At 38.2% G+C, this 207,222-nt stretch overlaps 4 protein-coding genes across 15 annotated transcripts; 3 read left to right on the top strand and 1 right to left on the bottom strand.

Moving 5' to 3' along the window:
* The first annotated feature begins 17,101 nt into the window (after positions 1 to 17,101).
* On the top strand, positions 17,102 to 24,768 carry ostm1 (osteoclastogenesis associated transmembrane protein 1). The gene is made up of 6 exons (XM_075459370.1): positions 17,102 to 17,553; positions 17,784 to 17,898; positions 19,248 to 19,345; positions 19,428 to 19,538; positions 21,050 to 21,215; positions 23,770 to 24,768. The coding sequence occupies exons 1-6, from the start codon at positions 17,170 to 17,172 to the stop codon at positions 23,823 to 23,825; spliced, it is 930 nt and encodes a 309-aa protein (XP_075315485.1). The 5' UTR covers positions 17,102 to 17,169; the 3' UTR covers positions 23,826 to 24,768.
* A 6,924-nt stretch (positions 24,769 to 31,692) lies between these two features.
* drc1 (dynein regulatory complex subunit 1 homolog (Chlamydomonas)) lies at positions 31,693 to 36,987 on the top strand. The gene is made up of 16 exons (XM_075459801.1): positions 31,693 to 31,830; positions 31,993 to 32,068; positions 32,775 to 32,887; positions 33,012 to 33,195; positions 33,340 to 33,477; positions 33,738 to 33,824; positions 33,935 to 34,057; positions 34,310 to 34,437; positions 34,530 to 34,664; positions 34,768 to 35,179; positions 35,339 to 35,428; positions 35,547 to 35,630; positions 35,727 to 35,863; positions 36,019 to 36,171; positions 36,256 to 36,358; positions 36,979 to 36,987. The coding sequence occupies exons 1-16, from the start codon at positions 31,754 to 31,756 to the stop codon at positions 36,985 to 36,987; spliced, it is 2,049 nt and encodes a 682-aa protein (XP_075315916.1). The 5' UTR covers positions 31,693 to 31,753.
* A 109-nt stretch (positions 36,988 to 37,096) lies between these two features.
* On the bottom strand, positions 37,097 to 152,194 carry otofa (otoferlin a). 9 transcript variants are annotated; one of them, XM_075459663.1, is made up of 48 exons: positions 151,855 to 152,194; positions 144,286 to 144,344; positions 125,905 to 125,993; positions 116,235 to 116,334; positions 110,939 to 111,138; positions 96,829 to 96,902; positions 96,587 to 96,713; positions 95,824 to 95,878; positions 94,640 to 94,771; positions 93,658 to 93,720; positions 93,199 to 93,283; positions 92,846 to 93,005; positions 92,104 to 92,290; positions 90,717 to 90,903; positions 89,953 to 90,176; positions 89,099 to 89,207; positions 88,771 to 88,957; positions 88,554 to 88,674; positions 88,245 to 88,345; positions 87,681 to 87,771; positions 87,080 to 87,196; positions 86,783 to 86,935; positions 86,196 to 86,388; positions 85,672 to 85,796; positions 85,448 to 85,582; positions 84,678 to 84,839; positions 84,203 to 84,274; positions 83,848 to 83,967; positions 83,604 to 83,765; positions 83,337 to 83,499; positions 82,645 to 82,811; positions 82,429 to 82,458; positions 82,185 to 82,322; positions 82,004 to 82,079; positions 80,994 to 81,139; positions 50,189 to 50,323; positions 49,957 to 50,094; positions 49,736 to 49,863; positions 49,320 to 49,490; positions 48,928 to 49,088; positions 48,564 to 48,706; positions 48,391 to 48,479; positions 48,003 to 48,101; positions 44,963 to 45,204; positions 43,534 to 43,712; positions 43,341 to 43,441; positions 42,736 to 42,923; positions 40,157 to 40,246 (listed from the first exon to the last, which is right to left on the bottom strand). In XM_075459663.1, exons 1-47 carry the CDS (start codon positions 151,934 to 151,936, stop codon positions 42,743 to 42,745), a joined length of 6,159 nt encoding a protein of 2,052 aa, XP_075315778.1. In that variant the 5' UTR covers positions 151,937 to 152,194; the 3' UTR covers positions 40,157 to 40,246; positions 42,736 to 42,742. The 9 variants fall into 9 exon arrangements, with proteins under 9 accessions (XP_075315777.1, XP_075315780.1, XP_075315781.1 ...); XM_075459662.1 differs by lacking the exons at positions 40,157 to 40,246; positions 42,736 to 42,923 and adding an exon at positions 37,097 to 37,387; XM_075459664.1 differs by lacking the exon at positions 42,736 to 42,923 and having other exon boundaries at positions 37,729 to 40,246.
* Positions 152,195 to 156,103: 3,909 nt separating this feature from the next.
* fndc1 (fibronectin type III domain containing 1) lies at positions 156,104 to 192,000 on the top strand. 4 transcript variants are annotated; one of them, XM_075459382.1, is made up of 22 exons: positions 156,104 to 156,283; positions 163,450 to 163,644; positions 165,251 to 165,319; positions 170,388 to 170,633; positions 170,996 to 171,094; positions 171,210 to 171,327; positions 171,454 to 171,641; positions 172,205 to 172,312; positions 173,297 to 173,485; positions 173,576 to 176,179; positions 176,364 to 176,479; positions 176,756 to 176,867; positions 177,213 to 177,551; positions 178,231 to 178,305; positions 179,245 to 179,391; positions 182,158 to 182,394; positions 185,344 to 185,452; positions 187,593 to 187,672; positions 187,936 to 187,965; positions 189,393 to 189,554; positions 189,673 to 189,795; positions 191,208 to 192,000. In XM_075459382.1, the coding sequence occupies exons 1-22, from the start codon at positions 156,211 to 156,213 to the stop codon at positions 191,321 to 191,323; spliced, it is 5,535 nt and encodes a 1,844-aa protein (XP_075315497.1). In that variant the 5' UTR covers positions 156,104 to 156,210; the 3' UTR covers positions 191,324 to 192,000. The 4 variants fall into 4 exon arrangements, with proteins under 4 accessions (XP_075315497.1, XP_075315496.1, XP_075315498.1 ...); XM_075459381.1 differs by having other exon boundaries at positions 176,361 to 176,479; XM_075459383.1 differs by lacking the exon at positions 165,251 to 165,319 and having other exon boundaries at positions 176,361 to 176,479.
* The last annotated feature ends 15,222 nt before the right edge of the window (positions 192,001 to 207,222 follow it).

Here is a 207,222-nt window from a genome sequence, read left to right as displayed (position 1 = left end):
ATTAATATTATATATTTTTTTGTGCTTCCACCTTTAATTTGTGGGTTTGCATTTGATTTCTCTTCTGCTTTCATTTCTTCATCTACATCTTTCACTCTGAAGGGAAACGACAGTTCGTGAAGAAATGCCAACAACACATTTAATCATTCAAATAATAATGGGCTAATGATGATATAATTCACCTCACTTCAAAGTAATCTCTTTTGCTCCAGTGCGTTCAGATAAACAAATGAATTAATCTAGTTACTCGCTAAGCGGTTAAACTGGTCTTAGGTGGGTTTAGAATCCTCTGCTGCCCGGCTCCCAGCACTCTCTGCGGCCAGCCGTGTTTTGTTGGACATCGGAGTCCCCACCGTGTCCTCGGCTGTCCCGGTCGGGTCGGGGTCAGTGAGCGGGCTGCAGGGCCCACTCACTGACACCTTGACCTTGACAGCTTGCTGTGCTTTCGTCGGGTAACTCCAGAAATCCATATTCTGTTTTTAATTGTGTTCATTCCCACGGTACATTGAGGGCCATATGGACGCACAAAGTGTCGATTTAAGCGGACAGGGGCGAGGCGGAGAGGCGTAGTTAATTGCAATTAGCCATTGTTGCGTCTTTCAACCTGCCCTTTAGCTCAACAGCTACTGCTGGAGCCTAACAAGCCCAACGAGGAATCACTATGATATTCCTTTGATTTTGCTGAAGGGACACAGAGAGCTTTAGGGCCCTCAATAGGAAGTTTAAAGCCACATATTGCGTTTTTATATGTTCTATAAATAGTTCCCACAGTAAAATATGGACTACCTTTATCATGTGGACTTTCCCTCTCGAAATGTTCTATTTCTAAAGGAGCACTTGCTCTCTGTCATTGGTGGCGAGCACTTAATTTATTGATAATTAACCAGGACACTTAAAAAAGCTTTTTTAAAATAATTGTCGGATCACTACGATTTCCAGATATATCTAAGTGCACGTGTGTGCGATGTTTGTGTGCGTGTGTGTGTGTGTGCGTGTGTATGTGTGTGTGTGTGTGTGTGTGTGTGTGTGTGTGTGTGCGTGCGTGTATGTATGTGTGAGTGTATGTGTTTATACGTGTGCGTGGGTGGCTGGCGGGGTGTGTGAATGGTGAATGTGTGACATAATCTCCTTAACTCGTCCTAATCCTCGTCATTCACTGATAGCCTTTACACAAATATAACCAACATCATGGTTGCCGGGGCTTCCCTCTTTCACTTTCTGTATTAGTGACTCCCTTCTCCTCCAACAGTCAATGAACTGACGCTAACAAAGGGGGCACTGGATTGTGTATCTGTTTTTTGGGGAGCTCTGCATCGGTATATCAGTATGCAGATACTTGACATACTATAGGATCGACTTTAACGAGGATGAGTCCAGGAGAAGTCACTGCAGAGCAGAGAGCCTACATGTGTGTGCTCATTATCTCAACGAGTTTTGACAGACGAGGAAACACCATTAGAATTTATATAACCCAAGCTGTAAATATCACATATAAAGGGGAGAATGTTGAAGGCATAAGTTTATCATATTGTTGATTTAGCTTTTCCTGCTCAGACAGTTTCATAACTTTATCACTTTGAACATTCAAAGCACTATTATAGTAATCAACGATCCTATCTACTGACAGCAAAACTAATTAAAAATCACACCTTTTCCTGTTAACAGTCAATTCTGATCCTTTTGACTGTTAGATATAACCACCTGGAGGCCATAGTTTAACCATCTTTTATGCACTGCTATCACTGAGCAGGACCCTAACCAGCCAGGCGTAAACCAATTGGCTTTAGGGAGAAGTCACTAAGCTCCAGAGAGCAAATAATAGGGAGAATTCAAGTCGACCAAAGGCCGATGCAGCCGTGCATCCTTTAAAACTGGCCAAGGAGATCACAGCCATTCATCTTAAAGCCTATAGACACTGGTGGTGTTCAGTTGAGGAGGTGGTTGTCTGAGCTGTGAAGAATCGCTTCGTCTGCCTGTGTGAGGACAGATACAGTCAGATAATGTGTTTGCACGTGGTAAACGCAATAGATTGTTCATCAGAGCTAAAAGAAATGTCCAAACACCTAACCCAAACAATCTAGCCTTAAATATGATTTATTGTTCTGAATAAATAGAAAATATACAGTCTGATTTCAGCACCATGGACAGTTCTACAAAAGGAGTCACTAAAAAGATGCAGGTTACCTGTACTCATTCAAGTATGTGTTTGTGTGTGTGTGTGTGTGTGTGTGTGTGTGTGTGTGTGTGTGTGTGCCCAGAAGGTTCCAGGTTTCACACTAAAACATGTGTGACTCTCGTATTGGACAAGCTTTGATTTCCAGCAGAGTTGTAACAAAATCAAACTTGTAGTTGTGGAATTTTCTGCAAATAACATAAAGATGACTTTAACATAAACACATTTATACATTCTCATGTCCTAGTCATGACTGATGATTGATATGAGATGTGTGAGTCTGTGCAGTCATAAAAATCAATTAAGACCCAGAAAACAAAATCTTTTAAGTGATGGAATGTGACAAAATACACAGTCCCAAATCCAGTTTTACTCCACCACTTCTTGGATACTTTGCGACTAATCACTGTTGCATGCAAAACAATGAAATAGCTGAAAAAAAATATGTTGTTTTGTCATAAATTTAAAACCAGCAGTTTAAAGAAATACTGCTGCAGTGATTAGCTTATCTACTGATTGGTTCGTTCTCAGAACATTGATAGTGATTTTCATTTTTCTTAGAAACATAATGCAAAATACCATCAATTACAACCTGCTTTTTCATTAATACGTTAGTAATAATAAGACATAGGCTACTATGAGTCACAAGGTGCAATTTCTTTAAACACCTGCTTTTACTTTTAATACTTCAGATAATTTTTTTTGGAGTTACACTGAGGTGTAACATTATTTGTCACTTTTACAGTGTGATTTTAGTGCATATGACTGGATATGTATTCTTTCTCAAGCACTGCATTTGAAAATAAATCTCCATGTTATCTGGTGTGCTGACATACACTTCCGAGGCATAAGCTGATGTTTTGCAGCATGCGTGGCTGTTATTTTCTCTTCACACCAGGCGCTTGTGATTGATAATCACCCCACACCACTTTAGCACAGCTAAAGGCACGTCAGTGAGTCAGCTTATAAAAGAAAACAAGTACAAACACAGAGACAGCATCTTTTTATCCCAGTGGGGTACAGTAGCCTACGTGCAGTTAAAGGCTTTTCATCTGGAGTCAACAAGTGGGAACATTTTCCCACTGATTTTCCCAGTGGGTGTTTAGTGCTTCAGGCCCACAGAGTTGCTGTAATCATTGCTCCCCGTTCAGTAACCATCTGCATTATAACCACCACAAAACGGGCAGCCCCATAACGTCCTCTGCCGTGCCGTGTAGTGGTGGTCAGACCTGTGCGTGCGCACGCGTTTACACACACGCCGCTGCCCCACTACCACTTTAGCTTACCTAAAAAACTCCGTCCCAAGAACCAAACCCAGAAACCCGCAGTTCGGTGTGATGCAGTTGGACGCTCTGACAAATCTATTTGGGGCAAATTGTCAGTGAGAAACTTCCGCTCGAACTGCCTTGGACAAAACTGGCTGTTGGGGAGAGCAAATCCCGCTGCATGAGGGTGGGGGACAATGGGGGGCGAATGTGTTGATGTGCGGCCGGTGGCTGGGGAGGGACAATGGACGGATTAGTCAGTCCCCTGGCTGACTGATTTGAGATGGCTCCTCTCAGCCTCTCGCCGTGGGGAGTCCCATTGTCCCGCTTCTGATTCCCACTTCTCACAAACTCCAAACAAAAGTCAATCTCTTTCTCAAGGGGGGTGGAGAATATCGACCCGTGTTTCAGCTGGGGAAAGTGACTCAAAAACTTATTTGCAAGAGACCACTGACTCTCTAACTCCTCACTCCTTACGCCTTTCCTCCCTTCATCTTCTTCATTCGTCTTTACTGACCAGTGGTGGAGGATAGCTGGGATGTGGAATGATCCCAGTTTTTCAGACTCCTGTTGGGCCGGGGCACCTGTTTAGAAGCTTAGAGGCGCTTTGCGGCCGAGGTCATTAATATTAAAATATACAGAGATGCCATCACGGGCTGGTCTGAAATCGGTCTGATGTCGCCCCTGGGTTCCCTCTCTGGATGGACCTTTGCTTTCAACCCTTTCCTGAAGAGCTTTCTTTTCTTTTTTCTGTCTTCTCTTTTTCTTTTCCCCCTCCCTGAAAAGACTCGTTAACAAATTATGACAGCTGAGTAGAGTGGCTTAGTCTGTTCACACTGCAAAGACAAACATGTGGGAGCTAAGGAGCCCGCGATGTAATCAATGTATCTACAGTTAATTTAATATTCTGCCTCGGGTGTGTGAAAGTGTTAGGAGTTACCAGAACTGAAGAGGGCAGAGGGGACTGAATTTGCCGGTGAAATGTTCAAAGGTTCCTATTTGATGAGGCATGAAGCAGACAAAATGTGTTATTTTTGTCATCTTTTTAAATCTCGCATAAAGTAACATAATTTGACCCAACGTTGTCATATCGTTTTATTGAATTTATTTGTATTGATAGGCCTATGGATGTTTATTTTCAGATTCGTCCTGAAGGGTGTTCCACGAAGCTGGATTAAAGGAAAGCCTGGTTTATCTCGATAGTTCTGACTAATCTAAGAGAGAGTTCCGTTCCAATATCAATCAGTCAGTGCCAGTGCAACTAAAGAAACGCAACTATACAAGCAGTGAACATGAAATTAAATGAGAAAGAACATGGTATTCATTAAAATAATTGATACCTTATTACCAGGACCAGACTCAGAAAAATGGGGGACAGGTCCTTTTCAGGCTGCTGCTCCACATTTACAGTAGCCGATAATGTAAAACAACCTACTGGCTGAAGTATTTACATTAAGTTCATCATCACCCTCAGGCTTCCCCAATGTTATCGGTGCACTACACTGTATCCATGGATGCATCCAGGCCCCTGGACCTGTGGAGGCTGACTACTAAACCGAAAATGTTTCCATAGCCTAAATGTACAGGTACACTTGGGGATAATTGTTCATAGACATTTTGAAAAATACCACATCAACCCCTTTGAGTAATGCTGAGCATTGTTACATTTATGCCCCGTGAAACCAAGTACCTCATCATTGACTCCTATCCCCCATGCATAGATCTGTGATGGAGGTCATTTCATTTCCAACATTGAGGCTAAATGGCCGGGATCAGTTCGTGATTCTAGGATCTTCCGAGCATCCTCACTGGATGAGGGCAGAGAGGTTTGCAAAAAGCGCAAGAATTTTACTTACCCGAAGGAGTGTACTTTTGAAGTAACGTGTATATAGCATAGGCATAATTTTGGTAATCTAATGAGAGGTCAGGTGTAGAGGTCATCTTAAGGAATTTAAAGTTCTCGTCATACTTTATTATAGATAGCCATATAAGGCACATATTGCATCAAATTGCCAAGTCTTAACACATGTATATCCATTCAACATTTCTCTTATCCTGCAGGAGAGTTCAATGGTGTCCTGCTTGGGGACAGAGGCTATGCATGCTGGCCGTTCCTCCTCACGCCATATCCTGATCCAGGAACAAGGGTGGAGAGGGCATTCCACCATGCACATGCTACAACAAGGGCACGGATTGAAATTACCTTTGGCCAAATTAAATCCAGGTTCATTGCTTAAAGTTCTCAGGCACCATGGCTGACTTCGGCAAGAGCCATCTTAAATTAATAGCATACTTTATATTCTATACATTTTGTCTTGTGGACAACTTTTCAGGCTCAAGTCTTTTCTTGCTTGAGTCCCTGCAGGTTCCAGTGCTTGAAAGGACTCAGTTTCTCCTGACATAGTGAGGGACCTATACAGGGACACATATTTCCTTTGATCCTTATTGTTGTGACCTTTGAGTTAGAACTTCTTTTCATAATTTAGCATTGACACAGTAGCAGTTTAAGTTAGAGCAAGTGTAAGAAAGCTAAATGGACAGAGATGATTTATAATTTTCCAAACATTAGGTCATGGAACCCCACTGTGAATGTAAATACATAAACAAATTTCTAACACTTTGCATGAACCGTATAATAATGACAAGTTTGAGTTCAAGTTGTGTTGAATTGTTTAATTATTCATGTTTTTCAAGTTGTGGAGAGAAAACAGAATTAAATACAGTTCACACCACGTTTTTCTCCTTTATCTGAATTTATACTCACATCCCTCTCCAGTTTCATAATCTCCAGCTTGATCTTTTTTATTTTCAGTTTCTTGTATTCCATAGGCCAAGGCCATTTCACAGTATAATAGTGTATAATCTAGTGTATATCACTTTCATACAGTGGACCTGAAGTGCAAAACATAACCACAAAGCCCCAAACACTAAATTATTTTTTAAAATTCAAGTATTTCAGAAAATAGGGTTTCATTACTTCGTTTTGTTGTTGTGTTTTGTTCAGTTTTTTTGTATTTTGCATCTCCAGGATACCATACTATAATGTAGTAGTGTATATATATACACTACTAGTCTGTGTAGCTTGATCTGTAATAAGGCACAATCTATTTGCAAAGATATGTTTTCATATTGATAACCTGAATAACACAACAGCTAGAAACTAAAGCTCCAGTGTACATTACATCTAGTGTGGTACAAAGTACAATCTTTGCCTCCAAAGCAGGGTGGAGTGGAAAGTACCAAAATATGGAAAAAAATTGCATAAAAGTGCAAGTACATAAAACTGTACTTAGATAAAGTTCATGGTTAAATACCTGCCTTACTTATTAAGACATTCACATTCACTAGTGAATCACACACCCTTGATGCTTAAGGACATAAAAAGTGATTTTCTTGGGGTTCTGTTTGTGTCTGACAAAAGAAAATCTTTTCTTCCTCATCCTTCAAAATCCAGACAATTACGATCATTTCAGATATTTAAACTGCTGAAAACAAATTGTTCAATGATTCAGTGAAAACTCTTCCAAACAAATCTTCTCCATGAGCAAAATCAATTCAGTCTGTCCAGACTAAAACCGCATACACACATCATTGTGCTGTGACGTACAAACATCGTGCAAACAAAAGCAGCCGTTCACCTGGAGCCCCTCTGACTGTCGCTCTGCTGTTCCTGCAGCTCTGTTCAGCAGTCAGTGTTTCCGCTGCCCTGCTTCTGCTGATGTTACCCTGCCGACTCCATGGGTCAGGTTCAACGATCACGATCTGAGGTCACAGCTTCCACTGATCATTAACCCTCGGGGATTCTGCAGCACAGGGGCTGTCAACAGGAAACTCACACTCACCTCATGGCTCTTAATACACACCCAGACACAAAGAAGAGTGGTGAATTGCTGATGAAATCAAGGCATTAGTTTTGTTTGTTAGACACGGGTTCAACGTGTGTGTGTGTGTGTGTATTTCTTTCTGGAGAACAGTTTGAGGTTGCAGTGTGTATCAGGTGACAAATAAAACTCTAATTTTAAAAGTAAAGCCCTATTTTTTATATATATATATATATTTCAGTCTCAAAATTTGGTGAATAACACCTCCGATGAACAACAACACATGAATTATGACACAATATAAGTATTCATTTAACAAACTAAGTCAAAATGCAGAAGCAGCAATGGCTTGTGGAACAGCTTTTGCTTGTAATGACCTTCCCAGATTGATGGGCAGTAGCAATTGCTTCTCGAAGATCATTGCTGATGTTTTTCCTCCTTGGCTCTGTGTTAATACACACCTGAATGCTCCAGATCAAACTGCCCAAATTTCTAATCTTTTAGCAGTAATCACTCTTTTTAATGAACAGTTAATCAAATGCATGTGATTTGCAGCATCTGGCAGCCTTGTTTTCCACGCACTGCTTCTAGATTCCAGCTTAGTTTTTGTTAAATGAATAATGAGATAGCGCAATGTGCAGTTGTTCCTATAAGGGTGTATTTGCTTGAATTCAGCACCTGGTGAGGACCACATGACTATTATTATTATTATAATTATTATCACTAGTGATAGTATTATTTTATTAGTCCTGATACATAAAAAATAACAACCCTGAATTGACCAAGCGTGTATTGTCTTTTTCACATAACCGTATGTGAGCGGTATTAAAAACAATACTCCCTTTTACTTAAAATTAATGCTTTTAACCTCAACATGACCAGAGTACCTAATAATAGAGCCCCTCTACTCCCAGAAGGACAGATGTTTCAAGCCTTTAAAAGGTCTATCAATTAGACCCCTTCATGTCCTCTGAATAAATCTGAAAATTATTTCACTGAGCAGGAAGGGTCTCGATCTTCCCAGCTTCCTCCACGAGGTAATTCTGCATGCAATTAGCGTGTACATTATTGTTAATTTAATTTTGGTTTTAAAAACCAAGAGACTTGAAGTTGTGTTTCAATCCAGCTGTTTTTCTATATTTTTAAACAAATTTTGCATTAAAACAGCTGAATTGAAACACTGAAAATAAACAAAAATAGAAGAAATAGAAACTTTGGTAGATTAATAAAAACTGCAGGTTCGGTGAATAAGTGTTGATGTATAGCAAATGAATTACTTGCCAGAATTATTTTAAGAACAAATATTAGTTGTTCTGTCTGTCCATCATGTTGTTTATTTGTGGTTTATTTCCCTTACTTTCCTTACTTTTGTTAGCTCTCTTATAATTAACCCATCCTATTGTTCTATCTTCTTCTGCAGTTCGGGTAAGAAATTTAGCACAACCCAATGGTCATCTTGATGACCCTCAAAAATGGAATAACAATAATGGATGGAAACCCAGTTTGAGAATGCTGAACTTAGGGAGCAATAGGTAGCTACAAAGTTGAACTAAGCTCAATTTTAAGATGGTGTAACTGACACTACAACCACTGGGATGGAAGGGTAGCACTAACTAATTTAAAAGAAGCCTCCATATTTGAGTTGGGAAAATACAAGGAGGTTAGTAGCAGAAAATCACTAATTATGTGGTCAGGGTTTGGAAGTTAAACTTCAGATGAAGGATATCTTACTTCTATTTTCATACCAACACAGTCTTACAATAAATTAAGTCCACAGCCACCATGCATGCACTAATGAAACTATTTTCTGTGACTGTCTGTTGTGACACGAGAAAATCCAAATGAATGACAATTTGACAACAATCTTGCCTTGTCATGGTTTAGATGGTCTAGTTTTTCTGTTTTGATGATACCAATAATACTATTAAGAGCATGCAATAAGATGCGAATTTAGGTTACATGGACTCATAGTAAAAGTGACATGGCAGAAGCAGATTGTGTGCTATGTGAAAGCCTTTCATTTGTCTTTCTGTTGGAATTTTTTGTACCGTTGAAAGATAAAGAGTAGGAGTGATTAAAGCAGCTGAGGGACATGGGGTCCTTTAGAAACACCCAGACAATAATGAGGGCAAAGAGGCACTTATTTTTTTCCTCATATTCACCACATTTTCTCAATCATCCACCCCACCACCCAGCAGCTCAGTGCGTTCCCATCCTCAAATTCCCTCAAAGTTTCAGATGCTCACAATTCCACAATACCCAGATGCTGTCCTTTGGCCCTTTACCCCCCTCAACCCAGAGCTATCATTCATAACCTTTCTGTGGAGCTGGGAGTGAAAGAGGTGGGATAAGGGAGAAAGAGGGGGAGCGGAGAGCAACATGGCAGCTTATTTAGAAGACTTCCTTTATTGGAACATGTGCAAGCAGTTCACTCACAAAGGACTTAAATAGGATATTTTCTGTTCCCTATAGTTGCTTTCCCCTTTTAAGTGCCGAGGCAAAAAAAGTAAGTTTACAACTCCCTCCTCAATGGGGGCTCTTCACTCTCAGGTTGCGGGGACCTGAGTGACCTAGGAAAGTTAATTAGGAGGCGAACAAAGAGCGAGCCGGAGCAGAATGCCTCGCCTCTCCTCCAGCCAAAGATGTCATCCATTAATTAGGAAAATCTTTAAGGTGGCCTTATTGAATTTACAGAAAGCCCTGTGGTTGGCGGGCAACAGTTTTTTGATCAAGCCTTGACTCAAACAATGCCTTTCTGGGGGTTAAAAAAGAAGAAGAAGGGAGGAGATTGGTGGAAGAAGAAGAGAAGGAGAAAAGGAAAGGGGGGAGGAAAAGAAACGTATGGGTTCGCAGAGCAGTACAGTTTAATGGGGGGGGGCGGCTGCTGATTGTGACAGCTCAGATTCACATGGGTATGGGGGGCATAGTTTGGGAATGATGTCATGCAAAGGCAACCTGGGGGCTTGGGAAGTAAGAAGGAGGGGGTGCTGAGCTTGAGCCACAGGGGCCACTCAAAGTTAACATCGCCGCCTGCATCTGGGCCAAATTCTTTTCTTCTGGCCCAGGAGAGGCTCCTCTGCACACCAAGCCCTCCACCACTCCTCCCATGCCCTCGTTCACAAATCAGAGCTTGCTTTAAAGCTAAATCCTTGCTAACTGACGAGCTAACTGCCTATTCAACCCCTTCTCACTATGAATAATATAGCTCTATAACACTGAGCTGTAATCAAGCTCCTGTGCTTTTACAAATTGGCACTTAAAGTATCAGACTTTGTTTTTAGTTTGTGACAGTAATGTTGTGTAACATTTGACTACTGGAAGCTTTTGGAAATGTTCCTGTTTTTGAAATGTGATTTTCACTAATAATGTCCAATGACTGAGGTCTGTTTTGTATTATTTTGTTGCAGCATAACAATTAATGATTGATGATTGAAATAAAAGTATTCAATTAAAATGAATAAACAAATAGAACAACAAACAGTTATTTTGAATAAAATAGTCACTGATCCTTATTGAATCAGAGCTGTAGAAGCCTCTGGCTGAAGACACTCAAGCAGCCTTTACTTTTAGATTATGCTGTAGTCTATCCTGTAATTTAATTAAGAAGTTAAAGACAGCAAGAGGCTGCACCTTTCCACCAAAAATGAAGGTATACTTGAATAGAATTACCCGGAACAACTTAATCCAGGAGTTAGTTGTCTCATTTATCTGTTTTCCTCCTCAATTCTAATTATGGCTAACTACTAATTTAAAGAAGAAGAAAATAACTTTTGAAGAAATGATTCAATTGAATTGGCAAATACAAATTGTTAAAGCCTGTGAAGTGTTTGATCATCAATGTTTTAATTCATTGTAGCAATGTTTTCACTCAAATTGTTGGTTGGTATTCTGCTGCAATAGGAAGCAACTCCACAATGAATTGTCAGAAAAAGAACACAAGTACGTGCTTTGAGGGCTGAGCAACTTTTTATCTGAAAAGAAATCAAACATTTTGCATGCAGTGTTTTTATTGTGTTTGCAATGAAAATTTGAAATGCAATTTTTCCAAGAAAGAACATCTTAGCACATACGTTTTATATAATAGGCACACACAAAGCCAAGGGGTACATTAATCAACTAATGTTTCTTCTGTTTTATTTGCATGATCATAATCGTGGGTGACATGACAAACAAAAAACACTCCATCCCCTGAAACAGCAAAAAGATAAGCAACATTTTAGAGTCCAGATGAAAGTCACATGCATGCCCGTGCTATATGCTGGCATGCGGTTGTGTCCATGTGTCTCCTGGGACGTGAACCCCTCACCCTACCCCCTCCTGGGGGACTAATTTGAGGGGAGGGTCAATGTGTTTTGTTGCTTGTCAGAAACAATCACCCCCGGCCCATTACATTTACAGCACGTCGTGCTTTCATTGCTGTAACACACTGAGCTCTGAGAGGGGGAAGGTGGCTCTGAGAGCACTGTGGAGAGAAATCATAAATTATCTAAACAGACAAAAGCTGACAAACATCTGTAAAAGAGGTGCAGAGGTGCCAAACACAAATGTCAGACGCCAATCTTAGCTGATTGCGACAAGGGCCTTTGTCTTTTTTTTCTAAGATGTGAGATTAAAACTGAATAACAACTTTATTTAGTGAGCCCTGTGCAGCCCCCACCTCTCTCTTGTCCTCTGTCCCGGCCCACCCGTCCTCTCTCTGTTCTGTTTAGGCACTGGAGGTTGTCAGTCGGGGTTTATGTCCAGTTCACTGGAGCTGAAAGAAGTCAGTTTCGCGTCTTGTTATGGAACAAGTCGTCCTCCGTCTCAGGAGCGATGGTCTGGGTGAGCAGGGTGAGCAGGGAGCGGGACCATCCCCTGGAGACTACCAGCAGTGAGGAAGTCAATGCCGCTTTTGTGTCACTGCTGTTGGCTGTGTGTTTGGTAATTATCCCCCCTCTATATGAGCACAGACTGGACTTTTCCAGAAGAGATCCCAACCCAACTGGCCCATGGAAGAGTGCACAACACCCCGTCAACAAAGATTAACTTCTCACAGAGCCACCAAGATGCCTGATTGGGGAAGACACAGGACATACACAAGGACCTCTCTCGTGTGAGGTGATGAGCAGGGCTGCAGTCTTGTTTCAAACAGTAGAAGTGTCTGGAAAGTGACACCTGAAAAGCTGGTGGACTGCAGTAGACTACCACCTTCACCCATCTACTCCTGTAACTTTATTACTTTAGTCTAGTGGTTCTCAGTGTGAAACAAACAAAATGTTAAACTAAGTCATTTTAAATCCATCTTTGGTAAAAAAGACCTTATAGCAGAAATGATAAGTGTATCCAAGGCAAAAAAAAACCAAAACATCTGCGTCTGTTGAATAGGTGTAACATGTAAAAAGAACAATGATACTCACGTATAAGAATCTTAAGCGTGTACATAAGCAATTAACATCCATGTGTATTGCCTTACATAGTATATCTCTGAACTGTGTATCAGTGCGCTGACTGCTACTGGAAACCAAAGTAAAATTCCTAGTTTGTTGAAACATCTTGATTCAATCTTATCTTCATTCTTCTCATCACTAATGGTCATCACTACTCTAATTTGGATTTTTATCACAGGAGACTCAGATTTCAAAGAATTCAGAAATCAAAGAAAATGGCGCAAGAAGTCTGATTTGGGAGTTGTTAAATTGGTTAAATCGGATAAAGTTTGTCAACCATGATCTCACATATTTAAAAAAATTCCCAAAAAGAAGCTTACAGTGCATACATAAATTGATGTTCTTGATCTAATATAACATTAAAGTGCTTTTAGATAATTTTGTTTAGTGAACTGTATAACTGCTAATTAGCATTTGTTGTTAATAATTGAAAAACATAGCAAACCTGGAAGCAGCCATGTTTGTACACTGAAAATTATGTAATATTGATTCCCAACTTCTGAGGTACATCGAATGCAGCTTGAGAGCCTACCAGGTGGATGCATTGTCTATTATATAATTTATATATATATATATATATATATATATAGTTATATAGTTACAGAAATGCTCAGTGGGGCCCTTTTCTCTTTGCGCCAAGAATGGGTGGTTCGGACCCCCAATGTCCTCCTGATTACCATAGCTATAATTCTTTACCTTTATGATAACATACTTTAGTAAGCTTAGGAGCATAGTTATTTAACTTGTATTCAACTAAAACTGGGATATTGCAAAATTAATAAGATCTGATACTTCTCCCTCCACTGCGATTTTCAAAATCTTCCTCATCCTTTGCACTATCAGTGTCTTCACATTGCCATCATCATTCTCCTCAGCATCTCTGTCCCTCTTCTCATCATCCCAGTAAAAAAAACATCTAATAATAATAATAATTATAGCTCATGGCCATCTTCATCATAGCCTAATAATTACCTACACTGGACATGCACGTCTCACCTCTAACACCACCCACATCATCATCTACACCATCTGCTTCATCATCTTTGGCTTCACCATGACCATCATCATCAATAAAGTCTGCCTCCTGTGTTTTTGATCATAAACAGGTCGGTCTTTAAAAGCTGCATTAGCTACATTTAAATTATCAATACTACTCTATAAAAACAGTAGGGTGAAATTAGTTGATTTTGTGGGAAGAGAAAGAGCATTCATTACTTCAGTTATAACTCCCCCATTTGAAAATGCCTCCGCTTGGCTCCTTTCAAATGGTGCAGAATAGGCCTGCCTTGATCTGCATCAATTGTCATCCTGGGGCTCAGGGGCACTTCGGCGGCCAGTGTAGCGGGCGAAGTCAGAGCTAATCCCTGGAAAAGGAGGGAATCACGGGAGAGGAGAAAAGCAACAATAACCAAGTCAAGCGTATAAAATGAAAGCGAAATCTCTATTATCACTCCCTGCAATTCCCAGCAAAGTGGTGAAAATCAGGGTTAGTTTGTGATGCGAGTCAGACGCGGAGGGAAGAATATGGGGGTCCCTGCGGGTTGGGAGACTCACACGACGAAAAGGGCAATATTCTGGAGAAAAGGGGAAGAAGAAAGCCCTTCTCCCATCCCGACATAACCATTAAATGCAGTCTGACTTTATGTTGTATAGAGAGGGGGGAACAAGAAAGGAGGCACAGTTCTCCGATGAAAGAATGAGGTTTTTGGCGGATTAGGGACGGCCCAAAGGATGAAGAATAACTTCTGCATAACTTTACAGCTATTTTCTCTCCCCACACCAAGAGCCAAGTTGAAGGCTGAACTGGTTTGAGTTAACCCCTTTGTGATTGTCCAGCTTCACCAGGTCATTCCCAAAAACTCTCATCCTGAAACTGCAAATTTAACATTCAATCAACCTAATCTGACCTATAAATCTGAATTTGGGGGGTGAAAGTATATGACTTTTAGGTAAAGGCAAAAAGAAAAGATTACAAATACAGACCATAATTACAATTTGAAACTATGATACCGAGTATTTCCCTTTTGCAACACTTGATACTTCTACTGTACACTTAATAAACTTTATCAATTAGAAATGCTAATCACTTGAGAGGCACATGATAAACGCGCTTATGAATTAAATTTGTCAAAGAAAAAACTCTTTCTTTCACTTTTTGAAAATCGAACAATAATTGAGCAGTTAGCTCCAAGATTAGATTTTACCCTAAAAGTTTAAGTGTTTTTGATGTGATGTTTAACACACTAAGAAATGTTAGAATCCCACAAATTTAACAAAAGATGAAGCAGAAGTTAGTTTTTGTCTATTCTACACCACTTTATACTTTCATTTTCCTGTAATCTGAGAACTCTAGCTCTAGATTAATATTCTACATGATGGATGATGTAACAAACATTTATACAGCACAATGTTGACGATGAAATCATTGGTTTAAAAAATTATTTTGGCCTCTGACGTCTTACACAGCTTTGGGGACACATTTCAGATGTCTATGAGCTTATGTCTGATGCTCCACTGTCAGTTATGTAAGAATGACATAGGCTATTTAATGCATTTTTGCACACTCATGCAGTGTTTTTATATAGCTGCACTGGACGCCACTGTTATCTGGTGTACTTGTGATATGATTGATGTAAATCCCTTAAGGGACTATAATGAGTATTTTTATGTATGCTGAGTCATTTTAGTTGTGACAATTCATAATAGTCCTGTGTTTTTACCAGAGTGGAGTTGTGATTTCAATAAGAATAAAATTGAACTGTATTGATGTGAATTGGGCTGAACTAGATTAACTGTATCAAACTGAACTTCTTTAATTTCTTTGAATAGTTCCTTGGTGTTAGTATTGTTTTAAACTGGTGCAATGTGAACTGAATTGAGTGTTGACTGCCTTTACAGCATTTTTGCATTGTTGTATTGGTACCTTTGCACTCGCAAAAGTTCAGAATACATCCACCTTAGCTTTACTCCCAACACCATTTCAGCCTGATTGGTGCCTGTACAGTTTCAGTCTGTTGTCACTTCCCAGTTTAATCAATAATCCATCTACATTCTCCATCTACCAGTTTTTTATTTCAATGGTAACTGGCCTAAATCACAAGGAGCTTTTAGACAGCTCCTGAAGGGCTCTCCTCATCACATCACCTAATTTATGGATCTAATTAGTGATTTTTGTCCTCTTGGTTTTTCAATGTATTACATGCTAATGAAGATTTTTTTTCCTTTTTTTTTGGTATATCAAGTAACGTGATGATATGTTTATATATTATAATGATATTTGAATGGTTATCTGCTGATTCGAGGAAAGACATGCACAACTTTAAGGTGTGATCAACCCAGACATTTCAATAAATATACTTCTATTAGGCTACTAATACTAAGAATAAAAAAAAATACGTGGCCAATATAGGAAAAAAAGAAAAGAATTATAGCTTTTTGGGAAAGCTGAAATATATCTTTTTACAACAACAAGATCATTACGAGTTTATGTTGTAATCACTTCTTTCCGAGAGCCACACTAGAAACTGATAAAGGAATGGGGAACATCTGAACAATTAGGTGAACTCTGGTCAGGAGAAGAAGAGTTAATGAGCTGCCGGTGCCATGTGCAGCAAGAGGAGCGCAGAGGCCAGAATCATCAGAAGAGTCGGGCGCGGGCATGAGAATAGGCCGCTAATGCTGCGCGCCTTCTCTCCCCGCTTATTTTCATTAGGCGCTGATGACTGCGGAATTGATGCGGCCTGCAAGTTATCAAGAGCCACTAATTTCACATTAACGACCATTGACTGCGGTGGCTTGATTTGAGGGGGTTTTTGACAATTATCACAATCAGGATTTGAGCCCAAATCGTTTACCTTGACTCCGTGATTATTTGCTCCGTGCCGAGTGCACATTGAAAATTGTGTGGTGTCAAGAACCCGCAAACAATGAGGAAAGCAGGGGGAAGGGCTATCTCTTTTAAACAGGAACAGTCACACCTCATCTGAAGGCAGTGACCCACACTGCACTGTAGATAGGTAGATAGATGTCATTGCCAGAAGTTTTAATAATTTAAAACTGGCTAAATATCCTTCATAGAACAACAAAACAAAATATGCTGCTGTAAATATCACTGATTGGACTATAAATTTGATTAACGTGATGCTATTTCATTTAGACCATTCAACCTATAATACATTGGGAAACCAAAAGGCAGATAAAACAATGTATAAGAGAACGGAAGAAGAGCTGTTCTTTCAAAACACTTACGTAGTACAATTATGAATGAGGTCATCTGAACTTAAACAATATTGCAGAGTGTACATCACAGGCTCAGCTGTTGTGCAGCAGATATAACTGCTAAAGTTCTCGTTTAACCCGAAGTGAGGCGCTCTCGCGAGATTGCACTTCGTAGTCACATGACCACGTTGCTCGAAAACGAGGAAGTCATGGGTTGTTTGGAGTGACAGACACAAGCAGAACTGCCCTACTCTCCGTTTTCAGTCATGTCGTCGCTCAAATTCAGTTTGTTTTTAGTGTTTTTAGTGATACATGTTGACACCTTTGATGGCAGCATCAAAGTAAACCTCACCTCCTCAGATTCTGCGGACAAACTTAAACCAGTCCGTACTCTGAGTCCTGTTGCGGTGAACTCTCCCGTGTTCAAGTCTGTCGCGGACTCTTTATTTTCCCTGAACCTGCTTTCTTCCTTCCCAGACGACCTGGAGATCAGTGAGTACTGCAGCGAGTTGCTCCATATATTTGGTCAGCGGTATGTGACCTATGTGAACTGCCTGATTCCTGCTGCTCGACCCGTCAAAGTGTGCCAGAACTGCTACTCCAGCTACGGCAGCCTCGTCGCCATGTACGCAAACATCTCAGCAGACCAGGTACGTGCTAAGGCCTTTTCTGCTTCTAACCTTGCAGTAAAGAGTGAAACATCGCTTGCAGGAGGAGCACGGGCCGTGTTTATGCGTAGTCGCCTGTCAGTCACGAGTCTTGTGATGTGGCTAAGATATTTGAGGAAACACGGCTTTGTCTCTGTCTTGAAGCCAGCAGCAACCCTGTGAAACACATACTTGAGTTGACTGCTTGATGCTGTGCCTGTGTATGTCTTCAGATGGGTCCTGGCAATGTGAGCTGCAGGGACAGCCTTCTGCGTAGTGATCGTCTAATGCTGGTTTACCAGCTGTACAACAACCTGGAGGACCTGTGGCAACAGTCCAACTGTGTCCGTAAGTTTACCACACCAGACAAACAAGATGAATTAAAGATGTATTTGTCAGATGAGGAATGTGATCTTTTCTTTGAACCTCACACTCACATGGATACATGTTTGCTCAAAGGGTCAAGGGTTAAGGACTGGCAGTATTCAATATTTTGATCTGGGCGCTTTATTAAAAACGAGCAATGCAGACACTCAAACACGTGACCTGTATTTTGTTGGCTGGACTCTTCAGGTGTCACATCGCCACACTGGTTTCTAATGCAGGAGCTTCATTGTGTCAATTCGAGCTGATTACCAAGTTTTTTTTTTCAATTAATTTGGTAATTATCCTCTCTCTATTTACATTTATTTGATTTGAAACATGTCAAAAGTAGCTAAGAAGTGAAAGCGCTGTTCCAATACCAAAGAAAAATCTTTTCAATTTGTTATTTACATAGTTTATGTGCATTAATTTATATCCAGCTGATTTTTTTAAATCTGGAATGGTGCCTCTCCAGCGACAGCCTGTTGCGATAGCTATAGATATATCGTTATAACTTTTTTTCTTGAAATATTCTGATGAGCTTTTTCGTAGGACAACACCGTTTTAAAAACAATTTTAATAGCTACTTTAGATGCTGTCCTGCTTCAGGGGTTTCTGTTGGTAATTTTGATACTTTTTTAACCTCTGTTACAATGGCCAACAATGTTAGCGGGAAAGACTTGTCTGCGAGTAGCTGATTTAGCTTTTCAAAGCCCAAGTAATGCCCAGAATAAGAAGCCAAATCCAGATGTTAATTTGAGTTGAAGAGGAGACGTCCAGGATGTAGGTAGGAGCAAAACTAAGAGAAAGGAGGAGGTAGACATCAGGACATTTTTTTTATGATTTATTTGTTTTAATATTAATTTAGCCAGAAAATGAACCTTTTGACATTAAGAATTGCCTCAGAATAGAAATTTCCTGAGATCAGTTTAATTTATTGTTCTCTTCAGAGTGTCTTGGTGTCACCAAAGTGCTTCCTTAATAATCCCGTGCATTCACTCAATGTTTTCCTCTTTCATGCCAACTTAAGGAAATCTCTCCATCTTTACAGTTTGTCAACATTCAACCACCTCATAGCTGTAGATGATTGGCAGGACTTGTCCTATATTTGCCATCTTTAGTTCAGAATTCTTCAAACAGCAGGTCTCGCCTTCATAATTTCTCTGCTTCTGACTTTAAAAACTCAACATGGCGACCGTCGGATGTCAAACTCAAGGCTTCAAAACAACAGTCTACTAACTGATGGAGGGCATCCATCTTTTTCCACATGCTACATTTCAGAACCTAAATAATTTCATCAATATCATTTCATTGTTTTTATTCCTTTTGTGCAGACTGCGTCACAAATGGATTCATCGGCCTAAACAATGATACGTTGTTCTTTATGGCTACTCTCAATCAAACTCTCACCTGCTTTGACAAGTATAAACAGGTACGCCATGATCTGGGTGATAACATCTGTCTATGTTGATTTTATTTTCACAAATGAACTATGATCGCTGTCTTTTATGTAGGGGAACCATACAGAGCTGTGCAAAAACTGCAAGGGCACATACAGGGCCCTGAATGAGCTGTACAGCGGAATGGAGGAGAATCAGACTCTGTGTATTGACATAGAAGATGCGGTATGTGTGTCTTATATTTTGGAAGTGGGAAGACCACCTCCTAGAGAAAACCTGCAGCATTATACTCAGCTGCTGGCACAACAGATCCATATTTGTTATAATAGCATCTGCTTCGAGGTTGGCATTCTATAGATACCCAGCAGATTGGCATCCTGAGGTATTCCTCACATTTACACTATGAATCAAGTCTGTGTGTCAACAGGAACACCATCTATTGGACACATTTATGTCATGCAGAACCACCTCTTTTAGATAAACAGCAAAACACCATTTTAAACCACTATATTTTCAACCTGACTATATACAATAATTTTCACTGTTTTTCTTTTTGTTAAGGCCGGCGCACACCTTTACGATTCGTGTACGAATCGGCCCGATGACTTCGCATGGGAATCGTAAAGGTGTGCGGTAGCAGCTGACAAACGTTTTTGTCGTTTCATCGGATCAAATCAAACATGTTTGATATTTCCGTACGGATTTTCCTTGTGCCGAATACAATCGTATGTGTGTGCGGTCTCTGTTCCGATGTCATCGCGCAGGATTATTTAAAAAGCCAATGGGAATAGCACACTTTGTCACGTTGGACGTCTACGACACAAACATGGCTGCCTCCAGTTTGAAAGTCACGTGATTTGTGGCTTCCTATTTCGGTCATGTGATAACATTCGGTCAAAAAACTCGTAGGTTCGCAAATGTGTGCGGTGGACATGCGAGCGTGTCAAATGCGGTCCGAATTGTTATGCCGATCACCCGACAAACGATGCAACGATGACATCGTAAAGGTGTGCGCCGGCCTTTAGACTACAGAGATTTGTGCCATTCACAAAATTGGTCCCAAGTCGCATCTTAATCACTAAGCATTAGCATTCGTTCTGCACCTTTGATATTGGGGTGCAAATAGTTTTTGTCTTTTCAGCCAAATAAGGACTTTACGAAGTATGTTATAGATATTACAAGAAATAAAATGATCAAAATATACAGCTGCAGCGATAATAAACAGAGTCAAAAAGAGGACACTGAGCTCACCTGTCTGAGATCATTAGGTAGAGAGTTCCAGAGGTGTGGGGGGCATCCCTACAACAAAGGCTCGATCACCTTTAGTGACGCATCGTGTCTTAGTGTCCACTCTTTGATCTCAGGCATCGTAGTTGAATGATTATTTGCTATTAAACTAAGCAACTCCATTCTCAGAGGAAAATGTTTGCAATCTAACTTAAGTCTTAATTTTATTTTACTTTTCACGCCCCTTTTTTTGCTGTTATTGTCAAATTAAATTTCTTTGTTTTAATTTAATTTCTTCTTTTTTTTTATCTGAAAGAAGCTCTGCTGATATAATGTGTTTAAAATGCAAGAAAACACAGAAAAACAAAGTGGCCTCTTCACTGTGAATGAAGACTATTGTGGATGTGCAGAATACTGAGGCATGAAATTGAGTGGCTTGAGTTTTTTTTCAATATCCTGTCTCTGGTCAGCTGAAGTTTACGTTGTGTGTACCACCGCCGTCCTTTCAGATGAACATGACCCGCAGACTGTGGAGTAGAATATTCGGTTGTTCCTTCCCTCGGGAGGAGACGGTGCCTGTCATCGCTGTGTCCAGCTTCATGCTCTTTCTGCCCATCATCTTCTACTTGAGCAGCTTCCTTCACTCCGAACAAAAGAAACGCAAGCTCATACACCGTGAGTAACCAGCTTAATTCGCCTATTGTCACACACGGAGGGATTTTTTGACAGGGTTTTGAGTGTTTTGAGGTCTCTGTGAATGAATGGGGACTGACTGTGTTATTGGGGTTTGGCTCAAAGTTTAATTATTGATTTTTCTGTATGACTGTGTGTGTGTGTGTGTGTGGTTGACAGTGGCTGCCTGGAAGAATTTGGGGGTGTTTCTAAGACCTTTAAAAAAAAAAAAAAAAAAGAAAGAAAACGCGTTGCCGGGGGTGATGGCGTATACAAGATCCATTCATGCTACCATATTGTCATGTGCAAGTGATTGTTAGAAACAATGCTATTTGCAGGCTGCCAGATCATTAAGTTGAGTTATTGTTTTTATTATATATATATATATATTTTTTTTTTACTTTAAATATTTTACAGGAAACTAAAATATAATGACCAGTTCACTATGCTGTCATCATCCAATAAGTTGATTTCTTGAAAGTTTTGAATATTTTTTTCTGTTTTTGGATCTTTTGCGCTGTTTATTACAGGGATTCCCAAACATTTTCAACTCAAACCCACATAATGATCTACCACAGTACCTACATATCTAAACTGCAAATGAAGAACATAACAAAATATATTATTTGATTATATTTGATTAATTATACGATGCCTTCAGCGCCCCTCTTATCTTTAAATACCTGAGAGACGGCAGAGCATTTTATCATTAAATGTCACTTCTCTAAATATTTCACACACACACACACACACACACACACACAGCATCGATAAAGACACTTAGTCTAAAGTCTCCATCTCTGGACAGTTTATTCAACCCTTAAAGAATAATTTCTTATGATTTCCCTGTCTGAGCTTTGCTACATAAAAATGATATAACTTTCCAACTTTGCCTTTATTTAATATGCGCGTATGTGTTGATATGCAGACTAGCACCATCTCTGTCTCCAGCACTTGCTCAGCTGCAGCTGCTCACCCTCAGCTCTGCTCAAATAGATAATGTGTTGCAAATGTTAGCTAAACTCTGCTCCCCATCACCAGCTCTGACAAGTAACATTCTGCAAGTAGACCAAATTGGAAATAAGGTATTTTGAAAATATATCAGTATAGATGGGATAAGTTCTAACTTTTAAGTAAAAAAACTGTAGCTACTCTCTCCTGAGATTGGCCAGTACGGACAGCCTGTTCTTAACTCCAGGTGTCACAAATCAGAGGTTATCTTTTGTTGTTGGTTTTTCAACATGCTGAGTAAAATGTTTGAGAAATGAGTTCTAGGTGCTGGACAGAAATACATCAAGAGTTATCTAAAATTCATAAACTCTGCACACTTTTAATGACGGTAGAATGTTCAATTTCTACCTAAACATATGCTAATGTCTTAAGCAGGAATGCTATTCCTCTGACAAAGCTGGATTACTCTTTAGCATTCAAACTCAAAACTTCACCATCCTATGTGTTTCATTACTAACGTGGGAGAAATTAATTCAAGTGTGCGTGCTTTACATTTTCAGTGCCGAGTAAACATTGGCCCTTTTCACGTATCTGTTGTGGCTCCAGAGGTTCATCAGTCCGAGCTTGAAAGTCGTACGTGAAAGGCTCGATTGTGAAAAGTGTGTTTTTCCATGTCATGACCTAATTCACCATCTTTAAGTTGTGAAGTGGTGCATTCTAATCAAAGCCTTAATTGTTTCCTACTAGTTGCCAAGTAGATTTGATTTCTAAAGCTTACCAAATGGGGAGTGATTAGGATGTTAAAAACAAGGATGTGGGACAAAATCATTTTAAACCAGTGTCTGACTGAGGTCTCTTAAATGAAAGTCCTGTGACTTTCTACCACCAGCCCTCCATCCTCCTCTTTGATTGATCTCAGAGCGTCGCAGCATCTAAAACTGCCCTGACAGACGTGAAATTACACCTTTTCTGACAGAGCCAGTGCCAAAGCTGTGACACTTATTCAGGAAACAGGTTCCACCGCAGCACCGCCTCTTCGCTGCTGTACATCTAATGACCAGTTGTGTTACGGGTTGGAGACGAGATTACGGTGACCAACCAGACCAAATAAAAGCTCGCCTCTGCCAAAAATCCAAAACTAACAAAAAACTAAACAGAATATCGTGCCTGTTCTGCCTCATCCAGCAGGGAACAGTTTTTATTCATTCATGAACTTAACCTTTATTTTTTTTGCGGAGTGAAGTTTTAATATAACCACCTGGTGATAGTGAATGCTGCCCTTTGACAACTTTATTTCTACCTTTCTTCACACATTTCTAAAAGCTTTGAAAGTCCAAATGGTTTAGACTTGAAAACCGTCAGTGTTCAGTTCCTTTTATGCATACAAGACAATGTAAGTGTGAATCATCAGAACTGAGGAACAGTCGGATATTTTGACAAAGAGTCAGAATATGTAAATGTTCTCGCTTGAGGCTCCTTGATGTTTGTGAGCTGTCGGACGTTTACGGAATCAGTTGGAATCGAAGCTGTCACAAAAGTAAATTAACCTCTTAAACTTTGCTTTTGACCCTTTTCTGCATGATAACGTAATGTTCTCTATTTACAGCCAAACGAGCAAAGGCATACAACACCCTGATGAACATTCAAGACAAACAGAGCTGAAGAGGACACGGGGGACAGAAATGATGGGAGTACCTTTGTCATGTCACTGCCTTGTTCTTGAGTTTTGTCTGGATTCATGAATGTAGAGGGCTCAACAGCAGTCCGCCTTAATGTTTTCTTTACCCAACAGTATTCAGAGGACCACAAGGATCAAAATATATTGAACTGTTTTGTTAAATGATTTTGTTTAAACTAAATATTTTCTTTCACATCCTTCAAAGTGTTTTTACCTAAAACGGAGCTTCTGAACACATCAACCTGAAATATGCAGAAACTAGATTGTAAGAAGTTTGTCGAGTATAAACTGAAATGATGAACCTCTGTAAAGCAGGACTCGCGTTTGGAATCAATGTACATCTGACTTTACAAACTTCTGATCAGGGGGGTTGTTAATGTTTCTGCACAGTACCCTCTAATCCTCTCCTAGCTTTCTCCTTTTAACTTGTTAACAAGGTTCAGGTTGTTTAGTGTATCCTGCTGTCACTGGACAGAGTGAGTGGTTTGAATGCAGTGTGTGTGCTTGTATGTGCTCTATTTATGGGGAGAGAAATGGATTTTCTGTCTCTAATGTATGTCCAGAAGAGAGCTGCAAAAAGGAAGCACTTGATGTCCATTAGTGGTGACATGTATCTGCTGTAAGAAGGAGGGTGTGGGGTGCACATTGGTGGGGTGGGGAGTAAATAAAGACATGGCACACAATGTAAGAGCACTCCAAAGTACCACACTGTGATGTTACCTGTTTTCTAGTCAGTTTTTTTGTGGTTGCATAAAGCTTTTAATGTGCTTTGTTGTCATTTTTCACTGATGTTTAATTTAATTTGTTAAAGGTTTCCGACTGAAATCTTCTTTTTGAGTGATGGGTTGATGAATATGTTGTGGAGTAATATAAACCTTCATACTGAATGCATAAACCCAAATAAATGATTATTTGTTTTGTCTTGAACATGGTGCAAGTACTTGTGATCTAATTGAAGTGCAAACATAGCTACATTTATCATTGATTCAAGCCCTAAAAAAGACAAATGTTTAAACTTAGAATTGTTACTTATTCCTCAAACTAAATATGATCATTTAGAATTTGATGCCAACAACATTTTTTTAAAAGGTAAGAAAGGCAAAATGAATAAAAAGACTACAAAAGTTGTGTGAGCTGAAAGAACACTTATAGTGGAAATCCACACATCTGTTAATTGGCAACATGTCTAGTACAAAAAGAAAATCCAGAGGGTTCCCTTTATGTACAGGGCCAAGCAAAAACCAACATCTAATAAAATTGGTCTTTAGGCTCTCAGGTAGCATGAAAAACAGACATGATTCTGTTGAGGTAATCCCTGCATGTGGAAGTTAAACTTAAATGTATGAATAAGATCCAGAAATAATGCCATCTTCTCTGGGCTCATGTTCATATATGGACTTGGGTGAAGCGTAAAATTGTCCTGTGGAGAAAAGACCCAAATCTTTCTAAGTAAATTCTCTAAATACTACATATTCATTTAACCTTCTTTAACCATGTGATAGCGTTGCATTAGACAATGTATATACAGCCCTTCCTGTAAAATATGTAGCTGTAGTTTTAGTGCTGCGGATTCACATCACAACTGAGTTTAAGCAGCCAGATTTACATCATAATGTCTTTTCCTAAGTCTTTATAAATATATGATATTATATATTTTTCTGTTTGACTATATGACCATATGGATACTGCATCTTCCAGGTTTAAGAGAGGGGGGTCCATTTGACTTGTTTACAGCACACGTCAAATGGCAGCATCTGTGATGTTAGGTTGTCTGTGTACTGGGTTTAAGAAATAAAAAGTAGGTCTTCAATTATTTGTAGGCCTAAATCATAACATTATATATTTCATCCTATTTTAAACAATGTCCTGGCTTTCTAGAAGCAGGTTATAATATATAACATTTTAGAGTGAAAATGCTGTAGGACTTTATATTCTGGTATTAATGTGACAACTGTTACAGGTAGTTAGATATCAAACTGACACTTTTATCTGAAACCTTTACAGATGTGTACATATTAGTGTCCGCTCAGCTACAACCCCAGCTTTAAAATGAATTACACACATGTTAATTCGATATAATTCATGAAAAACCCAGCATGAGTTTTTCTTCTGATATTTCATTACATTTCACAGCTGACTCTTCATTCCAGTGCATACAATTAGGAGTGGATAACTTGGATTCGTGTTGGTAACAATGCAACCAGCACTGCGACTAATGAGCCGATGTTGAATTTAAAGCTGTTTCTTCGCACATGAATGCTCCTTGTTCTCGGGTTGCGTGGCCTTGTGTTTCTTGCAACGTGGCTTTTTCTCCGTCATTAGCAGCTAATCTAAACGTGGGATAAGGGGTACTTGGCCCAATAATCGAAGCAACACATCCGTTAAACTCCTTTGGCTTTTTGGTCTTATGGAGCGCCGCCACTGCTGGCCATCAGCGGCTCTAAGAGCATTACGGACATGCCGAGTCATATGATCCAGTTGCAGCCAACATTGTGGCTGGAAACACAGGCTTTTGTCATTTGCGCTCGCGGACAGGAGTGTGTTGCGCGGCTCGTGTGCGCCGCGGCCCGGAGCTCAAGGATGACAGCTTTGGTTCCTGTAAAGCCCTGTTGCTTCTCGGGTCTGTAAAGCAGGGCTGAAAGTCAAGGGAAAAAAAACACAAAACTCCTGGTGATTATGCAGCGGAGGCTGCCATGTGACGGAGGCCGCGGATGGAAAAGCCGAACTTCGGGCGGATTCAGAGAATTAGTCAGTGGTGGTAGAAGTAGGCTATTTAGATCCTTTACTTATTATAAAGAGTTTAAAAGTGTACAAATCCACAGTTGCATGTGAAATGAACTCTGCGTAATGTAAAGAGGTAGACCGCCCATCTACACCAATAATCATTGTTGTTGCACCTCGAATGGAGGTGTGCACAATTATCAGGATAATATAACTAACTAAAACTATAATTGTGCTAAAACGTTGGGCAAGTAAATATATATATATATTTCTAAACTAACTTGTTTCTTCTTATTTTTTTAGAGTTGTGCAAGTATGAGAAACAGTACTGTCTTAAGCACATAACTGACTGATTTAGTATTTAGTACTGTACTGCCTGCATATACCACACACTACCACATCATTGCCTTCCATAAACATTGTTGTTTCCTTGAATTTTATTGACCCTTTTGTGCACTGACTGAAAAAGTATCTTTCTGAAATTGGCAGTAGGTTCAGAAATGAATTTTTGGTCCATTTTTAAACTGAAAACACCTAACCAATCCACAGTTAATGATTACAAGTCATACCAAATCCCCTCTACCCTGACTCAGAGTGGTGCCCTGAGTACGTTCATGATTCAGCACTTGAGACCTCGTACTTCTGGACACTCGAGGTATATAATGGTTCTAAAATGTGGTGGCACTGGAGGAAAAACATTACGTTTTTCAGTCTTCTTTGGTAATGTGTGCTCTTTCTTCTTCATTCAAGTTCCCAATCCAGTTAGCTAAATGCAAACAAACGCTTGATTATCTGCTGGTCACACCTCAGTATTGCATCTGGGTCTAGAGTGTTGGATCTGGTCTAGAAACGTTTTACATTTTCTGACTTTTCAGAGTCAGATAAAAGTTTCTTTTTGGCCCGTTTTACCAGATGTAAGGAAGCTGCCTGACAATTGTGCACAACTTAATCTAAGGTCTTAATCACTAGGCCACACTCTCACTCTTTTACAAATGCATATACTCTGAAGATAGTTCTGGGACTAGAAGCCTGTTGTCGCATTCATCCCCAAAAATCGAAAAGTTTGACCGCACTATACCGACACTGACATGATTTTGTGACATGGCAGCTACCTGATGGTTTGGAATTCAATCATATGAGCCACTATTCAACCTCAAGCCAACATGTGACTTTAATGAAACAGAAGAAATCTTTATTATACAATAAAAGATAATTGATGAATATGCAAACGACATTTTCAGTAATTTGAACTTTAAATCAGATTTGATCGAGACTATAAATAAGACTATTTTTTATCGTCTGAAAATGTATGGAGGGGATCTTTAACTACTTTTGATTATGTTAGAATGATTAATTTTCAAGAAAGCATCACATTATGAAGCTGATCTTAACTAAAAAATAACCACAGTACTCAGGTGAAATGTAATATGATAAGTGGTTTTATACGGAGTTTAAGTGCACGAAAACTGTATGCAACTATGCATGTACTTTCCAGCTCAATTTATAGTCAAAGTCCATGTCTTAATCTTGCATCATGTTTTGCCATGTGGTTCATGAAATAACTTACAACCACTGAATCACTTGAAATCAGATTTAGGAAGAAATGCTTTTGTGCCTTGGATATTGAAAATGGCCTTTTAGAAATGTACATGCAAGTACATTTACACTAATAAACGCTGATACATTTGAATGGAATGCATTATCCCACATTTACACCTTGGATTATCATATTAGTTTGGCTTAGTATCAAAACAAATCTACAGTAAAGCAGTGGGGTGTATAAAGAGCCCACCCGAGTGGGTAGGTTCTCTCTCTGCTGTCATTTTAAAGGGCAGAAACCTTTAGTAAGCTACGAAAAGGACATTTTACTTTCAACGCATGTGTCAAACAATATAGTCTCTGTTACATTAGTTCATAGCAAACTGCAACAATGGAGGTAGCTTATTTACCGTCTCGCTGAGCTGACTGAAGCAATGAAAAAAAAAATCCACCACTAATAATAGTCTAATGCCATGCAAAATTGTGCACCTAATCTTTTCACAAAGAGCTTTTATTTATAAAGACTGACCATAAGAAAAACTCTCTGTAGCTGCGGTGATTTATGTGGTAGAAATTAACATGATTTTGGGAAACGACTCATATCACGATCTTGACTCTCTGAGGCTAGTTCTCAGCTGGATTACAGTGAAAAAAATGTGCTGAGGTGCAATGAAAATCTCTATTGTTTTAAGATTTTACTAAGAATAAAAACACATGCAGTAATTGCATATTAACTTACAAATATGTCTTCTTTTACAGATTGCGGCACGTCAGTTATTTGCATGGCTTTATTTTTTATGCACTGGTCCAGAGTGCAGTGATTCATTACCTTTAGTGTGTCAGCACTGGATTTCATCTAACTGGCTGCTGTCATGGAAGTCATATCGTTTATTCCAACATTTTAAAAAGAGTAAATAAATCCAAGCTTCAGTAGCTTAAACCTTCTTCAGATGGAGGTTTTTTTTCCTCATAAAATCAGCTCATTTTTAAAATCAAAAGTCTTGAATGGACAGTGAAATGCTTTTTATGATTAATCCATTTATTCCTTTGTCTTGAGCTCTGAGCTTAGATAAGATTTCAACTTGTTGACTTATCTAAAGCTCGGGAAGGAACGTTGGAGCGCGTCTACTGAAGCTAAACTGATGATTGCTGATGCTGAAATAATGACATGAAGCTCAAAGACTTAATCACCTGAGAAAGGACGACTGTGACGGAGTGTTAAGTGGCTTTCTAGGCGCAAACCTTGGGATAATTTTACTTGCCCGTTCAATATGTTAATAGAATTTGAATTTCTCCCTGCACTACCATTTGTCTCAACATGTCTGTCAGCTGAGTTTGCTCATGTCCACGTGTCGTCTTAAAATTAAAATTTGAAATGATGCAGTTAAGAATTCAGACAACAGTTATTTTGTTTGCCTGTTTGCAACACACAGATAGCAAAAACATACTTCCATTTGCACAAGTTACATTGAGACAAGGCCAGTACATTTCATATTTGAAGTAGAGGGATGCTCTTCATGTAGTTTGTGAGCCTGTCATTTTGTTTTCATTGATCAAATCTCGTTTATTAAATCTAAGGTTTTGCTGTTTCTTCGACAAGGTCATGGCCTCCTCTAGACTAAATGGACTTTGTATTTTCTGCTGTCCTCTGCAATCATCCTCGGCTCTGTAAAGTACATTCCATGTTATTGAAGCAGCTAATGTCCCATTCGTTATGGCGATATTAAGAATCTGTTAGTTAGGACTTACAAAGTTATGCAACCCCCACCAACAACACTCTAAGCTGTCAGTTAGTGTACTGGCTAAAGGTCAGGCTAAGATTATGCTCCTCTCAACCCCTGAGTGATGAATATGATGCTTTGTTGAACAAGGAATAAACATATTCCCCTGGGGGTAGGAACTGGCACACATACATACACACATGCACCCTGTCTTACAGAGCATATGCAGAGTGAATGAGGCTTATTATACACCTGTGAGTAGGGTCAAAGTCTGTCAAGCCCAAGCTTATGGTATTATGATAGATTATAGAATCACTCTCTAATAGCAGTCATTCAGTTTGTAATCTCAGCAGCTTGATGCAAAAGCACTCAGAGTTCCAGCTCTGGTGAAAATAAGGCCTTCTCCTCATTCACTCCTCATCCCCCACTCTTTCTCTAAGGTCTTATGACAAGTCAGCTGTTGGTGACATCACAGATGCTGGATCATATGTCAGAAACCTTTGCTGGCTGACTTGCATCCCTTGTGGCTCAGCAGCAGCCTGGGCCACTTGAGGGCCAAAGAGCGGCATGGTTCCCCGGGGGGTGAGGGTTAGAAAGGCCGGGGGGTTGCTCTTCAGGGCAAGAACATCTGACCAATGTGGGAGTTTGTTTGTGCTTGCTACCGGACGGTGCCCATCTTGCCATCAGCTTGGGAAGACATTTATCATTTATAATTTGTGTTAATTAGGAAGGCCAGATTGTGTGTACGTGAGTCTCTGGAGTTCTGTTTTGGATTTGTGCTGTTTGTGTGAATCTACATGTGGTTGAAACTCATCATTGTGAATAATTTAACATTTCAGTTGTATCAGTATGAGAAAGCTGACTTGTTTTGATTGCAGTGTTGTAGCGCCCCCTAAAGTGAGCGTTGAAGAATTACAATAATGATGCAGTTCAGAGGCAGGTCATCTTGCTCTGTAAAAGGTCTCAATTTAGTGAACATTAAAGCCATGACATGCTATGTTTAAAGAGAAAAATGATCTATCTATCTATCTATCTATCTATCTATCTATCTATCTATCTATCTATCTATCTATCTATCTATCTATCTATCTATCTATCTATCTATCTATCTATCTATCTATCTATCTATCTATCCAAAGTGAAAAAATCCCAATGTTTAGAGAGCCTAAAACTACCAAGAGGCTTTGAAATATAATAGTGCCACTAGATGGCAGAACTATGCCATGTAAAATATAGAAATATTCTGAGTGACACTTTTTTCTACACGCTTCATAGCTTTCTATTAGAAATCTAATCTACATCCTGTGTTCTATGGGATGGATGCAAGGCAATAAACGATGAGAAAGGAGGCTAAGGAAGGTTTATATGCAAAGCTGAATGATCTCTCATTAGAAGCCAATGACTACAGATAAGTTTTTACACAAAAATTGCCTATATTTTGTACACTATAAAGACTGCATGGGGGGTTGAGCAATAAATCATTGACAGCCATTTTCACATGTTCCAATGATCCGTGAAGTAGTCTTTAACAACATGAGGACAGTGGAATGTGTAATTAAATGATTATGGAGGAATTTTTGCAACATCAATGATTCGTGTTAAAACCAAACAACATGAATTTTCTCCCCCCTTCAAACTGAAACTTTTTTAAAAACCAGGAGCTCTGCAACATTATTTTCAGATAGCTGTCTCAATATTTCCAATTGTTCAAAGTATCACCATCATTTTTCAGTCACTCGTGTGAGGGAAAAACAGATAGACAGTGAACTGCAAGTGGCATGAAAAATGTAACATCGATCTCCTTTCCAGTTACTCTCTGTCGGGTTGCTCTGTCACCATAGCAACGTTTACCAAACAGACCGCGGCGATACAGTGCGGCTTCCGTTCATCTTCATCAGTAATCAATAACTCTGACACAGCATACGCTAAATATGTCGGACGCTGAAAAAGATCCAAGTAAGGCGCAAGAATCCTCCGAGCTGTCCGAAAACCAAGAAGACGAGAACGGGTAAACTCGTTGAATCTGTTCGCTTATTTTCGCTAAACACTGAAAAAATTCGCTTTGAATCTCCAGTGATATAAAACCGTTGTTCGTTTAGAATGGACCGAACTTTGTTTCTGTAGTTTTATTATGTAACAGATACAGTTGTTAAACGCTTTACATTTCCAGGGTCTCAACTCAGAACGATGAGGACAAAGAGGAGAGCAAAACTAGAGAAGAAGAAGAAGAGGAGGAAGGTCAAAAGGTGCTTCCCTGTCCCTCTGGCTTCTATGAATGTATCAACAATACCATTCCATGTTTCCCACTTTCACTTTACTTATGCCGTTTAGTCATGTTAAACCAGTTTAATTCACAGAATGTTACCATGACACAAGACTAAAAAAAATATCTGTGTTTGAGAGATCAAATACTAAAACAGAGGTTTCAGCAGCAAGATGCAGGCTATGTTCCATCACTAATGAAATAAATGCTAACAAACTAACACTAATCTAACTATTCACTCAGAACTTTTCATACATTGTTGCTGTTTGACAACATTCTGTTTTTGCTTTAAACCATTAATAACCATTTAATAACATCTGAAATGTTTTCCCAGACCGTTTCATCCTCCAGACGTTTGCCTCATACGCGTTATCTTTTCTTATGAACGTTTTTACTGGTGGGATTAAGTTTGTGTCACTGTGATTAAACTAAACCTTTCAAGAATGAAAGAAACATTAAAGTAAGTTTCAGTTTAGCAGCAGATTTTTTCAATTTCTCCCACAAAAGAAGATCATTCTTACCTTTAAGATGGACCACTTAGGCTTCCAGTCCAATGACCCATCTGCTCAAAAATAACTAGAGAAGTGAACAGAGGGTGAGAACATGACTGTTTGGCAATTTTCTTTGGCCCTCACTTTATTTATTCATTTTTTTAACATTATTTTCCAATCCTATTATTCATTCATCAGAGAATGCTCAATCTGCAGAGAGATCTGACAGCATTAGTGACCAACATCCAAACTGCTGCTGATGCCAACATAGTGCTGCAAAGGACACAACTGGACGAAGCTCAACGAATTCGGTAATTTCTTTAAATTCTATATTAACTAGTGTCCCACGTCAACCTTCTAGCAATATAAATCACAAAACCTCATTTATCCTTATATTTGTCACCCGTATTCTTTGCCAACACTTCTGTCCCACAGACAAGAGCGGCTGGAGATTGATGCTAAATCCAGCCAGGAACAATTTGAAGAGATCTCAGAAGGTTGGTCGATAGTTAATCAGAAGGTGATCCTCCAGGATCTACAGAAAGCCTTAAACAGCCAGCAGCAGCTGTGCACTGCTCTCATACAAGACAAGAAAAAACTCATAAATGACCTGCAACAGGTAAATCTAACCAGCTGTCAGTCTAACGATGAATTGTAGTCTCACCAACCAAAGCCAGGATTGTAAAGCTATTTATAAATGAGTAACATAATGTTCACCTTAGTCTGTTGGCGTTCATGGCATTGATCATTTTTCTCCGAGCAGGAGCTAAAACTGGGAGATGAAAAATATGTAAAGAACTTGAGGAAGAATGCAGAGGAGATAGACCTGATGATTGAGAGGATGGAGGACCAGATCAAAATACTGACGAAAGCCTACAGGGAGGAGCTGGCCCAGACAGAGGTAGGCCCAGCTCCTGATCAAGAAGCAGCTTCAAATGATTTGTTGAGAGGGTCTGAGTCTGTGAGGGGAGATGAAATGGAAGGGCTCGTTGCATGATTTATTCCACAGATGCAGACATTCGTGCTTCCTTCTTGCATCAGGTCTTTACTTTGGTTTTTGACCAAAGGTCTGAAAAGCCATCAGATATGGCCAAACTTAAATGTTCACATGCAAACTAATGTACCTAATGATTGCACTGCTGTTGTTGTTGTTGTTGGCAGAGAGTTCATCAGCTGGAAATTAAAATCTTACTTACAAAAGACATAACCGAATGGGAAGAACAGATGAAGGAGCTTTGGGACATAGAGGTCAGAATAATAAGAGATATGCAGACTCAATCGTCATTCTTTTTAATTTACATTCATATATTGCATCCTTTACATATCAATTCTGTATCTAATGACTCATCTACTTGTAGCACGAGAGGCTGATGGAGAGGAGAAAGAAAGTGAATGACTATGAGGAAGAAATTCACAAGATGATGTTGGAGAATACCAACAATTACACAATCATTGGAAAGAGCAAAATGCAGGAGTCACAGGTTTGCCAGAATATCAAAATGAGCCCATGAAGCGTCATCATTTGATGAAGTTGTGATGTTAATTCACACAGTGTTTAGGTGGGTGGTGCGTATTAAAAAAACTTCCACGTGATCTCCTGGAAAGTTTTGTCGCAGGACTGAAACAAAGTGATCTGTGTTATTCACTGCATCTCTCATTGTTATTGATATTGTGGCTGATTAATGAAAATGTTTTTCAAATTGTCACTTGTCTTGTCATTTTCGGATCTGCAGGCACATGAGAGAAAGTGTCAACATAACAAGGGCGACAGCGTGCTCACGATGCTAAAGCGAGCAAAGCAAAAGGGACAGCAAGAGGTACTGATGGCCAAAATGGCCAGTATCAGGAGCAGGATCCTCAGGTACAGCAGCTGCTCTCTCACACACACAACGACACATATATATGTGTACATATATGTATGTATACTATAACATTGATTGCTTTGTGTTTCAGTGTGGAGAGAGGGATAAATAAAATGAAAAACGTATATGCCAGACAAGAGAAAGAATTTACAAGGCAGAGTCGTATTTTGTCTGAGGACTACAAACGCCACATCCAGAAATATGAACGACTACAGATGGAGATCAAGTGAGCCATAACTATCTGTCAATTCAAGTTAATACTGACATTGTGCAAGAACACTCACCTCTTACATATTTCTTTTTATTCCTCTGTTTTTCACTTTGTGCAGGCACTTTGCAAATGCTGATGCCAGATTGTTTGAGGATATGTGGCTAATGAATGAAGCAGAGGTGAAGCAGCTAGTGGAGAGGGCTTTGGCCATAGACTCAGTGATCTGCAAGCAGCACTTTGGTTTAGCCTGGGTGCGGCCTCACATTCCTTTTTTTGACCTTACTGGTCCCATCCAGCCTCAGAAACTAGCCCCTAGTCTCAGCCAACCACTGTTTCAAACCCGGAATAACAGCCAGGGGATGCTGGAAGCTTCAGCTGGGCGCAGCCTGGATGCTGACACTGAGAGCCCAAACACAGAAATGAGTAAAGAAGGGGGAGCTGTGCTGAGTGAGAGCAGTCCAGAGTGTGCGGCAGAACACCTGTCCAAGGAGATGCAGAAGAAAGTCATGGAATTACTGTGTGATGAAGCGGTAAGACACAAGTTTAAGACTCATGTATATATACAGTGAGAGTTAATCAAAACAAGACAATAGTTTGGGATTAACAGTATTCATCACCACAGCACATGAAAGCAGTGATATCAAATTAGAAGCAGCTTTAAGAAAAACCTTCTCTTACTCCCTTTCCAGGACTTCCTGATGGAGGATAAAGTCCTGAAACGGCTGGACTCTCTGGAGAAGGAGGAACAGATTGCTGTGAAGCTAGGGTCTCTCTTTACTGTGAGCTCACTAATAATGATATTACCACACACTCTTTGGTGTTTAACAGGTGCCTTACGTTGGTGTGTTGTTATGGGACAAAATTTAAGCTAAAAAAAGATGCTGTTTTCTCATCCAGTCTTTGGGCATCGATGACAAGGATGCACCCAAGTTGGCTGATTTCTTATTAAAATACGAGCAAAGGAAGAGAGAACAGACTGAGGTGAGCATGTAAAGTGATGAAAAGAGTAGTTGTCTGTTTACAACATCAGCCATGCTCATTAGAAAACTACATTCTCCCCTTTTTTTATGCCTGCAGGATTCTTGTGCAGAGCCCAGTGGCTTGGCAGAGGCAGTGGAGACCAGCACTGTGACTGATTTGACCCCTGAACTCGTCCATCCTGACCATGTTTTGCCTGCTCTGCAAAGTTTCCTCATGCATTGCAGGAGGTCTAGGTAAGACCACAAACCGTGTGATGAATCAGCACCCTTATTTATGAGCTTATTTAGATTTTTCCTAAAATTCCTGTTTGTCCCAACACCTGAAAATAGATGATCTCCTGCCTTTTTCCACACACGTTGATGCTAACATGCTCCTGGTACTTTTTAAGGGAGAGTTCAGCCCACCTACATTCCAGTTATTGGCGCGTACAAGGCCGGGACGCTTCAGAGGATGAAGCCTACTGGGCAAGTCTGGGCAATGTCATCTCTGAGGACAAAGTCCAACTGTGGGATATAGCGGAGAGAACACTTAAGCAATATCAGTGAGTTACACACTCAGAAACAAAAAATTCCATCTGTATCAAATGAGTGATGTTTTGTGTGTGTATGTGTGTGTGTATTTCCAGTGCAGTGCTGACAGAGATCTGTGATCTTCTTCCTGAGATTGAGCATCTGAAGCAGCAGAACACAGAGCAGCGGATGAAGCTGCAGCTGCGGCTCACCTCAATGGTACATGAATATTTGCTTCCATTTATTACCATTTTACCTTTTAATTGGTTTGTGTTTTTTTTTTATCAGCAGGATTACTCAAAAAGCTTAGAAGTTATGAACTTTTGATGTCAATCCACATCCAGATCTGGATCCAGGATGTTTTTTTACTCAGCCTTGATATAGGACTGATGTCACTCTGTATGCATTAAAACAATGCTCTAAAGGTTGGGAAACAGTAAAATATAAATATAGTGACATGTTTTATAGTGAAGCATATATACATTTTTTTCAAACAACTAACTGATCAATGGAGAAAACAATTGTGGCCTGAAAACAACAAGAGAGCTCAGATAATCGATCTTCCATCAAGGTCATTGTTGTATTTCGCTATCTTTTTGGTGTGTTTAAGATCTTGATTTGCTCCAAAATTGAATTTACCTTTACCTTTGGTTTATGATTTTCAGCATGGTAGTTTTTCTATTATCTTGATGATAAACAGACAGATACAAATGATAACAGACTGCTCGAAATGTTTGTCAATTGGAACCATAGTATGAACAAAATCCAGAAAGCAAGAACTTAGAAAGCGCATAGATAAATGCTTCCTTTTCTCTAACGTCTTGCATCGACTCTGACAGGTCGACTGAAGCTGTGATACATTATCAAAGAGGACTTGAGCAGCACGTGTATGTGGAGCCATATTCATTTTAACAATAAAGGACTCGTGAAATTATGTTATATTCAAAGTTTGTTTATTTTAACAACTCTAACTCTACAGTGCAGACTTAAAAGTTCATGTGAAATACACAGTGCATACAAACATTAATGAGACATTCGAGGGAGGTGTGTGGTTATTGGATCTACCCAGCTGTGTTGAATAGCTTGTGGCTGAGCTCTGAGGGCAGAGAGAAGAAGAGCAGAGCCAGGAAGAGCAGACCCATCACAGCAGCCAGCAACACCACGCAGTGCAGTTTGTAGTCCCTCCAGGCCAGGATACACATTGTCCTCAAGGGCCGCAGCAACCACGACATGCTGGTGTCGGGACGACTGCACAGACAGAGCCAAAAAATGAAACAACAGTCTTCTATCATTTCAGAGAGCACCGAAGACTGTTACTTTACGCCAACCGCTTTATTACACTCTGGGATGAGTAGAAACTTATACTATTTCTACAAGTAGTGAACTCAACACTGACGTCATCTTTGAAATTTCTGGAGCCAATTTGAGTGTCACAAGGAGAGGCGTATTTACATAAATTGTTGGTTTAGAGGGTTTAGATGCTGTGTAAAATGTAAATAAAAACAAACATTCAAAAAATTTGTTTTATTCAAAACACTGAACTGACAGGGTATGAAATGTTAAACCTGAAAAAAATAGATTGTTTTGTAATTATGTACGCTCATATTCAATTTGTTGTCAGATCCAGAGGTGATGTCTGGGCCATATGAAGCAGCTGGTGCTTTTAAATTAAATGTGGGGTGAGAATGTTTTGCTAAGCGATTTTTTGTTTGTTGTTATTTACATTTTACAGGGTGTACCAACCTTTCAGCTTGTAATTTTGTGGGCCATCTGGTGGATGTATTTAAGGATTCTCTCTCCTTTTAGCTTTCATGGGCTGTGCAAACCACTGATGAAAATATCTGCTGAAATACTGCGACTTGTCACCTATATATGGTGTTTTTTTTGGTGTTGAGCAGGCAATCTCTGGGTTTTTTGAGGCTTTTGAACTGAAAACAGTTGCTTTCTGCAGCAGAAAACAACACTGTGAGATTGGTGGGATTGAACCAAAATGTAGGGTGAAAAAAAAGGCTGTACAGCTCCGATGATAACTGATGTAAAATGACCACTTTTTAACCATGTTATTCATGGAAGTCGGTTTATTTCAAATTGTCAAAACAAACAAAAAAATATTGCACACATTTCAACACATATAAATACACAGATTCATCGTAAAAACAGGCAAGTTTAGTGCAAACCAAAATTGTATTCGGTGGAACGCAGATTACCAAACAAAGATCGCAACACAAATGAGGTCAACCACAGATAAAGTTGAAAGAGGACAAATGACATCACACAGAATGCCTTCTGATTTGGAGAAAGGGTCAGATGTTTCAGAAGCCACTCAGACCCCTTAGTATGACTCCAGTCAAGTGCACTTTAATCCTATTCCCATGAAACCCTCTTTACATCATCTGTAACATAAAAGGCGAACAGGGTTGGTGATTTGGTCTGCATCAAACTGAAAAGACGAGTCATGCCAACACACACGACCTCTCCGGTCAGTTATCACAATGATGCATGCATATTAACACATAAGCCTTGTTTTTGCTTGTTGACAGTTAAGTGTTTGTTTCTTACTCTTAGGACTTTTAAGTCAGATCTGGTCAAATGACATTTGCAAATGATAATTTGTGTCACTCTGCAGAGAAAGTTTTATTAGTGGAGACTATTATGACGCAGGACAGTGGACTGTAAAACATTTATACAAGTGCACAGTAACAGAAGAATACTTATAAAGCATATTTGAAGAAATCAGCTGAACTGAGATCTCACAGTTCATATATTAATCATACAACCTGAAATCTAAATTCTAATTATTTGCAAACACTGTTTGATCCATATCTGACTTTGCTGCTTTGATTCTTATTCAATATTCTGGATTCAATATTTAACACTGCAGTTTAACCAACAAAATTTTTATTAATTTTGCAGGCAACTTGTTCCATGTCTCATTGAGATTCTTAGGAAAATAAACATCTTTGTTTCTTCATTATTTTCATAGAATTGTGAAAAGACTGCAAGAGCTATAACAGTTCAAAGAAAGGTAACACTTTACCGTTAACCCCTCTGTAGCATTTGTGAGCAATTTTTTAAACATTTAAGAAATAGTTTATGGCATATTATAATGTAAATGTAAATAGAATTGTTCGTGTAAGTATTTTCCATCAACGATATAGCTTTGTGGGGGCGCTCATAAGTGCAGGCAGGGGTATAAGCAGTATATAAGCATAGTAAAAAAAACAAAAAAATACGTATTGACTGGAGAAGTTAGAATGGTTGATAAACACTATATGTCCATTTAAATGTGTGTAGCTACATTAGAAGTTGTAAAGCCATTTCTTGAAATGTTTATGAAGTGCTTAAAAATACTCAAATAGAGGTCACTATAAAGCGTTGCCAAAATATAATCTATTTTTTCCCTATTTTTCTCAATCAATATACAAACTGTGTCAGTAATGGGAGATCATATAACATCACTTGAAATGAATGCACATGCAATCTTCTGACCACTAACCTGACAGTTTCACTTACAAAATAAATAAAAGAAAAGCTTAGTACTGATAAAGAAACATTCAGCGTCTTGTAACATTGGTGAAGAAGTAGAAGTTAGATCAGTGGTTACTTTGTGGCATATGATTGCTGTTTAGTCAGTTCAAGGATGGAGTCCAGAGACCGAGCATTAGATTTTTTTGCAGATTTGTTGCCGATTGGTTTCGAGGATGAAGCAGTTCTTTATTACTTAAGTGGAAAACAGTCACTTCAGACGGTGTCTTCCCCTCTCCTCAGTGCTAAGGTGGAAGTTGTTTATTAACATGAGAGTGGATTGGAGAGGAGAAGACAGTGCAATCTAACTTCCCTTTGCCTCCCTTCTTGTGCATGAGCCAGCTTTCACCACCCCCTCCTGTTCACCCAGTCACTCCCCTCCTCTTCCTCCCAGCAGTGACTTAAGCCCCCAGCAGCTTCTTGACAAGGTAGCCCGGCATGCTGTAAAGGAAGAGGCCCAGCATGATGAGTAGCAGCAGGGCCAGCACGATCTTGATGATTAGCCATTTGTAGCGGTTGCACACCAGGTAGCGGATGGCTTTCAGCGGGCTCAGGAACCACAGGAAGGTGGTGTCTGGGCGACTGGATGGGTCAGATGTAGGTTTTACAGGAAGAAAGAGAAGAAATGTTGAGGTTTGCATGCAGGTGGATGGGGGAGTGAGTTAATGGAGGGTGAGGAGAGGTGATTAAGTGTAGATAGAGAAAGAAATGGGATGGAACAAACAGGGATAAAAGACAGGAGAAAGCTTGCATTAGTGGTTTGAAAGCCATTTTGCATTTGTTGGTAATATTTGTCACTTGAGCATGCTGGAAATGTACAGATCTATCAATTATGTTACAAAGGAGCAAAAAAACACATCACAGAGTGGAAGCTTTGCAATATGTGTAAATGTTATGCTGGTGAAAATGAATGGATGGATGACAAACAGCTCCAAACACTGGGATTTTTCAGGGCTCACTTCTGACAGATTTTTAGACAATACACCAGATAACTACAGCAACCATGAGAGAAGTGATCACCTCACTGTAAATAGGTGTATAGTGCTACATGTCATCATCAGCATGCAATAATATCTTAATATAGGTGCACTGGTGTCCTTGTTTTAAATCCTATTATTTGTGGTTTGATGTCAAGACATGATATAACTTGACCTGATTTAGAGAGACTTCAGTTCCACATCAACAATGGCAAAAGGCGTTTTTGTTTGCTTTGCTTTTGTACCAAAAGCAAATACTGTATGGCCTAAAAAAAAAAAAAAATCACTGAAAAACTAAATGCACTTTGTTTGCAGACATATAACCAGTACTTTCTGTCATATCATTGATAAACATTCTAGCTAATATTATATGAGTTTTGGATTTGTAAACAGTATTCACGTCTAGGTACGATAAACATGTGAGGCAGTCACGCGCATGTGCCTGCCTCTTGTCAGCATAAATAAGGGTGCTTCATGAAATTAAACAACTATTTGATTAACATAATGTTAAGCTTTTAGTAGAGAGTATTTTTATCTCATGCATCCATTTGTGCAATCATACAACTGTTTTGTGAGGGTCAAATAGAGCATCTCTTCCCATCTATTTTGTTACAATTTGCAGCTATGAATCTAAGCGAGTGGCCATGACATGTGGAGCCCCCCAGGGGTCAATTCTTGGACCTCTTCTGTTTAACTTGTATATGCTCCCTTTGGGTCAGATATTCCAGAACTTTAACATCAGTTATCACAGTTGTGCAGACGATACACAACTTTATGTGTCTCTGTCACCAGACGACTGCAGCCCAGCAGACGTACTGTGTCAGTGTCTGGAGGAAGTAAACACCTGGATGAGAGAGAATTTTCTACAATATATGAAGACAAAACTGAGATCATTCTGTTTGGTAGCAAAGAGAAGAGGGTCAGCGTTGGTAAATATCTTGAGACTCGGAACCTTACAATCACTGACCAAGTTCGTAACCTCGGAGTGTTGATAGACTCAGATCTGACTTTCAGCAGCCACATCAAAGCTGTCACCAAGGCAGCTTTTTACCATCTCAGAAACATCAACAGAATTAAAGGTTTCCTCTCCCAAAAAGACCAGGAGAAACTCATCCATGAATTCATCTCCAGTAGACTCGATTACTGTAATGCTCTTTTAACTGGACTTCCCAAAAAGAGCATTAAACATCTTCAGCTCATCCAGAACGCTGCTGCTAGAGTTTTAACCCGGACTAAGAGATCTGAACACATCACACCAGTTTTAAAATCTTTACACTGGCTTCCAGTCAGTCACAGAATAGATTTTAAAAGCCTGCTAATGGTTTACAAATCCCAGAACGGTTTAGGCCCAAAATACATCTGTGATATGTTCAGAGAATATAAACCAGAGCTCTTAGATCCAAGGACTCAGGTCAGCTGGTCCAGTCCAGAGTCCAGACTAAACATGGAGAAGCAGCATTTAGCTGTTATGCTGCAAACAAGTGGAACAAACTGCCAGTGGAGATTAAACTTTCACCAAATGTAGACATTTTTAAATCCAGGTTAAAAACATTTCTGTTCTCATGTGTCCATGCATGAAATCTGCACGATATCTTTTAATTTATCAGCACTGTTGCTCGTTTTTAAATTCATTTAAATTATTTTAATTGTTTCTCTTTATATTATTTTATGTATTTTTAATGCTTCTTCCACTCCCTGCTGCAATGCTTTTATTTCATGTGAAGCACTTTAAATTGTTTTGTACATGAAATGTGCTATACAAATAAATTTGATTTCATTTGATTTGATTTGATCTCAACCATCCAACCCACATGACATGAACATAGCACTCCTCCCTGCACCCTTCCATATCAATGAGGTCACATATGAGATGTTTAATGGTGGCAAAAGATACCGACTTGTACAAAATATTGAGACAATACAAGACAAAATATACAGGTGAATTAAAGACTAGTCTACTTGTAAATTAGTAAGGGACAGAAGTGGAGGGAAACGGAGAAAACAAACAGCCTGAATCTGGCAGGAAAGAAGAGTAGGAGCTTTGGTAAAAACAGCTGAATCCAGCAGAGACAGTGAGGAGGGGGCAGAGGCTACCAGCATATCAGGCCCCCAGCATCTTCTTCACCAGGTAGCCAGGGATTGAGTAGAGGAAGAGGCCCAGCATGAGCAGCAGCAGTATCAGCCCGAGGGCCTTCAGGATCAGCCAGCGGTAGTTGTGCCAGATGAAGTAGCGAATGGACTTCAGAGGGCCCAGAAACCACATAAGACTGGTGTCCGGGCGACTTTGTGAAAGAAGGGGAAAAAAAAGGGAGGGAAGGAATGCAGATGAGGCAAATATAGAGGGATAGAGGGTGAGTCACGTGCACGAAAAGGGAAGTGATAAGGGGAGGGGGAGAGACAGGGAGACAGTTGAGGAGATGGTAGGAGGAGAAACGAGTGTGTAATAGTGGCCTTTTGACAGTACAGAAAGCAGCGCAGACATTTATGCGCATTTATGAAACCATGTACTGGTAGAAATTTAAATCTGTCTAACACGCTGCTTTTTGCACAGCAAGAATGAATTTCCAAAGAAAGTTAAAAAGAAACTTGCTCATGTCTGTGTCTTTTTCTGCTCCACATAAACATCAATGTCTTGTAAATGTGAAACCAGTGTGTTAGAGTCACATTTTGTCAATAAATGCTACGAGTCAATATCTTACTTGGGCTTTTCCAGAGGATCGGGCTCATTCCGTCCCAGTCCCACGGGACTTTTCTCAGCTTCCTCTGCTGTCACCAGGTGAAGCTCAGCCTCCACTTTACCCTGTAACCACAATCAAATTCCTGTTCAATAGCTTTCTTCCTGGAACAGGGGATATTCATTTCACATGTGGCAATGACACACGACTGTCTTACCGTAAGCTCCATCTCGTCATTCTCATCACGGGCTACAAACGGCCACCATCCTTTGACCCTCTTCTGTCTGAAGATGGAAATGGTGGGCAGCTCCTGCTCATTTCGGATCATGTCGATGGAGCACTGCTTGGCTGTCTTGGCGCCACGAGGAAACCGGTTCAGGTCCAGCTCAATTGCACCTGGAAACGGTGATAGCAACAGCAGTGACACGCTGAAGGCAATGAGACTCCAGGTAGAAGATACTCCCTACATTATTCTAATGTCCAAAGAATTTGCAACAAGTACATATAATGATGTTACATATTAAAAGAAATCTAGACTGAAGTAAAAAAAAAACACATAGAAAGTAGCAGAGAATGAACAATTTAAAAAAACTGTGACCATTTCTATCTAACCAGCTGATCCCTGGTTAATTTGATAAAGAGAATCATGAGATTGCAAGGTCAAGACAAACTATTAGGTGCTCATTTTCATAGAATTGTGCACTTATTAGTAGGAAAATAATGATAGAATGTATTCACACTTAAACAAAACTATACAACTGTACACAACCACACCAGCAGTTTTTTTGAAGCCCTTGTTACAGAGAGAGGCTTTTTGAGCTAAAGGCTAATTTTGTCAGTACTTTACAAGGATCAGGTTGCATCTGACACATGGTCATTTCTGGCACAGGAGAAAAACACTCTGGCCTCTTTGTATTTCTTAAACCAATTGCAGTCTTCTTGTGTGGCACTATGAAAGGATGGCGTAACAATGATCTGTCAAAATGAGGAAGAACTTGTTTTGGAACCACTGGACTTCAGGGATGGTAAATGTTGCAAGCTCAGAGATTTCACTATAGCGAATGGGTTTTTGAATATGGAAATACGTAAGGCCGATAAGGAAGAAAGTCACTCCCTCTAGAAAGGATTTATTCCGACAGTTAACATCCAGTGAGTTGAGTTATAGCTAATGTCAGCAAGGCAACATGCTCACACGGCCAATGCTTACATGTTAATATTGTTATAATTTTACATCCTTGGCATTACGCTGTCCAACTAATAAGCAAAAGCACAAATCCCAGCTGAAGCTATTGGGAATGTTATTAGTTTTGCAGGTGTTTGGTAATAAAGCATATTGGACAAAGGGATTTTTGTTTTTTTAGCCATTTCACTAAAAAACCAAAAATGTCTCCTCGTTTGCTAAACGAAAACTCAGGTGTTTGCTCCAAGGAGATTCCTAATCTGGGAACCACATACATCTTAACTAGATAATCATGTGAAATGTTTTGCCTGGAACAAAGTTGTAGACCAACCCTATAGCTAACATACTAATGTTACAGCTGTTGGAGCCAAGTTGTTAGTGGGGCTGAAAAACATGAAGTATTATCCACTGTCCGAAAACATATGAAAATAAAAGAGCATGAAGCATCTTTCCTGTGAGTCCTCACCCAGGAAGTCGTCAGCTGAGAAGTGGTCTGCATCCCAGACTTGCAACGTGAGACGAGGAGGGATCTTGTATTCAGTCTCGTCCCAGGAGAACATGGACTCCTTCTTAGAGATAACAATCTTCTCCTCAGCCATGAGGTAATCGAAGGGGAAGACGAAGCGCCAGTTAAAGTTGCCCTCGCCAGTCAGAGAGTGGTAATGTACATCTGTGTCCTGTTTATCTTCCTGTTGCCCTTTTAGCCATCTGTTAAAATGGTCGTAGAGAAGATAGTTAGGCAACACTCTAAAATAATGTGATTGGTAGATGAATTTTGCTGTAAGACTTTGCCAATCATGCATTTCAACATGTAGGAATTTGTAATTGTCTGTCACCTACTCTATGTTAATTTAGTGATTTAAACAAGTGCACAGGCCATGTTAATTATATACCAGTCTACTAACAAGAGAGATGATGCTAGTTGGTTAAAATCAAAACATGTAATGTGGCCTCTCCAAATGCAAATCAGATTTATATGTATATATGTATATCACAATGTCAAGTCTGTTTTCAGGAACTCATATAAACCTTATTTGATGTTGGAAATCCACACTCTTTACAAAGCCATGCATGCACAAAACTTACTGAAGTGTCATTAGTGAGATTTATCCAAAATATTGTACAATTAAATCTAATTTTTAGTGTTTGGTTGCAAATTACAACTTGTGTATTAAAGCTCTGGATTATTCTTGGCTGACTGTAGCAGTTTCATTAACAGTTGAGTGAGGCTGGTTTCATGTGGCAAGAGGAACAGGAGACAAGTTAGACTCTCAGTTCTCAAAACATACCTCTAAAACTTAAGCTGACTACATAACATTGTCAGCCTAAAAACAGATACTGAAAAGTCCTGACAAAAAGTGCTATGATTTGGTAGCTAAGATGCTTAAACTAGGCTGGGATAGATGCTGCAACAAGTAAAAGTATTGAGAAGATTAAATTTGGATAAAAGGGGAAAAAAACATGCTTGATCTTATGTAATCCAGCAACTGAAATAGTACGAGTGTATTATAACATCGATTCCATCTGAAACATCCCCAGTTCACCTTTAATTTTGGTCACTTTTCAGTAGCTCATTTTATCCAGCTATTGAAATCTGACCTTTGTTTTTAAATGGATGCCGTTATCTAGTTTTTGGGGTTGTTTAAGGATGACCCCCTGTTTGTTACAGTGAAGTCAAGAGGTGACACATTCACAGGTGACACTACATCAGCTGTGGGAAAAGTGAGTTTGATTAAGAAATGCAGAGTGGAAGAGGCAGCAAAAATACTAACAACACTACATTATAAACTAAAGCAAGCGCAATCCAGGCTATGGAATAACAATGGAGCTCTGTCAGGCATGCTTACCATCACCAAGCACTTTATTAGGGACACACATTTGCACCTACCAGTACAGTGTCTAAAATGTTATTGTTAACATCGAAAATGATGATCTCATCGATTTTGATCAAAACTATAAGACTTGTCTGAGCTCCTGATTCCCACACATCACAGATATTAGAGTTAACTCTGTGTGGTAGCAGCGGCTCTGCAGATGGAAACGCCTTGATGATGGAGCAGAACAGAAAGTCTTTGGTAACACCAACAACTACTCTTAACTATCAGCCAGAAACAGACATCTGAGTCTGCCATGATCAACGGCTCAGAAAAATGCTCAAAAATAATTGAATACAAAGCTTTTATCAAATTGGCTTCACACCTATGCCTCCATAGTGTCTCCATCCCCAGCTCTGAACTAGAGCTTTTCTGAGATCACAGGAAAAGCTGCCCAGTATGTGTGTGGTGCTCCAAATAAAGAGTTTGGTGTGTGTACAGTACAATATGCTCCCATGCACGAGTCTTCTTTTTACATATCTGAAAAGTTTTGATTCATAAGGAACGCCTCATTGCAACTGCTGTACAGGACCAAACCACTTTAGCTCAATGTGCAGCAAATATTTGATACATGTTTTTTGCAATTTTGGAGCATCTTTTAGCTCAATATGTTGTTTTTTTAAAGCTCTTTTAAACCATTTGTATGAAGCCTAATTGGTATTAAATAGCAAATATGTAAAGTTAACAACAAGCTGGTATATATTATGGAGTATGTATTGGCTGCAGTGTCAAATATTTCAATGCCGAAAGGAGCCAGTAGCCTAGATATTAGGAATTCATCAAGGGGGTACTTGAAATGTTAGCATTAGTTCTTATTTGTTGCATGGTTAAATTGTACATTTAAAAAATACACATAACCTTAAAAATATGCTTGAGTTTAGGAATTTCATCATACATGAAATTCTGATGGATAATTTGCAATGCAAAATGAAAATGGGAATTTTACTGAGGTAAAACACAATCACAAGCATAAGAGACCAGGTACAATTAAAACTGCCAAGCCATCTAAAAGCTGCATCAATTTATCAGATATTTACGTTACATGTTGTGTTGTACTTTTGGTGTTTAGGCATGTTAAATTGTTGTCTTCATGAAAGCAAAACGTATTAATATCTAAAATTGTACTAATCTCAAGTTATTCATGTGGTTTGGTCCTGATTGTACTAGTTTTTCATGAAGCTCTTGTTTCCAGCGTGCTGATAGAAGTGGTTAAGACAAGCAAGGTTTCGTGCTGGATGAAGAGTTAAAACAGGAAATGTCACAAAGAAATGATTCAAGGGCTTCAGGAAGGGGATAGCAAAGAATTTGTACGAGCCATGCGATGGTATCGTGAGTTTACCCCCTGACATAGATGTCAGACATCTTCTCTCCTGTCATGAAAGCATCGTCCTCTAGAATTACGTCATCAGTGTTCCAAATAATAACACGAAGCTCAAAGCTAGACACCAGCAGATCATTGACCGGAGAAGAGAGAAAGGACGAGAGACAGGAGACACACCACAAACACAAACACGCACACAGAAAAAATGGAAACAAAACAAACAAAAGAAATGGTTAACTGCAAAAAAAAAAATCCACGCACAGCTCACACCCACAGGATGAGGCTTGGCTGCCTCGTCCCGCTGTACCTACCCCCTGACAAATATGTCACTGGACTTTTCCCCAGTGAAGTAATCATCGTCCTCCAGTATTACTTCGTCAGTATTCCAAATAATCACCCTGAGCTCATATCTGGTAAGGGGGGAGGAGGAAGGAACACATACATATACATGGTTGCACTTATATTTGACTTTGAAAATATGTATAAGGATCTATGTTTGATTTGAACTCGTCAAACTCGACTCACCATAATTTAACCTGGAAATAAAACTACACATTCTGTTGAAAAAAGTTTAGATACTTTATAAGCAGTGAATAAAAGTCTTTTTTGCAGGATTTTACTTTGGTTAATTATTTCCCATAATTAAAGAGAATAATTTTCTTGGTACTTGGTAAGTAAAGTTCTGCCGTCTGGATCTACCTCTTTGGTTTCCGTGGAGATATGTCAATCGCAGGACCAGGAGCAGGCATATCCATATGAAACATGTCCACCCACATCTCAATGCGGCCCTTTGAGGGATAAAAAAAAAAATGCAGCTATGATCACCAAAATGCTCCCTTTATTTGACTCGAGACATGCTGGCTCTTCCTTACCTGTTCGATCCCGGGTTTGTCAGGGTTCAGCAGGGGTCTGGTCTCCACATGTTCAGGGACGAGCTTGCAGCCAACTCTGGGAATCTCCTCCCAGTGGTTCAACACTGTTAGGGCTAAATGCTCCTCAGTCTGCCTCTTCAGACCTGGTGGATCGATATGAACAGAAAGGGAGGAAATTGAGTGGAAAAAGAAAAGAAAAATAAGTAATTTAGGGAAGATAAAATATATGATTGCTATTTTAAAATCTGTGTCTACTAATCATTAGTACAACACACAATACTTTGTCGCCACCACAATTAATTTGACCATAAAATAGTGATGCAGGACATTATGAGATCTCACAGTTGTAAAACTGTAGTCATACCATTTTCATCCTCGATTTCTGTTTGTCCCATAAAGATTCGATTTGCCACCTTGACTTTGCCTCCTGGCCCATAATGAGGTCCATCGATCTTGCCTTCCTTACAGAGCTTTGCCAAGATCTGATTGGGCTTCATAGGGTCCCGCCAAACATTGTATCCATGGCTAACATCAGTAGACAAAAGATATGTTACAAAACTGTAAACTAATTGCTGTCAAACTAGAGGCTTTTGAGATGACGAGACTGTAACATTCATTTATTTTTTTCTATTACTATCATTATTCTATTTACAGTGGATCCTAAATTCCAAGCAATACTAAAGGCAAAGGTTTAGGTTCTTGTGGCGACATAACAAAGCCAATAACTTTGAAAGGATGAGATGCCTTGCTGCTTACACAGAGTAGTTGGATGAGATGCCACATGTGGCTCTGAATTTGCTGTAGAATCGATTCTCCAAGTCGATCTTTGTCTCTCCGATCAGGTCATCAGTGCCGACCAGATCCCAGTCGTACACTGACACTGTTAGCATGGACTCCATGGGGAACGTGGCCTCAATGTCAAATGATCTAAATGCAGACAAGCAGACCATAAACTGAATTATTCCAAATGTGCAATAGATTCAGATCCATTCAAAAATATTGCTGCATAAAAAGACACAACTTTTTGGATGACTGCTGTTTGATTATTGTGATTTATTGTAAACTTCATGTCAGAACGGCAGCGAACACCACTTCCAAAGATAATACAAGTATTTCTTGCACAAATATATCACACTTATTTGATTATAAAGAGTAGCTTCCTCTTAACTCACTTGCCAAATACAGGATTGAGCTGCTTAGAGATGTAGTTCTCTTTGTCCTTGACCTCTGACTTGCCCAGTTTAATGACAACGTATGGATCAGCCTTCCCATTGATATCAGCAGGATGGAGGTCTGTCGCCTGAGAAGAAGTGAAAGAGAATATTGATTCTGAAAGTGCAATCTTATTATTTTTTACAATGGAATACATTTTTACATTGAGAATATCACCCACCCTGACCACATAGACACGAACAAGTACGTTGATTGGGTCATTGTGTGGAATGCTCTGGAACATCCCCATATTAGGATCAAATCCTGCTTCTCTTGTGATCTCCTCAGACAGAGGTAGCTTGTACATGCACAAAGATCCCTGGGTTACAGAAAAAAACACAAACAAACTCGTTTTACATATTTTCTGTTCGCCAGTGCATGGTTTGGAATATTTTGATATGGTGACCTCTCACCTTGAATCTGCCAACAATCCTGTCATCATCCAGAGCTTGTTCGTCATCATCTCCAGCCTTTCCTCTGTACAAGTTGAACGTATGAAGCCAATCTTCAAAGTTGCCATATTCCCCCTCAAGCTCCTTGTTGTACACCTTCATAAGCCGGCCAAGACAAAAAGTATGTTTTGGTAATGTTGTGGGCTAATGAGACAGGCAAACATTGGGTGAGTAACAAAGATACTTAGTAATACTGCAGAAAAACTAGTAAATGCATTTGTTACTGCAAGATTGGACTACTGTAATTATTTATTATTGGGCTTTCCCACAAATTCTCTGAAAAGCTTTCAGCTGATTCAAAATGCTGCAGCCAGAGTTCTGATTGGGAATTAACAGGAGAGATCATATTTCTCCAGTTTTAGCTTCTCTTCATTGGCTCCCTGTTAAATTCAGAATATAATTTAAAATTCTTCTCCTCACATATAAAGCTCTTAATGACCAAGCTCCATCATATTTTAAAGATCTCATTGTAAGATATTTCCCCAACAGAGCACTTCGCTCCCAAACTACAGGTTTACTTGTGGTTCCCAGAGTTTCTAAAAGTAGAATGGGAGGCAGAGCCTTCAGTTATCAGGCCCCTCTCTTGTGGAACCAGCTGCCTGTAAATGTCCGGGAAGCAGAGACTCTCTCTACCTTTAAGATTAGGCTTGAAACTTTCCTTTTTGAGAAAAGCATATTATAGTTAGGGATGGCTCCCAATAGGCATCCCATAGTTAAGCTGCTATAGGCCTAGCCTGCTGTGGGGCCTCTTATGTCACACCTTTCCTCACTTTGGTCTTTTTTTACTCCATTTAATTTCTCAAATGATATTATGTACATTTGGCATTATTGTGATCATTAACTTGTGTTTCCCTGTCTCAACAGGTATCCTTTGAATGGTGTGACAGTGTTTCTTCCCCTCTTTTCTGCCCTCTCAAACCCCGGCTGGTCGAGGCAGATGGCCACCCTTCCTGAGTTTGGTTCTGCCAGAGGTTTCTTCCTGTTAAAAGGGAGTCGTTTCTCTACAGTCGCCTCATGCACACTCAGGATGGGAGATTTGCCGAATAGAAGTTTCAGTGCAATCTGTTGGTTTCCTTCACTAGGAAATTTGTTTTTGAACTGGCTCTGTATGAATGAATTGGACTACTATTGAATTTAATTAATTTGATTTGATTGGGTTATGATTACAATGAATTGAACTCCAATTGGTTTGAATTGGACTGCACTATTGAAGTGCCTTGAGATGACATTTGTTGTAATTTGGCGCCATATAAATAAAACTAAATTGAATTGAATTGCATTGAAGAACATTACACAACTCAGGTGTCAGACATATTTGGGCCTTAATTGGGCTAAATACGACACACATGGCTCAGCTCTAACAATGGCAAAGGACATATGGGTCAAATCTGGGAAAAACTCAACAATTTGAATGAGTTTTGGCACATTGTGTGGTGCCAGATTAGCCCCATGTGAAACAAACCAGTTTATGTTTCAGTTTTGGCATGTTTGATTTGGACCAGAATTGGCTCATGCGTAATAAACCAATTGCAGGGTGAGTTTTGGCACATAATGTGTGGGCTAGGTTTGGCCCATGTAAAGTAAACCTGCTTTGATTGAGCAAATAAAACCTATATTTGGCTACATAATGGACTCAAAGAGGGAAGAAGAACAAAAAAAAAAAGATTTTCATGGAAATAATCGTGTACACTGCTTTGTAAAGAAAAACACATTTTCATTGATAAGACATAGTATGAAGTGCAAATAACACTATTCCATATATCCACTATTCCATATATATCCCACTGTAGCACTTTGAGATTTTGTTGTAAATGTAAAGTGCGTTGTAAATAAAATGTATTATTATTTTTATTATTATTATTCAAATAGTGTTTAGATGCCACATTTAAACATGAAACTCTCTAGGCAGTCATTTTTTCCAAATCTCAAACACTAGATGTTAAACTACTGGGAAAATGTTAATCTAACTCTGGAGACTTTAGCTTTTTATGTAAGTGTAGAAATGAAGTCTGTGAGAATTATAGCGACCCTGAACTTTCTGTTGTGCTGGAAAGTAAACCCAAGGTATTTTCAATGAGGTGGATGTAGAAATATGACTCTGTGCTTAAAAGCAGTCACCTGTAATCTACATTCAAGCCTTTTAACATACAGCCACATGACCAGTAGGCCATATTTCATTCTGTGTGTCCAGAAATTTTGGCTCTCTTTATTAGCTGACTTTATGATGGAACGTTCTCTAAGACGCATTGTTCTTTCAAAGACGCATCGTTCTCTGATCTCTCTATGACACAACGTTCTACGTTCGGCTCGTTGTGACGCATTGGAACAGAACACCGCCTTGGAACACTTCCCTCAACAGTCTACTAACACAGCCTCGCAGAAACTGGATCGGGTTTGTTAAGATTTCTCTAATTTATTTGTGATTTTTTTTTTGTGTAACTTTCAACCACGCTTCGCGGGACGCATGGGGAAACCTCCGTCTATTGTGAGTGACCGACACAGCGCATTTTTACTTTGTTCAAATGTCAGGTAGGCTGTCTGTCGGGCTGTTTAACTTGAGAAAAAAATTTGCTACGCGCACTATTTATTTGACAGTCAACTATAAAGTTGTCGGATAATTGACAAATACTGTTTTTGATGGAGATAATATTAACTAAATCGAAGAGAGAAATGCAGTAGTTTGATGGTAAAACGAGCTGACTTAAACAGCTACGAGTTGGGGGACTTCCAAAAAAAAAAATAGATAAGTTTCCTTTTGATTTACCTACGTGTGTTTTAACCTTGAGTATTTTGAAACCTTCAGACCTTGGAAGAGGGTCCCTTCTTGTGTATTTCTTCCCAAGAGTTCCTCCAATTGTTCCTTACTTAAATGTTTTCATGGAGGTTTTCCTTGTTCAAAAGAGGCAGGTGTCAAAATACATGAATATGTTGTATTTTTCTGTATTTATTTTTCAAATGGATTAGTTTCCTTTTATTTATGTTTTTTTTCTCTTTCCCTTTTGTATTTGACAAATTTTCTAAGACATCTTATGATTTTCCTATGTTTTCTTTAACCTTGAGTATTTTGAAACCTTCAGACCTTGGAAGAGGGTCCCTTCTTGTGTATTTCTTCCCAAGAGTTCCTCCAATTGTTCCTTACTTAAATGTTTTCATGGAGGTTTTCCTTGTTCATAAGAGTCAGGTGTCAAAATACATGAATATGTTGTATTTTTCTGTATTTATTTTTCAAATGGATAAGTTTCCTTTTAGTTATATTATTTTATCTTTTGTATTCGACAATGTTTCCGAGACATCTTATGATTTTCCTATGTTTTCTTTAACCTTGAGTATTTTGAAACCTTCAGACCTTGGAAGAGGGTCCCTTCTTGTGTATTTCTTCCCAAGAGTTCCTCCAATTGTTGCTTACTTAAATGTTTTCATGGAGGTTTTCCTTGTTCATAAGAGGCAGGTGTCAAAATACATGAATATGTTGTATTTTTCTGTGTTTATTTTCCAAATGGATAAGTTACCTTTTATGTATTTTATTATCTGTTTCTCTTTTGTATTTGACAATGTTTCTGAGACATCTTATGATTTTCCTATGTTTGTTTTAACCTTGAGTATTTTGAAACCTTCAGACCTTGGAAGAGGGTCCCTTCTTGTGTATTTCTTCCCAAGAGTTCCTCCAATTGTTCCTTACTTAAATGTTTTCATGGAGGTTTTCCTTGTTCAAAAGAGGCAGGTGTCAAAATACATGAATATGTTGTATTTTTCTGTATTTATTTTTCAAATGGATAAGTTTCCGTTTAGTTATATTATTTTATCTTTTGTATTCGACAATGTTTCCGAGACATCTTGTGATTTTCCTATGTTTTCTTTAACCTTGAGTATTTTGAAACCTTCAGACCTTGGAAGAGGGTCCCTTCTTGTGTATTTCTTCCCAAGAGTTCCTCCAATTGTTCCTTACTTAAATGTTTTCATGGAGGTTTTCCTTGTTCATAAGAGTCAGGTGTCAAAATACATAAAAATGTTGTATTTTTCTGTATTTATTTTCCAAATGGATTAGTTTCCTTTTATTTATGTTTTTTTTTCTCTTTCTCTTTTGTATTTGACAAATTTTCTAAGACATCTTATGATTTTCCTATGTTTTCTTTAACCTTGAGTATTTTGAAACCTTCAGACCTTGGAAGAGGGTCCCTTCTTGTGTATTTCTTCCCAAGAGTTCCTCCAATTGTTCCTTACTTAAATGTTTTCATGGAGGTTTTCCTTGTTCATAAGAGTCAGGTGTCAAAATACATGAAAATGTTGTATTTTTCTGTATTTATTTTCCAAATGGATTAGTTTCCTTTTATTTATGGTTTTTTTTCTCTTTCTCTTTTGTATTTGACAAATTTTCTAAGACATCTTATGATTTTCCTATGTTTTCTTTAACCTTGAGTATTTTGAAACCTTCAGACCTTGGAAGAGGGTCCCTTCTTGTGTATTTCTTCCCAAGAGTTCCTCCAATTGTTCCTTACTTAAATGTTTTCATGGAGGTTTTCCTTGTTCATAAGAGTCAGGTGTCAAAATACATAAAAATGTTGTATTTTTCTGTATTTATTTTCCAAATGGATAAGTTTAATTTTATTTCAGTTTTTTTTCTCTTTCCCTTTTGTGTTTGACAAATTTTCTGAGACATCTTGTGATTTTCCTATGTTTGTTTTAACCCTGAGTATTTTGAAACCTTCAGACCTTGGAAGAGGGTCCCTTCTTGTGTATTTCTTCCCAAGAGTTCCTCCAATTGTTCCTTACTTAAATGTTTTCATGGAGGTTTTCCTTGTTCAAAAGAGTCAGGTGTCAAAATACATGAATATGTTGTATTTTTCTGTATTTATTTTTCAAATGGATAAGTTTCCTTTTAGTTATATTATTTTATCTTTTTATTCGACAATATTTCCGAGACATCTTGTGATTTTCCTATGTTTTCTTTAACCTTGAGTATTTTGAAACCTTCAGACCTTGGAAGAGGGTCCCTTCTTGTGTATTTCTTCACAAGAGTTCCTCCAATTGTTGCTTACTTAAATGTTTTCATGGAGGTTTTCCTTGTTCATAAGAGTCAGGTGTCAAAATACATAAAAATGTTGTATTTTTCTGTATTTATTTTCCAAATGGATAAGTTTAATTTTATTTCAGTTTTTTTTCTCTTTCTCTTTTGTATTTGACAAATTTTCCAAGACATCTTATGATTTTCCTATGTTTTCTTTAACCTTGAGTATTTTGAAACCTTCAGACCTTGGAAGAGGGTCCCTTCTTGTGTATTTCTTCCCAAGAGTTCCTCCAATTGTTCCTTACTTAAATGTTTTCATGGAGGTTTTCCTTGTTCAAAAGAGGCAGGTGTCAAAATACATGAATATGTTGTATTTTTCTGTATTCATTTTTCAAATGGATAAGTTTCCTTTTAGTTATATTATTTTATCTTTTGTATTCGACAATGTTTCCGAGACATCTTATGATTTTCCTATGTTTGTTTTAACCTTGAGTAGTTTGACACCTTCAGACCTTGGAAGAGGGTCCCTTCTTGTGTATTTCTTCCCAAGAGTTCCTCCAATTGTTCCTTACTTAAATGTTTTCATGGAGGTTTTCCTTGTTCATAAGAGTCAGGTGTCAAAATACATGAATATGTTGTATTTTTCTGTATTTATTTTCCAAATAGATAAGTTTCCCTTTAGTTATATTATTTTATCTTTTGTATTCGACAATGTTTCCGAGACATCTTATGATTTTCCTATGTTTTCTTTAACCTTGAGTATTTTGAAACCTTCAGACCTTGGAAGAGGGTCCCTTCTTGTGTATTTCTTCCCAAGAGTTCCTCCAATTGTTCCTTACTTAAATGTTTTCATGGAGGTTTTCCTTGTTCAAAAGAGTCAGGTGTCAAAATACATGAATATGTTGTATTTTTCTGTATTTATTTTTCCAATGGATAAGTTTCCTTTTAGTTATATTATTTTATCTTTTTATGCGACAATATTTCCGAGACATCTTGTGATTTTCCTATGTTTTCTTTAACCTTGAGTATTTTGAAACCTTCAGACCTTGGAAGAGGGTCCCTTCTTGTGTATTTCTTCACAAGAGTTCCTCCAATTGTTCCTTACTTAAATGTTTTCATGGAGGTTTTCCTTGTTCATAAGAGTCAGGTGTCAAAATACATAAAAATGTTGTATTTTTCTGTATTTATTTTCCAAATGGATAAGTTTAATTTTATTTCAGTTTTTTTTCTCTTTCTCTTTTGTATTTGACAAATTTTCCAAGACATCTTATGATTTTCCTATGTTTTCTTTAACCTTGAGTATTTTGAAACCTTCAGACCTTGGAAGAGGGTCCCTTCTTGTGTATTTCTTCCCAAGAGTTCCTCCAATTGTTCCTTACTTAAATGTTTTCATGGAGGTTTTCCTTGTTCAAAAGAGGCAAGTGTCAAAATACATGAATATGTTGTATTTTTCTGTATTTATTTTTCAAATGGATAAGTTTCCTTTTAGTTATATTATTTTATCTTTTGTATTCGACAATGTTTCCGAGACATCTTATGATTTTCCTATGTTTGTTTTAACCTTGAGTAGTTTGACACCTTCAGACCTTGGAAGAGGGTCCCTTCTTGTGTATTTCTTCCCAAGAGTTCCTCCAATTGTTCCTTACTTAAATGTTTTCATGGAGGTTTTCCTTGTTCATAAGAGTCAGGTGTCAAAATACATGAATATGTTGTATTTTTCTGTATTTATTTTCCAAATAGATAAGTTTCCCTTTAGTTATATTATTTTATCTTTTGTATTCGACAATGTTTCCGAGACATCTTATGATTTTCCTATGTTTTCTTTAACCTTGAGTATTTTGAAACCTTCAGACCTTGGAAGAGGGTCCCTTCTTGTGTATTTCTTCCCAAGAGTTCCTCCAATTGTTCCTTACTTAAATGTTTTCATGGAGGTTTTCCTTGTTCAAAAGAGTCAGGTGTCAAAATACATGAATATGTTGTATTTTTCTGTATTTATTTTTCAAATGGATAAGTTTCCTTTTAGTTATATTATTTTATCTTTTTATTCGACAATATTTCCGAGACATCTTGTGATTTTCCTATGTTTTCTTTAACCTTGAGTATTTTGAAACCTTCAGACCTTGGAAGAGGGTCCCTTCTTGTGTATTTCTTCACAAGAGTTCCTCCAATTGTTCCTTACTTAAATGTTTTCATGGAGGTTTTCCTTGTTCATAAGAGTCAGGTGTCAAAATACATAAAAATGTTGTATTTTTCTGTATTTATTTTCCAAATGGATAAGTTTAATTTTATTTCAGTTTTTTTTCTCTTTCTCTTTTGTATTTGACAAATTTTCCAAGACATCTTATGATTTTCCTATGTTTTCTTTAACCTTGAGTATTTTGAAACCTTCAGACCTTGGAAGAGGGTCCCTTCTTGTGTATTTCTTCCCAAGAGTTCCTCCAATTGTTCCTTACTTAAATGTTTTCATGGAGGTTTTCCTTGTTCAAAAGAGGCAGGTGTCAAAATACATGAATATGTTGTATTTTTCTGTATTTATTTTTCAAATGGATAAGTTTCCTTTTAGTTATATTATTTTATCTTTTGTATTCGACAATGTTTCCGAGACATCTTATGATTTTCCTATGTTTGTTTTAACCTTGAGTAGTTTGACACCTTCAGACCTTGGAAGAGGGTCCCTTCTTGTGTATTTCTTCCCAAGAGTTCCTCCAATTGTTCCTTACTTAAATGTTTTCATGGAGGTTTTCCTTGTTCATAAGAGTCAGGTGTCAAAATACATGAATATGTTGTATTTTTCTGTATTTATTTTCCAAATGGATAAGTTTCCTTTTTATTTCAGTTTTTTTTCTCTTTCCCTTTTGTATTTGACAAATTTTCCAAGACATCTTATGATTTTCCTATGTTTGTTTTAACCCTGAGTATTTTGAAACCTTCAGACCTTGGAAGAGGGTCCCTTCTTGTGTATTTCTTCCCAAGAGTTCCTCCAATTGTTGCTTACTTAAATGTTTTCATGGAGGTTTTCCTTGTTCATAAGAGGCAGGTGTCAAAATACATGAATATGTTGTATTTTTCTGTGTTTATTTTCCAAATGGATAAGTTACCTTTTATGTATTTTATTATCTGTTTCTCTTTTGTATTTGACAATGTTTCTGAGACATCTTATGATTTTCCTATGTTTGTTTTAACCTTGAGTATTTTGAAACCTTCAGACCTTGGAAGAGGGTCCCTTCTTGTGTATTTCTTCCCAAGAGTTCCTCCAATTGTTCCTTACTTAAATGTTTTCATGGAGGTTTTCCTTGTTCAAAAGAGGCAGGTGTCAAAATACATTAATATGTTGTATTTTTCTGTATTTATTTTCCAAATAGATAAGTTTACTTTTAGTTATATTATTTTATCTTTTGTATTCGACAATGTTTCCGAGACATCTTATGATTTTCCTATGTTTTTTTTAACCTTGAGTATGTTGAAACCTTCAGACCTTGGAAGAGGGTCCCTTCTTGTATATTTCTTCCCAAGAGTTCCTCCAATTGTTCCTTACTTAAATGTTTTCATGGAGGTTTTCCTTGTTCATAAGAGTCAGGTATCAAAATACATAAATATGTTGTATTTTTCTGTATTTATTTTCCAAATGGATAAGTTTCCTTTTATTTCAGTTTTTTTCTCTTTCCCTTTTGTATTTGACAATGTTTCTAAGACATCTTATGATTTTCCTATTTTTTTTTAACCTTGAGTATTTTGAAACCTTCAGACCTTGGAAGAGGGTCCCTTCTTGTGTATTTCTTCCCAAGAGTTCCTCCAATTGTTCCTTACTTAAATGTTTTAATGGAGGTTTTCCTTGTTCATAAGAGGCAGGTGTCAAAATACATGAATATGTTGTATTTTTCTGTATTTATTTTCCAAATGGATAAGTTTCCTTTTTATTTCAGTTTTTTTTCTCTTTCCCTTTTGTATTTGACAAATTTTCCAAGACATCTTATGATTTTCCTATGTTTGTTTTAACCCTGAGTATTTTGAAACCTTCAGACCTTGGAAGAGGGTCCCTTCTTGTGTATTTCTTCCCAAGAGTTCCTCCAATTGTTGCTTACTTAAATGTTTTCATGGAGGTTTTCCTTGTTCATAAGAGGCAGGTGTCAAAATACATGAATATGTTGTATTTTTCTGTGTTTATTTTCCAAATGGATAAGTTACCTTTTATGTATTTTATTATCTGTTTCTCTTTTGTATTTGACAATGTTTCTGAGACATCTTATGATTTTCCTATGTTTGTTTTAACCTTGAGTATTTTGAAACCTTCAGACCTTGGAAGAGGGTCCCTTCTTGTGTATTTCTTCCCAAGAGTTCCTCCAATTGTTCCTTACTTAAATGTTTTCATGGAGGTTTTCCTTGTTCAAAAGAGGCAGGTGTCAAAATACATTAATATGTTGTATTTTTCTGTATTTATTTTCCAAATAGATAAGTTTACTTTTAGTTATATTATTTTATCTTTTGTATTCGACAATGTTTCCGAGACATCTTATGATTTTCCTATGTTTGTTTTAACCTTGAGTAGTTTGACACCTTCAGACCTTGGAAGAGGGTCCCTTCTTGTGTATTTCTTCCCAAGAGTTCCTCCAATTGTTCCTTACTTAAATGTTTTCATGGAGGTTTTCCTTGTTCATAAGAGTCAGGTGTCAAAATACATGAATATGTTGTATTTTTCTGTATTTATTTTCCAAATAGATAAGTTTCCCTTTAGTTATATTATTTTATCTTTTGTATTCGACAATGTTTCCGAGACATCTTATGATTTTCCTATGTTTTCTTTAACCTTGAGTATTTTGAAACCTTCAGACCTTGGAAGAGGGTCCCTTCTTGTGTATTTCTTCCCAAGAGTTCCTCCAATTGTTCCTTACTTAAATGTTTTCATGGAGGTTTTCCTTGTTCAAAAGAGTCAGGTGTCAAAATACATGAATATGTTGTATTTTTCTGTATTTATTTTTCAAATGGATAAGTTTCCTTTTAGTTATATTATTTTATCTTTTTATTCGACAATATTTCCGAGACATCTTGTGATTTTCCTATGTTTTCTTTAACCTTGAGTATTTTGAAACCTTCAGACCTTGGAAGAGGGTCCCTTCTTGTGTATTTCTTCACAAGAGTTCCTCCAATTGTTCCTTACTTAAATGTTTTCATGGAGGTTTTCCTTGTTCATAAGAGTCAGGTGTCAAAATACATAAAAATGTTGTATTTTTCTGTATTTATTTTCCAAATGGATAAGTTTAATTTTATTTCAGTTTTTTTTCTCTTTCTCTTTTGTATTTGACAAATTTTCCAAGACATCTTATGATTTTCCTATGTTTTCTTTAACCTTGAGTGTTTTGAAACCTTCAGACCTTGGAAGAGGGTCCCTTCTTGTGTATTTCTTCCCAAGAGTTCCTCCAATTGTTCCTTACTTAAATGTTTTCATGGAGGTTTTCCTTGTTCAAAAGAGGCAGGTGTCAAAATACATGAATATGTTGTATTTTTCTGTATTTATTTTTCAAATGGATAAGTTTCCTTTTAGTTATATTATTTTATCTTTTGTATTCGACAATGTTTCCGAGACATCTTATGATTTTCCTATGTTTGTTTTAACCTTGAGTAGTTTGACACCTTCAGACCTTGGAAGAGGGTCCCTTCTTGTGTATTTCTTCCCAAGAGTTCCTCCAATTGTTCCTTACTTAAATGTTTTCATGGAGGTTTTCCTTGTTCATAAGAGTCAGGTGTCAAAATACATGAATATGTTGTATTTTTCTGTATTTATTTTCCAAATGGATAAGTTTCCTTTTTATTTCAGTTTTTTTTCTCTTTCCCTTTTGTATTTGACAAATTTTCCAAGACATCTTATGATTTTCCTCTGTTTTCTTTAACCTTGAGTATTTTGAAACCTTCAGACCTTGGAAGAGGGTCCCTTCTTGTGTATTTCTTCCCAAGAGTTCCTCCAATTGTTGCTTACTTAAATGTTTTCATGGAGGTTTTCCTTGTTCATAAGAGGCAGGTGTCAAAATACATGAATATGTTGTATTTTTCTGTGTTTATTTTCCAAATGGATAAGTTACCTTTTATGTATTTTATTATCTGTTTCTCTTTTGTATTTGACAATGTTTCTGAGACATCTTATGATTTTCCTATGTTTGTTTTAACCTTGAGTATTTTGAAACCTTCAGACCTTGGAAGAGGGTCCCTTCTTGTGTATTTCTTCCCAAGAGTTCCTCCAATTGTTCCTTACTTAAATGTTTTCATGGAGGTTTTCCTTGTTCAAAAGAGGCAGGTGTCAAAATACATTAATATGTTGTATTTTTCTGTATTTATTTTCCAAATAGATAAGTTTACTTTTAGTTATATTATTTTATCTTTTGTATTCGACAATGTTTCCGAGACATCTTATGATTTTCCTATGTTTTTTTTAACCTTGAGTATGTTGAAACCTTCAGACCTTGGAAGAGGGTCCCTTCTTGTATATTTCTTCCCAAGAGTTCCTCCAATTGTTCCTTACTTAAATGTTTTCATGGAGGTTTTCCTTGTTCATAAGAGTCAGGTATCAAAATACATAAATATGTTGTATTTTTCTGTATTTATTTTCCAAATGGATAAGTTTCCTTTTATTTCAGTTTTTTTCTCTTTCCCTTTTGTATTTGACAATGTTTCTAAGACATCTTATGATTTTCCTATTTTTTTTTAACCTTGAGTATTTTGAAACCTTCAGACCTTGGAAGAGGGTCCCTTCTTGTGTATTTCTTCCCAAGAGTTCCTCCAATTGTTCCTTACTTAAATGTTTTAATGGAGGTTTTCCTTGTTCAAAAGAGTCAGGTGTAAAAATACATGAATATGTTGTATTTTTCTGTATTTATTTTTCAAATGGATAAGTTTCCTTTTAGTTATATTATTTTATCTTTTTATTCGACAATATTTCCGAGACATCTTGTGATTTTCCTATGTTTTCTTTAACCTTGAGTATTTTGAAACCTTCAGACCTTGGAAGAGGGTCCCTTCTTGTGTATTTCTTCCCAAGAGTTCCTCCAATTGTTCCTTACTTAAATGTTTTCATGGAGGTTTTCCTTGTTCATAAGAGGCAGGTGTCAAAATACATGAATATGTTGTATTTTTCTGTATTTATTTTCCAAATGGATAAGTTTCCTTTTTATTTCAGTTTTTTTTCTCTTTCCCTTTTGTATTTGACAAATTTTCCAAGACATCTTATGATTTTCCTATGTTTGTTTTAACCCTGAGTATTTTGAAACCTTCAGACCTTGGAAGAGGGTCCCTTCTTGTGTATTTCTTCCCAAGAGTTCCTCCAATTGTTGCTTACTTAAATGTTTTCATGGAGGTTTTCCTTGTTCATAAGAGGCAGGTGTCAAAATACATGAATATGTTGTATTTTTCTGTGTTTATTTTCCAAATGGATAAGTTACCTTTTATGTATTTTATTATCTGTTTCTCTTTTGTATTTGACAATGTTTCTGAGACATCTTATGATTTTCCTATGTTTGTTTTAACCTTGAGTATTTTGAAACCTTCAGACCTTGGAAGAGGGTCCCTTCTTGTGTATTTCTTCCCAAGAGTTCCTCCAATTGTTCCTTACTTAAATGTTTTCATGGAGGTTTTCCTTGTTCAAAAGAGGCAGGTGTCAAAATACATTAATATGTTGTATTTTTCTGTATTTATTTTCCAAATAGATAAGTTTACTTTTAGTTATATTATTTTATCTTTTGTATTCGACAATGTTTCCGAGACATCTTATGATTTTCCTATGTTTTCTTTAACCTTGAGTATTTTGAAACCTTCAGACCTTGGAAGAGGGTCCCTTCTTGTGTATTTCTTCCCAAGAGTTCCTCCAATTGTTCCTTACTTAAATGTTTTCATGGAGGTTTTCCTTGTTCAAAAGAGTCAGGTGTCAAAATACATGAATATGTTGTATTTTTCTGTATTTATTTTTCAAATGGATAAGTTTCCTTTTAGTTATATTATTTTATCTTTTTATTCGACAATATTTCCGAGACATCTTGTGATTTTCCTATGTTTTCTTTAACCTTGAGTATTTTGAAACCTTCAGACCTTGGAAGAGGGTCCCTTCTTGTGTATTTCTTCACAAGAGTTCCTCCAATTGTTCCTTACTTAAATGTTTTCATGGAGGTTTTCCTTGTTCATAAGAGTCAGGTGTCAAAATACATAAAAATGTTGTATTTTTCTGTATTTATTTTCCAAATGGATAAGTTTAATTTTATTTCAGTTTTTTTTCTCTTTCTCTTTTGTATTTGACAAATTTTCCAAGACATCTTATGATTTTCCTATGTTTTCTTTAACCTTGAGTGTTTTGAAACCTTCAGACCTTGGAAGAGGGTCCCTTCTTGTGTATTTCTTCCCAAGAGTTCCTCCAATTGTTCCTTACTTAAATGTTTTCATGGAGGTTTTCCTTGTTCAAAAGAGGCAGGTGTCAAAATACATGAATATGTTGTATTTTTCTGTATTTATTTTTCAAATGGATAAGTTTCCTTTTAGTTATATTATTTTATCTTTTGTATTCGACAATGTTTCCGAGACATCTTATGATTTTCCTATGTTTGTTTTAACCTTGAGTAGTTTGACACCTTCAGACCTTGGAAGAGGGTCCCTTCTTGTGTATTTCTTCCCAAGAGTTCCTCCAATTGTTCCTTACTTAAATGTTTTCATGGAGGTTTTCCTTGTTCATAAGAGTCAGGTGTCAAAATACATGAATATGTTGTATTTTTCTGTATTTATTTTCCAAATGGATAAGTTTCCTTTTTATTTCAGTTTTTTTTCTCTTTCCCTTTTGTATTTGACAAATTTTCCAAGACATCTTATGATTTTCCTCTGTTTTCTTTAACCTTGAGTATTTTGAAACCTTCAGACCTTGGAAGAGGGTCCCTTCTTGTGTATTTCTTCCCAAGAGTTCCTCCAATTGTTGCTTACTTAAATGTTTTCATGGAGGTTTTCCTTGTTCATAAGAGGCAGGTGTCAAAATACATGAATATGTTGTATTTTTCTGTGTTTATTTTCCAAATGGATAAGTTACCTTTTATGTATTTTATTATCTGTTTCTCTTTTGTATTTGACAATGTTTCTGAGACATCTTATGATTTTCCTATGTTTGTTTTAACCTTGAGTATTTTGAAACCTTCAGACCTTGGAAGAGGGTCCCTTCTTGTGTATTTCTTCCCAAGAGTTCCTCCAATTGTTCCTTACTTAAATGTTTTCATGGAGGTTTTCCTTGTTCAAAAGAGGCAGGTGTCAAAATACATTAATATGTTGTATTTTTCTGTATTTATTTTCCAAATAGATAAGTTTACTTTTAGTTATATTATTTTATCTTTTGTATTCGACAATGTTTCCGAGACATCTTATGATTTTCCTATGTTTTTTTTAACCTTGAGTATGTTGAAACCTTCAGACCTTGGAAGAGGGTCCCTTCTTGTATATTTCTTCCCAAGAGTTCCTCCAATTGTTCCTTACTTAAATGTTTTCATGGAGGTTTTCCTTGTTCATAAGAGTCAGGTATCAAAATACATAAATATGTTGTATTTTTCTGTATTTATTTTCCAAATGGATAAGTTTCCTTTTATTTCAGTTTTTTTCTCTTTCCCTTTTGTATTTGACAATGTTTCTAAGACATCTTATGATTTTCCTATTTTTTTTTAACCTTGAGTATTTTGAAACCTTCAGACCTTGGAAGAGGGTCCCTTCTTGTGTATTTCTTCCCAAGAGTTCCTCCAATTGTTCCTTACTTAAATGTTTTAATGGAGGTTTTCCTTGTTCAAAAGAGTCAGGTGTAAAAATACATGAATATGTTGTATTTTTCTGTATTTATTTTTCAAATGGATAAGTTTCCTTTTAGTTATATTATTTTATCTTTTTATTCGACAATATTTCCGAGACATCTTGTGATTTTCCTATGTTTTCTTTAACCTTGAGTATTTTGAAACCTTCAGACCTTGGAAGAGGGTCCCTTCTTGTGTATTTCTTCCCAAGAGTTCCTCCAATTGTTCCTTACTTAAATGTTTTCATGGAGGTTTTCCTTGTTCATAAGAGTCAGGTGTCAAAATACATGAATATGTTGTATTTTTCTGTATTTATTTTCCAAATGGATAAGTTTCCTTTTTATTTCAGTTTTTTTTCTCTTTCCCTTTTGTATTTGACAAATTTTCCAAGACATCTTATGATTTTCCTATGTTTGTTTTAACCCTGAGTATTTTGAAACCTTCAGACCTTGGAAGAGGGTCCCTTCTTGTGTATTTCTTCCCAAGAGTTCCTCCAATTGTTGCTTACTTAAATGTTTTCATGGAGGTTTTCCTTGTTCATAAGAGGCAGGTGTCAAAATACATGAATATGTTGTATTTTTCTGTGTTTATTTTCCAAATGGATAAGTTACCTTTTATGTATTTTATTATCTGTTTCTCTTTTGTATTTGACAATGTTTCTGAGACATCTTATGATTTTCCTATGTTTGTTTTAACCTTGAGTATTTTGAAACCTTCAGACCTTGGAAGAGGGTCCCTTCTTGTGTATTTCTTCCCAAGAGTTCCTCCAATTGTTCCTTACTTAAATGTTTTCATGGAGGTTTTCCTTGTTCAAAAGAGGCAGGTGTCAAAATACATTAATATGTTGTATTTTTCTGTATTTATTTTCCAAATAGATAAGTTTACTTTTAGTTATATTATTTTATCTTTTGTATTCGACAATGTTTCCGAGACATCTTATGATTTTCCTATGTTTTTTTTAACCTTGAGTATGTTGAAACCTTCAGACCTTGGAAGAGGGTCCCTTCTTGTATATTTCTTCCCAAGAGTTCCTCCAATTGTTCCTTACTTAAATGTTTTCATGGAGGTTTTCCTTGTTCATAAGAGGCAGGTGTCAAAATACATGAATATGTTGTATTTTTCTGTATTTATTTTCCAAATGGATAAGTTTCCTTTTATTTCAGTTTTTTTCTCTTTCCCTTTTGTATTTGACAATGTTTCTAAGACATCTTATGATTTTCCTATTTTTTTTTTAACCTTGAGTATTTTGAAACCTTCAGACCTTGGAAGAGGGTCCCTTCTTGTGTATTTCTTCCCAAGAGTTCCTCCAATTGTTCCTTACTTAAATGTTTTAATGGAGGTTTTCCTTGTTCATAAGAGGCAGGTGTCAAAATACATGAATATGTTGTATTTTTCTGTATTTATTTTCCAAATGGATAAGTTTCCTTTTTATTTCAGTTTTTTTTCTCTTTCCCTTTTGTATTTGACAAATTTTCCAAGACATCTTATGATTTTCCTATGTTTGTTTTAACCCTGAGTATTTTGAAACCTTCAGACCTTGGAAGAGGGTCCCTTCTTGTGTATTTCTTCCCAAGAGTTCCTCCAATTGTTGCTTACTTAAATGTTTTCATGGAGGTTTTCCTTGTTCATAAGAGGCAGGTGTCAAAATACATGAATATGTTGTATTTTTCTGTGTTTATTTTCCAAATGGATAAGTTACCTTTTATGTATTTTATTATCTGTTTCTCTTTTGTATTTGACAATGTTTCTGAGACATCTTATGATTTTCCTATGTTTGTTTTAACCTTGAGTATTTTGAAACCTTCAGACCTTGGAAGAGGGTCCCTTCTTGTGTATTTCTTCCCAAGAGTTCCTCCAATTGTTCCTTACTTAAATGTTTTCATGGAGGTTTTCCTTGTTCAAAAGAGGCAGGTGTCAAAATACATTAATATGTTGTATTTTTCTGTATTTATTTTCCAAATAGATAAGTTTACTTTTAGTTATATTATTTTATCTTTTGTATTCGACAATGTTTCCGAGACATCTTATGATTTTCCTATGTTTGTTTTAACCTTGAGTAGTTTGACACCTTCAGACCTTGGAAGAGGGTCCCTTCTTGTGTATTTCTTCCCAAGAGTTCCTCCAATTGTTCCTTACTTAAATGTTTTCATGGAGGTTTTCCTTGTTCATAAGAGTCAGGTGTCAAAATACATGAATATGTTGTATTTTTCTGTATTTATTTTCCAAATAGATAAGTTTCCCTTTAGTTATATTATTTTATCTTTTTATTCGACAATATTTCCGAGACATCTTGTGATTTTCCTATGTTTTCTTTAACCTTGAGTATTTTGAAACCTTCAGACCTTGGAAGAGGGTCCCTTCTTGTGTATTTCTTCACAAGAGTTCCTCCAATTGTTCCTTACTTAAATGTTTTCATGGAGGTTTTCCTTGTTCATAAGAGTCAGGTGTCAAAATACATAAAAATGTTGTATTTTTCTGTATTTATTTTCCAAATGGATAAGTTTAATTTTATTTCAGTTTTTTTTCTCTTTCTCTTTTGTATTTGACAAATTTTCCAAGACATCTTATGATTTTCCTATGTTTTCTTTAACCTTGAGTATTTTGAAACCTTCAGACCTTGGAAGAGGGTCCCTTCTTGTGTATTTCTTCCCAAGAGTTCCTCCAATTGTTCCTTACTTAAATGTTTTCATGGAGGTTTTCCTTGTTCAAAAGAGGCAGGTGTCAAAATACATGAATATGTTGTATTTTTCTGTATTTATTTTTCAAATGGATAAGTTTCCTTTTAGTTATATTATTTTATCTTTTGTATTCGACAATGTTTCCGAGACATCTTATGATTTTCCTATGTTTGTTTTAACCTTGAGTAGTTTGACACCTTCAGACCTTGGAAGAGGGTCCCTTCTTGTGTATTTCTTCCCAAGAGTTCCTCCAATTGTTCCTTACTTAAATGTTTTCATGGAGGTTTTCCTTGTTCATAAGAGTCAGGTGTCAAAATACATGAATATGTTGTATTTTTCTGTATTTATTTTCCAAATGGATAAGTTTCCTTTTTATTTCAGTTTTTTTTCTCTTTCCCTTTTGTATTTGACAAATTTTCCAAGACATCTTATGATTTTCCTATGTTTGTTTTAACCCTGAGTATTTTGAAACCTTCAGACCTTGGAAGAGGGTCCCTTCTTGTGTATTTCTTCCCAAGAGTTCCTCCAATTGTTGCTTACTTAAATGTTTTCATGGAGGTTTTCCTTGTTCATAAGAGGCAGGTGTCAAAATACATGAATATGTTGTATTTTTCTGTGTTTATTTTCCAAATGGATAAGTTACCTTTTATGTATTTTATTATCTGTTTCTCTTTTGTATTTGACAATGTTTCTGAGACATCTTATGATTTTCCTATGTTTGTTTTAACCTTGAGTATTTTGAAACCTTCAGACCTTGGAAGAGGGTCCCTTCTTGTGTATTTCTTCCCAAGAGTTCCTCCAATTGTTCCTTACTTAAATGTTTTCATGGAGGTTTTCCTTGTTCAAAAGAGGCAGGTGTCAAAATACATTAATATGTTGTATTTTTCTGTATTTATTTTCCAAATAGATAAGTTTACTTTTAGTTTTATTATTTTATCTTTTGTATTCGACAATGTTTCCGAGACATCTTATGATTTTCCTATGTTTTTTTTAACCTTGAGTATGTTGAAACCTTCAGACCTTGGAAGAGGGTCCCTTCTTGTATATTTCTTCCCAAGAGTTCCTCCAATTGTTCCTTACTTAAATGTTTTCATGGAGGTTTTCCTTGTTCATAAGAGTCAGGTATCAAAATACATAAATATGTTGTATTTTTCTGTATTTATTTTCCAAATGGATAAGTTTCCTTTTATTTCAGTTTTTTTCTCTTTCCCTTTTGTATTTGACAATGTTTCTAAGACATCTTATGATTTTCCTATTTTTTTTTAACCTTGAGTATTTTGAAACCTTCAGACCTTGGAAGAGGGTCCCTTCTTGTGTATTTCTTCCCAAGAGTTCCTCCAATTGTTCCTTACTTAAATGTTTTAATGGAGGTTTTCCTTGTTCATAAGAGGCAGGTGTCAAAATACATGAATATGTTGTATTTTTCTGTATTTATTTTCCAAATGGATAAGTTTCCTTTTTATTTCAGTTTTTTTTCTCTTTCCCTTTTGTATTTGACAAATTTTCCAAGACATCTTATGATTTTCCTATGTTTGTTTTAACCCTGAGTATTTTGAAACCTTCAGACCTTGGAAGAGGGTCCCTTCTTGTGTATTTCTTCCCAAGAGTTCCTCCAATTGTTGCTTACTTAAATGTTTTCATGGAGGTTTTCCTTGTTCATAAGAGGCAGGTGTCAAAATACATGAATATGTTGTATTTTTCTGTGTTTATTTTCCAAATGGATAAGTTACCTTTTATGTATTTTATTATCTGTTTCTCTTTTGTATTTGACAATGTTTCTGAGACATCTTATGATTTTCCTATGTTTGTTTTAACCTTGAGTATTTTGAAACCTTCAGACCTTGGAAGAGGGTCCCTTCTTGTGTATTTCTTCCCAAGAGTTCCTCCAATTGTTCCTTACTTAAATGTTTTCATGGAGGTTTTCCTTGTTCAAAAGAGGCAGGTGTCAAAATACATTAATATGTTGTATTTTTCTGTATTTATTTTCCAAATAGATAAGTTTACTTTTAGTTATATTATTTTATCTTTTGTATTCGACAATGTTTCCGAGACATCTTATGATTTTCCTATGTTTTTTTTAACCTTGAGTATGTTGAAACCTTCAGACCTTGGAAGAGGGTCCCTTCTTGTATATTTCTTCCCAAGAGTTCCTCCAATTGTTCCTTACTTAAATGTTTTCATGGAGGTTTTCCTTGTTCATAAGAGTCAGGTATCAAAATACATAAATATGTTGTATTTTTCTGTATTTATTTTCCAAATGGATAAGTTTCCTTTTATTTCAGTTTTTTTCTCTTTCCCTTTTGTATTTGACAATGTTTCTAAGACATCTTATGATTTTCCTATTTTTTTTTAACCTTGAGTATTTTGAAACCTTCAGACCTTGGAAGAGGGTCCCTTCTTGTGTATTTCTTCCCAAGAGTTCCTCCAATTGTTGCTTACTTAAATGTTTTCATGGAGGTTTTCCTTGTTCAAAAGAGGCAGGTGTCAAAATACATGAATATGTTGTATTTTTCTGTATTTATTTTTCAAATGGATAAGTTTCCGTTTAGTTATATTATTTTATCTTTTGTATTCGACAATGTTTCCGAGACATCTTATGATTTTCCTCTGTTTTCTTTAACCTTGAGTATTTTGAAACCTTCAGACCTTGGAAGAGGGTCCCTTCTTGTGTATTTCTTCCCAAGAGTTCCTCCAATTGTTCCTTACTTAAATGTTTTCATGGAGGTTTTCCTTGTTCATAAGAGTCAGGTGTCAAAATACATGAAAATGTTGTATTTTTCTGTATTTATTTTCCAAATGGATTAGTTTCCTTTTATTTATGGTTTTTTTTCTCTTTCTCTTTTGTATTTGACAAATTTTCTAAGACATCTTATGATTTTCCTATGTTTTCTTTAACCTTGAGTATTTTGAAACCTTCAGACCTTGGAAGAGGGTCCCTTCTTGTGTATTTCTTCCCAAGAGTTCCTCCAATTGTTCCTTACTTAAATGTTTTCATGGAGGTTTTCCTTGTTCATAAGAGTCAGGTGTCAAAATACATAAAAATGTTGTATTTTTCTGTATTTATTTTCCAAATGGATAAGTTTAATTTTATTTCAGTTTTTTTTCTCTTTCCCTTTTGTGTTTGACAAATTTTCTGAGACATCTTGTGATTTTCCTATGTTTGTTTTAACCCTGAGTATTTTGAAACCTTCAGACCTTGGAAGAGGGTCCCTTCTTGTGTATTTCTTCCCAAGAGTTCCTCCAATTGTTCCTTACTTAAATGTTTTCATGGAGGTTTTCCTTGTTCATAAGAGTCAGGTGTCAAAATACATAAATATGTTGTATTTTTCTGTATTTATTTTTCAAATGGATAAGTTTCCTTTTAGTTATATTATTTTATCTTTTGTATTCGACAATGTTTCCGAGACATCTTATGATTTTATGTTTGTTTTAACCTTGAGTAGTTTGACACCTTCAGACCTTGGAAGAGGGTCCCTTCTTGTATATTTCTTCCCAAGAGTTCCTCCAATTGTTCCTTACTTAAATGTTTTAATGGAGTTTTTCCTTGTTCATAAGAGTCAGGTGTCAAAATACATGAATATGTTGTATTTTTCTGTATTTATTTTCCAAATAGATAAGTTTCCCTTTAGTTATATAATTTTATCTTTTGTATTCGACAATGTTTCCGAGACATCTTATGATTTTCCTATGTTTTCTTTAACCTTGAGTATTTTGAAACCTTCAGACCTTGGAAGAGGGTCCCTTCTTGTGTATTTCTTCCCAAGAGTTCCTCCAATTGTTCCTTACTTAAATGTTTTCATGGAGGTTTTCCTTGTTCAAAAGAGTCAGGTGTCAAAATACATGAATATGTTGTATTTTTCTGTATTTATTTTTCAAATGGATAAGTTTCCTTTTAGTTATATTATTTTATCTTTTTATTCGACAATATTTCCGAGACATCTTGTGATTTTCCTATGTTTTCTTTAACCTTGAGTATTTTGAAACCTTCAGACCTTGGAAGAGGGTCCCTTCTTGTGTATTTCTTCACAAGAGTTCCTCCAATTGTTCCTTACTTAAATGTTTTCATGGAGGTTTTCTTTGTTCATAAGAGTCAGGTGTCAAAATACATAAAAATGTTGTATTTTTCTGTATTTATTTTCCAAATGGATAAGTTTAATTTTATTTCAGTTTTTTTTCTCTTTCCCTTTTGTGTTTGACAAATTTTCTGAGACATCTTGTGATTTTCCTATGTTTGTTTTAACCCTGAGTATTTTGAAACCTTCAGACCTTGGAAGAGGGTCCCTTCTTGTGTATTTCTTCCCAAGAGTTCCTCCAATTGTTCCTTACTTAAATGTTTTCATGGAGGTTTTCCTTGTTCAAAAGAGGCAGGTGTCAAAATACATGAATATGTTGTATTTTTCTGTGTTTATTTTCCAAATGGATAAGTTACCTTTTATGTATTTTATTATCTGTTTCTCTTTTGTATTTGACAATGTTTCTGAGACATCTTATGATTTTCCTATGTTTTCTTTAACCTTGAGTATTTTGAAACCTTCAGACCTTGGAAGAGGGTCCCTTCTTGTGTATTTCTTCCCAAGAGTTCCTCCAATTGTTCCTTACTTAAATGTTTTCATGGAGGTTTTCCTTGTTCAAAAGAGGCAGGTGTCAAAATACATGAATATGTTGTATTTTTCTGTATTTATTTTTCAAATGGATAAGTTTCCTTTTAGTTATATTATTTTATCTTTTGTATTCGACAATGTTTCCGAGACATCTTATGATTTTCCTATGTTTGTTTTAACCTTGAGTAGTTTGAAACCTTCAGACCTTGGAAGAGGGTCCCTTCTTGTGTATTTCTTCACAAGAGTTCCTCCAATTGTTCCTTACTTAAATGTTTTCATGGAGGTTTTCCTTGTTCATAATAGTCAGGTGTCAAAATACATAAAAATGTTGTATTTTTCTGTATTTATTTTCCAAATGGATTAGTTTCCTTTTATTTATGTTTTTTTTTCTCTTTCTCTTTTGTATTTGACAAATTTTCTAAGACATCTTATGATTTTCCTATGTTTTCTTTAACCTTGAGTATTTTGAAACCTTCAGACCTTGGAAGAGGGTCCCTTCTTGTGTATTTCTTCCCAAGAGTTCCTCCAATTGTTCCTTACTTAAATGTTTTCATGGAGGTTTTCCTTGTTCATAAGAGTCAGGTGTCAAAATACATAAAAATGTTGTATTTTTCTGTATTTATTTTCCAAATGGATAAGTTTAATTTTATTTCAGTTTTTTTTCTCTTTCCCCTTTGTGTTTGACAAATTTTCTGAGACATCTTGTGATTTTCCTATGTTTGTTTTAACCCTGAGTATTTTGAAACCTTCAGACCTTGGAAGAGGGTCCCTTCTTGTGTATTTCTTCCCAAGAGTTCCTCCAATTGTTGCTTACTTAAATGTTTTCATGGAGGTTTTCCTTGTTCAAAAGAGGCAGGTGTCAAAATACATGAATATGTTGTATTTTTCTGTGTTTATTTTCCAAATGGATAAGTTACCTTTTATGTATTTTATTATCTGTTTCTCTTTTGTATTTGACAATGTTTCTGAGACATCTTATGATTTTCCTATGTTTTCTTTAACCTTGAGTATTTTGAAACCTTCAGACCTTGGAAGAGGGTCCCTTCTTGTGTATTTCTTCCCAAGAGTTCCTCCAATTGTTCCTTACTTAAATGTTTTCATGGAGGTTTTCCTTGTTCAAAAGAGGCAGGTGTCAAAATACATGAATATGTTGTATTTTTCTGTATTTATTTTTCAAATGGATAAGTTTCCTTTTAGTTATATTATTTTATCTTTTGTATTCGACAATGTTTCCGAGACATCTTATGATTTTCCTATGTTTGTTTTAACCTTGAGTAGTTTGACACCTTCAGACCTTGGAAGAGGGTCCCTTCTTGTGTATTTCTTCCCAAGAGTTCCTCCAATTGTTCCTTACTTAAATGTTTTCATGGAGGTTTTCCTTGTTCATAATAGTCAGGTGTCAAAATACATAAAAATGTTGTATTTTTCTGTATTTATTTTCCAAATGGATTAGTTTCCTTTTATTTATGTTTTTTTTTCTCTTTCTCTTTTGTATTTAACAAATTTTCTAAGACATCTTATGATTTTCCTATGTTTTCTTTAACCTTGAGTATTTTGAAACCTTCAGACCTTGGAAGAGGGTCCCTTCTTGTGTATTTCTTCCCAAGAGTTCCTCCAATTGTTCCTTACTTAAATGTTTTCATGGAGGTTTTCCTTGTTCATAAGAGTCAGGTGTCAAAATACATAAAAATGTTGTATTTTTCTGTATTTATTTTCCAAATGGATAAGTTTAATTTTATTTCAGTTTTTTTTCTCTTTCCCCTTTGTGTTTGACAAATTTTCTGAGACATCTTGTGATTTTCCTATGTTTGTTTTAACCCTGAGTATTTTGAAACCTTCAGACCTTGGAAGAGGGTCCCTTCTTGTGTATTTCTTCCCAAGATTTCCTCCAATTGTTCCTTACTTAAATGTTTTCATGGAGTTTTTCCTTGTTCATAAGAGTCAGGTGTCAAAATACATGAATATGTTGTATTTTTCTGTATTTATTTTCCAAATAGATAAGTTTCCCTTTAGTTATATTATTTTATCTTTTGTATTCGACAATGTTTCCGAGACATCTTATGATTTTCCTATGTGTCTTTTAATCTTGAGTATTTTGAAACCTTCAGACCTTGGAAGAGGGTCCCTTCTTGTGTATTTCTTCCCAAGATTTCCTCCAATTGTTCCTTACTTAAATGTTTTCATGGAGGTTTTCCTTGTTCATAAGAGTCAGGTGTCAAAATACATGAATATGTTGTATTTTTCTGTGTTTATTTTCCAAATGGATAAGTTACCTTTTATGTATTTTATTATCTGTTTCTCTTTTGTATTTGACAATGTTTCTGAGACATCTTATGATTTTCCTATGTTTTCTTTAACCTTGAGTATTTTGAAACCTTCAGACCTTGGAAGAGGGTCCCTTCTTGTGTATTTCTTCCCAAGAGTTCCTCCAATTGTTCCTTACTTAAATGTTTTCATGGAGTTTTTCCTTGTTCATAAGAGGCAGGTGTCAAAATACATGAATATGTTGTATTTTTCTGTATTTATTTTCCAAATGGACAAGTTTCCTTTTATTTTTGTTTTTTTTCTCTTTCTCTTTTGTATTTGACAAATTTTCCAAGATCTTATGATTTTCCTATTTTTTTTTTTAACCTTGAGTATTTTGAAACCTTCAGACCTTGGAAGAGGGTCCCTTCTTGTGTATTTCTTCCCAAGAGTTCCTCCAATTGTTCCTTACTTAAATGTTTTCATGGAGGTTTTCCTTGTTCAATGGAGGCAGGTGTCAAAATACATGAATATGTTGTATTTTTCTGTATTTATTTTTCAAATGGATAAGTTTCCTTTTATTTCAGTTTTTTTCTCTTTCCCTTTTGTATTTGACAATGTTTCTGAGACATCTCATGATTTTCCTCTGTTTTCTTTAACCTTGAGTATTTTGAAACCTTCAGACCTTGGAAGAGGGTCCCTTCTTGTGTATTTCTTCCCAAGAGTTCCTCCAATTGTTCCTTACTTAAATGTTTTCATGGAGGTTTTCCTTGTTCATAAGAGGCAGGTGTCAAAATACATAAATATGTTGTATTTTTCTGTATTTATTTTCCAAATGGATAAGTTTCCTTTCATTTATTTATTTTTTTCTATGACATAATTATGTATTTTGACACCTGCCTCTTTTATTTATGTTTTTTTTTTCTCTTTCCCTCTTGTATTTGACAAATTTTCTGAGACATCTTATGATTTTCCTACTTTTTTTCTTTAACCTTGAGTATTTTGAAACCTTCAGACCTTGGAAGAGGGTCCCTTCTTGTGTATTTCTTCCCAAGAGTTCCTCCAATTGTTCCTTACTTAAATGTTTTCATGGAGGTTTTCCTTGTTCATAAGAGTCAGGTGTCAAAATACATAAATATGTTGTATTTTTCTGTATTTATTTTCCAAATGGATAAGTTTCCTTTTATTTATTTATTTTTTTTCTCTTTCCCTCTTGTATTTGACAAATTTTCTAAGACATCTTATGATTTTCCTATGTTTTCTTTAACCTTGAGTATTTTGAAACCTTCAGACCTTGGAAGAGGGTCCCTTCTTGTGTATTTCTTCCCAAGAGTTCCTCCAATTGTTCCTTACTTAAATGTTTTCATGGAGGTTTTCATTGTTCAAAGAGTCAGGTGTCAAAATACATGAATATGTTGTATTTTTCTGTATTTATTTTCAAAATGGATAAGTTTCCTTTCATTTCAGTTTTTTTCTCTTTCCTTTTTGTATTTGACAAATTTTCTGAGACATCTTATGATTTTCCTATGTTTTCTTTAACCTTGAGTATTTTGAAACCTTCAGACCTTGGAAGAGGGTCCCTTCTTGTGTATTTCTTCCCAAGAGTTCCTCCAATTGTTCCTTACTTAAATGTTTTCATGGAGGTTTTCCTTGTTCAAAAGAGGCAGGTGTCAAAATACATAAAAATATTGTATTTTTCTGTATTTATTTTCCAAATGGATAACATTCCTTTTATTTATGTTTTTTTTTTCTCTTTCCCTTTCGTATTTGACAAATTTTCTGAGAGATCTTATGACTTCCTCTGTTTTCTTTAACCTTGAGTATTTTGAAACCTTCAGACCTTGGAAGAGGGTCCCTTCTTGTGTATTTCTTCCCAAGAGTTCCTCCAATTGTTCCTTACTTAAATGTTTTCATGGAGGTTTTCCTTGTTCAATGGAGGCAGGTGTCAAAATTCATGAATATGTTGTATTTTTCTGTATTTATTTTTCAAATGGATAAGTTTCCTTTTATTTCAGTTTTTTTCTCTTTCCCTTTTGTATTTGACAATGTTTCTGAGACATCTCATGATTTTCCTCTGTTTTCTTTAACCTTGAGTATTTTGAAACCTTCAGACCTTGGAAGAGGGTCCCTTCTTGTGTATTTCTTCCCAAGAGTTCCTCCAATTGTTCCTTACTTAAATGTTTTCATGGAGGTTTTCCTTGTTCATAAGAGTCAGGTGTCAAAATACATAAAAATGTTGTATTTTTCTGTATTTATTTTCCAAATGGATAAGTTTCCTTTTATTTCCGTTTTTTTCTCTTTCCCTTTTGTATTCGACAATGTTTCCGAGACATCTTATGATTTTCCTATGTTTGTTTTAACCCTGAGTATTTTGAAACCTTCAGACCTTGGAAGAGGGTCCCTTCTTGTGTATTTCTTCCCAAGAGTTCCTCCAATTGTTGCTTACTTAAATGTTTTCATGGAGGTTTTCCTTGTTCATAAGAGGCAGGTGTCAAAATACATAAATATGTTGTATTTTTCTGTATTTATTTTCCAAATGGATAAGTTTCCTTTCATTTATTTATTTTTTTCTATGACATAATTATGTATTTTGACACCTGCCTCTTTTATTTATGTTTTTTTTTTCTCTTTCCCTTTTGTATTTGACAAATTTTCTGAGACATCTTATGATTTTCCTATGTTTTCTTTAACCTTGAGTATTTTGAAACCTTCAGACCTTGGAAGAGGGTCCCTTCTTGTGTATTTCTTCCAAAGAGTTCCTCCAATTGTTCCTTACTTAAATGTTTTCATGGAGGTTTTCCTTGTTCAAAAGAGTCAGGTCTCAAAATACATGAATATGTTGTATTTTTCTGTATTTATTTTTCAAATGGATAAGTTTCCTTTTATTTATCTATTTTTTTCTATGACATAATTATGTATTTTGACACCTGCCTCTTTTATTTATGTTTTTTTTTCTCTTTCCCTTTTGTATTTGACAAATTTTCTGAGACATCTTATGATTTTCCTACTTTTTTTCTTTAACCTTGAGTATTTTGAAACCTTCAGACCTTGGAAGAGGGTCCCTTCTTGTGTATTTCTTCCCAAGAGTTCCTCCAATTGTTCCTTACTTAAATGTTTTCATGGAGGTTTTCCTTGTTCATAAGAGTCAGGTGTCAAAATACATAAATATGTTGTATTTTTCTGTATTTATTTTCCAAATGGATAAGTTTCCTTTTATTTATTTATTTTTTTTTCTCTTTCCCTCTTGTATTTGACAAATTTTCTAAGACATCTTATGATTTTCCTATGTTTTCTTTAACCTTGAGTATTTTGAAACCTTCAGACCTTGGAAGAGGGTCCCTTCTTGTGTATTTCTTCCCAAGAGTTCCTCCAATTGTTCCTTACTTAAATGTTTTCATGGAGGTTTTCATTGTTCAAAGAGTCAGGTGTCAAAATACATGAATATGTTGTATTTTTCTGTATTTATTTTCAAAATGGATAAGTTTCCTTTCATTTCAGTTTTTTTCTCTTTCCTTTTTGTATTTGACAAATTTTCTGAGACATCTTATGATTTTCCTATGTTTTCTTTAACCTTGAGTATTTTGAAACCTTCAGACCTTGGAAGAGGGTCCCTTCTTGTGTATTTCTTCCCAAGAGTTCCTCCAATTGTTCCTTACTTAAATGTTTTCATGGAGGTTTTCCTTGTTCATAAGAGTCAGGTGTCAAAATACATAAAAATATTGTATTTTTCTGTATTTATTTTCCAAATGGATAACATTCCTTTTATTTATGTTTTTTTTTTCTCTTTCCCTTTCGTATTTGACAAATTTTCTGAGAGATCTTATGACTTTCCTCTGTTTTCTTTAACCTTGAGTATTTTGAAACCTTCAGACCTTGGAAGAGGGTCCCTTCTTGTGTATTTCTTCCCAAGAGTTCCTCCAATTGTTCCTTACTTAAATGTTTTCATGGAGGTTTTCCTTGTTCATAAGAGGCAGGTGTCAAAATACATGAATATGTTGTATTTTTCTGTATTTATTTTCCAAATGGATAAGTTTCCTTTTATTTATGGTTTTTTTTTTCTCTTTGCCTTTTGTATTTGACAAATTTTCTAAGACATCTTATGATTTTCCTATGTTTTCTTTAACCTTGAGTATTTTGAAACCTTCAGACCTTGGAAGAGGGTCCCTTCTTGTGTATTTCTTCCCAAGAGTTCCTCCAATTGTTGCTTACTTAAATGTTTTCATGGAGGTTTTCCTGGTTCATAAGAGTCAGGTGTCAAAATACATGAATATGTTGTATTTTTCTGTATTTATTTTCCAAATGGATAAGTTTCCTTTTATTTATTTATTTTTTTCTATGACATAATTATGTATTTTGACACCTGCCTCTTTTATTTATGTTTTTTTTTCTCTTTCCCTTTTGTATTTGACAAATTTTCTGAGACATCTTATGATTTTCCTACTTTTTTTCTTTAACCTTGAGTATTTTTAAACCTTCAGACCTTGGAAGAGGGTCCCTTCTTGTGTATTTCTTCCCAAGAGTTCCTCCAATTGTTCCTTACTTAAATGTTTTCATGGAGGTTTTCCTTGTTCATAAGAGTCAGGTGTCAAAATACATAAATATGTTGTATTTTTCTGTATTTATTTTCCAAATGGATAAGTTTCCTTTTATTTATTTATTTTTTTTCTCTTTCCCTCTTGTATTCGACAATGTTTCCGAGACATCTTATGATTTTCCTCTGTTTTCTTTAACCTTGAGTATTTTGACACCTTCAGACCTTGGAAGAGGGTCCCTTCTTGTGTATTTCTTCCCAAGAATTCCTCCAATTGTTCCTTACTTAAATGTTTTCATGGAGGTTTTCCTTGTTCATAAGAGTCAGGTGTCAAAATACATGAATATGTTGTATTTTTCTGTATTTATTTTCCAAATGGATAAGTTTCCTTTTATTTATGTTTTTTTTTCTCTTTCCCTCTTGTATTTGACAAATTTTCTAAGACATCTTATAATTTTCCTATCTTTTTTTAACCTTGAGTATTTTGACACCTTCAGACCTTGGAAGAGGGTCCCTTCTTGTGTATTTCTTCCCAAGAGTTCCTCCAATTGTTCCGTACTTAATTGTTTTCATGGAGGTTTTCCTTGTTCACAAGAGGCAGGTGTCAAAATACATGAATATGTTGTATTTTTCTGTATTTATTTTTCAAATGGATAAGTTTCCTTTTTGGTTATTTTCTCTTTCTCTTTCGTATTTGACAAATTTTTAAAATAATTTCATGTAGGTTTTCCTTGTATACAAGAGGTTGATTCAAAAATACAAAAGTATCATGTAATAGATATTTTAAATCAATTTTACTTTTTAATTAACATGATTCTATACCAATTTTTTTTATAAATTTTCTTTCACCTTAATTTAATCTTACCTATTTTACTTAAGTTAATCTTTTAAAAATATAATCCTAAAATTAAATGGGGTTGTAGTCTTTTGCAGCCTTTTCCAGCATCTGTTCCTGTGCAACACTGACTTTTTAAAAAACATTTTCGATCATTGCTTGGATGCTGTGCTAATGCAAAACATTCAGCTGTTAAATGGCACTTTCTTTATATCTGTTGTCATTTGTAACTCTGCCATGACAACAAGAAAGTTTTCTTTAATATGGAAGCAGCTGATTGAACTTTCCCAAAACCAAGTAGTCTCTGGAATAAGATCACAAATCCAGATGTGTTACAGAGGAAATGTCAAGGTTGTAGAGCATTAACAGATCATATTGAAGGGAGCACTAACTATCAATTTCTTCCTTTGATTATTATCGAAATTGAGATCACTGGCACATAAAACGGACAAGCTTAGAGCCCGGGTGAAGACGCTGTAAGAATGTTTTTCACTGAGACACGGCTTTAAGAACAACTCCAACACCTTTCTACTCAGCTTTTAGACTGTATGGGCAGCCAGAGACTCCGGACAGAGAAGTGACATTACAGGAGGAGGGATTAAAGTCCCTGTCCACAACAGATTACGTATTCCTTGGGAAGGAGTGTCTCCACTTCCCACATGTTGATCTATTGGTTGAGAGTTTTTGTCCATGTTGTCTCCTGGGAGATCACCTGTGTTACCTGCTGATGCTGTGTGCGACATCATCAGCTAAGTTGTTGCGAAGATACAAAAACAACACTCCAGTCCCTTCATGGCGATTTCTGATTTTTACCACATCTGTCTCTGCAACACTTCAACTTTCTAAATATCTGTCGGCTGATTTTTCTTGTATTGTGGTTTATCTATCTTAAACAATAATATATATTAAATAGTAATCTGTAATGCACTAATTTAATTTCCCTTTGGGCGCCAATAAAGTATTTTTAAACTGAATTTAATTGTGTTGTGTACAGTCATTTTTGCAAGATATGACGTAAGAAGTTTGTTTTGTGACACCTTTCCAGAGTGTAGTGTTATTTTATTTTGTGCAACACACTCACCACCAACTCATCCACTTTTGCTTTAACCGGTCGTTTCTCTGATCCATCTGTAGCCTGACCCCTCTTCTTTTCCTTGGAGCTCTTCTTCTCTTTGCCCCTCTCCTTCATCTTGGACCCTTTCAGATGAAGGTCATCAGGTTTGATATCTGATCAGAGGGGTGACAGGTCTTTTAATCAGGAGGGCAAAATTTCCCTGAGATCATGTATTCAAATGCTCTTGAGCTCTAAATAAGTTATCACAAAATGCTTAGTTTGTGTTGAAATGTAATTTAACGTCAACTGATAAACTGGTACACTTCAGTTTGTTGTTAGGTGCCCATATGAAGCAAGTTTTTTACCACAGAAAGCACAGTATCTTTATTTAGCCTCGTGTTCTGATACGCTTTCTGCTTTTAGTAGGCGATTCCTTAAACATGAGTAGTATGTCATTTTATGTGATTATTGCAAACCTCATAAAAAACTGACGCATCATGCCAGTTTAGCAGGAAGTCTTGATTGTTTTCTTAGGTAATCACAGATTACAGAATAAATGTGGTATGGAACTGAATTTGACAATATCTTATCATACAAGAAGCACCTTTGAATCATTATGGTCCATGGATTGTAGTCTTATTGTGAAGGATTTATTTCTTCACACAATGAAGGATATGCAAGTATGAAGCCATATATTCATTTAGCCCATCTGTATCAGCCAACATCTGTGCTGCAGAGCTGGGATGTCACACTCAAGTATAGAATATATTTCTGAATTACAATGTTCAACATTATTTCACATACAAACGAAAGCTGGGTACACAGGATGAAGAGGAGGAACATCAGCTAGCACATACAATGTCTCTCATTCTCTTAAACAGTCATAAACTTCAAAAATAATCATGAATATGTCAAAATTTGCAGAATACCAACCAGGGAACCAGTTTTTGTGGTATATCTCTTTAAAAGCAATCAGAACAGCAGAGAGAGAGAGGCATGCTGTCAAGCAGCCTGACTGTTTTGGTGGAGTTCAATACCTGCCGTCTCAGCTGCTATCTCGAGGTCTTCTCTCTCCTCTGCCTCTGCCTGAGCTGCCTCCTGGGCTCTGAGGGTCTGATGGATCAGACAAGAAAACTCTGAGTCAAATAGAATTTAAAGAGTGTAACTAATCCTGGGAGATTTGCAAAAACATGTAAACAGAATAGACTAGACTGGAACCTCTTTCAGCGTCTCTATTGATGCAAAATATTTGGACCACCAGTCCAGTACTCTCTCGTCTGTCTCCTCCTCTTCCTCAATGGCTCCCTTCTTCTTCTTTTTCTTCTTCTTTTTGTCCTTATCACTTTCTTCCTCATTCTGTTAAAAATGCAGACACTAAAGTTATTCAAAGTTTTCATTTGTCACTGCACACCTATTAACCACAGCACACATAACTACCAAATACATTCTGTAGACTACTCACCATGTCAACTTTCACAACAGCGTCAGACATCTACGATAGAGGGTGTTGCACACAATGGATAGTGTAGGTATGAGTGGCACGTGTAAAGAGACAGTTACAGTAAAAACGACTAGACAAAGAGCGGTGCTAAAACATCCAGCTTTTACATACAGAAATATAAACTGTATAAACATTCAGAATAAAAATGAGCGACTTGAACTCAAAAGAAAAGCTTACAGCTTCTAACTTGACAACTGTGTCCATCTTCCGGATCTGTGGCTCTCCGTCCAAGTTGACAATGATGTCACCTGCGGGGCGAGAGAAGGTGCGGGAAGAAAGGCTGGGTGAGGAGTGAGGCTGCGAGCCGCCATTGGTTAGGACCATGTAGCCATTCATTAGCTTAGCTGGGGCGAAGCCGAAGAATAAGGGCAGCAGCGAAGGAAAGGACAGCCAAACACATGCAAGAAAGGAAAAGATGGAGGAAGGATGCGAACGGGAAGGGTGGTCAGGACAGAGAGTAAGCAAAGAATTTAGAAAAGTTAATAAAGTAGAAAGTTTCTTCTCGTGAGACCAGATATCTGGATCAGAAGTACGTACATCTAAGTTTTTAACCTGACTCATAATTCTATTATCTAAACATGATTTTAAAAAGACAAGAGCAAAGACAAAGAATGTAGAATAATAACCCTGACAAAGCAGTTTGATGTCTGTCACCTGCCACAGGAATCTATGCATCACCTCACACTCAAACACTTTCATCAGAGCAAATGTGATATCAGTCAGCCTTTTCTTCTTCTTCTCTTTTTAAAGCAAACAACAGCCTAAACAAAATAAATCTCCTAAAAACAGACTTCAAACACACACTCCTGAATATCACAGACTCCTCACTGATTCATAAATATGTTCATTGGATTGTGGAGTGTAGGCACCTGCAGTGGCCCAGTTGTTGGAGGTCTTGTCTGGAGTACTGTAAATGAAACGTCTCAGGCTGGTAACAGCATGGGACCCCACCAGGGTGTAGCGGCCAAACGCTCTGCAGTCCACCACCCGGATATTAAGTGGAGGATGAAGAAGCTCATTTTCTGGAAGGTCCTGTTGGAAAAGCACAATGTTAATTTTTATTTTGACAGCAAGAGTGTCATGTCTTAAACAAAACATTTAAAAGCACTAACTATAAAACAGACAGGCATACTCACCACCTCAAACCATTTGACCAGGGTGCTGAAGTTGGGATTCTTCTTGTAGTTCTGAATGAGGGCAGATTGAACTCCTCGACCAGCACACTCTATGTCTACACGGGGACGATCCACCTGAGCTAAGTTGATCCTTTTCAGGTCTCTTAATCCCCAGAACAAAACCTGAACCAGAAAAAAAGCTACTGTAAGACAGTGGGATCTGTACAGCTGAAAACGCAGGGGGGCACCAACAGGCAAAATTCACCTCTATGCGGTAGCGACTCAGGACAGGCCGGATACCCAGCGGCACAGGGATGATGGGTCCACGCTCCGAGTCTGTCGGCCCTTCAAGAGGGGGAAGGTCAGCCCTGCCTCCTTGGCCAATCTAATGAGAGTGGAAACCAGGTTGAAACAGATTTGGGGGCACCTGATCAGATTTATCTCCCACAGTCATATTTGAATTAACTCTAGATTCACTTCGTGTAACAACTTAACTGAAGCGAGGAGAAGTCAGTTTTGTTAACAGAGAAAAAAGGACAGCTACTGTCGTGCAAGCACTGAAAACAGTGTGGAATAACAGTACGACAAAGTGGAATGAAGAGAGTAGATGAAAAGGGAACCTTTATTTGAGGAACAGCAAAGTTATGAACAGCAATCAGAGCTCGCCTGATTTCCTCAGCATCAAAGGGTATCTGTAGGCATCAGGAGGAGAAAGACAGGGGATGTGGAGATTTAAATGAGGAGGAAATGGGAATTCAAGTGGAGGTGGAGAAGAGGATGGAGGCAGAGGAAACATGAAAGGCGAAGATATGATTATTCATCTTACGAGGAGAAAGGAGTTAATCAGAGACATCCCAGGGCCAGAAAAGCCAATTAATGAAATGGAAAAGCTAGTTGTAAAAACAAGCACAGAGTAAGACACGAGTTATACATTAATAGATGCAAACTTTAGAGATAAAGAAAAACTTTATTCCTGCATTATTATTCCTGCGGAAACTACTGCTCACTCTTCACAACGTTTAAGGGAACCAGAGAGGTTTATAACCACTTGTAAGTGCAACAAAGCAGTGTTGAGTTTAGTGTTACATCTGTTACCTGCAGCAGCTCAAAGGCAGCCAGCAGCTCCCCAGCAATGCAGTTCCCTCTGTATATCTGGTAGTACTCCAGCTGTGGTGGGAACCTTGGGGGCCCATAATGCTCGTCACACATCTTGATGGTGGGCTTTGCGAATGTCCGACCTATGAACTCTGCCTTTCCCTGTACAATACAATATGTGACAACAGCGAGCCAAGACAATGAGGGGATAAGGGAATGGGTGTTAGATGCAGGTGCAGGGGTGCAGTTACCATAACAACCACTTGATGTCAGTATTGGTCAAAGTGGTTGATGACAAATAAGAGCAATAATGACAGAAATTCTTGCAAAAGAGAATTATTAAATTACAAATATAGAACCAGGGTGAATATTACAGTGAGAACAACAAGAAGTCTTCTATGAGCTACATTTATAAAAAACTATGATAAAAATCTCATCACTTTAGCTCCTTGTGTGAATACTCGGAGGAAGTTTAACCACTAGCAGTCCTAGAACTACCTCTGCTGCTGCAGAGTTGGACAAGTCGCATGCAAGTTTTTCCAAGATTTTTACAGGTTGACAGGAGCAAAGCTTTCACACTCTGTTCCGCCAGCATGAGTGAGGTTGGAAAGCATGTGAAGAGCAGAGTGGAAAAAGACAAGGGTGGACAGACGTTAAGAACAGGACGGATGGAAAAGCAAAGCACATTTGGTTTTAATAGTACACACTCTCTATTTTTGAATCGTTCAACAATTACTATCTATGTGCTGCATCCATTCAAAGGATCTTACCACAGTGTCTTGGTCATAGAGCTCAACCACGATAATTGGAGGGTCGTCTCTCAGCTCGCTGGCCTCGCCGAACAGCTCCACATCATCAAACACCAGCAGCTGGTCCCACGTGGGGCAAAGAGTCTCACTTAGAACCTGCGGAACACACGCATTAACTCAGTTTACACATAATCAATACAAACACACGCACACACAAACACAAGCTACACACACATTCCTGGTACCTCCGTAACTTGGCTGTGTGTGGAGAAGAAGACCCGAGCGAAGGGGTCTGAAAGCCCACTGCTGTCAGCAGCAAACAAACTGCGGGCCTGGTACATGTGAGCTCTCAGCTGAAACACCTGCTTCACTGTTGAACACACACACACACACACACACACACACACACACACACAAATATGTGTTTCATCAAACTAGTAAAGTAAAAGTGATCAATAACAGTCTCGTGTTAACGTCTGAGTGAGTTTGTTTGTGTTGTGCCCATCATTGATTTTAGAGTTACAACTTAATGGTAAATCAAGGCAAAAAAAAAGAACTAAAAGAAAGACTAAATAATCCAAAAGTTAAGTATACGAGGGTCTTTTTCATGTTGATGTATGAGAAGTTTTAATATTTTTCAAATCAAATATTAAGCATCTATGAATGATCAGGTTTGTAAGTTTTTATTGCTAAGCTGTTTGACACAAACAGAGCTACTGAGAGGCTAAATCAGCACCCCAGTTCCCCCTTACAGTGGGGCAGTACTTACTGTTGTAGACGAGGCTGACTGGGGGGATAGAGTGAAGACCAGGGCCTGTTTTCGAGGCTTTAATCTCTTCAAAACCATTCGGGAGACCGCTAAGAAAGTCTTTTCGTTGCTTGTTGAGGCCCAGCCAGAGATACATCTCCAGTTTAGCCTGAACTGTCCAGCCTGCAGGACCAAAGCCCTTCTTGCCAGGCAGCTGTGGACACAGGTTACAACAGCAATACAATGAGCAATAACTAAGAGTTTTCTGACTATAAAACATAGCTGTTCCTGGGAACAATAGTGTAGATAGCAGCCCAGGGCTTACTAAGCATCCATAAGTCCTCGCTTTTCCACTAAATAATTCAGCATTGTATAGACAGTGTTTAAACAACACCCAATACATGCATTTGGAATATTTGTTATAAATCTATTCACAATAAATTTCTAATAATAATACTGCATTTTTTATGTTTGGTATTCACTTGTTGTTGTAATTTCATAGTTTAAGAATAGTTGTGAGAATCATCACAGCTCTCTGAGAGTTGAAAGTGCTTACAATGTAACAAAAGCTAAGAAAGTATGAGTGAGAGATGAAGAGAGGACAGTACCTTAAGGAATACAGCTTTGACTTTTCCACAGTCTTTGCCAGTTTCCTCGTCCACAATGGAGTACAGGATGTCTTTGGACGGAATTCGAGCATAAGCAATGCGCTTGTTGTTGCTCATCATCCAAATGAAAACATCTGGGATGCTGTGCTGAGGCTGAACAACATTTAAAAATAGGACAGTTTAGTTTGTCTCTCGTCCTTTTCCACATTGATGATTTATCAAAGCAAAAAGCTATAAACATAATATACTTATTCAACTATGTGACTCAATTTTGCTTTTCACAGAACTGATCGCTACCTCGTCAGCAAGGAAGCGAATCCTCTGCAAGAAGTTCTGTGCCAGCTTGAGTTTGTCTTTGACTGTGTTTTTCTTTACCTGTGTACGATTCTGCTTGGCCAGCTGGCCCATGCTGTCCTGCAGGAGGAAATGTGACATGTTTCCAAAAGGTTTTCAAGGGTTTCTTTCCACCAACACAATTTCACCTACATGCTACAATTACAAAAAAAGTTTGTAATTCAGCAATTTCTTGTCTTTCTCTCTAAGTTAGAGAAAGAGGAGTTTGAGTTTTTTTCTGCCCATCCCTGTTCACAGTACAACTCCTCCTACACTTTGCATTCTTGTTGAATTTCCTTAAGCAATATAATAAAGTTGACCTGCTGTCCAACAAAAACACTGAACCACACAGGATGTGATTAAAATGTTCTGCAAGTGATAATAATGTGGGCATGAAACTGTTTTAGAGACTACTTTCTTTGTTTGTCATTTACAACAACACTGTTATATCTACTCACTACAGAACTGAGATTAGCAACTTGATAGCAGCCATATTGACGCAATAATTCTTAGCTCCCACTCCCTCCTCTTCCATTCTTCTGTATTTGAGAAGCAAAAATCGTACCATCTCTCTCATGCAGGATTTGAGCCGTTCACGATCGAGTCTTGTTCTTCCTGACTGGTTCACATCCTTGTTGGCAAGTGTCACAAACCGACTGCAAAGGAAAAAAAAATACATAATAAAATAAATATCTATTTGTAGATTCTGTAAAAAAAAATAGTCTGTTGGGATCTAATAGTAACAAAGAGATTTGAGCAGTGGACAAATATAATAAATTCATAACACCACAAGATCATTAAGGGAAAGGAAGAAAAAAAACAACATTGAGGAGACTGCTAGCTGCTTTTACTATGACAACCAGAAGGAGTGTCTTTGCCTCAATGCAAATTGCTGCTCAATGAGAATAGCTCAGAGGTAGCAAACTGACAATATTATAAGAAGTTGTTTTTTTTTCAAAAGCATTTAAAACATAATTAATAATTGATAATTGTTTCCAAACTGTCTGATGATTTGCAGTAGTTTTACTACTATTACTGCTGAGAAACTGTTTGTATGCACACTGACCACTCGTCATGATGCCAGTTTTAACACGATACCATAATGAATGTTTATTATAATGTTGATTACCTGCAGCCAACACTGAGCTCCTCCAGCACTCCCCTGAGTCTGCGTTCTGGAAAGGCCTTCTCTGTCTTTATGATCTCTTGAATATCATTCAGTCCTTCTTCCTGTTAGCACACACAAAAAAATGTAGTTTAAAACACATCAATTTGTCAGACCTCACAGTTTCATGTCTAAAACATCTATAAAAAATGTCGGGCGCCTTTTATTTACTCTACTCTGACTATTGTAAACTGACAAAAGCCAAACTAAGACGCTGATCACAGTAAACATAACACCATGTTGATCTGGCCTCTAGAAAAGAAGACTACTGACCAGCTTGTCTGCAATCTTATCCATCATGTTAGAATTGTAAAGTCGTCTTCTCTGGTCCTGCCACCAGCTCTTAATGTAGACACATGGCTTCTTTTCAAAGTAGGGGAGATGGAAGTAGTTTCTGTAAAATTCAAGCAAATTCAGCAGCGCACAATAATCAATCAATCAATAATTATTATCATAATGGATCAAATTCACCAACTCCTTGACCCCTGACCTGTCAGTGATGACAGGCTTCATTTGAGGAGTTGAGGAGACTGACACGAGGTCACCGTCCTCGTCCGCCTCGTCCTCACTGGAGTTCTGGATCAGCTCACTCTCCTCCTCTTCGTTCTCCCCATCTTTCTTTTTCTTCTTTGCCGAGGAAGATTTGCTCACTCCATCTATCTGGTTGCCATAGTTACCTGTTGCGTGATCATTCAAGAGAGTGCACATGGTTTCAGTAGCTATTGATTTCTGTTCGCTGTCACGTTTCTCTGTCACACCTGGTGACTTGGAGCATGCAGGTCAATATAAAAGTCAAGAAAAAAAAATGTTATAATTACCAATTGTAATTTCAAAAGTTATTGCTTTGTCGCCAATCTTCCTGTCGATCATGGTGGCTTCCAGGAAGGAGCCAAAGAGGAAGAACTCCTCCATTTTCCCTGTTGCGCTCTGATGGAAAGACAAGGACAATAAAAATGTTCATTTTTGAGTGAAAGGGAGAATGATTAAAGATTGTTTGTTTTCAATTAACAAAACACATGAAATGCATTTGTGTAACTTCTGAATTATTGAGTTACTTTGATTATTTTATTTACTTTGAAAGGGCATTAATTTGCACCATATTCTCTGAAGCTTTTTATGTAGCCACATTGTTGTTCCCTCAGTGTGGCAGAAATTCTAGTGTATCTCACTAAATTTGACCATCATACATAGATCACATAAATCCTCTTGGAGGTCTGCCTGTCTCTTTCACACTCACATATTCTCAGAAATGAAGATGACTTAAGCACGTCATGACTCTGAGTTGTAAATACATAGACTTAAACCAATTTCAGGCTTCACTTTGATCTTTGAATCTTAACTTTTTTCAATTCTAAACTTTTTAAATGAGGGATTTGTCATACTCCTGCTAGCATCTATGAAGATCTCAGGGGAGAGATTTACAAAATAACAACAATGGATTCGTCTGACTTCCCTGATGAGCAGTTCACAACATATGTGCCACTACAATGGTAGATTGTGTCATCACAGTATTTACTGTAGGGTTGGAAGGTCAGGAGAGGCTCTGGGTTTCTCTGGGTTCTCATGGATTGCAGGTAAATATAACAGTTTCTGTTGTGGTTTCAATGAAGATGTTGGCGGTACTCAATCCACCAACCATAAGTTGCCTATAACTACTAGCAGGTCTTCTCACCTCTGAGATGTTGGAGACAGACTCCACTTGAACCTCAGTGGAGCTAAGGATCTCACGTGAAGTGGTGTCCAGAATCTCCACAGCTACAGAAATCAGGAGACGCGACCTGAAGGAAACCCCTTCTCCAAGTCCATCATTCAGATCCTGGTGCTCGTCCATCAGTGTGTACTGACGAGTGGAGCCATACATGTTGACCCAGGCTGGACCCAGGGTGGGCAGGAACCCTAAAGAAGATGAAGAGAAAGGAAAAAACGTGTAGGACATTTTTTCCAATCGACTATTGTTCTTTTTTTTGTGAATCAAGGGTCTACATCCACTACATAAAACTTCTAATGGCTCTTATGCAACTCTGCCGAACGAAGATAAAAAATAGAAAATAAAGCACATTATACATATCAAGGTATGTTTTCTCAATGCATAATGATGAAGTGATGTTGTTCAGCCACATTTTAAGTCTGAGTCTTTGAAGTTCAAGTGCATATTGTAGAAATCTCTTGTGAATCTCTACATTTTTATGACATATTTACTTTCTGCTGCATGTATTTGTGATCGAATTATCCTTCATGAACAAAACCACTTTTCATACAAAAAAGATCAATTGTAATAGAGGGTCAGGTGGGTCACAGCTCAGTTCACAAGCTACCACAGCCAATTACTGCATACAGTAAAATACTCATCAAGGCAGAATAATTAATTTATTTGGCAACTAATCATGCGAATAAGATAAATGGCTTCTATGCTGTCCTTTGTGTTTTGACCTATACCTTTATCCCCATCATTTGATATCTTGCGTAGATCGATGAAGTGGGATCCTATGGCAACGTCATTGACCTTATCTGAGTCTCTAATTTGAACCTTGATCCTTTTGCAGAGAGGAGGGAATGGCTCTGTGAAGATGACCTGCTCATTCCAGATAGGTTCATAACTACTCTTCTGGACAGATGTTTTCCCCTGGAAACACAAAGAGGAAGAAGAAAGCTGAACTTCCAGAGCAAGAAAATACAAATACATTTGTGATGGTGAGTAACATGGCTTTGTGACTGTTCATTGCTTTTTCCTTGTTTATCAACACAGTTTATTCACACTGAATGGTAGGGACACTAATGCACATACGTGCATGCACGGCTCAACTGGCAGAAACTCAGAACCAATGAGGATCAGATACAAGACCCACAGAGGGAATGAACTGTGTTGCCTGGTAAGGACATAAAAGATGAAAATTAGTCCCTGTGATCTCACCCATTGGTTTATGAGCTGTAGTTATGTTTCATTCAGTTCAGCATTCAACCAATATGGTCCTTTTTTAGCCAAAAGTGATCACATTTAGACCAACTGGAGGATGGTTAGGGCTGGACTCTGTTTGGACTAAAATACATGTCTTTGTGGCCTGACATCTGTTTAATTGTGGAACTGTTTTCACAATTATCACCAGCAACCTGTTGAACAGAAGAGGCAATTCTAGCTAATGACATCATCACAAGTAGTGGGAAAAATGTATTCAGTTAGTATTTCATGAGAGATCTTAGTAGGTTTGAAGGGGACACTGGCAGCTTCAAGCAGCCATCAGGGATGATACACTTTAAGGCACTTATGAATTGGCTTTACTTCTGATGTCAACTGACCAAACCCCAATTTTTACTGTATATTGGACAACAGACTGAACTGGAAATGCAACATGAAGGCAGTCTACAGACAGAGACAGAGTAGACTCTAATTTTTGAGGAAGCTTAGGCCTTTCAATGTTTGCAGCAAAAAGTTGCACATCTTCTCTAAGTCTTTGGTGGAGAGTGCAATTTGCTTTACAGCCATCTGTTGATGCAGCAGCATCAGAGCCAGTGACTCTTAATAGCAAACTGAACAAACCAATAAAGTCTGAATGTATGTATGTATATGTATTCATGACTTGATCTGGGAGAATGGTATGAATTAGCCCCCAAATATTTAACAGTTATAAAACATTAATTTCCTGTCAAAATAAACAACACCTGCTGCTTCTCTTTAAAAACATATGGTTTATATTTCACTACTTGAGAGTAAATATCCACTGCATTATATAACCTTCAGTGTATTTCAGGGGAATAGCTTGCTGTGGAGTAATAATAACTGAAGAAAGGAGCAAAGAAGTAAAAAGCAGAAAGGGGAGGGAGGTACCTTTTGTCCAGCAAATTGCACTTGAACATAGGGGTCCACCAGGTCTCTATTCTCTCCGATGAAAGCCTTTTTTACATTAGCCATGATGTTGGTGTTCATTTTAGGAAGTCCTTCAGCACGGTAGATCTTCACATAAAACCTGGCCCACTGCCTCTCTGCTGGAATACCCTCTGGGAGCAGCAGGTTTCTGGAGCACAAGCAACAGCATAAAAACACATTTGAAAGCTGGACTCTGGAGTTTATGACTACTTCTGCAGTAAGAAGAGTACAGTTAGTAGACAAAGTTCCCAAGAGATACTTGATGGTTATTGAAAAAAAACTTTATGAAAGAGTTATGAAGAGGGATATTTGCAAACAAAGTGCTTCTTACAAAGGATTAGTATTAGCTATTTGCTATAGTCAAAATAATCTCCCAAACAATATGATTCTTTTCATGTCATATAGACTCATAACAGGACTTAATATGAAACATTTTAGGAAGGATTAAGATCACTGAATTAAAATGTGAACCAGTAATCTGATTTATTAATTCAGTTCAATTCAGCTGCGTATAATACCAATTTACAACCAAAAAATCATGTGAGGATAATGCTCCTTTTGAGTGAGATATTGATGACGTTCACACACATTGATACAGTCCTTTACAGTAACAGAGACATTGCTGTTGTGTACTGAAGTAAAGAGAAGTTTTACAACACAGCTGCTTTTTTTAAACAAATTTAACATGATAAGTGCTTATTACCCTTCTATGTCGTCCTCATCAGTCTCATCCCCCTTATGTGGGGTCTTGATGTTGTCACCCTTCCCCACCACAGCAATGTCACACTTAATGTATCCTTTGCACCCTGTTGTGATGTCATCAGGGTCAGACAGGATGGCCCATTTGTGGTAAAACTGGTGTTCTGAAATGACAATGTATCAGTAAATCAATGCACAGACAAAATACAGATCTTTTGGATAATTGATTTATTTAAGCTGTTTTTACTTCAGAATAAGCAAAACATTGACAGGGTTCATTTGTTGTCCGACAGCAAATTAAGCTCTGTGAGAATTTACTAAAGTAAACTGTTATTGGAGCTGCAGTTTGTAGTTTACCAGGCTGATGGTAAACAGTTCCAACATCCATCTTAAACGTTCCCACCAAGGTTCCACTCCGCAGAAGGTTTTTTGAATGAATAACCTAATTACACAATAAGCACAATTAAATATTAACACAAATTTCAATTTGAACTGCATAGACTGCATAAAAGTGCTATGATGAAACAAGGGGCTGCATAATATCTTCAACATTTCACAGTTAAGTTAAACAATAGCAGTATTAATAACTGCAATAACTAGCAGTTATTCAGTGTTAATGTTTTTCTGTACATAACACAGCATAGATACCCTGTCATTTACATCAAGTACTAAGATGCCATTTATTTTATTGTGTGAGGTTTTAATAATTAAATGAACACATGCTACAAATCATACAAAGAAGGCAACAACGTGAATATATAGCTTGTTGTTGTTGCTGTGCTGCATTGCGCAGAGTTTGTGGTGTGAATTACTTACTGAGAGCTTGATAATCTTGTCAAACATGACATCAGGAGGAACGTGGAAATCGAAGACAAAATACTGCAGAGAGTAGAGAAAAGTGTTTTCCATTAAAAAGTGTAAAAGAGTAACTCTTTAAGATCCTTTCTGGGTGCAAACTTGGATCGTTTCAAGAAAACTCTGAAGTTTAAAAACTATCAATAGAGAAATCTACTGAGAAATTTAAGGAACAAGCATAAATCTGAGTGTGATCTTCTCATTATTTTGTCAGTTTTGTGAGAGCTCAGCTGCCTTTGCAGGGCAGTAGCAGCTTCTTGGCAGTAGGGGCAAATTTTATGGGTAGAGATTATTTAAATTCATATTGCAGAGAGGTTTTGGCAACCAAATACTGTCAGGCAAATTCACATGATTGATCCAAAGTAACGCAAATGCTATTTAAAAAGCTCAGATGGTGAACAAGCAGGTGCCAAGGCAGTCCTAATGGAAGGACATAACGCATTAGAGACTATCTTCTTGACCATTTTGGCTTCCAATTTGTCCAATAATGGGGTGTTTTCAGTCAAACAGCAATAAAAAAAATCGATAACAGACTGTCACATTCACTGGTTGCAGCAATAAAGAAGTTGAGTTCTGCACTGTCACGTCTAATGATGAATTCTTATTCTACAGTATTCTTTCAGGGATTCTCTGCTGTTCAGGAATGTGTGAGGTGTAGTGAAGTGTAATATACCCTTAAATAAACTGTGCATTCGTCTTTCACAGACCTATGATTTGTTTTTTAACCTCATCTTGACCACAACATTAACTGTGTTGGGAATATGTGATTTAGGAAAGTTTTTGTCAGCTTGGAAGCATGACTCAGGTATTCATGGTTCAAAAAGTATTTATGGACGAAACAACGATGGGACAGACAAAGCATATGTTCAAAGGAAAATTTGTTTATTATACTATGATATGTCAACACTTGCTGTGTCAGTTTTAAAAGGAAAAAAGCTCTTACCTCATTGTAGTATGGACAGTTGGTGGATTCTTTCATAGACGTGTACTTCTTTTCATCTCCAATCTCCACACAAACAACAGGGTCCATGTTGAGGCCTATTAACTGTCGAGCCTCGATCACTGTGATGCTGATCTGATGGAGACATTGATACCATAACATCTGAGTCCGAAGACTTAAACAAACAGAATTACTCCCAACAGTGAGCCATCAAGCATCAATACTATCATCATAAATCATTCAGCTGCACAGTAATTACCCCGAGTAGTACTGGTGGGAATTCCTGCTCTTTGAAGAGAACCAGATCATCTGGTTCAGCTTAGCATTAGCAGCAAGAACATCTCTCGGTTCTTAAATGGCTCTTCATTCTTTATTTTATAATTACGGCAAATTCAGCATTGTTATGACCACAGACAGGTTTGCTTATCATATAAAATCTTGCATCAAACATTTCCAAAGACGTTTGGTTTTCATCTTGTGACTATTACTCATCTTCTTTGTCAGCATAGCAGAAAACCTCACTGACTTGGATCTCTGATTTGTATTTCACAATTAATTGCATGAATTTATTTTATTTTGTAATGATCAAAATGATAGATTTTTAAATGCAAATATGCATCATATGAATGTACTATTCTGAGCAGAACCTTTTTCTTAAAGTAGGTTCTATTGTGGACTATGTTCAATAAAGGTTTAATTAGAAAAAAGGGTGGCTCTTTGGATGATAAGCAGTTTTTTAGTTAAGGGCGTAAAGGCTCACTGGTATGTTAATATTCTAATGCTTCAGTTCTGTCAATTAATTCATTATTTTTTACTTGTCAGGCAGCTGTTTTATGACGACAATATGTTGTGATGTTTTCATTGCCAGAACAACTGAGGACAGTGTTTTAATTGCATTAAAGTAGCTCTCTGTTTGAAGAGGTGACTCTTATAGAGTTAAACTGTGGGAAAGTGAACATGAATGTTAGTAAAACTGATTACTTGAGGTTTTGGGATGGAGCTGCTACAGGAAGTACTGTTCAAAATAAATATCTTTGTTTGGCCTCATCCTGCTTTTTAACTTTGCCACAGTTCAACCACGAGTCATCCGTGGTCATTCTTTCAAAAGGTGAAAAAAGTGACATTGCATTGACACGTTGAGATGGCTTTACACACTAACACAAACAGAAACACCCTCTCATCCACACCTGATAATCCACTGGTCTTCCAGAGCTTGGCTCCATCTTGATATCTGGCTTTGACCTGAAAGGACACAATACAGCGATTTTCCTACTGCGAGCTAACAGAATGCATTCTCCTGTGCTCCACCAAGGAAAACTGAGGAAGTATGTGAGTGCAAACTTAATTCTAAATTTGAATTTTAAACAGATGATAATTTTCCATTCTCATTTTTGGATGTTTTAGTTCAGAAATATATCTGCACTGTGCAATGAGATTTATTTAATTAAGGTCAAGAAGTCAGAGATGTGGAGTCGTGACTCAAGACATTTAAAGACCATTGAACAGGCTTTCAATTATTACAAAATGTGAAGTATATAAATATATATATATATATATATATATATATATATACACACAAGAGGGTCTCGCTTCCTTTGATGTCTCCTGTACAAAAATTTTTTTACGCACGCAAAACAGTTGACTTTGTCATGAGCTTTGCCTAATACAATAAGTTTTAGTTAGAAAGATAGATTATACTTGTTTTTATAGGCCCCTTTTTACAGAAGCTCAAATGGTCAAATCTATTCACTAGCAGACCCAAAAGCTGTCTTTGAAGGATAGGATTCTGTCTGTTCTCAGGATTTAGCCTTTTGAAAAAGACACTTTCTGTGGACCATTAATTTCAGAAATAATTGCAACATTAAAGTACAGAGACAGCTTCGTTAAATGTCATACAGTGACTGACTTTACAGATGTCAGTGCATTTGAGTGTGTGTCATTGTGTGAGACCTCTTGTTGGAAACATTGGTGGTGACTGCGGTCACAGAGGCCAGAGAGATGGTGTCTGGGTCCAGTGTTCCTGCAAGACGAATGGCTTTCCTGTCCAGGTCTTCCATGTCCAAGACTGCTGGCTCATCTCAAAATCACACAGATTAACAATTAATTAATAATTAATAAATACACAAATATATAACTCCCCAGTTCCTCATCAGAATTTCATTTTTGAGAGGTGTAAATTAACTTAGTCTTACCTGCTCTCTTGTGGTCATCCTTAGAGCTCCTGATCTTGCCAAGCTTCATGGCTGAGAAAACTCCCTTTCCTGTTCTATTGAAGGAAATAAAAGAGAAGTGAGACCATGAAAGTGATCCGTCACAGCTGATCCATCATCAGTCCAACCTTCCTCACTCCGGTTTACTTCTCTTTTAGTGGCTCGATACCTTCAGGGAGAACTGGTTAACTGTTCTCTTTTGTACCTGATCAAAATTAAATTCATTATGACACCAAAATGTTGCCCAAAGTTCTCAAACATGTTTAAAACTTGGCTGGACGTTTAATTCCAGTTGATTCCATTCCCCGCATCAGCCACAACTAATTCTCCAAACCCTCAATCACAAAACAAGAGTATCCAGTGTCTCCACATTGATAATATCAAGATCATATATCAGCGCAACAACAAAGAGCTTGTGATGTCATCCGCAAGACGACAAATGAGGGACCTTAATAATTAAAAATGACTGAGACCGTCCAATTTGCTGAGGATATGGATACATGTCAGGAAATTAATGAACAGGAAGGTTTTCCATTTGTTTCCTCGGGCATTCAGAGTCAAGTATATCACAGCTCAGCTTCTGCTTTGATCTTTCCATCATTATTCTAAAGCAACCCTCAACCTCATTTCATGGTATAATACAGAAAACTTGAACTGTATGATAACATCCTCCTCAATACACTCTAGGCAGTGCTGAGAGTGATTTAAAAGTAGACTCTTGTAGCCCAAAGAATGGGAGCAAAAGTAACTAAACGGTAGCGTCTCCTCAAATCATTAATAATTCATAGAAAATAAAGACCATCAATATTTAAGGGTACACTTAGATAATAAGAGAAATCATGTTTGTCAAATAAAATTTGACTCGTTTGATGTGTCGTGTTAGAGAAATGTTTAGGAATGTAAATATTCCTAATTAAGCATTTATTTGACTGACGGGAAATTAACAGTCTATTACCAAGCAAGTGTTGGTTCAGCCTCCTCATTTCCTCATTTCTCTCTGGATTTTCTGGTTTTATTGTTCATTTTACGTATATGTTAGTATGAATTGAAAATCTTTCAATTTGGGACATAAAACTGATCTATCAACTGAATAAAACAATTTGATACCGATGATTTGCTTGTGTAGAATCTGTAGTTAACCTTAAAATTAAAAGTTGCCTTAATTTAACATATTTCATTGACTCCTCATGTTAAACTATCAACAACAAGAAGAAACGACACAAACACAAGGCGCGAGAAAAGTTCTTCATACATACCACATCAAAGACACCACTGATCCTGTGCACCTCCACAGAGTGGTGAGATAACCATAAATCCACAGAGAGACTCTTCCTACAGTATTTTAAACTATGCTTCCACATACACCTGTCAGGTGCAGAATGTACAGAGCAGGCTGGCAGATACAGTAACAGTTGGACAGATAACTGGATGGTGCAGGGAAGAGAGGAGGGGAGGGAGAGAGAAGCACACGAACAGAGGTGGTTGGAATGACAAGGAGAGGTGGAATTAGGTATTCTCTGTGTTGTGGTACATCTTTTTTTAATAACACATTAAAAAAAAAAGGTTTTTGGGAACCTCCCCCTTGAGCTGTCACCTTACCGTGGTGGGGGGGTTTGCGTGCCCCAATGAGTCTGGGAGCTATGTTGTCTGGGGCTTTAAGCCCCTGGTAGGGTCACCCATGGCAAACAGATCCTAGATGAGGGACCAGACAAAGAACAGCTCACAAGAACCCCTATGATGAGTGATACTTTTGGACGCCGTGTTCCCTTGCCCGGACGCGGGTTACCGGGGCCTCCCCCTGGAGCCAGGCCCAGGGGTGGGGCCCGCCGGCGAGCGCCTGGTGGCCGGGTCTGTGCCCGTGGGGCTCGGTCGGGCACAGCCCGAAGAAACAACACGGGTCCCCCTTCCTATGGGCTCACCACCCGTGGGAGGGGCCATGGGGGTCGGGTGCAGTGTGAGCTGGGCGGCAGCCGAAGGCAGGGACCTTGGCGGTCTGATCCTCGGCTACTGAAGCTGGCTCTTGGGACGTGGAACGTCACCTCTCTGCTGGGGAAGGAGCCTGAGCTGGTGCGTGAGGCTGAGCGGTTCCGGCTAGATATAGTCGGACTCACCTCGACGCATGGCTTGGGCTCCGGAACCAGCCTCCTCGAGAGGGGTTGGACTCTCTTTCACTCTGGAGTTGCCCGCGGTGAGAGGCGTAGAGCAGGTGTGGGCATACTTATTGCCCCCCGGCTGTGCGCCTGTACATTGGGGTTTACCCCGGTAGACGAGAGGGTAGCCTCCCTCCGCCTTAGGGTGGGGGGACGGGTCCTGACTGTTGTTTGTGCTTATGCACCGAACGGCAGTTCGGAGTACCCACCCTTTTTGGAGTCCCTGGAGGAGGCACTAGAGAGTGCTCCTCCGGGAGACTCCCTCGTCCTGCTGGGGGACTTCAATGCTCACGTGGGCAATGACAGTGAGACCTGGAGGGGCGTGATTGGGAGGAACGGCCCCCCCGATCTGAATCAGAGTGGTGTTTTGTTGTTGGACTTCTGTGCTCGTCACGGATTGTCCATAACGAACACCATGTTCAGGCATAAGGGTGTCCATATGTGCACTTGGCACCAGGACACCATAGGCCGCAGCTCGATGATCGACTTTGTAGTCGTATCGTCGGACTTGCGGCCGTATGTCCTGGACACTCGGGTGAAGAGAGGGGCGGAGCTGTCAACTGATCACCACCTGGTGGTGAGTTGGCTCCGCTGGTGGGGGAGGAAGCCGGTCAGACCTGGCAGGCCCAAACGTATTGTGAGGGTCTGCTGGGAACGGCTGGCGGAATCCCCTGTAAGGAGGAGTTTCAACTCCCACCTCCGGCAGAGCTTCAACCATGTCCCGGGGGAGGTGGGGGACATTGAGCCCGAATGGGCCATGTTCCGTGCCTCCATTGTTGAGGCAGCCGACCGGAGCTGTGGCCGCAAGGTGGTCGGTGCCTGTCGTGGCGGCAATCCCCGAACCCGCTGGTGGACCCCAGTGGTGAGGGAGGCCGTCAAGCTGAAGAAGGAGTCCTATCGGGCCTTTTTGGCCAGTGGGACTCTGGAAGCAGCTGATGGGTACCGACAGGCCAAGCGGAACGCAGCCTCGGCGGTTGCTGAGGCAAAAACTCGGGCTTGGGAGGAGTTCGGGGAGGCCATGGAGAACGATTTCCGGACGGCCTCGAGGAGATTCTGGTCCACCATTCGGCGGCTCAGGGGGGGGAAGCGGTGCACCGTCAACACCGTGTATGGTGAGGGCGGGGCTCTGCTGACTTCAACTAGGGACGTCGTGAGTCGGTGGGGGGAATACTTCGAGGGCCTCCTCAATCCTACCGACACGCCTTCCGATGAGGAAGCAGAGTTGGGGAGCTCGGACGTGGGACCTCCCATTTCTGGGGCTGAGGTTGCCGAGGTGGTCAAAAAACTCCTCGGTGGCAAGGCCCCGGGAGTGGATGAGGTCCATCCTGAGTTCCTCAAGGCTCTGGATGTTGTGGGGCTGTCTTGGTTGACACGCCTCTGCAGCATCGCGTGGACATCGGGGGCAGTGCCTCTGGACTGGCAGATCGGGGTGGTGGTCCCCCTCTTTAAAAAGGGGGACCGGAGGGTGTGTTCCAACTATAGGGGGATCACACTCCTCAGCCTCCCTGGTAAGGTCTTTTCGGGGGTACTGGAGAGGAGGATCCGCCGGATAGTCGAATCTCGGATTCAGGAGGTGCAGTGTGGTTTTCGTCCTGGCCGTGGAACAGTGGACCAGCTCTATACCCTCCGCAGGATCCTGGAGGGAGCATGGGAGTTCGCCCAACCGGTCTACATGTGTTTTGTGGACTTGGAGAAGGCGTTCGACCGTGTCCCTCGGGGACTCTTGTGGGGGGTGCTCCGGGAGTATGGAGTGCCGGACTCCTTGATATGGGCTGTTCGGTCTCTGTATGACCGGTGTCAGAGTTTGGTCCGCATTGCCGGCAGTAAGTCGGACATGTTTCCTGTGAGGGTTGGACTCCGTCAGGGCTGCCCTTTGTCACCGATTCTGTTCATAATTTTTATGGACAAAATTTCTAGGCGCAGCCAGGGCGTTGAGGGGGTCCGGTTTGGCGACCTCAGAATCGGGTCTCTGCTTTTTGCGGACGATTTGGTTCTGTTGGCGTCGTCGGGCCGTGACCTTCAGCTCTCACTGGAGCGGTTCGCAGCCGAGTGTGAAGCGGCTGGGATGACCATCAGCACCTCCAAATCTGAGACCATGGTCTTCGGCCGGAAAAGGGTGGAATGCTCTCTCCGGGTCGGGAATGAGATCCTTCCCCAAGTGGAGGAGTTCAAGTATCTCGGGGTCTTGTTCACGAGTGAGGGACGAATGGAGCAGGAGATTGACAGACGGATCGGTGCGGCGTCTGCAGTGATGCGGGCTCTGCACCGGCCCGTCGTGGTGAAGAAGGAGCTGAGCCAGAAGGCGAAGCTCTCGATTTACCGGTCGATCTATGTTCCTACCCTCACCTATGGTCACGAGCTGTGGGTAGTGACCGAAAGAACGAGATCGCGAATACAAGCGGCCGAAATGAGTTTCCTCCGCAGGGTGGCTGGGCTCTCCCTTAGAGATAGGGTGAGAAGCTCGGTCATCCGGGAGGGGCTCGGAGTAGAACCGCTGCTCCTCCGCATCGAGAGGAGTCAGATGAGGTGGCTCGGGCATCTTGTGAGAATGCCTCCTGGACGCCTCCCCGGTGAGGTGTTCCGGGCCCGTCCCACTGGGAGGAGACCCCGGGGAAGACCCAGGACACGTTGGAGAGACTATGTCTCTCGGCTGGCCTGGGAACGCCTCGGGGTCCCCCCAGAGGAGCTGGAGGAAGTGGCCGGGGACAGGGACGTCTGGGTCTCTCTGCTCAAGCTGCTGCCCCCGCGACCCGATCCCCGGACCAGCGGAAGATAATGGATGGATGGATGGATGGGTTTTTGGGAACTGATGAGAACAAAATGTTTCCCCATTCTTGCCTACTATCAAATGTCAGTGCCTCAACAGTTCAGGGCTTCTTTTGTTGAATAATTTGTTTCATAATGCTCCAAATCTTTACGATGGTGACATGTCAGGACTGCAGGGAGGCAAATACAGCAGCTGAATAATATAAACAACTCCAAAACCTGTATATATCATTCAGCGTTAATCATGACTTCACAGATGTGCAAGTTAGTTACCCAATTTCCACTATTTCTTACAAAATTTAAGAATTCTTTTTTTTTTTTTTTTTTTTTAATCATCGAGACGGTTTTTCACTTTCCTCAGTCCTTTATGAATAAGTTTGGGCCGAGAGAAGGTGGATATGTTTTTTTTGGAATTTTGAAATTTTATTTGCATTTATAGATGCAGAAACCCACAAGACAATGGTTCTCAAAAGTGTTTTCAGGACTTTTTATTAGCCGATGTAGTGATTTCCACAACAAAAGCTGTCTTTAATGCAGTTCAGCTTGATGGCCTGAAAAATCACAGCCATTGAGTATTCTCTTTTGGGCTGTTGGGTCCCCATCCCTTTATGCTGAAATGAATGATGGTCTGTAGCCTTCAAATATGTCAGTTGGAGGCAAAGAAGGCTCACAATTAGTGTTTCCAATTGCAGTCATGGAAATATGTAAATTCACTCTGTCCTTGTAGGTTGCAGTAAAAGGAAAAAACAGAATTTCAAACTTTAAAAGTTGTTTCTCCCTCTACTTTACTTTCCTTTGATTTGAAAGAAGAATAATGAATGCACAAGAGACACAGCACATCAGCCAAATATAAAAAGATCTTGACTATGCGGTGCCTTCACTGCTGATCTATGCCAACTCATGTGTGCGAGGCCTGCTAATGTATGAAAAGCAGGAATGACAGCTCTTTTCACAGTGCCTGTTTATGGTGGGACAGATGCATCTCTGTGTGCAAGAACAAAGGTGCAATTTGGGGTAAAAGTTGATGCGCTACTGATATGCTTATAAACTAGCATTGAAGATAATGACATTGTGAAATCGGTGTGTGTGTGTGTTTGAGGGCAACACAGCACAGAAGAACACAACGCTTTTACTATTGATGCTTTGACATTGCTGAGTTATTGAACTTCATGTAGTGCCAATATTGGGAATGTAACAAAAAAAAAAAATCACACGTTTACTTAGTTTAAGTTCATAAAAGCTCTTCCGCTTCTTCTTGTAGATCTTTTTTGATGGGATCTTCACTGTTCCAGTGGATTTGCTCACAGTTCTAAATCTACACTTACTGTATATATTGTGTTTCAGTGAATTTCCTGAGCAAAAACATTTAATCCATTTTGCTTATGATCATCTACAATTGATAGAAGAATAAGAATCTGATTTGGGAAGCCAGTGCTGGAGTGCTGCACTCTTTCTAGCAGCCAGCAGGATGTGACTCAGATTTGATTTGGAAATTACTCTACTTTTCATTTAATTTATGTTTCAGTCAATATTAATCTGATGACTTTAGAACCTCAGTAGTCTATATTCTTCTACAATGCAGTGTGATATTCATGTTACATTATGTAAATATATGTTTGCTTTAAGATGAGGCTATTTTAAAGCAATTTTAGATGCTGCAGTTTATCTGAGATTTATTTATTTATCTAATATTTATTTAATTTTAAAATGTAATATTAAAATTTAAAAGAATATAGTTGCATAATTGAATTAATTAATGTTGAATTAGTGTTAAAGTAGTTCATTTCCTTCTCTCTGACTTCTTTTACTTTTTCTCTTCACTCTATCATGTATGCTGTATACTGCACAGGGGAAAACAAATTTTGGGCTTCTATGAATTTATGAATCCATTTGTATTCAGCTTATACCTTTGATTTTTATTGTTATGTTTAATACAGTGAGAGCAGAACAATTTATCTTCTTTGAACTCTGTTGTCACGGTGTCTGTGTTTCATTTATTTGCATTTAAAATCATTTGAATCTTCTTTTCATCGAGCTTCTTTCTGTCCCTTTCAGCGCACGCACGCACGCACGCGCGCACACACACACACACACGCACACACACACACACACACACACACACACACACACACACACACACACACACACACACACACACCCCTTGTGCTGATTTAAATCCACCAATCATCCTACATTCTGCGGGAGGAAGCGTGGGCATGTTAAGACACAAGCAGGTAGGCTCAGACCAAATATGTGAACCAGCCAGCCAGCAGGGTGGAACCCAGAACTGTTAAAGCCAAACAACAGCACTGCCATGCTTCCCAGCCTCTGCTTTGATGAAAAGAAATGAATAAACGGGAAAAAACTGCAGCAATTAATTATTTATTGATATATACTATTCGTTCTGCTCCAGCGGCTCTGCTGAATGAAGCTCAGTGAGATACCCAACACACCTGTTCTCTCTCTCACACATAGATTGGATTCACATATTTCAGTGCTTCCAGGATGCCCTGGACCAAAGCCAGACAATGATCTGAAAACTTTCTCAAAACCAGAACTCTGAATGAAGTCTCTCTCTGTACTTGATATCTCTCTTTTCAATCAGACTGTTGCAAAACTTCACTTATATGTAACATCATAGATCAAACAGAACATCAAAATCATTTTTCACCCTGGTGATATTGACGTCTTTTCTCAAGTGCCTCGTACTGCCGCTTCATTTACCAACTGGGGAGTCGATTGATTCAGTAATTGATATTCTTTGCCTGTGATCCAGCAAGAGTTCACTTATAAATTCACCATCATTAGAGGGAAATAGTTAAAAGATTATGCAAATTTAATGTCTTCACAAACAAAGAGGTCCCCTGAGTCTTCCTGGCCTACATACAGCAAACAAAGTATTTATAAAAAAATCTCAGATCCACATCTTATGCTTATGTGTAGTTTTGTAGTATTTACCTGTAGCGTAAATATTCTTCCACAATATTTAGTGTGATGTATGATGAGGAAAGACATTGTATGATGTAAAGTGAGGTTGCAAGAAATTAAAAATAAAAGGAAATGGAAAGTAGGCATATGAGAGTGGACATTATGCAAGCACAATTTTCCTATGGACATGCATCATCTGTACAATGTTGATATTCAAACCAAAAATCCTTGTTGATTTTTGACTTTGTGATTGCATCAGCCGAGCTGGAAAAAATAAAAAATAAAAACTACGATATACTTTGATTCAGACTGCATCAAAGTACTGTGGATGCAAAATATTCCATCTGTCTTGATTGTTAGGGAATTTCAAAGACATTTTTAAATTCTTGTGAATGAAAATCTCTACAGACAGGACGAGAAATCCGAGTGCTACATAGAGCCTATCTGGTACAAACACATGCTGAATCTGAGATTTTATCCCAGCGGGCACGTCTTCATGCTGTTATCGTCTGCACCTTCATATCCGGGCTTGAAACAACAAGAGCACAGAGGAATGCTTCGGTACAGACTGGCAGTACAACACAGCCTGAAGATCAGAACCACAGAAAGACACAACGTAGAGCTGACAAACATAAACCACTTCCTTAAAAGATTACAAGTCCATAAGAAACAATCAGGATGTCGATGAAGATATATGCTCTGGATGCTGTAAAACCCTATAATGAGGTACTATTAGTTAAGAGTCAAAACAAATAAAACAAACTCGCTCATGCTCTTTATTGTTATTGCACCTATCAGTAGGCCCTAAACAGCGAGGGACTGTGTAAAGCCTTATCTGTGACTATGGTCTCTCTGCAATGTTCTGATTCACTGAGCTGAAGATTTTTGCTGACAAAGGCTTGACAGCACATTTGAAAGATGAACATTTTCAACAGTGCTCAATAACTGTACGGAACAATTTGTGTGTCAGAGGACATCTCCTGGTGTATACTGGACATTAATAATAGTTGAATATGTGCAAGTTTTTTAGTTAGATTTACCGTCTTTCCTCCAGCTAAAAAAACAAAAAAACTACTCATGCACACACATGTTTTACATAACCAATAATTACTAATTATGACATTGCATTAAACAAGATTTTATTTGTACTTATATTTGCCTATTTTAAACTTCAAATTCCAATTTCACAGGTATTCCAAGCAAGACGCCTCCCTTGGTCTGCTGTAGGGAAAGGTTCTGAAAATGAGCTGCTGCATAGGCTCAAACATTGGAGGAACCTGATGATAAGACAGACATCTTTGTGGTGTTCCAGCATCTCAGCAAAGATTTTCAAAACACTTTGACACTTTTGGCCTGTCACAGCTTTTCAGTTGTTGGCTATGATTTCTTTTCTTTTTATGGTTCATTTCTGCTGTATAGACATTTCAGTTTTCTGTCCACTGTGGCAGCAAAATATACTTCCCGAACCTTCAGAGACTCCTGCGTAAGAGCTAAACTAAGGCAATCTATTTAAGGTTGACTCAAGGCAAAATCACACTCCTTTGCCAACACACTCATGGACAGCTGCAAACATGACATACTCTTTCACTACCATCACTATCAATTGCCTGGTCCTAACATATAGGACAACTTTTACTTTTTTATCTCTAGTTTCCAGAGACATCTACATCCTGATATACGAGTCAGAAGTTTCTAAGCATTTTGTGTTGTGTAAATTTTCCAGCATTATCGCTGATTTTTTTTTCAATTAAATTACTAAATTCTATATAGCGCCAAATTACAACAAACATCTCAAGGCACTTCCAATACACAATCAAATTCAAGCCAATTAGTTGTAATACAATCAAAATCCAATCCAATCAAATTCATTAAATTCCAGGTTAATCCAATTCATACAGAGCCTATTCAAGAAAAACTCGCCTAGCTAAGAAAACCAACAGACTGCATCGAAACTTCTTTTTGATCCAAGATCCCATCCTGAGATGCAATAGTAAAAAGGGAAAAACAATCCTTTTAACAGGAAGAAACCTCTGGCAGAACCAGACTCAGGCAGGGCAGCCATCTGCCCCGACCAGCTGGGGGTTGAGAGGACAGGAAAGAGGGAACAACAAGTACCATAACACCAAGCCAGGGATACTTGCTGAGAAAGAGAAACACAAGTTAATGACAACAATAATGTCATATGTACATGGAGAGTAAAGAGAGCAGAGTGAGGAAAGGTGCATCATGGGAGGTCCCCCAGCAGTCTAGGCCTATAGCAGCATAACTACAGGAGGTTTCAGGGTAACCTGAGCCACCCCAACTATAACCTTTGTCAAATAGGAAAGGTTTAAGCCTAATCTTAAAGGTAGAGAGGGTGTCTGCTTCCTGAACCCAAACTAGCAACTAGTTCCACATGAGAGGGACCTGATAACTGAAGGCTCTGCCTCCCATTCTACTTTTAGAAACCCTAAGAAATGTGAAATGTGATAAATTGGCCTACTACTAACAACTATGCATTAGACAACTAACTAGCTAATTGCGCTGCCTTCATCACAGAAATGTGTCCTTCGTTGATGCCAGGATTGATAGAATTGTCTAGCTGATTGTGGAGGAATATTGTGACAAAGGAAAAGCTAGTTTAATGTTGTACAAACCGAAGGCGAAACACAGCACCACCACACACTTGGCAACACACCAGCTCATAGAATCAGATTTGTGCCAGCAGCTCATAGTGGGGATATGGAGGCAGCACATTTACTCAAAAAAAACAACGTATCATGAGTAACTGTGGCCAGAGGATCCTCAGTGGATCGTGTTTTGTGCAGACACGGCAATAGAAAGTTGAAAATCTCTATCAACACCCACCTTATTTTTCTCCAAGTAGTTTTGAAACCTTTACCAGAGACAGCTGGGATTAACAAATACACCAATATGTCTCTGTGACTGCTGCACTGAATCTCTCCCTCTCCTGCTGGCGTGCTCAGGCTGCACCAATACATCTTTACTGAATCCTTGTCAGGTTTTACCTGCCAGGAGAATGTAAGTCTCACAATTTAACAAATATAGGTGATTTAGTTCACAGCAGGATGATGTCAAAAATATTTATTATCTGCTGCGTTTGTCTGTGATTTAACAGCCAAGCAGTTTGCCTTGATTAAAGTGAGCTCTGTTTAATCCTTTAGTGAATTTTATTTGAGGTGATCGGAGATCTGTCGATCAGGGCATTGTAGACACGTCCCCAGTGTTTGAGAGGAGATTGCTGCTCGTTTTCCTATGAGTATTGAGATCAAACTTAATATATATACTTTTAAATACTATACAGGTGTAGATTTATTCCTGCTTTACCCAGACTTTAAGATCAATATGTAATACAATGGCCATTTTTCGGTATGGTCGCTGACATGCCGTTTTTTTTAAAAGTCAAGAGTGTTTCCACAGGGAGTTTGTGCTGCTGTGAGCAAAAAAGACAAGTGAGATAAAAGACTGCAGAATATCTGGATCAAAGCACCGTGTGGTGATACATCACCATGTCACATCAGCTTGTCTTTGAGGACACTCACATCACGCACTGTTGAAGAATTTAATAATAGGCTTGACACACAGTCAGAGTAAATAATGCAAATAAACACTTGTCTAATTAAATGATCATTTTTTACTATAATTCACTATTGAGTATCACTCAAAGGTAAGCCAATCGTGATCATCTCAACAGCTGTTTAAGACTGTTGAAGCTAGTTTCTTTCGTGGAGCATGGCCAAATAATTTATTAATTTAAGAATGTTTCACTCATTCATTTTTCATTTGCAAGAATAAGTGTTCTGTTACAAACGTCGCACAGCCACATGGGTGCAATTATTATTTGATTTGATTTTTTCTATTTCAATTATTTCGTGTTTATGGGTCAAATGAGAGATCAACCCTTAAATCCACACCCGTCATGTGTAGCACATGTGCTGCTGCATGTGCTATTCACCAGATCAGCGTCATGGGCAGTAAAACCACACCTGAGGTGATTTATTAGTTAGTAATAACAAAACCCCTGCAAAGCTGGCTTATTGTGGTGTAGCTGATAGCACAAAATGCTTTATAGGTGCTGCCATAAATCTTCCTGCAGGCACAGACACGAAGTGGGGGGAAGCAGTTGGAAGAAGTAGGATGATCAACTGAGGGTGCAACATCTCATTAAAACGGGATAAGGAGAAACTGGTATGCCTTAATATATCAAAAATATTTTTAGCAGTACCACTGTACAGATAATCAAATTTTATCCCTGAAATCCAGTGTGAAAAAACTAATGAGCTCAAGCTCTTTTCAGAAACATGAATGACCTTTGGGCTGCAGTTGATTTAACAGAAATAGTCAGCAGTGGGTGGGGTGGTCTGTTTGTTCTTCCATTCGTCTTTGATTAAACTGAACAGAAACCTCCATCTCTCCTTCTGATAGGATGCAGAAATACACTGCAAGTCTTGTTTTACACTCAATATGTCAGAAAGACTTTCAGCAGCTTGAACTAATTCAACATGAAATGATAATTTGGCGAGACGAATAACTCTCTATTAAATTGTCAGATGTAGCTGAGTAATAGCTGAGGTGACACTGATGTGAACACCTTGCAATAAATAAAACAGAGTATAAGACCACACATATTAAGGTAAGATAATTAAAAATAAAAACAATAAAACAGCAGCAGTTTGCAGCTTATTATGTTCTACACTTCGTTCTCCTTTCCCTATTCCCCCCTGAAGGAATGAGATAATCATTCCAGGCCTCCTGCACACTCACACCTCATTACCACAAAATGGACAGTTAAGATTGGCTTTGGAGCGGCAGAGCCCAAGACACAAGAAAGTTTTATCTGAAAACACCTAAACCAGAGAAACACTTTGCAGCCAATAATTTGAAATATAAGGATGTGAATGAAAAGTGGCTATTAAAATAAGAGATTAGCGCCTCATTATCAGCAGCTCATTCAGGTTTGTTCCCCAAGACAAAAGACATACAACACCATGTACAATGACAAAGCTTTCCCCCTAAAATAAAGTGCAAAAATACAAATGTATGTTTTGCATAATTAATAACGGGGCAAGTGCTGCATTACATTTTAGCATCATTTAGCAACTTTATTCTTGTTTTTAATGAATGCCTTTTATATTACTTTTCTACAGCACAACTTTCCTTTGTCTTTGCTATCATGTAACAGCCATGGGATGCTCCACAACTTTAGTTCTCTTGTTTTCTCAAGGATGTATTGACGAGCAAAAACTAGAACAAATACATGGGTATGCAACAGACACAGATATACAAACGTGTAATTTCTCACATTCCCACTCAATGTACTGAATGATGAAGGGTTTATAGGTCTGGCTGTGAAGATAGTCTCAGTGAAAATCAATACCACCCACAGATGATGTCATGCACTATTCAGCAAAAAAAACAAGAATTAACCAACCATGCACCAGTACAAAAAGCAGCCTGCAGAGGAGAAGCTCTTACAGATTTCCATACCAAATCCTTTGACCTTGCACAACTTGAGATTTTTTGTCTGTTACTTTGAACAGCCACAGATACACAGCAGATACTAAAATGAGTAGAAATGAAATGCAGGAGTATCACTGATGCGTGTGTGTGTGTGTGTGTGTGTTTAGTGCTAAGAAAACCAAAGAAAAACCTCACCTAACCTGTGATATTTGTAGTTGGGTTAGGGTTTTCCCAAGATTGCCACTACATTATTGTCATTGCCTAAATAATTTACACCAAAAAACATTTTAATACATATGATTAATTTAAATTCTACACCTAAAATTCAGGGCAAAAGGAGGAGGTGGAGAGTGGGGCTATGATTACAACCGTACAAAACCACATAAGAGCTGCAGGTAATAGTCAGAGAAAGTCAAATAGAGAACTCATCAACTAACAACCCACAGGTACCAGCAGTACCCAGATCAGATACAAATTTTTAAGCATGTTATTCCCAATTAACACTTGTACTAGTTTATGTCAATGGGAATTGCTTGTCTGGTGCATAACCCAAAGACAATCTGTTCGAAAATCATTTGCCTTTTGTAAGGTAGTCAACAGTGAAGAGGTGGTCAAAGAAGGAAGCATGATTTTAATCCAGATACCTGGCTGGGTGCAATTGAGGTATGCTGCAAGTATACCTTTTGAATAAAACCTTGGTTGAAAGGTAAAAGGTCAAAAGTAAACCAACAATATCTCACTGTACCATCATGTGATCCCTTTGTGTTGTAGAAAACTGTTAGACTCACTTTCTGAAGGTTGGTATGGATCCCTGTAAGGATCGTCCAGGGGACGTCCCTGAGCCATGGCTTTGTCCTGACAGCAAGCTGTCTGTTTCAAAGGCAAACATCCCATCACGGTCGTCAGGAACATCCAGGAACTCTCCATCGCTCCACACTCCCACTGTGCCATCCATTGGCTGGTATCTGATCCCTATGTTGACACTGGTCTTGAAATAAAAGAAGAGTTGATGAAAGTGAGTGTAGTTGAAGAGGCATAATTTAACTTTAAAGCATATGGATACATTTTACATTTCAAATTACATTATCAATAACCTTTCTGAATCTTATTTTCCTTTAATCTCTACCAAAAAATCTGATAAGAACAACCCCGATTCCAAATAAGGCCGGACGCTGTATAAAATGTAAACAAAAACCAAGATGAAAAGATTTGCAAATCTCACAGAGCAATGTTTTATTCACAATAGAACATACAAAACATGTCAAATATTGAAAGAGAGACATTTTCTATTTCACAAAAAATACTTCCTCATCTTGCATCTTGAAAAGTCGGGGCAGGGGCAACAAAAGGTTGGAATAGGAAGTGGTACTAAATAGAATAAACAATAAACAATCATTATAGATCTTGAAGATCTTACCTGCTAAACATCAGCTAGTCGGTATTGTCATTTTGAGATAAGGTTTTAGCACATAGTATTGTAATATTTATGTCCACATATATAAAACAAGAAGCTGGAAGGCTTTGTTACAAAACCTATCCCAGATATGTCATAAAGTTGCTGCCATCTTACCCTGGGACTAGCTTACAGAGCAACAGTACAGAGGCTTATGTAAACAAGCCCTGCAGCTATGGAAATAGACAGATAAAAAGATACATCATAGTAATATATGTTACATAAAGATTTTGAATATTTAAAATAGCTCAAACATTCAGGGAATTCGTACAACCTGATGTTTTACTGGTGCAGGTCTTTTTTTTTATGACCGTCATTGCAGAGACAGAAAAAATTTTATTTGTCAAAAGTCATGAAACTTTATTAATAAAGATATACAAAGTAATGATCCTAATCTAACTCCAATCTCATCACATACAGTGCCTTCATCCTGGCTACGATATATCGTAACGCACTGGGTGTGAAAGGGTGTATTTTTCTAAGGCAAACAAAGATAGTTTTCTCACCACAGCCTAGTGGTTTTGTCGACTAAACCAAACCAGTCTTTTTATGCAAATCTGACTTAATAAAGAGTGAGAACTAAACTACTTTATTGTTTTCACAAAAAAACAAAAATAAAGGTCTCAAGTGACTCAAACACCTGACTCAAAGACCAACCGCAAAACAGAAATGTTTGGAATTTTGTAAAGCCTTAAGACTTTTCTATAGTGCTGCCTAAACACACCCTAAAATATTATTAGATTTTCAAAAGGTAGACAGACAAAACCAAGTTAGAACAAGAAGTTCTGATTTAAAGCTGCAGTCTGCAAGATTTGTTGTTGTCATACGTAAAGTCCTACTTTTTGGCATTTTAAGAGTTTACATGATCTATCAGAACGCTTGAAGTTGAAAACGGTGACCTCCGTAGTCGCAAAATGCAAGAAATGCTTATTTTTTAACCGAAAAATAAAGTTATTCAACTTCCTGTCCCGCCCCTTCAAAACACATGAGAACTCGTGCACGTAGACGTGCACGCCAGATGCGCCTACACGACTCCTCATTCATCAACTCACCTGTCATTTGCGATCATGGAAGACACAGTAAGTAGACTAGCCCGTAATGAAGTTCAATAGTCCAGATAAATAAGCGTGGGGACGAGCCTACCTTGTATCGCGCGTGCACAATCGGTGATTGACAGGCAGCAGAGCCCAGCTCGTAAACCTGATTGGTTACCTTTTACCGGTCCGGTCAGCAATTTTGTAAACAAACCTGCTGGCTTTGGAGGGACCTAGCGGGACATATAGGGGACCTAGAGAACTCATTTTTTTTTTGTATTGGGGTATTTAATGTACTACTTTCAGAATCCCCGGACAGTTCCAGGCATTATGCTTGAAAAAGAGTTGCAGACTGCAGCTTTAATGGAATGACAATGAGTCATAAGTTGCTGCCCTGTTTTTCTTTCTCTCGAACAAGGTAAAAGAGTTGTTGATGCTCATTGAGCTGGAAAAGGTTATAAAACTTCCTCTGAGGAATTTAGACTGACAGTCAGATTGTGTTCAAATGGAGGAAACATAAGACCCTTGTTACTCAGCAGAAATAAGCAAACATTTTCTCCACAATTAGTTCCAGTTGGCTGCCTGCTAAGTTTATTTGTAGTTTTTTGTTGGACAAGTACCACACCAGATCTTAAATGCAATGCTCCTCATACTTTTGCCACTCACAGATATAAAGAGTTCCATCCTTCCCCCTAAATAATAAATGAATTATTATGAGATTTGCCTTAATTTTTCAAATTATTGTATTTATGCACAAATGTAGGGAAAAAAAATGCAATTTACTACTAGCTGCAACAAATTTAGCAGCCATCAACAAATGTTGGCCTTCTGTATCTATGGTACAGCCTTATGGAGCAGTAAGCGTCACTGCTTCTCTTCATTTTGCTTAATATCACTATCACTATGATTCTTGCATTTAAGGGGTTGGCAATAAGTTAAGCATGGCAACCAATCATCTCTTCTCCTTGTTTTACACTGGGGGAATTAAGACTGACACTTTGATGCAGGTCAGGAACATGACTGGAACAATAGTTTGTCTTTAGTGTCTCCACTGGAGTCATGTCTGGACAAATACTATCCTCTTGACAATGACCTGATCTTTAATACGGAAAGGCCAATTTATTCCTCAGACAAAGACAGATGAGGAGCAAATAAACATGGGGCTTGCTCTCTCTCGTCTCCTCCACCTCTCTCTGCTTTGCGCTGCTTTCCTTACAGTTCATCCTCACCAGGCGCCCACTGTAGTCCACCAGGAGTTATATTTGTTTCTATAGCAACACCAGCTGCAGAGTTGTAAGTGACGCTCTCTGGTTAGTTTTACCGCTTTCTTGCTACAGGGATGTAGAGCAATGAAATTCTTCTCATTTACTCCAACCGGCTTCTGAAGAGATCAGGAAACATCAAGAAAGACTAAACACACTCTGGTCATTTCTTTTTGAGCTTCTTCCCTCAGGCAGGTTTAAAAGTGATGAAAGCACAGACAAACTAGCTGAGAACCTGTTTTTTTCCCCCAGTTGCTGTGAATGCTGAACTTTGGACTTTAAGCATCTGCACTTAATGGATTTTTTAAAACTGTTTCTATTGTTTTTAATTATTCCATTTATTTAATTGCTGATTTAATTTGTGTTTAATTATTTCTTGACAACGCTGCTAAGTTGGTGATTGGTGCCCAACAGAATTTCATTCTGTAGAAATATGCAATGACAATAAAGTATCTTATCTTACTGTGTTTTTCTTTTTTAAGTTTCTGCAAATGTGTGCACACATGTAAGCCCCGGAGCCCCTCCCATGCAATGTGTCAACATCTCAGAAAGCACGCATCAGCACTCTCAGCTCCACCAACACAATTCTGCACCCTGCAGTGGTTTTAAATTTCTTATGGTTTTGTTGTCCTTCACACATCCTCATTCTTCCCATACATTTTAACACTTCCATTAAACTTTCACCACAGAATCACCCTTGCACTCCTCCTTACCACTGAGCTGCTCTCCATTAAGCTGTTCTGAACAAACTCTAATTTCAAATCAATAGAGAATGTCTAGATAATTGTTACTGCTGAGCGTCTGATTGTGCTGATGTTGTTCCCAGAGTGTTGTTTTTCCATCAGATCCTTGTGGAAGTGAGGTTCTTTAATGCCAGGGTTTTTATTTGGCAGCTACATCTGTTATTGGCACCACTACAAGTGGAAAGCCAGATTAATTTCTCCATTTCATTTTCCCTCATGTCCCTTTAAGTGCATTTACATCCTTGGTGGAAAGACAAGTTTATCAATTACAACATTAAACAATACCATGAAGCTATTATGAACAGTTAGAATCCAGCTTTTACCTTTTAATTCCCCATTTAAGGAAGGAAGGAAGATTAATCTTATATCTTATATAATTTTATAGGGTTCCAAAGCCATTTTAATTAATCTATGATACTGTATATACATGTAATGTAATAACCTATTTTTGGTGTCTGTGTGGCATCATTTCCCTTAAATGCATCCTGATATATCTGGTATAATTGGACAGTTTCTGGTCTCTCCTTTAACGAAGCTAATTCTATTTTTGTTCATCCATTTTTATGGCATGTTTGCACAGGGAATCAGCATTCCCAAATGGAATGAATCAAGCACATTAATAAACAAATAAGGGGGTTGAGCTGCCAGGTGTGTTAGTGTTTCATTAATCATATTTGTGTGTTAACCATGCTGCCAACACCCTGGCAATTAATCTCAATTCAGTACCAAGATCAGCTACATATGTCAGGACTTTTCATTCAAAATGTTCTAAATAAGGCAGTAATCAGTTTTTAATATCAATTTATACAAGTGAGTAGCCTTGCAAGCTGTTAGCCAATTATTTGGCCAACTTCCTGGAATGTAGTGCAGTTTCTTCGAAATCCGCCATAAAAGTTGCAATATTTCATTGTCCTACTGCACATTTCAGACTGGAAACAAAATGAAACACAGTGGAAATAAGAGGCTGCTAAAGAAATGGAAGGATTGATTATGAATGTAAATTGAGCTACATGGAAATAGGCTCCAGCCCCCCTGTGACCCTGAAATGGATGAAGTGGGTATAAAAAATGGATCGATAGTTGGATGAATGGATGCATCATTATGTGCATTCCCAGTATCAAAAACCTTTCAACTTAAATGTATAGAGCAGAAACATTTTAAATCCCTTCATGTATCCATCGCCACATAACAGGAGTACCAAGATGTAGTGAAGTAACATTGCTAAACAGATAAGATGGAGGCTCGAGTGCAATGTCTGTGACATGAATGGAAAGTAACCAGCAACACGGAGGAAAGTGAACCAGACGACACTGCAGATTAAGCAGATTCTGAGCAGCAAGTTATTTCTCATCTGCAGTTATTTCTCATGCTGAATGCATCTTGTCAGTGTTATCACATATAGTTCCCACATTGTACATTTCAGAGCCTATGCTTTTCCGTCGATAAATAAGTTAAATCAGTAGTTTTATATGCACACACCCCCTTTCCAAGCACAATTTCATGATATCTAAAGAATTTTCAAAGACTTGAAGCAACTTCTTGTATAACCCCTTTAATTTGCAGATTGAAAGCAGTCCACTTTGGGAGCTTACCTTTATCGATGTGTTGTTGTCATCGATAAGTGTATCAGTCAGCTCCAGATGTCCCTCCTCAGCCACCTTCTGAAGAACCATACAGAAGGTCCCAACCAGCCTGCGGGAAAACGGTAACAAAGAGCCGCATAATGTAAACAGAAATCCAATGATTATGGGATTTTTTTGTCCTTTGCGTCACTTCTGTTGCCCATCAGTCCCCCTCTGTTTTAAGTCTTATTGAGTCATTGTCACATTGCCTCTGCCTTTATGAGTAACACTAGAAAATACTGACAAATGGTATTTTCTATTCACCAGAGGCATCTGTTCTCCACTGTGTTTTATTTCTCAGATTATGGAGGTGATTCTGAGTCATGAACAGACGGTTGTGTGCTCAGTGTGAACACACTTTTATCACTTGAATGTCACACCTCAAAGTAATGTGGAAGAAGTGGCTGGCAGCTCAAATACACACAAACTCACGCAGACACACGAGCAAACACAAAAACTGTGCAAAGTGTTCATGTCACTTTATAAGGTCTCACGTATTTGCTTTTAAAGACACATGGAATTAAAAAGCATCAAGTGTTGAAACATAAACAATAGGTTATTCAAAAAGTATAAACATTTCATTGTGTGTCTCTGTTTGATTATACAAAATTTGTTGATAGAATATAAATTAGGGGAATTTAATTTGTTGTATATTACAAATAGGCAATATCTAGGACTGCTATTCAGGGAAAAAAAACACAAAAATGTTCTGTTGGTTGTAACTGCTAAGTAAATTTCATATCTTTACATAACAAAGATACTCTATAATGTGCCATTAAGTTTTTTGTCCTTTATATCCCTTGTAAAACACAGACTGCAACATTCTTGCTTAGAGCTGGCAGAAATGTGTAACTTTTAATGTAACATATTTAAAGGAGTAACGTGTTACCTTGTGATTGATTACCTGTGGGGGATGTCAAATGAGAGAGCACCAGACTGAGCCAAAGGCCGAAGTGAAAGCTATCTAGGAGCCAAAAAATTTGCATTTATATCAGTATAATTTGGTGGTGGGACATTGCTGCACCTGCAGCAACTCTAGCAATAAAAACAAAGACATAATTAGCAGGAAGTTCAAGGCTAACAGAGGGTGAGAGGCTCCTTACTGTGGTAAAAAAAAAGCATCAACGCAGCACTTTATCGTCACATGGCAAACAGTTGTTTAAAATATCATATTTTGGAACCTAAAGAAATAAAGATTTGGATCCACAATTGCCACTTTAAACAGCAAATGTTCGTGGCTGCTGTGCACCAGAAAGATTTCACATTTTAACACTTGAATTAGAATAACTGCTCCAGTTTGGAAGTTGCAGCTTTTAGGATTTAATTGAAAAACTACTACCAACTATTGGCTATTCTATCACAGAAAATTAAAAAAAAATCCATCTCAAATAGTGTATGACTGGTCTTCAAACATTTCTGACAGCTAAATCTCTAAAGTCTTCAACACATTTCAGCGCAGGGCAGCAATTCTCAGCCACTTGTCTGACATCTTTACTAGTGGCCCCAAGGATAACTAAGTACATAGATGAAGACTCACAAAGCACTCTTTCTCTTCTTGCTGTATGAAAAGGTTATTCTTTACTTTTCTCTTACAAAGCTGGCTGTTACTTAGAGTTTGCAAGAAAAGGAAAACCTGTCTCACTTTGCCTTATTTAAAAGGAAGGCCAATTGCAGCAGAGGCTTTGAGCTGAGATTAAACCCAGTTTAAGCATTTACAACATATTCTGCATTTAATTCTAAGATTTTGTTCAAAGTCATACTTTTAGACAATAAGCCTATTATTTACTAAATTATCAAAACCTTAGTCTGATGCAAAAATTGCCTAAATAACATGTTGCTTTTTATGTCCCTATGTAAACAGAATCTCTATTATTACGGGCTCATGTTTGAAGGTACCACAATAACAGTGTCTGATTTCAATTTGCTTCAACATCAAACTTTAATTACAATCAGGATTTGATGAGGATGGAGGCCCAGGACAGGAACAGGTAGTCAAACAGGCAGGGCCAAAAAAACTCTTTACAAAAAGAAAAGAAAAAGAAAGCAATAAAAAAAAAAACAGATGTGGGGAAATCAGCTGAATCAAATTAGGTGGCCAGGGAGCACTTCAACTAGGCAAGCTATAAACATGGAAAAAGTATCATTTTTAAACCAGTGATCACATAATAATGTGTCTGAAAGTATGCAAAACATCTTTGACAGATCATGAACTTTTCACAGATCGACATAAGTGCACAAATATGTGATTTTACGCATTGCGGAAAACTTTGTTATTTCCAGAGGAGGAAATGCAACAGAATAAGACTTATTGATAGATGCTCTTACATATATGAGATTTTTAGATGCATGTCATTGCTGCCTAAGGATCCTTGATAAAGAAGCATAACAGTGGGAAGAAACCCAGTACAGTCCCTATTCAAGCTGTAAATTGGAGCTGGTGAATAATTTAAAGAGTTTCCTCCATAACCATGTGTTGTTTGCAAAGCTATCAGCTACACATAAAGAATATGTAGTGCCATCAGCCATAAGCCACAACCATATACCAGTTCTGCTATAAGCTACACAGACATGCCTCAGATAACACATATACTGAAAATAAAGCTATATTTCACATTTCCCTGTAAACTTAACTTTCAGGATAATACATCTTCAGAAAAAATATTAGGTGCAGAAGTGCAAATGCCTGACTGGATACGAGTTTCCAGGGATAGATAACACAATAAAACAATGACAAGCAAGCAGTAGCCAAATACACAGACACACACATACACTACAGGGGACAATGTGAGCTTCCCTACAGGACTATAGGATGCGACAAATGAGAGGGAGTAAGTACAGCTCATACAATGACACAGACTACACAAGCACACCTGTCGTCAAAATGAAAAAACACAAAATACCGTGTGATTAAATTTATGAGCAAAGACTATCAACAAAGGCAGGCTGCTTCTTATCAGTAGGCATATAAAAAGCAAGGGCCTGTTATTACTCTCCCCCTTTACCTGTATTAATCCTTCTCCATCTCTATGTCTCCTGCCCTCATCTATACTTTTTGTTTTCTCTGGAGCCATTGATGATGAATTCCACCTTCCAAAGTAGAAAGTGCTCATGTGTCTGCAGAGCCTCGATAATGAGGTAAATTCAGACTTCCACAACTTAACTTTACTTTGAATTCCCTTATTCAAAAAGTAAGTTATTCCCCTCCCCTCAGGTGTTGATAGATGCTCACTCTGGGAAGGTGTGTTTCTGTTAGACTCCCTGATGCGTAACTCAACTTAACAGGCTTGACTGTGATGTGACCAGGAAATAGAGCCAGAGGGGATTTGAATGCTTTTGTGCAGGAAACTTTTTCTGCGAGGAAGATAAATCTCAGGGCTGCGTCCTAGTAAATGCAAACCCACTGCAGTATAATCAACTATTTCCGTTACCAAAAGAGGTGATCAATATGTTCAGGACTGCTTAGAAAAGCAAATACTCTGAAATTTCCTTTCAGCTATTGTAGCACATGTGCAAGTGATGAATAATTGAATTGAGCAGGGCCTATCATGTTCTAGTTCACTTTTTAGCATTTCAAAGGGTGGCATTCATTATTGACAAACAATTTACTTTCATCCTCTCCATAATTCAGAGCTACCTTCCCTTTCAGCTTGTATTTTTGTTCTTTGTGATCCTCCATTTTTTTAAAATAAATCAAGGCAGGACAATGATGGAATATTTTGCTAAGGTGAACTTGAGAAGAGGTGAGAACAACTTTGAAATGGAAAATATCTCTCATAAAATTCTGTGTGTGAGTGTCAGGGCTGACCAGTGTGCATGGTTGATGTGGCCTTTAGAAGTAAGGAAAAGTATAAAGGAAAACGCACTAAGCATTGCCCCCACTGGTGAAGAGAGGGCAATCACATCTCTTGCTTTGTGTTCAAAGATAAATATCTATTGATTCACAAGTGTTTTCTAATTTTCACAGATTCAAAAACACAGATGAGCAAAATACAATCACACAACTGCAAGAAAGAAAGTTAGGTTTTAGCATCAGTGTCCATCAACATGTCACTCCAGTCTGAGAGTGGTAGTATGGTTTAGTAGCTCTTATTGCAGTGATGCCTTAAGGCAGAGTGCTGTTCCAGCATTACGATAGCCATGTGCAATGAAACACTCACAAAGAATCGTACATACATACTTTATGCGTGCGATTTTTTTTAATTCAAATTCCTTCTAGTGGAAAGAGGAAGAGAAGAAGAAAAGAGGGTTGGCTACTTTTGAACAATGTATAACTGAGGGATGTCCATTAGTACGTGGCAGCATTAACATGGATCATGTGGTTTTGAAGACTGTGAAAGTGGATGTGGACATGATTTCCTGTCACAGTACACTTTAACATTCATAGTAATATAGTCAGGTTTTTGGAAATTTAATCAAGAATTATATAAAATATTGGCCTGGAGCTTATGTTCATGTCTGATGGATTAACCTACAACCTACATTACAATAATATTCTAAAAAAAAAAAAAAAAACATTTGGTGAACTGTTGGCTTTAGCCATAAAGCAATTCTGTGCACTAACTGTGCAAGACAGGTTTTATCATGTCATCATATCAGCCAATTGTAGATCCAATGTGAAGATGTAGAGGTTTATGAGCTATGAAATTAAGAAAAAAAAGGAAAAAATAATTAACTGATTTATCATTATCTACTGCACCCAAAAGATTATGAATTGTAGATCAGCAATACAGATCCATTCATCTTCAAACCAGCTGGAAAAATAACTAAAACAACAAGAATCCGCAGCAGAGGCAGCAGATCTGTGAAGCTAAGTTTGGCCTGACAGCAATGGCAACAATGGGGAAATGTTGTCCTATTGACACCAAACATATCTTCAAGTGATCAAATAGTTAACTAAACTCAGTCTAGACCTTGAAAGTTCAATGAGGCATACTGCAATTCAGTAAAGCAAAGACTCCAGTGTTTATGCTCGTGGCAAAATCCAGACAAAAAAGGCACAAAGCATTTGTTAGCGAGCTTGGATTTGAAATGTGGGATGTAAACGGTCTCAAAGAGTACATTATGCAATTGTTCTAGTCAGAAAAACCTAATTGCTTGGCCACTGTCTGTCCTGTGGGAAGTTTATGACTAGTAAGCAACTGTATCGATAAACAGTCTCAGATAAAAAGGAATAACGTAGGTGGTGGGGGAATAAGTGCTGAAAACCAGAAAGAAAAGAGACTCCTCCGAGTCTTATTTTCTTTCAGAGGAAATCGCTTATGGCTAATCTCAAAAGCAATTCTAAAGATAAAGATAAAATAGCACTAAAAACATCTAGCATGCTGAAATTTAATATTCACTCACAAAACAATTAAGAAAAGACAGAGTACTGCAGTACTCTAAGTTAAGAAAAAGTATCACATATTGCACTTTTTGATCTATGTGTGTTTGAATCACTGCAGAAAAGAAGTTTTTGCTGCACTGCTTTCAGAAACAAGGCCAGGATCAACTTTGTTCAGGCCAGTCCTCTGAATGAAACACCTCACTTGAATGAGACCAGCCAGTCGACTGACTAATTTAAATCAAATGGTCCCCATTTTTTTCAGAGGGCTAAAAGAAGGACGGCTTATTATTTATAGTCAAGGACATAAAGCTTAGAAGGAAAACCAGATTCCCCCGCTTGTTTTTCCAAAAGACAATCTGAACATGATTAGTCCTGATATTTCTCAATGCTGTTATAAGGAACTGATAATTATTATATTCAAATAATATAACTAAACATTACCAAAACAGGGCTATCTATCATCAGATCTATCATTAGAAGGTTGTTTTTCAACTTGAAAGAATTTCAGTTTTCGGAAATTCCGTAGTGTTTTCTCTCTTTTGTTTTTTCTTTTTACTTTCTTTTTACCGTATTTATCTATTTTGACTAACTTTGCTGCGCTTTGCATCTAAGAGCCATTATGTATGTACTTAAGAAACATTTAGGTGACTTGCACGAGTTGTATTTACTACCGTGGGAGTCACTGATCTCAGGTTGGCAACAGTGACTCTGGAAACCTGTGATCTCCAGTCTGCTTCAACACAGAGTGCACTGAGGGGGGGCAGAAAATTAAATGAACGCGTCTCTCCCAGCCACATGGGAAAACAAATAATAAAACATGGCATATAGCTCCTACAGCACAGAGGACCTAATGCATCACTGCCTACTCTTTGTGTTGTGGTAATGTGATCACACTTAGGGTTGCAGGGCGTGACACACTGGCCTCACAGTATGTTGGTACTTAGTTATGAAGTAGATCAGCTATCATGATAATGATGTTGCCGGTGGGCATATGGAGCAGGTGTGAGAACAACACCAGCTATGACTCACCTTGAATTATTTACTCACTTAAATGTGTGTCAGGTTGTGGTTACATGTGTGTGTTTGCATCCAGCAGCATTTCTACTTCAAAAATCTCTATTTGGTTCTTGCTTTTTTTTTCTGTGTTTTGCATGAAACAATAATGAATTTTGTGCTAAAAGCGCATTTTTTTGCGTTGTTGTCTAATTGGCTTGACACAGTGATAAAAATCAAGTGCTGCTTTGTAGCCTGTTTCCAGGCCTCTAGGGAGACTTTCTGATTAAAGTCAGTGCGGTGTTACTGATGCCTTGTTCCATGGCTGGAAGAGCATCCAGGCCAACAGACGAGGTTTTTCTATATGTGGTCATTGTTTTCCTATGTCACAGCCAGAAAAAGCAAACTGAGGGTGAGTTTGGTGCTGCTGTAAAGGTTGTTCTGTTTTCTTATTCAATGTCGGCAACATTTTAGGCAACAAATAGCCCCTGTGTAAAATGCCCCCTTTTATTTTTTGTAGTATTTTGGTCATATTCTGTTTCCTTTTAGCCATTTTCAGCCATGTCTTTACAATCTCATTTTTGTTGTTTCTCAATTATTTGTGGCCATTATCGTCATGAGTACTTCATATTCTATTACTGTTGTTTTCTGACTTGTTTTATCATTTTATGTCTGATATTCTTCACATCTAATTGTTGATTGTTTAGTGTCCCAGTTTAGTCACTGCTTCACATATCAATTGGTCATATTATTTCTTTTTAAAAATCATTTAGTCATTCTTTGTGTCTCATGTTGTTCATTTTTTGACCGACATGCATCTTATCATAAATTTCATTGTAATCTATTTCATGGTTATGGTAACGGAGCTATTCAATTGAAAATCAACATGTCAACCTCATCACAAGAAATGTCAGAGGTTTGCCAAATATAAGGAATTATTCTCTATTGTCCATTAATGTTGATACAAATTTATAAGTTAGTCAGTCAAGTAACTGTTGAGTTGTAAGTGGGCCAAAGAATGAAACGAATAAACAGACAGACAAAGAGTGGCATCATGTCAGACCCCCTGATATATGATTACACAGAACAGAATGGTAAATAGACCACTGAATAGAGACAACATTTTTGTTTGAGTATAAAGAGAGTTGGGATGCAAGTTGATCTTCCGCTGTCCTGAACTGTCTGACCCTCTAAAAAGGATCACATGTGTCTGTGAAATGTTATGCCTGTTTGCTTCTGTTTTACTCCACACAATGACACCATAAAAACCTCAATGACAGTTGAGAGCCCCCTTGATGTAGAGCTAATACAACATCTGTCTGCACACCTGTCACTGACTTTTTAGCTCTCAGATCTCCTTGTGAGTGGATAAGAGATGAGTCACCAGATTCAGTACATATATTCACAAACAGCTACAATTACAATTGGCAGACATGAAGAGGTCGCTTAGATAAAATACCAAGATGGGGGAACACACACATGCTTTACCACCTTCACACATACGCGCAGTGACAAGCGTACCGAGTTCTGATCCCTGAGTGGGTAATGTAATCTTTCCTCAGTCCGGGCCATTATTTTCGTATAAGGAACATCAATCAACTCACACAAAAAAAACAGAACAGAACAGAACAAAACAAAGAAAAAAAGAAAAAAAGCAGTTGTAACAATCTGATTGGGTTTCAGATGGACAGACATGTAGACCTATGCAGATTTTTTTATTTACAATGTTTCCCAGGGATTCAGTGAAAGCACAACATTAGGAGCAGCAGCCCAAACATGTCTTTCGTCTGTGTGATTTCAGCCGCTTCAGAAGACGAAGAAAACTCGGGTACCAAGGTAACACGAGCCATTACATGGTTTATGTATACAGGTGAACTGACTAAAATGACAGATGAGGGTTTGAGAGATATCTGAAAAGCACGATGACAGGGTGACAACAGAGCTCCTTGTCATTTATATTGATAACAGCGTGTGGTTGTTTACATTTGTTTTGACGAAGAACAGCAGATGGTAGATGGTTTGAGTACACTGTTGTCTGTCTCTTCTCTGTTAATATGTTTTTTCTGTTTAGCTAATATAAGTGTAGGCTACTCCCTCTCAAAGTTACTTCTGTTGCACATTTCCTATTCATAAATGATAAAGTTTATGTTGGTTGTACAGTGAGGAGAGTTGACTGAAGTTAACTTTATTCAAGTTAATATGTGGTTTCTTCCACTGACTGAGCTCTTATGGGTTATGTATTCGATTTCAAATAGTCAGAGGAGCTATGCAAACTCTTGGAATCTAAAAACAGCATTTCGAAAACTTTTCACAGTATTCTGATGGAACGGTAAGGTAAAAGAGTGCTGATGGCATGCAGAAAGTGAGCAAGTAACATTAAAATAAGCTCTTATTATCTTTTGTTTCAAATTATTCCACTCTGAAAAAAGCTGGAAGTGGTCATGATAGAAACTAGATGTCACAAATCAAGTACACATTCATACTACATTCATACCTTTGTCTGTTATAAATAATACTAATCATAAAGTTATCCAGATGTGTAGAACTAACAAACACAGATTTAAAGCAAAGGTAAACTGAAACTGACAAACTCTGTATGTTAAAACTGTTAAAACACAATGCCACTGACTAACGAAAAAGATATGTTCAGTGCAAGTTCCCATTTGTAGTCCACCACAGTAGCCTGTGTGTTTTTCATGAGCTTATTGTTTGGACAGTTTGAGGTGACAAATGTGCCAATAACTAAAGCTCTACATCTATTTCATTACCTCTACAACCCTTGATGTGAAACTGATTCATGGCCAGTTTTGTGGCTTGCAATGTGTTACGCAGACAATTTCATCCATTTAGGGAAGCTCTCTGGGAATTCAAGCTTGTTCTCCCTCAGATGAAAAATCTGCACCATGTGTCAGTTGGCATTGGTCACAGGCTGTGACAGAAATGCAGGAAAGGCGCTGAAAGCACCAACAGTTTACTCTGAAATGCTGTTTGCTGAACTGCAACTCGTTCTAATTCCCAAGACGCCCCCTGGATACGTGTAAAATGTACTGGCTTCAATGCTCCTGATATATTAAATGAAGGACAGGTGGGAGCAAATCACAGAAACATGTCACTACCATGGAACATCAATTGGTACTGATTTGTCTTCATTAAGTAACTGTTTGATATACATTCTACATCCTGTTTGGTTAGGTTCAGAAGTCAATTTCCTAGTTAGACTTAGGCATTAAAAGTCTTTGGTTAGGTTAAGAAAAGGTGTGTGGTTCGAACATTCTTTGAGGTTAATGTAGTAGAAGAGGCATGAAGTAGAATACTGCATCTCACCTGTTGGAAAAGACTTTGCTGTAATTGTAAACTTGGATTTCTAGCATCTCGTTTCCATCCAGCCTGCTTGCAATGGGCCATCGAAATGTCTGGAACAGAGATAGAATATCACTTACTAGAAGCAATAAAATGAATAAAATACAGGGAAATATTAAACAAAGTCCATGATATCCATTGAGATACTTTCAAGAGGCTTGCTTGCTTTGTCCAGCCAATAGCAATATTTGAATTATATATATATATATATATATATATATATATATATATATATATATATATATATATAATATATATGTAATAAAAAGTTCCATTCACTTCAAATGATTTCATCCAAACATCTCTTATTTGTTGAGTTTCTTTAAATCTATATTCTTCAGTTTACTTTACTTTACTTTTTTTTTTTATCTATTTACTTTGATTATCAATTTGAGAGCTGAGAACATTTCCTGGATGAGAAATTTCATCAAGAGCCCAAAAGAAGAAAAAAAAGATTGAATTTCTTCTAATTAAGCTTCTAGAAAAACATGAAAGACAAGCAGATATTTCAAATATCAAAGCCAGTCAGCACAAATGAGCAGTTAAGTCTGTTCTGCATTCTGAGAAGAAGGAGCAATTTAAACTGTTTGGACCAGGTCAGTGATTTAGATCATTCTGGACTGACTGAGCCTTTTTCAAGTCCCTCAAGTGCAATTTGAAGCACATTTTGATGATACCTTGACATTTATCAATAAATTTGAGTGTTAATGACCCATTCCATCCAACAAAATAGAATGTTATAAGTGATTCCATTAAATATTTTCATGAAAAGAGAAGATGACGAGGATGCAAATGCACTGTAATATCATAGCTATTCCGATGAAGCTTACAGGTCAGATACAGAAAGATGAAAAATCGAAAAACAAACAAGCCTGAACCCTTAAAGGGGAACTGCGGTATTTTCAACATTAAGTCTCTTTTATGAGTCGTCTGCAATGTTTTAGAACCCCCCTCACCGCTTTTTTTAATTTTACTGCTGTCTCCGGTATTTGCCTAATTTTGATTCATCTCAACCTGCTTCAGAATGGCAAGCATGGTGCATGTCCAAAAAGGTCCGTAAAAGCACCATAAACGTCCGTTTTCAAAATCATCAACTCACCGGAGTGGTTACTGGTGTGCACTGGTAATCCATATCAAATTTCATGGCGAAAAGTTGCTTCTGTCGTGTTTTATTTGGCAGCTCGTTCATGCTCGAACTATTTTCTTAGCCACCTCACAGCCGTGGATAAACTTCCGCTCAGCAGTTGAATCTGACTTGCTATACTCCACACCACTTGATGGCGGAGTAATATCAACGAACATCCAGTCTTCCATAAAACTCAATGGGATTTACAAATTGTCAAATAAAACACGACAGAAGCAACTTTTCGCAACGAAATTTGATATGGATTACCAGTGCACACCAGTAACCTCTCCGGTGAGTTGATTATTTTGAAAACGGACGTTTATGGTGCTTTTACGGACCTTTTAGTTTGCCCCATGCTTGCCATTCTGAAGCAGGTTCAGATGAATCAAAATTAGGCAAATACCGGAGACAGCAGTAAAATTCAAAAAAGCGGTGAGGGGGGTTCTAAAACATTGCAGACGACTCAGAAAAGAGGCTTAATGTTGAAAATACCGCAGTTATCCTTTAAGGGATGGAGAGCCTCTGTTATTCCAAGGTAATGGTTTGGGTCAACTTATCCGCTGAGAAGAAAAGGAGCCTTAATGTTTCCCAATAATGTATAATAAAGCATTTCTATAGCAATGGGTTATCTGTTCGGATGACAGTGCCTCCATCCATACCACACGTAGGCTCACTGAATGATTTGATAAGTACTAAAATATGAATATGAGAGCTTTTATGGTCACCAGACCTCAACACCTTTGGGAGAGCTTTGCAAATAGTCAATCTACTTTGCAAAGCATTTGAGATAAGAGCAGTCAGACACAAACTGACTGGTCAGCAAGCCAGTAGCACATCCTCTGAGTGGCCAACAGCATCAACTCAAGGCACGACAAGACAGTCAGCGACCATGCAAACAATAACAGTGGCTGTTTTCAACATAAGGAAACCAATTCATTTTTTAAGAATATTAGAACAGCGCAATGATACCACTTCGGCCCAGGATGAAACACTCCTAAAAAATCCAGTCTGATTATCTATTCTTCTGTCGTACTGTTTTATTAATCTCCATAAACATCTCCAGGTTACGTAGCACTAACTAAGAATATTACTATGGGCAGCCGTGGCCTAGTGGTTAGGGAGGCGGACTTGAGATCAGAGGGTTGCAAGTTCAAGTCCTGCCATTACCTCTCCCTACACCTCTATTCATGGCTGAAGTGCCCTTGAGCAAGGCACCTAACCCCACATTGCTCCAGGGCCTGTAACCAATACCCTGTATCTAAATAGATGTAAGTCGCTTTGGATAAAAAGCGTCAGCTAAGTGTAATGTAATAATAATAATGAATGATACTAACCTTTTTTCCTATGAGATGAAACAAGAAGTCAAGCAAACTGTTCAGTAATGGAAAAAATAAAATGTGTTAGCTATCTTTGAGCGAAAAGCCCCTGTTGTGAAGACTGAAGGATAAGTGGAATTTCACTTAATTACCCCTGACAACAGTTTGAAGATTTCAGGCATCTTTGAAATGCTAAAAAAAAGTGTTTCAGATATTTTCATCAGAGATCTCCTTAGTGTTGTGAACTGATACAGTAGACAAGTTTTAAGCACTTTATCTGACTCAGAAGGTACAGTAAAATGAGCCTGGATACACTTCAGTGACTGATCGAAGGCTTTTAGATACTTCAGTCCAATAAAGTACCTTATAGGATAAAGAACAGGAAAGACAGATTCATAAACCTTGACATGAACATTTTTGGCAAGAAGTATGTTCCAGTGTGATACTTCATTAATGTACTTTTGAACAATTTACAAGATTCAGTTTGATTGTCTGAGCCTATAATATGATTTTAATGTGATTAAATGATCATGATATAACTGTGTATCTGACAAACATGATCCTGAAAATAGAAATGTATTATTTAGATATGTAGTTTTCATCAATAGATATAGACGTGGGGTACTATGAGACTGAGATTTCATAAAATGAGTGAACACAACAATTCATTGCTTTTACAGCAATCTTTTACTAGTGGTGAATTGTCTCTACTTATTTTTTCTTTTCTTGATTCAAAAATGATTTGTGTAGTCACTTATATCACACAAACTATTTCAATGCGTTGTATAAAAACATTTTAACCTCTATGAGACCTGCTAACCAAAGATCAAACTGAGAAATATTCACAATTCTAATATAATCAGCATTTAATGTAACATAGAAGGTATGATAGATGTGATAAAATCAACCAATTGTAGCACTTAAGTGTGTTCTAATGTGTTAACGAAGTATGATATGGCAACACAGTTAGGTTAAGAAACATAAGCCATTATTATAAAGGTTAAGAGAATGATGAATAGGCATGCTGATACACATTCAATATTTCTCTCCTTATTACAGTACCATGGAAAGAGGCTATATGAGGGCAAGGGGGATAAAGGCTGCACAGGTGATTTAAAACTAATTACCCCCCTGTCATTTTTGGCCTCTTATTCAAGAAAACACTGCAGGCTGTAAGACAAGAGATCCATCAGGATTGTCCCATTGCTGAATCCTGGGGCTCCCACATGCTAGTTTTTTACCTGCCTTCAAGGATCTGTGGCCATGCATGCGTATGTGTGTGTGTGTGTGTGTGTGTGTGTGTGTATGCCACTGCATCATACCATCAGACTGCGCTTTCTACCCTGAGGATCTGCAGTCTGCACTTTCTTTTCTCTGAAATCAGCCAGATGAAACCAATAACGTTGCCTCTTTCTTTGCTTTCTCGCCACACAACACTCAGAACCTGCAAACATCCTCATAGTGACGGCCCGTGTCTGAGATTATATGGGTGACACAGCCATATCACATTTGTTTTACAACAAAAATCTCCTACAGTTTGTTAGAGCAGTTGTGAAAAACACAGGGAGGCCCCAGCATGGTATGAATGTTGCACAAATGACAGTTGGCACAGCTAATGGAGGAAATTATGCTTTTCTGCACACATACCAGTGCATAACACACACACAAGCTCAAATGATACACACCACAATGCGATTATGTGTTGCTCATCCAACACCACAAACATTGTGCAGATATATGCTAATTAACCCAGAGAAAGAGAGTCACAAATTCTAATCTTTGCCTGCACAAACAAAACATCGTAAACAACAAAACTGCACTGTACGAGTATGTAAGTGCAAATTCCCTGTTTACCTTTTTTGCAATATACAAACACAGATGCACCAGATTTAAAGTTACAGTGTGTGACAATAAAAACAAAAGTGTATTATATCAATAAAATTATGTTTTAATTAGGATTTAGTTGATAGCCTGAATTAAATGCTATATACTTATTACCTTAGAATGAACCATTTGTATCTGTTAGTTAAACAGGTCCCTCTACATGGGAGAATGACCTTATTACCACCATAAAAAGCACATAGAAGATTTGTTCTCTTCAAAAAGGTGTTGAAGAAGCAGAAAATTGAGAGATTACTGGTTGTGGATGCTGATTTCTGAGAAGTTTGAGGGTATACATTTGAGAAATGGAATATCCTACTTATTACATGATCCAGAACAGGTAACTGTGCATTAAGCAACCACCTTTAAAAAAGCAAAAGGAGGTAAGTTGGCCAACAGATGTAAATGCTATTTGTCTGTAGATAGTGGATGGACAGCGTTTGAGATGATTGCTATGTCAAACTTGACCACAAGATGTCAATAATTGTTACACACTGTTCCTTTAATGTTACGGTTTAATTACGTGTATCTGTTACACGTATCTATACCCTTTGCTTTTCTTCCTTTTCTGTAATGATACTTAGAGCAACTTATCTCTGAATAAAAAACACTTAAACCAGAATCAAAAAACAAAAAAGATAACAAAAAAGATAAGACTGTTTATATTGCCTAATACTTTCACAGCCAGCATGAGAGGCAAAAAGTTGTCAGCTGTGTAAATACCCGCTGAGTACATACAAATGGAATTAGACTGGAGAATCCATTATGGTGAAAATCAACATTTAGTGTGTTTCAACAGCAATCTAGACAAATAATTGAGAGAGAGAGAAAAAAGAGATAAAATACACTTTCAACATAAAGGTGCAAAATATTTAACATCAGTCAATTTAGGCAGTTTTACAGACTTCTGACGAACTAGATATGAAAAACTGTGAAAAATACATAATGGCTTATACTTATTTTGACGTTAAAGCCCTTTTGAGCATAGTTTTAATGCAAACTTAGTCCGAATTTCCTTTATCAGACTCTGTTTATTTATTTAACAGGTACAACAGACATTAATAAATAAAATGGTTATATGATGGTTTATTTAGCCAAATGGTACATTTCTGTAGTCTGCACTAGAAAAATTAAAGTTTAAACATATTCAGAAGCAAGCGGTCACATCCGTTTGCTGAACAGATTCAGATACCTGTATTAGGTTCTTATGTTTCACGTCATTTGAGATAGACATTGCAACTCAGAGCTGGGATTGACATAATACCAAAGTTGACGGCATTCCAGTTAAAAATTGGAAAATCAGCAGGAGTTTCTCAATAACCAGGCAAGCTATTGACGGGCCAGCCTCACACCTAGATAGTGGCGCATGCAGGGCATGTGCAGACTTCATGATTTTCATAATGTTAATAGATTAGAGCACCCACATTGTGAGATGCATGTCTCAGCCACAGGCGGGCCTTCGCATTTGGTAGTCGTCATATTGACCTCATATCAGCAAAACTGTGTACCATTCAGTGGGATTTCAGTGTGAGGTCAACATATGACCTGCATGAAAAATATAACTTACCTGGTATGATAATGATTTATGATGACATAGCCCCATGCCTCCTGATAAGTAGGTTTCTCAGAGCTTGCACATATTACCAAAAGGATATACTGTTCTGTTACATGTTTCAATCTTGCAACCTTATGAAATGATGCAGCTTATGTTGTGCTGTGCTTATAGTATTGGTACACTACTTCAGATTGTTAGCAGTGTCATTAGCATTAACATGTGAAGCTTAAGTTAAGTAGCAGCAAAATCATTTTAGCTTACGACATGATGCATGTTACTATTGACCAAATCCAGTTACAAGAAACATCAGAAACAACAACACAGTTCAACTTAAAGGTATAAATGTGTGGTCTGTTTGCCTCCCTCAGCTTCTTGCAGTTTGCTCCTCAGTCATTCAAATCAGAATGTGGAGTCTCCAAATGTTTTTATAGAGCAGGAGGCATGGGATGTACCATGAGTAAGGCACTATATAGGGGTGTTCCGAATAATGCAGCAGAACTGCTCTTTTAGATCAATGATTAGATCTACATGTGAATGTTTTGTGTCTAAATATTCCCTGTGATGGTACCGTGCTTCCATTTATAAATCTTGGAGTAGAAGTTCCTTCTGGAGTTGTGGCTTAGAAAGCTAGCAAAGACTACAGCACACTAAAATAAAACACCAGGTGAAGCTTCCTCCTTTCACCACTCAGCCAAATACTACAATTATAATGAATGTGACTGTTCTGAGGTTGGAGCTTAACAAACTTTAACCTCTTCCCTTTCTGAATAATACCAGCCATGTATTAGACGAAACTTTGCATTTGTTACCATTACCATCACTGTGTTAAAAAGGATTGTGCATGCAGTTGCTGCGCTGTAGCAGCACCACAGCAGAAATGTTTTGATGTGAAAGCAAACTTGCAGTCGTGATGCAGCAGGTCAGTAAAGCATACAACACACCATGTTCCCAGTAGGAAGTCAACATTAGCCATCTGTTGATAAACACACTTTACTTTATGTATTCTAACATCATAGCAATAAATTGACTGATAGAGGTTAGACAGTAGGCTACTGGTTGTGCAACTTTAATGAGCCAAACAATTACCACAGTGCTAATGAGCTAATTCTTCCCAACAACCTTAACCACTTTTAATGAGTGAGAAAGTCATGTTAGATCTTAATGTCATTAATGCTTTCAAGTCTCTGAGTCAGTAATCTGGCATTAATGGACAGTCCAGTCCAGACAATTATTCCTATTAGGTACTCATTTCCAAGATCAAACGGAACTTGATATTTCAGTATGTTTAATTCAGTGTTGCCATGATTACCTCAGCAAACATCTATGAAAAGACTCTTGCACTCTGTAAGACTGTTTGTCTAAGATAGATTTGAGAGGCTTTGAGGCTGCCAATGATGGAATGTTTTTTGCAACAAAAAAAAAAAATAGATGATACATTTTAAAACAAGTTTAACTGCAAATCTTTGGCCTGATAGTAGCCAAACTTAAAGTTCCATTTGGCCGGTTAAGAATATAGTGATAGAAATTTGATCAAATAAATAATAATAACAGGGCAAACATGTCATTCCACTGGAGTATTCAACTGCTTCACTTTCATACCTGAGATTAATTAAGGCAAAAATGGTATCTTGTTAATTCCCAAACTCTTTTAAACAAGACTCCAGGGACAAGGTATCAACTCTCAAAGGAAACTTGCCAGATAATTGTATTCCGGTCATTTATTATTTCATAAAATGTATTTTCAATGACCAGTAAAATAAGGAATTTGTGCACGCTTTAGCTTTGTGTTCTCTGTGGGGTTTGTTTCTTGTAGGAACAGTTGTCTGTTTTATGTGTAGCAGTCACAGTGCCGTGTGGATTAAGAGTTTTTCAAACTTTGACAAAACCAACATTCCTGTGGGGGATGTTTACGTATGTGGATATAAACCAGATCTTCATTTTCTTTCCACAAAGGAAAAAGAGACAGAAACTGCCTAATTTACGTTCACCTTCTACCCTTTTAAAAGCTTTTTGGGAGTGAAAAATAAGCAACAGACGCTTGCAATAAAAATTGGGATAGACTCTAACGAACAAAGAACTCACTCTTGGAAAAGTGGGACACTTACTATCTTATCTGGACCATAACTCGAAAGTTGACACTTTAACACCCCTTTTCACCAGCAAACCGACCAGATGGCTACATACGAACTGAGAAGACTTCATAAGACTCACTTTTAGTCGAATCTTAAAACTATATTAAATGTGTTTGATAACCGTGTACAATTTCTTTCAGGTTTCCAGCTTGATCACAAGACGCATATAGAGACAATTTGTACAATTCTGGCTTAAATATTGACGAAGAAACAAACTTGTTGGAAAATGCCCAACCTGCCTGATGGAACCACATTGCCCCCTAGTGGTCTGCAGTGTTGATTAGTTGAACATTTAAATCCCAGAGGACTCAGTAAAATGGACAATATATGCAACTATTAACTTCTAACGATGTCCCTTCGGTATCTATTTGGTATTTGTTTGGTGTCCCCATTGTTAACACAGAAAATTAACATTGTGTGTTTCACTATTCATATGTCACGATTTCATAGATATTCATCTGAATTTTGAAAGTCATAATTGTCTTTATCATGTGTGTTATTTTGATGTCTTTATATTACAAGTCTATGTTATATCTTTAATCTGCATATCTTAACAAGATGTGGTGTTTTCAGAATCACCGAGACAAATGTTCTATGAGATGGGAGTAATGGAGAAATAAGAGTTTTCTTTGTCTAAATCCAGAAATCCCCATATAGCACAGATCACCTTACACAGACATGCACACAGTTCAAGCATGTCATTGGCTGAAAAAGTAGTGTAAGCCCCGCCTCCGAGAGTCAAAACCCGGAACCCGCGAAAAACACTCTCTCTAGTTCTCTCGTTTGCTGGCTCGCTTCAGGCGTCTGCTCCCTTGCTTCTTGCCTCTTGTTCCAGAAGGGTTCCAACCCAGAGTTTCAGAAGGAGATTTGAGCAGAGAACAGCTGCTCAGAGAGTTTTGGAGATGGTTTAAGCAGAAGAGAAGAGCTCACCAGAGTTTGGGAGTTTTCCCATAATCTCAGGAGAGAACGGAAGGACGTGTGGATAACGATGCAGCGGACGACCGGAGGAGACCCTCCAGAACCCAGTGAGACCCCGGAGACGAGAAAGAAAGACCCGAACAAAGAAACAGATTGAAATACTCTGAAGATGCACGTTTTACGTGTTTTTGTTCGTCCCTCGCCATCCACGTCCTTCTACGTCGCACGTCCTAACCTCCGCTGTTTCACGCCATCATCACCTTTTCCTACCAAGAAAGCCAACTCCAAGCAACCTTTTATTAATCTTCTGTGAACTTAAGTTCACTTCATCAAAGAAGCAACTGAGAAGTCCGCTAAAGTCAGCCACCACAGCCAGGAAGGCCCAGAGAGCGGAAGAGAAATCCCCTGGGACCCCGCGTGGCCGCTGCCGTGTTCCGAACCGACTAAACAGAACTTCAGCACAGTAAGACCGACCCGTTTTCACCTTAAAGTGGGTTTGATGGATGTCTCGAGGCTTTCACAGAATGATAAATTAATCCGAAATGTCAGTATTTAGCTTCAAATAGTCAGCCAACCCAAACTATTTGAATAAATCCAGTAACTCTCCATTCCCATATTTTATTTTATATTCACTAAGTGTTTTATATAATCACCCATATTCCATGCATCTCCTGTTTGTTTAAAGGTTCATGTCTAAGATCATATCATTGTAATAAACAGCTCATATATCTATATATATGTTATAATCACAGATTGTGTCGTATGCTTTCTTTACGTAATGTCTGTCCAACCAAACGAGAACTTCACGAAAGTAGCGAGATATGAGACTGAATATTAATTGATTATTAATTGAAAGATTAATTTAACACCAGGATCGTAAGATTTCGAACAGTTTTCCTACCTGACTGTGACTTAAATTAAGTCAAAACCTAGGTAGGTGGTGCCCTGAATTCGAGGTAAGGTTTATTTGAGACTGTAAGAACATCTCATAAATCCTTATATTTAATACGTATATAAATACCCGGTAACGCTGCATATGCATGTACGAAAACAGTGAGTGTACACTGTTCTTATCAGTGACCGACGACAGTCCCAGCGACTAACATATCCTTGTTGTTCCTTTTTGGCTGCTAAACAATGCACCCATCTCACTGACCTTTTAATAAAGGAAATTCTGCACCTTTGTTTTTTCTTTCTTTTTAATGTTCTTATTCAAAAAATGAAAACATTTTTGGTGTTTATTCTGTGTATGAAGGCTGCATGTGGACCCAAATGCAGTGACAGTTGAAGCAAGTAGATAGATAAACGTCACTGAACAACAAAAGGCTCTGCGGGACAACAGGGGCATCATCCTAAACTCCAAACAGAGTTGTGCAAAATAGCAGGCTGGTGAACTGGCAAGAAAAGCAGGTGAAGGTACTTTATGGGACTTGGTGTTATGAATAAATGCTCACTGGCTTATAGGGCACTTGAGTAAAAATGTCACTGAGTGATGTAAAGCTGCAATTTACCAACACTGGCACTCAATAAGTACACTGTGAATGAAAAAAGAAAATCTCACAAGTCTTATTTTAGATCTTGAAGGTTTCTGTATGGTAAACACAACTATCTCTCGATTCCACCTCCTAACCCTCTGTACTGTATGATGTCTAACTGGCACAGCAAGTTTGCTCATTAAAAGTGACAGTTCTGATCTCACTAAGAGCAGGTCTTGAGGCCACAGTGGCCAATCAGAGGGGCTAAATGCTCAGATGATCAGAGGAGGAGAAGCATTGCTGCTTTGATCCCTCATTCTCACATTGTGGAGAACAGACGAATGACCGGGTCATCCCCAGTTACCAAGCCCATGATTCTTTGATATCTCATGCTTGTTGCCATGGACACAGAGGATGAAAACACTTCCCCAATGATTAATTATGAACTGTATGTTCTATCTTCTACACTCACTCCCTTAAATGGTTGGGTGAAATATGACACTTTTACAGTAGAAGAATTCTCTGAGCAGTTTATTTTTATTTGAGTTGAAAGGCTTTTTGTTTTCTTATGATGATGCAGCCCTCTGCAGCCAGATGCTAGAGGCTTGGATGTACCACTAAAGGATAAAAGAGAAAATTAAAGGCTTTTGCATATACACCATTATGCATTACTTTTGCAGAAATTATGCTCTGCAGTCTGTATCATGCATATAGTCAATCACTTAGTAATCTTTTCCTGTATTAAATCCATAGTATCAATCCATCTGTCTTTCGAAGTGCTTAGTCCATTTTAGGGTTACTATCCACTGCAGCAGCAGGTCCAGCAGATGGGGATGTGCAGAAGGAGAAGCTCCTCCTGAGGCTCCTCAGCTGCTTTTGGGCCATCTGAGACTTCGAATCCCTACAGCAATCCTTGGGCCTCCTCTGTGGCTTCTGTTCTGCTTGCGTAAACCTCTAAATTAGGTGCCCAGAAGGTATCCCTTCACTTGCCTGTATGATCACAACTAGCTTCTCTCAGCTTGGTGGTGTTGGTGTACTCGTGCGTTCCAAACTTTTTACAGGATCTCTGAAAGGAAGCTCAGCCACCACCAAGAAAACTGATTCAGTCTGTTGCTTTTATGATTTTGTTCTTTCAGTTATTTTTCCCCAAAGTCCCCAAAGTATTAAGGTAGGGACATAGACTGCTAATCAATATTTTCTTTGTTTCTTCTGACCCAGCTCCCACTAAGATACAGTACGGTTACTGCATGATTTCATTAGCTGCACCCATCTTATGTTTGATCTTACAGCACCTTTTCCTGTCTATCTTAAACTATATAATGCAACACTTGAATTCCTTCACCAGGTTTAGACTGCCCATTCAGCTGAAGGGAGCATTCCTCTCTTTTCTGGGACAGAACCATGGCTGTGGACCTGGAGATGCTGATCTGCCCTCCAGTTGTATCACAGTCAGATGAAACCAGCTCTGATCAGACTGAGTGAAGCTGGCTGAAGTGAGCCATGGACAACCCTGTGGGGTGGTGTCAGAAGGACAACATCATCTTCAAAAAGCAGAGGTATAACCTCACCATGCTGTATGCCTCTTCACTGTAACACATGGAACTCAAATAACAGGATCAGAGTCAAACACAATTTATCGAAGTCAGACGTATATATTGTTAACATGTCTGACTTAATACCCTGCTCACAAATCTTTGAGGTCTAATGTCTATTCCAACTGATCAGAGGGAATTATATCAGATAATGACGCCATAATGTCTTGTGGGAAAAAATATTTGCTTCGTATTTAATGAAGGAAGTTTACACTTTCTGAATGGCAGTCTGTTGAGGCAGAAATATTTTGGAGCCAGCGACCATCACTTTGGTTTCAAAGGCAAATGATGATTATCATCAACCTCTGTTGTATTCAGTTTAGGTCTAAATATCAAATCCTTGAAGACAAACAGGTTCCAGTGAAATTTAGAACATAGTAAAAATTTTAATTGCTAATTGTCATTAGCAGCCTGTGATTATTGAAAGCATCTTAGATCTCTGATGGTGCCTTTGGGCTCAAAGAGCTGAAGGCTCACAGTGCTGCAAGTATTGTATCACTGCAGAATTCTGTTTAATATTCAGTCCTGTGGTTTACTTTTGTGAACTGAGCTGCCAAGAAAGGGTGAAGTCTTTCATTATTTCTACTGTATTGCACACCACGCGTGTTGTGTAGCTCTGCGTGTCTGACAGTAAAGATCAAACGGCATCACTGACAAGCTGGATCTTCTGAGGACCTCAGCCTTGTCAAATGTACTGAAAGCACTGCCGAACAGCCCACCCCATCCCACCATCACCAACTCAGGCACAGTTTTTTGTTCCCGGTTTAACTAACCAACCGTTTCCATTTCCATACCAATCCTGTTTTCTTTCAAATGTCACTGACTCTTCTTGTTCCAATCTTTTTTCATTCCTCTTAGGGCAATATAGCGTAGTCTATGTGGGAAATAAGATACAATGGATTTACCCATGTTACCATTAGTCCAGTAAAAGTCTGTCATTCATCCAGAAAGTGTGCTATAAGTGACAGACGACTCCATAAAATATAATTTGCTTGATTTTTTGGGGTGCTTTTTCTTATTTTGCAGAGATAACAGATAGTGCAGTAAAAAAACTTTCTTTATTTTTGGTGGAATTTTTATCTCCTTATTTCAAACTACAGAACCCTATTTATTCAGATAGGTCACATTATGCTAAACAATAACCTGCACTGCGAGTGAATTAATTCTATTCAATGAAAGTAATTTATTTGAAGAGGACATACATATATGAGCAAAAGGAATCCCAATTAATGTCAGACCTTAGGTGCTCTGATACGAAGCTCTTAACAAGCATTTCCCAAAGATTGATAACATATATTAATTACATCCTCCTCATACCAAAAAAAAAAAGCTTTATGAGCTGTCAGGGCATGAACAAGAGTGCCTGGTACCAGGATGTTGGTGATACACTTTGGGTTTTGGAGTGGGGTCTTTGTTGACAGGACTTGCTTCCTACTGATAAGATCTGCAACATCAGATGCATGAGATCCTGTCAGATACACAAAAAAGTTTAGGAAGGCGTCAGCTGTCAAAATAGAATGCATTTCAATGCTAGGATGCAGGTTTTCAGTAAGCAGTGTTGCTTACTTTATCTATAAGTGGTTTTAAGGTTATAGCTGACCAGAGTATAGAGATTTAACACCACATGATATTCCCTTGACAAGCCAAAATTACAAATGGTTTGTTGTCTCATACTGGGAAAACAATGGACATATATCGAGGTAGGAATGGTTTGAGAAAGGAGTTAAGGAAGCCATCTATGTTAAACTGGAAAACAACTTTAAACAAAGAATGCTGCCTCAGGTATCACCTGCCAAACACCTAAAGTGCAGCTACAACCATGTTCCTCATGTAGTTTTACAACCTTTTACTCCTTGGATCTGGACATGGTTGGACAGGCAGGTAAACAACTCAATCCTCCTTACTTTTTACACATAATTTGTTCTTATTGGGTCGAATATTACAGCAGAGAAACTTCACTTTGTCTTTAATTCTAGTGTTGGTGTTAACTGTGCCAACTTGTCCCCCACAAGTGATACTCATTACACTATGGGACTAAGGAGCTGATGCACAGGGGCTCACACCGACAGACAAATATACTGAAATGTATCTCTTTTCCTAATAGTTGACAATAACTAAATTAAATGGCAAAATATTTTCATTTTATTTTGTTAAATATTTGTTTGTCCAGATGTTTGTAATCCAGCATTCTTATGAAAGTATGTATTACAGGATTAATTCTTTAAAATTACATCCATTTTTGCTCACTTTAGCAGCCCACATTTTCACTTTAAGCTTCCCTCAAACTCCACAGGCAAAGTAAATATTCTCTTCAGTTAATTATTTATTCAGGATTCTGGGAAAGCACCTCCCTGGAGCAGTCCTGAGTGTTAAAAACTGGCGATGTTTAAAATCTATCTTCAGCACTGGCAGTATTCCAGCTTTTGTCCCATCCTGTAGCAAAATTTTCTCCCCGTACTGGTGGTCATTGAAGCAGCGCAGCTGAAATTTGACCTCCAGAGGTGGAAATCTCTAATACATGAAGCTGTGCTTTAAGAGTCTGTTATTCTCTCAAGTAGGTTATGGGATATGACCTTAGTATATTAGTTTAAAAACCTCACCCTGATAGTGATACAGTATGTGCTCATATAACACATAACACTCACTTGAACCCCTTAACTTCCTAAATGTGATTATCCATACATTCTGGGAAGTGAGTTGGAAGTGAACTCACCCACAGGCTTTGATCAGCCACAACACGCCCACGAGTTCAGAGAGCCAGTCATGCTGATTAAACTTTCAGTAGTATCAACCACAGAGCCCACAGATGAGAAATATTACAGCATCAGCCTTTTTAGCAAATTCCCAAAACATTAACCGTCAAAAGCTATTCACCAGCTATTTTAACAAATTTGACTTATACATAAAGAACTGTGATGGTGTTGTAGATGTAGTCCACAATTTGAAGGGTTAAAGTGACTGAAAAAGTCAGATTTTGTTTTTCCTTTGCCACTGGTCAACACTGATTTCTAATAGCAATGGCTGCAGTCTTCCAATCATGTTCAATTTTTCACAGCAAGAGGGTTCCAGGTTCGATTCCAGGCTGGTTCTTTCTGTGTCGAGTTTGCATGTTCTCCCAGTGTATGTGTGGATTCTCTCCGGGTACTCCTCCCACCCGCCAAAAACATGCATTTTAGGTTTATTATTTACATTAAATTCTCAAGGTGTGAGTGTGAGCACCCAGCCACTGGGGAGCACGAGCCAGTGTATTTCTAGAGCCGGTCCCAAGCCCGGATAAATGGTGAGAGTTGCGTCAGGAAGGGAGAGAGAGAGATCAACTCGCAGTGGTGTCCCCTGATAAAGGGAGAGGCCAGAAGAAGAAGATATCTCTCTCTAACATGCATGACATTATTACAACTTGATCGAGGATAGAGTCAAACACTTATACTGAATTTGAACAGATTATAGGATTAGCAGCTGCAGCCTGGTGGAGATGGATGCTTGGATGAATTTACATATTCATACATGAGTTTTGTGAAACGGGCATCTGAATGGAAAATGGACAAGATTCTTAAAAAGCTATGAAAAAGTAATATGATTCAAGCTTCAGATTTACATAATCCCAAGACTGCCATTAAGAACTCAGATATTGCATCCACCAAACTGTGAGGCTGCACCAACTGGAAGCCAGTGCTTACGTTCATGAAGTTTGCATAATCATTCCCAATGCCTTGTCTGCATAGTTTCAATGTCTTGATATCTTGTTGATAAACCAAAAATATGAATACTTATTGAATTCTCACATTTCCTACCTTACTTAAACACACATACAGTGGCCCTTTCAGCAGAAACTGAACGGAATCATGTGTCCACATGCAGTGCAGGACAAATGTTCTTTGCTCCAGTTATATCCAACTTGTGAGGGGGAAGCCCTGGTGTTCTGCAGCTAAAAGCCCCACCACGCAATGAATAATGAATACAGATTCCCCATCCAGTCTATCCGCACTAGTTCAAAGGCGCTCTGCTAGTTCATGCATAAAGCAACAAGACACACAACTCTATGCTAATGGCCTCAGCTCCAGGGGCTGGTCTGAGCTCACTGAGCCGTGCAAGCGTTCCACAGATGAGGATGAAGACAACTATGTGAGCAGGAATTTCTCCAATAGTTGCAAGGGTCAAGAAAGTGTGTTGTGTGTTGCACCAGCAGCACACAACACACCCACATGCTTATAAACAAAGCCTCATAGAGTACTGGAAGCACAAGCCGTCCCAAGGGAGGTCTGGACATTTCATTGATGCTGAGTGATGCTAATGATTTCTCAAGCTACGCTGGGCTGAGACGTAAGAATCGGGTGAGACTGTCAGAGGAGATCACAGAGTAAGACACTTCGTTCTTTACCCTTTACTGTAGCTAGGCCTCAAGTCTAATATATTCCAATAATGTGAATATTTCTGACACATTTCTTCTTTTGTCTGGCATTCTGTCATGCATTTCTCCCACACTATAAAAACAACACTCTCTCCCCAGGGACTGTAATATAAGTGTGTGTGTGTGTGTGTGTGTGTGTGTGTGTGTGTGTGTGTGTGTGTGTGTGCGCGTGTGTGTGTGTGTGTGTGTGTTGAGTGAGAGAGAGACCGTCCAAGTCTGTACAGTCATTTAGCCACTTTCCTGATTAGAATGAAAACAAAGGGACTGGTTATCAGCAAAGGAAGCAGCACTCTGCTTGTGAGCAATCAAAGAAAAAATATTTTTCTCCACAAAAACCAGCTGCTTAGAGATTATAAAAAGCTGTTTTCAAAGCTCCTTTAGGAAGGTACTGAATGTGTTTGAGGGGCTTTTTCTTTTCTTTTTTGCTTTCATTCCCTGACTTTACCCAACTACCCCGTCCATCTATTCTGCTTCTGTAAATTTCCTGCAGCCCTTCTCTCTTCATCCCCAGCCTTTTTTTCTTTCCTATTCCCACCTCTGCTCCCTTATGATACTCTTCAAGTTTCATTTCATCATAAAAAAAACAGTTTCTAAGTGTCTTAGGAGCTTATGGGAATCCGACAGGGAACATTTCCCGCAATCTGACAGCAGCCAGGTTGAAAAGAGACAGAAAAACTGGCAGCAGAGGGGCTCAGAGGAAAACACATACAGTATGTGTGCTGTTGCTCAGAATAATGTAATTTACCGGAGTTAAAGCGAAACAGTGAAAGAGTTCATTTCACTAAAGTTTTTAAGCTCAACCACAAGGTCTGGGAGAAATGCTGTTTAAGGTTCCAGCTCTTTCTCACTACAGCAGAGTACAACATGCTTAATTTGGTTACAACAGTGTTATGCACGAGCAGAGAGCTCTACCTCGCAGACTCTGACAGGCCATAAGTGGACAGGAGAGGCTGATAAGGAGATGCTTTGCAGGTCTTCAGTCTTTTGCAAGCAAGAACCAGGAAGATTTGTGAATCCGTGCAGTAATGAGGTGACACCACATGAGTCGTTGAGGGCTCAGTGGGTAGTTTGAGCACATAAGAAAAAGAAGGTTTTCTCTATGTGCTACATATTTCTCACACAGTCAACAGCAGAATCTCTAATTTGTTTGCTGATGTAAATGAAGGTGAATTAATCTTTCTCTTTCCACTAAGCTTTTCACCCCCTCCAGTTCTTCGACAATATATGCATGCTTAATATATACATGGTGTCAGGTCTTTTGTATAGGTAGAAAAAGACTGACATAAAGGAAAGATTTCTCTTTATAGTACATTATTTCAATCTGGAAGTCACAGGGCTTAGAAGTCTTATCTAACCAAATGAATTTGTAAGAATAGTTTAACAGCTGTTGTAAATTACACTTATATTCACGAGAACCAATTGAATTATTATTTATATCTCCTGCCATTAGTTTAGATTTTATTACATCTTTGGGATATGCCTGATAATGTCATTACGTTCAAGTTATTTCAACATGATATTAAAGAAAGATGCATGAGAAACTGAAGTTAAACGTGAAATTTATATCTATATTTCAAAAAAGAAACAACAGGAATTAAAGCACCAAATACGAGTGAAAGTGAAATGTTTTCTATGGCTCATAACATCGATAGCTCTTGTATAAACTGTGCTGTTCCTGTTCCCAGTCGTGTTGGGGTAAATGTGAAATCTTACCAGACTCATTCATCTTGTTTCTAAAAGTGACACACATTCAATATACGTGTAAGTTTCATTCATGTGGACACTTAATTCCAAGTCAACCACAACCATCATTCTGTCTGCTAATTATTGACTTTCACCTCAGTTCGTGAACAATAATTGCAGCCTGCAGTGAAATCAGCAAATTGTTATCTTAAAATTGCTGTGTGGTGATTTATATGATAGAGCAAATACAGATACCGACCTCATTAAAGTGAGCCACATCCTCACAGTTTTCTGCTACTCGGCTGTAGAAGGGCAGACCTGGAAGACAAGGTGGAATTTAGTGGTTAAAAAACATTGTAATTACTGCTGTCTCACTTTCAGACATAGCTTGTTTTAGAAGTTAATTCTGTTTATGGCTTTTGTCACAAAAACAAAGCTCTAAAGTTGAATTTTTTACATAAAGACAATTCTTTTTTCTATTCCAAGTTTAGATATTACATTTTTATTATTCAAAAATGGTATCGTCTGTAGAATATGCTAATTTGCATAAATTAATTAACTAACTAACAGAAATCTAACCGTTGGATGACATGATCCGGAAATGCTGCTGTCTTCTCTGGGCCAAAGGTAATTTAAGATGGACTGAGGCAAAGTGGAAAACGGTTCTCAGATGAATCAAAATTTGAAATTCTTTTTTTAAATCATGGACGCTGCATTCTCTGGATTAAAGAGGAGAGGGAGGATCCAGCTTGTTATCAGTGCTCAGTTCAAAATCCTTCATTTCTCATGGTATGGGGGTGCATTACTGGCTATGAAACCGACATCTCCCACATCTATACAGGTTTCAGAACAACATACTGCTCCCACCCAGATGGCTTGCTTTTCAGGGAAGACCTTGTATATTTGGTATGCAAAATTTCATATCGTATGCTTTCTTGATAAAAACATTTGGCACATCATGAAATGTAAACTAAGAAGAGTCAAGACTGTTCGGCAGCTAGAATCATATTAAATAAGATATATATCAAATTAACATATCAAATAAGGATTGGATGACTTTCTGCTCAGTCAGATGTTTACAAACTGGAGTTAAAAGTAAAGGGGATGCTATGCAGTGGTAAACATGGACCTGTCCCAACTTTTCTCTAACTGTGTTGCTACCACCAAATTCAAGATGAACTATGTTTTCTGTGTTCTATTGTGAATAAAATATTGGATTACAAGATTTGTAAATCATTGCATTTTTATTTATTATCTTTTTGGGGAATTAGGGTTGTTTATGATCACTTAACCATCTCGTGTTACCATTTTGTTGCAAGGTTAAGTTTGCTGTCCTCTGCCACCACTGTCAGATTGTACATGTTTTTTTGAAAAACTGTGCGAAGACAGTGTGAAGTTTAGTAAAATGTAAAGGATCGTATTGTCATCTAACATCTGCTTACTTGTCTCGTAGAAACCAATTACAAAAAAACAAATTAATGACTTAAGCACCTGACAAATGCAAATGATACAGCTGTGGAACCACAGGAAAGAAATGCAGACAATTAAAGAACTACTCTATGACTCTGTGTGACAGAGAAGAACCAGAGAAACATAGACTGCTGCTGACAAGATCAAAAAACAAGATTTTTTTTCCCATAGTGAAAACAATAGAAGTACAGAATTTAGCCTTATGTAAGGCAACAGTAATATGTTGTTGTAGTGTTTATTGGCTCACTGCGCAGTGACCTGACTCACTCGCTTGTGCTCACCTGGTTGCTTTCTGGCACTTAATGAATAGTCCCAGATCCCAATGTTCATCCTGCTTTGTTCTGTTTGTCTGCTTTGTACTCAAAGCTTTATGTGGGTGCAACTGAACACATCAGTTACACAATGCATAAACATACAGACCTACAAAGTTAATCAGGTCCCTGACAGTTTGGTTTTAACAATACGCTTGAATGAAAAAAAAACACATTTCTGCCCAGCTCTGATGTTGTCAATATCATGTGCTGAAAGGACACATTTATCAGAGCAGAAAACGTGTGTGCCTAACCCAAAAGGATGCACACATGTGGAAGAGTAAAGCTGAAAAGATATTATGCTTCATCAAACCTCATCCTCACATTTTACCAGTGCAGGGAACCAATTTTGACACTCTTTGCATGTGTTCCCATCTCTCTTTTCTCACCACTCCTACACTCTGTACAACCTTTATGAAACCCACATCCTTTTGAAGCAGTTTTTAGCTAAATAAACACCACTTCAGTGTCAGAGTGGGAGAGAAATACAGAGACAGCATTCCTCCTACATTATTGATACCAGTGTCACTTCTGTCATCCAAGTGTTTTCATCTAACTGGAGATGTGGGTATAGAAAAGTAGACCATATGAAGCTTATGTAAGGTAATGCACACCAAACTAAAGAAAACAAAAACGACATCCTGTCAATCAGCTTGCTTATTTGCAATGTTGAGACAATGAGAAATAACATGTTAGACAGAAGCAAGAAGAGAAGCACTAAAAGAACTGACCACGAAGAAAGAAATGGAATGAATACATAATTCCTTTCAAGCAGATAGATGGACATTCAAAGAGTAAAAAAGGAGGTGGAAAACACTGTCAACCACTCAAATCAACACAACTGAAACTGAAGAGACCATAACGGGGCTCGTTGGCACACTTTTGCCTGTTTTGATCAAGAATGAATTGGAAAAAATAGATGAAAGCATCCATTGAATTTTTTTGTCTTGCCAGAATGTAATTAGTCTGTTGTCTGCCTGCCAGTGTGTCATCTTTGTTGCTTCCCATGTTGAGTTCATTTTTGCTTTAGTCTCTGATTCATCTAGGATTGAATGATACAAGAGAAACAAGAGTTTGTTCAAGAGTAATGGAATATCTTAAGGCAAACAGGCTGTTAGATATTTTTCCATTAACTACCTCACAGAATATAAAACCAAGAGCTATAGATAACAGCAAGACTTCATCAGTTACTTTTCAGGAAATCAATTAATTTTTGACTCCATGTCTTTGAGGCAAACTTGCCTCATTGAATGTTTATGCTGTCAAAAAATGATGAAATAGATTTAGTCGGACTATAGCAGGAATGCCGTGTCACATTTTAAATTATGTCTACATTGTGGTGAGTGCAGCTTTCCTCACCTGAAAAATGATTGATTATACACGCTGCAGAGGCGATTTTTTTGCAAATCTTGATCTAAGTTACAATTCAAAGCAATCATAGGTATAGCTGGAAAAAGTATGTGAATCCCTCAGTTAATGACAAAACAAACACACATAGATAAAGGAGCCAAGAGTTGGGTAACATGGAATACAGTCAATGAAACAAGACTGGAGATGTGGGTTGGCGCTACCTGACCTATAAAAAACACTGACACTGTCACGCCCATGGGATTTTACCCATGTTTTTAGTTATGTTTTATCATGTTTTAGGTTATGTTTTGGTTCTTCAGTTCATGTTTTACCATTTGCTTTTCCCCTCACTTCACATACCTTGCTCATTAGTTTCACTCACATCACCTGTCCATTGTCCCCAGCTGCACTCAATCACAATCACCCAGTTCCCTATTTAGTTTCCAGGCTCCCCTGTCCTTTTGGCAGATATTTACCTTGATTACCTGATTTTCACCCCTCATGCAACGACCCCACGTAAAAGTTAAGTATTTATCCATGGTTAGTCGTTTGTTTTTGTCAGAGTCCTGTTAATGTTTGGATTTCACAGTTTAAGTCTTGTTATCCGGCTCAGCCGTGCCTTTTGTTTAACCTGTGTTTGCAAATAAACCAAGTTTTTATTTTTACACCTTTGAGTCCATGTCCTACCAACCCACCCCATATTGACAGACACAGGCTAAATTCTATAGTGAGAAGAAGGATGATGGTGTAAGCCAAGCCTCGCTGAATCAAATCTTAAACAACTTACAGTATGATTTTCCCCTATTTCTAAAAATGGTCATCAAGTAATATCAGAGTTTAGACATTCATCTGTTCAGGTTAAAACAAATAACCTTTAATGAAGACAATATGGCCAAAGGGTACTACATCACAGTGTGAAAATATCATCCCAAAGATGTGGTATACCTTCATGATTTAAGGATGCCTTGTTGCCTCTGGGTCTGGATTAATCAGTGGGGAAATTGAAGGATTTTTGTTTCTTGGTCTGTTGATACAGCAGGTGAATGACCGTAAACATCAAAGTAAGTCTACAACAGTTTCTTATAAATTACAAAAGTAATCCTAAAAGGTTACTATAGCGAGTCCAGTGGTTTATTCATAACCGTATTAAATAAAGACACAACAGTGTTAAAAGTGTGTTGTTGGCTTAAGCATATATTGTTTGTCCATTCTATGGGATTCTATCAATTCTGAAGGTTTGCATACAAAAGAACAGCTCCCACCAGCCTCACATGCATGGGGATGGGGGTTGGGGGGCTGGTCTTCCTGGCAGACTTCTTCCTCTCCAGACAGGAAGTGTTTAGAGCTGAAAGCACTCAGGAAACTCAACTGACAAGTTGTAAGGAAAAGCCTGACACACACACTCTGAGCAGTGTTGTTTTTTTTCTTCATTTAGTGAAGGACTTAACTCAGTGTTGAGTTGTGAAAGGCATATAGAAGAGATGATCAGAATAAATAAAAATGAAAGTTGTTGAATCTTCCTCAGTTGAACAGATTTCATAATTTGTAACAAAATTGTGCTAGTATATTTCATATGCCATTAGCCCGTTTAAACTGTTTAATTGGAAAATTAAAATGTGTTGCAAAATATGCAGCAAATACTCAACAAAACAAAAGTGTCTAAAATCAAATTAATTACATGTTGTTTGCTTGGGACATTCGATGTACAATGGTTTTGATCCCCATTTCTTGCCTACATTTTCCATGGTTTCTGCTATATAACACACACATTTCACATTTAAACACGAAGAATAAGCCCCATGTTATGTACCACAAGTTTTACTAAAAACACTCTTGGCTAAAAAAAAAAAAAAAAAGACTGCAACCCCCTATTAAAAGGACACTTTTTTTTTCTTGAAGAAATCAACAAAGCAAAGCATAATAATGTGTGCACTAGAATATGTGCACTCCTCTAGAATAGAAAGTAATGGCAGTATGATGAAAGAAAGGGGAAATTACTGAGAGTGGCTTACAAACCCTTAAAGGGATTTTGGGAAACTGAATATCAAAAAGTGGCTGAAAAATTAGAGACTTGCTTATACTTAAATGAAACCTTCCCATGTATTTTAGGTTTCTACAATCAATGTTCATTTTTTTTAACGTTTTAAAGGATGATATGTATGACTGAAAATGATGCAACTAATTAGGTTAATTGACAATAAGTCAGTAACATGATTGGGTTTGAAAAGAGCATGTTGGAGAGGTCTTTCAGAAGTAAAGATGGGCAGAGGTTCAGCAATCTGCAAAAAACTGTGTCTACAAACTGAGGAGCAATTTCAGAATAATGTTCCTTAGTACCAAATTGTGAAAAACTTGAACCTCTACCATCTATTGTACATTATATCAGCAAAATATTAAGATAATCTGAATACATCTCTCTGGACACAGCTAAAAATAAATATAAAGATATAAGATATAAACAGGTTTTAGAGGAACATATGCTTCCATCCAGATGACATCTTTTTTAGGAAATTTCGTAGTAAAGGTGTATCGTGAAATACAAATTGCAGCAAAGATCCGAACTGGTGAGGAGTTAGAATCCTATATCAGACAAGAAAGGGCAACATTAGTCTCCCAAAAGTTTGTCTCCTCAGTTCCCAGATGTTTATGGACTATTAGTGAGAGCGGAGCGGATGCTACACAGTAGTTAACGTGGACCTGTTTTTTTTTTAGATGTTGCTACAATCAAATTCAAGATCAGCTAATGGTTTTCATGAAAATGAAAAAAAGTCTCACTTTCAACATTTGATATGTCTTCTATGTTATATTGTAGAATATTGGTTTATTAGATTTTCAGATCATTGCATTGTTTTTATATATCTATTAAATAGCGTGCCAACTTTTTGGAATTAGGGTTGTAGATGAAAGGGTCCAACACAAGCTTTTGACCCAGAATAATGGAACTGTGTTCCAGAAACTTGGTTTTGACTCAGACTAATGTGACTTTCTTGTTTCTTTGTTTGTTTCTCTGTACTCTTTACTGTTTGGGAAGATTTTGTCAGCTAAGCTAATTATGCTTCAGACCTCTAACCGTTTGAGGCAGATGTTTGCTCTCCCTCAGTCTGGTTCTGCTTAAGGTTTCTTCATTTTTAAAAGGGTGTTTTCCTCTCCACTATATCCTAGTGCATGCTCGGGATGGGGGAATAAATCAAAGAGAAGATTTGATGCAAATGTCTGTTTATTTAGCAAGACAACTTTTTATGAATTGGCATGAGTTGTATGAATTTGACTCCTTTGGATATAAATTTAATTGATTCAGTTGGAATATAATGAATTGGATTGAAATTGGTTATAATTGGATGGAATTTGACTATCTTTAGACTGCCTTGGAATAACTTGTATTGTGTTTTGGTGCTATATAGATTCAATTAAACGGGATCCAATTAAATCAACCTCTCTAATCCTCTATCTCTAAGTCCCCACAACTTAAATATTAGTATTCACGCATACACATTGCTTGAGGAATTTGAAATTTCAAACATATGAACTGAAGTTACCGTGCTGACAGTTGTACCATTGAGAAAAGAGCAGAGTATGTCATTTCTGTCCTAGGTGACATGGTTCATGTATTATCAAGACCCTGGTGAAATTGCTGCAGCACAGTGGGCACTGAAAGCCATCCTTTTCTCCAGTGTGTGACACACACCCACACGGAGCAGAAGACAGGATAAGAAGGGGGAGGTATTTCTTGTAAAAGCCGCCACAACTGTGATGCTGATTGAGGGATTTTATATCAGAGATCTGCTGCGATTGAACACCTGTCAGAGAGTACTGATCGCTGTCCAAGGTGCTGAAACATGCACACCTCCCTCTTCCTCTGTCTGTGTGTCTCACATTATATCACCCACACACACAAGCACAAAGAAGCATGAATGAATGCACTGAACATTTTCCAATGGTTTTTCTCACTGTATTTCCTCTAAGCTTTAGTGCTGGATGAAGACTATGATAATCCCGTTTATCATGTTTATGATACGAAAGGCCAAAAAGGCAGTGATTTGGTATTTACTCTGAAGATAGATGACAAAGAAGAAATCCTGAACCAACATCCTCTTCAGTAATCAATGCTACCCCGACTCAAAGCTGATTCTTACCCTTGTTGCTTTTCATAGTTAAAACTAAGCACAGAAAAACATGTGAAATTTACCGATGAGAAGGCAACAATCCAAAAATTTAAATTCAGGGGTGCTCAAATTGTAAGTTTTTTGTGTGGTTATATAACTAATATTCTATTATTTATATTTTAAGCTATGATATTACATAATTGTGCTGTATTGACAGCAGTTTAAATAGGGTCTGTATCTGTGGTGATGGGAATAATGTCCAGATATTTAAGACAATTTAAACGTAGAAAACATGGTAGAAAATGTGAAATAAAATGGATGGGCTTGTAGTTCAGTTGAATATGTGTCTTATTGTCCATTTCATTCTTACTGACTATACATTTGCTGCAACCGAATTTCCTTTCTCCTTCTCTTAACTAACGAATATTAGTCAAGTTTTCATGTATTGACAACTGAATTCTCAGGGTGAATCATGTTTTTGGCGACCACCGATCCAAAAGTGCCTCTCTTCAACTTTGATCAGGATACTCAATTTAGTTTCGAAATACACTGGTTTCAACATACGTTTAAATGTTTCGGGTAAAGATGTCCTACCTCTGAATGTAACTTTTGCGATCCTGTCACCTTTCCCCCGAAGGTGAGCCACCGTCTTCAGGTGAACCACTAAAGCCATCATTAGTCCACACGCAGCACAGGAGGAGTAATTGTACTCCACACAGATTCAACTTGAACCGGTTTGGTGCAATCACTGTTTTTTTTTTTTTTTTTTTAGGTGAGCCTCTGCTGGGGTCTGGATCCGCTGTACCCTAAAAACGCTTTCCTTGCGGGCAGCATGGATACCTGAAATGTTGTATCAACGAGAAAGAAAAACTGAATTAAATGTCAAGCTCCAGTTAACATCTACTCCTACTCCGCGCTCCGTGGCTGCCGGGTCTGTCGCTCATCCCAGAATTGGCACTTGGTTTTACTCTGCTCGTTGCGCAGGAAGGGTGGGGGGTGGGCTTCAGGATGGTGATGCTCTAATTGCAGAGGTTGAGTCCAGATTTGGAGGGAAAGCTATCTTGTTCTTTTCTTGTCTTGCAGCTAAATTAGGCTAAATGTTTTAGCACCGTTGTCTTACCCTTCCCAAAACCTTCTAGATTTAAAATCCTAAAAGAAAATAATCTCATTGTCTCTTTTGACAACGCTAAAATGCTATATCTTACAATGGCTCTAGTCTATTTATCGATTGTAGGATCAAACACTGGGTACAGTTGCCAAGCAACTAATTTTGCCCTTAGTAAGCCTATGGCTAAGTAAGTTTGGTAAATATCAGGGGTCAGATATGACCATTGCCCTTCTATGGCTAATGGGCAGTGGTCTGCTGAAGTGATATGAGATATTTCCATCAAGAAAAACAGGCTGAAATTAAGATGTTTGTTACAAGAAGAGGCCAGTAGGTTGGTAGATGCACCAAAGGATTTCAAAACTCCAAATTCACATACCTGCATGAACCCGAAGAATAGTTAACGGATTCACTTGAGGCTCCCAAGAAAAGTGAAAGACAAAGCTTCTCTCTGGGCATGAGGATTTGTGTTTTGATGTCTGGAAGTCACTGTCATAAAATATTTTGACATATTGGCCATGAATCTTAGATATCTTAGATAAAGTTCAGTTAGATAACAAGTAAAAACAGGAAGAAAAAAAAAAGAAAGAAAAGGCTGCGCATTTCATAAGAAATGCCACTATCTCTGGGAGTATCAAAGCTGCACTGATGGCATCAAGAGTCGCTGTGGCAGCACTGTGATCGTGGTATCTCTCAAAACTCCTGTAACTGGGGCAGCATTGTTTACAGAGACTAGAAATGCCACTCGGCAGGAAAAAGTGGGCAATGAATGATCAGCATTCCATTGTCACTCACAGCTGCAGTGCCCTTAAGATACATATCGTCTCCCTGGGCACTGCACCTGCTGGTGCATCTTGTTCTGGGAGGATGTTCATTGCCACTGGTGCATGCATGGTCAAATTGCTAGGTGCTCCCAGTGTTTGTTCATGACTTACAGACGGGTTAAATACAGAAGTCAATTTGGTATGTGTATAAATCATGCTAGAAAATAAAGGGCTCCTTTTCTTGTTCAACACAAGTAATATAGTGACACACTCCGGCTATAATCAAAGCCTAGTATATAGGTCTGAAAATATAATGGAAACTGACAGTCAGATCAGGATGAAAGAGTTCCATACAAGAATATATTGTGTGATAATGTGACATTTTGACAAAACTGTGAAAATATGTTTTGTAGTTCAGCCTTCCTGAGTTAATGTTAGATAATGAAATATGGAAACAAGCTTATCAACATGAACAAGCTTTTCCCCCTGTCTTGATGTTTCTGTTTTCCAAAAATCCCTATTTTAGGCACAGTCAACGAGCTAATTAATGTTTTAGCCCCTCCGTCCTACAAGAGACTCAGGGAGAAAACAAAGGCAACAGCAGACTGAAAGAGCTGCTTCACTGCTACATCATCTCTGCAGAGGAGAGCTGCAGACACTCTAAGCAGAACCACCACCAAACAAAGCAGCCCTTTTTTTCATATAACTAAAAGACACTTGTTTCTAAACAGTGTTAGATGTTGACCAATCATTTTCCTGACAGCACAATGCAGGGTTTGCACAAACAAACAAGCCAAAAACCTAAAAGAAAAATGGTGAAAGAACTGGAGCACACATGCCGCTTAAACACTGATTCACATAAATCCTTTGGGACAGTGACTATCTCCTCATACAGTAATGGTTGATTTCATCATCATCTTGCCACTTCACTTTGAGCTATCAGCAGGACCTGTCCTAAACAACCTCAGGCATGTTTATAACAAGACAGAGCACCTTGTAACTCTGTATACCGAGCTGACCAACCCTTTTGCTCTGTCTGTCTTTCAGTTGGGGTGTGTGTGTGTGTGTGTGTGTGTGTATGTGTGTGTGAATCTGAGACAGAGAGGGAGCTTTTGCTGGCTTGCAGGGAGACTGGGAAACAACCATCTGCTTCAATGAGAGGATTTGGTTTAAAAATGCATAATATTTTTGTGCTGACACATGCATTATTTCTATGAACTGCACCAACGTGCGTGTGCATATGTGTACTTCTGGACACTGGTGCTGGGCAAAATTCAACATCCTAATGAGGTTAAAGTTTAAGCTTTGTCTGGGTCTGTGCAACAGTAAAGCAAAGGTAACTACAATACATGTACCATAACTCTTTTTAACTCGGTGTACAGATGACATTTTTTCTCATTATGTATCATTGTAGCTGTTGAGCTGCAAAATAAAACGGAGACTGAAAACGTTTGGACGTTCAGGGCCGTATAGCTTATGCACCATCCACAGTATGACTGTCAGATCTGCACAAGAATTTCAGTACCACTGGACATATGTACCTGAGCAAATGACTCCTAGAGTCAGGCAAAAACTGAAATTGATCTCATTACGAGCCAGCAGGAAGATCATGTTAGGATTACATTTATCATGTTGGATTTTGTGCCATTGTTCCCTTCATTTTAACCCTTAATAACCTACTTTTTTCAGACTATGACATCAGACTCATTCATTAGTTGCCATGAAGTCATGAATGGAACTGTTATCCAGTAAAGACTTTCACCAACAGAGGGAGATGTTGTATAGGAGTAAAACCACCTACAAACCAGGGAAGTATAGTTGTTTCAGTATATCTTTGGGTACTCATATGGATGATTGCAAAATATTTTCATAATACTCTTCAAACTATGAAAACACTTAGTTTATTGGGTGCACATCTGTCAGATCAGTGCGGGTCTTGTGGGAGATCTGACGTTACAACAAAAATGTCTAATGGTTCTGCAGCAAAACCCAGAAGATGTTTAAGAAATCTTAAAAGCTCTCACATGAAAAACTGCCAGACTGAGGAAGTAAACTATTTGACTTCAGTGTTAAAGATACTTTTCAAAAAGACAGCAACGGTCTATTTTGAATCCATGGATCGTGATAAATGCCATCCATGTAGTGCCATGAACATAAATGTAGCCTGCAATATCACGCAAAAATAAACAGATGATATTCAGGGTCACAGACTATATGGCAAACTTTTACAAAGCACCATGATTTCACAATATTAGTATATCCAACACGTAATTTTTGCTCAGTCTATCAAAAACACCCGTTTGGATTATACAGTAAAAGCATGGCTTTCTAGCTCCATCTTGTGGTGAACTGGATTTTTCCTTGGTCCCCTGCTCGTTTGCTTCACATGTGGTCAGTGATGGTGTCATGGAAAGGTTTTATGGAGTTGACCGTTACCGCTGGAGTGGGACTGGAAGGAACAGGCAGGGCAGGTGAGACCCCAGCAATTTACCTGCCGTAAAAATACCATTTAGATGGTGGTAAGAAGGTCATATACAAATTAAAGCTTTGCAATTACACACTATTAAGGCTATCAACAAAGAAGGTAAACGGGGTTTGTGTTTAAGAAGCAAAGACAGAGCACATCCTCTGTTCAACTTGGCAGTTCTGGTACTGATCACTGGAAGTTTTCCCCCACTTTACCTGCTGCGCACTGGCGCTTCTGAGTGAAAATAGGTCACTGAGTTGTTCAGTTATCATTTAAAATGAATCAACGACACCTCGCAGCACCTGCAAGCAGCAAGCAGAGCTGAGAAATAGTAAACGTCCTAACTGATCAATTTTTACAAGTATTTGAAATTTAACAAACATTTGAAATAGTCTGTTTTTGTTTCTGTGAAATGCAGCGAGTTACTTCGTCAACTCATAATTGACTTGGGAAGTTTATGGATTTATCAACATATTTTTCGTTGCTGATAGATAAAGTGCTGTACAGAACTAACAGCAGGATCCCCATCGGCAGAGGGGAGGAGGGCTGGTGCGTCCCAGCCCTCTGTATCCAGCTGTTGAGCCGCTCCACAGCAGTAGTGCGCCACATTCACGATGGCTTTAGCCGCAAGCAGGACGCTCTTGGCGCTATTCGTTACGTTCTGCGCTCCTGGAGGAGGATGGGCAGGTAAACGTGATATTTGCCTTTTATTCAGCAGGTGCAGGTTTTGCACTCAAGAGATTGCCAGTCTAGTTGCAGTTTGCTGTGATTATTTAAATAATTTGCGTCTTGTGTGTTGCTGCAGTCTGTGCATTTATAATACATTTTAATGAATTCTAAGTTTGCTAGTTTTGCTACTGCAAATATCATTTCTGTTGTTTGGAAACGTTTTTGGTTTTTTTTTCGTGTGTGCATATCAATCTCTATCAAACTATTCCCATCTGCTGCACGCAGTTGAAATAGAGCAACTGCAGATGTTTAGATTTCATTGGCTTATTTGCTATTTAAAGGAGTGTGAAGTTGACTTCATTAGCAGGTGTGAAAGAGTTTGTTTAAATGAGAGCAGCTGTAGAAAATAAGGACTTTGACAGTATTTTCAAAGTATTCTCAACCTTGTTGCTTTATGGGGGAAAATCTGATGCAGGACTGAGCAGTTCTTACTTCATTCACATCTTGGAGTAACTGCATGGCCACCGTGGTGAGGAGATCATGACAAATGTCAGCCCTCATAATGAAATACTGTGAAAATGGAAAAAGCTTCCTCTGGGTGGTTTTATTCCAGATTAGTGACTAGTCTGGCTGAAAGTGTTGATAAATGATCTCCCTGTGAAATTTAGGAAGAGGAAGACGCTTTTCTCTGCCACACTTTTTGGTCTGTCAACTTTCACATCACCCATGGCCCATTCATCAGGAATGGGCGGAATGTGCTTTACAGCAAAACTGAGCCAAAAGATTTGAACTCACACGATAGTTTTGGAGGTGCTCAGACAGGCAGGATTTTAACAGAGGACACTCCATTTTAGCATAGTGATTTATCGTGTTAAGCCTATCTTTTGACAAACAGGCTGCAAACTACATCAGCACATATGTTTTAATGTTTCTGAAGTGCTGTTTGTAAAATCCATTTTCAGTGAAATAATCCCACATTCTCTAGACAGAGAAAATAGCCAAAGAAAAAAAAGAGAGGAAAAAAAGCCATAAAGATTGAGGAGTCTCGGAGAGAAGGAGGCAAATCCCCTGGCTGAGTTAAAAAGGCCATAGCCAGACTCCCTTTTCTCCCCTTCTCCTCATGTATTATGTCAGCCAATCTGTAAGTTCATATTCCTCCGTCTCAACTGTACTTAGAGATGAGATCACTGCTTTAACTGAATATAGACAGCTGCTGTTTGTTGTGGTCTTTGTCTGGTGCTATTTTCTTTTCCTTTGTCAAGGAAGCCTCCTCAGAGTACTAATGCACTTTTTCTGCAACTCTGCTGCCATACATTCACACCTGGAAGCGACTTAGTGCAATCACAGTTCACCCCCGCTGACCAGTGAACAGCGTATTGAAGCAGTTTAGATTTAAATGCCTTTCTCTTGGGCTTTTTTTGAGAGCAGCTGTTAACTGAGAGGGGAGTGTAGCGCTTTGTCCATGCACATGTCATCAGCTTGTCACACTAAAATTCTCCACAACAGTAGATGAAGCAGGACAAATGGGAATATCTGGACACATTGGTGGAAGCTCTGCAAATAGTGAATAGAAACAGTCTACTTGGAAATTAAATTATGTCAACCTTTTCATGCAGCCGCAGTCTATCAGCTTGTGGAAAGTGTGTTGGGAGTTAGTTAGACAGGGAGTGAGGGGAAAGAGGGAATCATGTCCTTGCAGGCCAGTGGAATTGAATTTCTCTACTCCAATTAATGTGTCAAGATTCCACAGGTAAAACGATTAAAGCTTTAAGACTGAAGAATATCATGACTTCGGATTGTTTGCCTTGGGAAAACAGAGTTATTGTCATGTTTTCTGCACCTACATATGTTTATATTTCTAATAATTTCCACAGTGTTAGGTATGTCTAATCACTGGCATACTTTGACCCTGTAACCCCGCCCACTTGTAGCTTGGCTGCTTGTCAAAACTGCCAGCAATGGCATGAGTGTCTTTGGTTAAGATGTCATCTCTGGGCACCATTCCAGTTGTTCAAACAAGCTCCACCTGGATTACCAACACACCTGTCACAGCAAAGGTGTGAGCCGTCATCAGTGGCTGGACATTAGAGACATTTATGCTGGACATTTATGAAAGTGTTCTGGTGAAAGCAAACAACAACCAAAATGAAAAATCTTGAAATCTTGAAAAATGACTTTATTTATTCTGGCTGGCCAAAATAATGCATTCATGTAACCCTCCAAAGTTAAACGGTTACTCATTTCAGATTGTTGCTTTGAATGAAGAAAACTCTCAGTGACAATTCCATGTTAAATAAGGCTGAAGTCTGAAAAATGATCTGAGAGCTTTGAGTCAGCCAGTTTGCTGACTGGTCAGTGGGCAGTGACAGTCTTGGGCCGTAATCATGGTCTGGTGTGTTGTTTTTAAGACTAATTTGATTACTACAAGAACTGAGAGCTGAATTTAAACAACCTGAGGTGCTAAAAGGAATTCTGTTGCACCTGGTAAGTGTGAAACATACTTCAGACTAATCTACTGTATGTTCACAGAGGAAGCTCAAATTCTTTTAAATCATATAAGACCATTTCTATTTCTGTTGACTGAATGACAAAAATAATCTGATCTTTTGGACTAAAAATGTGGATTTTGGAGAAAAAAAATGGTACTAATATGAAGATGTGGAGATGAGACAACTGAATCTGCAAAAAGGTTTATACTCCATGGGAACTTTGGTGACACAAAAAAAATATGGGTAATAGATTAAAATATATATCAAAAGATGCATGTAAGTATTTTTCATGAAAACTGAAATATCCAGTGTTATAAAGACAGCGAATTGGTTAGAAATTCATGGAGTTATAATCTATTTTTGGCAATAATTATTTTGTGAACATATCTGTACCCTCCCAAGACCTACATGCACTGAGAAAAACAGCTGTTCCTTGTTAATTGTGAAAACTGAGCAAACAAAATGCATTCTTGTTAGAATTATGCATATATGCCACTGAGAGGTAGAAGTGAAGAGAACTGTGTGATGCATCATTAGTTGTACCATAGCATTGGCTAAATACTTTTACCAGAGCTCAGTTTTTTATGAGAATGAGAGCTATTCAAAGCTGGTTTTTAAAAACTTATAAAACTATATAGCTACAGGTAAAGATGTATTAGCATGGATAATCTGTATTATTACCAGGTGAAGGAGGCCAGGACACACCTGAATCCCCCAGGGCTTTTCAATCTATTAACGCCGAGTATATATACAAAGATATGATTGTGTGGATACAGCCAAGTCTCTAAATTTATCTGTTAAGTAAACACTTGTCCAAAGTGTTGTCCTGTTTTTGTGCAAAACTGAGTTTAATCATTTACTAGTTGCAGTTTCATGATTAAACTGCCAAACTATTCTTTTAAAAGTTACAATAATAGAATGAATGCTCAGTTTGAGTGAGAAGACGACTTATTTGCCATTTTGCCCCAAAAAATTCATGTGAATGGATTTTTGTTGTGGTGCTCAATTATGATTTAAAATGACATCAAACAGCAGCTTCCCAGGAGCAATGTTCCATTTATGTGGATAATACACAGAACATGCTGTCAACAGAAAACAGTTTCAGTGAAAACAGCATGTTCTGTTGATCGTCCACAGTCACTGAGAAACGCTTCTGGAGAAACATGTTGGTGTTAATCTTATATATATATATATATATATATATATATATATGTTTATATATATATATATATATATATATATATATGTATATATTTATATATATATATATATATATATATATATATATATATATATATATGTATATATTTATATATATATATATATATATATATATATATATATGTATATATATATATATATATATATATATATATATATATATATGTATATATTTTTATATATATATATATATATATATATATATGTATATATATGTATATATATGTATATATATATGTGTGTGTGTGTGTGTGTACTTATATGTTTTAACTGTGTGTGTACTTATATGTTTTACAACAAGAAGCTAGAACGTCTCTACTATCATTAAATAGAGAAATTACGCAGAAAAATGGGAACTTTTGCTCTTTGACTGATAACAACTCTTAATTAGTCTCCAATCTAACAGCTGCAGCTTTATATAGGTTTGATCATCTCACTCAAAAAGATCCCACTGTGGGCAGTCATTTAAAGAGACACACACACACAGATTCACTAGACACCCTGATTACTCATGGAAGTTTGTGGAAGAAGACAGTTATTAGGGGTTTAGTGGCAAACTCTTCAGGAGTGAAAGAAAGGTCAGTGTATGTAATTTTGTGGCGAGGTGAGAGGGTTCTCTCATAAAAATGGAGAGCACTGCAGGTGCATGATCACAAGTATTTTCTGGAACAGTTTTACAGCCGTCATTTGACCTCGGGGCTTACCTGCTTCATGTATCAAAGTGTGCATGCACATACATGTATTTGTATTTGTGTGCCTATCTGTCTTTGGGTCTTCGGGCATGCATGTGTATTGCATCATCCTGTATTTATGTAGCCTATACTCTTACTTTTATCAAAGAGAAAAAAAAGTGACAGTGACATAATTAGCCTCAGGCCCTGCCCGCATTCTTCACATACTTACTATTTTACACTGTCTAATCCAATCATTCTCTATTTGTCTTTCCATCTCACATTCACAAACACGGCACAAAAAAAAAATGATATTGTGGCTCTGCTCTCCTTTCGCAACACCCTGAAATGGAGCCCCCCCCCCCCCCCCCTCTGTAGGATTATGTAGTTACAACCACTCAAATGCATAATTGCTTGTCAGACTGTCAATTTCCCGGATGGCAAATTTGAATTTGCTGTACTTTATGGAGTTGATTTAATCAGATATATCTGGTGTTCCCTTGGTTTACAAATTTCCAAAGGGACCAAAACACAGAATGATGTCTGTACAGAAGAGGGGATCCTTTCCTGTGCAATAACACCACCTTATTAAGAAATAGTTGCAAGTGATTGCAAGTGTATCCAGATGTGTGTTTAGTGGGGTCTGCCTCAGACAGCCAATGAAACTAACTCCACTGAAAGCCTGCATTAATGAGGAAGATATTTGGAGGCTGCGTTTTATTTGTTAACCAGAACAATACACTTAAACTCCTTTATGCACCGATGCAAAATGTCAGGCACTGTAGATTAGAGTGATAATATCTAGTCAGCAGACACAATGATGAGACAATCCTTCAGCACATGATAAAACTCTAAGGAGCTGTGACCATGTGTTAACTGGAGCTCAGGAGGACCCGGGTGGTTGTTATTACTAGATGTGAGAGTAAAGATCCAACTGGGAGCACACCTGCAGACAGGGAGAAATGAAAAGTGACTTTGTGAGAATGCTAAACCAAAAGCGCTACTTGTAAACCTTTGCCAATCAAAAACAGGCTGACAACACAGACATTTATGACCTGTTCATATAGCTAATGTTCGAAAACTATTTGATCTCCATATTTAAAGTTGACATTCTTTTTTATTATCAGTGGAATATTTGAGAGGACAATATCACTCTACTGCTTTGGCTCATTTTCACTGCTCTCATCAGTGTAGTTTCCAGCAGCAGGAACAGGCAGCTGATTTCACTCTAAAAGCTCAATGTATCCCACCTGCGCTGGATCAAACGACAGACAGATGAAGTCAGCAGCTTGCTTGTCTACATAGTGGAAAATTTAAAGCTAGAGTTTCCCTAAAGACCTAGTGGAAACCAGACCAGCCAAAGAATATTCATCAGATAGACTAAAACATTGCTTCAAGTACAAATGTATAGGTTTGTTGTGTACATAGGAAACAGTTTGCTATCACATTGCCATACATACTTAGACAAGATGATAATTTGCAATGCTATCCAGAAGATAATTTCCGTGTAGATTTAGCAGTAAGGATAATTTATATTGCTCTGCCGAGCTGGAGAAGAGCGGTGGAGAGCCTCTGTGTTCAGAAACATTTCCCAACAACCATCAAGCTGAATTTCATAAAGCTTTTCTGGAACTCAGGCAAAAGAAAGAACCATGAGGTGTATAAGGGATGGTCGCCTTCAAACAGCCGATGTGTATCAGAATTACAGATTGATGCATCAAATCTGGAGAGATCTTCAAAGCCCCAAAGTCCACTGCAATCTCTCCCGCACTGTGGGTGCTTCTCCCCTTATGTAGGATTAAATCTTCCCATATTTGTTAACCCTGTAGATGCAGCGCGTCCCCGTAACCGGGCACACAGTCGGAATATAATGTATTTATGTATGTAGTAAGCCTGTCTCGGACGCACTTAACTGAGGAATAAGTTATTCTCCAAATGTCTATGTTTGATTATTGCTCATCTCCTATCTGGACACGCTGAATCTGACGCCCTTCCGAACCTCGATTAAGTATCAGACACTACAACCAGTTAAAGTGTTTTGTGTGGTCTTGACAGAGGACTATCTGATTTTTTTTTTTTTGAAGGGCAAGGCACATACCGCTGCCTCAGTTCTGAATTGTTCACTTGTGAAATACCATTCATGGTTAAGACATTATTGTTGAATTTTGAATAAAATTTGTCGATATTATGAGAGCAGTGAGCGTGTACCTTACCATCTTTTTGTCCAGATAGAACTCACAAGGCTCATTATGATTAAATAGAGCCAACCATTGAAATACATTTATAGTAATCATTTGTATTAAAGAGAGCTGAAGTGTAAGTTTGAGGAAAATCTTGTGAATGTTTCATAATTCCAAAGGGTGTCACATTATTTTTAAGCATCCATGTAAGCTCACAGGCATGTAAACATATTTTTAAGCATGACAAATCAAATCAGCTTTTGTGAAAATTTCAAGTGCTTATTCATTGTTTCCCATATATTCAGTCCTCTCTGGGGTCCTTAGGCAGATATTTCTTTCACTCGAGCTGTATTCCCATTTCATGTGAGTGCAAAGTGCAATTTACTGTCCATAAAGGATTGCTTATTGTCCTTCGCCTTTAGCATTCTGCCAACTCCTCATCTATTTATTTAACTGTCAGATTTGTTTGCATTTTTCATGTAAGCTAAATATCCTTTAAGGCAGCCAGAATAAGTAAGACCAGTAGGTATTCAATTTTTTCGTACAGGGGGGCAATACAAAATTAATACTGTTTAGGTAAACGTTATACAGCCAAAGTTATTCTGACATCATTTGTTTTGCAGCTGAGAAACCCCTGCGGCCACAAAATGGGAAACAGACAACTGTGGACAAGATCTTAAGGGACAGCTGGGAGCCTTCTATCCATCTGGATGGAAGGCCAGTGGACCGCTTCATCATCAGCTCCAACAAGCCCGCCAGGTCTAACCGCTTCACTAAAGTGAACAAGGAGAGTCGCTCTCATCTGCTGGAGGAAGTAGGTAAGGCAGAAACTGAGAAAGAGTCCAAATGAGATGATGAGAGCTGGATGCGAATGAGAGAAATAAAGATCAGGTTGTTGTGTTTTTCTGACCATGCTTCAGTGACACTAGCGAACCAAATGGGAACAAACATGAAGGCAAGTAAAAGAAAAAAAAGTGATTTCAGAGAGGTAATTCGGTGCAAGGAAAATAAGGTTTGGCGAGAACTACGGAGTGAGCATTCAAATCTCAGAGTTCTGCAGTTTCTCAAGACAAGTGCCAAGAGTGACGGATGATGAGTAAAGCTGTGTTCAAAGTGGAAACAAGGGGGATGGGAAGGAGGTAAACACATATGAATGCATTTGTGAATAATTTATTATTGGATTAGTTCATAATTGGATGTACTGTCATCCAAGTAAGCCAGAAAGAAAGAGAAGGGTGGCGTGCATGACCAGCAGTCATCAGCTAAGCAGACAGAGGATCCTTTAGGCTTTAGAGGACTTTATATTTAGGTATTTCTAGCTTTTAGTGGCTAGTAATTCAGAATCTTGTCTTGTAAAGCATAATTTGGATTATTATGTCAGCGTACAGATATAGCCTGGATTGTTGAGACAGTCTAGCCTGCTTTTGTCATTATTCCATTTTCCTCTGTCCTCTACATTTTAGAGCCAAGCTTCATCAGCGAATAAAAGTCTACAGCCAGCCGTTTTCTAAACCCAGCCCTGCTCCTATAACCCAGTCCTGTGTTGTGGTCACTTGTTGGGAGTGTGTGTGTGGTAGTGGTTGAAGCTGGGTTGGTGCAGAGAGATGAAGTCATGCATTGTTATGTATTGTGTTTTGGTGGGTCAAAATCTACTGTATAGATACTTTTAGCTTTGTATGTGCTGCCCAGTGCACGTCACGGCAGCCCTTGTGGTCTCTCCAGCTCCGGTGAGGTTTGCCATAAATCTCTAGCAACTGAGTTGAGTCTCAGTGTGGCCTTTCCAGAAATTCCTCACAGTTTGTGTGTTGTTCCCCCAGCAGCATGAGAGTTGCATCAGACATCATAAATAACACCGCGTACTTTGTCTCCAAATCATTAATGTGTCTGGCCAGCTGCCGTTGGAGCAGCACAGACAAAGTGTTGACCTATCATGAACAAGAGGGAGAGAAATGGAGAGTAATGACAAGTGGAGATTAGGAATGGAATCACGCTTTTCTCACTAATATCAGTGTCACGGATTGTCGGCGTAGCAACGAGGTGAGAAGAGAGGACCCGAATGCAGATCCAGATTGCAAATGAAAACTTGATTTATTAAAAAAAAAAAACTGTAACAAAAGCCGGAATACCAAACAACAAAACTGATCAAATAAAAACTGAATAACAAACAGACCTGACTGGACACGAAGAACAAGAACTTGAACAGACCGAATACACATGAGGTGTGACGATGAGGATCTGACAAATGCTGAAGACAAACCAGGGGACTAATTACTGTGCAGGGTGATGATTATACATTATATAATCATATAATGTAATGTCCTATAATATAAAACATCATAGGACATTCATTTAAAAGATTTACTTCTTGTAGCAGTCAACATAATAGACATCCTGATTTTGGTTTTTTGTTTGTTTGATTTTTAGACCCTGACTGGGTTAACCTGGATGGCTTTGCTGTGTTGGGCAATGCACCTGTCAGCAACTCGTCAACAGGTAAAACTGACCTCAACATTTATTATCAACTTTACATGCAAGGAGTGCATCTCATTCAATGGCCAAATGTGTATTACTTATGTGAAATAATGTGGTTAAGTCCTTTAAAAGCAGTGAAATCATAGCTGTGAAGGAGCCTTCAATTTCACTGTGAGGCATCTTTCATTCTCCCCTTTGTTCTGTTTCTATGGGATCGGTAGAGAAAAATCCTCTCGATCTGTGACATAAGTTCCCATCTATTCAGACAGGCATGTTTTTCTTGCGCAAAATCCAATTTTTAAATATGTGTAAGAGTATATGCCAGATTAATTGCCACATATATACCTGCCAGTGATCTCAATAGAATGTGAAATGATGGCAAAATTTGATGCAGACAAATCGGTTGCTTACATTTGTCAAAGTCCAGAAGAAATGCTCCTTGATCCTGTCACCATTACGCAGTTTTTGGAGCATGATATTAATGTGAATGATTATGCCCATTCATGAGCACCTTTATGGTGATTCTCAGGAAAAACAAGAGCTCTTGTAGAATAGAATGTCATGTAGAGAACTGCAGACCCCTCACATCAAAGTTGGGTTGATTGCTTGACAATAAACCAGATGGAACTTTTAGACAATACATAATTGTCACACATTGTGTAAGGGGAAAGTTGTTTCCAAGCCAGACAAATGTCCTCCTCTTGGTTAGAGGAATGGAAACAGGCAAGGTCACCCTGACAACAAATTCCTCTTGACATTTTAGTCATTAATTGCACCACAGAGTCAATGTTTTAAGTGTGCAGTCATTAATTGATTGATAAAGTTATCGGTAATGACCATTTTGACAGTCTAATGATATTAATTTTTATGCAGCAAAAAGCATTACATTACTGTTACCTAATTCTAAGAAGTGCAAATGTTTGTTTCATATCACTGTAAATTGAAAGACTTTGGAACAACCTAAAAGCACTTTGAAGATATCGTTCTTTGGTATTAATTAGAGATGAACATTTTTCATTATCTGAAAATACATGAGCATGAGGCACTCAGGGTTAAAAAAAAAAAAAAAGTAATTTTTGAGTATTCAATTTGAGTATGCCCTGTAAATGCTAACTTGAACGGATTTGTTTTTATTCTGTTTCTGTGGACAGTTATGTCCCTCCAAACCCTATTTTCTTGGCATCATAGTAGGGTACATGGAGAAACCCCAGTCAAATTCCTGACTGAAAATACGAGGACCAGCAGTTGAGCCCCAGAGCCTTTTTGTTTTCAGGCAGAAGTGCTAACCACAAACCACCATACTGCTCTTAGTCTCGGTTTTGTTTTGTTTGAGGCAGAGCTGCTGTGGAAACACGGCTAATCATATTTGTTCAGTTTCACTTTAGTAAGTAGAACCAGATAACCACTATGATTCTGGCAAAGTAATGTTAGACTGAATGTGAAAATCAAGGAGAAAACGAAGCTGTAGGAAATTATATAAATTATTAGCCCACTTAGTACTAGTACTAGGTGGGCTCAGTATGATTAAGTACCAATAGTACCACTAGTAATAGTAGTAAGTCTCTTTATTAGCTAATAATTCCCAGCCCATTCCAAGTGTACCAGTTGATAGCTAAATGAGCTCATTCTGAGGGCTTTCAAATCCCACAGATCACGAGAATCATGCAATTCTCACTTTTCTCTCACTGGTACACCACATCACGCAACACATCCATTTTGTCACACAGGGAAAAAATTAGAAACTAAATGTATTTGTATCTTTAACCCTAAGAACATACCATATATAAGCCAGGATCATAACTTTGTACTTTGCTTTCATGACACTTTCAGGCCACTGACATCAACTTGCACCTTTTACCAAAACACATTGAATGTTGGTTCACTACACAGTCAACTTAGCCCCAATTTGGGAAGGCAGACAAAAGGAGAGACGTAGAATCTTAAAAATATTCTGCAAGCGGGGGCCAACAGCTAAACATATTTTAACCACCAACTGTAAAACAGGTCCATGCAAAAATACCATTGTTTTGGTGTACGCTCAAGTTGTTCCATCTCTTCAAAGCTTCCAGACTTCCTTTAAGCCTTTAAAACAATATGATCAAAGCCCAATACATGGCTCCACAACTCATATATTCTGCAAGCAAATAAAATGATGTATACTTCATCATCTCCCATAAAAGCTTTGCGGTTGTTTTTTCTTATATTGTCCCCCTCAGATTCTCTCTTACAATTTATGCATCTGGGAAATATCTGCTACTTGTAGTTACTCAATAACAACTATTAATTGAGCAACAAGCTTCGCATTATTTTAAAAGCTTATCAGTTAAGGTTTCTGAAGTGGCTACAAAACAATCAGATCATGAGCATACTGGCATGTTCATAGTGGTGTTGTTTCTTCTCCTTTGCTCATATAACTTGTTAGCTAATGCCCCGCTGTCACCACAATATGAGTCATTGTCTGATTGCGGGGTAAATGCAGGACTGTTCCGTACTGCATTGTAAAAGCGAATAATCGTTCGGGGACATAAGCTGTGAATGATTTCATTGTTGCGCAGTAACAGTGGGGGAAAAACGGAATGAAACAAAACAATCTCTATCTATATATAATGGAATAAAGCTGGGTATCAGAAAATTGGGAAATGTCATTGTAGCAGCAATTCACTTAAATCATTTGAAAAACTTATTTCACATGTACACAAAGCTAAATATATATGCAGTGTACCTATATATGAAACTAACGTACTGAGTAGTCAGCTCTGCTGACAGCCTCAGTCAGTGTGCATTTGATTCAAACACCCAGCAGACGGTGGCTTTTCAAGAACCCGCTTGAAATCATTGGCAGTTATGTCATTTAATAAGGTTCACTTGGCTTACATTGGGTAGCTACCTCTTGTTCCAAGATTTGTTTATCTGAAATAAACATCAGCCAACAACAAAGACATTTCTTTACAATTAGCTCATCTCAATTGTCGAGCAAGCAGAGGAAACCGTGACAGGCCAGCACTGATTCAGCCATCTCAATACTATCAACTTAAAAGGTCTTTGTCAGTTTGTAAGCCCAAGTGAATGAATTATGGAAAAGATATTAACTTTAGTGTTGTATATTTTGAATGGAGCTGATTTCTCAACTGTCCATGTTTGTCAGGGAGCCAATTCGGCATTTTAAGCTAAATTGATTGTCTTTGCATGCAGGAAAAGTCTGCCGCAGAGAAATGTTTGTGGAAATTAAACTGCGGATAAAGTGAGCAATGCACTCTGTCATGAGATCTAAACCTGCCATTTTAATTTTTGCAAAGTTTTTATGGGTTTTTGGAGGTAGGGAAATGCCAGACAGTTGTTAAAGCCAGTTAGTTTTTGAGGAACCCTTAGGGACAGAAAACAGTGATATTTGTCAGCATCCTCTCCTGAGCACACTCAACTGGGTCTTCCCGCATAGCACCAGTGGTATGTCCATCTGTCTGCAGGACAGCCTTTCAGGATCTCGGGCCATCGAACATCCACTAAAAGACAAAGATTTGGCATTAAGAGTACTTTGGAGTCAATTATTTTGTGGTCACTGGCTGGGTGACCTGGGCCAAACTATGCACTGTGACAGTTTTCCACAAAGAGAAAGACAGGAAAAAGGAAGGAATTCTGAGGAGTTCACTTATTAAAACCAAATGGGGCTATTTCTGTTTAAAGTTTATAGCTTGTGTCAGAAGAAATAGTAAAGTCTTCTGACTGGATTTACAGAGTCACATCATTAGTTGGTTGCCATATGATTGGTATGACTAACAGTGTACACAAAGGAAGGAAATTAAGTCAAATTATGAAGAAAACAGTTCAAAGTATTATATTTTTTGTAGTTGTGCTTTTTTGATTGTGTAAACAAGGATTCAGACAGGATACAGAGGTAAAACCATGGATGTTGAGGTTTTGTTATGCAGTAATGAAACATTCAGCTACAATGCACAGCTGATAATGCAAGTATTTTGTTTCAGCTATAGTATATTCTCAAACAACATCAAAATTAATAAAAGTCAGGAAAATTCTCGTGGGAAGGAAAGTCAAAATACACCAGTTGAAATATGACTTGAACCACACTTGTGTTTATGTGACACTAAAACATTTTATTTTTGATGTGCAGTTCCATTACGTAAAAGTGCAGAGAGGAAAAGCAAGATCAGGAGACAGGGATTCACTGAGGGAAGTTCGTGCATCCCCAAACAATGCTCTCTCGATCCAAAGGGAACAGTTCACTCAGCTGTGCTGGCAGGACTGAGAGGAGACGCTCACTGAAAGACAGAAATACAGTGTTCTGAGTTAAACTGAAACACATCACCTCTTTTCTTAATTAGAGAATTTCAATTAGAGTTGTGTTTATAATCCTCATCACATCCTTGCACCACTGACAAGTAAAACTCCTCTGCTCTTGTCTTTTTTAAATCATTACTAAAGAAGACATTTTTGGCTCTAATAGACATCTAAACATAGTCAGACTCCTCTGTCTGTTCATTGGAAGAGGGAACCCTGCATAACACCAGCTGACTTAGCAGTGCTCACCCAGATGTGCTGTTTATCTCCGTTGATCGGACTTTTCATCCGATTATGAGAAAAGATATGGAAGGAATAAAGGGAGAAAGGGAAAAACGAGACAAAGGCGTGGGACTGACATGAGGGTTTTGGTTTTTTATTTGTGAAATTGGCAATGCTATCGCTCAGCACTGCAGCCAGATGAGGGGATCGTCTGGCTGTCTGAGTCAGTAGAATCACTACTAGGATTAGATTATAGTGGGAGATAGAGAACCAGAAATTGGAGAAAATGACAGGGGACACATTTCAGTTCTAAAGCATTTCCTTTTTGGGATAACTGGCTATATTCACGGTCACCATTGGACGTATGTGATATCTAATTATGAATTTATTAATGAGCGGATATGCCTTGAGTGGAAAAGTTATGGACCAAAATTTTCCATGGAAGTTTGAGTTTCAACAGGACCCCAGAGGGAATTCCAGCACAGAGCACAGATGATGAATGAATTATGGGGTCACAAAGGCAAGACAAACTTGACTGCACTGACTTTTGCCATTCATTATCATCCACCAACAGGTTCAGTCAGGTCTCCACAAACTGCAGCTAAAAATCGCTCCACTGCAGGAAGGATAGCCAGAGTGGACAGGACGGCTCAGTCAGTAGGTGTGACCAACACCAGAACACACAGGAGGGCTCCTCAGTCCTCCTCAGGTCCCAGGCAGCCTGAAAGAGCTGTGGCAGGAATGCCGCTCTTGGAAAAGAGACGCCAACACCACATCAAGCCTCAGGCTGACCAGAGAAAAAGACACACACCAAAACTAAGTAAGAAGACCTGCATCTTTTATCCCTAATCACATGATTAAATGGAGTAAGTGAAAGATGATACTGAAGTAGAGATGCATGTGTGTAAAAAAGCATCAGAAGCACTTCTACACAAGCTGCTAGGCACCACATGACACATGGCTTTAAATGTATTACTGTATTATGATGACTGCAAACAAACCATCAATGCAAAGGCTGTCAACATGCAGATAGCATTTTGAGCTTATGTTCTTATTTATTAGTTTTTTTGCTGTTTTTTTTTATTCATGATAATTGAGCTACGTTTATACATTTTGTTTGGAGTATCTTAAGTTTCCATAGTGTAAACCCTGGCCGTGCCTGGTATCCCTTTCTATTCATAGCATCTGAGTCCGTTCATGTGGTGTCACTGCAGGCACAGAAGGCCCAAAGTCAGAGCCCACCTGCCAACAGAGCCGTCTCAGCCAAAACATCCACACCAGGTACAAATCCAAAATTCTGAAGAAACTACAAGCTGACCTATAACCAAATTCAATGTTCATAGAGTTAGTTTGGACCTAAAAACATGTCTCAATGTTTTGTTTGGATGTTATCCAGAGCCACCAGAGTATGAGGCCCGGGACATCAGTGTCAGGGTCATGTCTCCAAAGTCAGTCCTCATCTCCTGGGTTGACCCTGCTGTTGAAATGGGGAAAGTTGCCGCCGAGGCATCCAGGTGGGATTTTCAAAAGTGTATGATAGTACATAACTGTTAATAGGATGGAAAAAAATAGAGATCAAGAGAAAATGAGAGGAGAATACCACGCCTTGAATAAAACATTTCCATTTCATTTTAACACAGATTGTACACAGTTAGGTTCAGAGAGAAGGGTGAGTCAGCGCGGTGGGAGTACAAGGACAGCACCCAGAGGAGATTGATGATAGACACCCTGTCTGCTGACGGCATGTATGAGTTCTCAGTCAGAATCTCTCAAGGAGAAAAACATGGCAAGTGGAGCGTCTCAGTCTTTCAGAGAACTCCTGAGTCAGGTATGTATTGCCAATATGTGCTGTTTATAATTTCAGCTGAAGAATAATGATTGCAAGTCACATAGTAATCCAGTACAAGAGCCATAACACTTCATTTTCCTGACAAAATGAAAGGAGCACTTATTCTTAGAAAAAAATAATTCGCTCTTGCGTAACCTTTCCTCTTAGCTCTTTTCTACTTATTTCCTCATGCCACACCTCATTACATTCACCACCTATAACTCCCATCTGATTTTTTAGTTTGGCTGCAGCTCTGTTATGGCTGCAGCTTTTATACTGTGTCACAGGAGCTCCTGAGCGGTGGTTCGTTGGAATGTCAGTATTTGCTGCCTAGCTCAAAGTTCAGATCTCCATCTGCAGCTTCATACAGGCTCTCAAGGGGTGGTTCCTGTCAACATATGGCAGCTGTATTTTGTTCAGTTGAAGACACAAGTATCCTTACTGTTTTTATGTGCTTTAAGCAGTCATTTTCTTAACCTTCTGTACTTTTCGCTGCCTTCGTTTTTTTTCCTATTTTATTTTCATACCTGTCATTCCATTTAATGTCTCTCTTCTCTTGATAGCACCGTCTGGGCCACCTGAAAACTTTGAGGTCAAGCCACTACGAGGAAAAGGAACTGCTGTCATTGCAACATGGGATTCTCCTGAAGAACCCAATGGGAGAATAAGAGGTGAAGCCACGAAGATTAAACTAAACTTAAATAGAATCATTTTTGTTTAGAAATCTGTACTTCGATTATGACTTTTTTATTAACCAAAAAGGGGAAAGCTAAGGAATATTTATATTTCTGCCATGATAGCATCTCTTACAATAATGTTATCCAGTAACCATGAATTTTGGTTTGACACTAATTTCCAATTCACATTCACAACAACAGCTCCCATTACAATCTTCTTATTTGCAGTACAAAGCCAATACAGTTCCATACATGTTACATTTCATATGACATATTAGATTTGTTAATATTGCATCTACATGAGGAACACATTTAATCAATCAGTGAAAAATTTATTTGGAGAAATTTCTTCCGAATAATCAGCATTGCCGCTCTTTCAACACACAAATGAATTTATGACAAAATGATGGAGAAATTTGTGTTTTTGACACAATGTAGTAGCTATATTTTAGCTGCATGAAAAGAGGTCTCACAGTCTATGTTCAGACTGCGTAATAAAAATTGAAGTTACTTGTCTTATGCAGTTTGGACAAAATCTGTATGGAGATGGACTTAAAGGGATAGTTCGCCTCTTTTGATATGAAGCTGTATGACACCCCATATTAGCAATATCATTTATTAAATTTGACTTATCCCCTGCCGCGTCCTGTGAGCTGAGTTCCAGTCTCGTTTTGGAGTTGACGAAGGAAGTCCGGCGAGTTGGCTGGGGCTTAAAAAATAAAGCGTTTTGCTTCTCAAAATAATATGTGTTCAAAAGAGTAATACATTTGCATCACAAAATCGTTCATCCAGAAAAAGTCAGACCGCACAATCGCTTGTGGATGTCGATAAAATTCAGTGCATTTATATCAAAGACTGCTCTTTTAGTTTAGAAATGTTGAATATGATGAAGGGACATGTAAAACAAATTCGTATTTTCAAACTGAGCGCTACTAGTTAACATTTCCTCCTAAATGTTTGTGCTTTTCTGCTTTACAGAGTATATACTGTCCTATGCTCCTGCTATGAAACCATTTGGAATGAAAAGCACGACATACCGTGGTAGCACCACCACAGCCACCATAGATGGCCTAACACCAGGAGAACGTTACATTTTCAAGATTAGAGCTACCAACAGGAAGGGAATGGGACCACAGAGCAAGGCCTTCAGTGTTGCCATGCCACAGTGTAAGCACATTTGACTGTTTATACATGCATGTGCGCTTACATATCACACATCATAACCCTTATGATCATTGTCATTGTGTCTCCTGTCAGCCAGCAGTACTGCCTCATCATTCTCAAAAAACAAGAACAGCCAACGGACTAGCTCTTCTTCCAAACAGGACACCGACCTTGACGAATTCAACCTCCAGCCAACAGAGGCACCAGAGGAACCAGTCACAACCTCTCAGCCACGCCCTGCCATGCCTTTCAAGAGGCGTCTACGTCCACTTTCTCAGACACGCTCCTATCACAGTATTTTCTCCTCTGTCAGAGGCTCAATGAGGAATGTGGTGAACAGAGGCTCAACAAGAGGAAACGCTAGAGAGGATGAAGAACAAAAGGAAGAGAAAGCACCAACAACACCACCTCCAGTAGAAGACACAACAACTACGAAAGTAGTGCCAGAGACAAAAGAACCAGACAATGATGTTTCCGCTGTATCTGAGGATGATGTGGACTATGATGAAGACCATCTGACCACTGAAACCCCTAGCCTAAAAGTTTTCACTCCCTCCCCAACTAAACCTGTGCATATTAGTCCTAATCGACCAAACAGAAGGCCAGTTCAGATCAGAATCCATAAAAAAGCTGAATCAAAGGCAACTTCCTCTTCCTCATCCAGTGATTCTTCTTCATCTTCTTCCACCTCCTCTGTTTCTTCATCCTCCAAGGATGCCTCACAATCTTTGCCTTCTTCTTCCTCTCCATCCTCCTCTGCAGCCTCTTCTGCAACCTCTTCATCATCTTCCTCACATATCCAGTCTGCAGCTAGTAGAAAGGACATGGTAGCCTCTACATATCCTGAGAGCCAAAATAAGTACAATAAACCCAACATAGTACAATCAATACCCTCCACTACAGGTGTAAAAGAAACCAATTCACAACAGACAGACACCACAAAAGCAGGTAGAGGTTTCTCTTTGGCAGGGCGCAGCAGCAATTCTGGTTTTGGTTTGAGATTTGGTAATGGCAAAAGACATCCTGGAGTTCAACTCATTTCTGGGAATTTAACCCGAATGGTAAATGGCCACAAACCTGCCGTCACTACTAAGTTGAATTTACCAAGCAGATCTCAGAGCCAAGTCACATTAAACACACGTGATTCAGCAAAATCTCAGACTACTTTACCTCAAAGAACTCAAAACCACGAAACATCAACTACTTTCAATCCCAAAGAATCAAGGTCATTTTCAGCAAGCACTTCAGACAGTCAGACTTCATCAGATTCATTTGCTTTTGACAAATCACCGTCCACATCAGAGTCTAGGTCTCGGGGATCAACAATTTTGCAAGGAACTAATCCATCCACCTCACAAAGTAGTGTAATTCACCCTTCGATTGCTGCCACATCAGGTTCCTCTCAGTCAGCTTCAGGAAGAGGTTCTCACAGCTCTACAGCCTCACATGATACACACAATTCACAGGGTTCACGTCCATCACCTGATCAAGATGCTTCTTACGGAGAGAGAAATGATGACAATAATCACAAAAATGCAGAAGATGCAAAAACCAAAGTGAAGGAAGCAACTTTAAGCACTATAACACAACCCACAGAGAAGGAGGAAAGGGAGGAAGAAAGGAAGGATGAAAGCACCAAGGGAACAGCTGTAGTTTCACGGACTAGAGTCAGCTCTTCATTTGCTGAAAGATTCCCTTGGCTAGCGAGTCGTTACCCAGGTAGATTTGGCCCAAATAAAAAGGCAACATCTTCTAGGCAGAATAGTAAGACTCCTTGGACCAGGGTGTCATCATCTATAGGAGCTGGAAGACCACTTTTAAGGGGAGCACAAACCAGGGTCTCAGGTGCTGTTGGTGCAACAGGAGTGTCCTCAATGCAAGATACCACTGAGGGTCTCAGGACTCCAGCCACACGTGATACACCAAAGGATGGGATTGGTGCGGGTTCAGTTAAGCCTTCTTTGACCAATCCAAATACAGCATCAAGTGAGTCGAGAAATCCATCTACCTCTTCTGCAACCTCAGCCTCTACTTCCTCAAATTCTGATTCTCATCAGTCCTCAAATGGACGCAGAGGCTCCAGTGAGCCCATCCACAGGGAAAACTCTAATGTAAACAGAAATGATAATTATAAGGACTATCTCAGTGAAAGGAGTGGAGACAGTACTGGGAAAGTTGTAGTCCCTGCAGCAGCCCAAAAGAAGCCTACTATAACCTCTGCTGTCCACAGAAATGTAGAAGACAATGAGAGCATGAGTATAAGGGAAACTTCTTCCAGGACCAGGTCTGGCACGTCCTCTGGAGCCACTTCAAATCATCGTCATCCTGGTGTAGGGTTGAATGGAAGGATGCGTTCTTTCTTGGTGAACAGGCAGGTCGGTGGGTCAAGGCCCTCCATCCGACTACAGCCAGCGCAGAACTCCAGGCTAGATGCTTCAACGTCTGATTCATCCTCCTCCTCATCTTCTTCCTCTTCTTCCTCAAACTCGCCTCAGCCAGTGTTGACCTCAGATCGTGATGTTGGCAGTGGCACTACTATGTCAAAAACAGGCGTACTGATGGGAGGCAACTCTCAATCGACATTGTCTTCATCTTCATCAAGAGATAGTTTAAGGAATCATGGGGGTAGGCTTCGCTATCCCATCGGTTCAAGGAAACCAAGCAATGAGGGAGGATTCAAACCTAGCAATGGAAATGGTAAAGTCATGTGGTATGTGCATGTGATGAAAAGTTGTTGACAGATATAGTTTAATGCAAAAGGCACAAGTACTTCCTTGATCTAAAATGTTGTTAGAATTATATAGTGTGATACTTTGATAGTTGAGTAACACTATTTTGACAGACTTTTATAACACAGCTGCTTCAAATCTTTAATTAGTAGGTAAAAATGGACGACCCAATCTGACGGGAGCCAGTGAAAAAGAATCTACTTCTTCTCATGACACCAGCAAGGCTCCCGCTCAAAGGTTTATCACAGGACCTGATGGAACCAAATGGGTAATAAAGTGTAATGACCTGATTATAGTTTTATCAGTTCCTGAATTATGTACAACGCATAGCTGTGAATCCCATGAAATAGTTATGTCTATGTACAAAAAATAAGAGACTGTAAAACATTTATAGAAATTGGTAATGCTTCATCCAACTGAAATGTCTGAAATGTCAAATCAGCCAGGGTTTCAATTCAAATTAGAAATTTGTATTGAAATTTGTATAAATTTGTAGCTCCAGCAGATTGCCATATAGATTTTGCTAATGTTTTTGTCTGTCTAGGTGGTTGACTTGGAGCAAGGGGTTCTTTTGAACCAGGAAGGACAAGTTCTCCAGGACTCCCAGGGCAAACCCAGGAGAGTAGTTCTCGGAGAAGATGGACGCACTATTTTTGGTGATATGTTCATTGATTTGTATTTTGAACAAATAAAGCTCAGACATGTTTGTAAAACTGTACTTGATCAGATATAGACTATTGTTTTCATGAAACCTAACCGACAAAAAGCATATTCATAAAGTTGCTGTAACTTACATTTGTTTCCATTTGGTAATCATTCTTCAATTACTGAACTGGATCGTGCAATTTTAAATGTATGTTTAAGAATCATGATCGAGAAAAGGTAAATTGCTTTTTCATGATTCTTTTAAGAATGTGTTGCAAAATGTGCATGCCTTGAGCTGTCTAAGGCAAAGTCATAAATATTGAACTTCCTCTGACAACCCACTCACTTACCAACAGACCACAGAGGCAGCCCCCTGGTAAGCCAAGAAGGGATTGCTCTGTTTGGTCACAGCAGAGATAGCCAGCCTGTGATCAACCCCAAAGACAAGGTCCTCATGGTTGGAGGAAAACCTGTTCTTGGTTTGGACATTTTTCGCCCCAGGATTATTACCACCACCACCACCACCACCATGGCTCCGACTACCACACCTGAACCCACCACTACTGAATGGATGACAGAGGAGTCTACCACTGCAATGCCATACCCAACCTGTCCACCTGGAACCTTCTCCAAAACAGATGAACATGGATATCCTGTTCTGGACCCAGAGGGAATTTTGGACTGTTATCCAGAAGGTAAGTAGAGACACTGCAGTTACCATAGAAAAAATATGAATCAAAATAAAGACATGTGCTAGATATGTGAAAAATATATTGTCGTGCCCCCACTTGTAAATTTGTGTAGTTTGTAGGTTCTACACATATATAAAGTTATTTCAAGAGAAAGAATAATGCACATAAAGGAATGTGACCTCAATGAATCTCTCAGATATATTTGTTACCATTGAGCCCAAGGCCATAAGCGCTTCCTGTCTGTACAGGAGTCCTATTACTGTGTGTATAACTGTGTGATCTGGTCAGTGTGTGTGCGTGTACAGTAGATGTGGGTGTCTATGCAAGACCAGGAGAACCACATATAAGCCTCTGCATGTGGTAGCTGGCTGTGGTCAGAGCACTGCTGGTTTAAACACTCCACAAGCTGTCAGCTGCACATTGTCATTCTGTTTATGTAAACCAAAACGAACAGGCACGAACACACAAGGACATTACTGCTACCACTGAACACACATGTGAATTTTAAAATAAGTAGCACATACATTGCTTTAATCGCCATTCATACAAGCACTCCACATACAAACAAATATAAAATGCATTTTTAAAACAAATCTTTTTGTTGCATTGACTTCAGATTCATTGTGAGTACAGAGATGTGTTCAAAGTCCTGTAAGATTGATGCTACAGCTTGTTCCAACAGAGGACTCCTCAGGAATGGAAATGGACCACATGCTTACAGTGTCCATGGTGCCTGATGCTTTTGCTCTTGAGAAAGGTACTGGCTGAGTTTGGCTTGGGACCGACGTACTGCCACAGGGCTGGGATGGACTAAATTGCACTGTATGCTCATTGTTTCGTGACTGTTACCCTGCCTGTTTGCTCTGTGTCTATTTATTTTTTGATTAGAGCTGCTTGCGAGCTATTCCCTTCTCTTCCCCCTTATCTTGTCTGTGGCCTTCACTTTGTTTCTCTTCTTGTACATTTGTTTTGGTTGGTCTCAGTTCATTGCTAAAGCTTTGGATATTTTCCATTGTAAGCTGTTTTTCATCATCTGTATTCCAAAAGCCCTGCCGCATTACTAAGCTTAAGAGAATGTCCTGGCTATTCATTTCATGCAATATATTTGCTGTTTTAACATTGCTTTTTAATGCAATAGATTAATCTTAGCTTCAGGCTAACACTAGCTGAATGAAAAACTGATTTTAGCATTTAAGCTTCATTTTACTGGATGCTTTTGAACGCCTGAAGGAATCAGTTGCATGTGACATTTAATTTCTGTTTTGGGTTTGCAAGAAAAGTCACATTGAGTTTGAAAATATTTTCTTGGCATTTTCCTGCCATGGCTGGTTGCTTATGTGTGGACCATGATGTAATGGCAAGGTCCACTGGTGCACTACAGACAAAATCTGTGACGAAAGAGCAAAAAGCTCATTGAATTTCAACCACTGTAACTGTACACATTTGTTAACTTTGGAGACTTGTGAAGTGGTCGTTGTCACAGACATGGAAAATATGGGCTGCAAAAATATAGCTTTGGGTGTTGGATCCTTTGGAAGTAAGCTCACACATCTGTCCACAATTATTTAAACCAGTCTGACAGTCATTACACACTCATTGTGACCTTTACGAAGGATTATAGAAACTCAGCAGCATAAAATGAAGTAAATACTGTAAATCTATTAATCAAAACCTCATCTATGCATATGGTTCTTAGATGAGATGATATTTGCCCAGACCACCTTGCCACCATCCACAGTGTCTACCACTACCACAAAGATTCCAGCTCCAGAGGCTCCCACCAGACGGCTCAACAAGGATCCTTCAACTGAGTTTGATCTTGCTAGAAAGAAGCGCTTCACAGGTATTCAAGAATTTAATTTAGTGTGTGTCCATTAGCAAATCTACCCCTACATACTCTTTGTACTCTTTGTATCTTAATAAACTACACTCCACTGCAAAAGGTTGCTGTAAACTAAAGAAAATATAGCACACATTCATATCACATGACTTTTATATTTGTACAAGATAGAATCACAAATTGTGATGGACCAGCCGATAATTCTTACCCAACTTTGTGGTTCCCCTCAACTTTATGAGACGTTGTAGAGTTTTCCAGGGCATTTAATACACATTTATTATTTTGGCTCTCACAGTGTTATTTTCAGGCTAAACTGGCCATTTTTTTTTCAGTAAAAAATAAAAAGCTCTGTACAGAATAAGTTGACTGTTTTCCCAATCTTTCAATCAAAATATGTTCCCACTTGATCCTTTTCTACTCAGGATTGTTTCTGCATCATGACTTATGCTGCATTTAACGGCAAAAATGGAAAGTTGAACTTGAAATCCCATAATTCGTGGAAAGATATCATGACAGCATCCAGTTTTACTTTGTTGCTTTGATATAAACTGTAAGACAATTGTCAACAGTTATGTAGTTCTTTATAAAATGAACAAAAAAAGACTATGAAGACTAACAAAAAAAAAAAGATTTTAGGTCAGGTTGTGGATTTGTAACTAACTTTAAAACAGATTCTTGTTGTATTTTTTTCCCCCCTGAAATTCAGAGTTCCCAAATGCAACTAAATAGAACATTAGCACCAAACAAGATAAAAGTGATCGATTTAAAGAAAAACACAAGAGCATTTTTCTCCCTATCCTGTAGTATTAAGGTGGTGCATCCATTTCTTGATTGCTGACACAGATCTGTGAAAATAGGTCAGGTTATAAGGGAGTACTGAGTTTGTGAGCATAATGAGGCATAAAGAGGAATTAGCTAAAAGTACAGTGAATATTGGATCTCAAATTGCCATGTGGCAATCTATCTTTTAATATATATGATGTATGTCTAGCTAAAAAAGTTAAAGCGCATGATTGACCATACAGAGTCACATGTTGTGTATATGTTTCTATGATTGATGAGGGTTTCTTAGGGCTGTAAATACTAACAGACTGATAGCTCTGTTTCGTTTCATAGAGGACTAATACATTTCAACCTTGATGTTGACTTTCTTAACAATACCTCATACATATAAGACCTTCTCAGACTGTACAGGAACAAGTTGTTACAAAAAAAAAAAAAACATCTACAAACGTACCATAATTGGGTCTTAATAACAGAGTTCAGCCAAACACGCTGTTTAACTTGTTCCTTGTTCAACTTCTCCCTCTTCATGTGTGCTTAGTTTGGCCTCTCGTACTCTTATCATCTCATACAGTTGTACAAATAGACTAAAAGATATTACGCCAGCCCTCTAAAAACTACACAATGTAAGATGGCCGTGTCACATTCCCCATGCTGAATAGATTGACTTTGACATTTGAAATGGCTGGTGTGCCCCTTTTATTTAGAATTCTGATGAGGCAGCTCCTTCAGAACCATATGCTTATCGTAAAATATTTCACAGATTCCGGCCCATCACAGTCAAGGTTTATCACTCCGGATGTGGATGAGCCCACTGTGCTGTGACGCTTGAGTAATAGCTTTACTTTTTGCTTATAGACTGATTAAATGCAGCTTGTCACTATTTGTTTCAATCTTTGTTTGAAACCTTTTTTAAATGCAGAAATTTATTGCGGCGTCTTTATAAGTACGGTGTCAGAACTAACATCATCTGCTCCAGAAGCAACAATGAGACAAGAACACGGCTCAATCTGTATCGGTAAACAACTGCTATCTGCTGACGTCAGCAGATAGAGACAAGTCTGTTGGCTCGACGTGGAGACTTTCTCCTCCCTGTTTATTGGTTTAATATCTTTCATGTAAATTCATCAGCTTAACAGTCTATCAACTTTCTTTGAATGAAGCATCAAACGTAGAGGTATCACCTCATTATCTGTCTGAACTTCATGTGTTAGAATGAATCTTAACCAAAAGCACATGTGGGACAAAAAATATAAAGTGATCATTTTTAGCTGTTGTATGAATATGCTTTACGGTAACTTCCAAATAGATGGCCTTTGCCATAAGACAAAAAACATAAGTAGCAGGATATTTGAGCCATAAATTGCAAAGGCATGTCATAGTAGTCTAGAGTTGACATTGTTTAAACTGTTATAATACTGTTGCCCAGTGATCTGTATCAGCCTTGCACTCACCAGTTTTTTGGATCCAAATTTTCAACAGCAGAAGAAAACAGTTTGCCTCTGTCAGAAGGTGCAGTTATCATTTTAAGTTTGCTTTTTGCTTTTTTAAAAACACATGACCAAAGCAAAACATGTGGATCTTCCATATGCAGGGGCCTGAAGAGACCCTGGGCATGAAAATACAGGAATACACCCTTACATTCACCTTGCAAATAGAGAGACACATAAATCTGCTCAGCAGATGATGTAGTTTAGTTTATGACTGCATAGTACAGAATGGCCATATGGCTGCCGATTGGCCTCAGAATTAAAACCCTATGCCTATTATTGTATATGTCTGGGAATGTCTTTTAGAAAGAAGAATGCAGTGGATCCTTACAAAATTAAAATGTAATAACCTTGAAAGTAGTGGTATATATTTTAGATTATTCCTGTTTATACTTTTAAGATCAGCTATTTAGTTTTTTGTTTCATAAACTGACAATATCAAGAAATGTCTTCCTCAAATATACATTAACTGACATAACTGAATTCCTGCCCTCAGCTCCTTATGTGAACTACATCCAGAAGGACCCAGGTGCTCCTTGCTCTTTGACAGAGGCTCTGGAGTACCTTCAGGTTGACGTCCTAGAAAACTTGATAGAGAAGGACAATGAGGCAGCCAATCAGAAGCAGCCTCCTAAAAACAAACCTCATAACTTCACAGTGGTCGCCATGGAAGGCTGCCATTCGTTTATCATCCTGGACTGGGCCCGTCCCTTGAAGGATGATATGGTGTCAGGTAAGTAATGTTTCTCCAGAACTAAAACTGCAGACACAACTGTACTCACAAATGCATAAAGTAGAGCCTTACTTTTACTAACTTGCAATGAAAATAATGGCAATGTGACTTGCAGGTGTTAAAAGGATATGAACAAAAAAAATAATGTCTAGTGGGACTCAGTGCTAACATTAGCATTACATTAGTAATGCTTTAGCATTACATTTCAACATTAGTATGTAATAATATAACAAATGTTTATGTATTAATGTGGCTGCATGCAGATCTTAAAAAAAATTTGAGAAAAAGAAAATTAGAAGGAAAAAAAATATTCTTCTAACAGCTGAGATATAAATAGATAATTGAAAGATCGTTCAAGAAAAAAAAAAGGTCTCTGGTTCCTCTTTTCTTAACTGAATATAGTTGAAGGACTGCTGAAATGAGAGAACAAGGTGTTTGAAAATATTATCTCGGCCTCTAGGAAAATGTAGTTTTATGATTCTTATAGACTATCAGTTAATCAGGAAAATCATTTGTTTCCTTTTAGTCAAAATGCAGTCGTCAATAGTTAAAAGGTGCTCAAAATGCCAGGTTATCTTTTCTGAAGAGTAAACTGTAAGTTACAGAGAAGCAAAGGCATGAGCATGAAAGTTATTCTGAACACAGCCCAGTCTTTACTTTCTAGGTGGAAACTAGAAGAGCTTGTGCTTTTCTTCTTACTGAGCAAAATATGAACTGTTAAACGTTTAATGGAAGTAAACCGCTACACAGGTTTTCATTTTGCTGTTGTTCAAACCATCCTCCAAGGGTATCATGACTGTGTATGGTTATACAAAAAAAAAACCAAAGAAAATAAAGGAAAATTAGCGTATCAGTCTGGCTTTAACGTTTTACCGGTGGGCTCGCATTCATAAGAACAGGTGAATACCGAAAAGAGTCCACAACTGCAGCAGAACATGCACTACAATTCTGTTTAATCAACTTGTCATCTATTGTGGTTCAGCAGATATATTTAACATGTCACCAGCATCCCTTTGGACATTTCAAGAACTCACTCCAGCACTTTATTTTGAATAAACATAGCTGTAACTGAACATGTCGACTAAGGTTGCTCAACTCCTGCTGTTTCAAGTGGAAAATCAAAAATCTTCTGACCTAGAATCTGACAGACGGAAAATAGGTAATAAAAAAGAAAGACACTGGAGATAGTGGCCTACTGTATGAGGCTTTGTGGACTAACAGAGTTAGCAGTCTGGTTAAATAGAGAAGCAATGTGTTTCCTTTGGCAGACAAGCACGAGCTCCTGGTCGTGCTATGGACGGGTTAGTCCTCTGATTTATAAAACAGATAGATGGTGTGCAGTCACGGGCATTTTCCTCTTCTCTTTCTTCTCATCCATTCTACTTTGTATTTATTCTCAGCTCACAGACTGCTGACAATTTCTGTTGTACTACATTTATCACTTGACAATTATTTTGTGAAATTCTAATGACTTCAAGGAAAACTTGGGAGGATGCACCATAAATATCTTACCGTCAACAAATCCTGTCAAAGATATAACGATAAGTGTGTCCAAAGCCTGATTTAACTTACTTTTCTGGGCCATAGAGTTTCTCTCATGTCCAACAACTATTAAAAAAGCACTGAGCCATACTGGGTATACTATTTCATGCCATAAACCTTTTTTTTTCCAGAAACTGAATCCCAGAGGCTACGGTATTTCTAAGTCAACTATTGTGCCCATATTTTTCACAATGATAATTCATTGTATATGAATCCCTTCCGTGAATCAATGTTGATTTCTTAAGATATCTAGTATATATCTTCTGACACACGTATGCAGGTTCACACATGCAGATCCAATTACAAAGTGCTGTTTTAGTGTTTAGAGTGTGTTTCCACAACCATGCTTTACAATTTTTGGGTCACAGCTTTCAAAACAAGTGAATGGAAACAGCTGTTAGCAAATGGCTTTCACCTGAAACCAACTTCTGGTTCCATTTACTGTGATGTGGGGGGAATTTTTACTTAAAAGTTTTGGGCAAAATCATTCATTGGGCATTATAGGTGTCCTACTTCCTAACTTTCAGGAAAACAACTGACAGATTCTCCCATCCAAACCAGGGGAAAGATTCTGTGCAGATTACAGCGGCAGATGGGGAATGCTTCAGGAGACCTGTAGTTTAACTACATAAAATGGAGAGAGAATGAAAATCCAAAAGGAGAAAACAAAGTTGCGAGTGCTTTCCTTCTCTTCCGTGAGCAGCCAGCTGCGTTGGTGCAGCTCCAGTAAAAACAGAAAGCAAACTCAAAAGTCCAATCGAAACAGTAGGTAGTCTGATATGTGACAGAGCTGGTCTCTGTAGTTTTAAAGTGAATCATCGAGGCCTGTGTGACCCCAGGTTGCTCGCTGGAATCTGATGATTTGTCTGCGTGGCTGAAGAGAAGGAAAAAACAGACAGACAGAGCAGTTGGAGGACATTTAGCTTGATCTCTGGAAAAGAAAATGCTATTTTTCCTGCAGGGTTAAAAGTGTGGGAGACCACCCTCTGTGAATAACTGCTGTTACTTTATAAATCATCAGTAAAAAGTCATGTGAGTCCCAAGTTTTTCAGAATGTTTTCATTCAAGTCTTTGATATCATCAATATACATTTTTGAAAATGACCGTGTTGTTTTTAAACAAATCAGTACATGAAGTTTTTAGTTACTGTTTTCTGCTGTTCTGTGAGAGAGGAAAACGTAAGGCAAAAACACACAAAAAAGGGCAAATGACTGTATTTCTCCAATGTAAAGCTCTACTACTACTGTACTGAATCTGTGCATGTTGCTATTTTGGGCTGAAAACGTTCGATAAATGTAGACCCTTTCTCCATTTCTAGCTGCTCCTGCTATGGAGAACCTGAGTTCCATTCTTTTTTTAAATAAAACTAATAGGCCTTGCGATTGATTTTTGCATTGTTCCCCATAGGCTACTTGGTGCACAGTGCTTCATATGATGACGTCATTAACAACAGGTGGTCCACCAGACCCTCCAGTGGGACACACCTGCCTGTGGAGAATCTCAAGCCCAACTCGAGGTAGCACATATATGATTGTGTATGTTTATGTCCCTGTGCACTACATGCGTAGTTGTATGCTTGGAGAGAAGTTGATGCGTGCATTTCCAAGAAATTTACAGTATCAGCTCACACATGGGAGCCATGAAAAGCAAGAACCTGGTTTTACAGAGATTCGCTTGGTTACAAGATTTACTCTGAGCTTTGTGTGACAGTCTGGATTTGTCCTATATGTTTGTGTGTTAATTTATAGCATGCGTGGATATCAAACCAGGCTAGCACTGATCAGCGCAGACTGTGAGTTGGATGCTGCAAAGCTGAGAAAAGCTCCCACAGAGTGAAATAAATCAGTTCAGCTAAACAGAGGCAGCTAAGAAACAGCTTTGATTCAGATGTGACATGCTATAAAAGTCTGTTGAGCTCTTAGAAAATTCAGTGAAATGTAAATACAGCACATATTTTCTGACATTGATTCACAGATACAGCTATTTCACTCTGTTTCACTTATTACAGTTTCCACAGCCATGTCCTATGAGACGCAGGTCAAGGTTTTCATGATTTTCCAAAATGCATTAATGGAATTTTGGACAATGGAAGCATAAATTTATTTTGATGTTGTGACATCAAACAGGTTTGCCTCCTTGGCATTATGTTAGTATCCAGGATCATGAGATGGTTTATGGGACAGTGTTGGCTTCCTCTGGTTGCCAGAACTACCGAACAACGGTCATATTACATCATCCTGGATTTACACACTCTCTGTGTTGGACTGGCAAACTTGTTCACCCCCAAAGGCAGCTGGGATAGGCTCCAGAGCCGGTAGCTGTGATCAATCCAACCACAATAACAGAAAATGTAACCTTTTGATACATTTGGTATTTGGCACAGACATTGAAGAGGTGAATAAGGAATTGTTGGGCCAACTGTAACATCTGGAACTATATACAGATGATCGAAAGGGATTTATAGTAATTTTTAATAGAAAGAAAAGTAACTTTATGGTTTTAGTTTCTCATGTGACTTTATAATAAGGGGATTTTCCTTTAAATTCGATTGGACAAGAGAAGACATTTAATGATATCAGCTTGTGCTTCAGATAAATGTTGCTTTTTTCTGTTGCTTTTTTTCCATATATCAAACAGTTTTGTGAGGAAATCATTGTTTGAGAGCTAAGAAATCAGAAATTAAAATGATTCGTTGCAACATGTTTCCTTTCAATGTACCTCAGCTGTGCTGTACACCGAGAAGCATATGCTCAGGCTGGATTTAGTTGTGCAGTTTCCTCATAATTTAACACTCTAAATGAAGAGCTTTACTTGTATTCAAAGTTTCAAATGGCTCAGTGTCTTGATGCAGCACTTTGCATTCTGTTTTTACATTCTGGCTCACATTTGCTTTTTCTCCCCCTGCCTCCTCTTTCATTACATCATCTTTATGCAGCTGCATTGCTTTCTTGTCTATTTCTCTGTAACATGTATTGGTCAGTGTTGTCACGTGGCTGTGGTGATTAGATCCAGGTTTTGTGGCTGCATGTGATGAAAATTTTTGGGTTGAAAGCACTGGACCATAAACTTACTGTATGCGACCTTTCAGTGTGGAAAAATACCAGTGTGCGTTCATCAGTCACTTACAGTGGAAAAGTTTACCGACTCTTGAAGTTTTCACTGGTGTTTTAGCGTGATAAGACTAAATCGTACTGGCCGCCTGACCTTGTTTTGCCTTCTGGTAAGAAAGTTTGTGACATGTAGTAAAGCTCTTGATTAGAGCTTTGTCTTTTGTATACTATCCCCCTTTCAGTCATCCATATTTTCATTCTCTCTTGGCATTTATCTATTTATTTCTGTGCTTTGCTTTTTCCATATTTGTCCCTTTTGGTGTCATTCCTTCTTCTTCTCTCTGCCTTTCTATTAGTCTTTTCAATCTCAGTCCCTCTTTTCTGGCTTTCCCTCTCTCTGACTCCCTTCAACAACTAGCCATTATATTGCACTGGATTACTTTGGGTATAAACAGGATGACTGTTGAATCAGGCTGAGTAAAGCATGCCAAGTTATCTGCTGTATTCATTACCTTTTTACGGTTACAACTAAGCTTACAGAATGACACTTAAACCAGCAATCTGATATTGTAAATCTTGATATTGTGGTCTTTTCCTTTCATGTAGATACTACTTCAAAGTGCAGGCCAAGAATGTTTTTGGTTTGGGACCATTCAGCGAAACACTCACCTATGTCACTGAATCAGGTGTGTATACATACATTTTCATACATGAACTACTAAGCTCAACCCTTAATGAGACAGCTCTTTTTGCTGTATGTAAATGTGTGCAGTGTCCAAACACTCAACACATACTTTTTTTTCCCTGTAACGCATGGTATTCATACCAGGTGCACACTGCATTAGGTGGTCAATTGGTCTTTCATTCTCATAATGAAATCGGCTGAATGCATTAAACTTGCACTGCTGCCCTTTTATTCTCAGTGAAATGTTTGCATTCCTTCTTTCAGATGATCCTCTGCTCATCGAAAGGCCACCTGGTAAGTCTGTCCACTGAAAGCACAACTCTAATTCAAGGTCAACACTATGTCTCGCTGAAGCAACACTAGGCTTGTAGAAACGGTGATTATTTTCTTAAACAACATTAGCGGACCAAACTCTCGACGGATTTTCTCTATCCAAGCTTTTCTCTCTTTCTTTCAATAATATCAGTAAAGCTTTTAAGCACTAAATTGCTCTGGGGAAGCACTGAAATGACCAGATAATAACCTAAAGGGGGCCTCAGGGCATAGAAGGTGAATCTGTCAAGACAAAATAGAATATCTGCCAATTCTAGTTTATATATTAGAAATACAGGAATCAGGACATTGCGGTGCAGAAATGGCAGAGAAATGTTTTAGATAATTAAAGTTTAACAAATTGATATTGTAGTTTATTCACAAAAAAAAAATACAACAGGTTTTGTTTTGTTTTTTCAATTGTGAAATGTTCCATGTGGAGGCTCTTTATCATAATTCGTGGAGAATAAAGTTTCTGCTAATCTTATGAACTTGGCTACGTTACGTACTTGGTCACGTTAGATGTATGCAGACTGTACAATGACAATGGCAAAGTTTGCTGGCTTGCTACTCACTACAGTTTCTCCACTATTTCTCTCCATGCTGCATCTCTCTTTGCGCAGCCATGGTATGAGCTAGAGGAAAACACATTACAGACAAGACTCATGTTTCCTTGCTGCCACACACAAACACTTTGTTTGAATTCCAAAATGTGTGTTTATTTCGTTTGACTTCCATCTGAACTGACAGAGTTTGTTTGGATTTTATGACAAAGGCACCAGAGTTGGGTTGATACACAAACCACTCCCTGCTATATTCACTCTGATTGCTTAGACACAGCAGTTACACTGCAGAATGATCATCCTTAAAATCTAACTCTCTAAAGAAATTTGCCTTTGGTTATCTTTGGTTACAATGGCAATTGTTACGGTAGTGGTCTTTGGAACTCTCTTGCTTACTTATCATCATTCAAAATAACATTTTTCAGACTGAAGGTGACAAGGGGCGGTGCAGCAAAGAACAAAAAACAAAATAGTATAGACCTCCAGATACAATTTTGAACCTGTAGTTTTAAGACTTTACACATGATCACTTCATTTGAAAGAAGGATTACAGGTTTAAGGCACTTTTATATTGGCTCAGTTTTTGGAAGCCATGTCCATCTTTGTTATATAATCTATCCACAAAACATAAAAGGGCATCAAGAAAGGGCAATGTAATATGTAGAAACACAGGTGGAATTTTAACAAGAGTTAAAAAATAAAAAACATTCTGGCAATTTTGAGCTGATCATTTAATTTTAACTGAGCTGTTGCAGATGCTGTATGCTCTTATCTCCCTCTACATCCATTGTGTTTCCATGTGTTTCAACATGTTTTAATGCTACATATTACTCCTCTGCTCCTCAGGTGGAGAACCAATTTGGATCCCATTTACCTTCAAGTATAATTCAGTTCACAGCAGCTGTAAGGGCAGCCAGTATGTGAAGCGGACGTGGTACAAGAAGTTTGTGGGAGTGGTTCTGTGTAATTCCCTTCGATACAAGATCTTCATGGGAGATGGTCTAAGAGGTAACATCAGTGCTATGTTTAGATTTCTCTCCACCTCACTATTGTATTTTTTTTTTTAGAAATAATCAACCTTAAGCAACTCAACATTTCCAGTAATGTTCACCCTGTGCCCCCACAGAGCCTTTTTATAGTATAGGAGATACAGTTGGCCAGGGAGAGGACCATTGCCAGTTTGTGGACTCCTACATGGATGGAAGAACGGGCCCAGCTTACCTCTCAAATAATCTGCCCTCAGCGCAAGGTAAACAAAAACAAATGTACACTTTGCAGATTCATGACTTTTTTCCATGCAGTCTGGATTTAAATAGGTCTATGGTGCACCACTGAATTGATTTTATCTGCATTAAACACAGATGCAGAATAATGTTTAAATTAATACTTTTTAAGGGGACTTATGTTTTGGACCAAAAGTCACGTGCTTTTCATAACTACATTACTCCAAACAAGTTTTTAATTTTACCATAACCGATCAGATTACTGCTGTAACTTCCTGGCAGTTATTGTCGTCGGGTCATATTGGCACATATTTCTTGAAACTTGTTTCAGACAGGTAATCTACACAATTTAGGCAAATGGGCAATGCTGTAGGACATTTTTATGTTATTTTTCAGGTTGTTCAAGGTAATGGACATGGCAAGGACATGACAAAACATCTGCATTAGAAGAAAAAAAATACTTTTTATAGCATCAAATTACCAAATTCAAACCAGAATTTTTTACAACTTAAAATATTTGTTTGATTAGTGCCTTCTTGGTTCGATTTTCAGTCACATTCGGTACTCTGTTTAAACAGACTTTCAAATCTCCTGTGTAGCAGTTTCTCTGTGTTGGACTGTAATAAAAGGATTACTTTAAAGCTATCTTATGCTGGGCAAATTTTCTAATCATAGAATATTTAATATAAATATATATATATATATATAGAACGGATCATAGTTTTATTATTAAAAAAAAACATGATAATTTCCAAAAATGACTGTGTGATGTCATTTTTGTCATGTCACAACATGACCAAAAGTATACTCCTCTTAAATCGTACATTTGGATACAATTTTGTATCCACTTTTGTCACCCAGTTTAATGATGTGGCTTTTTTGTGGGATTTGTTATTTGGTAAATAAACTGACTGAATGGCTGAACTATGAGTGTTTCATTACTTTTCAATGCTTACATTTCAACCAACACACTTATCCCTCTTTTTATTCCTAATTAATTCCCGCACCTTGGCAGAAGATAATGTTGTTGCCATTTGCTGTTTTCCTGTTTGTTAGTGTGGTCATATTAAAAAAAAAAAAAGGATGAAACATGGCGGGGTTAGTTGGAGCATGAGCAAAAGAAGAGACGATTTATTTGGTTCTCTAAGCACTCTAGAATAGAATTGAAAAATACTTTATTCTTTTTTTTTCTCTCTTGTTATGTTGTTATCTTTTTGCATTGTTATCTTATTCTGAAAAGGTTTAAAAGCACCTGATTGAAGAATCAGCAACATTTAACGGTTACCTCTATGTATCTAAATCCTGTCGTTTAGCAGGAGTAGATGGAGCAGCATTAATTTGATCTTTTGCCTAAAATATCCTTTAAATATTAATATAATCCTGGTTCTAAGCTATAAACTACATATGTGAATGTTCTGATATATTCTATGTGTTGCAGGATTTTTCCGTGCCTACAGACAGGAGCCAGTTCAGTTTGGAGTGATTGGTCGACGTACACCTAATCCATTCGTTGGCTGGTATGAATGCGGGGTGACTATCCCTGGGAAGTGGTAACATCAGGGGAAGAGAAGACATCATCACTATGGGCAGCAGCTCTCTCTGCATCCTGCTGCAGGCTCTCATCTTTACTGGTCCTGCCCTTAAAAACAGACTTTTGCCTGTGAGCACAAAAAGACACCACTATGAATTTATTACAGCTTCAGAAAAAGAGAATATAGTACTTTTAAACAACTCAGTGTATATCGTTACATTGCACTTTTTATATAAAGCAGTCTGTATATTAGGGAAAAAGAAGCATGTGTACTCTTGCTTAGCTTAACTCTTATCTCAAAGTGTCCTTGTATTTTTTCCAACTATCCCAAAGAGAGATCCTCACCCAGTGTTATTTATCTCATCAATAATGCACACAAATCTAGTCAAATAAGTGACATTGGACCAAAGTACAAGCTGCAGAGCTAACTGTACAAATGGGCACTTAAGTTGTGTACAGGTCTGTTGTTTTTCACTCGTATTATTTGTATTACATAATGTAATGGCTTCTGATTGCTACTTCTAATTTGTCTCTTTGTGGTATAAAACCATCATACTATTTTTTTTTTTACACCTTTTTGGTATTCACCAGAATCCCTTAAAAGTTACTGTGTAAGTTTTGTATGTATACGGACAAAGAATAAAAGACAAAAATATTTGCTCAGGAACTGTGGGAGATTGAATAAAGGTGCTATCCCAGCAATCCCAAAACATGAATCATATCATACTTCACCCTGCTGCCACGTTCTTTTTTTAGCAAATGCTTCCACACATGATCCAGATCTACTTAACCAAGCTAATGGAACATTTGAGTCACAGTCGAGGTCCAGCTGAGCCAGTTGGATTTCCAAATATTATAATCTAATAAGATGTCAAGTCAACACATTGTAGGCCGAAAAATGAAGTCGATTTAAAGTGCCAAACACTGCCGTTCCTCCAATGGCCCCTTGAGGCTTGCTTCAAAGTCAAGTCGGTCCCAAAGACCTTCATGTCACAATGCCAAATTTTAGAACATAGATTAACATGTTAACAGTTTCAAAAGGGCAGATGGTGGACTCAGTTAGCCAGAAGTGGGAGAGACTGGTGGTTAGCGTGAAGGTTATGGGATGGGCAGGCACTTTCCAAACATACTTAGCAAGTGATTTGATTCAGCATTTGACTGTCAAAGTCCAAAGGAATTTTCAACCAATCAGATAAATCACGTGGAAACACAGAGAACTAGTCAGTGAACAGGAGCTGTCATTAAATACTCACACATCACTGCTTATGTAGGAGGCTGGTCAGTCTAGACTTTTGTGTTTTGGCCACAAACAGACAGCTTGGAAACTGTCGAGATTGATTCTCTGATCGTAGAATCAGAGCCACTTTAATATACTTTTCTTGAGCATTTCTATTCTACTTTTTACTCTTTATCTTTTGTTCCAATACTATAGAGCACATATCGTGTGCCGAATCATTACTTTTATCCGGCAGTGGGGGGTGTCATTTGATTGTTTTATGGAAGTGGAGGAAGATCTAAATGTTATTAGGAAAAAATAATAATTTTTTATATTTTTGTAGATGTTTAATTAAAACAAAATTACTGGAAGCTATGCTAAGTAACAGGTACTTAGATTTAGTGAATGTACGTAGTTACAGCCGACTGGGGGCTTTCCTTTTGGTAAAATATAGCACAAGATTTAATCTGATGATAAAAGTCTACTTTCCTACTTCCATTTATCAAAGTATTGAAAGTGCAACCTTTTTTTGTAATCTTAGAATTTGCTGTTATTTCTGTGAAATTCTGAAAAAATCTTTCCTAAGGAATATGCTTTCATTTTCGTACCAAAAACCAGCTGTGGCTCTTTGAGTTTACAGCACCAGTTAGATGATTAGCAAAATATGCATTTAACTGGTGCTCAGCAGCAAAATAAACCAAGTGAAAAGCTCTCTCCAACAAGGCCAAAGGACTGGAGAGGTCTACTTTGTATTTCTTGCCAGTTAATCATTACTGCGTTAAAAGAATTTTGCAATAGTTTCTCAGCCATGAAACTGATTGTTTTTTCTCCACAGAGCAAAAGCAAAATCTGCACTGCTCTTTTCAGAACTTGCCTGAAAGTAATTACAAGCATTTTTTTCCTCTGTGTGTGCAATGATTATGATATCCAGCAGCAGGCAAGCCACTCATTTTTAACACATACAGCACAACTCTGCCTCATATTGATCTCCAATCATTCCTCAGTGAATGGAAAAGACTCTTTATAACCTGCAGAGTGGAGACGACTGTCGTGCTGCCCATTAATCACTATTATAGCTTGGGCTCATAACTCAATGCTAATACATAACTGTCATTCATGTTACTACAAGACATATTGCAGACACTGTCAAAAAGCTTGGAAAACGCATCACTTGCGGTCATTTCAATTCAATTCAGTTCAGTTTAATTAATATATTGTAATCATAATCCACTCAAATCTAATTAATTAAATTCAAAATTAGTCCAATTTTGTGCATGAGGCGACTGTAAAGAAAAACTACTCCCCTTTAACAGGAAGAAACCTCTGGCAGAACCAGACTCTGGAAGGGTGGCCGTCTGCCTCGACCAGCCGGGGTTTGAGAGGACAGAAAACAGGGGACAACAAACACCGTAACACCATTCAAAGGATAACTTTTGAGGCAACAGTAATGCCAAATGTACATAATGTCATATGAGAAATTAAACGGGGGAAAAAGAGAGCAAAGTGAGGAAAGGTGTGACAAAGGAGACCCCCAGCAGGTTAGGCCTATAGCAGCTTAACTATGGGATGTTTCAGGGTCACCTGAGCCATCTCTAACTTTAAGCTTTATCAAAAAGGAAAGTTTTAAGCCTAATTTTAAAGTTAGAGAGGGTCTCTGCTTCCCAGACATGTGCTGGCAGCTGGTACCACAAGAGAGGGGCCTGATAACTGAAGGCTCTGCCTCCCATTCTACTTTTAGAAACTCTGGGAACCACAAGTAAACCTGCAGTTTGGGAGCGAAGAGCTCTGTTGGGAAAATATCTTACAATGAGATCTTTATGATATGATGCAGTTTGGTTATTAGGAGCTTTATACGTGAGGAGAATCATTTTTAATTCTATTCCGAATTTAACAGGGAGCCAAAGAAGAGAAGCTTGAAGGAGAAATACGATCTCTCCTGTTAGATCTCATCAGAACTCTGGCTGCAGCATTTTGGATCAGCTGAAGGCTTTTCAGAGAATTTGTTGGACAGCCCAATAATGCACTTGTTTCTTATTATGTTTACTCAAACTCCTGTATCAAAAGGTAAACTTAACTTACAGTCTTATTTTGGGAACTGATAAACTACAATCTAATTTGTTGGTTCTGATGTTAAAGAAGTCGGGATTTAACCCATTAGAACTTGTTGCGATATATAGGTACTGCAGATGTTTCAGGTCTGAGGGGATTAAAAAAACAAGAGAGTTCTGGAAGGTTAGAAAGTATTTTCTCAGAGCAATGTTTGAGAGATAGTGGTTGTTTTTGGAGCTAAAGCAGACCAATTTGTCAACGCTTTGGTGTCTCGTCACATTTCAAGCATATTTTCCAGGTATACTGTGAGTGAATGAAAGCCTCTGCTTACATGTTTTTTCGGTGAGTGATGAGCCTCCATTTGCTCCAGAATATTTCTATTGGCTGTACATTTCACCTGAGTGGCAGATAATGACATTTACTTCTAAACATAAAGTGAAACCCTGTTCTGAGACCTGTAGGATGGCCAAAATAAATCTTTATTCATGAAAGTGAGCAGAGAAGCAAGGATACGAGAAGTCAGATAAGCTTGAAAAGGATGACAGAAGGAGAAAAACACTTCATAAACACGTGTACATGAAGCCTATCACATCTGCTACAGATGTTAAAGAGGACAAAGTCACCATGTGTACCTGTGTCCAAGTCAGAATGCTGTTGGGGGAATGAGAACAATTGAAAAACCATAACCAATATAATAGGACGACTCCGGGCTACAAGCAAGAAAGGAAGACTGTGATCCAAGATTTAACCTCTGCATCACTGTTTTCTCCAAGACACTGGATACTGGAAGGGCCTGAAAAACAGAATGTAGAGTGACGTGAAACTAAAACTCATAAGTGACCCATCCTGACAGGGAATTCATAATAAGGAAGAAACAATGCTTCTAACATGAATTGTAACCTTGTGAATCTTAAAGAACCTTCCACTGCTGAGAATTTAAATGTAGAAACCACACTCTGCTTTCGGGAAGGAAAATAAAAATTCTGAATACTGCAAACACACAGGGGCTTCGTTGTCACTTGATGTGGTCAGTAAAGTTCACCACAACAGCCAAAACAAACTGACATCAAGTCATTGCTATCAGCCTTTCAGTGTTTTCCATCTAAAATGCCAGCAAAACAAGCAACAATGGAAAGCTGTTAGGACTCTCTTACTGATTAGCTGCCAATTCAGTTTCTCCATTATTAGATTTTTGACTTTGGTACACTGTCACTAAATACATGTGTTTCTTAAGTTGACTGCTACAGCTTCACTTTGCATGTCAGCAATTTTAAACTTGAACAAAAATTTTGTAAATTATCTCCAAAAAGGAGCAATATCACTTCTCACTAATGGCTTGAAGTGATTATCTGGAGCCCTAAAAGTTGTTGTAATTTTGAGATTGCGCTGTAGTGGTGTGACAGATAGATATTTAATTCAGCATTAAGATCACAACATCAAGATACCAATGAAAAATATGAATTATTGGCTAGCTTGTAAAATTAATGTATGTTTTCTCATATTTTCTTAGGCAAGGCAAGGCAATTTTATTTGTAGAGCACAATTCGTACACAAGGCAATTCAAAGTTCTTACAAGTTCTAGGTTTGATACAGTACTTTACTTGATCAGTGGTACTTTGGTGAGACAAGATTTTGGTGAACCTATTGGCAGAAATGTGCAGAATCTCGTGAAAATAAGAATTGTGCTTTCATTACTCACATCTGCAAGCAGTGCAGTTCATCCTCCTTACAGTCAGCTATGTTGCTCTGCCATGTTTCTGCAGAGGACAAATCAGAAACTGGCTCTAGAGACAGCCATTTGCTTTTCGTCAGTCAGCCATCACAGTTCCTACTCGATGCTTGGAGGGGAAGGATGAGTCAGATGATATTCCAAACGCAGTCTTCGAGTTTCTCTCTTTTAGTTTGAGTCTGTCTTTCATCACGGCAGTCTGTCTTGATAAGTAAGACAGTTACTATGCAGGCAAATAAGATTAGCCAGCATAGCCGAACCAAAATGTTGGCGTCTGTTTTTATTGAGAATTTAATTTTCAAGCTGTAGACTTTGAATTTAAAGGTGGATTGTAATGCGGTATATTTGCATTGTTAAAAGGAGGAAGAAGAGAAAGAAATGAAGTGGTCGCTATCAGGCTATCGAAACCATCACGTGCATAAGTGCAGCCCTAATGTTAGAATTGATTTTTTTTTTCCAGTCAAGTTAACACTATGACATCCCCTTATAATGAAACCTCACATGTCAGCTATTCCGCAGCATCTGTGATCGTTCTTCAGTCAAGGTCTGTGCACAGAGAGAACTGCTGATCATTTATATAAAAAAGGGCAAAAGGCCACGCTTGCTTGATTGAGTCCAGGCTCAGCTGACTTTCCACACTTGGATCTGAAATGCTAAATTTAGCTACTTCTCAAACTGGCCTTCCACTGCCAGACAGCTACTGGCTTTATTCTATTGATTAAGAAAGAGACCATTTCCATACATTTGAATATAACACTAAATTACTTAATTGCAGGAATTTAGGGGGTGGGGACAAGTGTGGTTTTGGGGGAATGAAGGTCTGCTCACTGTTTTCCACATACAACTTTTTTTTTTGTTTTTTTTGTTCTTCTTGATATAAGTGGGTCACACACTATTTGAGCTGGAAAAACTTAGACTTCATTCTAGAGAGCTGAAATCACCACAAAAATCAGTTGAAGTTTCAAGGGAGAAAAACACAGAGGGCTGAAAGATTTGACAAACAGACACCCAAACTCAACTGTGTTTTTCTTTGTATCCTTTTCATTCACTCTGCACCATCAGATTCTCCCTATTTCACATGATTACCACAACAGATTTGTATCTCCTATACTTTGAAGCTTGTATTCATCTAGGAGGTCATTTTAAAGATTTAAGTATTTCTTGGGACTATGTTAAAAAAGCAGAGGATTGGGGATGTAACTGCACTGTACTGTGAAGTAGGTGGCATGTCTGTTCTGTAATTATATTTCTAGCTATATGATTGCTGCAGATCAAGGCCAAATGGTTAGTGTCGGAAAAATCTCTTTCAGTTTATGAGTCAGATGCCAAAAAGTTCTACGCCTATAAAGCTTAACTGTTTTGAGGCCTGTAGTAACTCTAGAGAGGAGCAGCTCTATCTAATGACACTATCCTACACTCCAATACGTTCAAATGGGGTGTTTGTTCTTGCAGGTCGAAACGGTCTATATTCATCTGTGTAGAATATTCTACCTCAAGTGGTTGTGAGAGCAACTACATGAAAATCATGGAAAAAACGTTAGCCAGTCCAAACCATATCTGTTCTGTTACCTTAACCAAGTAGTTTGAGATGGGAGTGACATGTTGTGTTTACTGGCAAAACGGCTTCCATGAGAGTGACGGTCACATTGATGAATGTATTTCAGCCCAAACCATGATGGTCTTCTAACTCCAACCAACTAATGTTATTGCCCTAACCCAACCAGGAAGTAACACAATTTTTTTTTTGTAAATTCTTGTCATGTTATTATCTGAACATAACAAAAGCCCTGATGGGGCTTTTGTGACTTGTTAAAGAAAAGAGTTGAGAATGACTTCTGCTCAAATGAGACTCATGTGAGTCGTAATTCCCTTCTCCAACTTGTAGTGGCAGTACTTTACAGGACACTATTATGGGTCATATATTAAAGAAGAAGAAAAAAGAGCTATGTGATTGTTTTCAATCTTGTGAATCCTCCATCTGCTCACAAGCTTATCTTGGATGTTTTTTCCTGCCGTGCTGAACAAGCAGTGTCTGGAAGGTTGCTCAGATGTTTGCTCTTGAAGATTCAAGTGGCACTAATTTGCACAAACATAACGTCACTCCAGTGGAGCACCTATACAAGAGCAACAGGCTGTAAATGAATTAAGTTTGCTCATATTCTAATGCAAAAACCAGTTTTTTTGCTTGCAGCATTGTCGTATTTTTCAAGCTCTTCCGTGTCTGTGTGAAAACTCAACGCTACTTATAGTTTCCTCTAACATCTTCTGTCTTTCTGTGTTTCAGCAGTTTCAGGAAAAGTGGCTGTTGTTTAACATTTATTAGCTCCCCACATACTCATAAAATAGGAGTTAGATCCAGTGACTTTTCTTCTCAGTCACCATTGTTGGAAGCGTTGTCAGATATAGTGCCGCCCACTAGGGCTTTGTGGGTCTAAATTGCAAACTGATGCAGACACACCACATAGCATGGGTGTATGTCACGTACACAGCCTCTGCCTTAGGCTCTGCATGCAAATGATGTTGAAGCTAAATTCTGATTAAAGTGACTATTTTTTTATGTTGTTTAAAGATACACTGGACAGTTCTTGTTAAGTTCTTCTAAGGAGAGAAACTTAAATAACAGATTTTGTGTTAGTGTCCAAATAAAAATGTTTCTTTATTTTCCTTTTATTATTTGCTCTTCAGTTGGTCACTTTGGCCACAGGATCTTTGGCTCCACATGCCAGTTGGAGAGGTAGTCCAGTTTGCTAAATATAGTGTAAGTTAAGCCATTCAAGCACTAAAACATGCTTGATATGCATTATAATTATTCTTTTGTAATTACTCAGTAACATTACTCAATTTTCCATGGCAGTGCACCAGCATATGGCGACGTGAACTGTTTGGAAAAACATAGCAGTCATTTCTCAAAGAGTTACATTTGAACATATAGTGAGGCAATATGTAGACATTGTTTTTACCGATTTAAAAACTAAATCTGTCACTTTCTATTACTGTTTTGGTTTGTGCAAATACTGCACATGATGGACAAGGTAGTTAGAATTATAGAAAATGTTGCAGGTTAAGAAGAAAATCCATACAGGCTGGAGTGAGAATGCAGGCCAATATCATCTATCTTCACAAGTATAAGCAGGAATTGCAGACTGCACAAACAGGAGTCTGCCTTGTTCTCCCGGAACGAGCTGTTTTATCAAAAATGCTCTCTGGAAATGAGAAAATAAGATGTGAGAATTTTCAGCTGCTCAGAGACATAATATTTACCAAACTCCAAGATGACGTAATATCCCGTCTGCAATGACAGAGACTCAGTTGTTTTGCTCGCAGATCACTGTTCTTTTAATTAGGTTTGGATAAGAGTAGGGGCCCGTTTTATTCACTTCTCTGAGCTCATTATAAAAGTGAGTTATGAACCTTGCCTGCTGTGTCTTGCAATTGTCTCATAATGCTGGCACGAGCAAGGGTGACACACATTAACCCGAGAAAGCTCTGCAGGAGGGAAGTGAGGTCAGAGTGAGGGAGTCAAAAATCCTTGTTTTTCTTTGCAACTGTCTGTGGTTAGACTTTTGTTGTCTATGTTTAAGGGCTTGTGTTTCACAGAGGACATTAGAGCCTGAAATGTAAAATACAAATCTCAGTGTTTCATTTCCTTCTGCGAGAAAATCAAGAAGGGCAAAAAAAAAGGCCGACACAATATGGTGAAAAGGAGCTTTAGAAATGAGAAACTTCAGAATGTCATGAAATACATTGGAAGTCTTTAAACTCAGCTCCTGTTGCTGTCATCGAACTGACCTCCTTTTATAAAGTGTACTCATGCTCACAGGAAAGGTCCATTGTTTCATGTGTTACACACACCATAATGAGTGGTAAAATAGGGATGGATTCTAAGGTAAACTGATTTCCCAGGTAATCAGGTCAGGCTGCTCAAGTCCTGCTCCCCATCCCAATTCTGTTAACAGCTAAAATCATTTCATGACATGAATGTCCACAATCACTTCACGGTATGGAAAGAGCTGGAAAAGCAGGGACGGTTTCAGAGATCATTGACTCGAGGACAGCAGGGTATTATCTTTCTGTTTTATTGGTGTTGATTGCCACCGACCTTCTTCTGTGAATGTGTGTGAGGTCTGATGTGCATTTGACTTTTCCCATGTGTCATTACAGCATGTCCACCAGCAACAACAAATACCAATGTAATGTTCATAAACATGTATTGGTGAATAAACAAATGTGTGCAGCACACCCTCATTGTAGAACAGCTAACTCAGTTATGTGAGCAAATCCTCCCAAATCCAGCTGCTTCTAGATCATTTTCCCTTCTATTGGCTCACAAATTACAAAAACAACATATCAAGTCTACGTATAATTGCACCAATTATCACATCCTAGTTCACGTACCGATTACATAGAGATCTGACAGACACATCAAAAGGACTCCCTACTTCCTGACAACTAACACTGAGAGGTATTTCAGCTGCTGTAATTTCAGTGACAACTTTTGTATCTTTGAAAATCCAGTTTAGCCACAGAAGAATGATTAATTTTATCCGTAGGATTTTCTTCTTTCCTTTGATTAGATAACCAAAGAACAAAGGTCTTGATTAAAAGAAGGGGAAACAGAAACAGGATTGAAACTGTAGGGTAAGGTTACGAAGTTTCTGTTCCCAAATTAGCTCAAGCATGAACAATGAATTCAATTCACGCACGATTACTCAGTCGACCCAGGGGCCAAAAATTATAGCATCTGAATCCTATTATTAGACCGCAGTGAAACTTTTGTCAGACTTTTGTCAGACTTTGATGATTGTATTCAGACAAACTTTCTGGTGCAACCCTGAACAATAATTTCAATCACTTTGCACAACCTTTACCATATAATAAAGAAACTGAACAACTTTTTCAATTCAGTTCAGTTCAATAATACTTTACTAATCTCCAAAGGGAAATTATATTGCTGCATAAATTTATTATTGAAGATATGCTATTGTTGCAGATGGATAACAAAATTAAATGAAATAAAAAAAATCAACTGTCAAATATTTGGAAAGCTGAGGTATACCAGAGAAAGGTGTAGTAGAAAGCTTCAGAGATTGCCATCAGTGGATTGGGGTGTTGTTTTTGTAGCATGGCAACAACTTATCTGCTGGGTACACACACTGTGTTGGCATGTAACTAAGAATGGAAAGAATTTGAGTAGACAACACGGACAGAAACTCCCAGCCAATAGTTCAGCATCTCTCTGTCAATCCATTTGGTCTTAAAGTTGAGTAGAGAAGTGTTAGAGTTGTTCTTGCAGCCATATCAAAGAGAAATTAAAAATTATTTTCTTTATATCCCTGCAGCATCTTCATTTGGGCTCCAAGCTTGTTTGTTTTATTCATCAGTGATCTCACACTTCCCATGATGACAAGAGAAGAAATGGCTTACACTTCCTCCTCATTTTCTCTATTTTGTTCCTGTGCTGCATCCTTGACATCGCCTCTTCAACTCATCTGTATTTGGAGTCTCAATTAGTTGCTCCCACATGCAAACGACCTTTCTGTTACCATGGCTATGCATCATAACAGCTGTAAGAAAAAAGTACCAGAATTACCAGCACACAGCATCCATACCAGCATAGAAACATTATTAAAAGTGTTTTCACTGAAAAACACGTTAGACATTTTAAAGAAGATCAAGAGTATCTGCAGCAGGCATTTTAGAACAAACTTTTTGTCTGCTAATTTAAAAAAAAGATCATTATGATTTCCATTCATAATAAATCGTTCCCCCACCCACATCCTCATTTGGGCCAGTTACCACACACCATGTGTCAGGTCATCATGACACATGCCAGCTTCATGGGTATCGGCCCAATTGTCCAGTGGTCGACCAGTTAAACTCACAGTAATCCCTTCATCCAGTCTGTTCCTGCACTGGTCCCATCATAGGCTGTCAATAAAAGATGGATGTAGCTACTGAAACGTCACCCGGTGGTTTGTGAACTTCTGTTCTGAAGCTTCAAGTTCATGTTGGTTGTCACTAACTTGGTCCTTTGTAGCTGGCCATCATGAACTACTGAAGCACACTGGGTGGAAGCTTGTTCGCTCCCAGATATTTGCTCTTCTGCGGTTGCGGTGTCATTGTACAATGCAATTTACCTCTTGCCAGTACTGAGTCCAATTATATTTAAATATTTTATGTCCTTAAATCATTTATGTGTTTGAGGTGTTTGGTGTGTAAAGTCATTGACGGACATGGGAACTGATAACAGAGCCTTGTGGTACGCCTGCACTGAGGGTCACAAATTGAAATAATGTGAGACAATAACATATACTTGTGAGTATCTCTCAAGTTCTCCAAATTACATCCTTGAATGTGTTCATTTAATCTGTACAAATCCAAAGTGTTAGAAACGTTTGACATGTACATGATTGTAGATTATAGTTTTCCACTATCTGATAGTGATCTCATACCTTGAGGCATTTTGGTTTCATTAAATCACCTAAACTGCTCTTGTTTAATGCCAAGTTGCTCAAATGTTCTATTACTTCATTATTACTCTCCACCTCTGCAGCAGATAAAAATACATCATCGGAAAATCTGTGCCAGTGGAAGTCAGTACCAGGAGCGGCTTTTCTGGATAATCAAAACACAAAGTCAGCAGGGGTATCTGACATTTGACAAGTTTATTGCTCTGTAAGTAATTTCTTTCCATGTAAACTTTCAGACGTGGAGGCCCCTGTTAATTTCAAAGATATGATTAATGGTAGTAAAATAAATCTAATATTACTTTACTATTCCAAAACACAATAAAAAATGTTCCTCTGATCAGCTGCAACAAACAAGGTCCAGACATAACATATAAATAAAGTGTAACTGAATTTAATTTGCAAGTTAATTTGTTGTTACACTGTGTCAGTCGTGGACGGTTACCTTTACACTTTCTTGCCAATCTACAAAGCTGAGCTTAAACATTTGAATTCCTATTTCATCTGAAGACAGTAGAAATAATGCACAAGTACTGATTGTTTGGAAAAATCCCTGTTCCTGAGTCAGTTTATAAAAAAAAAAAGAACTACCTGAAATTTCCAACGCACTTGAAGTAAAACTGAGAGCAACAAGTACTTTTCGAGAAATCAGTTTCTGAAACTGCATGCCTTCAGCCAGCTTTTCGTCCTTCGTGTGAGTGTAGCTGTTCTCATCAACCATAGCAACTGTGCCTTCAAACATAGTTAGATGACACACTGTATGAACCAGTTCTTTCACCCCAGCCTTAAGAAAACAATAGTTCACTCTAAGAACTACATAGTATTCCACCTGGAACCTACGTACGTGTATTTGGGCCAAAGCTGTTAAATTGGTGCTTGGCAATTTGAGCAGAAGTTACACTAGATATTGTGCATATAGTAAGGAGAAATTAAGTCATCGTGACTGCTTAAACTGTAAACACATTGTGAAATAAGGCATGGAAAGCAGTTGCTTAACATAAAGCAGACATCGCTTAGTACGCAAGTGTGTTATAGAAGCTGTTTGGGTTCATTATGTCTTTCTCTCAGCTCATTTATGGACCTGAGAAAATTAGACCAATTGACTTATTTTGCTTTGCTCGAATATGGTGGAATATGTGTGTTATTCAGCTGGAATTTGTCACCACATATTTCTGAGTTATTGAAGAGTGCTGCTCAACTGCTATGATCCTTCAAACCCAGGCAGACTTGGCTGCTTGACAATGGCAAACACAGTCTAATTGCCAATGATTATTAACATTTGTTTGAACCTGCTGGAGAGCCACACAGGTGGAAAAGCCCAACTCATACAGTGTTCAGTGAATCAGCTGCCAAAAAGCTGGCTAAACTGTCTTAACTCATAACAAATTGTATTGTGCATGTCAAACACAGCTCAACACAAGATGAATACTGAAAAATGTTTGACCTTCACTGGCGAACACTTTTAGCAAATTGAACATATTCCTCTTGTCTGAATTTCCATGTGTCTTGTACTCACTCCCACTTTGTCTGACTTTTGAGGTTTAAACGTTTCACCCTTGTGCCAGAGATTGAAGAAACAGAGAGAAAGCACAACAACTACACCCACAAAGAATCTAAATTCACAGGCAGAAGTTTTGAACATAGAGATAATCAGTCTGGTTTTTGAGCTCACAATTGTTGTTATTTTCATTAAACACGCAATGGAAAGTTTATTCTTACCTTAGTTTATTCACAGAAGAACACTAACAGCTGTGGAATAAACTGAGAAAAAGCTACTTCTACGTGTGCAGGCAAATGCTCCTTATATGCAAAGAGAACATTTTCAACAACAGACATGCAAAGATTAACATATGAACACTCACTAAGTCGTAAATCTGAAGTGAAGCTTGACTCGTAAATCATTGTTTTTGAATGTCATAAAAATCTAAAACTAGAGATTGACAATAATGCATTGCTCTCCTCTTCTCTTAGCTTGTGAACTTCACCACTAAATCCTGATTTTTGAAAAAAGAGAAAGACAAATATCACATCTTGAAAAGCCATTTCATAGCAAAGAGAGCTCATTCATGGAAACTTTTGAATGCTGCTTCCTCTTGAGGCAACCAGGGCAATATTTTACTCTATGTCTTATTAATCATTCTGCATTAAAAAACATCCTCAACAGCAGAGCCAGGACATGTTGTGAAAGAGCAGGGTAATTTCGTCTCAGACTGATTGGACACAGTTCTGAATGGAAAAGTCACATCACAACAGGAGCTGCCTGAGCTGGCTGGCTGGCTGAGGCGAGACGACAGCCAACAAACTGAAGCACATGGGAGGGACCAGGAAACACAACATATGATCTTCATGGATTCTGTGGGTTATTGACTCCTACCACATATTTGAATGTATGCATTAATACAAAGGAAAACAAACGTAACAATGAGAGTCCCAGTTCATTTAAAGCTCAATTTTATATATTATTTTATATATTATTATATTTTAGTTTTGCATTGAGAAATCTGATATTTGTGATGCCAAAATGGTCACTTGTAGCAATGAATCTACATAAATCATCGCTGGTCCTTGTGATAACCTTTCTCCTCAACTAAGTATTTATATCACCCTTATCAACCAGTGTCAGCAGGAGGCTGTCCTACCTCCTGATGTAAATTGGTGCATTAGGGCACTGAAGCTGAAGAGACTCCAAGGATGTGTAAGCAGGTTGGGTGAGCAAAGCGGAGCATCTCGAAGACACCAGAGTTGCAGTAGTTACAGTTTAGATAAAAGACATGAGGGAGATGTGTCTGTCTGCTCTCTAAAAGGAAGTTACTTGTTACCATTTTTATCCTTGAACAGGGTGGCGATCTATCAATTCTGATTTAATGAACGTTGTTTCACAGTCACCAAGTGATCAAAAGAGCTTTGAAGTTCATCGATAAAATAAGTGGTTTAAGTTTCAATGAGAAAAAAATCTATTTAATGCATTTACAGTATTGTGCTATAGGCTTCTAATCCAGTGATCTCAATAAGAACAGAAGAAGATTAATTGAAAGAATAGAATAAAATTTAGCAGCAGAGGGTTGTCCAATGACTAACAATAGCACAGCCTGCACATTGTCAAGTGGGTCATATGGATATGTCTATGCTTTACATAAATGGGGCATGTGTGTTTGCATGTGTGTGCACATGTGCTGATTATAACCCCTGCAGAGTACAGAAGCCTTTCATTGTGCCCTGGTTGGTAAAAGACTTTCTGCAGAGGCAGAGTAGAGAGAGGAGCAGAGAGAGGAACAGATAATCAGAGCATAGGAGGCAAGAGTTAGTTGTTATATAATTTTTTCTGCCCAAGTGAGAGTTTGTGCAAATGCGTCAAACAGCATGCAAGAAGTAACTCTCGAACAGTGGGTGAGTGTTTCTTTTTAAACTGGCTGCATCGTTGCAAAATCATCTTTAATAAGCATTAGTAAAGAAAAATTGAAAGAATGTGAACAGAAACAGCAGTGGTCCTGAAATGGAGTTGACTCGTTGGAGGTATTTTAAAAGACATACCAGTGAGAAAGTGGATGAGTGTGAAATTAGCTGGGACAGAGGGAAGAATGCTTTGAGGGCCTCTTTTTCTACGGCTTTCTACCCAGCTAGGTTTGACTGCCAATATTGCATCTGTTTCTGAATACAGCAAAGACTATGGAAAATCCCCTGGCAGGGAGAATCTCCATCATACACACAGAGACACACATACATGAACAAAAACATGGACATTAACTCTGTGTCTCTAGCCTCTCTGTATCCACCATTTACTCTCTGATATACTGTAACAGCTGCCAACTTTGACCTTTGCGTCTTAGATCAGTCCCTTCATGTAACATCAATTCGGCCAGGCCTAATTTTCCACCAGATCCTCCTTGGACTCACATCTTTTTCCTTCCTCCACAGGCAAACAACTCTTCAAGCCATATTCAAGCGTTTCAAATTGATGGACAGTCACAGGCTGTTTTTTCTCACAGAGCTGCAGTCCAGATTTTGTTACCTATTTTATGTCAGTCACCATTTCAACAGGACTCAAACTTGTTAAGGTCTACGACAGGAGAAAACGAGGAATGGAAAAGCCTTTATTGGAAAATTGTCTTTCAAACACCCGGGACAGGAGGTGAAATAAACATTCATTATGACTATTGAAGTGGCCTTGACGTATATTTTTTTTTCCCTTCTTCTTTCAAAATACCTTCTGTTGTGACCCAGTCATTCTTTCCATGCTGCTCTCTGCTCCTAGTTTTCCATGTGGAGATATGTTTGGACAGACAAAGAAATCTAACAGACCAGAATGATGAATGAATTCTGATGGATTCTTGCATTAATTACAGACGATTGCCTCTTCTGTCCAGCATGATCTCATTATGTTTGACATACGAAGTCAGGAGGGATCAGTTTGCCGTGATTGTCAAATCCCCCTGTTCATCAAGGTTAAAGTTTTTCTGATAG

The sequence above is a fragment of the Odontesthes bonariensis genome, chromosome 24 (genome assembly GCF_027942865.1).
Source record: "Odontesthes bonariensis isolate fOdoBon6 chromosome 24, fOdoBon6.hap1, whole genome shotgun sequence".
Lineage (NCBI taxonomy): Eukaryota > Metazoa > Chordata > Actinopteri > Atheriniformes > Atherinopsidae > Odontesthes > Odontesthes bonariensis.
The sequence above is the reverse complement of the archived record's forward strand: the minus strand, read 5'-3'. Positions and strand labels throughout refer to the sequence as shown.

Bases quoted from the DNA above. Each gene is read 5' to 3' on its own strand.
- fndc1 (XM_075459381.1), top strand. From the start codon at position 156,211: ATGGCTTTAGCCGCAAGCAGGACGCTCTTGGCGCTATTCGTTACGTTC. The intron at 182,395-185,343 runs GTAAGTAATGTT...TGTTCCCCATAG, and splicing joins GAAGGATGATATGGTGTCAG to GCTACTTGGTGCACAGTGCT. The intron at 189,796-191,207 runs GTAAACAAAAAC...TATGTGTTGCAG, and splicing joins TAATCTGCCCTCAGCGCAAG to GATTTTTCCGTGCCTACAGA.
- drc1 (XM_075459801.1), top strand. From the start codon at position 31,754: ATGTCGGACGCTGAAAAAGATCCAAGTAAGGCGCAAGAATCCTCCGAG. The intron at 33,825-33,934 runs GTCAGAATAATA...ATCTACTTGTAG, and splicing joins AGGAGCTTTGGGACATAGAG to CACGAGAGGCTGATGGAGAG. The intron at 35,180-35,338 runs GTAAGACACAAG...CTCCCTTTCCAG, and splicing joins AATTACTGTGTGATGAAGCG to GACTTCCTGATGGAGGATAA.
- ostm1 (XM_075459370.1), top strand. From the start codon at position 17,170: ATGTCGTCGCTCAAATTCAGTTTGTTTTTAGTGTTTTTAGTGATACAT. The intron at 17,899-19,247 runs GTAAGTTTACCA...CCTTTTGTGCAG, and splicing joins GCAACAGTCCAACTGTGTCC to ACTGCGTCACAAATGGATTC. The intron at 19,539-21,049 runs GTATGTGTGTCT...CCGTCCTTTCAG, and splicing joins GTATTGACATAGAAGATGCG to ATGAACATGACCCGCAGACT.
- otofa (XM_075459662.1), bottom strand. From the start codon at position 151,936: ATGATGGCTTTAGTGGTTCACCTGAAGACGGTGGCTCACCTTCGGGGG. The intron at 86,389-86,782 runs GTACTGTCCTCT...CTGTGTCCACAG, and splicing joins TCAAAGCTGTATTCCTTAAG to CTGCCTGGCAAGAAGGGCTT. The intron at 49,864-49,956 runs GTGGGTGATATT...ACTTCTTCTCAG, and splicing joins TTCGTGTCTATGTGGTCAGG to GCGACAGACCTCCATCCTGC.